The sequence below is a fragment of the Mesoplodon mirus genome (genome assembly GCF_964341445.2).
Source record: "Mesoplodon mirus genome assembly, chromosome: 18".
Classification (NCBI taxonomy): Eukaryota; Metazoa; Chordata; class Mammalia; order Artiodactyla; family Ziphiidae; genus Mesoplodon; species Mesoplodon mirus.
Genome location: NC_138994.1, coordinates 12776848 through 13014152, shown reverse-complemented (window position 1 = coordinate 13014152; position 237305 = coordinate 12776848). Strand labels below are relative to the sequence as shown.

General features: G+C 53.5%; 8 protein-coding genes and 2 long non-coding RNA genes across 24 annotated transcripts; 4 read left to right on the top strand and 6 right to left on the bottom strand.

Annotated features, from left to right (window-relative positions):
- Window positions 1-7944: 7944 nt before the first annotated feature.
- Window positions 7945-12276, bottom strand: RFNG (RFNG O-fucosylpeptide 3-beta-N-acetylglucosaminyltransferase). The gene is made up of 8 exons (XM_082603053.1): window positions 11959-12276; window positions 11248-11296; window positions 10581-10683; window positions 10295-10448; window positions 9905-9993; window positions 9649-9814; window positions 8990-9075; window positions 7945-8916 (listed from the first exon to the last, which is right to left on the bottom strand). Exons 1-8 carry the CDS (start codon window positions 12238-12240, stop codon window positions 8835-8837), a joined length of 1011 nt encoding a protein of 336 aa, XP_082459179.1. The 5' UTR covers window positions 12241-12276; the 3' UTR covers window positions 7945-8834.
- Window positions 12277-12318: 42 nt separating this feature from the next.
- On the top strand, window positions 12319-17660 carry GPS1 (G protein pathway suppressor 1). Of its 7 annotated transcripts, none has more exons than XM_082603004.1 (14): window positions 12319-12412; window positions 13290-13382; window positions 13887-14068; window positions 14508-14672; window positions 14934-15069; window positions 15172-15249; window positions 15432-15489; window positions 15928-16013; window positions 16211-16305; window positions 16414-16519; window positions 16600-16680; window positions 16764-16901; window positions 16972-17106; window positions 17189-17660. In XM_082603004.1, exons 1-14 carry the CDS (start codon window positions 12380-12382, stop codon window positions 17261-17263), a joined length of 1461 nt encoding a protein of 486 aa, XP_082459130.1. In that variant the 5' UTR covers window positions 12319-12379; the 3' UTR covers window positions 17264-17660. The 7 variants fall into 7 exon arrangements, with proteins under 7 accessions (XP_082459130.1, XP_082459129.1, XP_082459128.1 ...); XM_082603003.1 differs by having other exon boundaries at window positions 15429-15489; XM_082603007.1 differs by lacking the exon at window positions 12319-12412 and adding an exon at window positions 12514-12792.
- Window positions 17661-17896: 236 nt separating this feature from the next.
- On the bottom strand, window positions 17897-25724 carry DUS1L (dihydrouridine synthase 1 like). 2 transcript variants are annotated; one of them, XM_082603027.1, is made up of 14 exons: window positions 25252-25724; window positions 24056-24302; window positions 23479-23587; window positions 22915-22965; window positions 22383-22495; window positions 21746-21828; window positions 21437-21540; window positions 21065-21209; window positions 20349-20445; window positions 20174-20262; window positions 19239-19384; window positions 18717-18754; window positions 18388-18463; window positions 17897-18286 (listed from the first exon to the last, which is right to left on the bottom strand). In XM_082603027.1, exons 2-14 carry the CDS (start codon window positions 24290-24292, stop codon window positions 18147-18149), a joined length of 1428 nt encoding a protein of 475 aa, XP_082459153.1. In that variant the 5' UTR covers window positions 24293-24302; window positions 25252-25724; the 3' UTR covers window positions 17897-18146. The 2 variants fall into 2 exon arrangements, with proteins under 2 accessions (XP_082459153.1, XP_082459152.1); XM_082603026.1 differs by lacking the exon at window positions 22915-22965 and having other exon boundaries at window positions 25252-25384.
- A 4304-nt stretch (window positions 25725-30028) lies between these two features.
- LOC309793358 (large ribosomal subunit protein uL11-like) lies at window positions 30029-30574 on the top strand (the record flags this gene model as incomplete). The annotated part of the gene is made up of 1 exon (XM_082603835.1): window positions 30029-30574. A coding segment is annotated over one exon (498 nt), but the record flags the coding sequence as incomplete, so codon positions are not given.
- Window positions 30575-36104: 5530 nt separating this feature from the next.
- Window positions 36105-55068, bottom strand: FASN (fatty acid synthase). Of its 2 annotated transcripts, XM_082602992.1 has the most exons (42): window positions 54775-55068; window positions 52720-52857; window positions 51783-51935; window positions 50353-50526; window positions 49937-50137; window positions 49700-49822; window positions 49501-49616; window positions 49276-49410; window positions 48159-48621; window positions 47886-48073; window positions 47608-47797; window positions 46847-46941; window positions 46580-46714; window positions 46272-46475; window positions 46008-46123; window positions 45599-45771; window positions 45334-45525; window positions 45171-45251; window positions 44869-45054; window positions 44504-44683; window positions 44224-44427; window positions 43283-43587; window positions 42579-42971; window positions 42338-42502; window positions 42123-42241; window positions 41879-42033; window positions 41520-41723; window positions 41197-41347; window positions 40932-41110; window positions 40727-40846; window positions 40408-40530; window positions 40075-40298; window positions 39795-39996; window positions 39508-39659; window positions 39304-39395; window positions 38944-39095; window positions 38605-38850; window positions 38174-38362; window positions 37664-37894; window positions 37331-37551; window positions 37145-37243; window positions 36105-37052 (listed from the first exon to the last, which is right to left on the bottom strand). In XM_082602992.1, the coding sequence occupies exons 2-42, from the start codon at window positions 52844-52846 to the stop codon at window positions 36663-36665; spliced, it is 7548 nt and encodes a 2515-aa protein (XP_082459118.1). In that variant the 5' UTR covers window positions 52847-52857; window positions 54775-55068; the 3' UTR covers window positions 36105-36662. The 2 variants fall into 2 exon arrangements, with proteins under 2 accessions (XP_082459118.1, XP_082459119.1); XM_082602993.1 differs by lacking the exon at window positions 54775-55068 and having other exon boundaries at window positions 52720-52875.
- Window positions 55069-56563: 1495 nt separating this feature from the next.
- Window positions 56564-167068, bottom strand: CCDC57 (coiled-coil domain containing 57). The gene is made up of 19 exons (XM_082602995.1): window positions 167015-167068; window positions 153801-154215; window positions 152276-152384; window positions 143686-143787; window positions 142102-142259; window positions 141863-141937; window positions 140383-140583; window positions 133310-133468; window positions 131147-131309; window positions 130613-130747; window positions 124171-124393; window positions 123377-123529; window positions 117999-118102; window positions 114818-115018; window positions 109419-109605; window positions 93163-93263; window positions 88725-88844; window positions 88078-88294; window positions 56564-58214 (listed from the first exon to the last, which is right to left on the bottom strand). Exons 2-19 carry the CDS (start codon window positions 154205-154207, stop codon window positions 58012-58014), a joined length of 3018 nt encoding a protein of 1005 aa, XP_082459121.1. The 5' UTR covers window positions 154208-154215; window positions 167015-167068; the 3' UTR covers window positions 56564-58011.
- An 11268-nt stretch (window positions 167069-178336) lies between these two features.
- On the bottom strand, window positions 178337-183657 carry LOC309792991. Of its 2 annotated transcripts, none has more exons than XR_014291840.1 (3): window positions 183570-183657; window positions 182777-182813; window positions 178337-180820 (listed from the first exon to the last, which is right to left on the bottom strand). It is a non-coding gene; the product is annotated as an uncharacterized lncRNA (long non-coding RNA). The 2 variants fall into 2 exon arrangements; XR_014291841.1 differs by lacking the exon at window positions 183570-183657 and adding an exon at window positions 183473-183554.
- On the top strand, window positions 181942-194064 carry SLC16A3 (solute carrier family 16 member 3). 3 transcript variants are annotated; one of them, XM_082603013.1, is made up of 6 exons: window positions 181942-182076; window positions 188889-189023; window positions 190141-190388; window positions 190862-191005; window positions 191303-192067; window positions 192976-194064. In XM_082603013.1, exons 3-6 carry the CDS (start codon window positions 190166-190168, stop codon window positions 193227-193229), a joined length of 1386 nt encoding a protein of 461 aa, XP_082459139.1. In that variant the 5' UTR covers window positions 181942-182076; window positions 188889-189023; window positions 190141-190165; the 3' UTR covers window positions 193230-194064. The 3 variants fall into 3 exon arrangements, with proteins under 3 accessions (XP_082459139.1, XP_082459140.1, XP_082459138.1); XM_082603014.1 differs by having other exon boundaries at window positions 190085-190388; XM_082603012.1 differs by lacking the exon at window positions 181942-182076 and adding an exon at window positions 183422-183665.
- Window positions 194065-197023: 2959 nt separating this feature from the next.
- On the bottom strand, window positions 197024-231686 carry CSNK1D (casein kinase 1 delta). Of its 4 annotated transcripts, none has more exons than XR_014291839.1 (10): window positions 231298-231686; window positions 224712-224822; window positions 207836-207984; window positions 207336-207564; window positions 206869-207039; window positions 206246-206394; window positions 204084-204255; window positions 203362-203501; window positions 198488-199164; window positions 197024-198377 (listed from the first exon to the last, which is right to left on the bottom strand). XR_014291839.1 is itself a non-coding variant. In XM_082603031.1 (10 exons), exons 1-9 carry the CDS (start codon window positions 231371-231373, stop codon window positions 200331-200333), a joined length of 1230 nt encoding a protein of 409 aa, XP_082459157.1. In that variant the 5' UTR covers window positions 231374-231685; the 3' UTR covers window positions 197024-199164; window positions 200299-200330. The 4 variants fall into 4 exon arrangements, 3 of the variants coding, with proteins under 3 accessions (XP_082459157.1, XP_082459158.1, XP_082459156.1); XM_082603031.1 differs by adding an exon at window positions 200299-200363 and having other exon boundaries at window positions 197024-199164; window positions 231298-231685; XM_082603032.1 differs by adding an exon at window positions 200299-200363 and having other exon boundaries at window positions 197024-198659; window positions 231298-231685.
- Window positions 231687-232214: 528 nt separating this feature from the next.
- LOC309792993 lies at window positions 232215-235160 on the top strand. Its single transcript, XR_014291845.1, has 3 exons — window positions 232215-232390; window positions 233517-233641; window positions 235030-235160. It is a non-coding gene; the product is annotated as an uncharacterized lncRNA (long non-coding RNA).
- The last annotated feature ends 2145 nt before the right edge of the window (window positions 235161-237305 follow it).

Genomic DNA, 237305 nt, shown 5'->3' with positions numbered 1-237305 from the left:
TTTTTATTTTGAAATAAAAGTTTCACAGTTGCAAGGATAGTAAGAATTCTTTTCCCCTGAACCATTTGAGAGTAATTTGCAAAACGAACACTCCATCACCCCTAAATAGCTTAGTGTCTGTTTCCTTGGAATAAAGACATTGTCCTATGCAACCACAAAAACACACAATACATACAACACAACCACAACGTAATACACACCATCACAACACAGCACAACTGTCAGAGTCAGAAGAGTAACACCATGCGTCCCTACCACGTGATCCTTAGCTCCCATTCAACTTTCATAAGTTGTCCCAATGATGTTCTTTAAAAAAAAAAAAGAGGGCTTCCCTGGTGGTGCAGTGGTTGAGAGTCCGCCTGCCAATGCAGGGGGCATGGGTTCGTGCCCCGGTCCGGGAGGATCCCGCATGCCGTGGAGCAGCTGGGCCCGTGCCCCATGGCCACTGAGCCTGCGCATCCGGAGCCTGTGCTCTGCAATGGGAGAGGCCACAACAGTGAGAGGCCCGCGTACCGCAAAAAAAAGAAAGAAAGAAAAGAAGGAAAAAGCTATATCAAGGTTTAATTGATGTATATGACTATGCATATTTAATGTATACAGTTTGATGAGTTTGGACATATGCAAACACCTGTGTGAAACCATCACCATAGTCAAGGTCATGAGCATATCCATCACCCCCAAGTCTCCTCATACCCATTGGTTTTGTGTTTGTGGTGAGGGCACCTCACACAGAGTCCCAGTGCTCAGTACCAACTGTGAACTACAGGTCTCTACAACCCGCTTGTCTGGCATAGCTGAGACTTCCACTCTAGTTCTTTATGGCCAAAGGGTCCAGTCCAGGGTCACATGTTGCCGTCTCTCTGTCTCCCTCACTCTGGAACACTCCTTAGTCTTTCCTTGACCTTTATGGCCTTGATACTTTTGAAGAATGTACATCAGTTATTTTATAGAAAGTCCCTCAATTTGGCTTTCCCAGTGTTTCCTTGTAATTAGATGCAGGCTGTACATCTCTGTCTCGAGCACCATGGAAGTGACACTGCATCCTCACAGCATCCCCATCAGCTGGCACCATTTTGATCGGTCCCATCACTGGTGATGTTAACTCTCATCATGGGATGGAAGCGGACAGCACTAGGACACCACTTAAATCGCTGCATCGCCCTTCCAGGTGCAAAAAGAACACGGCTGCAAATCCTGGGCAAAATGTCCCCTGTGTTCCACACCAACTCAGAACTGTGCGGGGAAAGGAGTCTGGGACCCTAGGTTCAGCCTTGCACAATTTACATTGACCAATACAAATCTAAGTCCACTCTAACATTTGGTCTCTCTGCACCTTAGGACCCCCTGCTCTACCATCTGCCATGGACGTTCTGGCATTTTCAGTTTAGAGTTGCCATCATGGGGTCCAGGTTTGCCAACCAACCAAGCACACCAGCAGAGCCCCCCAACTGCTTGCAGTCACCCACGGACCCAAGAGCCCTGCTAAGTGAGCCCACATCTACCTTCACCTTCATGCAACTTCCTATTCCTACCCACACCCTGAGGGTACATTCTCCTCATTTCTGTGGATATAAATCAGCTCAGCTGTCCAGTTCTTCTCGTGTGCCTCACAGACCTTCACGGGTCACACTTTCTACATTACCATTACCCTCTAGGCCCCCCTGAGACTTGCATCTGGTTGAGGGTCTGGAGAGGGACAGGCAGTGGGCTGTGTGCTCGAAAGGACCATCAGTTCCCTGCAAGACAGCAACCTCAGGGTGGGCGGTTTCCGGTTCCTCAGGCGAAGGGCCACTGAGCACCAGGGAAGGTGGCTGGAAGGGCTGCTTCCACCAGGAAAGGGAAACCACAACTACTGAAGCCCGTGCACCTAGAGCCCGTGCTCAGCAACAAAGAGAAGCCCTAGAGAAAGCCCGTGCAGCAATGAAGACCCAACACAGCCAAAAAAAATAAATTTATAAAAAAAGAATGATGACTTTCCCTTATAACTGTGTGCAGCACCCAGAAGCTGTAATAGGGAAGAGCCTTGTATTCTATGACAAGGTAATTACTAAAGGGCTGTTGCCTATTAGCTTACATTACACATAATGGCCCATCACTGGGAACCCTGCCTCCCAGGTAAAGAGCGTGAAGCTAAAATACCTTTGTTTAGCTGACATGAAATATCCCAACCAGGCCCACCTGTGAATGGCTGTAGGCAGGAAGAAATTAACACATCGCTTCCAGAGTCTGGCCAGAACCAGAACTTTCCCCTCTCCCCTTTTAGTATAAGAAGCCTGAATTCTAACTCGGGGAAGATGGTTTTTTGGGACACTAGCCCACCATCTTGATCTGCTGGCTTTCTGAATAGTCGCTGTTCCTTTGCTCCAACACCTCGTCTCTCGAGTTATTGGCCTGTCGTGCAGTGAGCAGTTCGAGCTTGGACTCGGTAACTGAGCTGCCCTCTCAAGCTGAGGGGCCTTCCTTCCATATCTCCTCTATTTTTTATAGTCCTCCTGTGTGGTCAGGACACTCAAGATGGCTGTCCTCTTGCTCTCTGTACATCCCCTGCAGGACCAGTGCCTGCTTCACTTACACCCTACTCACATGACTGACCTTCCTACATACTTGTGCTATCCCCCAGCTAGAGATCGTTCTTACCAAAGGGGTGGTGAGAGGCGAGCCCCTCTAATGGTTTCCCTGGTAACTAATGAGCCCACCTGATGTCAATTCCCCCTATAACTGGTAATCTCTCCGTCCTGTCCCGTCACCACCCCCCACACACCGGCCTGGGAGTGAAGGCTGCTGCCATGTCCTGCTTGCTGCCCCGCCGCACACGGTGGGTTGTCGTTCTAGGACGTTGTCTCGGACACGTAAGCTCCCCCACCCACTAAACCACTGATGTCTCTGTTGCTGACACCGGGCTCTTTCTTTTTCTTTCTTTTTTTTTTTTTTTTTGCGGTACACGGGCCTCTCACTGTTGTGGCCTCTCCCGTTGCGGAGCACAGGCTCTGGACGCGCAGGCTCAGCGGCCATGGCTCACGGGCCCAGCCGCTCCGCGGCATGTGAGATCTCCCCGGACCAAGGCACGAACCCGTGTCCCCTGTATCGGCAGGCGGACTCTCAACCACTGCGCCACCAGGGAAGCCCCGGGCTCTTTCTTTGATCTTGAAGCTGGGCAAGCACAGGCCTTGTGGGCCTGTGGGGTGCAGCCCAGCACCTCTTTTATTTCAATTTCTTCCCCTTACTACTACTTCCAAAAACGATTTGTACTTATGGACTTTGCTTCACATTCCATATGAGTTAGGAGTGCTTCTAGCTGCAAACGAGGTGATTAACACTGGCTGAAATGTTTCTCTCATGATAACAAATGCATGATGAGAACGTGGCACCAGCAACATCAGAGACCCAGGATCTTTCCCTCTGTCCACTCAGTGAGACGGAGCAGGACCCTGAGGGCCCTCCCGAGTACAAATCCTTTCCCTGTCCCCTGTTTCTTGTTTGTAGGAAATAGGTTTCATTCAGCCTCCTTGGCCTTCCCTGAGTTCCAAAGGGCAGATTCAAAGAGTTGCTAATCAGGGAAGGGAGGGAATGCAGAAACAAAGGAGGAGCAGTCAAGAAACAATAGTGCAGCCTTGGGGCAGGGTCCTGGTTCCTCCTCAAGGAATCTAGTAACAATATCTTTGAGCTCTTCTGCAGGAACTAAGGCCCCCACTGAGGCAGAGGATTGTCACCTCAGGCTGAGCCAAGAGTCCTGGAACACCGCCCTGCTTGCTACCTCACCACCAACCAATCAGAAGAAAGTCACACCCTGCAGCCTTCACCCTAAATTTCACCTATTAAAATCTCCTGGAAATCCATCGGGGAGTTCAGGTATTTTTGAGCATGAGCCACCCTTTCTTGTTCTCCTTGCTTGGCCCTGTAATCAACCTTTCTCTGCTCCAAACTCTGTTTCGGTATGTTTGGCCTCACGCATCGGTCACATGAATTCACATTCAGTAACATCGATGCCACAGCACTCTACCTGTTCCAGCTTCCCTGGCTGTTATGGTGGCCGTGTGACTTCTTCAAGCCAGTGACATATGGGAAATTAACATCACTACTGGGCTCAGATGGTGTGTATCTAGTATGCCTTCATCCCGCTTTCTCCTCCATTTCACCTGGATGATCCAAGGATGCTGGGCCTCAAGGATATAAGCAGCCTGAGTTCCTGACTCACCATCCATGCATGTCACAGTGTGATGTGAACAAATATGCTTCCAGGGTTTGGTGGTTTCTGCAGCACAGCCTAGCGCATCCTGACATACATTCTCCAGGTTGGCTTCTTTTTTTTTTTAAGTATAAAAAATTAATTAGTAAACTAATTCTGGCATCATTTGTTGAAAAGACTTTCCCCCCTTGAATTGCTCTGGTGACACTGTTGGGAACTCTATGATAGTAGAAGCGTGTATCTGTGGCTGGGCTCTGCTGTGTGTCCCATGGATCCATCTGTTGGTCCCAGTGCCAGCGTCACAGTCTCCATACTGTAGTTTTGTGAAATGAAAGTCATATTTTTATGGCAAGACGAGATATTCAAACAAAAAATCTCTGCTCTTTGACCTCCCTTCTCCCCTTATTGTGCGTCGTGTATCTGCATTAGGCATCAGGCAAACCTCCCCCATCAGCAGGAATACCTGCTCAACTGTAAAGACCAACATTCTCCCAGCATCAACAAGACAACTCTTTAAGGGATAGCATTTTTTTTAATGTTTTTAAAATTTTATTTTATTAATTTATTTTTGGCTGTGTTGGGTCTTCGTTGCCACACGCGGGCTTTCTCTAGTTGTGACGAGTGGGAGCTACTATTCGTTGCGGTGCGCGGGCTTCTCATTGCAGTGGCTTCTCTTGTTGCGGAGCATGGACTCTAGGCGCGTGGGCTTCAGTAGTTGTAGTTTACGAGCTCTAGAGTGCAGGCTCAGTAGTTGTGGCTCATGGGCTTAGTTGCTTCGTGGCATTTGGGATCTTCCCGGACCAGGGCTCGAACCCATGTCCCTGCATTGGCAGGTGGATTCTTAACCACTGTGCCACCAGGGAAGCCCAGGGATAACATTTCTTCCTGATCTTGTATGGGGTCACGTGACCCACCAGGATGACACTTAGATCTGGATCATGTAAATTGTCTATAATACGTCATTTGATGTACAGCCTTCTGTCTCTTAAAACTGTGCCTTGACTTCTAATGGGTGGAACAGTTCTCAGAGCTTTCTGAGATGCTCTTCCTGGGTTATAATCCTCAAATTTGGCTCAAATAAAATTTTCCATTTCTTTCTTAGATCGACAGATTTTTAATTTTTTTTTAATATTTAAAAAAAATTTTGGCTGCTTTGGGTCTTGGCTGCCTTGGCTGCCTTGCTGCACACGGGCTTTCTCTAGCTGTGGCGAGCGGGGACTACTCTTCGCTGTGATGTGAGGGCTTCTCCTTGAACTGGCTTCTCTTGCTGCGGAGCAGGGGCTCTAGGAGCGTGGGCTTCAGTAGTTGTGGCACGAAGGCTCAGTAGTTGTGGCTCTTGGGCTCTAGAGTGCAGGCTCAGTAGTTACGGCACACAGGCTTGGTTGCTCCATGGCGTGTGGGATTTCCCTGGACCAGGGCTCGAACCCATGTCCCCTGCACTGGCAGGCGGGTTCTTAACCACTGCACCACTAGGGAAGTCCTTACAGATTAATTTTTCGGCACTTCATAGTAGGTCTTGAAGTCAGGCTGTGTAAGTCCTTCAACTTTGTTCTTTTTCAAGGTTGCTTTTTATATTCTATGTGTTTAGTATTTCCATGTAAAGTTTAGATTCACCTGGTCAGTTTTTTTGGTAATGTGTTTGCTGATTTTGGTACCAGAGTAATGCTGGCCTCATAAAACGAATTGGAAAATGTCCTCATCTATTTTCTGGAAGATTGTGTGTAAGATTGATGTTATTCCTTCCCTACATGTTTGATAGAATTCACCAATGAAACCGTCTGATCCTGGAGATTTCTTTATGGGAATGTTTTTGTTCAATTCAAATTATGTAATAAATGTAGGGCTACTTCAATTTTTAATTTCATCTTGGCTACTTTTTAAATAACATCTTTATTGAGACATCACTCACACATCAAAAAATGTACAGTTTTGGGGCTTCCCTGGTGGCGCAGTGGTTGAGAGTCCGCCTGCCAATGCAGGGGACACGGGTTCGTGCCCTGGTCCAGGAAGATCCCACATGCCACAGAGCGGCTGGGCCCATGAGCCATGGCTGCTGAGCCTGCGCGTCCGGAGCCTGTGCTCGCAACGGGAGAGGCCACAGCAGTGCGAGGCCCGCGTACCACAAAAAAAAAAAAAAAAAGTGTACAGTTTTGAAGTGTATAATTCACTAGTTTTTTTTTTATTACATTCACAGAATTGTGTAACCATCACCATAATCTAATTCCAGAATGAAGTTAATTCCCACTGGGTTTCTTGCTTTACTCTGCACTGCCCCCTACTGTTTCCATGTTCTCGGAGTCTCTGGGGCCAAGCCTCACCTAGTTAAGCCTCAGCTGGGGATGGGCAGGTCGGGCAACTCAATTTTTTTCACTGTTGTTTGCGTGTCTGAGAATGACCAGGAAAGTAGGTGTTGATTTTGGGGTTACAAATAAGTTTTATCATGTGGGTGAATTTGGAAACACAGAATCTGCAAATAACGAGGATTGACTTTTGATCCCCTCAAAGTAAGCCCATACCCATCAGTGGTTATGCCCCATACACCCCAACTTTCCCCAGCCCTGGGGAGCTGGTCCATTTTGCAGGTCACCATTCCTCTGTGCTTGCTCAGTGCCTGGCATGCAATGACATGGGATGGCCTGATGCTGAGTAAACAGTTGTCCAAAAAAATGTTAGATGGAGGGCCAAGTACACACAATTTAATTTTGAACCTTAATTAACAAAAATTTTAACTTTGATTATACATCTATTATATGTCTACTATACGACATATTTTGTTATTTGTAAAATAACAAAAAGTGGGAAGAGAAAAAAATTTTTTATCAATTTTTGCACTTTTCAGGGACAATCACATAAACATTTTGGTGTGTTTCCTTCCAGGCTTTTTTCTCTCAGAACAATAAATGGACCGCCCACTTGGGCAGATCATGCAGCCTCAGCGTGCTAGCCAATCCCACCTCCCCTTAGATGGTGCTGGGGGGATGGGGGTGCCTATTCCTCTGGACCTGGTGAGGGAGGAGTCTGTGCCTCCGAGGTGGTCGAGCCTGGAGATCCAGACCTGAGGTGGCTCCAGCTGGGGGAGGGGCAATTTGGTCCAACTGATGCTGTCCTGGGTCTGTGCTGTGTGGATGCCCCAATGGGCTGCGGTCTGGGAGGCTCAGTGTGTGTCTAGGTCTCAGGGGCTGTTACACATTCACTTCTGGGAATGTGAGGGGAGGTGACTGCTGAGCACGGACAGTTCCCGGTGACCTGCCATCAACCTCTCTCCAAGGGACCTTGGTTCGACCACTCAGCCCATGCTGACTCCAACCTGCTTACTGGGAATTGCTGGCCTGCCCTACACACACACACCACACACACACCCCTGCCCACACATACACAGCCACACACGTTCGTACCCACATGCATACGTTTACACAGAAATTCCCACATACACACATGCACACGTGCTCACCCATGCACATGCACACATACATGTACACGTCTGTGCATGCAGGCACACACGCTAGTTCCACAGTGTGCTGAAAAAGCAAGCATGACACTCAGGCGGTCTGCCTCATACTCTTCAACTCACACTGAAGAGCCCAGTGGGCAGCTTAAGGCTTGGCTGCACTGGCAGTCCCCTAAGGAACGCAGATCTGCCTGGCGTGGAGCTGGTCTGGGGCAGAGCCTTCAGGGGGAGGAACTGGATGCTGTGTGGTCCTATCCGGAGCTGAGCTGCCAGGTGCCACTGGTTAATTAAGACAATGACCAACAGAGAGTAACAATCAAAGCTTTATTCACTCGTTGCAATAGCAGAGCAAGAGACCAGAAGGCAGGCGCTGGCTCCCCTTGTTCTGTTTCCTCCTCCCATGGAAAGGCACCGTCGAGGTCAAGGTGGGTCAGCTGGTGGGATGGGGATGCCTCACTGCAGAGAGGGCCCCACACAAAAGGCTCCTGCTGTTTCATGGACTTGGGGCTCAGGGTGGAGGAAGGGAGGACAAGTACTGAGCAATGAGTCAGAGTGGAGAAAAGTTCAAGTTCCCTCAGTAAGAACCCCTTGGCCGACGGCCCCCAAGAAGGTGGCCTCTGAATGGAGATGCCCTGGCTAGCAGTAAGCTGTGCCCAAGAGCACAGCTAGCCAGAGGGCCTGCATCCTTGAGTGCGGCTCCCCTCAGAAACAGAGAAGCCCCGTCTGGCCTCCAAAGCCTGGTGTGGGGAGGGCGGCTTCCCAAGAGAACGGAGGGTGAAGCATCTGCAGTCACCTTTGCTAAGCTGCAGCATCTCACACATGACCCTGGCCTGGAGTCCCCTCTCCCAACAGGTGAGGGGAGCAGGACGGAGCCCTGGGAGTCAGATGTCAGCCCCCTCCCAGGCCTCCAGACCCTAGGGTGAGACCCTTCTGTGAGAGCTGGGGCTGGGCCCCTGGGCAGGCACACAGCGCTGTCCTCCTCTCCCACAGTGCCAGGTCACCCGGGCCTGCCCGGGGCTGTGAGGAGGCCTCCAGGCCAGCTGGAGTATTTGCTGGGCGCCCGTATCTCCCTGGATGAGGCCGTGGCCGTGGCCGCCTGGAGCCCAGGAGGGGAAAGCACTGTTCCTGCTCCCTCAGGCAGGCGTCGCCCACTTGCACCTGGGGCAGAGCCAGAGGCATATTTGGGTCGGACGTTGAGGTTCACCGAGAGGCGAGGTCACTCTGCTTCTGCACAGGACACCAGTCCGTGTCCGGGTAAAGAAGGCAGTGGACAGACTTAAACCTGGAAGGGAAGTGGGAGTCAGGCTGCAAGATGGGTGGGCTGGCCCCAGCACTCCTCCCCACTGCTGGCTCACCGCGTGGGGTCCTGCTGCAGGCTGAAGCCTCCGGCCACGTTCACCACATTATGTGGGTTCTCAGGACCCCCGTAGCTCAAGGTGACCTGGGAGAGAGGAGGAGGGAGAGTCACTCTCCAGGCCAGTGCCTCCCACCCCGTCCTTCACAGGAGATACCACTCGGCCTCCTGGTTCCCTAGCGCGCCCCACTCAGCGCTCTCAGGGCAGGCTCAGGAACAGCACTGAAGAATGATGGGGGCTGAGAGGCGTGGCCAGCACAGAAGACACCTCAGGGAGGTGGCTGGCACACGTGTAGGGGAGAGAGGTCCCCAACTCCCTGCCCAAAGCTGATCCCTCTCCCTGGGCCAGGTCTGTGACTCCTGTTGCCCCTGAACCACTGCCCATGGCCTGGGTGCCCTGGGCCCACCCGCCTGGGAAGGCGCAGCAGCTGTTCTTTACAAAAGAACCTCCACGTGAGCCTGGGAGCCCCCTACAGCCAGGACCCTGGGTCACAGCAGCCAGGGTCCAGGGTCCACAGCAACTTTGCCGCAGCGCTGGAACCCACCCCCGCCCTGAGCCCTTGTTCAGCCGGGAGCCCATCTGGGTGCTGGGGAGCCAGGTGGGGGCAGGGGCCCGAGGCAGGGACACCTGCGGAGGCAGCAGGGGCCCAGCGCGCTTACCTGCTGGAGCAGGGTGTCAGGCGGCAGCCTCTGCAGGCTCTCCAGGTGGGAGTGGAACAGCGAGCTGTGCAGCAGCCGGGCGCCCAGCAGCCCCTCCACAATGTAGCCCACCGTGCAGTCGTCCGGCAGCCGCACCCGTTCGGCTGTGCTCATGAAACTGCCCAGGCTGGGGAGCGGAGGTGGGGACAGGTCAGCGCCTCCCCAGCCCTGGGCAGCTCCACCTGCGGCAGCCAGCGCCTGCCTGGCCTGCACTCACCTGGCCCATGGGCTCATCTTGAGTGCAAGGCCTCTGCTCAAGCAGAACCCGGCTCCTCCGGTAGCAAACCAGAACTTGACCGTGGTCACCTGAAGGGAAGGGAGCCACCAGTCAGGTCTCTTCACCCCAACTCTTCACCTGGGCACTCCAAGGGTCATCCTTAAGCTGTTCCTTAATGACTCCCTGGTTAATTGGCAGAAGCTTTCCAGGGCACAAGGGCACCGGGGCTTCCACAGCCCAGTTGCCTGTGGCCCCAGCCCCTCCCGCAGCCCCACCTCACTTACCCCAGTTCCTGAAACACTGCATCTGGGTGGATCGGGCACCTGTCCCAGCCCTTCCCTGCTGGGGTCTCCATGTTCTCAGCTGCCCCTCCCCGGCCCCAGCACTCACGGTTCCACCTCCTTGGACCCTCTCGGTAGCCTCAATGGGGTGGTCCAGGCTGGGTCGCCCCAGGTAGACGTCCTGGCTGGGTGAGAAGGTGGACAGCAGCTGTAGCAGGCCTTCGGGATTTACGTAGTTGTCATCGTCCACATGGCAGAACCACCTGGGAACGTGCAGTCTCTGGAGCGAGCCGGGCCCAGGGGGTGGGGGTTGGGGAGCCCCTGGCCCAGGTGGGGGCCCGGACTCTCACTCAGCCCTGGGGTCTCCAGGGGGCACGGGCGTGGCCACCACATACTTGCGTCCAGACTCAATGAACTTGTCGTATTCCACTGACATCTTGCAGCACAGAGCCTGGCGTGTGTGCACGGCTGAGCAGTTGGTGTTGACGACATGGCTGCCTGCTCATTGGAGAGAAGGAAGCATGAGGGCTGGAGTGAGGCCCGCTGCCAGCCCACCCCACTGAAGTTGGGCAAAATGTGGCTAGCTGGTCGGCACAGGGCCTGTCCTGTTCAAGGCCGGGAAGTCGGACCCAATCACAGCTCTGTCTTGACCTTCTTCAGCTGATCCTGTTGCTGCCCTCCGAGATCTGGGCAGATGACAACCACTTGGAATCTCATGGGAGAAAACCCACCAGGAAATAGGACTGGGGCGGGACCACACTGCTCTGGGCAGGACTGGAAAGGATGGTTCCCTGCTGGCCCATCTTCAGGGGACATGACTCCAGCCAGAGGCCCTGGGAAGTCGGCCAGTGGCTGAGGGAGGCAGAACGTGGCTGGTGGGGGGGGTGCCCTGGACTCCAGGCTCTGTCCTCTACCAGCTGTGTAACCTTGGGCAGGTGCCTTAACACCTCCCGACTCCGGGCCTTTGTACACAGCAGGGGTCCATGTGGCACTGAACCAAGGGATAGCTGAGAAGGAGGCCCTCGGACACGCCAGCAGGGCTGGGCTGGGGAGGGCACTCACCTTCCTGGAGCTGTAGCTCAGGGTCATCCCCGTCGGTAAAGATGAACGTCTATAGAGAAATAGCCTGTGAGGTTTCAGGAGGCACCTCCCAGGGACTCTGGGCCTGGCAGGGCCTTGGCCCTGTGAGCAAGGGTGAAGCTGGAGAGGCAAGGGTGGGCTTGGACGGGATGGGGTCCAGGAGAAGGGAGGGCGGTGTCCCAGTGACAGCGTGCTAGTACCCTCAGCATCCCCAGTGCTGCTGGGGCCAGGCTTGCTCTTGCTGGAGGAGTTTCTGTGGTCTCAGCCCAGTGTCAGCTGGGGAAACCCACCCAAGACTGGAGCCCGAGAAAGGACAGGAAAGGGTGGGCACTGAGGGTCCTGGGTCCCTGCATACTCAGGCCTGGGGCCTGACTGCCATGCTAGGGACACAGCGGTGGGTAGGGGGTCCTGGGGTGGTTATCCTGGGTGGGGTCCAGGGCGGGGTTGCAGTTTGGGGATGAGGGAGCGGGGTCCCAAGGCAAGGATGCCGAGGTAGGAGTCCCGGGTGGAGGATCCTGGCGGTGGAGGTCCTGAGAGCGGAGTCCGAGGGGCGGCTGTGCCGGGACTAGGGATGGGGGAAGTCCCGGGCCCGGGGTCCCAAGGTCAGGAATTCGGGGAGCTGAGATCTCGGGGCATGGGAGGGTGCCGGGGACGGGGGTCCCGGGGTCCGCGGGGTCTCGGGACGGGGCCCACCTGCCGTCGGGCCCGGGAGATCCAGGTGCGCAGTAGCAGCCCCAGGCGCGGCCCGTGGTTCTTCCGGGTGGTCTTGACCGCGATGAAGACGTCGTCGGGCCGCAGGCGGGGGGCGGTGGCGGGCCGGGCAGGGGGAGCGCGTGGGCCGGGGCCGGGGGCCGGGGCCCGGGTCGGGGCCGGCGCGGGAGCGCGGGGTAGCGGCAGTGGCAGCAGCAGCAGCGCGGCCAGGGCCGCGGCCAGCGCGAGGCAGGCCCGGCACAGCGCCCCCCGCGCGCGGCTCATGCGGCCGCGGGACCCGCGGTCACCGCCCGGCCAGGCGCGCCGCGGCCCCTTTAAGAGCCGCCCCGCCCACGCCACGACCCGGAAGCGGCGGCTGCGCTGCCCCGGAAGTGAACGGCGCGCCGCGGCGGGGTGGGCGAAGATGCCGTTGCCGGTTCAGGTGTTTAACTTGCAGGTAACGAGCCGCGGCCGGCGGCCCCCCCGCGCTCCCGCCGCTGGGCCGGAGCGGGGCCGGCCGTGCGCACCCCCCCGCGCGGCGTCCTCCCTGCACCCGGGCTCCGGCCGCAGCGTCCCGCCCGTCGGCCCCGGCAGCCCGGCAGGCCCGGCGCGCTAACGCTCTCTCTCCTTCAGCAGCCAGCCAGCTCTATGTCAGGGTCGGGGGGTGCAGAGAGTCAGGACAGAATGCGGGGTGGCCCGGCCCCCCGCGCGGCCGCGTCGTCAGTGGCAGATGTGCACTGCGCCCCTCCCAGCGGTAGGTCAGAGCTCTTCCTGCCGGGCACGGCCGGGGACTTCAGCCTGAGCGCCAGCCTGTCGGCCTGTACGCTGCTTTATGAGGTACCTTCCAGGACAGGGGCCGGGACCAGCCCGCACGCCCGCCGGGCCGCGCAGGGCGCCCGGGCGCCCCCCTCTCGCCTCCCGGTCCATCAGCGGTACTCGCCCGGCGCTGCGGCTCCGGCTGCTCAGCCGCGCCTGGGTCGAGGTCGCCCGTATTTTCCCTATGGCTCGGAGGAGGCTGCGTCAGGACGGTGGCTGGGAGCACGTAGGGACCCTCTGGGGTCCCTGGGTAGTGGTCTTTCGGCTCTGGTTCCCGCCCCACAGATGGGCCATCACGGTCGGGCTGAGCGTTCTGCTCTTGAGCCAACAGTCTCGTTAGGAGCCCCCTCTCTGATGTGGCGGCGCTGGACTTGGCGGGCAGTGGGGAGGGGCTCGGGGGACAGGATCCCACCCGCCCGGGAGATGGAGGGCAGAGCTGAGCTGGGGCACAGTGAGGGTCACTCGCCCTCCCTGGGCGTCCCCTGCTCGAGGTGCCAAGGTGCTGGCCCGTGTTGCAGGGGGCCGTGGAGCCTATGCAGATTGATGTGGACCCCCAGGAGGACCCGCAGAACGCGCCCGATGTCAACTACGTTGTGGAGAACCCCACCCTGGTACGGAGCCTGGCGGGCACTCCTGGGGCGTCGGGGACTGTTTGGGGGTGTCAGTCCTGCTGGGAGGTCCAGGCTAGGCTCCTCACTCCCACCGCATCTTTTTCTGACTCAGAAACTTTTAGGGTTTCTAGTTGCGCGCTTATAATGGGTTGCTAGTCGGTTCCCGACCCTGCACCTGCTTCTCCCCCACACGGAGGAGCCCTGTGTGCCAGGCCACCCTGCAGGTCGAGTCTCACTGCGAGGACAGGTCTTCCTTGGGACCCAGCCTGAGAAGCACTGTCTCCTCACTGCTCAGTTTGGTGACTGGCTGCCCATGTGGCTCTGGCTGTTCACCCCCCAGGGCAGAGATTTACTCCAGAGGCCCTTGCACTGGCCCATCCCGAGTGGCCTTTCATCAGCCCCTGGACAGTGGTTTATTTGGTGCCCACATGCCACTACTCCTGACTCACTGGCTGGGGCTTGAGGTCTAGGGTCCCAGCTTGCACAATCCACCCCCGCCCCCAGGATCTGGAGCAGTACGCGGCCAGCTACAGTGGCCTGATGCGTATCGAACGACTGCAGTTCATTGCTGACCACTGCCCCCCGCTGCGGGTGGAGGCCCTGAAGATGGCCCTGTCCTTCGTGCAGAGGACCTTCAACGTGGACATGTACGAGGAGATCCACCGCAAGCTCCTGGAGGCTGCCAGGTGAGGCCAGGGCTCAATGAGGTGCGGCAGGGATTGCGTGTGCTATATGGCCAGCCTGGGCAAGGGCCTTCCCTGTGCTCCTGCAGTGCCTGGCCCCGTGACACAGTGATCTGGTTTTCTTGTTGAAAAGCCAGGAGGAGCAGAAACGGCCCAACGGGCTAGACTCTCAGTCTCCTCGCTGAGAATTCAGGCTCCCTCCACATGTGCATGCGTGTGCACTTCCAACACTGAGCAGAGCCTGTGGAGACAGCAGCGTGCTTTTTGCTTCTCAGCACGGCTGTGTGACTTATTTCTCGCGGGGCTCTCCCGCCAGGCTGCGGGCCCCTGCTGTCACCACTGCCCCTGTGCCAACTGGGCGCCCTCCCGATGGGGGTGAGGGCCGCTGGGAGGCAGCTGCCCCCCCTGCACACGGGCCCCTAATGGCCAGGTCCTCCCTCAGGGAGCTGCAGAATGCACCTGACGCCATCCCTGAGAGTGGTGTGGAGCCCCCACCCTTGGACACGGCCTGGGTGGAGGCCACGCGGAAGAAGGCCTTGCTGAAGCTGGAGAAGCTGGACACAGATCTGAAGAACTACAAGGGCAATTCTATCAAGGAGAGCATCAGGTGTGCCCAGGAGCTGGGGGGTGGGCTCCATCAAGGAGAGCGTCAGGTGTGCCCAGGAGCTGGGGGGCGGGCTCCATCAAGGAGAGCGTCAGGTGTGCCCAGGGGACTGGGGGGCGGGCTCCATCAAGGAGAGCGTCAGGTGTGCCCAGGGGACTGGGGGGCGGGCTCCATCAGAGGGAGCATCAGGTGCACCCTTGGGGTGGGGACTTGGGCAGCCAGGCCCATGGACCGACCGGTGTCCACTTGCGGCCGGACCCACAGGCGTGGCCATGACGACCTGGGTGACCACTATCTGGACTGTGGGGACCTTAGCAACGCCCTCAAGTGTTACTCCCGGGCCCGGGACTACTGCACCAGCGCCAAGCACGTCATTAACATGTGCCTCAACGTCATCAAGGTGGGCCCTGGGGTGGGTGGCATGGGAGGGGGGCATAGGGCAGCAATGCCCGTGGGCCAGGAGGGGGCGCGCCAGGCTGAGTGCATTCCACCTGCCCACCAGGTCAGTGTCTACTTGCAGAATTGGTCTCACGTGCTGAGCTATGTCAGCAAGGCCGAGTCCACCCCGGAAATTGCCGAGGTAATGATGGCTCTGTGCCCCTTGGAACTTGCCCCAGGATCCCTGACCACTCCTAGCCCTGGTGGGCCTTGTCCTCCTGGAGTCTGCCTCTGTTGCTCTTAGGGTGGGGCTGGGTGCCTGGGGGTTGATGAAGGTATGGAGGGCGGGGGGTTGCTCACATGTGCGACCTTCTCCTGCAGCAGCGTGGGGAGCGTGACACCCAGACTCAGGCCATCCTCACCAAGCTCAAGTGTGCAGCAGGTGAGGGCCCTGAGGCACAGGGGCAGGAGGGCACCCCAGGTGACCTCATCCCAGCCAGGGAAACGCACAAGTCCCACACCTATGCTGTACCTGACACCTACCCGGCTCAGGTCCCCCTTGGGGAGGCTAGGGAGTGGTGACCAGTGGTTGGGAGTAGAGGCAGTGCCTTCTGACAGCTGCTGCCATGGCTGGTTGCCCCTGCTCCCACCCCTACCCCGTCAGCTGAACAGCTCGGGTGCCCTTTGCAATAGGAATAGCAGCTGCTCAGCCTCCCTGGGCGCCTGGTTCACGGAGAGCACTGCCGATGCTCACTGGCGAGGGTACTTCTCACTTGCCAGTGTTTCTGTCCCAGGCGCGTGCCCACTGATGGCCCCACAGGGCCCTGGCAGCTTCCTCTGGATGCCGGGCTTCATCCTTTTTCTCCCTGCCCCACCCCAGGCCTGGCTGAGTTGGCTGCACGCAAGTACAAGCAGGCTGCCAAGTGCTTCCTGCTGGCTTCCTTCGATCACTGCGACTTCCCCGAGGTGAGGGGCGTGAGGGTCTCTGGGGAGGAGAACTTCACTGGGGCTTGGGAAGCAGGGTGAGGGCTCGAGAGTTGGGCTTTCTGTTGGGCGGTCACCCCGAGTGGGTGGTGGGTGAGGTAGGGTGGATCCAGCCCAGGCTTCCGTACTGACTGCCAGTGATCCCAGGACTCTGACCCATCTCCCTTCTTGCTCCTCAGCTGCTCTCCCCCAGCAACGTGGCCGTGTACGGTGGCCTGTGCGCCTTGGCCACCTTTGACCGGCAGGAGCTGCAGCGCAATGTCATCTCCAGCAGGTGGGTGGAAGGTGGGGTACTGGGCACTGCAGCCCTGCTCCTGTGCCCCCAGCCACCTTCAGGCGGGTGGGCAGGCAGGGCTGGCTCTGAGGAGTCTGGCATCTGCAGCTCCTTCAAGTTGTTCTTGGAGCTGGAACCACAGGTTCGGGACATTATCTTCAAATTCTATGAGTCCAAGTATGCCTCGTGCCTGAAGATGCTGGACGAGATGAAGGTGAGGGGCCTGGCCTGGCTTGGAGGTGGGCGAGTGCGGAAGGCCCGGGACAGCTGTCCCTGACTGGCTCTCCTCGCCAGGACAACCTGCTCCTAGACATGTACCTGGCCCCCCACGTCAGGACCCTGTACACGCAGATCCGCAACCGGGCCCTCATCCAGGTAAACGCAGGGGCAGAGGCTGAGGCCGAGGCAGGGTGCTATGGATGTGTCTGCGGGTAGCTCATGTCCCCTTTGCTCTGCAGTATTTCAGCCCCTACGTGTCAGCTGACATGCGCAAGATGGCCATGGCCTTCAACACCACAGTGGCGGCGCTGGAGGATGAGCTGACGCAGCTCATCCTGGAGGGACTCATCAACGCCCGCATCGACTCCCACAGCAAGGTGGCCAGCCTCAGGACTGTGGGGTGTGGGAGGGAGACCCTGGGCCCCACTGAGCCCTGCACCTCCACAGATCCTATATGCCCGGGACGTGGATCAGCGCAGCACCACCTTCGAGAAGTCTCTGCTGATGGGCAAGGAGTTCCAGCGCCGTGCCAAAGCCATGATCCTGAGGGCGGCTGTGCTACGCAACCAGATCCATGTCAAGGTGCGGGCAGGGGGGCCCTGGGGTTGGGGGGATGGGATGGGCACACGCACCCCTCTGGGCTAAATGGCTGTCTCCACTGCAGTCCCCTCCCCGGGAAGGGAGCCAAGGGGAGCTGACGCCGGCCAACAGCCAGTCCCGGATGAGCACCAACATGTGAGGGCACCATCGGCCTCCAGGATGGTCTGCACACCTCCCACCCTGCCCCGCCCCCCACCCTCGGACTCCTGGGCCTCCCATCTGCTCCAGCAGCACTTCCAGAGGTGTTGCCTATGGCCCACTTGTAGGGGCCTGGCTGCTGGCTGACGCTAGCCCTCAGACCCCTGCCTGGGCTTCCATGTGCCCAGATTCTTGTGCCCCCCCTCCCCCTTGCTGCACCCTGTGCTGGGGGCACTGGGGAGGAGGTGGGCTTTCCTGGAAGGAGAGGCCTGCTGGGCTCACCCACGTGGCACCCGGGGCCCCCACCTGGCAGCACTGTCTCCCAGCCTCCATGTTGTGTCATTTGGGGTTGTAGCATTGTTGAATCTTAGTCCATTAAAGGGCAGCCTGAGAACAGCCCCTTGCACCACTCCTTCCTGTCTCCATGGGGCCCCCTGGCCCAGTCCCCACCTCCTTGGGCTCCCCTTACTCACATTCCACTTGGCTTTGCAGGGCTGAGGCCAGTGCATGGCCCTCCTTTAAGGTCTCCATGGTTAAGAAGATGAAGGCAGGAGGTGCCTTGCTCATTTCCCCTGTTGTGAGGTCCCTATTGACCCCAACGACACTCAGGTCTCAAAGAACCTGAGTGGGAACGTTGTGTCTTTGAAAGGATTTATTGTTCATCTTGAACACACGTGGGCTGTGAGGACGGGGCAGGTCCAGCCTGGGAGCCTGCTCCCTGGTGCAGCATCTCTGGGCCCCCAGCATGGGCTGAAGGGAAGACCAGCTTGTCCTTCCGTGTGAAGTAGCAGGAGGTTCCCTGAGTAAAGGCGTTTCCTTAAGCGGGACGTTTCAAGGCTTCAGCAGCAGGCCTGGGGGGCGGCACCTGGGGCTGCAGCTGCCCTTCAGGCCAGGGCACTGCCCACCACCTCCGGGAAGCCACCTGGTTCTTCAGGCCTGGCCTGCTGTGGTTCCTGCAGCCGTGGCTGGGCCCCCTTCCAGGCCAGAGACTTCTCCAGTTTGGTTTTAAAAAGCAGTCCATGACCTGGCAGAGGGGCAAGAGGAGGGAAATGGGGCTCAGGAAGCTGAGGGTCCACTGCCCACTACAGTGGGGGCGGGCGCCCAGTGGCAGCAGGCGCATCTCACCTGGACAGTCAGCCGTCTCTTTGAAAGCTCGCTTCTTGCAGCAGCCCCGGCACAGGTTAAACACACACCTGTTGCCCTAGACACAGGAAAGCTTGTGAGCCTGGGGCTAATGCTCCTCCCCTGGCTGGGCTGCAGTCTGAATGAGTGGGCCCCGAGCACACCTGGAGCTCTCCTGAAGATAAGCAGAGCCCCTTACACGACAGAAGCCAACCCACCTTGGGCTATGCCCAGGCTGCCCCCAAAACAGGAAGAGGACCTCTTGCGCAGGTCCCCACCCCTCCGGGGGCTGAGCTCTGCCCTGGGCGGTGTGGCTAGAAGGATGGACTCACCTTTGGGTTTCCACACTGATCACACTTTGCATATTTTGCTGGGAAAAGAGCAAAAAGAGGTGCTGGTTGAACTAGGTGAGCCCACCCACCACAGCCATCTCCTACATGTGGCCGCTGGCAGGTATCCCTACTCCCTGCGGCTGGCCAGGCCAGGTGGCTTGCAGAGGGCAGAGGACGTAGTACTCACGATTGTGCTGGGAAACCTCATCCCATCTGCCCGAGATGCACGGGCTCCATGCCCACCACCTCCCACCTGAAGGTCGTTTTTGGGAAAGCCGCCCCAGGCCCCACTCCCTTCCTCTCCAGCTGCCTCAGGGCAGCAGCTCAGGGGCTGCAGCAGGCAGGGAGGCTGGCTGGCTGTGGCCTCGTGGGACCCGCCAGTCTCCTTGGGGGCACGTGGAAGGGTCACAGGGCCCTTGGCGGACTCCCCATGGCTTAGGAAGCAGCAGAGCCACCTGACCCTGGGGGACCCGGGGCAGGGGCTGGCCACCTCCCAGGGCTCCAGTGGTGGGAGCATCTTACGCTTCAGCGAGGGGTCAAAGGTCTTCTGGGGGTTCCTCAGTTTCTTCTTCTGCTTGTTCTTGGATAAGACATCTGTACTGCTCTCCTCCTCCTCCAGGGCCCGCTTGGTACGGGCACCCCCGCTCTCCCTGCTCCCCTCCCTGGGCCTGAAAGGGAGAAGCAGTGGGCAGAGCTGAGGGACACTCATGAGAGGCAGCCCGCCAGCTGCAGTCCCCGGGTGAGGATGTGTGTGCAACTCCGCTGAGGCCCCAGCAGCCGGCACGGAGGCTGGGACACCAGTGTCTGGACCACTGAGTCCTGGGCGGGGCTGTGGCTACAGATGACAGCCTAGCCTCACCTCAGAAAAGCCAGAGGAAGCTAGGGAGGGTCAACCTCTTGACCCCAGGACAAATCCACTCAGGATCAGAGGAGCTTAGAGAAGCATCTTATGAAAAAAGCCATTTAAAACCTAAGCATAGGGCTTCCCTGGTGGCGCAGTGGTTAAGAATCCGCCTGCCAATGCAGGGGACACGGGTTCGAGCCCTGGTCCGGGAAGATCCCACATGCTGCGGAGCAACTAAGCCCGTGCGCCACAACTACTGAGCCTGCGCTTTAGAGCCCGCAAGCCGCAACTACTGAAGCCCGTGCGCCTAGAGCCTGTGCTCCGCAACAAGAGAAGCCACCACAATGAGAAGCCTGCGCACAACAAAGAGTAGCCCCGGCTCTCAGCAACTAGAGAAAACCCGCGTGAAGCAGCAAAGACCCAATGCAGCCAAAAAATTAAATAAATGAATAAATAAATAAATTTATAAAACCTAAGCATAGGCTGACAAGGAAGAGGCCCCTGAGGGATGAAGCACCCCAGCCAAGAGGGGCAGCAGGCAGAACAGCCCCCTCCTCCATGTAACCCCCTCGCACACCCCCAACCCCTGCCAGCCCACATGCGGGAGGCTCACCCTGGCCGGAAGTAGGGCTGGCAGATCCAGTGGAAGAAAGGCAAGCCGCCTGAAGGCTTCTCTCCCTCCTTCTGCCTGGATATATCCTCCTGCAAAAGCCCAGAGGGCCCTGGGTCAGAGGTCAGAGGCCCAAGGCCCAAGCCTCTTTCCCACTACACAGCAGCCCAGCACCTACCTGACACCGCAGCTTCAGCTCCTGGCTCACCGCGGCAATGCCCTCCAGGGTCTTCACTTTGGCGAGCTCCTCTCGAAGCTGCTGATGCACCTGCAGCCTGATGCAGACGCCCCATCAGAGAGCCAGCCCAGCACCCAGCTCCCAACCACCAACCCTGAGCCATGGGCACAGAGGAGCATGGTCTCTCCTCCCACCCAACCTCACCATGTCACCGTGGCCCTCCCAGACTCGGTGGCAGGTGGTTTTGTAAATGTTTGTGGAGAGCTCATCTTAAAAACCCCAATGCAGGGCTTCCCTGGTGGCACAGTGGTTAAGAGTCCTCCTGCCAATGCAGGGGACAAGGGTTCGAGCCCTGGTGTGGGAAGATCCCACATGCTGTGGAGCAGCTAAGCCCGTGCGCCGCAACTACTGAGCCTGCACTCTAGAGCCCGCGAGCCACAACTACTGAAGCCGCGTGCCACAGCTACTGAAGCCCACGCGCCTAGAGCCTGTGCTCCGCAACAAGAGAAGCCACCGCAATGAGAAGCCCGGACACCTCAACAAAGCATAGCACCCGCTCGCCGCAACTAGAGAAAGCCCACACGCAGCAACGCAGACCCAACGCAGCCAAAAATAAATAAGTTAAAAAAAAATTTAGGAAAAAAACACAAACAAACCCCAATGCCCCAGGCAGGCCTCAGACCAGATAGCATTTGCCCTGGGCGGGGGCAACTCACGTGTGGTGCCACAGCTTAAAGAGATGGGCCCGGACGTAGGACAGAGGGCAGGGGTGCTGCTGCACAAGGTCCAGGTACTCCTCGGCCAGCTCCCACACAGCAGGGCTGCGGCCCTCGAACAGGGCAGGGTTGTGCAGGTTTCCCTCTGCAGGAGGAAGGCAATGCGAGGCTCAGGGGCCCCCGTGCCTCGCCACTCCAAGGGCAAGGCTGGCCACTGGCCTGACAGCTCTGGCCCATCAGGCAGATGGAGACTTCAGTGATGACAGCGCGAAGCCTGAGGCTCTTCAGCTGGGCCAATGGTGCCATGATGCAATCAGGCCCCTCTGGCATCTGCCAGTGGTGGCCCAGCTGTGGGCAAGGGCACAGCCTCACCTGCACTCATGACCCCTTGCACCCCCGTGTCCTGGATGCAGCGTTCCACGTCCCGCAGGCACTGGATGTTCCCATTGGCAAACACGGGGATGGCCACTGCCTTCCTGTCGGGGAACAGGATGGGCAGACGCTCAGAAGGATGCTGTTTCCCCTCACAACCCTGGGGGGCGGGCCAGGCCCCCAAACTCCATCTTCCCACTGTGCTGTTCACCCCCATGCCCAGCACCCCTCCTGGTGCCCAAAGGGCTGAGGGCCTTGCCTTGGGGCTGGGCTGTCTCCCTGCCCTGGGTTCACCCCGTGTCCACTCACCGCACAGCCTTGATGTGCTCCCAGGATGCGGTGCCCGACAAGGGCCCCTTCTGCTCCTTGGTGCGCCCATGGACAGTCAGCAACTAGGACATAGCAGCGCCTGCCTCAGCCCCACTCTCAACTGCGGCCCCCAAACCAACTCCAGGGGACCCTCTGCCTTCGGCTTTTGGGGTATCAGCTTCCCACGCAGAGCAGAAGAAAGGCCGCCCTGTGCCTCGCTCACTCAGTGCTGCACTTGAGGCCAGCTGACACCCTGGGGGTGCTGCCTGGGGCTTGCACGTCAGAGCCAGCCTACTACGCCACCCAGGATGTGCAGGTGAGAGGGCCAGACCCTTTCAAGGGCCAGTCCTCTCTGTAGTGGCAGCACCCCCGCTGCCCAAGGCCAAAGGTGTGAGGGAGGAACAGGCACCAGCCTGACCCCAGGGCTGGTGGGGGTGGGGTGGGAGGAAGGTGGTTGAGGCCCAGCACCTCCCCCTGCACAATACTGGCCTCCTGGGCCCAAGCATGGGGCTCCCCTCCCCTCGTCAGGCCTCACCTAAAGGTCACTGATTCCTGCCCACCCCAGAGGGTAAACCCTCAAGGGGCACTCCTGGAGGCGGGGGAACAGTGCAGGGCCCTGGGAGCCCATAGCCCTCACCTGGCAGCCAGCCTTTTCCAGCATCTGGGCGTACCTTACGGTCTTGTCAATCTCTGGGAAGACGCGGATCTTGCATGTGACAGGGACAGAAAGTTTCTCGTGGGCTAGCAGAACTAGGGAAAGGCAGAGTCAGCTCCTGAGAGAACTGTGGTGCCACCTTCAGGCAGGCTGTGGGGACCCATAGCTAAGCCCCCAAAGGAGCACAGGCCCTGCAGACGCCCTGCGCTGGCTCCCTCTCGATGGCAGCTGAGAGTTGCACCTCTGACCCTAGGGCATTGGAGAGGCCAGGACTGGGAGGGCGAGGATGCCGCCCTCCAGCACCTACTATCTGGTTCGATGGGGCGGGGGGGCAGCAGGAGCGGGACAGGCGACTTCGCAGCCACCTTCTACAGTGGAAAGGCGCGGGGGTCGCCAAAGCCAAGAGGACTCTGCCAGCCACTGTCCTCTCCTGAACCCTGCCAGGCTGTCTCAGGCTTGCCACCCAACCACAACGTGGCCCCAAGTCCCCGCAGGTAGTGTGTGGCCAACTCACTCATTCTTTGGAGGAGGTCCCACTCCTCCTGCAGGAAGGCACCATAGTGACCTGCAAAGAACAAGCACGCCCTCTGCAACCCCCTCTCGAGTCCACATGGGCCTCAAGCTGCCTGGCCAGGTTCTATAAGCCCGGCAGCCTGAGCTCAAGGGCGCTGAATGGAATGCCCACCCCACACAGTCTCTGACCAACCAGCAACTCCTCAGGCCCAGTGAGGGAGAAAGGCTGAAATGCCAGGGCAGCAGCCACTGGTCCCTGAGGCAGCACGAGGGCGTGGTGGGGACTTTTCAGCAAAACACATTTATCCAGAGGGAGCCCAACAACTTCCCAGGACGTGATGAGCCCCTGACAGCCAGCTGAACCCTGCCCCCCGCCCTCAGTGCCTGAGAAGGGCCGCCCTCCAGAAGGAGGAGCAAAGAAAGGGCCGGTGGCCCCCTGAGCTGCTGCCATCAGAGGCAGGGCCAGGCCCCTGGCCAGCTCACCCACACACTGGGCACCTGGGCTTGAAGCCCACCCCAGCCAAAAGCTTGTGCAATGACACAGAACCCCAGAACGGGAACTCACCTCGCTTGGCTATCATCTGCGGGCAGCCCAGATTCAGGTCGATGGCGTCACAGTAGTCCTGAGCCAGGAGAGCTGCCTGGACAAACACCTCCGGGTCATTGGCACAGAACTGAAAGAGACATGAAAGTCACCATGAGGCCAAGCCAGTCCCACATGGATTCATAGGTAACCAGTGGGGATGTTGCCCGAGGGGATGACCACAGGATGGCATCCTATCTTAGATGTTTACAATTTAACCAAGCCAGGATGCGTTCCCATGCCACCGGAGAGGGAGTTACGAATTCACACAGTTCTCCCAGTTGTAGCAGAAAGCCAGTATCACTGACTTTGCGAAGAGCAGAGTCACTCTCTCTAACTGTTCTGATAAAGAGGGAGCACTTGGGGTGATGCTGGGCAGGGGGCTGCGAATCTTCCATCGCACCCAGGTCGTCCGTTCACCAAAAGCCTGAGGCAGCTCCCAGGAAGAGGTCAATCTCTGGGAGAACTGGCCCACCCCCGCCCCTCCGATCTCAGGAAGCCTTTTCCGGAAAGGCCCAGGGAGAGGTGCTCGGCCAGCATTCTGGGCCGGGCCGCCCACCTGCACAATGAGAGGCCGGTCCTCGGGGCACACGTCGCAGTACAGGTTCTCCTTGCGGTAGTTGGCATCTCGAATGAAGACCTGGGCATGCAGCATGGGTGTGTAGCACAGCTGGGCCCCGTGGCGGCGGCTCAGCAGCCTCCAGGCCAGCTCGCTTTGGTCCACCATGGGGGCCACCACGTGGCGGGCCCCCCCCAGGGTACAGCTCCAGAACTCGAAGCCCTGCAGCTTTGGCATCGTCGCCACACTGAGGGGGTAAGACCAGGGGCTCAGCCGCGGCCAACGGAGCCCAGGTGTAGGAGCCGACCCTCCTCGAGGCCGCTCCAGTGCTGCCCGATGGTCACAAATGTGGACACTAAGGGTGTCAGCTGGTGCAGGCCAGAAACTGAAGCCCCATTGCCGGTCGCCTTCCAGTGGAAACCTTGGTCAGGTCACTCAACCTCTCTGAGCTTTAACCCCTTACTTCTTAGCAGGATTAAGATGTCTGCCTGGCAGGACTGGCGTGAAGAGTAAATGGAACGGTACGTCCTGTCAGTGCCTAGCCCAGAGGAGGCTACCTTAAAAGGCAGCTACAACCCAGAAGACTCGGGGACCCCCACCAAAGCAGGACCATCCAGTGGCGACACTGCTGGAAGCCTGCAAAATGCCTGCCCTCCCTGCCCACCAAGGGGCCCAGGGCAGTCACCTGGACACTCTGTGATCTCCTCTGGGTGCCAGGTGTATAAAAGCACTAAGGGTACTTTCCCCTCTGTCTTATCTTACCTATGCCCGGCCAACCTTATAGGAGCCACCGTTCCCTACAGAGGCTTAACAGGTGGTAGCCAAGAAACGATTACAATCCAAAACACCGGAGAACGGACTATGAGGGAGGCTTACTTTCAGAGAACACTCACCTCCTGTACCTAGTTTGGGAATTATTAAGCATGGTCATCGGCTTAACAACTGCCTAAGTACCCAGCTGTGGGTTTGAGAATTTCGGAAATTGTGAAGTTACATGTAAAAATCACCTAGGTCGCCAATGTGTTGCCCACCGGGGCACCCTCCACCCCCACCCGAAGGAAGAGCCCCGGGAACCCGAGAATCGCGGGTCAAATCCGCAGGGAACCTACTTCGGGACCCGGGGCACCCTCCATCCCCACCCGAAGGAAGAGCCCCGGGAACCCGAGAACCGCGGGTCAAATCCGCAGGGAACCTACTTGGGCGGACCCGGGCCACCGGAGCGCCCGAGCCAGGCTGAGGCTCCTCCCGACGCAGCTACGCCCTTCGGAGCCGGGGGCGGGGTGGGGCGGGGCGGCCTGGAGCTCCGGGGGTGCGGCCGGGGTCCCGCGGGGTGCGGCTCCTGTGCTCGCGCCGCGTCCTGAGGCCGCCACAACTGGGTTGCCGCCGGACCGCAGCCGAGCCCAGAGCTCCGCGCTGGCTCCGCCGGAAGGTGCTCCGCCAGGGAGGTCCGGGCAGCCCGCGGTGCGGCGAGAAATGCGTCCCCGGGAAACCGCGCCCGGAGGCGGAGGAGCGGTGCGCGGGGTCGGGGTCGCAGGGCGGAGGTTGGTTCCGCCCGGCGCGGTGGGGCGCGTTCGCGGGGGTCGGGCCAGGCTGGGCCGGGCAGGGAGCGCCGAGAGTCATCCCTCGCTCGCGGCGGGTATCGCCCGGCTTGAGCTCCCGCCTTTCCCCGCAGAGGAGCTCGGAGCTAAAGTCCTCCCCTCGGCCCCGCGCGCGAAACCTCTTAAAAACCTCCGAAGGACCGAAATCGCTGTTTTATCGCGGAAAGCAAACACTGCGCGAACTTCCTGGCCCCCATAGCGCGGCGCTCGGCTGCCCAGACCCACAGAATTCTTCGTTTTAAACCCAAGACGTGCGAGTCACCTGCTTAGCAAATGTGATCACAAACTTACCTCCTGCTTGTTCCCCTAAACACCCGCTTCTCTTTCCTAAAGAAACCGATTGGTCTTCTCTTTCTCCTCCCTCCCTTTCTCCTATTACCTTAGGTACAGAAACCCCTACCTCTTGATTACTGCGTGCACGTCTTCTGTACCCGCCAGAGGGTGTGAATACACTTTGCTTTCTTCCTGTTCACCTGTCTTCTGTCAATTTAATTTTCAGGACCTCCAAGCACAGTCCCAAAAGGGAAGAGGGAAAATTTTTCCTCTGGCAGAACCAAGTTTTATTGTATCATTTCATCCTTAAGTATTTCAACATACCCAAAGGACAGGAGTTTTTAGAGAAACAACCACAATATCATTAACACACCTGAAAAATAACAATTTCCTAATATCAAATATCCATCCTTGTGTGTCCAATATGGCAGCCAGCTGTCATATCTTGAGTGCTCGAATGTGACTGGTCTGAATTAAGACGTGCTGTAACAGTAAAAAGCCACACCAGATTTCAAAGGTTTAGTAGGAAACAGAAAAAGTAACAGAATTCATAATTTAAAGAATATTGATGACATGTTGAAATAATATTTTTATATTAGGTTAAATACATTATTGAAAATAATTTTATCTTTTTATCTTTCTCAATGTGGCTACTAGAAAATTTATATTTATGTATGTGGGTGGGATTTCTGGAATAGCAGATTGAGGAGCTCACCAAATCTCCTCCCCAAAAAGCAGTGATAAAACTGGGCAGGACTGTTAAAAGCAACCATTCCAGGACTCTGGAAGTTGACCAAAGGCATACAATATTTGAAAAGCACTTATTAAAAAAAAAGTACTGAACATCTGTAAGAAGAGCAATGGGAGTCTGCGGAGTTTTAGTATTGAACTACTTTTATTTCCTCCCTCCCCATGGTAATTCCACCAGAGCCAGGTAGGCCTTGAGGACCTCAAGTTCCTACAGACACTGGAGAGAGCTGGCTTGATTGGGGGAGGGGGAAAGCCCCAAAGAACAATTGCAATCACAGTAGCAAACAACTGGGTAGAGGCCTGTATCTCAGCTGCCTGAGGCCATGATAATGGTTGGAGCAAGCAATAGTCCAGCCAAAAATTTAACAAGGAAATTCAGTAAATGAGATAGCCATGGTGGGCCTTGATAAGATAGTAGTCTGCAAGGCTGTGCATGTAGTAAGGAAAGACCAGAGATGCCCCAGCTATATACTCCTCTCTGGCTGAATATGAGGCTTTGTGCAAGGAAAAAGTCAGGCCCAAATTGTAAACTGCTTAAACCAACCCATACACATAGCTGTCAGCAAAGGGTGGAGGCCTTACTGGTTCAGTAGACTTAAGCATAATCTCTAACCAATAACTGGCTGGCCATTAAACTATAATGACCCAGGGGCAAGTCTTGGGAAGCCAAGCTTACATATAAAAAAAGATTTTTTTTTTTGGCTGCACCGCATGGTTTGTGGGATCTTAGTTCCCCAATCAGGGATTGAACCTGGGCCCTCCGCAGTGAGAGTACAGAGTCCTAACCACTGGACTACCAGGGAATTCTCTAAAAAAAAGATTAAAAAAAAATGCTAGTAGAGGACTTCCCTGGCGGTCCCGTGGTTAAGACTCTGCACTTACAACGCAGGGGGTGAAGGTTCGATCCCTGGTCGAGGAACTAAGACCCCACATGCCATGCAGTGTGTCCAAAAAGAAAAAAAATCTAGTAGAGTTATCAGTGACCACACACTGCAGAGGGGACAGACTCTACAGAATTCATCCAGGCCAGGTACTGAGCAAACAAGTACTAGCATCAATAAAAACATCCAGTAAGGTAGGAAGGGGGTCAGAATCCAGAGTTTCTACAACATATTATAAACGCCCAGTATTTAGTAAGAAAGTATGAGACAGTCAAAGAAACAGAAATTTAGGCCGTACACAGGAAAAAAGTGTTTCCTAGAAACTGTCCCTGAGGGGGCTCAGATGATGGGTTTAGCAGACAAAGAATTAAAGCAGCTATTGTAAATATGTTCAAAGGACAAAAAGAAACCATGTTTAAAGACTAAAAATATATATATGACAATGACTCATCAAGTTAAGATTATCAATAAAAAGATAGAAATGATTTTTAAAAGCCAATGGAAATTAAGAGTGGAAAAACACAATAACTACAATGAAAATTTCACTAGAGAGCCTCAACAGCAGATATGAACTGGCAAAGGAAGAATTAGTGAACTTGAATATAGATCAGTAAATATTATCCAATCTGAAGAACAGAAAGGAAAAAGCATAAAGAAAAATGAACAGTACCTCAGAGACCCACGGGGTACCATCAAGCATACACATACAATACATTCACATCCAGAAGAAAGGAAAGAGAAAGAAGAGCAGGAAAAAGGTTTTTGAAAAAGTAATGGTCCCAAACTTTCCAAATTTGATGAAAAACGTTAATTTACCAATCCAAGAATCTTAACAGGATAAATACAAATATATTCACACCTAGATACATTACAGTCAAACTGCTAAAAGACAAAGAAAATCTTTTTTTTTAAAAATTTTTTAAAGTCTTTATTGAATTTGTTACAATATTGCTTCTGTTTTATGTTTTGGTTTTTTGGCCACGAGGCATGTGGGATCTTAGCTCCCTGCCCAGGGATTGAACCCGCACCCTCTGCATTAGAAGGTGAAGTCTTAACCGCTGGACCATCAGGGAAGTCCCAAAGAAAATCTTGAAAGTAGTAGGAGAAAGCGACTCATCAGATACAAGAGAACTACAGTAAGATAAAAGATGACTTCTCGTAAAATAATGGATATCTAAGAGCAGAGGAGTAATTAAAATTCTGAAAGAAAAAACCAGTCAACCAATAATTCTACACCCAGCAAAATTATCTTTCAAAAATGAAGGCAAAATAAAGATATTGCCAGATAAACAGAGATGGAGAGAATGCGTTGCTAGCAGACCTGCTTTACATAAAATACTAAAGGAAGTCTTTTAGGGTAAAGGAAATGACATCAGATGGTGCCATGAATCCACATGAAGATAAAAGGAACACCAGTAAAGATAATTACATAGATAATTATCTTAAAATGGTATAGGGACTTCCCTGGTGGCGCAGTGGTTAAGAATCCGCCTGCCAATGCAGGGGACATGGTTTTGAACCCTGGTTAGGGAAGAACCCACATGCCACGGAGCAACTAGGCCTGTGCACAACAACTACTGAGCCTGTGCTCTAGAACCCGCGAGCCACAACTACTGAGCCCACGCACCACAGCTACTGAAGCTCGTGCACCTAGAGCCCGTGCTCTGCAACAAGAGACGCCACTGCAATGGGAAGCCCGTGCACCACAACAAAGAGTAGCCCCCGCTCGCAACAACTAGAGAAAGCCCGCACGCAGCAGTGAAGACCCAACACAGCCAAAAATAAATAAATAAATTTATTTTTAAAAAAACCCACCACAATGTGGGGACTTCCCTGGTGGCCTAGTGGTTGAGAATCTGCCTTCCAATGCAGGGGACGCGGGTTCAATCCCTGGTCAGGGAACTAAGATCCCACGTGCTGCAGGGCAACTAAGCCTGCGTGCTGCAACTACTGAGCCCACGCTCTCTGGAGACCACACCACAACTAGAGAGAAGCCTGTGTGCCACAATGAAAGATCCTGCATGCCACAATTAAGACCCAATGCAGCCAAATAAATAAATATTAAAAATAATAAAATGGTACAAATATACAAAAATGGTACCAAAAATGGTATAAAACTACATATTCATATCTTTCATGAGCACAGTCACAAAAGTCCTCAAGACATTAGCAAACTTAATCCAGCAACATATAGAAAGACATGTACCACGACCAAGTGACATGTATCCCAGGAATGCAAAGTTGGCTTATCTGAAAATCAATTAATATAATACACCATATTAATATAATGAAGTGCAAAAACCACATGATCATGTCAATAGATGCAGATGACAAAATCCAAAACCTACTCGTGATTAAAAAAACACAAACAGCTTTCAGCTTTCAGCTTGGAGGAGGCCAAGGTGCAACTTTCTTTGGTCACCCCGAATCCGGGTTCATCCGACACCAGCCACCTCCACCATGCCATCTAAATTGACCCCAAAGAGATCAAAGTCGTGTACTTGAGGTGCACCAGTGGGGAGGTCAGTTCCACGTCTGCCCTGGACCCCAAGATTGGTCCCCTGTGTCTGTCTCCAAGAAAGGTTGGTGATGACATTGCCAAGGCAACTGGTGATTGGAAGGGCCTGAGGGTTACAGTGAAACTGACCATTCAGAACAGACAGGCCCAGACTGAGGTGGTACCTTCTGCCTCTGCCCTGATCATCAAAGCTCTCAAGGAACCTCCAAGAGACAGAAAGAAGCAGAAAAACAATAAGCACAGTGGAAACATCACTTTTGATGAGATTGTCAACATTGCCCCACAGATGCGGCATCGATCTTTAGCTAGAGAACTCTCTGGAACCATTAAAGAGATCCTGGGAACTGCCCAGTCTGTGGGCTGCAAACTTGATGGCCGCCACCCTCGTGACATCATAGATGATATCAACAGTGGTGCGGTGGAGGGACTTCCCTGGTGGCACAGGGGTTAAAAATCTGCCTACAAATGCAGGGGACACAGGTTTGAGCCCTGGTCTGGGAAGATCCCACATGCCGCGGAGCAACTAAGCCTGTGTGCCACAACTACTGAGCCTGCTCTCTAGAGCCCGTGAGCCACAACTACTGAGCCCACATGCTGCAACTACCTAGAGCCCGTGCTCCGCAACAAGAGAAGCCATCACAACAAGAGGCCTGTGCACCACAACAAAAGTAGGCCCCGCTTGCTGCAACTAGAGAAAGCCCACATGCAGCAATGAAGACCCAACACAGCCAAAAATAAATTAATAAAAACAAAACAAACAAAAAAACCAAACCAAAACAACAACAAAAACAGTGGTGTGGTGGAATGTCCAGCTAGTTAAGAACTGCAAAGAAAAATAATAAATGGTTATTTGACAATCAATGGAAAAAACAAAACAAAAACAAACCTCAATAAACTAGGAATAGAGGGAGAATTTCCTCAACTTGATACAAGTATCTACAAAAAAACTTACAAATAACATCAGACTCAGTGATGACAGACTAAATGTTTTTCCCTTAAGATCAGGAACAAGGCAAGTATGCTCACACTCACCACACTTATTCAAAATAGTACTGGGTGTTCTAACCAAAACAATAAGGCAAGAAAAAGAAATAAAAGGCATTGTGGTTTCAAGTTGCCTTTCCCTAATGACTAATGATATTGAGTCTATTTTCCTATGTTTATTGGGACATTCATGTACCTTGTTTTGTGATGTGTCAGTTCAACTCTTTTGCCATTAAAAAACATTGAATTATTTGTCTTGTTACTACATCCTAATTGTTCTTTATATAATTTCGGATAGAAATCCTTTGTTAGATATAGGAATTCTAAGTAGTTCCTCCTAGTCTGCAGCTTGTAGTTTTGTTTTCCTAACAGTGTCTTTTGAGGCGCAGATGAGTTTGATGACCAGTGAAGCATTTTTTTAAGGGCTTTTTGTCTCCTAAGAAACCTTTGCATCCCCAAAGATCATGAAGATTTCCTACCATGTTTTCTTTCTTTAAAAAAAAAAATTAATTTATTTATTTTGGCTGCACTGGGTCTTTGCAGCACGTGGGATCTTTGTTGCAGCATGTAGGGTCTTTAGTTGCTGCATGCAGACTTCTTAGCTGCGGCATGTGGAGTCTTAGCTGCAGCATGCGTGCAGGATCTAGTTCCCCAACCAGGGATCAAACCTGAGTCCCCTGAATTGGGAGTGTGGAGTTTTACCCACTGGACCACCAGGGAAGTCCTCCTACCATGTTTTCTTATAGAAATTTTATAGTTTTAGATTTCATTTCTAGGTTTATAATCCATTTAATTAAATTAATTTATTTATTATCTTTTTTTTTTTTTTCTTTTGCCGCACCGTGTGGCATGCGGGATCTTAGTTCCCTGACCAGGGATTGAATCCATGCCCCCGGCCCTGGAAGCACGGAGTCCTAACCACTGGACCACCAGGGAAATCCCCCTTATAATCCATTTTAAATTAGTTTTTTTAAAAAATTAGTTCTTGTATATGATGTGCTTGTGGTTGCGTTTCCTCCCCTCCCCCATGTGTATGTCTAGTTGTTCCAGTGCTCCTTAAAGGACTCTTTGCCCCATAAAGTGTGGGTACCTTTTTAAAGTAACCGTATACATGAGGGTGTATTTCTGGAGTCTCTATTCTGTTCACTAATCCATATATCTATCTTTACACCAATACCACACTGTTTAATTAATATAACGTTATAGTAAGTCTTAAAATCAAGGGTGTAATTCCTCCAACTTTGTATTTTTAAAACTCATTTCATCCATGTTAGGTTCTTTGCATTTCCACTTAAATTTTAGTGTTAGCTTTTCAATTTCTACGTTAAAAAAAAAAAAAGCCTGTTGGGACTTTGGTTAGGATTACACTGAAGTTATAGATGAAGTTGGGGAGAGCAGAAATGGGAACAATACTGACTCTTTGAATACATGAGTCGGGCACATCTTTCCCTTTTACTTAGATTTTCTTTAATTCCCTTCAGTAGTGGTTCGTGACTTTCCTGTGAGGCTTTGCAGATTTCCCTAACTAATTGTTCCTCCATGTGCTGTGTGCCCTCAGAGACTTTCAGTGATTATTTCGTGAGTAGTTTCCAGCAGTTATGGTATTTTCACCAGGGAGAGAGTCCACAGAGGTCCTCGCTCCACCATTCCAAAAGCGTGGACTCTTTTCCATGCAGTGTAATATTTATAACACATGATCATCGTTACTCATTTTGATGCTAAGTTGTCCCCAGATTGGTCAGTGCAGCCCCTCAGTCTGGCGCTGTGCCCTTTGCTATCACCATTGCTAAGCCCAGGGGTTCACCCTGCCCTGGCTCTAAAGCCAGCCCTGTTCTTCCAGGAACCCTGGGGTTTTCAGTGCAGAATGGTATTTAGAAAACAAGATCTCAGGGCTTCCCTGGTGGTGCAGTGGTTGAGAGTCCGCCTGCTGATGCAGGGGACACGGGTTTGTGCCCCGGTCCGGGAAGATCCCACATGCCGCGGAGCGGCTGGGCCCGTGAGCCGTGGCTGCTGAGCCTGCGTGTCCGGAGCCTGTGCTCCGCAACGGGAGAGGCCACAACAGTGAGAGGTCCGCGTACCGCAAAAAAAAAAAAAAAACCAAAACAAAAAAACAAGATCTCGGTACCAGTCATCCTCCTTGCTTTGGGGATATAATTGCTTTCAGGCCCTTTCTGCAGACCAAATTGAAGATTATATACATATGTGCTTGTGCATGTGTGTGTGTTTTAAAGCATGGGTCTGTATGATGTCTCCCACCCACTATATACATAAGCCACCTTCTCCCTGTATTTCTTTTCTCCCTCAGTAACAAACTCTCTTAGAGGTCAAGATTTGTTGTGGTCCCTTTGTCTTTAGAATATGCCCCACTAAAGGTGGTTCATTTTTTTCTCTTCTGTGTGGTAATTTTATCCATTTGCTATGCATATGGATCTATTTGTTTCTGTTTGTATCCAACTTTTAGTTTTGTCATCTTTGTAGATTCAAATGTACTCTTTGAATATATAAAGTATTAATGTAATTCCCCAAATAAAAACTATACAGAAAATCTTGCTCAGAGAAATGTCCTTTTTACCATGATACCACCCTTTCCCACCTGCCCCTGGGCTTACTTTATCCTTCTCCTGCTTCTTTCTGCAAAAATAAGCACAGATACACATATGTATTCTTATTTTTCCTTCTCTAATATACAGATATATCATCCTTTTACACTTCCTTTTTTTCACTTAATACTTTTTTTTTTTTTTTTTTTTGCGGTACGTGGGCCTCTCACTGTTGTGGTCTCTCCCATTGTGGAGCACAGGCTCCGGATGCACAGGCTCAGCGGCCACGGCTCACAGCCCAGCCACTCCGCAGCATGTGGGATCTTCCCAGACTGGGGCACGAACCTGTGTCCGCTGCATTGGCAGGCGGACTCTCAACCACTGCGCCACCAGGGAAACCCTGTCTATTTCTTCTTGACTTTGTGTTTTGTGTGGGATTTGTTCATTTCTAAGTTGTCCAATTGTTTGGCATTAAGTTGTTCAATATTCCCTTACTAGCCTTCTAATATATGTAGAATCTTAGTGATGTCACCTCTGTCGTTCCTGATACTATTGGTAATTTGTGTTTTTTCTTTTTTTTTTTTCCCAGCTCAATCTGTTTTAAGGTTTATGAATTACTGGTCTTCTCAAAGATTTTAATTTCATTTTCTGCTTTTCTGTTTCCTATTTTTCTCTCTGATATGTTATTTCCTCTATTCTGCTTAGTTTGGGTTTAATTTGCTCTTCTTTTTTTAGTTTCTTAAGGCAAAATTTGAAGTCATTAATTTGAGAAATTTCTTCTTTTTTGACATAGGCCTTTATTGTTATGTATTTTCCCTACACTGCTTTAGCTATATACTACAAATTTTGGCATGCTGTCTTCATTTTCAGTCAGTTCAAAATACTTTCTGATTTCTCCTTCAACCCATGGGTTATTGGAAGTATGTTATTTGGTTTCTAAATATTTGAGGATATTCTACAGATCTTTTTGCTATTGATTCTAATTTTATTCAATTGTGGTCAAAGAAAATACTTTATAGAAACTGAGTTCTTTTCAACTTATTGAGACTGGTTTTATGACACAGAATGTGAACCATCTTAGTAGATGTTCTATGTGAATCTGAAGAGAATGTACATTCCGCTACTGTTGGCTGGTCTATAAATGTCAGTTGGTTGATTGTATTGCTCAAGTCTTACATATCCTTACTGATCTTCTACTTGTTCAGTTATTGAGAAGGGTTTGAAACTCTCCAACTGTAGTTGTAGATTGCCTGATTTTTTTTTTTTTTGGCTTCACCATGCAGCATGCAGCATCTTAGTTCCCTGACCAGGGATTGAACCCACACCCCCTGCAGCGGAAGCACGGAGTCCTAATCACTGGACTGCCAGGGAATTCCGATTCTTCTTCCAGATCTTTCGCTTTCTGTAATTTGGAGCTCTGTTATAGGGGCACGAGTTTTCATGTCCTTTGGATTAGTTGACACTTTTATCATTATGAAATGGTCCTTTATATCTAACCTATTCTTTGCTCTGAAACCTACTTTTTCTGGTATTAACATACGTGCTCCAGAAACCTTTTCACACTATGTTCTGATACATGTTGTGGCATGTATCAGAACTTCATTCCTTTTTAAGGCTGAATAATATCCATTATGTGGGTAGACCACATTTGTATATTCATTCATCTGTTCACAGACTCGTGGATTATTTCCACCTTTCGGCTGTTGCAGACGAGTAACACTGCTTGTTATGAGCATTGGTGTACAAGTATCCGAGTCCGTTTCCAATTCTTTTGAGTTATACCTAGGAGTGGAAGTACTGGCTCACATGGTAATTCTATGTTGAACTTTCTGAGGAACATATAAGGGCCCCTGGATGTTCTGGGTTCAACACATCCTTCTAGAAGTCTAGCAGTGAGCCTGCTCCCCCGGCCCCAGATTCAGTCCTGGCCCATTGCAGGGCCCACCTCTCTCCCTGCTCCAGCTCACCTCTGCTGTTGGCCCAGAAGCTTCCAGCCCAGTGCGTCCATTCCATGCAGCCTTCATTCCTTCTGCCTAAACCTGTGTGACGATCAGTCTTCCACTGGACTAGGCCAGTTAAGCAAACACTCACCTAGGCGTTGCTGTGAAGGTTTTTGGTCCGTGTGCTTCACGTCTATGATCAGGTGACTTCAAATAAAGTTTACTCTCAATAATGTGGGTGGGCATCCTCCACTCAGTTGAGGCCCAGGAGAGAAAACCTGAGGTTTCCCTGAGGGATAAGGAAATCTGGCAAGGGTACCCTAGGGGGTACCCCACAATTATGCCAGTGGATTATCAGACTGCATACCTGTCTCCTCCTGGTCAAGCTTCCCTGATAGAGGGGCCCCTGCCTCAAGGTGTCCAGCCTGCTTTCAGGAGCCAGGCGTTGCCCCCTCCCTCCTGCAGGGAGCAGAGGGTGGTCCTCTCCAGGCCACCAGGACTTGGCCAGGACAGCGCAGGCTCACAGGGCTGGGCAGGGAGGAGGGAAGAACGGATGCCCAGAGGCCAGAGGGCACGTGTGGTTTAATCGTGGGGAGGCTCCAGAGAAGACAACATTTCTACCAGGTTGGTGTAAAAATGAAACAGGGTCCAGACATGGTTCTTTACACAGACAATTACAGTAAATTTCAAAATCCAAGCAGCAGTTTGAATGTTGTTTCTTGAAAAATGAACACAGACGAATAGGGTGGGTGCCCAGTGCCCGGGGCTGCTCCGCTCCACTGCCGGCATCATGGGGCCCCGGCCCGGCTCCCGCACGCCGGCCTCACAGGTGGACCAACCGGCGTCTCCCTGGCGACCCAATAAATAGGAGAATCCAAACGGAGAAACGACAAATGGACCCGCGTGGCAGAGCCCGCGCGATCCAGGAAGCTCGGCCTGGCTGGCGGCTCGACCGACTCTTCACAGACCGGGCAGGTCTCCGAGTCGGCGGCGCGGGTCCCAGCCCCGCGCCCAGGGCAGCCGGGGTGGGGGGATGGGAGAGGGGAGGGCGCTGGTCCTACTGGTGGCTGCACGTGGGGTGCGGGGGCCGGCGGGATGGGTCCCATATGTGGAACCCTCTGGCCTAGCCCTCCCGCACGCTGACACGTGGTTCGGCCAGGGAGCTGTGGATGATGCTGAGGATGGATTCCAGGCCGCTGCCCTCCAGCAGCGTGCGGTGGTCACCCTCAATGACATGCACGGACACCTTGCCGTCGCACACCTGGGAGAGGTTGTAGTCAGCGCCCAGGTCCTCGCCATAGGTGCCACCTGTCTTGGCGCGCAGCAGTGTCACGTTGCCATGGTAGGTGGCCTGAGGCGTGTACTTCTCGGCCGCCCGCAGCTTTTGGTAGAAGGAGCGCGCAGCGAAGCGGACTGCATGGCGGTCCAGGCCCGCGTGGCTCTGTGCGATCAGCTCCACAGCGGCCGCCACGCGCTCCTCCAGGCCCTCGAGGGGCAGTAGTGCCTCCAGCACCTGGAGGACAGGACAGTGAGTGGCGCCAGGCACAGGAATGGGGGGGGGCAGGGGTGTCAGGAGGCCCAGCCACGCGGCATCTGCAGACTCACCCTGCTGTGCTCGGCGTCAGTGAACTGCTGTACAAAGAAGCACATGGCCTCGGCCTCGGCCTCGGCCTCACAGCCAGGGGTCATCTTGGCGCGATAGCTCTGCAAAGGGAGGAGGGGCTGCTGCAGTGGCGGCACAAGGGGCTGGGACTCCAGACCTGGCCCCAGGGGCGCCGTTGCCACCCTCACCTGCGTGTAGGCCAGCACGTAGGTGTGCGAGCCATCGAACAGGAAGAGGCTATTGTTCGTGGGGCCGGCGCTCTGCTGTGCCTGCAGCTGTGAGCACATCTCGAAGGCCACGCAGGCCCCATAGGAGTAGCCAGCGATGCGGTAGGGCCCCTCTGGCTGCACCTGCCTGATGCACTCGATGTAGTAGGCGGCCAGGCTCTGGATGCTGTCCAGGGGTGCAGCTGCAGGGACAGCACGAGGCTTAGCCCTTTTCTGGACATGCATGTCACCCCCAACCCACTGGAGGACGGAGGAGGACCGCTGTGGGGACAGCCCCGCAGGACCCTGACACACCTCCCGTGCACTGCAGGCCGTAGGTGGGAATGCTGAGCTTGGCAGCCAGGCTGTGGAACACCGTGATGGAGCCCTCGATGGGGTGCACCAGGAATAGGGGCCGCTCGGAGCTCTGCACAGAGTTGAGTGGAGTCAAGGTCGGGCCCTCAGGGTTCACCAGCAGGGTGCTCAGGTTCAGCTGGGCCTGCTGCCGGGCAGGGCTGTCCTCTTTGGGTGTGGGGGCCACCAGCTCTGTGAAGAGGGGCAGATGCCAGGGAGGGCCGGGGCCACATGGGGTCCCCTGCTACAATCCCCCAGCATGCACACGTATACACGCACACACCTGACTGGGGCTGCTGGTGGCTAGGGCAGGAGGTGGGTGGGGGCACTGGGCTCCCACTGAGGGCTCTCAGGATGGGGCCAGATGGACGAGCCCTGACCTGGGTGGCGGGGGTGGGTCCAGGCTGCTCACAGGCCAGCAGCACTGAGAGGACCTGTGCTGCTTCGGGGATACCACCCCTCCACACCTACCATCAGCTGTGCCAGCCTGCGAGGAAAGTTCCTGAAGCTTCCGGAGTGTGAGCTGCTGGATTTCCCGCATGGACAGCACCCGGTCATGCTCTCGCTCCAGCATCTGGCGCACCTCCACGCCCATGAGTGAGTCTAGGCCCAGGTCTGCCAGTGAGCTGTCCAAGTTGACAGTGGCCAAGTCACGGATGCCTGGGGAGAGGCGCTCAGTTGGCAATGGGGGATGGGCCTTGGTGGGTCCTGTACCCTTATGGCTGGGTCTTCCCAAACCATCACCACTATGGTCATGGCACACAGCACCCACCCAGCTCTGCACAGACCACCTGTGTCTCTCCCTCCACGAGCAAGCCGGCATGCCCCCTTCTGCAGCCAGGGAGACCAGACTCAGGGGAGCTGAGTGTCTGCCAGTCGGGGGGTGCAGGGTGCTCCCTCACCCAGGATGTGAGCCACAGCCTTCACCAGGTCCTGCTGGCTGCTGCCGTCACCATGGGCTGCGGCCTTCTTCTCCGCCAGCACAAAGCTGCTCAGGACGGGGTGGGGCTGGTTCAGGAAGAGGTCCAGCACCTCCAAGCAGGAGACGATGCGTTGGGGCAGCGTCCCGCCAATGACTATGTCGTTGGTACCCATGGTCTCCAGCACGACGCCCACATCGCCAATTGCGCCCCACTGCACGGCGAGGCCTGCAGGTGAGGGAGGGTGGGGGGCTGGGGTGAGAAGGGGCACGAGTGAGGGTGGCACCGCAGGAGTGGAGGAGGAGGGGCGGGCGGGCCCACCTGGGAGGCCGTCATGCCGGCGCTTCTCACATATGCGCTCCATGGCGGAGTTGGCGAACCCGTAGTTGGTCTGGCTGGCGTTGCCACGCCCGCAGCTCACCGAGGAGAAGACCACGAAGTAGTCCAGCTCGGGGCATGCCTCCCGGGTCACCCTGTGGGTTCTTGAGTCACCCCCAGCCGGCCTCCCCAGCCCACCGGCCGACACGCCCAGGATCCCTGGCTCGCCTGCCAAACCGCCTCCACTGCCCTGGACCCTTGGTTCAGACCCCGGCAGAGGCCTGTGGCCTGGTCTCTGGACAGCAGTGTGAGGGCCGTGCAGGGGAGGGCTGGGAGAAGGAGAGAGAGAAGGGAGGAGCCCACCTGTCCAAGTTCAGGGTGCCACTGTACTTGGGTTTGTTGACGTCCTGGAAGAACTCAGGGGTCTGGTTCTCCAGCATGGCGTCTCTCAGGACCTGGGGTGAGGGGATCTTAGCACCTGCCTTTGCCCCAGGGCTTTGGAGGGCTTACTTGGGGTGGGGGGCTTCCCTGGGCAGCTGGCTCCAGCCCCTTTAGAGCCGTCCTCACCATGGCCAGGTTGAAGACGCCGCCTACAGGCCCAAGCTGGGTGGCCTCAGTGATAAGGCTCCGGGCACCATCCAGCGAGCTGGCGTCGCTGGTGGACACCAGGACCTGCACACCCTGGCGTCTCCACTCACGGACCTGCCTGGCCTGGTAGCCTGCGGGACACAGACAGTGGGGATGGGCAAATCAGGGCTCTGGCCCTAAGCCCAGGCGCCCGGAGAGCAGCAGGAGGGGGAGCTGACAGAGGCCTCTCCCACTGCCCCACCCTCGTGCTCCCCGGGGCCAGTCACCTGTGCGGATCCCGGAGCGGGAGGTCAGCACCAGCTTCTGGGCCCCTCGCAGCATGAGCCACTGGGACAGCTCTAGGCCGAAGCCACCCAGGCCCCCTGTGATGATGTAGGTCTTGTGGGCTGGGCAGTAGGTCTTGGACAAGGCCGCCGTCAGGGCGGGCTTGGTCCCTTGCAGCACCGCCTCCTGCTCCTCCTCGCGTACCTGCAGCCCAAGTAGCACCGCTGTCCACACACTGCCGGCAGGGGCCGGAGCTGGGGGTGCCTGGGGTCCCCTACTCACCTGGAGGACCACTTTGCCGATATGTTTGCCCTGGGCCATGTAGCGGAAGGCGTCCTCCACCTGGGTCTTGGGGAACACGGTGCACTTGAGGGGCTGCACCACGCCGTCCCGGATGCCCGCCTGCAGCAGCGCCGACACCTCCCGCCAGGTGGCGCTGTCTCCATCAAAGATTGCGTCCAGCAGGATCCCGTGGAAAGTCACGTTCTTCAGGAAGATGGCCATGCCTGGACAGGTGGGCAGGTGGCGGCCTCACCACTCAGCTGACAGCCCACCCTGTGGACCCCCGCTCTGCCCAAGAGCCCCCTGCCCACCCAGCCTGATGCCCAGCCTCACCCAGGGGGTGGTTGTTGGAAAGGTCAAATTTGCCAATTTCCAGGAATCGACCATGCTGGGCCAGGCACCGCACGCTGGCCTGCAGCTTCTCTTCCGCCAGGGAATTCAGGACGAGGTCAACACCTTGGGGTCGGGGGGCAAGAGGGGTCCTCACAGTCAAGACAACTGCCCAGCCAACGCGGCAAAAGTCCGGAAGGCCAGACCCTGTCCCTGCCTGGGCCGGTGTCTACTCCAGCTTGGCCGGAGAGGTGGGGATGGGAGGAAGAGGGGGCTGAGAATACGGGTGGATGGCGGTTGGCTAGTGACGGGAGCCACTCACCCTTCCCGGCCGTGTGCCAAAGCACGTGCTGCTCGAAGGACGTGTCCCGGGAGTTGGCAAAGCTGGCTTCGTTAAGCTGTGGGAACCTGGCCTGGAGGTATGCCCGCTTTTCAGCTGACCCTGGTGGGGAGAGACGCTGCTGGTAAGTCTGGGCTTTAGGCGTTGGAGGGGCAGTCCTGGGCTCTGGGAAGGGCTGTAGGCTTACCCACAGTGGTGAAGACGCGGCAGCCCAGGCTGAGAGCGATGGCGATGGCGGCCTGACCCACACCGCCCGAGCCCGAGTGGATGAGCACTGTCTCCCCAGGCTGCATGCGTCCGCGTACTACCAACGCGTAATAGGCTGTGGTATAGACGACGGGCACTGAAGCTGCCTCTTCCAGGGTCCTATGGGCACAGCACAGGGATCAGCTCGGGCCTGACCCCTGGCCACATCCATGTTGGGCCCCAGGTCACAGCTCTGACCGACTCACCAGTTGGAAGGCACGTCCCACAGGAAGTCCTGAGACACCAGAATGGAGGTGGCCAGGCCTTCGGCGGGCACCAGCCCCATCACACGCTTGCCTCTGGCATCTCGGCCGGAGAACTCCATGCCCAGCATGCAGTCTCGAGTGACCCATTTTCCTGGGGGCAGATGGTGGGTGAGCCCCTTACCTCTCCAGGAGGACCCCAGTGTGTGAGCTTGGGTTCGAGGAGCCTCCCAGGTTTCTGAGCATTTCGGGGTGAGGACCCCCCCTTCCCAGGTCCTGGCCCCCCAGGTCTTTGTTCTGGTCCCCCCACCGTGTGCTGCCTGTACCTGGGATGGCATCGGGGGACAGCTTGCCCGTGGCCAGCATGACGTCTCGGAAATTGAGGGAGGCATAATAGATGGTGCAGAGCTGGACGCCAGGGCCAGTGGGCTGGGCGTGGCGCAGAGGAGAGCAGACCCAGCGGACGGAAGAGAGGTCCCCGCGGGTGAGGATGTTTACGAAGGCATGCTCTGTCTGCTCCTCTGGCCGGTCTGTGGGTGACAGAGAGTGGAGCTGCCACAGGGTCACACGCAGCCCTGGGCTGGGCGGGGCTTCCAGCCAGGGTCCCCCTGCCCTCTCCTTCTCAGCCCACCCAGCTGCGAGGTGAGGAGCCTGGGGGGGGCAGGGTGGCACATTGGGGGCTCACCCTTTTCCAGTGGGAAGTGGCGGAATGCCCCCCAGGCCCCGTCCCGGTAGACGTTCATCACCAGGTCCCCCTGTAGCACCTTCTGCAGCTCCAAGGAGTTTGGGTCCATCTCAGGGATGGGGGACTTGCTACTGAGGTTGGACACCAGGACGCACCTATGGGCAGCCAGACAGGTGAGGGGAAGCTGGGGGGGGGGGTTTTGGAGGGGAGGAGCAAGGGGCATGCAGCTCAGCGGGCATCTCACCGAATCTGGTGCCCACCGGGCTCTTTTCGGAGACAGTTCACCATGCCCACGACACCTGAGGTGGTGCAGCCAACGGCCATGAGCCACACGGGCCGGGACGAGGAGTCAGCCAGGATGTTCTGTAGAACGAGGGAGGGGTTGGCTTCTGGGGGCTACCCAGACCCCCGCATTGGAGCTGCGTCAGCCAGGCCTGGCCAGGGCTGGGAGCGACTGACCTTCAGTGAGTTGACCCATCCAAAGCTGGCGTCCTCCACGGACAGGAAGACTGGGCTGTTCTGCGGGGCCGGCCGGCGGCACAAGAAGAGCACAGAGCCGTAGAAGGACCTCTTCAGGGCCACCAGGTGCAGGGATGCCCCGGTAAATAGGCTCTCCCACTCGTCCTGTGCGTTGGGGGGGGTCAGTGCTCGGCAGCCTCCTGGGCTCCCAGCCCCTCCCCATCCCGGCCCCGCCCCGCACCTGGCTCAGGAGGTGCTGCCCCCCTTGATGTGGCTCAGAGCAGGTGAGAAAGGCCACAGTCTCCCCCAAGGAGTAACCTCCGAGCAGCGTGTGCAGCAGCAGGAAGCCTCCCTCCTTCAGGGTAGCCGCCATGTTGCCGATGGCCGTGGCCGGGTCACCAAGGGTGGCCAGGGCACAGTTGCACACTAGGAGGTCAGCCCTGCCCAGGCTGCTGGGGGCCGGGTCCACAGGGTCCCACTGGCCCTGGGTGAGGTCGAGCTGCTGCAGCTTGGCTTGGGCAGCCTCCAGGGCCTGGGGGTGGCGGTCAGTGGCTATGTAGTCCATCTGTATCAGGGGCTGGGTGTTGAGGAGCGCCGGGATGCGGGAGTACAGTCGGCCGTCACCAGCCAGCACCTGGGGTGGAACAGCTTCTTGGATCAGCTGCCACGGGGCAGGCGCACCCACCCCCTCAGCTGGGTGTCTACCAGAAAGACCCACCCACCAACTCCGCTGAGGCCACTGGCCAGCGCTGCCCTGTCCACAGCACCCGCAGAGCCCACCTCCAGTCCCTTCTCTATGCCCCTTCCCCTTCAGTGTGTGGGCGGCCTCAGCACCATGGCAAGTTGGGTGACCTCGCGTCAGAAGGGCCCCAGCCCTCCTGATGTTTGGGGCTGCCCGCGTCTGGGTCCATATGCACAGTGTCTGCCTCTGCGCTCGGCACCCACCTCCACCACCCTCATCCTGAGGCTGGCCATATTCTCCAGGGCGGTGTCCACGCACGCCTTGAGTGCTGGGGAGTCGAGGAGGCCGCTGAGCAGGGGGTCGTCACACAGCAGGGGCCTCTCCTGGGCCAGGACCTGGCCCAGTTCCTGCTGTAGGTTCCCATTGAGTTGCAGTTGGCAGGCGGCGGCCAGCAGCCGAGGCAGGCCCTGCTGCGGGGCCTCTCGGGGAGCCTGGGCACTGTCCAGCCCGGGCACCACCATCTTCATCCCCTGCTGGGCCACCTTTGTCTGCAGTGCCTGTGCCAGCCCTGGGGAGGAGACAGACGGGTGCTAGGGAAGAGCCTCCGCTGGGCTGGGGTTCCTGAAGGTCCCCGAGCAATTGGTGTCTGCCTGGAGCAGGGACTCGGAGGTAAGCAGGACCCACCGCCCGGCTCTGCCCACTGACAGCAAATAGGGGGACGGAGCGGGCAGTCCAGTCCTCCAGGGCTAGAAACGGGCATCAACCCTCGGGACCACGGGGGGGTGAAGGGCTGCCCTGCCTCCCACCCAGGTGTGAGCCCCACAGAGGGTGGGCTCTCCAGAGGGCGGGTTCAGTGCCTTGACGCCCCTGCTGCCCCTCCCCAGCTCCCCCCACCCGTCAGCTTGGGTGTGAGCCCTGTGCGCAGAGCTGTCTCATGGCGCTACGCCTATACGGCTGGCTGGGGGCACAGACAGGAGGGGACAAATCTGTCGCCTGTGTGTGCTAGGCCTCCTCTGAAGACATCAGCTCTGGGCGGGGGGAGCCAGGCCTGGGGGCACTCACGAGGGGAAGGCAGATTCGGGCTCCACATGAAGGAGGGGCTGTGACGGGGCGATGAGGGGAGGTGATGAGCTCCCCTTTGCCAGACTGGGCACAGGAACTGGGAGCTGGAGCCCGGGATGAAGGGGGTGGGCGCAGGCCTCACCCCTGCACAGCTGCAGCTCCTCCTGCAGGGCCAGGCTCCCAGCCAGGCACCCGCTCTCCACGTGCGGTGTGAAGCAGAACTTCTCCAGGATGGGTGCCAGCTGCTCCTGCTGTCGCCGAGGGGCCACCGAGGCATGGAGCCTCGAGATGTGGACGCTGCCGGCCACTGTGCTGTTCAGACACCTGTTCACTACCACGTCGGCCACTGCGGGGACATGCTAGGTAAGTGCGGGCAGTGCCTGGCGCAGGGACACAAGTGTGCGGGGCCGGGGCAGGGCTACCTTGTGTCTCGCCTTGCAGCGCGTACAGCTTCTGCCGGTGGGTGGTGGGGTCGATGTGGATGGCGGTGATGCGCGTGGGCAGGCGCAGGTTGCGGTGGCCCGGGACCAGGATGGACATCTGCAGCATGGTGTCCAGGAAGGTCACCCAGTTGTCCTTCCACAGCAGCCGGCCTGTGTTACCTGGGGTGGAGGGACCGTCAGCTCGGCCAGGTTGGATCTCTCCCCCAGTGGGCCCTCTCCTCCATGCGGCCCCCTCACACCCACAACTGCCCTCCCTTCACCCGGCTTGGGCATCTAACTCCGGGCAGCAGGAGTTAGCCCCAAAGCACGTTCCTCAGCATAAAGTGGGGCCCTCTTGCACCCACCTTCGAGGTTGGCCTCGAGGATGCCCTGGAAGTGGGGGCCGTAGTTGTAGCCCCGCAGCCGCAGCTCCTTGTACACGTCGCTCTGGCTCAGGTGGAACGCAGCAGTGGGGTCTACAGGTGTGGCGTCCGTGCCATACTGGTTGTCAAAGAGCCTGGGGTCGGGGTCCTTCCACTGGTGTATCTGCCCTGTGGGCGGGGGTGGCAGAAGGGCCTGAGGGCAGGGCCGGGCTGAGCTGGCAGCCAGGGTCCACCCAGAGACCCCCACCAGGGACTCTGCAGCCTGGGTGGGTGCCCCTGCTCACCGCTCACGATCAGGTTGCCGTTCTCAGACACCTCGAAGGTGCACGAAGCCTCCAGAAGCCGCACTTCCAGGGGCACGGTCCCTGCAGGCAGCAGGGTCAGAGGTCAGCAGCAGGGGTCAGCAGGCAGCACTCCCGCCCCGCATCCCGAGGCCGCCTGCCTCACCTGTCTTGGGCAGGATGGTGGCCTGGTGTAGCGTCACGTCCTCGAACACCACAGGCACCTGCTCCATGTTTTGGTCCAGGGCTCGTGCCAGCGTCTTCCAGACCAGGAATAGGTAGCCAGTGGCGGGGAAAATTACGCGGCCGTCGATGCAGTGATCCAACAGGTAGTGGTCGGGGGTCTCAGGGCTGGCATCTGTGGGGCATGGGCCTTAGTGCCAGTGACCGGGAGGAAGGAGCCGCCCCCCTCCTGCCCGCACCTCACTCACCGATCTTATAGACAGTGACAGAGGAGCAGCTGGAGCCGCTGGGGAAGTCCTCCACGGCGGGCACATCCCAAGTCTGGCTGTGGTCCCACTTGATGTGGGGGGAAATGAGGGGGGTCCCCCGGGGAGCCGGGAACTCCACGGGTGGGAACAGACCGTTGGGGTTGATGTCAATGCTGGAGGGTGGAGAGGGAAGATGTGAGCAGCACACTTGTCCCCAGGACCACCCTGCTATACCCACTGCCAACCGTTCTCCCCTAAGACCCCAGGGATGACCGAGACGGGGTGGGGTGGGGGCCGCAGTGAGGGTGTAACGGTGGCCCAGCACCCACAAGCCCGCTTCCTGGGGACGATCTCAAGGCCAGCCTGTGGCTGAGGGGCTCCCAGGGTCAAGCAGGGCGAGGGGACGCACCCCATCAGGTGGAGCCTGCCCACGTTGCTGAGGAAGAACTCCAGGTTGTCCCTGTGGTCCTTCTTCATCAGCGGGACGATGGTGCAGCTGGACTTGAGGCCTCTCTTCAGGATGGCCTGAGAGGCAGAGACAGGCTGGGCCTCCCTCTGACTAGCTCCCACCCACTCCCACAAGGCCACACGGAGCCCAGCCAGCCTGCCTCCCTGCCATGCCCCCGACCGCCATCCCTCCCGGACCTGACCATCCTGCCCGCCCAGCGCGCACCTGCAGCAGGGCATGCGGGGCGATCTCCAGCACCACGGCGTGCTCAGGCACGTGCCTCAGTGCCTCCTGGAACAGCACGGGGCTCACCAAGTTGTTAACGTTATACTCAGCTGAGAACGTGCGGGCCAGGCGGCCCTGCCACTGGGCCTCGGGGATGGAGGTGCTGAGCCAGCACGCGGAGCGGGGCCGTGGCTCCCGGATCACCTGCGCACATGGCCAGGCTGGGTCGGTGTGAGGGAGCTTGGGGCCGCCTGCCCGCCCGTCCTCCAGGAGGCCCCTGCCAGGCAACCCGTGGGGCAGCAACCCACCTTCTTGAGTGCCTGCAGCAGTGCAGGGGCGATGGAGTCCATGAAGTAGGAGTGGAACGCTATGCCACCTGTCCGCACCTCCTTGGCAAACACACCCTCCTGCTTCAGCTGCTGCACGAACTCGGACATTGCGGCCTGGGGTGGGGGCGGGGAGGGGGCAGGGGCGCTGGACGAGCAGTCCTAGGCCTGTGCCCGGCTCCCCATGCAAAGCTCACCCTGAGGGATAGGAGGGGACTTGGGGATGAGGCCTCGCCTCCCAGTGCCCACCTGAGGTCCGGAGATGGTCACAGAGTCCTGGGAGTTATGGCAGGCAGGCACGATACCAGGGGGGCAGCGCCGCTTACACTCTTCCCAGGACAAGCCTGGGGGCAGAGACAGCCTCAGACGGTGGCCACAGGGAGCCGGCACCCTCACTCGGCCCCTCCCCAGGGGGAGGAAGATGTTGCCGGGGTGGCCCTAACGACAGAGGCGGTGATGACAGCTGCAGAGCGGCACCTTTACGAGGCACTTTCACCCCTGCCATCTGATCTCAGGCAGGGGTGTCGTTAACGCTACCCCACAGGCGGGAGCCAGTTTCGGCTCAGTATTGACGCCAAAGGCTCCTACGTCTGACCAACCACAGAGGACCTTGGCCTCACTCTCCTGCCAGTCCCTCAGGCTTTCTCGGGTGTCCTCCCGTCCCCAGCCTTGCCTGCCCGAAGTGCGAACAGGCCCACTCCTTCCCCTGCAGCCCCCCAGGGGTTTAGCTCAGGCTCATGGGAAAATCATGCTGGCCTCTACTGATGCCCATGGGCAAGTGTGCTGAGTGCCAAGGCCATCAGGCTCAGGGAGGCCATACAGGGCACACGGGAGCAGGCTGTCAGGGTCGCTCTCACCCTGAAGTGAGGAGGACGGTGGCCAGCGAGTCACCCCAGAACGTTGCCTCTGCCCAGCACCAATGTCGAAGGTGCCAGCGTAGACGTCCCCTCCCACGGAGACCCTCAGGCCCATGGGTGGAGTGGGATGGGGGAGCACAGGGCAACACCTACCCACAGCTGCCATGGCCCCGGGCGGGATGTTGGCCTCCTTGATGCACTGGGCCCTCCAGTAGGCAGCCAGGACAGCCTCCTCCTGAGAGAGGCAGCCGTCGGCGTAGCCGCAGGCCACCTCGCCCAGGGAGTGCCCAATGATGCCGTCAGGCCGCAGGCCCATGGAGGTCAGCAGGTCTATGAGGGCAATCTGGGGGAACAGGGTGCGTCACGCCAGTCCCGGGGACGCCAGGCTGACCGCCCTGCCAGCCCGCTCACCCCAGACCCCAGGGGTGCACCTGGATGGCAGTGAGGCTCACGAAGGACTGGACGGTGTCATCAAAGGTGGTCTCATCTGTGCTCAGCAACAGGTCCGACACCTGCAGTCCCAAAGGCTTCACGGCCTTGTCTGAGCGCAGGATGGAGTCGCGGAAGCTGCCCAGGCGCATGAGGCTCAGCCCCATCCCGCGCCACTGTGCGCCCATCCCTGTCCCAGTGAGAGGCGTCAGGGCAGGGCTGCGCAGCCCTGCCCCCACTGCCCTCGGGGACAACCTGGGGAGCTGGGGGCTCACCGGAGCAGATGAACCAGAGTGGGCGCTTGCCAGCTGGCACCTGGTGCACCTCCTGGTCGCCGCCCTGGCCGCCCAGCACAGCGTAGCCACGAAAGGGCATGGTGGCCGTGGGGGAGGCCGCGATGTCGTTGAGCATGCTCACGAAGGCCAGGTCATGGCTGTGCTGGAGGCCCTGCTCCAGCAGACCCTGCACAGCCTCAAGGGTGCGCCCGCTGGCCCGCAGCAGACGGGGCAGGGCGGAGTGCGGGGCAGGCGGCGGGGGCGGCTGGGAGTTGGGCCGGAGGATGACATGCACGTTGGAGCCACCGAAGCCAAAGGAGTTGATGCCCACATTGCCCCCGAGAATGGGCAAAGGCCGGTCCACTACCTGCAGCTGCCCGTTTTGCAGCGCTGGGATCGTGGGGTTCGGGCTGTGGAAGTGCAGGTTGGGGGCCCAGACCCCGTGCTCCAGGGACAGCAGCACCTATGGGTGCCTAATGGTCAGTGGGGTGGCCAGCCCCGGGCTCCCTGCCCTGCTGCTCAGGGTGGGCTTCAGGTACTTCCCTTCCTGAGGACACTCTGAGGCCCCCTGCCCACTGCAACAGACTTCCTTCCCCCCAACCTTGCTCAGCCCCAGTGCAGTGGTCTGGTGACCAAGCTGCAGGCCCCTTCCCCTCTCGGCCTTGGGCCTCACCTAGGGCCCCTGCCACCTCCGGACTAATGGCCATGGGTCTAGACACAAAGGTCCCTCAGCCAGACCCCACCTCAGGTCCCGATCTAAGAGCTGCAGACAGGTGGCTACAGTGGCCCAGGAAGCCCAGAGCACTAGGGAGCCTGAGCAGCGGTGACCTGGATGCTCTGGGCTACCAGTTGGTCAGCAGGCCATGGGGAAGGGCAGCCCTGGAGAGGTGGGGCCGCCCCGCTGCTTCTGCACCTCTGGCTTGGTCTCTTGTGGAGCAGTGCTGGGCAAGATGTCTGGCTCCTTGAACTAGGGCAGGGAATGGCTACATGCTGGCACGCTGCTGTCTGGGCCTCGGTGGCCCACACCCCACAGCACAGCCTGTGGGGATCCTCCCCCGACCGGGGGGAAGGAAGCTGAGGAGGCAGGGGCAGGATGGCCCCAGACCCGCCTGCCTACCTTGACCAGGGCTGCGAGCCCCGAGGCGGGCTCCGCGTGCCCCATGTTTGACTTGGTGGACCCGATCAGCAGTGGGTCCTGGCGGGTGGCACACAGGGCCCGCATGATGCTGTTCAGCTCCTGGGGGTCGCCCACCTGTGGGGGACCCAGGGAGGTCAGGACTCCACCCCGGCACCTCTCCGGCGTGGGGTATGGGGTGTGCACAGGGCCAGGCAGGGCTCTCACCTTGGTGCCAGTGCCATGGGCTTCGATATACTCCAGGGACTCGGGGGTCAGCCCGGCCGACTCGTACAGGGAGCGGATGAGCTGCTCCTGCACCTCTCCGGAGGGGAAGGTGACGCCTGTGGGCGGGGCCGGGCCTCAGCACACCACCAATCACCTAACCGCCTGCAGCCCCGCCCTCACCCTGCCCGGCCGCTCCCACCTTGCTCTTTGAAGCCATCAGTGTTGGTGCCGGCGTTGAGGATGGTGGCGTACACCCGTCGGGCCAGGGACTTCTTGGTCAGCAAGACGGCCACCACAGCCTCCGCGCGGCAGTAGCCGTCCCCTGGGGGCAGAGGGCACCTCAGGCCTGGGAGCTCAGGGCAGAGCTCAGGGGCTGGTGTAGGGTGAAACGGGGGCTGGGGGTGCTATCCTGTGCTCCCACGCCCTCCGCCCTCACCTGCTGCATCGAAGGACTTGCAGGAGCCCTCAGGGCTGAGCATGCCCAACTTCATGAACTGCACCGAGGTGTTGGGCTTCAGCAGGATGTTGATGCCACCCACAACGGCCGCGGGGCACTCCCCACTGCGGATGGCCTGGTAGGCGCTCTGCAGGGCCAGCAGGCTGGAGGAGCAGGCTGTGTCCAGGGCAACGCTGGGCCCTGCAAGCAAGGGCACAGTGCAGCTGTGGGACTCCCCCAACCTTGGGGCCCTGGCAGCTTTAGCAGGTGCCCTCCATGTGGAGCCTATGACACCGGTACCTCACCCCTGCAGGCCCTCCTCGGAGAGGGGAGGTCAGAGTCTGGAAGGGTCTCAGCTGCCGTCCGGCCCCACCCTGCCCCAGTCCGAGGCCCAGAGGAGCTGTGTGTGCACCCACCTTTGAAGTCGAAGAAGAAGGAGAGGCGGTTGGCCATCATGGCACGCTGGCAGCCCACCATACTGTAGCCCATGAGGGTCTCAGGGTCTCGACTCAGAGCCTCTGAGGCCTCAGAACTGCTCACACCCACCCAGACACCGGTGTTCGTCCCACGAAGGGAAGCTGGGTTGATGCCTGTAGGAGACAGAGGTCAGCCCTAGGTGCTGTGACACGCCCAGCCCACCACCCAGCTCTGGGAGGTGAGGCCTCGCCTCTCAGCCTCCCTGGCTTGGGTGAGAGGAGGCTCCATCTCAGCCTGACTCTGGAAGGGACGAGGTGGGCCAGGGAAGAGAGAGCATAGCCACAGTGGGGCGGCCAGCCCAGGTAGGGCTGAGAACGGATAACCAGGTCACAGGGAACCGGGGCCCAGGCACGGGCGGGGTGCCAGGTGGGGCTCCAGGCTCTGGGTCAGGCAGCGGCCAGAGACAGCCGGAGGTGGGGACAGAGGGCAGCATTGTCCCTAGGCTACTCCCCTGGCCCCTGGTGTTGCTGGCAGGGTCTGGTAAGCCCTGAGGGCGGCCTGCCCTGGGCGGGCCAAGATAAGAAGACAGAGACAGACAAAGGCCGAGTGTCCAGGCTTGGGAAGGAGGGAGGGACACTGGCCAGCCCCTGGGGAGCAGTATCCAAGGTCTCCGGATGCGGCCTGGGCAGTGGAAAGGTCTCCACTTTCCCCTACCAGGGTCCTCTCACCTCCCCTCCACTCCACCCCAGGCAGCACGTGTCCATGACCCTGTCAGGCTCAGTGTCAACCCCACAGACTACTTAGCATCTGCTGCAGGACAAGAGACTGCAAGGCCAGGACACCCACCCTGCCAACCACAGGTGGGAGCAGACAGGCCCCAGGTTCCCCTGCAGAGCTGAGCTCTCACCGCTCCCCTACTGAGGGGCCTCACCCACATGGCAGCCTCCCCTCTCCCACCTGGCAGGACTTCTATGTCTCTGGTGTCCCTGGGACAAGTCTGTGCCCCGGGACAAGGGGCAGCTGGCCTCGAGGCACTTGTCCAAAGCCAGACACAACCTGGCGGAGGAGAGCGTGGAGAGCAAGCGTCGTGGGGCCAGATCTCGCCTCCTACTCTGCCTGGCACCCTGCCCTCGCCCCCAAGATCAGCCATGCAATGGGGAGTGAGGAAGCTGGGGCATCAGGACATGCCTGGGACACCTCTGGTGTGCAGCTGTGAAACGTGACCTGCCCAAGGCCCATGCCTCCCCAGCCCATCGGCCCCAGACCAGGACTTGGCTCCCTCAATGGCTTCTATGTTTTGGATGTTTTGTCATGAACACGTGTTGCTCTTAGAAGCAAAATGGAGGAATGCTTTCAAGAGGGGCGGCAGGAACCTCAGGGAGGGGCCCTCAGAAGTCCCAGGTTGGCTGTCAGCCTCCTGATGACCCACCTCCGTCCACAATGGCCTCATAGGTGACCTCCAGAAGCAAGCGCAGCTGGGGATCCATTGTGTTTGCCTGCTTGGGGTGGACCCCGAAGAAGGAGGCGTCAAACCGGGACAGGTCCTTCAGCTTGCCTAACCGCCGGGGCAGGCCATACAGTCCTGTGGAACACACGCAGATGGAGGGGCCAGCCACGGAACCTCACAGCCCCGAGTAACTGACAGTGGCGTCCCTGTGGCAGCAGGGAGCCCAGGCTCCCCGGGATGGGTGGGCCCACTTCTGAGAGGGGCCCCTAGGGGGAGCCTCATGGGTGGTGTCCTAGAGCACAGCACTGGGTGGGGAGTGCCCCCTCCGCCTACCCACCACTGTCCTGTCCTGGCTGGAGACCCCCTGCTTGGCCTGACACTGGCCCCAGAGGCTGAGGCCAGGCCAGGCTCCGCCACACTGACTCACATCCCGTAGATCAGGTAGAGCCGCTCTGCAGAAGAACCTACTGGGCGTGAGGGAGTCAAACCAGCTTCCTGGGAGAGCCTGGTGTCTTATCCGACAGTTTGGGACACGTGGGCCAGCAGTGGCTGGCCAGGCTCTGCAGGGACCAGGTGGTGGGCAGTGGGGCCGGAGGTGCTCACCCACCTGGCCTAGCTCTGGATCTGCCCCCTAGCAGCTTACTTAGCTCATCTGTGAAGTGGGCAAACACCATGTCCAGGGCCAGCCCTCAGTCTCCTGCGGACTGGAGTTCAGTCCCTAGCCCACTGGCCAGAGGTCCCAGTTTCTCCCTCGCCCTGAGCCTTCTCCTGGCGCCATCTCGCAGGTAGAGCCTGCGGTCACCTCGGGTGACCGTTGGCTCTGCAGGTGGGACGGGAGCTCAGGCCAGAGCAGGCCTGTCCTGGTAGCTTGGAGACTGTGTACCCAGTGGCAGTGAGAGGAGAACCCAGGCCCACTTACCTGCCTTCCACCGCCTGTCATCATCCGTCACCATGTCCACACCGCCGATGAGATTGGCCCAGAACTCCTCCAAGTTCTCTGACTCAGGCAGCTTCCCGGACATGCCAGCGATCACCACCTCCTCCATGGCTGCTCTCTCTGCAGGGAGGGTGGTGTGGGGGCCCGGACACTGGTCAACCTCAGCTCCCACATTGCCAGTCTGCAGCCTCACTGGAGGCCCAGCTGCTGCTCCCCCGGCCCTGGCATCCTGACCCCCCTTCTCCACCTGGCCCACCCAAGGGTCTGAGGGCAGCAGCTCAGAAAGCCCCACAACAAAGATCCACACGGCCAGCTCCTGTGCTGTGTGCCAGCCGGGACGGATGCCCTGGGTGAAGTATGTGTACGGTGGTTGGGAGGCGGGGTGTCCACTCTGGTCCAGCCTGCCTGCACCTCTCACTGGCAGTGTTGGGCTCTCTGGGCATTGGCCCTGGCCTGGGGTGACCCTAAAATGGCCCTGCTGCAACTCCCTGCTGCAGTGGTCCCAGGAGGGGGCCTCACAGTGGGAGACAGGCAGGGCCAACCCAGAGAAGGGCCCAAACCCTTCCTAGGAAGGGGCTGCCTGGCCGTCAGCCTATTAAGAACTGGCCAAGGGAATTTAGCAGGCGGAGGAGAAAGGGCAAACATGGGGGTGAGAAGGAGCACCCACCCTGACTGGCCGGCTCTGCACTCAGCACCCCACGCTGTCCTCCATGCTGGGGCCAACGGCTCGGGCACTGAGAGTGCCAAGGCCTGGTGGGGCTCTGGGGCAAAATTGGTCCCTGCCCCACAGTGGATAGACCCAGCCTGTATGGCTGCTCCAGCGAGCTCCAACCTGGAGAACTACTCCTGATCAGGTGCCAGGCAAGTGCTACCCAGACCCACACACCTGCACAGGTTGAGGCCTCAAGAGTCCTGCTTGCCAACCTCCACGCAGCCTGCCTGGCCACCCAGACCCAGGTGCCCAAGGCGCCAACGAGGGAGCCTAGGCTACCCTGAGACTGTGGGTCCAGGATGGGGGCTCCTGTACAGCCCCTGAGAAAGGGGGCAAGGCCAGGGTTGATCCTGCACACTTCCGCCAAGGCTCCAGGGCCTCATGGCGCTAATGACCGCTGGACTCGCCAACCAGCGGCCCTCGTGTCTCTCTGAGCAAGGGAAAGCACAAGCAAGTGGAGAGAGCATCTTCTTTGGGTGCCCTGCTGTCCCGGCAGAGAGGGAGCCCCCTCCCCCAGCGCTAAATAAAGAGCCCTTTGCCGGCGCAGAGGCACCAGCTCCCGGAGCGGCTGCTTCTCCAGAAAGCGCCCGCTCTGTTCTCCCCCTACTTGCTATTCACGCGGAGTCCGGCGGGACTAGGCAAGGGGGTGGAGACCCCTGCAGAGTGCACTGCCTCGCATGCGCCGCCGCGAGGCTGTACGGGGCAGGAGCCGCTCTCCCCCCAGAACTTCGGGGGCTCCAAACGGAGCCCACGTGGTGGGGAAGCCGTCCTCATCGGGCCCCGCGCCTCCTCCACCCACCACCCTCCCTTCTTTTTAGGCCCTCCGGTCAGCTGAGACTCTGCTATCCCGCACCCGGAGGTGGGGGGACGCCGCGGATGGAGGGGCTCGGCGGCCCGGCCCGAAACGAGGCCCTTGTGGGCGGCCGGGGGCTCCTACAGGCCCTCGAGGGTCCGCAGCCGCCCGGCCCAGCCCAAGACCAAAATGGCTGTTCGCGGCGCTCCTGGGCGTCCGCCCCTCGCCATCCGCCCACCTGCCCCGCCGGGCCTGGGGCATGCCGCGAGGGCCTTTCGCCGCCCGGCCTCGGGCGCCCCGTGGGGCTCGAACATCCAGACCGGAGGCTCGGACCCCGAGACCAGGGCAGGCTGTGCGGGGCGACCCCTCGCCACTGGCGCCCCGGACGACGCGCGCCCAAGGCCGGAAGATGCGGGCCGGCGGCGCCCCCTCGAGCCTGACCGCACTACCCCCGCCCCGGCCCCTGCCCGGCCCCAGGACTCCGGTCCCCGGCAACCAACTCCCGACCCCGGCCCGGCCTGGCCGCTCGTACCTGGTCTGGGCGCGGGCGGTGGCGTGGGCGGCGGAGGGAGAGCGAGGATGGAGCGCGCGGCGGAGGGGAGGCCGGGCCGCTTCCGTCTCTCTGGCTCCCTCTAGGCCCGCGCCGGCGCTATTTAACCGCTGCCGTCCCCGCGCGGACACGCCACATGGGCTGACAGCTTGGCTGCGCCGCCCAGGCCAATGAGCGTCAGGGCTGCGCCCCGGGACCAGGCGCGCCGCCGCCAGTGGGGTGATGCAGCGCGCCGCCGCCGGACGCCGGGACTCTGCGCGGGGGCGCGCCAGGGGGCCCCGGGACTCGGGGGGCGCCGGGGCGGGGCGCAGCGTCACCCCCGCCCCACGACTTCCTTTCCGCGCCCCACGCCTCCCGGGGCCGCCCCCACCCACGGGGCCTCGGGGGCCACGTGTGCACGGTGCGCAGTGGAAACGGGACGGGGCTTGCTTGGGTCACGCTGGGGGTTATACTGGGGCCACACTGGGGGCCGGACGGACCCCCGGGCGTAAGGACTGAAGTGCCGGCGTCCGGGCCGAGCGAAGCCGGGCGGGGGGCGTGGCTCGCTCTGCAGCCGCAGCCAATCGGGGGCCGGGGGCGTGCGCGCTGGACCAATGGCGGCACGCGAGTGGGCGTTGCTAGGCGATAGGGTGATGGGCCGGGCGGCCCCTGGCGCTGCGCGGGCCGCAGCGGGCGAGCGCGGTCGTTGACCCGGCCGAGGGCGCCCCGCGCGGGGTTACTGCCGGTCACCGCAACGCAGCGCGGCTGGTCCTCCCTGCCTCCTAAATTCTCAAGGCGGGCGCGGGAACCGGGGGGACGCTCCTGAGGCCGGGCGGGGGCTCCCCGCAAGCCGACCGCGGGGACGGGGCGCGGCCATCTGGCGAGCCGGCTCTGTACGGACACCTCTTGGTGTGATTTGAACAAAGGAGTCTCCCTGGGCAGAGGCACTCGCGCGCGCACGTGGCCATTCTCACCCGCGGGCGCGCACACGCACCGGCGGAACTCTGCGTCTCCGCTCACCGGCGCGCTCTCCTTTGTAATTCCCCTGCTCAAATGTTTACCGAATTTACAAAAAACCCTTAACTTCCAGACCAATAAGAAACAGACATCCCGTCTTGGGGTCAAGTAAGAGTCCAGGAAGACGGCCCTCCCGGCCTGGTGGCCACGCCCTGCACCGCCCTGGCTATCTTCTGGGGCCACAGACAGACCCTTGTGAGGCCAGAGGAGCCCTGGCAGTTCCCTGGGGCTGGTGCCCCGCAGCCTCATTGTCTTTAAATCAAACGGTGCTGCGCTCCTCGCCTGGCTCCTTGGCAACCCCTCTTGCCTTGCCCTCCGAAGCTCAGGGGCTGTCAGGAGTGTGGCGCTGTCCGCGGATGTTCAGGGACAACACAGAACGGGACAGGCACGTCAGACCAGACAACATGGCTTCACGTGGCCACACGCCCCCCCCTCCACACACACACACTGCTCCCTAGGCCCCCAGGTAGTCCCAGGGCAGCTCCATACTCCCTGCTCTATTCTTCCCCTTGGCTTCATCACTGGGGGCTTCTGGTTCGCACACTGTGGAATAAAGGGCAGGACAGGAAAAGGGGAGACAGGGCCCCGAGATCCCACAGCTGAATTGCTGTCCCGAACAACCTTTCTGTGGGATTTTCTTTTCCTTCCTACTTAAGACCTTTTCAGACACCTGGTAACCTGGACCAGGAGTGGCTGGACAGTGCTGCACAAACACCCTCAAATCTTGGTGTCTTTTTTTTTTAAAGACCACGTCTTATTTATTTATTTATTTATTTAGGCTGCACCAGGTCTCAGTTGTGGCCCTTGGGATCTTTGTTGTGGCGTGCGGGATTGGCATGCAGGATCTAGTCCCCCCACCAGGGATCGAACCCAGGCCCCCTGCATTGGGAGCATGGAGTCTTACCCACTAGACCACCAGGGAAGTCCCCAACTCTTGGTGTCATAAGCTATCCTAGGCTCACTTCCTGCTGGTCAGTGGGGCTCTGCTTACTGCAGCCTGCCAGGAGCCCAGGTGATGGGACACTTACAGGCTGGGTGGCTGGGATTGAGTCCCTGGTTTGTACCACAGAGGTCTGGAGACTCATGGGCTTTGAAGTGCTTCTAGGGAAAGCAACAGGGCATCTCTCCTCACTTTTTCATCTAAAGGAAGTCATATGGCAACACCTCACTTAAAGGGCCACATGCCAGACACAGCAGAGCATAGAGACCCCTGCCACCCGGCAGCAAAGCTGTTCCCAGCGTGCTCCTTCCTGGCACATCAGAAGTGACCTGCCATTGCCTCCGCAGCTCCCCAAGCACTGCGCCCAGGATGAGCAGTGCATCTGTGGTTAGGACATCAATACGCCTGTGTAAATTTTGATCTTCCTTCATTCCACAGAGATCAAAGCCTGAAAACCTGATAAACAAGATGACATTCATGAAAGGTACACTTTCAAAGGGACCCGTGGGGGCTCCGCCCCCAGGTAGGCCAGGCCGGGCACCCAAGCATCGCTGGAGATCCTCATGTGGAGGGGCTGCCCACCTCTGCACCCAGCCAGGGTGCAGACCGGAGGCCACACGCCTCGAAGGGCTGCCCCCTGCTCCTTCTTGGCGGGGGGACAGCTGCGAGTGAGGCAACGCTCCTCTCTTCCACAGAAACGTGCCCCCTCGGGAGGGCCGCCAATTGGCCACAAGCACACTGGCTGCCTGTCTTGTTCCAGGCCCCGTGAGTCCGGACCAGGCCCCAGGAGTAGCATGTGTAATGATGTCAAAAGCACTCATGGTTGAACCTTCGAATCACAAGAAACCTGGCCACGAGAGCCACACATGCAAAGCCCAGGAAATCTTTTACTGTCCTTCCCGAGTTAAAAGAACAATTCGGGGCTCTGCAATCGGTCCATGAGGTGCCTTAGCAGCACTGGGGAGGCTGCTCTTCAGTTCACTGTCCACCACCACCCGTGCACGCACACACACACACAAACACAGACAGACACACACACATACACATACACCTGATATGAAGATAAAGCCACCATGGAGGAGGAGGGGAAAGAGACCGAGATGGATTGGAAGGGAGGAGGAGGGGGAAAAGGGGAAGGGGGAAGGGGGAGGAGGAGGAAGGAGGGGATGAGAAGAAGGGGGAGGGGTGGGGAGGGGGAGGGGAGGGAGGAGGGGATGAGAAGAAGGGGGAGGGGAGGGGAGGGGAGGGGAGGGGGAGGGGTGGGGAGGAGCGGTTTGAGGAGGTCAGTCCTTGCAGTTGTAGTTACGAATCTTGGGGGGCCGCTGGCAGCCTTTAGGTTTTGCAGGATGAGCCCTGGGGTGCCTGGCAGGCTTGCCCCTTGCTTGGGCTTCCATCTTCATCCCTTCGACGGCAAAGGCTGCCCATGGCGCCACGGGGCTCCCCTCGGGGTGTTGGAGGCTGTAGGCTGCTGGAGGCGCTGGGTGCTCTAGCAGGTGAAGAGAAAAGAGAAAGGAGGCTGCGGCATCATGGGGCAGGAAGGGGCAGGACGCGGTGTGTGCAGAGAGGTGGGCTCACTGAGTGCGAGTGGCCGAGCTGCTCGCCAGCAGGAACCAGAGACCCCATGCCTGCCTTGGTTCCCTGCGGGAGCCCGTGCAGGCCAGCGTCCTGCCGGGGCAACAGCTGTTCCTGGGGGTCCTGGCCCTGGTGTCCCCGCACAGAAGGTCTGTGTGGGCACGTGCTCTCCAGATGCTCTGCAGGGCCTGGGCCTGCTCCTCCACTGGGCGCTCAGGACATCTGGCCCTGAAAACCACATCTCCTGGCGTGCTCATTTCGCAATAGGTCCCACGGAGGTACCAGGGTTAATGGTTGACACATGACACTTCCCAGGCATTTCCCAGGCTGTCAACCAACCCCTTCCCTCTGGCCATGCTTGCCAGGCATCTCCAACCGCGCAGCAGCCCCAGCACGCGTGGCCAGGCACAGGCCAAGGACCCGGGAGCTGCACCGCATGTCGCAGGTATGGGCCAATGCTCCAGGGCAGCCCTTCCAAAATATTGGCAACAACTGTCTTTGCACTAGGGCACCATAGGTGATTTTTTAAAAAGTTCTTTGAGCTCTTCTCTATTTTCCTAGTTTTTACAACTAAGAATGTATTTCCTTTTTAAAAGTACCAAGAAGACTCACAAGAATGTACTGTACAACATGGGGAATAGAGACAATATTTTGTAATAACTGTAAATGGAGTGTAACCCTTTAAAAACTGTATAAAAAATAAAAAATAAAAATAAGTGGGCTTCCCTGGTGGCGCAGTGGTTGAGAGTCCGCCTGCCGATGCAGGGGACATGGGTTCGTGCCCCAGTCTGGGAAGATCCCACATGCCGCGGAGCAGCTGGGCCCGTGAGCCATGGCCGCTGAGCCTGTGCGTCCGGAGCCTGTGCTCCGCAACGGGAGAGGCCACAGCAGTGAGAGGCCCGCATACCGAAAAAAAAAAAAAAGTAAAAAGCAATTGTGAGATGCAAGCTCAGGGGCGGCTCTCCTTCCTGGGCTGGCCCAGCAGGCAGGGCTGGTGTCTGGAGCTCCAGGAGGGTCTGCACTAAAAGACAATGCTGGAACTTCCCTGGCGGTCCAGTGGTTAAGACTCCATGCTTCCACTGCAGGGGGCACAAGTGCTATCCCTGGTTGGGAACTAAGATCCCACATACCACGTGGTGTGGCCAAAAAATAAATAAAATAAAATAAAAGAGAATGCTGCCCCAGGGCGTAAAGACATGGTAGGTGGGGCCTGGCCAACTGGCACTGGCATCTCACACGTGTGACACACACTGCAGTGATGCACACCGTCTACCCAGTGTCACCGAGCCCACCCCCCTGGGTCTGGTGGTGGGACGCTGTGGGGAGAGTTCTGGAAGGCCTGCCCAGCGCATGGCCGCGTGCTGTACAGGTGGACGACGGGAACCAACCGGGGCAAGACTTGAGGCCGAGGACAGGCCAGCTGCACAGCCTCTGGAGGAAAAGAACAGCGCTGGTGTGGAGCTGGGAGACGGGAAAGGCCTGGGCTTTGAAAGCACACACACAGGGCTGCGTGCTGGGCTTCTTCCAGCGACTCCAGCACCATGAGCTTGGGGTCTGCCAGGGGCACCCAGGCCCTGGCCCCCTCTCTCATCTTGTGCTCTTTCTGCTCCTCTGGCCTCTGGACATATCTGGAACCATTCCTCCTTTCCCGGAGCCTCCAGGGGTCACACCCAGTGGCCTCCCCAGAGCCCTCAGCCCCAAAGCTGGGCCAGGTTCTGCTCTCCTCCTGCCCAGTGCCTCCGTGTGCCGGGTCCTGGAGTGGGGTGAGGATGTGCGTCCCTGGATGTCCCCAGGCTCCCTTCTGCTTCCTCTGGCCACGGCTGCTTCTACCTCTCTGGGAAAGCGACCGTGTCTTTGGTTCTTAAACCCCAGACGAATTCCTCCTCTCTACACAGAGACACTCCCACCCCAGATGTCTTTACAAGTACTTATAAAGGGATCTCTGGTCAGCTCCATGCTGCTCACTTGGTTTCCTTCTGGAATGCAGCGGCCACTGGGGAGGGGCAGGGTCAGGACCCTGACCATTGTGATGCTGGGGGTCCTTCCCTATAACGTGAGGGAGCAGCCCCTTCAGGGGTTCTGGGGGCATGACCTGAGTCCATCCCAGAGTCTCCACCTGGAGGCTCCTGGAGAAAGTGAGGCGTAGGGAGAAGGGCCAGCCCAGGCCCCAAGACCTTTGCTTGGGAGGCCAAGCTCCCTGTGCCCGGCTGTCAGGAGCTATTTGCCAGGTCAGCCGGATGCCAGGCAGGTGGTTCCACTGTACGCTGGGAGCACAGGCCAGGCAGACCCACCTATCTGCCTGGGGGCAGGGCCTCTGAGCGAGGGTGAGAAAAGGCTGGGAGGATGGCACAGCTGGCCTTGCAGGCTCTGGTTTTTGTCCCTCTCCTTGCAGTGTCGCCCTGAGGGGGTGACTGGCTCCTCCAGGACAGGCTTCCAGGGCAGGGCAGTCCTGGCTCAGGCATGAAGCTGGACATGTCAGGCCTGCTCTCCTCAGGACATTCCCTGTGCCCAAGCCATGGTCTCTGCTTGATTAATCTGTGCCCTCACTCAGACCAGGAGCTGGTGTGTGGAAGCGAGGCTCCCACCGTGCTCTCTGCCTTCTCTCCCTTGCCTGACCTGCTCTGCTGTCTTTCTGCACTGGTTCTCATCAGGATTCAGGGAAATTTGGGGGCACAGCACTTGCCTCTCACGGGCTGCTGGTCCAGCTCCAGCTCTCAGGAAGGTTCAGCGAGATGCCGAAGACCTCCCAGTATGAACCCGGGAGCAGGACTGGGGGCCCTGCAGGGGATGACAGTGCCAAGGGGTTGTGGGCCTGCACTTTTGGTGGGTGGCCTTCCTTGCAACCTTCTTGGCGCCTGTAATGACCTTGAGCCTGGAAGTTCTCGTGGACCAGCGCCCCGGGGGAAGTGGGCTGGCCTCCTGTCTCGGGGCCTCCTAGGGCTCTGAGCACAGCTCTCTGGAGGCTTGGAGATGCTGGTCAGCTCCCTTCTGAGTTGGCTTCTAGGCTGCCTGGCTTTCAGGGTGACCCTAAGCATGCCTGCCAGGCCTGTAAGGGCAGTTGGAAGGGCTGGGGATCAGCTGCACTCCTGAGAAAGGGGATATGGAGCCATGTCTGCCCTGGCTCTCCAGAGCCTTCCCTAGAGCTGGGTGGCTGCTCTAGACGCAGGTACCAGTTGTGGCCTTGGCCACAGGGGACAAGGCCTTCTCAGGCTCACTTCAGCCTCAGCTGCTCTAGCCAGTCCTTCCCTCTCCTCTCTGGGTGATCACCTCTGTGTGCCGGCGGCCCCTCGTTTCTGTTGAGACCTCTCTCTTGCTTCCCTGGGAGCCCCTTAAGCCCCCAAGTTCAACATTTCTCAAATTGGGGGAATCACACCCCCAGGTCTCCTCACCCTCACCCTGGGCCTCCTTGTGGATCAGTGGTTAAAAGTTAGATTCCGTTACACACCCCCAAATCCTTCCAAGGCTTCCCACCACTGTTGGGATAGAGCCCCAAGCCTTCGGTGTATGACGGGTGTCGATGGTGGGCATGACCTGGACCCCGAGCAGCCCTGCCCTGCCGGGAGCTGCTGCTGGCCCCTGGTGCAGAGGCTCTGGGAGGACACTCCCAGGCCCGACTCTACTCAGCAGGGGTGAGGAGGGGCAGGCAGGAAAGGCCAGATCCTTCTGGGCCCTGCAGCCACTCCCAGCCTTGGGCTGCATCACCACTCCTCCCCTCCCTTCCTGAAGTTAACACCGGACACTAACCCCTAACTGCTCCTGCTTACCGTCATTTTGGGGGGGGTACCTCCTCCCTGGTTCTGGGCTCATCCAGGACTGTCTGCTAGCGCCCCTCAGTATGGCCCAGTGTGGTTTCCATCTTGGGCTTTGGGAAAGGCTGTCGGGCCGCAGGGTGCCAGGACTTGGGCAGGGGACTTAGCAGAAATACTCTGTGGCAGAGGACGTGAGGAGAGCTGGCACCGCCTCCATGGTGACTCTACCCCTTTTCAGGGCCTGTCTGAGCCCCAGCTCCCCAGAGGAGAGGGGCTGGCAGAGGCCAGGTCAGGCGGGCAGGCGCCAGGCGCATGGGTGCAGGCGTGGGGAAGGAGGAAATGGCGCCAGGGCAGAGGTCAGGACAGTGGGGAGTGGGGACTGGGGTCAGGCGGCAGAAAGCAGAGGCTGGGCCACCAAGACTGGCTGGGTGCCCCCTTTGGAGGGAAGAGGGCTGGCGGGGCTGCCTGGTGGTGGGGGGGAGCCGAGTGCCCAGGCTGCACCCAGAGAGCCTGTGTCCTCTGTAAGGCATGTGTGGGGACAGCAGGGAGGTCACAGATGAGCACATGGGGCGGGGTAGATTCTGATCTGCCTTCTTTCCACAGAGATCAAAGCCTGAAAACCTGATAAACAAGATGACATTCATGAAAGGTACACGTTCAAAGGGACCCGTGGTGGCTCTGCCCCCAGGTAGGTCAGGCCGGGCACACAAGCATCGCTGGAGATCCTCATGTGGAGGGGCTGCCCACCTCTGCACCCAGCCAGGGTGCAGACCGGCAGGCCACACGCCTCGAAGGGCTGCCCCCTGCTCCTTCTTGGCGGGGGGACAGCTGTGAGTGAGGCAACGCTCTCCTCTTCCACAGAAACGCGCCCCCTCGGGAGGGCCGCCAATTGGCCACAAGCACACTGGCTGCCTGTCTTGTTCCAGGCCCCGTGAGTCCGGACCAGGCCCCAGGCGATGAGCCTGAGGACCCTGTGGGCTGCTTTGGGTCCTCACCCCCACAAACACCACACCCCACCCACTTCGGGAGGAGAGGCCAGTGACAGACGTGCCCTGCAGGGCAGGCAGCCAGCGGGAGTGAGCTCTGCGCAGACCTACTGTGTGTCCGGTAGCTCCCCACAGCTTCTCTGCTGCTCCCTATCTGATTTCAGCCTAAGTGGGAGGCCTGAGGCTGGCAAGGAGGCTAGGAGGCCTCTCCAGGGGCCTGGGCTGCCGCAACGACTGACCATGTGAGCAGAAGCGTGGCATTTGCCGAGTGCTGCCACGGTGCCAGGCCTGGCTCCAGGCGAAGCTTCCTGGGCACATACCTGCCTCACGCCCGGCCCCTACACGGGGGCTGCGGGACCCCCGTCCTGACACAGCGGTGGTGCAGCTGGGCCAAGAGCAAAAGTCCAGGACCGTCAACCTGCAGCCGCTGGGCTGGAAGCAAGAATGCAGCTCTTGCCCCTCTGTCAGGCCTCCCTTGGGCACTGCCAAGAGGAGGGTGCCCGTGCAGCTCTGAATGCCTGACCCACGCCCCACCCCATGAATTGGGAGCCCCTCCTGTAGATGGCTGGGCTTTTCTGCCCATCTGCAGAGTTCCCTCAGTCCCCATGTGGACCAGGGAGGCTCAGCCCTGGTCGTAGAGTGAACCCCAAAACCCACATGTTTGTAGCAGGGTCTGTGGAGAGCTAAACAACAGAATTTTACGCTACGAGATTTCCTGCTCGCTTGTGTGTGACATCTGTAGTTCAGGATTGTAACTGGCTCTCTATTTTATACTAAAATATAAATGGAGTAGCATGTGTAATGATGCCAAAATCACTCAGAGCTGAACCTTCAAATCACAAGAAACCTGGCCACTGAGAGCCACACATGCAAAGCCCAGAAAATCTTTTTTTTTTTTTGCGGTACGCGGGCCTCTCACTGTTGTGGCCTCTCCCGTTGCGGAGCACAGGCTCCAGACGCGCAGGCGCAGCGGCCACGGCTCACGGGCCCAGCCGCTCCGTGGCATGTGGGATCTTCCCGGACCAGGGCACGAACCCGCATCCCCTGCATCGGCAGGCGGACTCTCAACCACTGCGCTACCGGGGAAGCCCCATCCCAGGAAATCTTTTACTGTGTTTCCCAAGTTAAAAAACAAATCCCTCATTTCCCAGGATTAGTTACATTGTTCTCATGCTTACTTGAGGACTGAACAGCATTCTTACAGGATGTTGATGGAGGACAGAATCTGTCAAACACAAACTTTAATCCCTACAGGGATACAGGCACGAGGGGATCTCAAACAAGTGGGATAAAAATTCTGGTTCAATGTAAGGATCACACTGAGAGTACTCTGGGGAGGAGTGCTTACAGAAGGAGAACAACAAATCCAGAAGAAGCTGCCAGAGACGTTAGAAATAGAGAAATCAAACCCATGCAGACCCACAACGACCCAAAATGAGAATTCCAGACACTGGGGCTGTGATGGGATGGGGCAGCCAGTCATGGGGAGGAGGGGCGTGTGTAAAGAACGTGCCTGTGGTGGGGGAACAGGAGAGTGGTAACAAGTGTGAGAAATCAGTAGGGCTGCATGAACATGGGTGTGAGTGAGTGAAATTATCCTAGGGTAAAAGTAGAACATGTAACTTACAGTGCAGCAGCAGAAAACTTGATGTCTCCAATGAAAGGCAGGAATGTAGAAAAAAGAAACAGAAAGTAAATAAATGGGAAGTAAATAATATGTAGAATTAAGCCCAATGATAAGAACTAAATAAACATAAATGACTTAAGCTCAGCAACGAAGAAAAAAATTCTCAAATCGGATTAAAAAAAACAAAACAGGACTTCCCTGGTGGCACAGTGCTTAAGAATCCGCCTGCCAATGCAGGGGACACAGGCTTGATCCCTGCTCCGGGAAGATCCCACATGCCGTGGAGCAACCAAACCCATGCGCCACAACTACTGAGCCTGCCTTCTAAAGCCTGCGAGCCATAACTACTGAGCACACGTGCCACAACTACTAAAGCCTGCACACCTAGAGCCCGTGCTCCGCAACAAGAGAAGCCACCGCAATGAGAAGCCCGCGCACCGCAACGAAGAGTAGCCCCCGCTCGCCGCAACTAGAGAAAGCCCGCATGCAGCAACGAAGACCCAACACAGCCAAAAATAAATAAATAAATAAATTTATATTAAAAAAAAAACAAGATCCAACAAGATGTTGTATAAAAGACCCATTTAAAACAAAAGACAGGGAATTCCCTGGCAGTCCAGTGTCCAGTGGTTAGGCCTCTGTGCTTCCACTGCTGGGGGCCTGGGTTTGATTGATCCCTGGTTGAGGAACTAAGATGTCCCAAGCCATGTGGTGAGGCCAAAAAAAAAAACAAACATAAAAATTGAAAACAAAACAAAACAAAAAATAGAATTAGGCACAAAGTGTCATAAGGGGCAAAGAAGAACTCTGTGTTCTGGTGAAGGGACAACTTCAAAACATATCAAATGACATCTGACAGAGCTGCAGAGCAAAATAGATAATCCAAAACAGGTAAGTGAAGGTTTTAATCACCCCTGTTGATCACAAACCCACACAGAGATGGCAAAGACTTAGTCAATGGAATTAATTACCTTGAGTTATTAGACACAGAGATGTCTAAACTAATAGGCAGATAATGCACTTTTTTTTTTTGGGCCAAACACAGACCACACACAGAATCAGACCACATATCAGGTCACAGAACAAGTCTCAATTCATTACAAATAAAATACAATAAAATTAGAAATCAACATCTAAATCCCTCCAAATTTCTTCTGCTTTGAAACTAATGTATTACTGAATAATCCTTGAGTTGTACAGGAAATCAAATAGTGAATTAAAAAATATTTAGAATTGAATCTCAGAATTTGTAGGACAGAGCTGAAACAGCTTTAAGTACACTTATCTGGAAATACTAACAGTTAAAACTACCAGGAGATGAGCTAGCCTCCAGTGGGAGAAGTGGGAGAGTAAGGAACAGAACAAACTTGGGAACAGGAAAAAGGATGTCATGGCGTTAAAGGCAAGTTTCAGTGACATAGAATCTCCAAGAAAACAAACAGTACAGAGTATCAACAGAACCCAAACTGCTATCTGCAGAGATTAATAAGATTAACCTCTGCCAAGACTGATCCAAAAAAGGGAGAGAAAGTGAACATGGCAGGGGAATAACTGGGTAAAAATGAATGTTATAAAGACCTATTCACGAGTAAGTTAATAAAATCTAGATGAAATGGAAAGTTACAAAACCATTTGAAATGTCCAATAATTATTAAGAAAATTGAAATGATGATCAAAAACTTCCCTCCCCAAAGACCGGTGGCTCAGATGGCTTTACAGGAGGTTCTACTGAATTTTCAAAGAAACCAAAATTTCAAGGAATAGTCAATTTCTATCTTATTCCAATTATTCAGAAAAGTAGAAAAAGAGTGAAAGCTACCCAGCTCATTTTACAAGTAATATACATTCCCAAACCAGATAAGGACAACCCAAGAAAAAATTACAGGCCCATTTAACTCATAAATGTAGCTATAAAAACTGTATATAAACATTAGCAAATCAAATCAAATAAGTATTAAAAAGATATCATTATCAAGTATAGTTTATCCCAGTAATGCAAAGCTGTTTCAATATCAGAAAATCTACCACCATATTTCACCACAATAAGCAAAAAAAATATGATTATCATAATCAATGCAGAAAAACAGCTGATGAGGTTTAACACTTACTTATGATGAAAACTCTTAGTAAATCAAGAATGTAGGGGCTTCCCTGGTGGCTCAGTGGTTAAGAATCCGCCTGCCAATGCAAGGGACATGGGTTCGAGCCCTGGTCCGGGAAGATCCCACATACCACGGAGCAACTAAGCCCGTGCACTGCAACTACTGAGCCTGCACTCTAGAGCCCACGAGCCACAACTACTGAGCCTGTGCACCACAACTACTGAGCCTGCACTCTAGAGCCTGCAAGCCACAGCACTGAAGCCCACACGCATAGAGCCCATGCTCCGCAACAAGAGAAGCCACCGCAATGAGAAGCCCGCACACTGCAAGGAAGAGTAGCCCCCACTCGCCACAACTAGAGAAAGCCCATGTGCAGCAACAAAGACCCAACTCAGCCAAAAATAAATAAATAAATAAATTTATTTTAAAAAAAGAATGTAAGGGAAGGGATTTCCTTGGTGGCATAGTGGTTAGGACTCCACACTCCCAATGTGGGGGGCCGATCCCTGGTCCAGTAACTAGATTCTACATGCATGCCGCAACTAAGAGTTCACATGCCACAACTAAGGAGCCGGTGAGCTGCAACTAAGGAGCCTGCCTGCCTGCTGCAACTAAGACCCAAGCAACCAAAAAAAAAAAAAAAAAAAAAGGAAAAATTTTAACTTGATAGAGGTTATATTTTAAAAACACACAGCAATCACTTTATTTAGTGGAAAGCTAGCCTCAATCTCTTCAAGTCAGAGAATGAGACAAGATGTCCATGATGACACTCCTGTTAATATGATTCCAGGGCCCCAACCAGCTCTGTAAGGAAAGCAAACTAAATAGGACTATAAGTACTGAAGGGAAGAAACACTCACTATTTGAAGACAGCAAGATCATCCACTTAGGGAAAAAAGCACCAAAGACAAACTACTAGTGTTCATGTGGAAGTTCAGCACGGGGGTGGACAGATGAGCCTGCTCACTACAGAGCACTTCTCTACAGAACTGTAACCATCTAGCAAATAGGATAAAGTACTGGAAATAGCAAGAAAACTCTACACCAGCCTGCCACCTGTTTTGTAAATGGAGTCTCACTGGGATGCAGCCGGATGCCTTGTCATCGTTGTCTGTGGCCAGAGGGTGGCCACTATTTCCACTACTGCTTCTGCCACCAGCACCTGGGGGCCTTCCCTCAGCGAAGGAGGATCTAGGCCACCCTCTCTTTACAAAGTGAGTGTGAAATCTGCAGTGTTCTCCAGAGAGCAAATGACCGCTTATGAATCAAGGAACCAGAAGTGGGTTTGTTCTATACACTGATTCTAATGGTTCTTAAAGTTGAGGTACTATTTCTTTAAACAAAATCTTGAGTGCAGGCCTGCCGGGAAGGGCAGCTCTGGCTGGGATGAGGGTGGGAAGCCAGAGGCTCCTTCATCCCTCCCACCCCCCAGGGCTCTCGAGGCCCTTCCGAGAGGCCCTGGGGGCCACTAAGAGGGCACTGTTGACAGTAATGACCTCCCCTAGGAGTCCTGAGTGCTACAGTGGAGGATAATTAAGAGAGTCTGAGTAAATTGATAGGAATTACAAGAATTCTGCAAGGACCTGCAGCGGCCATCAAATGTGAGGCAAGTTGACACTGGTGTCTTTCTCACTTTGGCCCTTCTTGGGTTTGCCTGTGACCAATCTGCTTTCTGTCATTACTGACTATATGGGTCGTTTCTAGAATTTCACATAAAAAGAGTACACTAGGTACTGTTTTTTTTTGCGTGGTACTCGGGCCTCTCACTATTGTGGCCCCTCCCGCTGTGGAGCACAGGCTCCGGAAGCACAGGCTCAGCGGCCATGGCTCACGGGCCCAACTGCTCCGCGGCACGTGGGATCCTCCCGGACCGGGGCATGAACCCGTGTCCCCCGGTGCCCCCCGCATCGGCAGGTGGACTCTCAACCACTGCGCCACCAGGGAAGCCCCACTAGGTACTGTTTGATGTCTGGTTCTTCCAGAGATCAAAGAAATGTTTCTGAGTTCTTGTTGTCATATGTATCGGTAGTTCTTTTGCTTGTGGAGTAGTAGTACACCATACGGCTACATAGTAATTTGCTTTTCCATTTATGTGTTGATGGACATTTGTGTTTTTCCCAGTCTGACATTCGTGTTAAGGCCTTCCGGTGCGTGGATGTTTCTGTTTCTCTCCCACGGTTACCATGGAATTGAATGGCTAGGCTGTGTAGTAAGAAAGTTTTTTTTAAGCAACTGCCAAGCTATTTTCCAAAGCAGTTGACCATCCTGTGTTCCCTCAGGCAGTGTGAGCTCCGGCCCCTCCACATCCTCGCTACCACTTGATATTGTCATGTTTTTGTATGTTTTCGGTTACCTGAGTGAACGAACGTGTAGTGGCACCTCGCTGTGGTTTAAATTTGCATTTCCCTGATGACTAACAATGAGTATCTTTCATGGGCTTGCTGGCCATGTTGTAAAGTGTCTTTTCTAGTATTCTGGCTATTTTAAAAATTGGGCTATTTATTTACTACTGAGTTGTAAAGTTCTTTGAATATTCTGGACACAAGTCCTTGATAGGTGTTCAAATATTTTTTCCCAGCCTGTGGCTTATCTTTTCATCTTCTTGACAGTGTCATTGGAGATGTAGAACTTTAACATTTTGATGAAGTCCAGTCTATCAAATTTTTTTTCATTTATGGTTGGAACTTTTTTTAATCCTAAGAAATTTTTGCCTATCCCAAAGTCACAAAGATTTTCTCCTATGCTTTCTTCTAGAAGTTTTATAGTTTTAACTTTAAATTTAGGCTTATGATAGATTTTGATTTAATTTTTGTATTTGGTAAAAGAGTTGAGATTTGTTTTTTCCCCACATGGATATCTAGTTGTTCCAGCACGATTAATTGCATAAACAATCCATTCCTCTTAAGTTACATTAATTGAAAAATCAGGGGCTTCCCTGGTGGCGCAGTGGTTGAGAGTCCGCCTGCCGATGCAGGGGACACGGGTTCGTGCCCCAGTCCAGGAAGATCCCACGTGCCACGGAGCGGCTGGGCCGTGAGCCATGGCCGCTGAGCCTGCGCGTCCGGAGCCTGTGCTCCGCAACGGGAGAGGCCACAACAGTGAGAGGCCCGCGTACAGCAGCAAAAAAAAAAAAAAAAAAAAAAAAAAAATCAATCACCGTGTGTGTGTGTGTGTGTGTGTGTGTGTGTCTATTTTTTCTGTCCTTATGCCAACAACACACTGTCATGTTTACTAAAGCTTTATAGTAAGTCTTACAATCAGGTAGTTTAAGTGACTTCAACTGTTCTTTCTCGGGATTGCTTTGGATGTTCTGTATCTTTTGCATTTCCATGTAAATTTTAATTTTCAATTTCAATTTTAAAAGCTTTCTGGGATTTTAATTCAGATTGTGTTAAATCTATAGATAAATTTTTTAAGGAATGACATCTTAACATTGAGTCTTCTGATCCATGAATATGCTATATCTCTCCATTATTTGGGTCTTAATTTTCTCTGCAATGATTTTTTTTTTCAGTGTACAGATATTTGGTTTAGTATGTCCCTAAGTATTTCATGGTTTTGGATGCTATTGTTAATGGTATTTTTACTGCAATTTCCAGTTTTTCATTGCTAGATATATAATTGATTTGGTATATTGATCTCATATCCTGGGCCTTTGCTAAAGTCACTCTTTTAGGTCTAGTAGGTTTTTTTTTTGGTAGGTTATTTACAATTTTTATGTACTAGATAACGCAGTGTGTGAATGAAGCAGTTTTACTTCTTCTTTTGCATTCTGTATGTCCATCCTCCCTGCTTTTTTACATGACTAGGACTACCAGCATAGTGTGGAATGCAAGTGTGAAAGTGGGATCAGCCTTTCACCATCAAGTAAAATACTAGTTGCAGGTTTTTCATAGATTCCCTTTATCAGGGTGAACAAGTTCCCTTCTATTCCTAATTTGCTGAGGGTTTAAAAAATCATGAATGGATGTTCAATTTTGTTAAATACTTTTTCTGTATTTATTGAGACATATCGTATGGTTTTCCTTTTTTAATCTGTTAATATAGCATATTGATGTTTTAAGGTTATACCAACCTGTCATTGCTGAGATAACACCCACTGGGTCAGAACGTGCTATGCTTTTCACGTATCATTGGATTTGATACTCTAGTGTTTTATTAAGGATTTTTTGGTCTATATTCATTAAGGATATTGGTCCAGAGTTTTCTCTTCCTGTAATGTCTTTGTCTGGTCTTGGTGTCAGGGTAGTGCTGGTGTCATAAAATGAATTGAATATCTTCTTTCATCCTTTGTTTTTTGAAAATGAGTTTGGGTGGAATTAATATTATTTCTTTCTTAAATGTTTTATAGACTTCACCAGTGAAGTCACCTGGCCTGGAGTTTTCTTTGCGGGAAGGTTTTAAGTTAAACATTCAAGTGCTTGAATAAATACAGGCATATTCACGTTTCTATTTCTTCTTGAATCAGTTTTGGTGACTTGGGTCTTTCAGAGAACTTGCCAATTTTATCTAACTTAATTTGTGAAACTATTGGCATGTAGTCGTTCTTATTATTCCATTATTATCTTCCTTTTTTCTTTTGGCCATGTCGCACAGCGTGTGGGATCTTAGTTCCCCAACCAGGGATTGAACCCGTGCCCCCCTGCAGTGGAAGTGCGGAGTCCTAACCACTTGACCACCAGGGAAGTCCCTTATTTTTCTAGCTTCTTAAGGAGAAGGTGTAGAGATCACTGATTTCAGACCAATGTTCTTCTCTAATGTAAGAATTTAAAGGTATAAATTTCTAAGCACTCCTCTGTGATTTCTTTGTTGATCCATGGACTATTTAGAAGTGTTCTGTTTATGTTCAAAATTCTTGGATATTTTTCTAGATATCTTTCTGTTATTGATTTCCAGTGGAATTCCTCTGTGGTCAGGAAACATATTCTGTATGATTCCAATCCTCTTAAATTTACTGAGACCGGTTTTTATGGCCCAATATATGGTCTAGTTTGTTGACTGTTCCATGTGTACCTGAAAAGATTGTATATTCTGCTGTTATTGTCCGGAGAGGTCTAAACATGTCAATTAGGTCATGGTGGTTAATAGTGAGGTACAAGTCTTTTCTTTTTTTTTTTTTTTTGTGGTACGTGGGCCTCTCACTGCTGTGGCCTCTCCCATTGCGGAGCACAGACTCCAGACGCGCAGGCTCAGCAGCCATGGCTCACGGGCCCAGCCGCTCCGTGGCATGTGGGATCCTCCCAGACCGGGGCACGAACCCGTGTCCCCTGCATCGGCAGGCGGACTCCCAACCACTGCGCCACCAGGGAAGCTCTACAGGTCTTTTCTATCCCCAATGATTTTCTGTCTACTTGCTCTATCAATTACTGATAGAGAAGCACTGAACTCTCCACTTGTAATTATGGATGTGTCTATATCTCTTTTCATTCCTGTGAGTTTTCACTTCATGTGTTTTAAAGCTCTCTTATGAGGAGCATACACACTTAGGATTGTTATATCTTCCTGATTAATTGACTTTTTTTAATGTTTAATGTTATGTATCAACTTAGCTGGGCCACACTGTCCAGATCTGTGGTCAAACATTAATCTGGATGTTTCTGTGAAGATTTTTTTTTTAATTTTATTTATTTATTTATTTATTTTTGGCCGTGTTGGGTCTTCATTGCTGCACGCGGGCTTTCTCTAGTTGCGGCGAGCGGGGGCTACTCTTTGTTGCAGTGTGCGGGCTTCTCATTGCAGTGGCTTCTCTCATTGTGGAGCACGGGCTCTAGGCACACAGGCTTCAATAGTCGCGGCACGCGGGCTCAGTAGTTGTGGCTCACGGGCTCTAGAGCACAGGCTCAGTAGTTGTGGCACACGAGCTTAGTTGCTCCGCAGCATGTGGGATCTTCCGGGACCAGGGATCGAACCTATGTCCCCTGCATTGGCAGGCGGATTCTCAACCACTGTGCCACCGGGGAAGTCCCAAGGTTTTTTTTTTTTTAATTTATTTATTTTGGTTGCTCTGGGTCTTAGTTGCAGCAGGTGGGCTCCTTAGCTGTGACTCGCGGGCTCCTTAGTTGCAGCTTGTGGCTCCTTAGTTGCAGCTCATGGGCTCCTTACTTGTGGCATGTGAACTCTTGGTTGCGGTATTCATGTGGGATCTAGTTCCCTCACTGGGGATAGAACCTGCGTCCCCTGCATTGGAAGGCAGATTCTTAACCACTGCACCACCAGAGAAGTGCTTAATTGACTTCTATATCATCATGAAATGTCCCTTTTTATCTCTGGTAACATACCCTGTTGGGAACTCTGCTTTGCCTGATTTTCTTAATCTGTGTCTTTATATTGAAAGTGGGTTTCAGGACTTCCCTAGTGGCGCAGTGGTTAAGAATCGCCTGCCAGTGCAGGGGACATGGGTTCGAGCCGTGGTCTGGGAAGATCCCACATGCTGCGGAGCAACTAAGCCTGTGTACCACAGCTACTGAGCCTGCGTTCTAGAGCCCTCGCACCACAACTACTGAAGCCTGCACACCTAGAGCCCGTGCTCCGCAACAAGAGAAGCCACCGCAATGAGAAGCCCGCGCACCGCAACGAAGAGCAGCCCCTGCTCGCCGCAACTAGAGAAAGCCTGCGCACAGCAACAAAGACCCAGCGCAGCCAAAAGTAAATAAATAAATAAATTTATTTAAAAATTTAAAAAAATAAAATAATAAAGTGGGTTTCCTGTACACGGTACATAGACGAGGCTTGCCTTTTTCCCCTAGTTGGCATTTTAATGGAATGTTTAGAACATTACATTTAATGCTATTATTAACATGGCTGGTTTTTTTTTTTTTTTTTTTTTTTTTTTAACATGGCTGGTTTTAAATGTATCTTCTTGCTAAACTGTTTTCTATTTATCTGATCTGTCCTTTGTTCCTCTTTTCCTGCCTACTTTTTTTCCTTTAATTCATTTATTTTTTAAGTTTTTGGCTGCATTGGGTCTTCATTGCTGCGCGTGGGCTTTCTCTAGTTGTGGCGAGCAGGGGCTACTCTGTTGCAGCGCGCGGGCTTCTCATTGCGGTGGCTTCTCTTGTTGCAGAGAACAGGTCCTAGGCGCGCGGGCTTCAGTAGTTGTGGCACTCGGGCTCAGTAGTTGTGGCTCGCGGGCTCTAGACCATAGGCTCAGTAGTTGTGGTGCATGGGCTTGGTTGCTCTGAGGCATGTGGGATATTCCCAGAACGGGGCTTGAACCCACATCCCCTGCATTGGCAGGCGGATTCTTAACCACTGCGCCACCAGGGAAGTCCCTTCCTGCCTACTTTTGAACTTATGTTTTTTATTCCATTTTATCAACATCTCCACTACTACTCTACTAGCTATACTTCTTTGTGGGTTTTGTTTGTTTGTTTGTTTTTGAATGGTTGCACTATGGTTTATGCATTTTTAACTTATCACATTCTACGCTGAAGTAATATTATACAACTTCACGTATGAGAGCCCTACAGGAGTGTACTTCCTTTTCCCTTTCCCACCATTTACGCCATTTTGTCATACATTTTACTTGTACATGTATCACAAACCCCATCATACACTGTTATCATGGGTGCTTTAAACAGCCAGTGATCTTTCAAAGAAAAACATAAGCCTATCTCCGTCGTTTACCCACAGACCCACCCTGCTGCCTCTACATTTCTGATGACCCCAGTTTTCATCTGCTGTCATTTCCTTTGCCTGAAGAACATCCTTTACTAGTTCTTGTAGCATAGGTCAGTTGGTGATTAATTCTATCTGATTTGTTTGTCTGTGAACGTTTTTATTTTGCCTCCATTTTTGAAGGATACTTCTGCTAGATATAGAATTCTATTTCGGCAGCTCCTTTTTCTTTTGGCTTAGAGACGATGATCCCTTGTCTTCTGGCATGTACAGTTTTTGAAGAGAAGCCTGTCATAATTTTTATCTTCATCCATCTCCATATAATGTGTCTTTTGTTTTTCTTTGACTGCTTTTAAGATTTTACTTTATCACTGATTTTCAGAAACTTGATTATGATATTCCCTGGGTTGCATTTGTGCCCATGTGTCTATCCTGATGCTTGGGGTAGACAAATTTCTCGGATCTGTGAGTTAAGAGTTTTCGTCAAGTTTAGAAAAAAATAGCCATTATTTCTTCAAACACTTTTTCTGCCCATCTTTCTCTCCTCTCTGTTAAGACTAATGGATGCTATCTTCCAGGTTGCTGGGGCTGTTTTCTATCCCCCATGTTTTCTTTCTGTGTGTCATTTTGGGTCGATTCTATTGCTATGTCTTCAAATTCCCTGTGCTTTCTTCTGCCATCTCTATTCTACTGTTAATCCCATCCAATGTATATTTATCAAATATTGTATTTTTCATCTCAAAGTTTTGTTTGGTTCTTTTTTATATTTTCAGTTCTTCTTATTATGTACGTATTTTCCTTTAAATACCTGAAAATAGTCGTAACAGTCCTTTTAACGTCTTTGCTTGTTTCCTCATTTCTGTCATTTCTGGACCTTTTTCTATTGAATGGCTTTCCTCTTGGCTTTGGATCACATTTTCCTGTTTCTTCAAAAGTCTTATAATTTTTAACTGGTTGTTGGACATTTTAAGTATTGTGTTGAAATTTTGACTTTTTTTTTTTAGAGTGTTGGGCTTTGTTTTGTAGGCAGTTAGGTTCCTCATTTGGTCATTTCAAAGATTGTTTTTAAGCTTTTCTAGGGTAAGTCTAGATGGGCCTGCACTTCAGAGACAGTGAGCTCTACGACCAAGGTGTGACTTCTCTGGGTCTCCACTGAATGAAGGCTGGAGCTTGAATATCTACCCACCCCATGAGAGCTCTGGAAATGGTTGTGCTTTAACACGTACCCTGACCCTCAAACTTTTCCGCACCCTCACCTGTACCCTATACCTTACCGTTCGTTAACCCTAACCCTAGCCCTGAACCTAAACCTGACACCAACCCTACACCTTACCCTAACCCTAACACCTTACCCTAAGTCTTTCCTTTGCCTGGATCTGTGGAGTTTTATTCTGTACATCTATGGACTAGTACACAGTAAGGGCTCAAGACAATCCCTATTCAGACTTCTGGAGCTCTCTTCTGCATATCCCTCCCCCTGCTTCTCTGGACTCTTCCCTGCAACTTCCAGCCCCTCTGCCTCCCCAAACTCCAATTCCTGTTTTCTCCATCCAGGAAGGCACTGAACCCTGCCTGGTGTTCCCCTCCCTGTGCCTGCACCAGAAAGCCAGGGGGACCAGAAAGGTGCCTCATTTGTTTTCCTTCTTTCAAGAAGCACACTCCTGTGCTACTTATCTTCCAATATCTGAAAACAGTTGTTTCACATACTTTGTTTATGGAGGGATGTTAGTGTCTAGACCTTAGCCTGGCCAGAAGCAGGAGTGACTGCTGGTCATGCTGTGGCCCCAGAATAAACATCACTAAAGTATAAGCTGATTTGGCTATATCTTAAAGTATTTACTGTGGTTTTTTTTTTTGTTTTTTTTTTTTGCTGTACGCGGGCCTCTCACTGCTGTGGCCTCTCCCGTTGCGGAGCACAGGCTCCGGACACACAGCCTCCGCGGCCATGGCTCGCGGGCCCAGCCGCTCCGCGGCATGTGGGATCTTCCGGGATCGGGGCACGAACCCGTGTCCCCTGCATCGGCAGGCGGACTCTCAACCACTGCGCCACCAGGGAAGCCCCTTTACTGTGTTTTAAAAGTTATTTCAACACAAGTTTTTTCCTAAGTGGCAGGAGAAGTTGTTTCATCATAACAACTTCAGGAAAAGAGCCAACAAAGATCTATTTGACTATCTGTTTCTCAAAAAGTTTAGAGGATACTCTGTACTTCCCAAAATGTCTCAGGTTATAATAATCAGCAAAGGCAGGAAGCTGGAGTTGCTCACCTAATTCAAGATACTGCACTGCTCCCTCCTTTGACCAGAACACTGGTTCTTAGATTTCTTTGGCTGCAGTTACAGAGGATGCTGACAGGGGGTGCACGCTGGTGAACCTGGCTCTCATTCAGTCCCATCTTGAGAGTAGTAATGGGCAGAGCCAAAAGGACAAACGTGATGCTGGCAAAACAGGGCAGGACCCCTTCGTCCCCCCGGATCCTGGAACAGTTCTGGTCACGTTGCTCAGTCAGTGAGCCTCTGGCTGTGCTCCCTTGGGAAGTTCCCATTACCATCCACCCCAAGAGACCGCTGTGACAGTGGCTGCTGAGAGTGTGGGCTGAGCCTTTTTGATGGCTCGTGTTCCACCCTCACATGTGTCTGGGGTGGAGGACGGCCCCTCCCCAGGCTCATGCTGGCCTCCCTCCCCATGGGTCAGCCTTGCCAGTCTCCGAGCTGGGTCTGCCATCTCACTGTGACGCACCAGGAGCCTGGCGCCCACCTTCTAGGACAGAGTCTCAGACCCAAGGAGAATTTTTTTGGTTTGCACACAGGTATGAGGACCACAGATGGGGAGAAGAGAATGTAGTATTCCAGGTGTGTTTACCCTGGAATCACAGACTGTCCTCTGAGGTGAGATTTCACCTTTTCTTATCACAAGTCCAACCACAAGCGGCTGCTCCTTCCATCTTTCACTCAATGCAGAGCTGGGGCATCTGAATCTGTTCTCCTGTGCTTAGCCCCTAGGTTTACTGAGAAACACAAAGCATGTGTGGGGAGGCCAGATGGTGATACTCCTGGTCTTGAGGGCGTGCAGACTAGGTGACTCTAAGGTCCTGTGTTCAGAGTATGTTTCTATGTCCTCAGAGCACAGCTGGGCCGGCAGAGCCATGGCTGAATCACAATCTGCCTTCAGAGATTGGCCCCAAATGCTGTTTCTGAGTCCAATCATCCTTCAGGGAAGGTCCAGAACAGTCTCCACTCAAAAACACACAAGACCAGGGTGAGCTGGTGTCCTGGGGGCCCGCTTAGCCCTATTCATAAGCTGGTGACACCCTGCAGAATGGCCCACTAACCACGAAGACGAGACTGGGGGACTTGGCGCGTTTGTTCTGCAGTCAATCACGTGTGACTCTCAGAATAGGAGAATCTCAGTTTACCTGGCAGTCATTTTATTCCCGGTCTGGGAAGGTGCTTTGCTGGAGGAAGTCCCCTGGAGCTGGAGGCCACACAGACCACGTACCACTAGGCATGGCTGGATCTGGCTCCCAGGGGTCTGTAGCTCACAGACTGAGCTGCAATTTGGTCCTACTTTGATTTTTAAATTAGCTGCCAATATTCAAAAACTGAAACATTCTATATAAAAAAAAAGATTTCTATCATCTTAAAAAACTGGAAGATCTGGCTTGTTGGACCCACACTGCCATGGAAGGGTAGCCATGGAGTGGAGTCATCAACTGCCTCTGCGGACAGGCCAGATGGCCGGGCCACCAACCCCCTCCACCGAGCACTGCCCTGCAGTCCGCACGGCTCTGCCGCCTTCACTGCCTGGTGCCCGGGGCTCTGGTGTCTGGGACCCTTCTCAGCCAGGTAGGCTCATGGGCTAGAGTCGGACAGCTTGGATTCTGATCCTGATCCATGAACTGGGGGCTGTGTGACCTTGGGCAAGCAGCCTAGCATCTCTGGGCCTGGGTCTCTTCATCTGAAGGTCGAGCCCTGGCCTCCAGGAGCTGCTGGGAGAGGAACCCATTGCGGCGGGCAGAGTGAGATCCGGGCTAACGGCGATACCGGCGCTATGTGAGCAAACACTGGGCTGAGAGCAGGCGGTGGTTGTTTGTTGTCTTCCTGGATCCTCAGAACAGCCTGGCAACTATGACTTAGGCGTCATCTCTACAGCGAGATCTGCATAGAAATGTTCTCACTATACAGGGCTTAAAAATAACTTTGGATTAGCAACCAGTTAACAGGCTCATGCATGCTCCATCTTAAAATCTTATGCAACCCTCGTTAAAGGAAAAATTTTTAATTTCAGGAGAAACTAATATGATTTTCAGAAGAATAAAAATTTAAAGAAAAAAACCTTAACACTAACATTGTACCCTTTAAAAACTTTATCCCCTTTCACTCCCTCATCCTCAGTGGGTGGGGAGCACCCAGGGGAAGAGTCTCCACCCAGGAGAAAGCAGGGTGCACAGCCGGACTGCTCAGGACCTTCTCAGGCCCCACAGCAGAAACGTCGGGACCTCGCTCCATGCCAGCCCCAGCACCAGCCAGGCCACGGGGGTGCTGGGCCGTGCTCAGGACACTGAAATGGGGGAAGGTGTGTCTGGCCCCCAGGGCAGGGCCAGGCCTGTGTCTCTCTTTCTGAAGGAGTGCTCGCATTCCTCAGGAGCTTCTGCCCATTATCTGTGTGACCCCAGGGACAACCTTGGCCCCTCCTGACCTTCTGCCCTGAGGATGAGGTCAGGCCTCTTCCCTCTGGGACTCCAGGGGGTGGAATGAGGGTTGGGACTTGGGAACTCCGGCCTTGGGCGGTGAGGCGTCCTCTTTTGAAAACGGGACCCAGTAGCTGGATGGCATTGGTTTACTGTGGGAGTGGCTGCCTTAGCACAGGTGGACAGTCAACAAACACTAGCTTCTAGCTGGACTCCTCTCTTTTAAAAAACCCATTCAGGCTGCATTTATTTGTAAAAGTCATGTCCAGCCCCTCCCCGCCTCCCACGCCCAGCCCTCTTCCCAGAGCAGGGGCCACAGCCCCTTCTAGAGCACTTTTCTACCCTCTATGTCCTGACTTCAAGACCACAGTGAATATGCATTTTCTTCTGTTGCCACCTTTCACAGTCACCTTAAAAAAGGGTACAAACCTGAACGACACACAAACCACACATAAAATGGCCAATCTTACCCATCATTTAAAAACTGCAAATTAAAACCCATATTTTCACCTATCAGACTGGCAAAAAAAAGAAAATGCTTGATAAAAATCCACCAGTATTGGAGTGAGGAAAGATGCTTTACACCCTGTGTCCATGAACGTGAATTGCACCAACTCTTTGAGGGTGATTTGGTAACACCTCCCAGAGCTCAGACCACTCACACCTTTGACCCAGCGATTTCACTCCTAGACACTCACCTGACCACACACTCCCACAAGCAACCACCCACACCAGCAGACTCGCTGAAGTACTGCAAACTACAAGCGACTCGAGTGTCCGTGAATGTGGGACAGGCAAAAGGAAGCACTTACGCAGAGGACCACTGAACGACTGCAAAGATCTGTGAGCTCTGTGCCAACCAAAATGGAGAAACACCACAGGCGGCACTTTACACAGCAGGAAGGGGATACGCACACACGTGTACATACATGCCTCCGTCGCCGTGGAGTGCAGAGCATGTCCGGAGAAGAGCAGGGGACAGGTGGCCAGGTGGGCCGGGGGGTGGAGACGGAGGAGAAGACGGACTTCCACCGAAAACCCTCTGCGCTGTCTTAGTTGATTTCTTAGCCACAAGGAGGTGTCACTCATGCCGGACGAGGTCTGGAGCCCTTCTGCTCCAGTGGACGCGCCGTGTCGTGCCAACCTGGGTCGCCTGCACACGCAGCACGGACACCAGGGAGGCTGATGACTCCAACCACCCCTGGGGCAGATTCACCAATAAATGCCCTCCAAGAAGGCCAAGCGGCTGGGCCGCCCCCTCTAGGCCCAGGATCAGCTCTCCGAGGGCTGCTTTGCTGGCAGGTCAAACACCCATATTTTCTGGTACTGCCCTGGCTGAGTGTTTCCGTCCCCTCTGGTCAACCTGGATGAGTTATTTATATATGACTGATCTTTGTCATGTTGCTTCAAAACAGCTTTCTAGTTGGGTTATTTTTGAGGTTAAGAAAGAATACCTTAGAAATCTGTGATTTTTAAGTCACATCTAAGGTTATAACCTTCTAGTCATTTGTAAATAGTTCCAATTCTGCATGTTTTTAGGTTTGATTTTAAGGCATCGTTTTAGTGTGTGGTCTGGATGCGGGCAGTGAGGATGGAAGCATGCCGTGTCCCCACCTTGCCGTGTCTGGGCTCTGATTTGCAGGCTCTGCTGGGGAAGGGTTTCTGCTCTGTGCCTGCCACCCAGCCATGAGGCTGGGTCTTGCTACTCCCCCTTCCCCATGCATTTTATTGCTCTAGAACTTGAAAATCAACTTATTTTAGCTTCAAGAGAAACTCTGTCCATATTTTGTTAGAATTACACTAACTGGTTACTTCAACTTGGAGAAAACATGTGTCTTTATAATATTTAATACTCCTTTGTGGGAACTTTAAACTGCATTAATTTCAACCTTTCTTCCCAACCAAATCTTTCCAGGAAGAGTCTGTCTTTCAAATCTTACACTTTTTAGACAATGCTCGGTAGCTTCTCTAATCACATGCACTTCCTGGGCCTCTGGATCCTTGAGCTGCGGACCCAAGGCCTTGCTGGGCTCTCATTCTTCCCAGTTATCTTCCTGCACATCCTGACTGAGCACCCATTGTGTACCTGTCTGTGCTGGCCAGGGGTCAAGGATCAAGGACGATGCCCCCACCCCTACATTCTTCCAGCAGACAGAACAGAATCAAGATAAATGAGAAAAATAGCACGTGGTCTGGAGGCTAGTGCTAAGGGGGAAGAAAGCCAGGTAGGGAGTGAACTTTGGCAAGGGAGGGATTCAAGGAACAGGCAGGTGCTGGGGAGAGGAAGGTAGAGGGTGCCCACACGTGCACAGGGGTCCGCAGGTATGGGGTGGGGGTGGGTGTGTGTCCACAGTCCACAGGTGCAGGAGGGAGCTGGGCTGCATGTGTCTGGGGAGGAGGGGAGATGGGGTTGGAGTCCTCGAGCCACTGCAGCCAGGAAACGGGAGGAGGGGGGGAGGGGAGGGGAGGGAGAAGAGGGACCGGGTACTGTCCCGATGCAGCAAGAATTAGGGTGAGAGGAGGCTGGGCATGAAGAGGCCACACCCCGCGAACCACAGATCCAGGCGGATGGAGGAGGGGGCTATAGTGGCCCTGGGATCTGGGGTGCAGTGGGGCCAAGGGTGTCAGGCTGCGGCCCTGCCTTGAGACCAGGTTGCAGCAGGACTCGGTAACGCCGGCAAAGCGGCAGCTCTGTGTGCATGTGGGAGGAAGGGGGAGGACGTCAGGGAGGGGCGGGGCAAAGGTAGGAGGGGCGGGGCATGAGTAGGAGAGGCAGGGACAGGCGTGGTGGGGGGGTCAGGGCAGAGGTGGGAGGGGCGGCCCTGGCCCCACCTCAGAACCATGAGGAGTGTGGCCTTTCAGCAGGAAAACCTCCCTCCACCCTGAGAAATACCACGTAGTTATTCATGTTATTAAGGCAGATGCCACAAATTGTTAAACTCTCTCGTTATCACTTTTAACTCAGTTCATGACTGCTAGGTCTCACAGTTGGCTACTCAAAATGCGCCGAAAATGTAAAAAAAATGCAGAGGACAAGACATCCCACCTTCCAGAATGGAGCTTCCAGACTGCTTGACTGTGGACTGAAGCCCACGCAATCCTTTATCATAAATACTAACATGCTTACGTCTTAACCAGAGTTGTGGTTATCATTTAAGTCACCAATAAAGTTTTAAAAAGTACTCTTACACAAAGTAGAAATACCAGACAGGTAGTTCAGTTATGCATGCTCAAATATTCAAGATACAAGGAGAGCGTAAAGAAGCTTTGTGGGAACTTAAAACTAAACTGCATTAATTTCAACCTTTCTTCCCAACCAAATCTTTCACGGGGTGAACCAAAAGCCTAGGCAGCAATGTATCATTCCTACTTTTTTACTGCAAAGTGCTGCTGAGAAGTAGCAGCTTCAACCCCTCTGTATGGGTGTCTCAGCACCTTCCCCTGCATAGACTCTGCTGCAGGCCCAGCCACAGCACAGCCTTTCCCCAGCTTTCTTGCCAAGGAACCCCAACACCATTTAGTTCCAGGCAGCAGGTTCACAGGGTCTAAGACAATCTCCCAGTGACTGGTCAAGGGACACCATGTGACCCCGGCAGCCAGTGAGATGGAAAAGGGAGTCTGGGAGCTCTGGGGAAACATTTCCCTTTCCAATGAAAAGAAACCAAAGCAGGAGGAGAGAAGTATGCCTTCCATCTCTGGCCTTCTGACGTGATGCTTGGAGCTGCTGCAGCCATCTTGGAACCTTTAGGAGGAAAGAGTCCCAGAGGAGCTAGCCGTAAGCTCATTTACCTCGGGCTTGACATGCAAGTTCTTGGTCAGTGTGTCCTGCTGCTGTGCATGCACACTGTGTGTCGGGAAGGCTACCATGATGCTGGCCACCTTGGCTCTCTCCTCCTCATTCAGTGACTATGTGTGATTTTCTATGGGTGCCATGATGAGATAAAGGTTGGGAAGCTCCCGTACGTTACTTTCATCAGGCTGTGCTGTGACTTGTAGCCAAAAGCATTTAAACGAATAAAAACCTCCCCCCCAATCCAATTCCACTGCTGGGGGCGGTGTTCGCAGTGACCCTTCCCTCCCCCCCAGCACGGTCCCCACTTCCACCTCCAGCCACCAGTGGGCTGTTCTCACCCTGATCCAGGCCCTGCTATCCATGGGGACCTGCATGGCTGATGGAACCACCCACCACTACTTGTCCCTGCTTCCTCATATACCAGAGGACCATTTCACACTTCTCTTTCTACCTCTTCCTCCACCTCCTCCTCTCAGAGTCCACGGCTTTGCCTCATCCTTGAAAGGAGGAAATAAAGGGAACCGACCGGCACCTGTTTTCCCACCACCAGACCTGCTGTTGGGACAGCTCTCCTCAGGCCACTGAAGGCTTCTGCTTCTGACTCTCCTGCCTGGGTGTTTCCATGGCCAACAGCCTCAGAAGAAGACAGCACGACTCCCTCGGGGGCAAAGGCAGATATGCTTGCAGCCCACTATGAAAGATTTGGGTTCTGCCCATTTGGGGTCACTCAGCTGAGACTCTTGCCCTGGCCCGTGGGACAGGGGTCGAGGAGACCCTTGGCTGCCTGCTGTGCTGCGAGTGACGAGTCCTCCGTGTCTTCTGCCAGTGCCTGTGAGGCTGTGGCAGCTTGCTTGTCAGGTGTGGTCAGTAAGCTCCCCGTTCTGGCTGCCCATCACCTCCCTGCCTCTGGCCTGTGCTATCAAACCCCAGCCCCTTGAGCCCCCCACCCCCTTCTCTCCTGGGTTTGCCCTCCTCCCCAGCCACAAGCATCACATCTCGCCCATCTTCCCAACCTGCATATAGACAGGCTGCACTTCCACAACTTCCTCCAATATCGCTCATTGTTTTTAAAGTTTTTTTAATGTAAATTTATTTATTTATTTGTTTGTTTATTTATTTTTGGCTGCATTGTGTCTTCGTTGCTGCACAAGGGCTTTCTCTAGTTGTGGTGAGCAGGGGCTACTCTTCGTTGCAGTGCGCGGGCTTCTCATTGCGGTGGCTTCTCTTTTTGCAGAGCATGGGCTCTAGGTGCATGGGCTTCAGTAGTTGTGGCACATGGGCTCAGTAGTTGTGGCTCTCAGGCTCTAGAGCGCAGGCTCAGTAGCTGTGGTGCATGGGCTTAGTTGCTCCACAGCATGTGGGATCTTCCCAGACCAGGGCTCGAACCTGTGTCCCCTGCATTGGGAGGTGGATTCTTAACCACTGCATCACTAGGGAAGTCCCCAGCCACTCTTTTAACTGCTGCTTTTCAGAGCAAGACATCTTTTTTTTTTTTTGCGGTACGCGGGCCTCTCACTGTTGTGGCCTCTCCCGTTGTGGAGCACAGGCTCTGGACGCGCAGGCTCAGTGGCCATGGCTCACGGGCCCAGCCGCTCCGCGGCATGTGGGATCTTCCCAGACTGGGGCACGAACCCGTGTCCCCTGCATCGGCAGGCGGACTCTCAACCACTGCGCCACCAGGGAAGCCCCAAGACATCTTGACTAAGCTGTCCACCCGTTCTTCTCCAGCCCCTTTAACTGGGAAGGCTGGATGACAAGTCCACCACTCCACTGAGACCGCCAGAAGGCCATAGTGACACAGAGCACTTTTCTGCCCTGAACTTCCCTGACCTCTCTGCAGCATTCCACCCAGCTGACCACTCCCTCCCTCTAAAATCTTTTCATTATAAAAGATACCAAACTACATCAAGCACATATAACATACATGTATCGTTTAAAGAATTGTTAAAAAATAAAACAAAGGATAAAACAGAAACCTGTATACTCAGCTTGAGAAACAGCATCACTACTGCCTGTATTTGTCAATAAAGTTTTATTGGTGCACAGCCACACCGATCACTTACACGTTGTCTGCGGCTGCTTTTGAGCTGCAGGCAGAGATGAGTAGTTGCAAGAGAGACCATTGGGCCACAAAGCTGAAAATACTATTCGGCCCTTCACAGAAAAGTTTGCTGACACCTACTCTGGAATTTTTTTTTAGTGAGGGATGGGTGGGGCACAGTTGCTCAGTTTTTTTGCTAAAGCAAAGCAGAGCTGGAGGAAAGTGCATTTATCAGGAAATAAGATGGACGTGTGGCCTGAAGAAGGCATCACCGAGTCAGCATTTCTCCCCTACTCTTCCTGTAAATCATCCCCCAAAAGAGAAAATTTTCATGAAAACTAGAGATAAAATTCCAGATGGGAAAAATGGTGGTTCTGCCAAAGGCGGTGGAAATGAGCAGGGGTGTGTGGAAGGACAGGCACCGTGGGAGGCTTCAGGAGGAGCCAGGAGGTGGGAGCACAGCCCCCTGGATGCAGCATGCCTGGGTGGGAGGGGAGAGAAGCTGGGCTTTGTGAAAATGGGCAGAGATAAGTCAAGGCCGGACTTAGTTAAAAACCACCAACAAAACTGCTAGACTGGACAATGGCCCTGGCCTCATTTCCCTTATAAGTTTCCTACAAATACCTGGTCAAGGGAAAATCACCTCTTTTAAAGATGAGGGGGAACAAAGGAACAAAAGTGCTACGAGAAAAAAGAAGGACGGAAACCAGCAAAACGACAATGAACATTCACCAAAAACTTCCGATAGAGCTGATGAAAAATACAGCAAAACGTTCCTGAATTTAAAATGTACTGAAGCAGTAGCTGCTCAGATTAATGAGCTCAAGCAGGAGGTGTGAGGAGAACAGACCAGTCTGCACCTGAGGAGACTACCCGGAGGCATCACAGGGGCGATGCTGCCGCCAGAGGGGACAGAATGCGGGCCACTGGGAGGAGGCGGCTCCTTCCGGGGGCAGAACCCAGGTTTAACAAATCCTGAGAAAAGCCACAACAGAGTTTTGGGGCTGGGCCTAAAGACTATATGGGAAACAAATAAATAAACAAGTGAGAATTACCAGGAAAACTCTGAGAAAGAAGCATAATTGGAGATCCTAAGTCAGTAGACATTACAAGGGACCAGGAAGCAGTAACAATTCAAACAGCACTGCACGGGGACAGACCAAGACCAATAAACCAAGGCAGAGGTCCCCAACTCCCGGGCCACGGACTGGTACCGATGCGCGGCCCGTTGGGAACCAGGCCGCGCAGCAGGAGGTGAGCGGCGGGCGAGCCAGCACAGCTTCACCTGCCGCTCCCCACCGCTCACGTTACCGCCTGAGCCATCTGAACCCCCGCGCACCCCGTCTGTGGAAAGGCTGGGGACTGCCGAACCAAGGGACCGAACAAGAGCTCCAGACCCAGACTCAAGTACACACAGAACATCTAACATGATAGTGAAAGCGGGATTTCAAACAAGTGGGGAAATGTGAGTTATTCAATAACGGGTATGGGGAGGGGACTTCCCTGGTGGTCCAGCGGTTGAGAATACGTCACGCGATGCAGGGGACGCTGGTTCCATCCCTGGTTGGGGAACTAAGATCCCACATGTTGCGGGGCAACTAAGCCCAGGTGCTGCAACTACTGAGCCCACGTGCTCTGGAGCCCGTGTGCCACAACTAGAGAGAAGCCCATGCACCTCAACAAAGAGCCCGTGCGCCGCAACGAAAGATTCTGCATGCCACAACTAAGACCTGACGCAGCCAATAAATAAATAAAATAAATATTTAAAAAAAACCTGGTGTGGGGACATTTGGATTGCCACCTGGGGTTAAAAAAAAGTTTGGTTCCTATTTCATAACCTACACAGTGATAAATTCCAAATGGATCCTGGATTTAATTATGAAAAAGGAAACCATAACTCTATTAGAAGACATCATGGCAGAATAATCTTCAATCTTGGAGTGGAAAAAACCCAAGTATGGCACAAAACCCAGAAAGGATTAAAAACAAGAACATTAATTAAATGACATAAAAATAAAAAATACGTGCATGACAAAAACCACCATAGACAAAGTCAAAAAACAAATGAAAAACTGTGGGAAAATATTTGCAATTCATATCTCAGAAAAGGTCTGATTTCCATTATATATAATAAACTCATACAAATCAATAAGAAAAAGATTATAAACCCAGTATACAAATGGGCAGAGAACTGAAGAAAAGGAAAAGGAAATGACTCAAACATGTGAAAAGATGCACAACCTCCTAACAGGAGAAATATGAATTAAAAGGACACCTAAGAGACTGGCAAAGATTATAGTTCGATGACACTGCTGGAGAGGGTCTGGGGAAAGATGCCCTCTCAGCCTTTGCCGGGTGGGTGTGAACTGGTACCATCTGATGGAGCCCAACTAACATCTTCCCAAACTGGACATGCACATACCTTTGGACAAAACAATACCCCCTCTGGGAATTTACATTTACGCTTTTATGCATGCACTACAGCATGTACAAGGTAATTCACTGTAACGTTATTGGTGATGGCAAAAGATTGGAAATAACCTAAAATGCCCATTGGCACACTGGGCACAGCAGGAAGCATTCATGCATTGAGGCTGAGAGCCGAGAATGAGGGCGCTTGCTGTGAACTGATCCAGAAGGGGGTCCAAGTTCATTCCCCCAACCCTGGTCTTCAAACAGCCTCCCCTCCACCCACCCTGCTTACTACATCTTGGTCTCATGCAGTTCCCCCAAAGGTGACCCTTCAAATGAACTTTCCTGAGAACCTCACAGTGAGCGAGTTTCCCGGGGGCAGAGGACACGCACTTTGTGGGCTGCCCTGGCCTTGTGAGGCTGAGCAGAACACAGAACACCCGCCTGCCCCAGAGTCACAGACTGACCACAGTGCCCCCACCCTTGTGGAGTGATGGTCCTTGTGACCTGTGGGCTCTACTCTGGGTAGACATGGTGACATGGTCAGCTGGACGCGGGGCTGGGAGACACCCTCTGTCCCTGGGGGACGGTCAGGCACCAAATCAGAGGACAGGACTGCAGAATTTACAGATTCCGTAACCACAGCAGGAAGAACGCCGTGCTCACCCTGTGTGTCAGCCTGCGAGTGGCCACCACAGCTGTCCTCATGGCCAGCACCCAGACCAATGGGGCAACGGCCTTGGGATGTACGTCTTCACCTACCTGAAGGCGAGTCGTCCTGGGAGGTGAGGCCAGAAGGGCTGGATCCCAGGTCCAGTAACTTCCATGTGTCCTGGAGGGAACTGCTAGCAAGTGACGAGGACCTTTGCGTGTGGTGGCCATTTTCCTCCTGGAATTCTTGAGCCAGGCGTGGCTTTGGGGACTGGTTTTCTTTCTGAGGAGCTGATCTGCAAGTCACTGTGGAGATTCTGTGTTGCCTCTGTGAAAGAGAGAAAAGAGAATTATCCTTGAAAGCCACCCTCTCTCCCTGCCCTCCTAGGGTGATAAGACAGTGGATGTGGCCCAAGGAGGGGCTCTGGACATTTAAACATGAAACATGGGGGATTCCCTGGCGAACCAGTGGTTAGGACTCTGTGCTTTCACTGCTGAGGGCCCGGGTTCAGTCGGGTTCAATCCCTGGTCGGGGAACTAAGATTCCACAAGCTGCGTGGTGCAGCCAAAAAAAAAGCATGAAACACCATCCAGAGGGAGGCGAGGGAGGTGGGATTGGGGACCAGGGCCAATGCCCTGAGGTGAAGCCCTGTCACTCTGGGCAGCGGCCACCCTCTCTGACACCAAGCGCTCCAGTTCCAGGTGCTTCCTGGGCCAGGATGTGGCATGAAGACCCGGCCCTGGTGGATCCTGCGTACCAGCCCTGGCCCCTCTGTGCAGCCTGGCTCAGCATCCCTTCTGCAGACTGTCTGTGCCAAGCGGGCTTGGCTCTTTCCTGAGCGTTCGGAGAAACATTCTTTCTTGGCATTCTTAGAGTCCTGTCGTGGAAATTTAAATAAAAGAAATTCAGTGTTCGTGGGTCATTGATGGGGTACCTTACTGAGTTTTCCCTCAAGATTAGGGAGAAACGCTCTCCCCAAATTTCTGCTATGAGGGACTTACTCGGCTCTGTGACAAGCCAAAGTGGGGAACCTGCTTGGGTTCACCGGCCAGGACAAATTTAACAGGCCTCATCATGGCAATCTAAGTACCTCCCCGCCCTCGAGGGCAACCAAGCACCTGAAAGTCACACAACCTTCCTGTGGTGCCCAGGGAGGGCACCCTGGGCCCCGCCAGGCACACAAGGGGCCCTGCAGCTCTTGTTTGTGACACATCTTCAGTGCACAACTGAGACCACTCTGGCCCCCTGCAGCCTAAACACTCACATCTTCCCTCTGAGGGGAAGCCTGTGGAAAAACAGTCAGGAGGGGGCACCGAGGAGAACCGAAGCCCTGGACTGTGCAGAGCCCTGCACAGAGGGCCACCTGCCACTGCCGCTTCTCCTGCTCAAGTTTAATTAAGTTTTGAATTTTCAGCCAAGTAATGCACTCATACCTTTTCGTTTTAACTTTCAGTTAAACTTTCAGATCCCACAAGCCACAAACAAACAAACTTATCTAAACTGATGGAGAGTCTGTATTAGGTCAAATTATATGAAATTGCTGGTATCTGACCACTTTTGCCCTATAAAATGGCAATTTTGTATGGTTCAACATAATACTAAAGCCTACAGCAAACATACTACCTGAAGATAAAAAATGGGAAAAGCATTCTCTCTAAACCAGGACAAATGTGTGGGTGTCAGCCACTCAGTTTTCCTCCACGCTGTGTGGGGTCCTGCCCAGGACAGTGGGGTGAGAAAAGATGAATGGTGTGAGGCCAGAAAAGGAAGCAGCCCAGTCCTTACCCCAGACGCTATGTCCATCAACACACAAAACAAAGAGAAATACTGATACATGTGTTGGCATCAATCAGTTCAGAAGAGTTAATAGATACAAAATCATTTTACAAAAGTCAACTCTGTTCCAAATGACCAGCAACAGTAGGAAACTGTAAGTTTAAAGGGATGTTGAAGAGAAACAGACTGGTACAGCTATTAGACAAACTATTATTCATCAATAAAAAGATGAGCTCTCAAGCCACGAAGAGACATGGAGGAACCTTCCATGCATGTTGCTAAGTGAAGGATGCCCATCTGAGAAGGCTACTTGTTGTTTGATTCCAACTCTGTGACATCCTGGAAAAGGCAAAACCATGAACACAGGAGCAAGATCAGTGGTTGCCAGGGGTTAAGGGTGATGAATAGTGGAGCACAGCGGAGTTTTAGGGCTGTGAAACTACTCTGTGTGATGCTATAATAGTGAGCATGTGCCATCATACTCTAGTCCAAACCCGCAGAAAGTATGCCAAGAGTGACCCCTGATGTAAACTGTGGACTGTGGTGGTGACGTGTCAGGGCAGGCTCATTGATTCTAACAAATTAACCACTCTGTTGGGGGTTGCTGACGACACGGGAGGCTGTGCACGTGTGGGGGCAGGAGGTACATGGGAACTCTCTATACTTTCTGCTCAATTTTGCTGTGAATCTGAAACTGCTCTGAAAAATGAAGCCTATTTATTAAAAAAATTTTGATAGCAACAAAAACAGATGACTATATTTTGTTGACCTCTGAAATACCTATATGTGACACACTATAAAGGATCTTCATGCATTGTCTGAAGGTATAGGCCAGTATAACAACTTGACAGTGTCATTCAACAGTATCTAAGGAAGATAAAATGTACACAGCCTAGAACACAGCAATTCTGATCCTAGGTCCATGCCCGAGAAACTTCTGCACATGAGGACATCAAAGAAATGGTTCACACCAAAGAAATGGTAACTGACCTAAATGCCCATCAATAGACAAATGGATAAGTAAATGCTTGTGTATTCACAAAATAGAAAGAAAATACACCAACTTGTGTCTAGACCTAGGGTCGGCAAAGCACAACTTGTAGACCAAATCCTGTCCACCACATTTTTAGGTACAGCCTATGAGCTAAAAATAGTTTTTACATTTTTAAATAGTTGAAAAAAATCAAAAAAGAAGAAAAATATTTCATGACATGAAAATTATGAAATTAAAGTTACAAGGTCCATAAACTTTTACTGGAGCACATCCATGCCCACCTGTTTACATATCTCCTGTGCTGGCATTCAGGACAAATGCAGAGTTGAGAAGTTGCAACAGAGACTCTGGCCCTCACAGGCCAGAATATTCACTACTTGGTCCTTTACAGAAAAGGTTTGCCAATTCCTGAACTAGAGCTACATGTACAAACATATATACAGTTGACCCTTGAACAACATGTGTTTGAACTGGGCGGGCCCCCTTATATGCAGAGTTTTTTCAATAAATAGGCAGTACAGGACTACATGATCCATAGCTGGCTGAATCCACGGATGCAGAACCACGGATACAGAGGGACGACTGTAAAGTTAAACGTGGATTTTCGACCACTGGTGGAGGGTCCGTGCCCCTAACCCTCACGATGTTCAAGGGTCAACTGTGTACATCAGAAACACAGTGCTGAATGAGAGCATGTGTACAGAACGCTGTACACACAGCTGGGTGTGATTTACACAGATTCTTCAAATATCTGCCGAGAGAGAGAAACACCAGACTCGGGAAAGTCTGAAGGGACCATGGATATTGGGGGCAGAATACTCAGAGGGGTTTTAACTTACAACATTTTGCTTATTAAGTCGGATGGTGTACACACAGGTTTCATGATATTAGTCTTTTTATCTTAGAAGTCTAAAAATACTTAAAATAAAAATAAATACATAAATAACAATATCCACCCAACAGAATAAATGGGAAAGAACAACCAAGAAAATGTTGTAAAGGAACAGAAACAAGGGCAAGTTGTGATATGTATTTGTAACTTATTAAAGCATTACGAAGCTACGGGATTCAGAGCAGGACAGCACCCGCTCAGGAGCAGACAATTCACTGGAACTGTACAGAAAGTAAATGCAGAACCCGAACCTAACAATGCTGCAGCATCAGGCCCATCGCCTACAAAGCACTGGCCTGACTTCTCAAAAATGCCAATGTTGTGAAAGACAAAGAAGGGCTGAGAAGCCATCCAGGCTGAAGGAGACATGTGCACATATACGCGTGGGCTGCAATGACACACAGGTCCTGGACGGCCTGCTTGGTGGAGGAGGATGGCTGAAAAGAGGTGACTGGCAAAATCTGAACACAGAATATGTATTAAATTCTAGGACTGCATTAATGTTATGTTTCCTGATTTTGATCATTTATATTTTACTGCAGCTATATGTCAGGGAGTGTCCTTGTATTCTGACATACAGGGGCTCGATGTCTGCAACTTAGATAGATCTACCTATTTCTCTAAAATGTGGAGGGAGCAGAGGGAGGGAAGAGAAAGAATGATAAAGCAAATGTAGCAAAAAGTTAACAATTGGTTAATCTAAGTGAAGGGTATATGTGCTATTCTTGCAACTTTGTGTAAATTTGAAGTTATTTCAAAATAAAAAATTAAACACAAACATAAGCAAGAGTATAGACTTTCAGTACATGATGAAAATGTCAATTCAAAATCAGTGAGAAAAAGGAGGATAATTACTTACAGGGTACTATGACAATTAGTAAAACAGAACAACTAGAGAAACAGGTGAATATTTACCTAAACTCAAAATACAGAAAAAAACCTCTAAGCCAGAAAACAGTGAAATAAACCTTTAAAGTAGACTGACAGGGTTCATTAGATGAAGAAAAAGTTATCTGTGGATTAAAAAAAAAAAGAAAAATTAAAAGGCAAATGACAAGTTTGAGAAACGTGTAACAGAGAAGGAGCAATTTCCTTAACACATAAAGAACCCCTACAAACTAACAAGAAAAATACAAACACACAAGTAGAAAAATTAGCTAAAAACATGCATAAATAACCCACAAAAGAAGAAATATAAATGGCTGATAAATAGATTAAAAAATTTAACATTGCTCGGAATATAAGACATTTTTAAAAGATGCATTTTTTAAACTATTATGTTGGTAAAGATTTAGAAAATAATACCTAGGTAGGTAAAGCTATATAATAAAACATATATATATTATACTTCGTAATTTTGAAAAATAGCAGGAAACACACTGATATGTTACTGGCAACTATGTTGAAATGCTAAAAGTCGGAAACTTTTAAAATTGTGTTTACTGTATTTTGAAGTTTCTGTTATGAAATGAAGTATTTAAGCAATCAGTAAAAAGTTATTAAAAATAAGTTTCTTACGTAAAGGAGCGTTACCTGAGTTGTGAGACGGGGTTGCAACGGTCCCAAGCGTGCATCAGGTGGCTCACCTGAACCCTGGGCCTCAGGGGTAGGAAGGGGGTGATGAGGCAGCTTCCCTATAAATGAGATGAGGGAAATGTTTTGTCCTCTGTGTGCACATCACTTGGGTTCCTCTCGTGCTGAATACAAATACTCGAGAAGAACAGTATGTACCTCTTCAAAACCAAAATCACTTCTCTTTCAAGAGAACTTGGGGGGGGGACACCTGTGACTTGTGCAACACACACCAGAATTTCAGCAGACTTCAGAACACACAGAAGCCTTCCACAGCAGCACATACCCCTTATGCAGCTTCTCAAAGTGGCAGTCATGAGCCATCCATTAAGAGACCCAAAGACATACCCTCTCCGCAGCAGAGAAAAATAAGCAAAAGTTTAAGTATAACACTTGAGGATTATTCTTGTAATCAATGCTTCAGCAGTCTTCTTTGAAAATAGGCGTAAACATCTTAGATTAACTTTATCTAAAACTTTTTTTTTGCCGGGGGTGGGGGGACTAACTTTGTTTTGCATGACCTGGAAACAACCAACTGTAACTTCTCAGTTGCACTATTCTTTTTTTTTTTCCCCAGTACGCAGGCCTCTCACTGCTGTGGCCTCTCCCGTTGCGGGGCACAGGCTCCGGACGCGCAGGCTCAGCGGCCGTGGCTCACGGGCCCAGCCGCTCCGCGGCATGTGGGATCTTCCCAGACGGGGGCACGAACCCGTGTCCCCTGCATCGGCAGGCGGACTCTCAACCACTGCGCCACCAGGGAAGCCCGGTTGCACTATTCTTGTTATGAACTCTCATCAGATCTTTCACTTTTGAAAATTATTAGTAAGTTAACCACAGCCATGTTAAGTCTTTGACATCTCCATGGACAAAAAAAATGTTGTCTGTCATTTCAATAAACAAAGAATGTTACCTGCCACCAAGCTATCAGCCTCTGCAGCCACCCAAACTGTGCACCCTGAGGGGATCTGGGATGGAGAAAAACAGGACACTGTCCCTACATAGTTAAGATGCATATCAAAGGAATGATTTCAACGGGCCCAAGGTCTTGCATCTCCCCATACGTAGAAAGGCACTAAAATCCTCAAGATGTCTGCTTTTTGTGATTAGCAGTAATCTTTTGATGTCTGACTACATATATATTGTTTCAGCAAAAACTCCTACATATTCTGTCTCCTCCCTGACCTCCTTGGAATAGTCTCTCAGAGCCATCTGACAGGCTACCTTCCCGGACTACGGTCCTCAGTAATGTTCTTGAATAAAACATAATTCTCAACTTTTAGGTTGTGCATTTTTTCTTCAGCGAACATCTACAAAGAGTTTGTTTACTTTAATGGAAAAAAATGAAAGAAAGAAAGAGAAGAAAAAGGAGAGAAAGCTTTACTGTCAGGTCAGCACAGTGGGAAAAGACTGTGCTACAGACATTGCTTAGACCACCGTGAGGCTGTCCCAGTGGACTGACTCAGAATTTCCAGAACTCTAGTCAAGAAGCAGATGGACCGTTGAGACCTCAGAACCAAGACTGAGAGGAACAAGGATTAACCACCTAGGGTTGAAGGAACCAATGAGGGACGATGCAGCTGTTGTTGGGAACACTATAGATGTGATTTTACTGTTCTCCTTTCTAGATATGCAAGGAACTCTTTCTTTTTCCCCTTAAGCTGTCTGTAGTCCATATACATTTAGTGGTCTCTGGTTTTGTAAACTGAAATGAAACACTTCTAAGTGGTTTTTTTTTTTTTTTTTTTTTGCGGTATGCGGGCCTCTCACTGTTGTGGCCTCTCCCGTTGCGGAGCACAGGCTCCGCACGCGCAGGCCCAGAGGCCGTGGCTCACGGGCCCAGCCACTCCGTGGCATGTGGGATCTTCCCAGACTGGGGCACGAACCTGTGTCCCCTGCATCGGCAGGCAGACTCTCAACCACTGCGCCACCAGGGAAGCCCTAAGTGGTATCTTGTTCTCCCTGCCTGAGTCCTCCAGAACTCAGAAACTCCTGTTGAGTATTCTTACTTGCCTGGCAATATAGTAATTTGCATAGGTTCAAAGAGAATCTGTCCTTGTTTTTACCAGGATTTGACTGGAAATGTGGATTATGCAGCCAAGGCCCTGCCTGGGTGGCCAGAGTTGAGAATGATACTCATTTAATCATCAGGACCCATTGCCTGTAAGGATCTGTGGTTGACTTCATGGAGCGATGCTCACAAAGCCCTCCCAGGAAAACTGCCAGGTGCCAGGCTCACAGAGGGTTAAGGAAGGTCATCTCCTGGCAGGTCCAGGAACCTCAGAATATTTTGGAAACCTCAAGAAAAAAGGAATTTTCTCAAAATCACCAAGCAGGTGAAACATGGTGAGTTCTTGGCTTCCTGGACTCAGAACAACAAACAAGAAGCTTTCAAAAGTCCAATCTGAAATCGTGATGGAAAGTTCCAGCAAAGCAAACTCCAGAAGGCTAACACCGTGAAATAACACTCTTGCTGCGCCTATGGAAATGATCAGGCCAAATGATACCAGCCTTGTTTTGTGATCAAGAATAGTCTTTGAGATTATTTTTCTTTTTCTCTTTTTTCTTTTGGCCACACTGTGTGACTTGTGGGATCTTAGTTCCCTGACCAGGAATTGAACCTAAGCCCTCAGCAGTGAAAGCGCAGAGTCCTAACCATTGGACTGCCAGGGAATTCCCCGAGATTATTTTTTTATCAAAAGCTGAGAAACTGTAGGGAGGGACTTCTCTGATGGCACAGTGGTTAAGAATACGCCTGCCAAAACAGGGGACACGGGTTCGAGCCCTGGGCCGGGAAGACCCCACATGCCACGGAGCACCTAAGCCTGTGCTCCAGAGCCCACAAGCCACAACTACTGAGCCCGCATGCCACAACTACTGAAGCCTGTGCACCTAGAGCCCATGCTCTGTATCAAGAGAAGCCACCGCAGTGAGAAGCCTGTGCACTGCAACGAAGAGTAGCCCCTGCTCGCCGAAACTAGAGAAAGACCACGCGCAGCAACGAAGACCCCATGCAGCCAAAAGTAAATAAATTAACTTTAAAAAAAAGAAACTGTAGGGAAAAAACTGTGTTCCAATGGAAACTGCATTGCCTCCTGTGCACCCTGAGGAGCTATCAGGTTCTTGCCTCATTGTGCCTGAACTACTTTACAACTCTGGAAGTTGACAGACAGGCAAACTACACCTTGTCCCTTGGAGTTTCATGGGCTCCCCTCCCCCCTTTAGAGAAACCAGTTCTGCCTCCATTTGCAATTCAATTCCTTTACTCCATATAAATTTGTGCTCTTTTGATTTTTCCTTGGAATTGCTTATAACATGTGACTGGTTTCCTCACTGTTTAATAAACAGAAGAAAATTCTAAACACGGGATCATTTTCATATCTGTTTGAGAGCCATATTTTACTTCTTTCTGAAAATTACTTTTTAAAACCTGGTTAAAGAAATATTATTAAATGTCATTAAACATCAGAAAGGACACTGAATAATATGAACCATGATGAGCTATTAACTGTCATGAACACTTCTGCTCTAAGTAACACGGCATGAAAATTGATACAACACAATGGTGAGGAGGAGAAATGGACAGAAATACAAGAGCAGTGCAAGATTTTAACACAAAGATCATGGCTCTTGGCATTTCAAGTTGACGAGTATAAAGAAGTTTAGACAGAGTGTTAATAATTATATTTAAGCTGAGGCGTCCCAGCACTGGAGCCTATAGGCTGTTGGGTGGGGCTGGGTCTTCGTGCCAGGGTGGTGGTCTCCAGGAGAGCTCACGCCAGTGGGTGTTCCCCGGTATCTCTGCCACCAGTGTCCTTGTCCCCACAATGAGCTGCAGCTGCCTCCCACCTCCTTGGAGACCCCCCAAGACCAGCAGGATAGTCTTCGGTATTTTGGTCATTTGTTCATCCATGTGAACATAAAATCCAGCTTGTCCAGCTCCTTGAAAAAAATATGCTGGAATTTTGATCAGTTTGAGAATTGACATCCTCAAAAAAGTAAAATCTCTGTATCAGTGGACATACTATATCTCTGTTTATCTAGGTCTTCTTTAGCATCTTTAATAAAACTGTAATTTTTTTCCAATAAGAAAAAAATATATTTAATAAGGCTGCTTAATAGAACAGAATCAAAAGTAGACTTCAACTCATGCTTAAAAATAACTGAAGGAATTCTTTTTTAAATAAATTTATTTATTTATTTTTGGCTGAGTTGGGTCCTCATTGCTGCACGTGGGCTTTCCCTAGTTGCAGCAAGTGGGGGCTACTCTTCGTTGCGGTGCGCGGGCTTCTCACTGCGGTGGCTTCTCTTGTTGCGGAGCACAGGCTCTAGGCGAACAGGCTTCAGTAGTTGTGGCTCGTGGGCTTAGCTGCTCCGTGCCATATGGGATCTTCCTGGACCAGGGCTTGAACCCACGTCCCCTGCATTGGCAGGTGGATTCTTATAACCACTGCGCCACCAGGGAAGCCCACTAAAGGAATTTTGAAACCCTCTCTTGTGAAAATTAACCAAGGGAATCTCACTAAGATGGAGTGGGAGACCAGAAGGGGAGCCCTTAGGCACGTCCCACTCACATCAATACAGATCCTAACAGAAGAGACTACCTTGCATCTCCAGACAGAAGTGACACTGCTTTACTGCTGTCTGTGGGAGGAAGATATTCTCCTTGCCTGGCAGCAGCCCAACCAATGAGAGATCATTACAGCTCAGCCAATGAAAAACCACTACACTTTGAACCCCCAGTTTCCTCCAGTGGACTGTTTATAACGGCTCCTCACAATGTCCCCTTCTCCTCTATAAAAGTTTCCTCTCTTTTGCTTTACCCAACTTGCATGTGGTTCACCATTGTTGTATGTTCTGAACTGCAATTCTTTGCTGCTCCTTAATAAACTCGTTTTGCTGGTAAAAATAACTGTTTTAGGTTAACATTACATGGAGGTCCGATCGAGATCCAGAGCAGACCCCTGACAACCCCAAGGCTGGTGAGCAAACAGGTGTGGTACCAATAGAGCCCACTGAGCTCACTGTTTTTCTAGTCACCCCTGGAGTTTGAGGGTAAGTTTTTCTCCTGGATCTGAGCTCCACTCTTTTTGCATTTGGAAGCTCTCTAGGCTTTATCTGGGATCTGTTCAAAGGCTTCATCCTTTTTTGTTAAGGCCTTGTTTTGTCTGTGAGTACTCATTTGGCACTTCAGCCTGACTTGAAATCAGGCTGTCCCTACTGGAACTGTGCTGGCATTTGGTCCAATTCCTTTTGGAACTGGGCTGTTCCTATCTGGAACTGTGCCATTCAGGCTCTGGCCTGATTCCGTTGGGATCAGGCTGTCCCTACTGGAACTGTGCTGCTATTTGGCCTGCAGGCTGTTTAAGAATTACCCCTTTGCTTTAGAGAAAAAAAAAAAAAAAAACCTCTCGAAAATGGGATCCCGGTTATCTGAATGTCTTCAGGGCACCCCACATTCAAGGACCCTGTCCGATTTTATGTTTAAAAACCACAGCCCCTCCTCTCGCACACTCCTATGGGGAAATTTCAGGCTCCCCAAACTTACCTTTCTTAAAACTATATTAGCCATAGCTCTGAAATCATCAAAATTAAACTGGGTGCCTCTTTTGGTTGCTATTTTGAGGCTTCCAAACATTATCAGGAATTTAAAATTGCTTCCCTGCAAATACAATAATTACATTAACTGAGGCAAACAAACAATGAAAGAAAGACAAAATGGCTCTGAAGTCTCATGCTCAACTCCCCCGACTTCTTTGTCCCTGGTGTCATCTTGTTCATCCTCCCACCCCTGCTTCTTTGTCTCAGGCTCTGCCACCCTCTGAACCTATGAGAACCTGCCCTTTAAAGTGAAATATTCTGAGGGTCCAAAGAGACCCCAGATTACTTATGTTACCTTGAGGAAGGGTGAATTGCCAGACACAGTTAAAGACTTTCCTAAAGTAACTGAGGGCCCCCGTAGGTTTGCTGGAGAATTTAGCTTAGTTACTCAAACCTACCAGTCTGGTTTCTCAGATTTATATCAGTTAGTTTACATGCTTTTTGAGGGGCAAGCCAAACACTGGATGAAATCAGCTCGATGGAAACACCCTGGAGGGGATTTAGAAAAACCAACCCCTAGCTTCTGGCAAGAGGTCAGAACGCGCTGAAAACCTCCACCAGCAATTACAGTCGTCTTTCCTAAGCCTGTTGATGGGAATAAAACTGAGGTTTTCACATAAAAATCTGATGAACCTGTTCATGACTATTATAATTGACTTCACACTGTTTTTAAAGAAGATTCTGGTCTTCCTTCAGACGTTGAAACCACTCAGATACCCCTTATCTCCGTGCTTATGAATGGGCTGCACCAGGATCTTTCTCTTTTTCTCTTTTAAAAGGACAAGGGTGGAATGGGAAATTATGTCCACTCTAGATTTAGTTAACTTGGCAAATTAGCTCACTCGAATCCTAGATGAGTCACCTAAAGACCACTAAATTCTTAATCTTCGACTCCCGAAAATGAAGGCCCCTTAACGAAACCCAAAACCTTCTAGTTTCTGCTATTACTGTAAAGAGTCAGGACGCTGGAAAGACTGTTACAAGCTTAAGCGTTTCGGGCCTCTTCAGCCCTCTAACCAGCCTCTCCAATATCCTCTTAACTCCCAGTGAGGGGCTCCAAGGAAGGACAGAGGCTCTCCCAATCCTCTCCTTGAATCAGCTTGGAGAAACCACTCTCCAGATTGGGAACGAATCTCTCTCTGTCCTTACAGACACCAGACCACACTCTCCGTGCTCAGCCCCACTGCTAGAAAGGAGCCCCTGCCTCAAAATACTAAAGTGGTCCAAATAGTGGGGGATCTCTAATGAACCTCAACAGGGTCCTGTTTCTGAACCTATTCACTTTTGCTTAGACCTTTTAAGAGATACACATCCTCTTCTCCTTAGCTCCTCCATCCCTATTCATTTAATAGGCTGAGACTTCTTGGAAAAGTATCATGCCTGAACTTCTTTCTCCCAAAAGGGGGAAATAGTTCTAAAATTTGACAGTCGCCATCAACATAGCCAACCAGGTGAACTAAATGACCCTTTGACATCTTTCATTTGCTCTGTCTCCAACAGTTCTGGAACTAATTCTGGAAACACTGATCATTTGTCCCTATTGAATCAGCTACCACCCTCCTTATGGGCAAACTCTCCAACTGGTATTGGCAAAATCCACAGTGCACCTCCCATCAAGATTCAAATAGATGCCTCAAAACCTCTCCCCAGGTAAAAAAGCCCTTCAAGGTATAAAGTCCATAATAGAAGACTTTGAGGTTCATGGCCTCATTATCCCCTATAGTAGTTCCTGTGGTACTCCTATCTCACCTGTGAGAAAACCCAAGTTTCCTCTCTTGTTTTACTGGACTTACATGTGGTTCACCATAGCTGCATGTCCTAAATGGCAATTCTTTGCTGTTCCCAAATAAACCCATTTTGCTGGAAAAATAACTGGCCATTTTTTTGTTTTAGGTGAACACTCCTAATCGAACTTGAGTGAAATAGAAAATCTGAGCCCATAGGGGCAGAACATCTGGCAACTAATCACCCTGATAATATTATCCCTCAAAATCCCTGAGACATGGCCAAAGCGATACTCAGATGGGAAATTCACACCTTAAAAAATGTAATTACTGGGCTTCCTTGACGGCACAGTGGTTAAGAATCCACCTGCCAATGCAGGGGACACAGGTTCGAGCCCTGGTCCGAGAAGATCCCACATGCCACGGAGCAACTAAGCCCGTGAGCCACAACTACTGAGCCTGCGCTCTAGAGCCCATGAGCCACAACTACTGAGCCCGCATGCCACAACTACTGAAGCCCATACGCCTAGAGCCCGTGCTCTGCAACAAGAGAAGCCACTGCAATGAGAAGCCCGCACACCACAATGAAGAGTAGCCCCCGCTCGTCGCAACTAGAGAAAGACCACACACAGCAACGAAGACCCAATGCAGCCAAAAATAAATAAATAAATAAATTTATATATATTAAAAAATGCAATTACTAAACAAGAAAGAATGAAATAAATGTTTAAGAAATCAAGGAAAAAACAATAAAATAAACCCAAGGAAAAGAATGAATAAAGATGAAATGGAAACTTCTGGTAAAGACACAGGAATCTACCCATTGGCTCCAAGCAGTCACCTTTGAGGAAACCCCCTGGAAGGTAGCAGAGAAATTTTAAAACATACACACACACACACACACACACAATGTAAATAAACACATCTAACATGCTCCAGAAGAGATTAGAAAGAAATAGGAAGACGTGGTATTTAAAGAAACAATGGGTGAATGGATAAAGAAGATGTGGCACATATATACAATGGAATATTACTCAGCCATAAAAAGAAACAAAATTGAATTATTTGTAGTGAGGTGGATGGACCAAGAGACTGTCATACAGAGTGAAGTAAGTCAGAAAGAGAAAAAAAAATACCGTATGCTAACACATATATATGGAATCTTAAAAAAAAATGGTTCTGAAGAACCTAGGAGCAGGACAGGAATAAAGATGCAGACGTAGAGAATGGACTTGAGGACGTGGGGAGGGGGAAGGGTAAGCTGGGACGAAGTGAGAGAGTGGCATGGACATACATACACTACCAAATGAAAATAGATAGCTAGTGGGAAGCAGCCGCATAGCACAGGGAGATCAGCTCGGTGCTTTGTGACCACCTAGAGGGGTGGGATAGAGAGGGTGGGAGGGAGACACAAGAGGGAGGAGATATGGGGATGTATGTAAATGTATAGCTGATTCACTTTGTTATACAGCAGAAACTAACACACCATAGTAAAGCAATTATACTCCAATAAAGATGTTAAAAAAAAAAAAAGAAACAATGGGGACTTCCCTGGTGGCGCAGTGCTTAAGAATCCACCTGCCAATGCAGGAGACACGGGTTCGAGCCGTGGTCTGGGAAGATCCCACATGCCACGGAGCAACTAAGCCCGTGTGCCACAACTACTGAGCCTGCGCTCTAGAGCCCACCAGTCATAACTACTGAGCCCCCGTGCCACAACTAACGAAGCCCGTGCACCTAGAGGCCGTGTGCTGCAACAAAGAGAAGACACTGCAATGAGAAGCCCGCACACCACAACGAAGAGTAGCCCCCACTCGCCACAACTAGAGAAAGCCCACGCGCAGCAACAAAGACCCAACGCAGCGAAAAATAAATAAATAAATAAATAAATAAATTTATTAAAAAAAAAAAAATGGCTGAGAATTTTAAAGAATGGAAAAAAAAAAAAACAAACAAACCCAACCAACCACAAGTCTTAAGATTTAAAAAACATACCGATTCCAGAGCAGGTTAAATTAAAGCAGAGCAACTCTCATGTAGACACAGGATAGTAAAACAGGAGCACAAATGGATTAGATGAAAAAATCTGAGAGCAGCCAGAGAGCAAAGGGAGGCCACCCACGAGGAAGGGGCTTGTACTAATGCTGGCTTCTCAGAAGACAGCAGGGTATTGTCTTTTTCATTTTTTATTTTTTTATTTTTGGCTATGTTGGGTCTTCCTTGCTACGTGCAGGCTTTCTCTAGTTGCAGCGAGTGGGGCTACTCTTCGTTGCGGTGTGTGGGCTTCTCATTGTGGTGGCTTCTCTTGTTGCCGAGCGCAGGCTCTAGGCGCACGGGCTTCAGTAGTTGTGGCTCGCAGGCTCTAGAGCACAGGCTCATCATTTCTAGATGAACCAAAAATTCAGCAGGAAGAAAGTTGGGGGAAGGGACAAAAGAAATTCAGCAGGAAAACTACATGATAATGAGATACAAATGGCCAAAACACACACACACACAGAGAAATGTAAAGAAATACAAATTAAAACAATGAACTATTTTTACCTAACTAAATTGGCAAAAACCTTTTTCTAATGAATTTTTAGTTTCTGTGAAGCTGTGGTCAAATAGGCACTTTACTGTTGTAAAAATGCCTGAGATGCGCTTTGGTGGGGGGTAGGGGCGGACTGGGGGCACGACCATGCCCTCCTGAGAGGCTGGCTACAGCATGACTGCCGAGCCGCGGGACAGACATGTGATTCCAGCGTGCAGTCTCCTCCCAGCGGGGCCAGCGAGGGAATGACTGCAGAGTGAGGCGGGGGCCACGTGGAGTTCCAACGTGAGGGTGCGTGTGACAGTGTGAACACACACCCCAACAGACAGACAGACAGGCGCCAAAATGCGGATGAGTTCTAGTCAGTAATTTGTGCTTTCCAGTATAAGTTAACAATTTCTCAGCATTCATTTATATTTTTATAGTGAGCAAACAGCCTTTTCATAATCAGAATAAAAAAAGAGCTTTTAAGAAGTGCAGGCTATGGTACTTCCCTGGTGGTGCAGTGGTTAAGAATCTGCCTGCCAATGCAGGGGACATGGGTTTGAGCCCTGGTCTGGGAAGATCCCACATGCCGTGGAGCAACTAAACCCTTGCGCCACAACTACTGGGCCTGCGCTCTAGAGCCCACGTGCCACAACTACTGAAGCCTGTGCGCCTAGAGCCCGTGCTCCACAAGAGTAGCCACCACAATGAGAAGCCCACGCACCGCAACGAAGAGTAGCCCCCGCTCATCGAAACTAGAGAAAGCCCGCGTGCAGCAACAAAGACCCAACGCAGCCCCCCCCAAAAAATTAATAATAATAAATTAATTTTAAAAAAAGAAATGCTGGCTATCAAAGGCTATATACTGTGTGATTCCAACTCTATGACATTCTGGAAAAGGCTAAAGAATGGAGACAGTGAAAAGATGAGTGGCTGTCAGAAGTCAGGAGGGAGGGAGGATGACCAGGTGGAGCACAGAGGCTCCAAACCCACAGAACATACACCACCAAGGTGAACCCTGATGTAAACTACGGACTCTGGGTGATGCTGTGTCAAAGCAGTTTCACTGATTACGACAAATGTACCATGTAGAGTGGATGTGGATTACAAGGGAGGGGTGCGTGGGCGGGGTCAGGGAGTGTATGGAAATCTGTGTCTTCTGCTCAGTTTTGCTGTGAACCTAAAACTACCCCCCCCCAAAATAAAGTCTTTCAAAACTGTTAGATGTTAAGATCCTTAGAACCAACACTGAATCCTAGCTGTAGACTACAGATTAGGAAAACATCATGTGCAGTTCCAACTTCTGGCAAAAGCTGAACTGGCAGCAGGAGGAAGAACAAAGTAGGAGAGAGGTGGGCCAAGCTGAAGTCCACTCAGTTTGGCTGCATGACCTGCCCTTTTCTGGCCCTCCACCGTGCAGGCCTGCTCAGGCTGTGCTGGCGTCCATCATGGTCTTGGCCTCACCCACAGCAGATGGTGTGATGGCCTCTCAGAAGTGAGGGGTGAGTACTCAGAGCTGGGCTGACAGGAGTGCAAACGGGGACGGGGCACCTGGGGACAGGTGACTCCCCAGCACTGCCACCCACCCACTCGCCTGGAGAAGAGGTGGGGGAGTGAAGGGCTGAATCAGGGGCCACCTGGGCAGCTCTGGGCCACACGCCCAACCACGCGAGTCTGCCTGTCTGTAAATGCGGATCCGAAGGCCCGGACCTGAGAGGGAGGGACGTGGCTGGCACAGGAGCCTGACCCCAGGCCACGGAGGATGCAGGACGAAGCCAGGGCCAGTGAGGGGGCTGCTCTGCTAGCTCCCTGCGGGGATGAGGTCCCTTCCCAGAGGCACACAGGCGAGGACAAGCCCTTGGGGCAGGGGCAGGTGTACCCTGGGGTCGACCCTGCCTGGTGGCGCTGAAACCAGAGGAAGCCAGATTGAGTGTGGCTCTGCTTGGCTGTACCGTCTCACATTTTCAATATTGTCAAGTGATGATAAGATACTTCTGTCACAGCTGGTCATTCTGTACCACTTAATGATCGCAGTCACATGATTGATGACCCGGGTAAATCATCTTTGTAAAAAAATGCAGACAGACCAGTCTTGCTCACAGCCTTTGCTATCTCCCTATGTGGGAGAGTAGAAACCTCCCATTGCACGGTGTTGGGGGAGGGTGGCCTTCCCAAAAGGGAACCAACGGAGTGTGCTGGACATTCTTACAAACCACCAGTGACACAGAAGTTCACAGAGCAAACCCCAAACCCTTCACCCCTCTCTTCTCACTCCACTGTCCTCCTCAAAGCGCTGGATGGGCTTCCTTCCAGTCTGCCCCGTATGTGCATGCGTGCACACACACGCTTTGTACGTTCACCTGGGGCTCCGAGCACACTGTTCGGTGGCCTCTCACAGGCTGGTGCGCCTGGGCCGGCACACACAGTGTGTGGTCAGTAGGCTGAGCTGGCCCTTACGGTGTCCAGGCACGCGAGGAAAGGACACAAAGTGAGAATACGCGTTAGGACGTCAGGGGCTTTGAAGTAATTTGGAAGGGCCACATTTGTATTGTACTTGGCAAAAGAATCATCCACAGTGGACTGGAGCTGAATGGGGAAAGCGGGCTGTCTGTCCCTCTTGTTTGAGAAGCGCTGTGCGGAGACGGCGCCTGGTGGGGATGCGGGCGCCCCTTTGTTCTCTTGAGGGCTGAGCAGCATCCAAGTTCCAACTCCGATGTCCCACGGATGAACACCTGGACCTTCCCAATTACTTTCCTACTGTAATAAAAACGCTGTCAAAAATATCCCTGTATGTACATCTTTTTCAGATCTGTGAGAAAATCTTTTAAAAGGATCTCTAGGGCAAGAGTAGCTTATTCAAAGGGTATGAACATTAAAAAATTTGAGAGATGCAGCCAAACTGCCCTCCAAAAAGGCTTCACCAGGGAAGGTTCCCACGGAGGCCAGGTGTCCTCCACACTCTCCTGGACAATGAGGGTGGACTTTTTAGTCTGGGTGTGAACTTGATGCTGACTTACTTGCCCTCCTCAGACTCTTGCAGAGGGGCGTGGTGTCCATACCCTTGTCAGTTCTGTGGATTTTCTCCTGGACGTGCCATCCAGCATTTTGCCTGGGATCTGCAGATGCCCATTTTGGGTACTGATTCTTTTTACCTGTCAGGTATGTTGCAAACATTTCCCCAGTCTGTTATTTGTCTTTTATCTTTGCTTGCGATGTCTTTTCCTTAGAGATATACTAAGATGTAATGAGGGACTTCCCTGGTGACACAGTGGTTAAGAATCCACCTGCCAATGCAGGGGACACAGGTTTGAGCCCTGGCCCAGGAACATCCCACATGCCACGGAGCAACTAAGCCCGTGCCCCACAACTACTGAGCCTGCACTCTAGAGCCTGTGAGACACAACTACTGAGCCCACGTGCCACAACTACTGAAACCCGCACGCCTAGAGTCTGTGCTCCGCAACAAGAGAAGCCACTGCAATGAGAAGCCCGTGCACCGCAACGAAGAGCAGCCCCCGCTCGCTGCAACTAGAGAAAGCCCGTGCACAGCAATGAAGACCCAACACAGCCAAAAAAATAAAAAATAAATTTAAAAAAAAGATGTAATGACATCAAATCTGTTGATTTTTGACTTTTCCATGTCTATGTGGTTTTAAACTTTTTAAGGGGAGCCTTCCTCATGCTTGGGATTGTTGCAAAGATGCACTGAGTCAACGTGTGCATAGCCAATGGGCGAAGGGCAGTTGGGGCTGCACATATGGAAGTCTTAGAAAAGGAAGGAGGTAACAAGCACAGATGCAGAAGAAAGTAGAGAGTTGTGGGCCACTATGTGCCACTCTACGGTAGTACTTTAAAGGCTAGGAACTCTGGATAGATTTCCAGCAAAATGTAAACGTCCAAAATTGATCCAAGAGGAGGCAGAAAATCCATACAGACAAATCACCAGAGAAGAAAATGAAAGGTAGTTAAAAGTCTACCACTAATGAAAACACCAGGCATGGAAAGTTCTACTGCTGAGATCACTCCAACTTTCAGAGAAGGCTGCAAACTTGGTCACGAGGGATTTGCGGCTTTCTCTGACACTGGGAGGCACAGGGAGCAGGCCTGGGGAGAGGAGTTCACTCAGATTTGGGCCTGGTGATGGAGGGTCTGCACCGATCAGGGGCTCCTCTACTGGATGGATGGGTGATGGATGAGTGATGGGTGGGTGGTGGATGACTCAAATATTTGGCCATGAGGCCAACTGATTACAGGAAGCCACAATGAGGAGGAAAGACAAGTTCACTGGAATAAAAGGTCAGAGGGAGAGGGAGGCATGGCTGTGATCAAAAAGGTCTGGGGCCTCAAGGGCTGGGAGAGGGAACCCTGGCAGTGGCAGGGCTTGGCACGGAGGCCAAGGTTAAGGGGCAGGAAGGTTCAGATGTGGGAGGGAATGGGGTAGGATTAAGAAATGGAGCCCTGGGGCTTCCCTGGTGGCGCAGTGTTTGAGAGTCCGCCTGCCGATGCAGGGGACATGGGTTCGTGCCCCAGTCTGGGAGGATCCCGCATGCCGCGGAGCAGCTGGGCCCGTGAGCCATGGCCGCTGAGCCTGCGCGTCCGGAGCCTGTGCTCTGCAACGGGAGAGGCCACAACAGTGAGAGGCCCGCGTACCGCAAAAAAAAAAAAAAAAAAAAAAAGAAATGGAGCCCTAAGTGCTGAAGGCCGTAAAATGACAGGGGTGCGCAGAGGGGAGCACGAGTAGTTGGCAGGGCCTTTAAAAGAACTGGGGTTTTCAGTGAACTTGGCAGAAGATGGTCTAGAAGTGCCCCTGAGGAACAAGTAAAGCCAATCTTTCCCCCTCGACCTGTGAAACAGAAGGAGGACCGAACAGAAGGAGGGCTTCATCAAGCGGGTCCTGAGAGAGGGAGCCAGTTCCCTGCGAAGGACGCCCACTCCTGCTGTTTGCACACTGATGGTATCTAGAAATACACTGAGTGCTGCTCACCCTTCTTCTTTCGGGGGTGGGTTCTTAGAAGGACAAAGCCTCTGAGGTAAGTCTCTCCCAAGTCCCCTACGTGCAAAGGCGGATGTTTACAGCAGTCTCAAAATATGACAGGGGCTAATTCTATAGTAAGGTTTGGTTTACCTCTGCATCTCAGGTGCCTGGCACACAGCAGCCACTCAGCAAGATGTCTGTTGAAAACACAAGTGACCTGTCTGCTCCTCCTCAGATTTTCTAGGGTCTCTTGCACCCTCTCCCCTTAGCTCTGCTGTTTCCTAGGTTCTCCCAAGTCCCACTTCCAATCACTCGGTAATTTCAGGAGGCTAAATATCAATGTATTAAAAGCTACCATTATCGTACACACAGCTCAGTGCTAGGAAGAGACCGGGGATGGATGTTCCGCCCAAACTCCTTCCCCTTCAGTGGGAAGTGCTTTCTGGGCACTGCAGTGCTGGGGGGTGAGGAGGACCCTTGAGGGAAGCCAAGACTCTAGTTAGCCAAGAGGAAGCATTTTGCAGACACCCCATGGCTCCGAGCTCCTTAGAAGCACACTGGGGTGCCCTGCTTCCAATAGGAAACACAAGCCCGGGGCCTTGCTCCTCAAAAGGTGAGCTGTCATGGAGAGAGGGGATGGCTTAGGTTCAAGTCGACAACAGGGTAGAATCCCAAAGCTCCCAGACTCTGGGATCATCACAGTGACTCCAAGCTCTTGCTGGAAAAGGACAGACAAGCAGAAGCCACAGAGTTGAGGGGTAAGCTGTGAGAAAGCGGCCTGTGCCCCGGCTGCAGGAAAACCGAGGGGCTTAAGGCAGAGGCAGCGCGAGCGCCACTCAGCCAGGCTGGGTGACCCGGGGGTGCTCGTGAGAACCGGACGGTGCCAAGGCGCCAGGAGAGGCCCAATGTATGGTGGCTCTGGTGGGTTCCACGGGCCCCTTTCTCAGGAACCAGCACCCAAGACCCCAACGGGCAGCTTGTGTGTCTGTGGCCCACAGCCCCGGCCTCGGCTGCACCGCACACACTGTCGCCTTTATCCCAAGGAAGCCGAGGCCCGAGCCGGCCTGGGAACCCGGCAGCCTTTGCCGTCACCACAAAGCCGCATAGAAACACCAGCTGCTTTGCTAACCTGCGGTATTTTTCTCACAGATGCTGCCAGAGGAGTGGGTTCACGGAACTCCCACTGCAGAGATGAAGCCGAGCTCTGTGCCTGACTCCTGACCTGGCCGCTCCACAGGGCGGCTCTGTTCTCCCTTCTGAACCCCACACCCGCCACCCCGCCAGCCTGGCCGGCCCTCCTCCCTCTGGCCCTCTTCCGGTCCCCCCACCGCGGCTCTTCTGTTGCCAGCATCCCCAACCACACGGCGCAGGCGATGCTGGGCCGGGGAGGGAGGGGGTGACCCACCAGTGAGGTGGCCCAGCTCCGCACGCAGCCGGTTCCCCAGCTCCAGGAGCTGCTCCTTCTCCAGGCGCAGCCGCAGGATTTTCCTGGCTGCCTCCTTGAGCTTCCTCTGGAGTCGGGGCACAGACAGGGCCTGAGGGGGCTGTGTCTCCTGGTCCTCGGTCCCTGCGGGTCCTCCACGTGCCGGACCCTGTGAACAAACCCGCACAGCAGAGGCCATCAGATGAGTCCTGGAGGGGAACGGGAAGTGGGAGTGAGGGCGCAGACGGTGGGCACCACCGCCCGAACGACTGTCCCAGAACCCACATCGCTGGGTGACGTCCCTCCAACATGATGCATCCATGCCCGCCTTCTCTCTCAGGGGGGCGGGGTTGGGCTGGGGGTGGGCTCTGAATGAAGGCCCTCGAGGCTCCCAGGCCAAGGCCTGCCTGCGCTTGGTGACTCTGTGCCCTGTCCCGATGCCTTTGTCTTTCCAGTGACAACAGTGAGGAGCCAGCTGGCACCCAGGCCTGGGCTCCCTCCAAAGGTGCCCCCGGGACCCAGGAGGGCTACACATGTGATCGGACCCCCTCTGAGGGCCCCATGGTCACAGGCTGGGTGCCTGCTGCCCGCCTGGTGTGGAAGGGGGCTGGCAGAGACCCAAAAGGTGGCCTGGGACGGGAACCCAGCCTCCATTACTCTCTTCCCCTTGCCCTGCATGTCTGCACTGCTGGGCCCCCCTGCCCGGGGCCCTTCTCCAACGCCTCCCCTGCCCTCATTCACTCAGTTCCTTGCCTTCCCTGCCTCCTCTCTGGCTCCATACTCCCGCCTCAGTCATTTCTCTACCTGCCATTCAGACTCCACTCCACCACCTGTAGGCCGGCCCAGGTTTCCCACCATCCTGACCCTGATGAAGGTGCCAGAGAGAAAGCAAAGGAGGCCAAGGGAGGGAGCAGTGGCCTCCTGGGGCCTCGGCTTCTGGGCCTGGAGGCTGCCTTGGGCCAACACCCGAGGTCTGAACCCCGTTGCTCGGGCAGCACCACGCGGCCCTACATCCTACCACTATCCCAGTCTGGACTCATGGTCCAACCGTGTGGCTCCTACACAGATGTGTGGTCCCACCCAGAGGGGTATTTGGAATGGGGTGGGTGTGGGGAAAGGAGAAAGGGAAAAAGGAGAATGTGTGTGGCTGCCTCTGTGCCAGGCAGGGGCCCAGGAGGAGTCAGTGGCATCCAAGGCCCCAAAGGAAGCAGGTGGCCTACTTAGGCATGGTTGCTCCTGACACCTATGAAAAACCGCATTGTGCCGTCCCAGCCACTTGAGCTGGCGCCAGAACAAGGAATCTGCTCTACATCCCTGGAAAAGACCAGCACGCCCTGTCCTGGCCCTATTTCTTGGTGTGCCTTTCCAGGGCTGGCAAGCACCTGTGCCTTCCTGTGGCCTGGGAGCTACGGTGATTGCACACCGGTGCCTCCAGCACATGCCTGTCGTATTGGCATGAAGTGGGATGTGGAGGTGATACGGTAAAGGGACCGTCAGAGAAAGGCCTCCGCCCTGCAGCCCCGGCTCGGGGTCTCTCCAGTGTACGGGACCAGGGCCGGTGGGGGGCTGTGTCTTGGAGACCTGTAGCGTGGATTCACACACAGGGCTGCACAGGCCCCAGGCGGCTGACCCGACCCATTGGGAAAGGTACACAACCTCCAGGGATGTAGCCCTGGGATTGGGGGACTGGCCCAGCCACTCTTTCTCCAGGCTTTGTCCTCTGCAAGGATATGCTGTGGGGTTCTCTTGTGTTATTTTAAGGAAAGAACAACCCTGAAAACAGAGACTGTGCAAAACTCAGAGATTTAAAAATCTCTTCAAAAGCAGGACCCCACCCTGCAAAGATGGCCCCTGGCCTGAGCTGAGGAACACGCTGCCCGAGGCGTGACCTCAGGCGTGACTGGGCTCGGGGATGGGGAGTCCTGATCTTGAGTGGCCCACATTCTTGCCACACAGTGACTGCACGCGATGAGCGGGTGCTGCAGCTGGGCCCCACCTCTCTTAAGCTCAGTTCCTGGTAAGATGAAGCTTATTTTGATGACTCTAAAGTCTCACCCCACAATGACACAATGCTAATAATGACCTGAGATGCCCAGGAGCTTCTGCACTGCTGCGTTCAGGGCCCAAGGTCCCACCCCGTGACGGCCCCATCCACCTGCCCTCCCCTGCTCTGGTGCAGGTCCCAGCATCCTGGCCAGAAGGGAAACATCCACGCAGCAGAGGGAAAGCTTGAGGCATCCTAATGATGACTCTGTTCCCAAGGGAAGGGAGTGCCTGGGCTCCTTAAAGAAGCCCTTCGGGGAGGCTGAGGCCCAGGGAGAGGCAGCGCGGGCTCCCTCAGGGCAGGTTCCCAAGCTTCCAGGCAGAGCCAGAGGGATCGCTGGCCAACACTGCCCCCCAGCGGTCCGAGGTGCCCGGTGGGGAGGCCTGGGGAAACCCAGCATCGGTCTGTGTGGGGCCTGGGCAGGGCAGCCGGCAGGAGGGAGGGGCCTGGGTGAGCCGAGAACCGTGGAAGTGTGACAATGCAGCCACCTGCCCCACAGGGTCTCCCGTGACTGCGGGAGCTCCAGGGTCTGCAGGTCCCTTCTAGGCTGGGGTGCTGGCTTTTGTGTGGCAGGGTCCCACCCCCACAGAGCAGCTGCAGGGATGGCCTGAGGCCCACACCCCCGTCTCACTGCTGGTGGTTCCTCCCCTCTCCACACACATCTCTCTCTGAACCATCTGAGGGTGAGTTGGAGACATCGCACCCCTTTATGCCCCTATACTTCAGCTTGTACTTTCTGAAAACAAGGACATTCTCTTAATAACCAGTTATTAGAACCAGAAATTTCACAGGGACGTGGCATTATGACCTAACACACAGTCCACAGGAACCTCCATTAGCTGCCCAGAGGATGTCCCTTATGGCCTGTTTCTCCTGCCTGGGGTCCAGGATCCTGCATGGCTTCTGCATCCTGGGTCCCCTAAGTCCCCAGCAGAATGTTCTCAACAGGACAAGCTGTGGGTTTAGTGCCTCTCGGTCTGGGTCTGTCCTTGGAGTCAGGAGGTCTTGTGCTTGGAGTCAGGAGCGAGGCTGTGTCCCTCTCCTGTCCGGAGGCTCGTGATGTCCGTCTGTCCCAGTGTTGGCAATGGGAGCTGATCTCTCGGAAGTGGTGTCCACAGGCTGCAGCACCAGAAAGTTACTGTTTTCCCTTTCCAGTAAGAAGAACTTCTGGGGAGATTCCACATAAACAGCTTGTCCAGAATTTCAGCATCTGATGACAACCCCCCGGTTGTGTCACTCCCTTCATGTCCTTGGTTGATGTTCTAAATAAGGAAGAGTTTTCCTCTCTCCTTCCTTTCCTTGTCAGTTTATTTGCATCAGAGTGAATGCGACTCCCTGTTTTAGTAGGTAGATGATAAGCCTGACTTCATGATTGACTGGCCTGGATCTGGTCAGTGGGAGCCCTTTATGCTGGCTCCTGCATCCCTGTCATGTCTCTGTGCTGGAATTGGCCACTTACCCTGGTTCCTCTCAGCAGAGCAGGAAGTTCGGGAATGCGACCGAGGCACTGGGTGCGCTCACCCACCCTGGGGAGCCACTGCCCCTTGGTTCTTGGTGGACAGAGCCGGCACATGTGCACACCTCTCTCTTTAAAGTACCCCACGAGTTTACTGTGGTGACTCCAACCCCAACCTGAGCCCCAGAGGCATCCTAGCCCTCCCGACCACCTTCTTCCCCAGCCTCAGAAGCCTGGTGCCCACATCCTCTTCTCTGGGCACCCAACACACAGCTGGGCAATTACGAGCACAGCCTGGGTGGGCCTACCCTGGGCAAAGGGTTTCCTGTGCCTCCAATTTCTCACCCTGGGAGTGACCTCACCAAGGTCACAGGATGCCTAGACCTGGAAGGAGGTGGGACCCTGATAGCCATGCAGAAACTAAGGCCCAGAGAGCTCACTCAACACCCATCTTGGGAGAGCGGCCTTGGGCCTCAAGTTGCTTCAGCTCCCAGGCTGTCTGCCAAGGGATTAAATACCTCGATTTTAATTTCCACTCATTTGCATGGTTTCTTCCCCCTTCACTCTAAACAAAGGGATCAGAGTTATGCGAGGGCTGCTAACAGGAGAGCTGCAAGGGTCCCTGGGCTGCAGTGAGCCCCTGGCAGCACCTGGAACAGCCATGGCCGTGGCAGGAGAGCAGACACATCACCAATGGCATTTGCTGCCCAGCTGGGCCCAGAGCCTCTGGACTTAACTCCTAGATTACAGGACTGTGGGGAGGTCTGGGGCTCTTGGGGACAGCATCCACCTACCGATGGCACAGAGTGTTCAGTATCCCACTTCTAGTGCCCCCTCGGGGCGCAGGCTCCCTCAGCTTCCCCCTCACCAGCCCATCTCCCTCTGCAGGCACTCCTATGTTCACCCTTGCCAAGGCACAGCTGGCCCCCCTCATGTTCCTTAAGCCAGATAGTGTCCTGGGTTGCATCTTCTCCATTCCAGGTCCTTCACAGTCCCCGAGAGTAGGTCCTGGAGCCTGGTCCCTCTTGTGTCCTTAAGTATCACTCTCAAAACTTGGCCCATGTGATGAGAACCCCTGGGGGGCATATGATCGATGCTACTTCTGCCTGAGGACTCTTGATGCCTTCCAGACATCATTTTACTGTCCTTAAAACCTTCTGCTTATGAATAGGTCACCATGTGCAACCACAGGTAACACAGGTAATCACAGGTCACCGCAGGTAATCACAGGTAACTGCAGGTCACCATCTGTGACTGCAAATAACCGTAGGTAGCTGACAGGTCTCGGGAGGCATGTCACATGACGCCCTGTGAAGAAAGCCCATTCTTTGCAGCATCTCCATCACGGTGCTCAGGAGGCAGGAAGGTGGCCTGTCTGGCAGACATGTGGGGACAACGTGCTGCTTCAGAGCTCTTGCCCTGGCCTGGGACGTTGGCTTAAACCCAGCCACAGAACTGGAGGGGAACTGGGTGCCAAGGGCCTGACCAGGACCAGGACGCCAGGTGGCCTGGTGGCCCGTGTTCCGGACAGCATCTCAAACACTCTGAGAAGCTCATGAGAACCACAGGCTCCATCCCTGAGGGTCCTCTGGAAGGAAAACCCACCATGTTACATCCATTTCAGGACTTGCCAGGCCCTTGAAGCACACAGTCAAGGACTCCTGTGTTAGAGGACACAGAACAGTCCTCTTCACATGTGCAGCCTCCCTACATGCTTTTAAAGGGATCTCAGCGACCTGGAGGACGAGCGGCTTGGCAGCCCCGACAGAGCCAGCCTAGTCAAGGAAGAAGAGGGGGGCGGGGTGGGTGGGCCCCTCACTGGCCAAGACTGCACCCCAGACCAGTCCCGCACAGGACGCACAGCACCCACAGGGCACCCACCTCTCTCCCGACAGCCTCGGTGTCTGAGGTGTGCGGTTGCTGCCTGCCTGAAGCACCCCTGCCTTCCTTCCGGGCTGACCTGAGATGCTTCTCAATCTCAGCCACCTGCTTCCGCAGCTGCAAAACCTCCAGGTGCACCTGGTCCAGCTCGTGGGGAAGCTCTCGCTGGATGGTGTCCATGTCCAGGGGTTCCCGCAGCACCTGGGAGGCCGTTTTACAGACAATGTTAGGAAGGCGGCCGGCTCTGGGAAGGGGTCTGGAACACATCTGCAGGGAGGACAGGGAAGCAAGAGAAGGGCAGCAGTAGATGGCAGAACGTCCAGAAAGATCAGAAGGACACATGCCGGTCAGCCTCTGGCCGAATTCCATCACCCACAAGCCTGCAGCCCTACCGCCAAGCTGCTGCTCTTCCGGTCCCACCTAACCAGGCTCCAGGTGGCTCCACTTGTCGCCCCCAGAGTGGGGATACGGGCACCTGCAGCAGAGCCTACACTGGACCCAAGGTTGGCTGGGGAGAGTCCCTGCACGGTGTCTGGACAGTGGGCCTTAAAACCTTCTTCCTGGGCCCTAGTCCCAGGTGGAGACAAAGGGCACGTAACTGCGGGCAGGGGTGGGAAGGCCCAAGCCTATCAAAAGGCAGAGGTGGATGAAGGCGTAGGAAGGGGCAGGAAGGGAAGTCCTGGCTGCACGAACAACCCGGGGCAGCTGCGGGGCGGCCAGGAGGTGCCCGAGTAGAGTCCTGGCCAGAGCTCCAGGGCCGCCCCGTCCTTCGGCTACCTCTCTCGACAACGTCTGCTCTCCCAACATAAGGAGGGGAAAAGGACAGGCAGAAAGACAGACACACCTCTCTACACCCTCAACTTGCCAATTTTATTCTCAGGAAGATAACATATCTTCCTATTCCAGGGTCTCCTACAAAGAATTCATAATGAATATTTTATTCTATTTATTCACATACACTAAAAAAGGTGACCATTTGATAAACGTACACTGTTAACTAAAAAACACTTCAAGGTAGACTTTCTTCCTCAGGATAATCAAACCACCTCTCATTATCAAGACAGGATTAAAAGCTCTTATTTACATGTTTATTTCCTGTTTCTGGCATGTGGGGGGATGTACCATCCCGATGGTGGGGCAGAACTGGGAAAGGGCAAGCACCTGAAGACCCCCTCCTCTCATATGTGACATAGTCTGTAATCCCAGGAACAGAAAAGTGGTCCAGTTCATCTCCACTGCAACAGCAAAGATGAACTTTCAGCCAAGACAAGGCATCTGATTTCTGGGCATTGCCTGCTCCCCACAAAAGAGAGACATCGCCAAGCAATGTCTGTCACCAGCCAGGTGTTCTGTTCCATGGAAGATGCAGAGTCTGCAGGACGGTGTAACCTATGTACTTATGGACTTGAAAGGGCGCATGAAAACGGCCTCATGGGAAAGAAGCGTCACAAGGCGACAGAGTGGCGTGACACCAGCAGCAGCAGTAAGAACTGTGTTCCCAGGGACATCGTCAAGACCATGAAAAGACAGGCTAGAGAACAGGAGAGAAAGTTCGCAAATCCTATATCTGGGGGACTTCCCTGGCGGTCCAGTGGTTAAGACTCTGCGCTTCCAATGCAGGGGGAGCGGGTTCGATCCCTGGTCGGGGAACTAAGATCCCACATGCTGCCGTGTGGCAAAAAAAAAAAAAAAAAAAAAAAAAATCATATATCTGACAAAAGACTTGTATCCAGAACATACAAATAGCTCTGACAATTCAACAACAAGACAATAAACAACCTGACTAAAAATGGGCAGAGGATATTCATGGACATTTCTCCAAAGAAGACATACAAATGACCGATAAGCACATGAAAACATGCTCAACATCATCTTTCATCAGGAAAATGCAAATCAAAACCACAGGTCAGGTCCACCTCACACCCACTAGAACGGCTAGAGTCAAAAAGACAGAAAAAGCAGCCGATGCTGGTGAGGACGTGAGACACAGGGACCCTTGTACACCTGCTGGGGGTGGAAAGTGTGCAGCTTCTGTGGAAACATTAGTGGCTCTTCAAAAAGTTAAATATAGAATTACCCTGTGACCCGGCAATTCTGCTCCTTCATGCATACCCCGAAGAACTGAAACAGGGACTTGGACAGACCACATTCACGGTAGAATGTGTCCACCACATTCACAGCAGCTAAACAGTGGAAGCAACCCACGTGTCCAGCAGATGAATGGGTACACTAAATACTGGGATACTCTCCAGTTACTAAGAGGAAAGAAGTTCTGACACCTGCTACAACATGCATGAACGTTGAGGACATTATGCTGAGTGAAATGAGCCAGTCACAGAAGGACAACTACTGCATGATTCCACGGATATGAGGCTCCCCAAGGACTCAGGCCCATAGAGACAGAAAGAGTAGAGTTTACCAGGGGCTGGGGGTGAGGAACAGGGAGTTAGTGTTTAATGGGGACAGAGTTTCTGTTCAAATGATGAAAGAGTTCTGGGAACAGACCCTGGTGATGGTTACAGAATACTGTGAATGTACTTAACGTCACTGAATTGTACACACAAAAACGGTAAACTTTATGTTATATATATTTTACCAGAATTTAATGTAAAACACTAAAAAAAAAAGAGAGAGAGATCATGAATTCATAGCAATAAAGCACAGTTTGTGACACCAGCACCATCATGCCAGGGCGGGACTGCACTGGAGTTTGCCCAGCTGTCCTGCCTCCCAGGAAGCAGTGGGTCGGCCGAGTACCTGGTGACAACCCGTCCCCCAGGAAGGCAGGGCCAGGGGACTGAAAGGGTCGCCACTGGCCAAGGCATCTAGAGTCACAGACAGTGATGACGAGCACACGTTCTTGCCACAGCTTGGTGCCTGGGTTTAACACGGGTCCCGGGACTCGCCCAGCACGTCCTGGGAGGGCAGAGACGGGGCCTTGCGCATCGACGGCCAGCACTGCCCCTCATGCCCCGGACTCTCCTCTCTCATCTACCAGGTCCTCACTGCGTGCCTTCTAGGGACACACGAGAGGTGAACCAGCTGCTCCTCACAACAACCCCTTCCTTGCACGGAACCTGAGGCACAGAGAGGCCACAGCAGGTTCCTGGGGTTCAGTGCCACCCCAGGAGTGCCTTCAGTCGGAAGACCTACACAGTCTAGCATCAGAGGGCGGCCATACCTTCTGTCTGAGTTGTGCCACCAGGAAGCTCAGGAGATGTGCCCTGTCTCCAAGCCTCCTGAGCGCCAGTCCCGTGGACAGACCATCGACTGGCACAGCTCCTCCTGCAGAGAGAATGATTTTTGTCAGACTCACATCTCCTAAAGCCCTGGGAACTTCCAACTGCCTGTCCTCCGTTTGAGGAGATGGACATCTGAGGCGTCCAGGGCAGAGGTGTGTTCTTCTCTGCCCTCCCCTAAGGATGCCTACTGTCACTGCTGGTCTGCTGTGACGTTAAGATGTTCTAAAGCTGAGAGGATGCAGCTGGGTGCCCCCAAAGACTGAGATGAGCTGCACATGAAGAACAATCCTTATGCCAAGAAAGCAGGAGCCTTCGTGGAGAAAAAAATCCAACCTTACCAGCTAGTGTCTGGTAGAGGCCAACCTGCGTAGCCTCCTAGTCGTTTGGCTGGGAATTAAGAAAATGTCCACGAATCCACAGGTCAAAGAAGAAATCACAATGGACATTAGAAATTACTTTGAACTGAATTATCATAAAAGCACTGATTATCAAAACTTAAGGAATGCATCTAATGCTGTCCTTTCAAAAGTATTTATAGCCATACAAGCTTATTTTAGAAAAGAAGGATGAAAGATAAATGAACTGAACATCCATTTCAAAAATGAGGGAAAAAAAGCAAATAAAGTAGAAGGAAGGACAGAACAAAGTCAGTATTAGATGCTGAGGAAACAGAAAACAACGTGCAATCGAGGGTGAACAAGACCAGAGGAGGTTCTTTGAAAAAGTTAAATCCCTGGTGAGATTAAGCAGGAAAAACGGACAGAGACAATATAGCAAATGGAAAGGCTGTTACTTTAGATCCTGGGGGCTGTGAAAACGTGTGGAGAATACACTCCCAAAAGCAACTTTATGCCAAATTTTTGAATATCTAAATGAAATAGACAATTTTCTAGCAAATTATAACATCAAAAAATGACACAGAAAAAGGAAAATCTAGATAGTCCTTTAACTGTGAAAAAAAACTGAACTAAAAATTTAAAACTTTCCCACAAGGAAAACTCTATGCCCAGGTGGTTTCAAAGTTGAAGTCTATCAACTGGTTAAGGAAAAATTAACATAAGTCTAATATAAACTTTTTCACAAAACAGAGAGATAGTGAACATATTCCAACTTATTTACGAGGCCAGAATAATCCTGATTCCAAAACCTGACGTGAACATCAAGAGGAAGGAAAATTATAGGCCAGTCTTACCCATAACATAAATGTGATAATTCTCAATAAAATATTAGCAAAAGAATATATCACATGTTGAGTTTATTCCAGAAATGCAGGGTTGGTTTAACATTCAAAGACCAATTTAAACTTCTCATTCTGAACAAAATGAGTGTGTGCATTCCACCCCACTCCTCTCCCTGATTACAGCTGAGAGCCCTGGACACCACACACCAAGCCAGATGAGGAGATTCTGAACAGGGAGGAAAAGCAGGCAGAGAGGCTGGGGATCTTGGGAATCAAAGGATGACTGACAGTGAGTTCCTGGAGTTTTTCCCTTCCTGTATTTCCCAACTTTGGTGCTGGAGCAGCCACAACTCAGAGACACCACTGAGCTAAGACCAGGAACCAAGGCCCAGGAAAAGGGAGACCTGCACGGCTGCTGGTAAAACAGAAGCAGAATTAAAACAGACTCAATGACAATCAGGATTTCATGACATGACACTCAAAATGTACATGACAGAATCCAAAATTACTCATTATATCAACAAGGAAAATCTCACCTTGAATGGAAAAAGACAACAAGATGACAGATTAAAGCGACTCCAACAGGCAATCTGATATGCTCTCAAAACAAATGAATATTGGGCTTCCCTGGTGGCGCAGTGGTTGAGAGTCCGCCTGCCGATGCAGGGGACACGGGTTCGTGCCCCGGTCCGGGAGGATCCCACATGCTGCAGAGCGGCTGGGCCCGTGAGCCATGGCCGCTGGGCCTGCGCATCCAGAGCCTGTGTTCCACAACGGGAGAGGCCACAACAGTGAAAGGCCCGCGTACCGCAAAAAAAAAAAAAAAAATTAAATAAAACAAATGAATATTGGAAGTTTCAGCAAAGGGATAAAAAATACAAAGAAAAACAAAATGGAAATTTCAGAACTGAAACCATAATAAAAATCTCACTGTATGGGCTTGAGAGGAGAATGGAGACAACAGAAGAAAGAACTGGTGAACTTGAAGATATAATAGAAATTCTCCAATCTGAACAATAGAGAAAACAGATTGGAAACAGACAGACAGACAGAGCCTCAGTGACCTGTGGGAGAATAACAAAAGATCTAACACTCTTGCCATTGGAGTCCCAAAAGGGAAAAACAGTGTGGAGCTGAAAAAAATACTTGAAGAAATAATGGTTGAAAACTTCTCAAATTTGGCAAAAGACACACCTTCAGATTCAATGTCAAAAGGATAAGCCAAGGAAATCTATGCACAGACCATCATAATCAGATTTCTGAAACTAAAGACAAACTCTGAAAGCAGGCAGAGGGAAATGATTCACAGGAAATGGACTGCTCATCAGAAATGATCATCTGATTTCTCACCAGAAGAAAATGGTATATTTTAAGTTCTGAAAGCAAAGAACTGTCAACTCATACTTTTATACCAGTGAATATACTCTTCAGGGATGAAGGTGAGATAAAGACATCTCAGATGAAGAAAAACCAAGAGTTTGTCACCAGCAGTTTTGCTGTAAAGGAACTGCTGAAGGAAGTGCTTCAGAGAGAAGGAACCTGGAATCAAGAGTCATGGAAAGGGGAAGGATACGGGAAAAGAACGGACCATACCTTTCCTCCTGAGTTTTTAAAATTACGTTTGACAGTTGAAAGCAAAAATGAGGATCCTGTCTGATGTGGCTCTCGATGTACAGAGGGGTGGTATTTGCGACAATAAAGGGGGTGATGGGGCCTGACTGGTGGTAAGATCCCCACATTCCACTTGAAATTGCAGTGTTGACATGAGTTGACTGTGGTAAGTAAGGATATTGAAATCCCTAGAGCAAACACTAGAAAAAGTACCCAAAGAGATTCACTGAAAAGCTAGATTAAAGTGGAACACTAAAAAATGTTCAAGTAACCCAGTGGAGGCAGGAAAGAGGAAACCGACGGATAGAAAACAAATGTGAAATGGCAGGCTTGGCTCCCGACACAGCAACAATTAAAACAAGTGCAAACACTCTAAACCCATCGGCTAAAGTATCACAAGATGGATTTCAAAACTGCCTAGCTACATGCTGCCTACAAGAAATTCACTTCAAATGCAATGATGGAGGTGGGTTAAAAGAAAATGGACAGGGACTTCCCTGGTGGTGCAGTGGATAAGGCTCTGCGCTCCCAGTGCAGGGGGCCTAGGTTCAATCCCTGGTCAGGGAACTAGATCCCACATGCATGCCGCAATTAAGACCTGGCACAACCAAATAAACAAATAAATATTAAAAAAAAAAAGAAAATGGACAATAAAGATATACATGCAAGCGCCAATCAGAAGAAAGCAGGACTGGGACTTCCCTGGCGGTCCAGTGGTTAAGACTCTGTGCTTCCAATGCAGGGGGCTAGGGTTCTATCCTTGGTCAGGGAACTAAGATCCCACATGCTATGCAGCATGGCCAAAAGAAAAAAAAAAAAGAAGAAGAAGAAGAAAACTGTACTGGCTGAATTAGCATCAGACAGTAGACTTGAGAGGAAAGAAAATTACCAGGATGAAGAGGAACAGCACATAATGATATACAGGTGAATTCACCAAGAAAACATAAACGTATATACATTGAACAACAAAGCTTCAAAATACACTAAGCAAAAACTGATAGAATCATGACAAAAAAATACAGATTTGTATTACAATAGGACTAGGAAGAAACCTTCTTAATCTGATTTTTAAAAAGTAAATATTAAACTTTAAAGTGTTGAAAGTTTTTCTCTGGGATCAGGAAGAAAGCCAGCTATGATCAACATCATACTAGAGATTCCACTCAGGGGAAGTAATACAAGAGAAAAAAGTAAAAGCTATCAGCACTGGAAAAGACAAAAATAAAACGTCCACTATTTGGGACAAGATGACTAGGTGGGTAGTGTGCTGCCTGCCCCTTCCTTTCCTTCCTGAACAATGGACCCATAAACGATCAGATGGGCGGTGGCAGGAGGTTACTCTCTGTGGGCGATCTGCCTGGGGGCTGGCGGCCCAGCAGGCGACGGTGTCAGGGTGGAGGGCAGCCTGGTTTGGCTGTCAGAGCCCGGGAGGGCCTGGGTACAAGGGTGGGGCCTCCATGTGGGGAAAGGCCTCCATGCTAGGGAGGCTGCTCACACCCAGGAACTGGATAGAAGAAGTAATGTACTGAGGAGGTCGGGAGCCAGGCTTCTCGTTGTCAGAAAAGGAAGTTAAGAGTAATGAAAGTGGAGACTAGAACAAGCCTGTGATCCTGGACCAACCACAGAGGAACAGACTGACGGATAAGTTTGTCTTAAATTAAGACCTTCCGATGCCTCAGGAGATGGATCCAAAAAAATATTGCTAAGATTTATGGCAGGGTGTTCTGCCTATGTCTTCTTCTAGGACTTTTATGATTTCTGGTCTCACATTTAGGTCTCTAATCCATTTTGAGTTTATTGCTGTATACGGTGTTAGGGAGTGTTCTAATTTCATTCTTTTACATGTAGCCGTCCAGTTTTCCCAGCACCACTTATTGAAGAGGCTGTCCTTTCTCCATTGTCTATTCTTGCCTCCTTGGTCATAGAATGAAATTTTGCCATTTGCAACAACATGGATGGACCAGGAGGGCATTATGCTAAGTGAAAGAAGTCAGACAGAAAAAGACAAATACTGTATAACACTTATACGTAGAATCTAAAAAATACAACAAACTAGTGAATATAACAAAAAAAGAAACAGATACAGAGAACAAACTAGTAGTTACCAGTGGGGAGAGGGAAGGGGGAAGGGGCAAGATAGGGGCAGGGGATTAAGAAGTACAAACTATTATGTATAAAATAAATAAGATTCAAGGATATATTGTACAGGAGATGGCCAACTGTGCTGTGTCAGCAGGAACCAGAGCAACGGCTCTCATGACTGCTATTGGGAGAGGAAATGGTGTGAATAGTCTGGAGACAGTCTGACCATCAACCAAAACATACTGCAGCTCAAAAGAAGCCAGACAAGAGTACACACGTATAATTCCACTTATATGAAAACTCAGCCACAGGGTAAGGAGTCAGGACAGTGGCTGGCTCAGGAGGACAAGGGGCTCCTGGGATGGCACGTTTGTAACAGCTCCTCGGGCTGTGTTACTAGACAGTCAGTGGACAGAGCACACGACACGACACAAGGATTCTCACCGGTGGTGTCTGTGGAGGCCAGGACACTGGGTTGAACACCAGCACAGGACGAGGTCGTCTTAGAAGGATCTAACACATCTTCTAGTTGTTCCTCCAATGTTTTCAATTTATGCTTTAGAGTTCGCATTTCTGCTTCAAGGGCCAGAACATAATCTTCCAAAAAACCCAGTAAACACACAGGCACATACGTTTACACTCTCACCCTTTATCTACCACCCTCGCCCTCCCCTGCCCGACCCTCATGACTGTCCCATGCTGTCTGTGTGATAGCCTCCCCTCCAGAGACCAGCTCGCCATGCTCTCCGAGGGGGCCCCAGGGTCAGGAGCAAACACACACCCTCCTTGACGCACTGACACAACCATCTCATCCTGAGTGCAGCCGTCTCAGGCACTGCCCCTCCACTCACCACACCTCGAGACCCTGCTCCAAATAGCATGGGGCTGGGTGACCTTTGGGGCTTGGATGCTCCCCTGAGGAAGGGTCTGCTCCTCTAGCCCCACCTGCCCACTCCAGGAGAGCACAATGCCAACCGAGCCCCTGGTCCAAGTCTGGCTCTGGTTTTTAAGTGTGTCAAGTGTGTATCCTTCACTTTTCCCTCCACTTACGAATAAAAAGTTTTTATTGTATATAAAATATTTGACTTAAGACCCTTCCCTTGGAGGAAAAGCAGCTGCCATACTTTGAAGTAATCTATCAAAGGGGATGTTCACTTGTAAGACTCCAAGTGAAGCCTATTGTGGACCCAGTAGAGATGGCTCCTCATCCTCCCTCTCTCCCTCTCCCCCTCACTCACCAGGTACAGCTGAATCAGCGGCTGCCTTTGGGTCAGGCTGGTTTGTTTGTGAGGTCTCCCCTCCTAACTGGGCAGAAGGAAGAATCTGATCACTTAGAGTTTCCATTTCTTTCCTCATTTGTGCAATAACATTTCGCAAGCTTGTGTTCTGTTCTTGTAGCTGCTGGATCACAGTAGATGGAAAACTTTTACTTATTTCTTCTTCTTGATGCCTTACAAGCATCTGTCAAATACGGGAAAAAAAAAAAAAGAAAGAAAGAAAGAAAAGAAAATGGTTACAGCCAAGGACCAATGATTCCCTTGTGCACTGAGGCCGGCTGCATCTGCGTCCACCTGCCCCCTGTCCCTGCTCCCCGTCATCTGTCCTGGAGGTGGGTAATGTTGACAGAAGTATGAAAAAACTTTTTCTTCTGTGTTTCGTAAAGACAAGACCACTATTTTTCAAAGATAACTTTTATTGAGAAATTTGGGGACCCTTCCTTTTTAGTCAGAAGCCCATCATTCACCCATTAGAGTGGCAGTTATAAAAAAGACGATAACAAGTGTTGCTGAGGATGTGGAGAAAATGGAATCCTTATGCACTGTAAAAGGTAAAGGTATGCAGTGGCTTGTAAATGTAAAATGGTACAGCTGCTGTGGAAAACAGTCTGGCTGTTCCTCAACAAAGTAAACACAGAGCTATTATATGACCCAGCAATTCCACTCCGAGGTATAGACCTAAGAGAACTGAAAACATACATACACACAGAAACCTGTACACATGTTTGGAGCAGCATTATTCATAGTAGCCAAAATGGAAATACTCAAATGTCTACCAACAGATGATGGATAAGCAAAGGGTAACACTGTGAAACATTACTCAGCCAGAAAAAGGAACAATGTTCTGACACATGCTACAACATGGAAGGACCATGAAGATATCATGCTAAGTGGCAGTCAAGGACTTTAAAGCAGTTCCCATAAATATACTCCAGGATTTAAAGAAAAACATGAACATAAAAAGAGAAATGGAGGATATCAAAAAAGAACCAAATAGCATCTACAGAAATGGAAAATATACTGTCTGAAGGAAAAATTCACTGGCTAGGACGGGATTAAGAGCAGATCAGACACTACAGGAGAAAAGATGAGGGAACATAAACACAGAGCAGTTGAAAGTATTCAAACTCAAGCACAGAGTGGAAGAGGCCAAAAAGAACAAATAACAACAGAGCTCTAGTGACCACGGAATAATGTGAAGCAGACACTCACTAACCCAGATCATTGAGGGGGACAGAAAAGGATTCAGAACTTGTTGGCAAAAAAATTTCCAATTTGATGAAAACGTAAGTCCACAGATCCAAGAAGTTCAAGAAACCTGAAGCAAGATAAACACACAAAAAGTCACACCAAACAGCACATCATGGTCAAATTGCTAAAAAACAATGATAAAGAAAATCTCTTAAAAGCGACCAGAGGAAAAAAAAGACGCATTATGTTCCTGCAGAAGAACAAATACAAGAAACTGACAACTTCTCATGAGAACCAACGAAATCTAGAAGACAATGGAACTATATGCAGAAAGAAAAAAAAACCTGTCACTCTGAGTAAAAATCTCCTTCGAGGGCTTCCCTGGTGGCGCAGTGGTTGAGAGTTCGCCTGCCGATGCAGGGGACACGGGTTCGTGCCCCGGTCCGGGAAGATCCCACATGCTGTGGAGCAGCTAGGCCCGTGAGCCATGGCCGCTGAGCCTGCGTGTCCGGAGCCTGTGCTCAGCAATGGGAGAGGCCACAACAGTGAGAGGCCCGCGTACCGCAAAAAAAAAAAAAAAAAAAAAAAAAAAATCTCCTTTGAAAATGATGGCAAGAGAGACTGCCTTTGACCATGAGGGATTTGCTGCTACAGGACTTGCCCTCTGGCTGTAAACAACTAAAACACCAGACAAATTCTATGAAACCACTGTCTTCAGACACTGCCTGTACAGAACTGGGTGCCAGAGAGGAGGGAACAGAGGAAGGGAGCCTGTGGCTTGCCTAGTTCTCTGTGTCTGGGCCCAGCACAACCCAGCCCTCTGTGGATGTTTGCTTGCAGAAAGCACCAGGCTCCTCTCCTCCACGGCTGCCCCATCAGCACACTAACCTCCAAACAGGCAGGAAGGAAGGTCCTCCCCTAGGAAGCAGCACACGCTCACTCCCCACTCAAGGCCCAGATCCCATCCTGAGACTTTCTGACTTTCCGACTGGTTGCTGGATCCTGCTTACCAGCAAAGCAAACCAGCCGGGCTTGCGAGGACCTTTGACCAGTCCTGCTGAGAAAGAACAAGACTATGTGAACACAACGCGAGCTTCTAACAAGTTCAGAGATGCACAAACATGCCCATGCAGCATTACAAGAATCTGTGCAAATGATCCCAATGGCCATTAGTGAGAGAATGATGAAGTAAACCATGGCATGGTCATACAATAAAGTATAAAACCATTTAAGTTGCATTTTTTAAGCATTTTATTTTTTATTTATTCTTTCTGGCTGCGTTGGGTCTTTGCTGCTGCATGCAGGCTTCCTCTAGTTGTGGCGAGTGGCGGCTACTCTTTGTCGTGGTGTGTGGGCTTCTCATTGCAGTGGCTTCTCTTGTTGTAGAGCATGAGCTCTAGGGTCGTGGGCTTCAGTAGCTGCAGCACGTGGGCTCAGTAGTTGCAGCACACAGGCCCTAGAGCACGCGGGCTTCAGAAGTTGTGGCGCGTGGGCTCTAAGCGCGCAGGCTTCAGTAGTTGTGGTGCGTGGGCTCAGTAGTTGTGGCTCACGACTCTAGAATGCAGGTTCAGTAGTTGTGGCGCACAGGCTTAGCTGCTGCGTGACATGTGGGATCTTCCTGGACCAGGGCTCAAACCCGTGTTCCCTGCATTGGCAGGCGGATTCTTAACCACTGCGCCACCAGGGAAGTCCTGCATTTTTAAAGAATTTTAATGACGTGAGAAATATTTATGGAAACTTTAAAAAAGAATTAACGTTATATAGCATGACCTGAGCTATATGAACCCAGTATGGGCATAGGAACATACATGAGATATGGAGATACAGGTGGCTGGAAGGAAATACACTAAAACATCTGAGCGTCGGACAGACACGATATGTTTTCTTCTCTGTTCCAAGCGATGCCGGCTCACATCTGCAGAGCTCACATCCACCCGCAGTGGGCCAAGCCTTCCCAGGGGTACCCCTCACACAGATGAGGAAACAGAGACGTGAGCTCTCGGGGTCCACCCGACCACACACAGCCACATGCTGATGACAGACACGCACATGGCCTCCACGGGTTTGACCTGGCCACGACACTCAGCCCTGGCATTGAGCAAGCACATGACACACGCTGTCACCAACTTCCCACTAAGGCACCATGGGGGACCCAAGAGGTTCGGCCAAGGAGGAGTTGAGCTGGGGTGAACCTTGGGCCCACTTGACTCCAGAGAACACGTGCTGAACTAAAATTGTAAAATTTCTGCAGTGGCCACATATCACTTTTACTTTCAGAATGAAGCTATTTCTTCTGTTACCCACAGTTCCCAGCTTTTCAAGCCACCACTGGCTCCGCTATGCACCTGCTGTCTCCTTCCAGCCACTGCTCTGGCCCCACTGCTCCTGCTGCAAACACCCGGCCTCCCTCTCTGTGCCCACTGGGACATTTCCCACCTTCTAAGTGGCAGAGCCTCAGGCTGCTCCCACTCAGGCAGACAGCAGTGTGGCCGGGGCCGTGAGTGTGCAGCTGGCTGGTGCTCCTCACGTTCTCCCTCTGCCACCTGTGGGGCAGGGACCACTCCTCTCAGGTCCTCAGCTTCCTTGTCCTGAACAACAGGATCCACCTCAAAGCCGCAGTGCAGCCCAGTTGCACGGCGAATCCTCTGTCCCTGCGGCCGTGGCTGCGTCTCTGCTCTGGTAGTGCCTGCCCGACAGTGGTGCCTTGGTCTCCGTGGGGTGATCACCACGGCTCTGCTGAGGCTCCGTGCTCGGAACTTGTACCAAGTGAGGGAGAAGATGTGGCCAAAGCCTAGAGCTGGTCCATCTGAACAGTGGAATCTGTGATGGGCTCATCACTCCCCAGGAAACACAGTGTCTTGCTCCCTGGCGGCCTCTATTTCTGACTTCAGTGTATGACAGATTCCCTCACTGCTCCTACCTTAGTGTTTGCCAAGGGCTCACCCCTGCAGAACTCAGCACCAACTGCTGCCCGCCCACACCTGCCGCTTTACCAGGTGGTCACATCCTTAACCTGTTCCCAGGATTAAGACCCTCTGGGGGGAGCACAGGTGTTTTGCTATTATCTGCGGGATTCAAAAAACTTCATTCCATTGGGTCAGCCAGGAACTTGTGCAGCATTCTGCCCCACCCTGGGTCCTGGCTTGGAAGCCACATCTCTGTCAAGACCGCCACGCCAGCTCACATTCGCAGGTGCCTGGGATGCTGCTATGCCGCGCCCCACTCGCCTTGTCTCTGGGGTCCCATGGCCGGGCCCCTCCATACAGGACAAAGGTGTGCATCTCCCCACTCAGCATGGGATGGGCGGGGAACTTGTTTCTGACCCCTAGACCATTTCTAAAGCCCCTGTTTACTTAACAAGGCAACCAGCCATGAGAGGCCTCCCTGACCAGCCGAGCTGGTGCTTGGAGACAAATGTCTTCTTTTAATTGCCAGCCTGGGGGGAAAATACAACAAAGAAAAATTGGGGTGGGGGGTCATTGATAAAAAAAAAAAAGGCATTTGTTTTCTCTGTGTGTCCTAGGGAAGGCACCCATGCAGAGACCACCTGCTGTGAGCCCCCAGGACCACAGGTGACTCTGGAGGCTGGGGTCGGCCGCACCTCTCCTCCTGGGAACACCGGTGCTCCAAACCTGACCACTGGCTGATGGTGAATCTCCCCAGGGGCTTGTTAACAGATTTGCCTTTCGGAGCTCAACCCCTAAGGCATCGGGCCTAGTAGGTCCTGCTGGGACTCAGAGGGGTGTGTTTCGGAAGCTTCTGAGGTTTCTGAGGGTGGCCAGATTGGGGGCTGCGCAGTCACCTGTGCAGAGAGGACAATCACGGCCCACATAGCATGGCTGGCAGGAGCCCACCTCCACCAGGTGAACGCTAGGTCAACCCAGCACCAACTGCGGGCAAGTGCCAGCCACAGAGGTCGCAGTGAGGCCCCAGGGCCACCTTCCACCCGCGGTGAGCACGAATCCTCCCAGCAAGGACACATGAGCTACAACCTGCACTCCCGACAGTCTGGCTGAGCGCACATAGGCACAAGCAGGGTCGGGTGGACGCCTGGAGACGCAGCTTGGGCCACATCCATCCTCCCTCTGCAGGTGGACAGCTGGACAGGTGGGAAGAGGCCAGCACCCCTGGAAACATCCTTAGGATTTCAGTGGCTCCATTATCCTGGACGACCGGGTAAGTGACCTTCCACAAATGGACAAAGATCAGACTACTGAAACAATGGGCCATTGAACCAGGAAGGTCATGTCTGAGCCAGGCTCGGGCTAAGCTCTGCTGGTGCAGCTCTGGAAGGCACTTCTCCTTGTGGGTTGCCCAGATTTCCTAGCAGCCCGGTGACAGGGCTTCCCTCTGGAGCCCTGGATGGACGGGGGACAAGGCAAGAGGCAAGGCAAGACATGGGCTGTGTTCACTGTAATGCCAAAGTCTAGGCATGCGCCAAGGGTCCCCCTCAGTGGAAGCAAATGCCCTCTCTGCAACTCTGAGTCAAATCCTGCCACTTCTGGCTTCAGGTTTTACTGGTGCTAGTCCTTGGCACCCCTCAGCCCGCAGACACAAGGCTCCGCTCTCTGCCTCTGTCGTCACGTGGCCTTCCTCCTGTGTCTGTCTTCACATGTGTTCTTTTCTAAGGACACCAGTCCTATTGGGTTAGGCCCACCCTGCTCCCATGTGATGTCATCTTAACTAAGTCCATCCATAAAGACTCTATTTCCAAGGAAGGTCCCATCCTGAGGCGCTGAGACCAGAACATGTCTTTTGGGGCCACCATTCAACCCGCAGGCATCCCATAGTCAGTATCAGGCTCTGGCCAGTGCAAAGCAGTAAGGAAGTCTGTGCTTTATGAGAGGGACGGCCGTCGTCGCATGTTGCATGGCTTACTCACCACGTGTGAAGAAGTGTGTTTTGGGATAAAGCTTCAACCTCTTGGTTCTTTGTGTTACTGTCTGCCAAGATGCAATATCTGAATTTGGGGTTTCTTGATATTTCAGATGCTGAAGATACAAAGATTGAGTGTAGACTCCCATTAACTGGTTGAGGGCAGCCTCACCCTTGTTTGTGCAAACAGTCATTTTAAAAGAAATAGGGCTGAAAAGACCTGCCTCCAGTGCTGGTTCTATTTGGCATATTTTCCCTCTAGCTGGGGGAGTGGGTGTCTCCAAGAGGCTTGGGAGGAAGAGCCAGTGGGGAGGCTCAGCAGGGGGTGGCCCCTCACCTGCGCCTCCTCCTCAGGGTGGAGCCCGTGTGTCCGCAGCGCCTGCACAGCCTGGTCTCTCTCTCGGGTCACGGCCTTCAGCACCACCTCCTGGCCACACAGCACCCGCTCTGTCTCCTGCAGCTTGGCAGCAACCTGGGGAGAACACAGACTCAGTTCATCCTGGGAGGATTACAAGGAAGCAGTGCCACCTTCAGGGTCCAGACCAGCTCCCCATCCTGCTGAGAAGCAGACGGCAGACACTGGGGTGAGAAACCCCAGGAAATACGTGGCCATCAGAGCCGGCAGAGCACAGCAAGCGCTGATCCAGCTCCAGAGGCAGCTGCACCGGCCGTTAGAGAAAGGCTACGGGCAGGGACTCATCTTATCACTTTAAGTCCTGTTGTTATAAATCAAACTGCTCAGTGAGGCTGAGTGTTTTCAAACGCAAAGGATAACTCGGTGAGGGCCCGCACTGGGCTCCAGGCACCTCAGTGGACGTTCCCAGCCCTTCCTTCTGCAGAAAGAAGTCGGACAGCCCTGGGGAGCAGAGACCTGGTCTCTGGCCGCGGTTAGGCCCTGAATCAAGTCCTCAGCCCGCCGGTGCTGCTCCCGCTCGACACCCTCGCAGCGGCGCTGCCAGTCCAGCTCCAGCTGCACCTTGTCCCGCTCCAGGCTCTGCTCCCTCTCTGCTGCCAGAGACAGCTGCTGTCTGTACCTGCGGGGGTGAAAACCACCAGCTTGAACGTTTTCCTGAGGTCCCTTTGGGCTGTGACGTAGCTGAGGTGGGAGGCACCCCTCCTGGGCCCCCAGGCCGGCCGTGTTCACGGGCTTGGCTTACACCTTCGCACAGGCCCAGGTTCAGAGAGGAGCAGGCGGCTGGGTCTCCCGATACCGAGAAACCCAGCACTGTGCGAGAGGAGGTCAAACTCAGTAAGAGGAGACAGAAGGAAAGCCAGCAAACTCAGACAAACGAGACAATGGCTGCACTAGAGAAACGCGAGAGGGTTCACGGCAGAGCAGACAGAGCTGGAGAGTCAACAGTGCGCTGAAAGGTCAAACAGAACTCAGAAGCCCAGCGTCCATCTACCAGGGGGTTGGGAGAAATCAGAATGGAAGGAGGACATAACCACAGAAATAGGAGGAAATCCACCATGGCTGGAGAGGGATGTGCGCCTTCTGCCTGAAAGCTTCCGAGTGCTGGACAGGAGGGGCTTCAGACGCCATGGGGAAGGTACAGACCGCCGGCTGGGATGGAAGAAAAGAGCATGGGGGAGTGAACCGGACCCGCACGAGGCTTCTCGTCAGCCACACAGAGCAACGCAGGGTGAAGATCGCTGGGAGGCCTCTCCCCCGGTGGGCAGGGCTGTGACCAGGGCGGGATGGTAACACCTTCTACAGGGGACACCGAGTAAGGCTCCGTCCTGCCCACTGCAGGGAGATTCTCCTGCTGGCCGTGCTGAGAGGACCACGTGGCCGGGACAACCCCGGCTGACAGCCGGCAAGGAAACAGAGACATCAGACCCACAGCCGCTGGAACTGACCTCCGCCGACAACCTAGATGAGCTGCTAAGGGGAGCCCGAGCCTCAGAAGACAGGGCAGCCCGGCCGACACCTTGATTCCAGCCGAGTGAGACCCACTTACTTGGGGGACCTGGCTGCCACAGAAACAGACCCTCAACAGAGGTGATGTAATTAGCAGAAAAATACTTTAAAACAGCTACTGTAAATATGTTCAGAGATTAAAGGCAACCACACACACAATGAGGAGAGAAATGAAAAGTGAAGTGTCTGAAATAAAAAACCCACCAGCCTTCCTGGCAGATGAGACCTTGTTGGGAAAGCCTTAGAGGCTATCAAAAGAACATCAAATTAAAGCAAAGGAAACAGAAGAAAGACAATAATAAGGATAAGAGCAGGTATCAGTGAAACTGAAAACAGAAAAACAATTGAGAAAAATCAATGAAACCAAACGCTGGCTCTTTGGAAACATGTGTAGAATGGATAAATCTCTAGCTAGACTGATGGAGAAAAAAAGAGACAATACAAGTCACCAGTATAAAGAAGGAGAGAGGACACTGCTACAGATTTTACACATATTAGAGGGACAATAAAGAAATACTATAAACAATTTTATGCCAATAAAGTCAACAATTAGATGAAATGGACAAACTCATTGAAAGATACAAATTACCAAAAGCCACACACACACACAAAATAGAAAACCTGAATATCCAAATCAATATCCAAAGAAACCAGACACAAAAGACTACAAACAGTAGGATTCCACGCAGATGAAACTCCAGATCAAGAGAACCCACAGTGACAGAAAGCATCCCGGCAGGTGCCAAAGTGTGAGGGGACTTCGGGCAATGGAAGGGTTTTATATCCTGACTGTAGTAGTGGTTATACTGCATATTTATGTACATATTTATCGAGATTCATCAATTGTACAGTTAAAATTGGTACATGTATTGTATTTCAATGATTTCTCAAGAAAGAGAATATTATCTTTAGCCAAGTGCTCATTCCAACTGATAGGAAAAGACACTAACAGTCAGACAAAAGACCTCAGAGGTGATTCCTGACACAGGACCAAATGGCACACACACCTTTATAGCCCTGGTGCAGACCGAGAACCGCGCTCTGTGGGAAAGGCCTCCTCTGACCACCCACCCCGCCGCCCCATCCTCATCCCCTTCCCCCACGACATGGTACCTTCCAATGTCCTGCTGGCATCTGGCCAGCTGTGCTTTCAGCTTCAACTCTTCTTCCTGCAGCGACTGAACCTGAAGGTCTTTGGAGATCATCTCCTTGGAATGTTGAGCAATCTGGGCATCCCAGCCGGATCTTAGAGCTGATGCATCTTCCCGAAGTCTAAACAAAGAAGGGAAGCTACGTGAATGTGGGCGTGGTTCTCACTCGAGCTCTCTTTTACAACAAATACACACACACACATGCACGCAGCCCTCAAAGGAAATGCTACAGATCAAGGTCTCTTTCACACTCATCAGGGCAGAGACTTCCTTGCCTAGATCAAGAAATGGTCCTACCCAAGAAGAAATATACACCCATCCCTCCCACCAACCCAAGCATCGACTAACACCTGCAGAATGCCAAGCCCACGCCAGGTGCGCGGGGAAATGTGTGCCAGGGCATGTCTCTCGGAGCCAATGGTTTTGAACCAGTGCCATCTGACTCACCTGGGCACCCCTTGCCATGACCGGCACAGCCCTTCCACATAGAGACATTCAACACATATCTCTAAATTGAACAGCAAGATAAGGTTCTACAGAAACCCTTTACATTCCTTGGTAGAATCACCAAAAATGTGATAAATCTCCCAAGAAGAAAAACTTTAGGAAAAACACCTAAAGATATTGACTAGAGTAGCCATGATATTAACCACACAAAGCTCTCAGGGTGGTCACCCTATTTGCAGCCCTGGCCTGTTTCCCTCCTAATCTGCACTCAGCATGCTATGGGGTAAATGCTGTGAGCACTCACTGGCCACTGCCCAGAGCCACAGGCCCATAGGTGGGCCACGGAGTGTGGTGCAGAGGTGGATGAGCCGTGGGAAGGCAAATGGCTGTCAGCCGATAAGGCCTTGGATCAAAGTCCCGAGTGCCGCTGCCCTGAGCCTCAGACAAAGCTCCATCCAAACATGGGCAGAGATGGGAAGGAGAAGGGAGCAGGTTCCCTCGTGGGAAGCTTCTTTAAACATTTCAGCTTAAACAGGCCTAAACGCCAAGGATGGTGTGCTGGGTTTTTTTTTTTAATAATTAAAAAAATATATTTATTTTTATTTATTTGGTTGCGCCAGGTCTTAGTTGCAGCTCGTGGGCTCCTTAGTTGTGGCACGTGAACTCTTAGTTGGGGCGTGCATGTGGGATCTAGTTCCCTGACCAGGGATTGAACCTGGGCCCCCTGCACTGGGAGCACAGTCTTAGCTACTGAGCCACCAGAGAAGTCCCTGCTGTGCTGGTTACCCTGGCCTGTTAGGAACCGGGCCGCACAGCAGGTGGTGAGTGGCAGGGAAGCCAGCAAAGCTTCGTCTGCCGCTCCCCATCGCTCGCATTACCGCCTGAACCATCCTGCCTGTGACCCTCAGGCCCGAGTCCCTGCCTGAGGAGCCCTGTGCTCTCCATTCTCTCGGGCACCCCAGCGCCCTAGCAACGCCTGGCACAGACATGCGGTGGCAGGGTGGGGCTCTCTGCTCACAGGCCGACCCCGCTGCAGCAGGCAGGGGATGGCTTGCGGTTGAGCCAGGATTATTATCATTCTGAGTAGCAGAGTTCTCTTTTCACAAAAGACTGCAGCGAAACCCATTTGGGAAAACGCTTTAAAGACCAAGGTGGGAATGAAGAAGGGGAATGACTATAGGAAAATGTACAAAACCTCACAGCCCAGAAGAAAGCCACGCTGCTCAGTAAAGCATCAGGATTCTTCAGCTCTGTTGTTAACTTAGGAAAATGCACCCTCTTTGAACCTGCCTGGAAACATCATGTAATAAAAGTGTCACATCTTCAAAGGATTAAGACATTTCAAGTATGAAATTTCCAGCATTAGTCTTAGCTATGGGAAAAGGTCGTTTTTCCTTTTTGTTTTGTTTTTTGGTCATTTTTCTTAATATAATTTTTTAAAATTTATTTATTTTAATTTATTTCTTATTTTTGGCTGTGTTGGGTCTTCATTGCTGCGCGTGGGCTTTCTCTAGTTGCGGCGAGGGGGGCTACTCTTTGTTGCGGTGTGCGGGGCTACTCTTCATTGCAGAATGCAGGCTTCTCTTGTTGCGGAGCACAGGCTCTAGAGCGTGTGAGCTTCAGCAGATGCAGCACATGGGCTCAGTAGTTGTGGCTCGTGGGCTCTAGAGTGCAGGCTCAGTAGTTGTGGCTCACGGGCTTAGTTGCTCCATGGCATGTGGGATCTTCCTGGACCAGGGCTCGAACCCGTGTCCCCTGCATTGGCAGGCGGATTCTTAACCACTGCGCCACCAGGGAAGCCCATATAATTTAAACAAATTACTTCTAGCACAATATGTCCAGAGTCATACTGACTCTTACCTAAAATAAATAGCTCGTCCTAATATCACAAGGGGCCACAAAAAGTTGGAAACTGCAGAACTTGTCCAGCTAAGACACAGTGCTGGTGTCAGAATGGGGGCTGGAGCTGCTCCCCTCCGGGTCTGCCCAGCGCCCTCTCTCTGGGGCGGCACCTGTTCTGCTCCCATGTAGTTGTTGGGGTGAGAAAGTAGCAGGTGGGGGCCCAGGAACCCGTGACAAAGCTGGCCCCCACCCCAGGCACTGACCTGGAGCCAAGTCCACGCGGGGAAGTGTGTGCGGGCGGGCTGGTTGCTCACAGCATCTGGGCTTCACCCTGGCTGTGCCCCACCAGACACTTAGCCCTGGAGCCTCGAGTGCCCCATGTCTGACGTGACAGAGGGAAATGAAAGGCTCTCCTCCGATCTGTGTGTCGCTGGAAGACGAAAGGACACGATGCCTGGCCTGCCCTGGAATTCCAAAGCACTCCTTCCCCTCGACCTACTCATTGGCAACTCTGCTCCGAGGCCGAAGGACATCGGCTAGGAGGTACTTTGTAACTGGACCTTATCTGATTTTCCGGGTGGGAAAGGGGAGCAGCTGGCGGCCCTGGGAAGTCGACTGCCCAGGCCTCACACATCAAGCAGGACATCCATTCTGAGCTTCCCATTATAGTCCCTGATCTGATCCTTCGTGATTCCATGTGTGTTGGGCTTCCCCAACTATAAGAGAAGGTGCTGGAGCTCGAGAACCATATTTTTAATTCTAACGAATTCCCACGAGATGATCTGCACACAGCAGGGGCTTTGCATGTGTCCATGAATGGGACCCTGGTTCCTGCTCCACTTTGCCAAGACCAAGCCAGCGCAAGCAGGCCTGTGTTCTGGAGAGCAGAGAGCTCGCCCTCACTGAGTCCTGGCCTCTGACCAGCATTTGGACCAGCGCTGTCCAGCACTGGGCCATGGGCCACATAGGGCTCCCAGGCATGTGGCCAATCTGAATTGAGATGTGCCTTCAAAACTTAGCACCAAAAAATGCAAGATATCTCAATAATATTTTTTTCAGGCAAGTTTAGTCATCCTTCTTCATTAATAACTTTATATTGATTACTTATTAATGATATGCAACAAGATGGCACTTTGGTTAAAGTAAGTCCCCTACATATGAACCTTCAAGTTGCGAAGTTTCAAAGATGTGAACGTGGAGCTTACTAATGAAGACCTGATGGAACTGGAGACCCAGAGAAAGGACGAAGAGAGACACGAAGATGAAGAAGTAACTGAAGAACTGAAGAGATTCACGACGCAGGAAATGGCAAGGGATTTTCTTTATCTGAGGAGGCACTGTTAGTTTTTGAGGCCCAGGACCCGAACGCAGAATGGAACACGAAGGTCGCAGCAGCCGTTCAGAATGCAATCCAGTACTACCGGGTCACCTATGATGAGAAAAGAAGAGCTACTACCCAGACATCACTGGATCGTTTCTGTAAGAGGGTGGATAGAATTGAATCCAGCAAGGAACCAGAACCTGTGCCATTAAGGTCAGGTGTGGATGACATTGCAGCCTGCCCTCCGTCTCCAATTGCTGACGATCCTTCAGCTCTACCACCTCCCACCTCATCTCCCTCCTCCAGTCAGTAACTCTTCTTGTCTGTTCACTCGATGCCAGCCCCTGGATGCCAGCTGTTGTACTGGACTACTGTACTTTTCAAGGTACTGGGCTGTAAGATTAAAAATGTTTTCTTTTCTGTGTTTGCTTGTTTTTTATGTATTATATGTATGAAAAGTTATTATAAACCTGTTACAGTACAATACGATATAGCCTATTGTGTTAGTTGGGTACCTAGGCTAACTTTGTTGAACTCATGAACAAATTGGACTTAGGAACGTGTACTCGGAATGGAACTCATACATATGTAGGGGACTTACTGTATACTGGGTTAGATATAGTGTTATTGGAGTTAATTTCTTTTTTTTTCTTTTTCTTTCTTAAAATATTTATTTATTTATTTGGCTGTGCCGGGTCTTAGCTGTAGCATGCGGGATCTTTTTAGTTGCGGCACGCAGGATCTTTAGTTGCATCATGTGAACTCTTAGTTGCAGTATGTGGGATCTAGTTCCCTGACCAGGAATTGAACCCGATCATTGGGAAGGTGGAATCTCAACCACTGGACCACCAGGGAAGTCCCCTGGATTTAATTTCACCGATTTCTTTTTGCATCTTACCTCTGGGTACTAGGAGGTTAAAGTGCCATGTGGCCCCATCATATTCCACGTGATAGGTTATACACCTGCACGGACACACACGGTTCTCACAACACTGTCTCAGGTCATCATTTCTCTATTCTGCCATCCACAAACCAATGGTCTCAGGAAAACTATCATAAATAGGCCCAAAGAGACAGCAAGCTCACAGTATGGGCCGTTCTGCTGCTGATTTGTAAAGAGTATGTCTGGGTATGAAAAGACACTGATACAGACACTAAGACTTCTCCTGGGAACCCAATGATGCTGCTTGTCATGGCCACTTGACTGGTCCCACGGAAGAACAGGAAGGGACGCAAGGGTGGACATGCCAAGAGGTGAGAGCAGAGGAAGGAGGCCTGCCCGCAGGAAGCTCTGTGCACCCGGATATTGGGATCTGAGTCGCCATCCATGAGAAGGGCCCAGGAAGAGCCTGTCCAAATGGAGGAGTGGCTGGGGAAACACACGCCCGTCAGACTGAGCTGCCTCACCCCTCCAGCTACTGCTGCGTGCGTTTAACAGATCAAACAATAAAACGTGTGACTCTAAGGAAGCTATCCTGAATAAACTTTAACTTCCTGGTATTTTATAGTTTAACAGCCATTTTCCCCGTAAGTAGAAATATAACTTGGCAGAGAATTCTCTGTAAAAAAAAGAGACAGAAATATTTTCCAAACAAAGGAGAAAAGCCAGTTGCTAAACAGTAGGCTCTACAAATGACTTATTTGTCTTAATCATCTTCTGTAAACACAGCTTCTCTAAAGATCACTTCCTTACTGGCCGCCAAAAGGCTGAGTTCAATTATGACTCCAGTTACAGTGGTCCTTTGCAGATACCAGGCACAGTGGGACAGAATGGCTTACATGTCATGGCCTGGTTAAGATGCCGAAAAAGAAAACTGGGTTTAAAAAGAAACTAGTTGGGGCTTTCCTGGTGGCACAGTGGTTGAGAGTCCGCCTGCCGATGCAGGGGGACACGGGTTCATACCCCGGTCCGGGAAGATCCCACATGTCGCAGAGCGGCTGGGCCCGTGAGCCACAGCCGCTGAGCCTGTGCGTCCAGAGCCTGTGCTCCGCAATGGGAGAGGCCACAACAGTGAGAGGCCCGCGTACCGCAAAAAAAAAAAAAAAAAGAAAAAGAAACTAGTTGGGAATTCCCTGCAGTCCAGTGGTTAGGGCTCTGTGCTTTCACTGCCGAGGGCCTGGGTTCAATCTCTGGTTGGGGAACTGATCCTGCAAGCTGCATAGTGCGGCCAAAAAAATAAAAAATAATTGTAAAGAATGGTTTGTGATTTAAAAAAAATAAAAAGAAACTAGTTTATGGAGAAACTGGAACCTTTGTGAAAAATGGTGCATCCACTGTGGAAAACAGTTTGGCAGTTCCTCAGAAAGTTAAACGCAGAGTTACCATACGATCTACAACTCCACTTCTGCGTACATAACCAACAGAACTGAGAAGAGACTTGAGCAGATATTTGCTCACCCACAGTCATAGTATCACTAGTCACAGCAGCCAAAAGGTGGAAACAACCAAATTGGCCATCAGCAGATGAACTGATAAACAAAATGTAGTTCTATACAAACAATGCAACGTTATTCAGCCTTAAAAAGGAAGGAAATTCTGACACCCGCTACAACATGGATGAACCTTGAAGCCATCACACTGAGTGGAATAAGCCAGTCACAGAAGGATAGACACTGTAGGATTCCACTCATATGAGGTCCTTAGGGTAGTCAAATTCACAGAGACAGAAGGTAGGATGGTGGGTGCCAGGGACTGGGAGAGGGGGATGGGGAGTTACTGTTTAATGGGCAGCTTTAGTTTTACAGAGAAAAGAGTTCTGGAAACGAATGGGGTGATGGTTGTACAACTGTGAATGTACTTAATGCCACTGAACTTAAAAATGGCTAAGATGGTAAATTTTATACTATGTGTATTTACCACAAATAAATAAATGGACACATTCATACATACATCCACACATACTAACCACATACTTTCAAATAAAAGAAAATGAAAAAAGAGAATGGTTAAAAACAGTGACGGGGGGGGCCTCCCTGGTGGCGCAGTGGTTAAGAATCCGCCTGTCGATGCAGGGGACACGGGTTCGAGCCCTGGTCTGCGAAGATGCCACATGCCACGGAGCAACTAAGCCCGTGTGCCACAACTACTGAGCGTGTGCTCGAGCCCACAAGCCACAACTACTGAGCCACAACTACGCAAGCCACCACTACTGAAGCCTGCGCGCCCTCGAGCCCGTGCTCTGCAACAAGAGAAGCCACTGCAATGAGAAGCCTGCGCACCGCAATGAAGAGTAGCCCCCGCTCGCTGCAAGTAGAGAAAGACCACACGCAGCAACGAAGACCCAACACAGCCATAAATAAATAAATAAAATTAAAACAACAACAACAGTGACGGGAGCTGCAGGAGTGACTCCCAACAGCCTGTGCCCACTTCCCTTCATCTGCAACAGGTTAACTAGGCAGCCAGGCCCTCAGCCACAGCTCACTTGTCAATGGCGGCATCCTTCTCCTTGGTGGTGTCCGCCTGCCTCCACTCAGCCCTGCGGAGCTGCACCTCGAGGTTCTCGCAGCGCACCTGCAGCTCCAGGGCCCTGGCCTCTACCGCCTGCAGCTGCTCCACATGGGCGCTCTTCGCTGCCATCAGCACCGTGTCCCTCTCCCTGGCCAGACGGTCCAGCTCCTCATGCCTGAAACACAGCGAGGTCCCCAGTGGCTCACATAGGCCCTGCTCAGGACCCCCGAGCCTAGAACCTTCCTCATTCTGCAGGAGTGCTGCACGTGTGTCCTCCTGAAGGGAACTCTGCCCGCTTCTCTCTTCTCCTCACTCCTCACATGAAAACACTGACTGAGAGATTCTCAGACGCCGGGCCCCGGCCCTCCCGAGCTCACAGTCCATGGGAGAAAGACCCCAGAACATGTGCTTCAGTGAAGGGCCACCAGCAGAACCCGTGCCGACTCGGGAAGCAGAAGGCAGGTGTAAACTGCCCTCGCCTCGCAGCTACCCCATTTGCTGGGCTGCTTTCGACCCGGAATCTGAGGCTTCCCAGAACTGGGGGCCGCGGGACGCAGGCTGCAGGTCTGTCTTCGCTAGAGATGCCAAACCTACTGGAACTCTGTCAACAGAACATTCGTCTTGAAAATACACTGTTGGGTGTCCCTGATAGCTGACATGATGTCCATGATGTTTTATGCTTTTATTCTATTTGGTTTCAATGAAGAGTAAAAAGACCTAAAAAATGTAATTCTACATGATTTCTTTCAGATTCCTTCAGCATTGTTCAATGAGATGGTTAAGCCTTATTTAATTGAGTCGCATGCTGTACTTTTCATTCCAATTACAATCAATCTTCATCTTACTCACCTTGCAAACTGTTCAGTATTTTCCACCTTCTAGAAGCAAAAAACTATACTCATGCCAGTTGCTGTACCCATTAGTTTCTGGCAGGATATACCTTTTTTTTCCACCAAATCACAACAGAAGTTTGATCATGACAGCTAGTGAAGGGAGGGAGTTATTTCTGAACTGCATTATTCTGTGACCATTGGTTAGTTACTTTCAAAAGGCAAACACCAAGACTCCAGGGCATGGACACCCCAGCCCACACCAAGGAACCAAGGAACACAGGTTTCTTGTCACCTTGGCTCCGTAAATAACGCCACCTGGGCTGCACATGACTCTGCGGGGTCATGCAGTGTGTGAGGACACAGAGCATCTGTGTGCACCCTGCTCCCAAGACTTGTTTCAACGGGTCAAGTATATTGGCTCTAAGTGTCAATCTGGACAGCTTTCAGCAATTCATTTTACAAGGCGTGTTCTGTAATTCTCAGTGTTTTGATGATATTCCTCCAAACACACTCAAATATACTAATTTGAACTGAAAAGTGAGGGGAGACCCTGGAAGAGCAGGCCTGACCCAGCTAACGGTCCCACAGAAGGGCTGGGACACTGGAGCCAGAAACACTCACTTCCTCCTAAACGTCTCCTCTTCTTTTTTCTTGGTGAGCTGCACAGAGTGAAGTTTACCCTCTAAGTCTTTTATCCTGAAAGAATCAAATATTAGTGGAAAAAGCAGGTAAGGGGCTACAGCAAAGCTGGCCTGGAATAAGCCAGAACAGGCAGATGCCTCCAGGCTGGAGTCCAGACCATGCTAAACATCAGGCGCATTGGCCACATCCGCCCACAGGGAGATGGGGAGACTCCGCACCGGGCATCCTTCACAGCAGCCAGGTCCCTGAGTTCCCAGTCTCTGTGCTGCAGCCTATCCTCCAGCTCTGCATTCACCACCTCGGCGCTCTGCAAGGACTCCGCAGCCTTCACCCCGGCCTCTCTCAGGGCCACGAGCTCTTTGTTCAGCAGTTTAATCTTTGAAAGAGAAGAATTCAAAATAAGGATATAAGTGGAACAAACTGAGGTGTTAGAGGTAAGCCTTACCATTTTATCAGAACTGGGAGAGAAGGAAAACTGGAATTTGAGAAGCAATAAAACAGTGAGTCTCCTCACATGCTCCCACAACCTTGAGAGCACGGGCCCCGTGTGAGCCCCTGTCGTACCCCAGCACCCGACTCGGGCATGATTTGCATACTGGAATCACACAGCCAGATGGAGGCTGTAAGAACGTGGCTCCCTGCTGAGGGACCCCACTCACACCCCAGCCACACACTCAGTTTTTAAATAGCTTCTCTGGGCCTCAGCTTCCTCGACTATAATGCGGAGGTGATGGTACTGCTGCCCACAGATCAGTTCTGTGTATAACCTGTGATGCCCTCAAGGGGCAGGTGTTCAGGGGACCAGAACCGACTCGTGGCAGCTGGAGACGGGAGTGGGGCATGCCCTGCCCACCCACCCCTGTCCCCGACTCCTCTGACAGGAGTGCCCACTGCACTGTGAGGCACAGGTTGGCCCTGCACGTCCTGCCTGCCCTCTCTCCCCTGGTGCTCAGAAGTCCTCAAAGTGGCCTCGGGGCAGGGGGGGCAGGTCACTGTGAGGCAGCCCCAGCCTCAAGGTCCTACTGGCCCTGGGTGCATTCCTCCAGCGGAAAGTCAGGGAGACTCCCGCAGAGGGGTCAGGCAGGGCCTGGTGCTGCCCCCTGGACTGCAGCCCTGTGGGGAGGCTGGCGGCCTAGAGGAGGGACCTTGCCGACCACTAGTGCAGGGTGTCGATCTTACCACTAACACCTGGCTGGACGCTGCCCAGATGTGACCAGCTGGGGCAGCAGGGCTGGGCCAGGCGTCAACCCTGCTTCCTTGTCCCCGGCACAACTCCCCCTCCCCTCCAGGCTGCTCCCTGTCTCGGTGCTAAAGGCCAGGCATGTGTGCTCCTCATGTGTGCCCTGGCCATGTCGGGGCCAGTGCTTTAGAGAAGTCCTGTTCACCGAGGGGAGCCAGCTCCACGGCTGGGAGCACCAACTGCAGACAGGCCTCCTCCTGAAAATAGGGGGATGAGTGGCACCTCCTCACAGGCCCACTCCAAGGTGTCACGGGAGTACACAGGCCAAGGACAGAGTTTGCGGGGTGTCGGTTTCTCCTGGGGGAGGCACTTCCTCAAGGTCAGGTAACTAGACCTGGACTGGTGGCACCAGCGTTCCTCTGGCTGGGCAGAGTGGCCGTCACTCCTGACCGGGGCCCTGGCAGGTACAGTGGCAAGCATGTCACCTGCATGTCACCCCCAACTCTGTGTGGCAGAGACCGAGGCCCATGTACAAAGAGGGAGGCCTTCATGTGAACCCTAACTCGCAAGGGGCTTCTCACTTCTGCTGAGGAAATGATCACAGTACAAGGGCGCCCTCTACCTTGAGCTCGTGCGCTAGGACCACATTGCTCATGCTGTCGGCCTGCAGGCGGAACGCATGCTCCCGCTTTTGCATTTCAGATTCAAACTCCTGGAGCAGCTCCTGGAACAAAAAGAGCTGGTGGTGAAAAGAGCACGGCGGGGCCAGCAGAGACCCGCAGGCACGCTGAGGGCAGGAGGGACGCAGAGGACCTAGTGGAGGACGAGGTCAAGAGTGGGACTGGGACCTGTAACACTGCATGAAGGACATCGGAGGGCTCTTGTTCCCACCGTGGTCCTGTGGGGTTTTGCTCTGCACAGACAGAGCTGCTAGTGGACCCACAAGGAGAGACACCAGGCCCAGGAGCTCAGAAGCCCCCCTCCCAGCGGTTTTGTTGTTGGTTCCATCTATGTCTCTAAAGGACACGCCACCCTTCCCTCCGCGCTACCTGCCGGCTTCCTGAGCAGCCCCACCCCCCACCCCCCACACGGGGCTCACGGCTCCACTCCCCCGGCTGTGTAAGCCTCACCCACGGGCTGAACCCAAAAGTCCACAAACTATTACAACAATAAAGTGATTCACGGCTCACCCAACAGCGAACGATTATGACGGTTCTCCCGGAGTTTTCAATTCTCTGTCTCTCTCCCCACCCCTTCTCTGTCTGGTTCTCTCCTGTTTCCTGAGTGGTGTCCGCTTCCCAGGACACACCCCATAATGTGACCCTTTCTTCTCCTGGGGTGTGGTCCCTCCAGGTCCCTCAGTCTCCATGCCCATCTGGTCCCTCCCTGGGCTGCCTCACAGCCAGCATCCAGGCCCGAGACTCACAGCTCCCCTTAGGCGGTCCTCGGTATTCCTGGATGCCCTCTTCCTCTCTCCTGGTTTACTCCTGCTGGAAAGGACCTCCTTCCCCACCTCAAGAGCTCCCATCAGGGTGAGAGGCCCACGATCCCCTGCCCAACTCGGCCTTCTCCCAGGGGGTTGGAGGGGGAGCTGCCCTCGGTTTCCCTGCCCCACCTCTCTCAGAGTCACGGGCTTCCAGGTGAGGCTGCCAGCTCAGCCCTGTGACTGGGGCCACCCAGTCCTGGGGACCCGCCCAGCTCAGGCCCCCATTCTCCTGGCAGCCTCCTCCACTCCGTCTCTTGGTTCTCAATGTTCTGAACTCAAAAGGAAAACAGAGGCAGCTAAAGGCTGACCCCTCGGCCCCGACACACAGCCACGCTGCACAGGGCTCGCTCAGTAGTTACGCTCTAGTAACTTCCTGAGACGCTGTCACCCAGCCAGAGGCATCCACACCCTCACGCCCCAGGGTCCCAGGCTTACACCTCTTCCCCCAACAGCGCTGAAGACCCTGTCCCGTGTCTTCTGTCCCAAGCTGAGGTTGAGGAGTTTGGGCCAGGCTCTGCCTCTACAGGTTTCCTGGACGTTTGCAGCATCCCCTCTTTGTTCCTCTGAAACCCCTTTTGCTCGTGGCTCTGGGGGCCCTTTCAGTCTGAAGTCCCCACCCTGAGAAGTGGCTATGATGTTTACTTGATAATCTGACACCTTCCTGTTCTCTGCTGTATGTTTCTGGAATTTGTATTGTTAGATGAATCCTGGATTTATCCTCCATGTCTCTTAAATTCTCTCTTGGATTTTCTGTGTCTTTTTTCCATTTTCTGAATTAATTTCTTTATATATACTTTTATTTTTTTAATTTTAAATATTTATTTATTTATTTGGCTGCACTGGGTCTTAGCTGAGGCACACGGGATCCCCGTTGCTGCATACGGGCTCTTAGTCATGGCATGGGGGATCTAGTTCCCTGACCAGGGATTGAACCCGGGCCCCCTCATTGGAAGTGTGGAGTCTTAACCACTGCATGGCCAGGGAAGGCTCTATACATACTTTTTTTTTTTTTTTTTTTTTATGGTACGCGGGCCTCCCACTGTTGTGGCCCCTCCCATTGCGGAGCACAGGCTCCGGACGCACAGGCTCAGCAGCCATGGCTCACGGGCCCAGCCGCTCCGCGGCATGTGGGATCCTCCCAGACCGGGGCACGAACCCGTATCCCCTGCATCGGCAGGCGGACTCTCAACCACTGCGCCACCAGGGAAGCCCTATACATACTTTTAATTGTCAAAATTCTTTCTTGTTATGATTGGCCCTTCCTCCTGGCATCCTGAGTTATGGATGCAAAATACACCCCTGGGGGCACTGATCTCAGGAAGCCTCCACAATGTGCCCTTAGACACTGAAAATGAAGATATAATGGGATGAGTGGCTGGCTCTGTCCCCACCCCATTCCCAAGAGGCTCAAGTTCTCACCTTGGGGGAATGACACAGGAAGAGCCTCATGGGAAGGAGGGAAATAGCCAGCCGCTGCCCTGGGAGCAGGAAGGTGGCTACTCTCCCGGCCCATCCTCCAGGACTGGGCTGACAGGAGTTGCAGGATCACTGGCACCGCCTGCGGGGCCCAGGAGGCCATAGCACCAGAGCTGCCCACACAGACAGCTAGACCAACACGGACAACCAATCGCCGTGCCCGGGCAAGCCTAGCACGGGCAGGGCCACACGGGCCACCGTGCTGCCTCACACCTGAGCTGACCACGTGGCGGGGGGTTTTAGGATCACTGTTTCGGGAATCATCTCTGTCCTACCCAGGGTCATTTTCCCTGTTCGTCTGGGCCTCTTCTTATGTTGCTGGCATTTCTCTGTCTTGTAATCCTGCCTCCCTTATATGCTCCTACTCAGGAATGAGGCAATAAAAAGTTCACTGGGATGTTGAAGTTAAAAACACCTGCTGGGTTTCCCTGGTGGCGCAGTGGTTGAGAGTCCGCCTGCCAATGCAGGGGACACGGGTTCGTGCCCCAGTCCGGGAAGATCCCGCATGCCGCGGAGTGGCTGGGGCCGTGAGCCATGGCCGCTGAGCCTGCGCATCCGGAGCCTGTGCTCTGCAAGGGGAGAGGCCACAACAGTGAGAGGCCCGCGTACTGCAAAAAAAAACCCCCAAAACAAAAAAACACCTGCTATTCATAAGAGACTGTTACAAAAAGGGAAAGGAAAGGCACAGAATGGGAGAAAAAAAAATTTTTTTTTTGGCCACACCGCGTGGCATGCAGGATCCTAGTTCCCCGACCAGAGATCAAACCCATGCCCCCTGCAGTGGAAGCGCAGGGTCTCAACCGCTGGACTGCCAGGGAAGTCCTGGAAGAAAACATTTGAAATATATATACCTAAGAACTTGTTTCTGGAATATATATGCATAACTCTTACATATCAGTAATGTAAAGACAAATGACCCAATTTTTTTAAGTACAAGAAAGCTGAACAGACACTTCATAAAGGATATATGAATGGCCAGTAAGCGTGTGAAAAGATGCTTAATCTTTGATCATCAGGGATAAGCACATTAAAACCACAGTAAGACACTACTACACAGCCACTAGACTGGCTAAAGAGAAAAAGACTGACAACACTAAGTGCCAGCAAGGACGGGGAGCAACTAGGACTCTAATCTGTTGCTGGTGGAATGTGACGCTACAACCACCTTGGAGGACAGCTCGGCAGTTTCTTAAAAAGTTACTCACAGCCGTAGTACACAGCGCAGACGCTGTACTCCTGGTTGTGTAGCCTGTGTCCATTCAAAGACGGCCAAGAATGCTCACAGCAGCCTCATTCGAAATGGCCCCAAACTGGAAACGACCCAAGTGTCCAAAATGTGCGTTGACAGAGAACGGAAAGAGACTAGCACGTCCACACAACACAGCACTGGCACCGAGAAGGAACAAGCTGCCAACGACATGACAACTATGAGCCTCAGCCACGTCATGCTGAGAGAGAAGCCAGACAAAAAAGGGAACAGTGCGCGGCTCCATTCTCACAGGACTCTCCGAAAGACAGATCTCGCTGCAAGTGGCAGGAAGCAGGCCAGTGGGGCCGGTGCCAGGGGTGCTGCTCCCTGACTGCAGAGAAGCACGTGGAACTTTGGGTGGCAGGAAAGTTCTGTCTTGGTTGTTACTCAAGTACCTGTGTTAAACCTTGTTGAACTGCATGCTTAACAGGGGTGCATGGACTGTAGGAAATTACAGCTCAATTAAGTTGAATCTTCGCAGAGCCGACTGAGGGCGCTGCTTCCCTAATGTCAGATCTGCACTGCAGACACCAGGGCCCACACAGCGGCCTTCCTTCTCCCCATGGGTAGTTCAATTTCTGTAAAGAAAACTGTGCTGAGCTTCTGCCTGGGGAAGGAGCTCCTGGCTGCTGGGCACTCCATCTGCACATGAGCGGGGTGGTTCGCGGCCCCAAATACAGACATCCACCTGCACGTGCATGGCCCCTGGTGTCCCAAGGCCTAACCTCTCTGAGTCTGTAGGCCCACTGGCTGCGTTTCCCGCAGGCCCGCTCCCCAGCTGCTGCCCCCGCCCTCCCCGGGAAGGCGCAGGCTCACTCATCCATGTGCTGAGGCCCTTCTCCTGCTCCCGTCTCTGCTGTGGGTTCTCACTGTCCTTAGTCCTTTATCGTCTTGTTTACAGTGGTGACAGGAGAGCAGACACTCGTGGCTGATGTGCCCTATGGACGGGAGGTCTGGATACAAATGCAGAAATCACACACTGAGGGACAGAGTCAAACTGAAATGCACGTCCTGGAAAGCACAGCGCATGGAGAGCCCAGCACACTAGCAGGATTCCAGGTTTCTGACCAAGTAATGAGGCCCCTGCTTTTGAAGAGACAAGACTCAGCTCCCTGAAGGAAAGAGTCGCGGAAGGCTGAACCTAGCCTGAGCGCCGGCAAGAATGGGCTCGTCTGCCTCTGCCCTGCAATAAACTCCACAGCAGCCTCCCTCCCCTCCTCGGAAGGTGGGGGGCCTCAGAGACACCATGCAGAAGTACAACTGAAAACATACTTTTTTTTATCCCTTGAGAAGCAAGGCGAAGTGTAAGGGGCCACATGAGTAACCCTTGTTGGGATCAGAATACGAAAATCATTGAGATTCACTCCTAACGCTACAAAATACTGAAGCACTTGGTTTCTGCTCAAAGTTCTGCAGTCTGTGGCCACCAGGGGGCAGGAAGCTCTTGCACAGGCAGGGCCTGGTCCAGACCAGCGGGCAAACATTTAGTGTCCTTGGTGAGGAAACAAGAAACCACCCACCACCCCTGCAATGCGCTGCTGTGTCCAAGTCCACTCCCCGTCCCCACTTCACCCCAGAGACACGCGGCTCAGGCCCGCCTCCCAACCACCCTCTTCTCTTGCTCCTGGGGGCCCCTCTCCTGCTAGTCCCCCTGCCCTGTGCCCGTGTCCCCGGCTCAGCCTGGATGGCTCCTCTGCCTACAGTCACCCTTTGGGGATGCCCCAGGTTCCCAGCTCTGTACCCTGTGGCCCACCTGCTCCATCCTGACCTCCCAGTTTGTCCACCTGGGAGCGCAGAAGCCACTTCCTATGCAGCCCGACCAAGCGCCCTCCCCATCCTCCCTGTGTGGGTCCCCCATCTCCAAACAGGGCAAGTCATCCCGCCAGGCACTCAGCCCCAAACCAGATGTGTCCTGGGCGCCTGCTTCTCACCCCATCTGATCTAACAGCGTGTGCACTGGCTCTGCCGTCTAGGTGTATCCAGAACCTGCCAACGGCTCAAGCCCCCCACATCTCACCTAGGGCTGCGGCAGCCTCCTCGTGTCTCCCTGCCTCCCCAGTCCCACAGGCTGTCCTCAACCCAACAACAGAGGATCTTTTAAAAACTCAACTTGGTTCACAAGCCCCCAAGAGTTTCTCACCTCCCTTGGAGCAAAGGCCATCCTCACGAAGGCCTGGGAGGCCTACACCGCCGCTATCTCAGCCCCCTTGAACTTGAACTCTGATGCCAACTGAAGGCAGGCTCACAAGTCCTCTTCTCAGGGTGCCCTTCCTGACCTGCCTATTAAAAGATCAGCCCCATCCACCCTGCCTCCCTGTGTCATGCAGGTGATGTCCCTAGGATGCTACAGCCAGAGCCTGTAATGTTTGGGTGTCCACTGTGCCCCCACAAGGGCCAGCTCACTCTCAGGGCAAGTGGGGCCCCTGCTCAGCCCTAACCCCAGGGCCCGGGATGGTGTCTGGCAAAATCTATTTGTTAAATGAATAAATCAATAAATCATTGTTTCTCCTCCAGTGGCTTCTAATCCTGTGACTGCTAACCAACAGTGAAAAACCTTAAGTCCACAGTCTACAGCTTGCAGACATAATAAACATTAAACAAACTCAGCTCCTGTCATCTTATACTTCTTTTTTGAAAATAAAAATCACTATTACCATTGAATCAATTCTACCTTTGACAAGTCAATAATGAACACAAAGATCTTCAGAAAAAGGAGACGGGAAACCAGCCCAAAGGAAGCCCACAAAGCTGATGAGCACATAAGGCCCTTTCTTCAGTCACAGAGAGAGTCGGGCGTGGGCAGCAGAGCCCTGAGGCTGGCGTGAGCCCCAGCTGTCCCTGAACCACACTAGGCAGCAAAGGCTGCCCAAGTTCCTGGCAGCAGCTCTGGACGGAGCCCAGAGCTGGAGAGTCCAGACGTCAAGTTTCCTTCCTTCCAGAGACAGGGCTGGTATAAAAACTCCCATCTGGAGGTGCCCTCCTTGTGGACAAGGGGGCTCAAAGCCTGAACAAGCCTGAGTCTCAGCAAGGGCTCTGAGTGTGGACAGGCTGGGAAGCCACCGCAGACCCAGCCCAGCGACCACAACTCCCACCAGGGCACTGCTGCCTCCAAGTGCCACTGACTGTCCTGCTAACTGGGACACTCCCACTGCTGCCCAGAGCCCTTCCGAAACTCCTTCTTTGGAAGGGACTCCAGTGCCACTTGAGGAAACCTCATGACTTAGATGAGTCACGCCTGGTCTTGATCACTCAGCTCAGGCTCCAATGACCTTGTTTCCAAAAGTCAAACTCGCCCATAATGGAAAAAGTTCTTTGGTCCCTGAGGACTCCAAAAGAAAGTCCTCTGCAGGAAATTTCAAATGTTCTAAGCAATGATGGCATCATGGACAGTAAAATTCAAGCTTCCAAGAGGGGAAGGAGAGGGCAGGGCCCCCTCCTCCACCAGCCGTGGTTGGTAGATGCGGCCGTGCCTGAAAGCTTGGTCACAAGGACAGTTGTGTCCATGGGCGCCTTCCAGCCTGATGGGTACAGCGCATCAGGATGCCGTCCTATCTCAGGACGCTGACGCTATGCTGTGGGGCAGAGGGCCCAGCAGTCAGGCCTCAGTCCGCCAGCTGACAGGTCTGTCCTCCTTGAGAACCGCTGACCCCAGTGCCCGAAAAGGAACCAGCACAGGCAGGCACACCATTCACATCTGCCCAGTGGCACATCCACTAGGGGCCAAGTTCAGAGCTCAATGGCTCAGTCAGCATCACTCCAAGGAGGGCAGAAGTGAGGACACAGACAGGTTAACTTCTAGATCCAGCTCCTTTCCAATATCACAGACACAAGTCTAAAAATAAGGCATGGGCTTCCTTGGTGGTGCAGCGGTTAAGAATCTGCCTGCCATGCAGGGGACACGGGTTCGAGCCCTGGTCCGGGAAGATCCCACATGCCGTGGAGCAACTAAGCCCGTGCGCCACACAACTACTGAGCCTGTGCTCTAGAGCCCGCGAGCCACAACTACTGAGCCTGCACGCCTAGAGCCCGTGCTCCGCAACAAGAGAATCCACCGCAATAAGAAGCCCGTACACCACAATGAAGAGCAGCGCCTGCTCACCGCAACTAGAGAAAGCCCGCGCACAGCAACGAAGACCCAGTGCAGCCAAAAATAAATTAATTAATTAAATAAATTTATAAAAATAAGGCGTGAGTTGTTATCCTGGGGCAGGATGACAGTACCTAAGAGTTCTTGCACTGGAAGTGTCTTGGACTCAAATTACAGCTCCGCCAGTTACTGAGGGGGATCTTGGGCAGGTTACTTAATGTTTCCCCTATCTGGAAAATGTAGAACAAAATTGTGTCTCTGTTGTGTTGAGCAGATAAATTCACACACACGCACAAGGAGCTCCATGAGGCAGTTTCCATAAACACCAGTCACTGCTACGATGACACAAGCTTGGCACATCCTGGAAGGAGACCAAGGGTACCCATGTCCTTGTATACACACAGCCCTGCCAGACATGGACTTCGGCCATAAGTGTGAAGGATATCCTTCACCCAAACCCCGACATAGCTGAGTCTCTCAGACGTGTAGGCTGAGTTTCAATGACACCAAGGAGAAATTCTGGTGACAGGTTTAAGTGTCACCTGTCAGTTGACACATCTATATTTAAACTTATTTACTGCTTTGTTGAAAGAAGTACAATTATCACAACTTGAGCTCCCAGCTCTTTTCCACAGTAAATAACTCAAACTTTAACTTCATAATACTTTTTTCTAAAATAACTAAAGGAGGAAATGTTTATTCTATTTCCAAGGAAAGAGAACCCTGGGGGAGTTACTACAGAGGAAGACTTAGACACCCCATCACACTTCTCCACACATCACCATAAAGTGGAAATCTGTGATCCCAGGATACCATACGGCTAACAAAATGGTCTTCTCCATCTGGTACAATTTTGGTTTCTGAGAGGGCGGGCAGGGTGGGCACCTGAGGAGGAACTGGACCCCACGCCCTACCTGCCGCTGCAGGGCAAGTTCGCCGTCCAGCTCCTCCAGCCTCCTTTCCAGCTTCCACTTCAGGTTCCCATACTGCTCCCGCTGCTGGTCCAGCTCACTGTTCCTGTCACTGTGTGAAAAGTGCAGTGTTAAGGAAAGTAACACTGAATAGTCTCTAAACTACACATTTTCAGGGTCACCTGTGCAAACATGAGGTGACAGGTGATGCTTCACTTTTGCGGGGGTGGCTTTGGCAGGACCCAGGGGACCTACATGCTGTACCTGGACAGGTGACTGCCTGCAGAAGAGTACGTGACGTGGGATCCAGGCTCTCACAACACAATTCCCAAAGTGCCTAAGATACAATCAAAAGTCACCCGTCGGGCTTCCCTGGTGGTGCAGTGGTTGAGAGTCTGCCTGCCGATGCGGGGGACAAGGGTTTGTGCCCCGGTCCGGGAAGATCCCACAGGCCGCGGAGCGGCTGGGCCCGTGAGCCACGGCTGCTGAGTCTGAGCGTCCGGAGCCTGTGCTCCGCAGCGGGAGAGGCCACAACAGTAAGAGGCCCGCATACCGCAAAAACAAAAACAAAAACAAAAGTCACCCGTCATACCAAGAACCAGGAAAATCTCTACCTGAATGAGAAAACACAATCCACAGATGTTAACACCAAGATGACACAGATGCTGAAATGATCTAACAAGGACTTTAAAGCAGCCGTCATAAAGATGCTTCAACAAGCAATTTTGCACAGTTTTAGGACAAATGGAAATCAGAAACTCTCAGCAAAGAAAAAGTAACAAAGAATCAAATGGAAATTTGAGAACTGAGAAGTACAATAACCGAAACAAAGGACACCCTGGTTGGGCTCAAAGGCCGAATGAACATGTTAGAGAAAAGAACCAGTAAAAAATTAAAGTTACCTGACCTGTTAATAGAAAGAAATAGACTGAAAAAAATGAGCAGAGCCTCAGAGACCTGTGGGATAACAAAAGATGTAACACTCACATCGTCATCACTGCAGTCCCAGAATGGAACGAAAAAGAGGGTGGGGCCAAAAATGTACTTGAAGAAATAACGGTTGAAAATGTCCCCAATTCGGTGAAAAAGAACGGGCAGAAGACCTGAGGAGACACTTCACAAAACAGTGTACAGCACTTCAAGGCTGCAGCAGAGCGCGCAGCTGAGGCCTGACCTCCCTTCTCACCGTGAGTGGAGCCCACAAGCCTGACGGCAGCTTCAGGGTCTCAGTCGACTTGCCTCAAGTCAGCTCACTTAGTTTTAGATTTAATATATATTCCACACCATTAAAATAATCATAAGCTCAAATATGTTTTATTATAATGATATAGATTTGGAAATCATGGGGAAAAATTCCAAGTAGTTGAACCAATCTCCACTAATTTCAGCCACACTGGGACCCAGAAAAAGACATCCAGGTGTGGCCCTGCCTGCCTTCCCTTGACAAACACTGGACAGGTGGGCGCCGGGCAGCGCTGCGGGGTGGGAGGCGTGTGGAGGGTCGGGGAGGGGGGTCCGCCGGCCTCACCTGTGGACCCGCTCCAGCTCCAGGCGGTGTTCCTGCAGCCTCTGCTGGGACTGCTGCTGCAGATCCTCCACCCGCCGGGCCTCGCCGGCCAGCGCCTGCCTCAGCTTGGCCACCTCGATCTTGAGCTCGCTCACCTCGGCCTGCCTGGCCTCCTCCAGCCCACGGGCCTGGGCAAACGCAGCATCGTAGCGCTCCAGCTCCCGGTCCCGCTCCTCCAGCACCCGCAAGTTGTAGACAAAGTCCTCCCGCAGGCGTCGCAGCTTCCCCTGCGCCTCCTCCAGCTGGCGCTGAGTGTCCTGCAGGGCTGCCTCCTGCATCTGGGAGTGCTGGGCCTGCAGTGCTCGCCACTCCTCCTCCTTGCGAGCCAGCAGGGCATTCAGGGCCTGCTCCGGGGGCGGGGGCAGCATGTCGGCAGCTGCAGCAAAGAGGAGGCAGGCAACGGGTTCACTGTTAGGGACCCTGTCTTCCACAACACACACCTCAGATCCCCAACTAAGGATCGCTGTCACCAAAGCAGGAGGATGCTCTGGCCAGTTACTGGCTTTCTGGTCACACCCTGAGTTCTGGAGAGCCAAAGGCAGCTCCCCTAGGGTCCAGCAGGGCAGGGGCATACTGGGCCCAGACCCCAAAGGCTCTTTCTACCCTATCCTCACCCTACAGCAGGAGTAAGTGCAGGATCACCGAGGTTAGAGAGGAAGGAAAGACAGGGAGTGTTGCTTGCTCACCTACAAAAGTTAGGTTCTTTAAAATAGTTTCCTAAAGTGCTCTCTCCATTTTGCAAATAAAAAAAATGAGGCCGCTCAGTACTGAGCTGTGACTGGCCCCAGGTGGCCCCTGAGCCGATGCCCCTTCCCACCCCCAAGCTCTACTCCTGGAGCTGGAATGCAAGCTCCCGGAGATTCACCACCCAGAAGCAGGCTCCTCTGTTCTTGTGTTTCCAGTCCATCGTGCACTGATACTTTTGTAAAACACAATAAAGTGCTAGAAAAGAAATGAAAATTAAAAAAACGAAGATAGGGCTTCCCTGGTGGCGCCATGGTTGAGAGTCCGTCTGCCGATGCAGGGGACATGGGTTTGTGCCCCGGTCCGGGAAGATCCCACATGCCATGGAGCGGCTGGGCCCGTGAGCCATGGTCGCTGAGCCTGCACGTCCGGAGCCTGGGCTCCACAACGGGAGAGGCCACAACAGTGAGAGGTCCGCGTACCCCCCAAAAAACAAAAAAACAACGAAGACATATAATACACAACTCCAATTTTTTAATTATTAGATTCAACACCATAAAACTACTTTGTCAAATTGCCAACAAGTGTCTGAAGACCTCTTGCTTCCCGTATCCACAGAGGATGACCCACAAGGGGCAGGGCTGGTGAGGGTTGCTCCCCACCAGGGCACCTCCACCACTGTCCTGGTCCCATCACCTGGCAGAGATGGGGTGGATTCTGATATGCAAAACCGCCGGTGGGGGCGGGGGGGGGCAGGAATCTCCTGGGCTTGACTTATGCAATGGGTCCGAGGCCATGGGTCAGGCCCTGCCAGCTACACAACAGGCCCAGAAGGCATAAAGGCTGGCACAGGTGCCACTGGCATCTTCTGGGGCAGAGGGTGGCATGTGAATGATGCCCGGCTCTGAGAGTGCTTTTCCAGGAAGGCCAGGTGGGGTCTGAGGCAGGCATCCAGCAGTGACTTTTGTGTATCATTGTCCCTAAAGAGTCTGAAATGTCTGATTCATTTTAAGTGGGTCTTTTTTAAGATGAAAAAGACAAACTGTCCCAGGCCATCTCAACCCACAGGGTCAATACACATTCATGGAAACCCTCTTGGACAGAGGAACGAGATTTCAGGGGCCTGTGAAGACACCCTGCAGGATGTGGAGGTTCCATGCAGCCCCTCCCAAGGGGCACCAGCGGCATCAATACTGGTCCCCCTTGGTCAGTGTAAAGCAAATATCCACAAACTAACTCAGAAACAGACACAGGAGAACCTGAGGGTCTTTTTAAAAATTTATTTCTAACATTACATTTACAGCAAACACTCTCTAAACCAGAAAGAGGACTACTTTTTTAGAGACATGAAGTTCATTTCACTCCTGAAATTACTGATAACAAAAACCAACAACGGGGACTTCCCTGGTGGTCCAGTGGTTAATCATCTGCCTAGCAATGCGGGGGACACCAGTTCAATCTCTGGTCAGGGAACTAAGATCCCACATACCGTGGGGCAACTAAGCCCACGTGCCACAACCAGAGAGCCTGCATGAGGCAACTACAGAGCCTGCGCGCTCTGGAGCCCACGCACCACAACAAAGAGCCCGCGTGCGCAACGAAAGATCCTGCGCACCACAACTAAGACCCAACGCAGCCAATAAATAAATAAATATTAAAAGAAAAACAAACCAACAAAGTTCTACAATGAAACCTTACTTTCTATAAAACCCAGTGGAGGTAAGAAATGAACAAATTTTTCATTTTACACAACGTTTTGATGGCATCAGGTTTACTGTGATTGAACTCTTCGTAGGACCTCAGTTCAAACATCTGCAGAGTTGCTGCCACCAGCACGGCTGTCCTCAGACAGCCCAAGTCTTGCTTAGCTTATGAGTTGTGGACTCTTTGCCCTGTGAAAGGTGATAACTAATAATAGAACTCATAAAACTCTAGAGAAAAGCAACAAAAAACCAAAACACACACACACACACACACACCCCACCAAAAAATTATCTATGTAATCAAAATTATTACTATTAACATCTTGGAAACAAAATGAAAAAAAAGTAAAGTAGAAATCGTCTGACTGGTCTGGGTTAGTATTTAGAGACTCCCAAAATATTCTGTCAGGACTAAAGAAACAATAAGGGTGCGTTTTCTGGAAGAAGATGCATGTTACATGCTGGGCTACCCCAGTGGACAGTGGGAACATGAAACAAACTTTTTAGACATTTGTTTTTCACAGCTCAGCAGAACAGTGCTCAGAACACAGAAAGTAAAATAAGAAACACACGATGAGGGACTTCCCTGGTGGCGCAGTGGTTAAGAATCCACCTGCCCGTGCAGGGGACACGGGTTCGATCTCTGGTCCAGGAAGATCTCACATGCCGCGGAGCAACTAAGCCCGTGAGCTTAGTGTGCCACAACCACTGAGCTCACAACTACTGAGCCTGTGTGCCACAACTACTGAAGCCCACATGCCTAAAGCCTGTGCTCCGCAACAAGAGAAGCCACTGCAATGGGAAGCCCGCGCACCGCAACGAAGAGTAGCCCCCACTCGCCGCAACTACAGAAAGCCTGTGTGCAGCAACGAAGACCCAACGCAACCAAAAATAAATAAATAAATAAATAAAATTGATTTTAAAAAAAGGAACAAACGATGAACGTTAGAAATGGGCAATAAAGGCCAGGTAATTATTAAGTAATGAGCAATGCATCTGACTAAGGGCTTGCTGGAAGGCAAAGCACAAAGGAAAACAGGATCCATCATAGGATTTGCATCTTTCATAAGGAAAAAGCAAGGCAGTTTCCCAGGTGAAGCTGTCGGCATTTAGATCTAAATGAATTCCTTACGTAGTTTTTTCTATAAGGGAAACAAATTGTGCAGGACAGGACCTGGCAAGCTTTCTCCCTTTCCCGGCCAGTCAGTAAATATTGAGGGCTTGGTAGGTCACAGGGTCTCTACTGAAGCCCCTCAACTCTGTGTGAAAGCAGCCACAGAGGACAGAAGAAGTATAGGCTGAGTCTCTCCCACAGGCCTGCTGTGCCGACCCCCAGAAACTCGTGCAGGGGATGCTTTTATCAGCACCTGTGTGACAAATACTATCATTTAAGGCTGGTCCTCGTAGCCCCTAATCCTCAGGGGTCCGCGATGATCTCAGTCTGGACACAAACATCCGTCCACAACTCCCCGGTGTCCACTGGGGGTGCAGGCCAGCCTCACGGAGGGGAGGAGGCACATGCCCTTCCAGCCCAGCCCGTCTCGGGGTGACTGCACCAGAGATGAGGAGCAGAGGGAGAGGGCACAGGCACGAGAGGCTGAGAGAGAAGGAGGAGACCGCAGGGCCTTGTGGGGTTGTGATACAGTAACAAACACTGGTCTTCATCCATGGTTTCTGGCACAAGGCTCCTAAAACCCTTATTTCCTGAGTGACAGAAGCTACAGGGGCATCTTTAGTTTTTGTTCCTAGTTCCTGAAATAACTCCAGGTGAAAGGATGTCTTCCATTATTCATAACAAACCTCTTTCAACCACACCTGAGTTTATGTTAACCAGGTGATTTTGGAAAGCCCCTAGATAACCAACTGTTGGGGGCTGGTTGCCAGGGGAAACAGAGGGTTGGAACTTGCAACTCCACCTCCCAATTTGCAGGGAAAGGAGAGGAGCTGGAGGCTGAATCAATCACCAGTGGCTAATGGTTTAATCAATCAGGTTTAAAAATCCTGCCAGGTGGGCCTCCAACCCACAGTCTGGACAGGATTGACAAACAATCTAGGCATGTTGCAGCAAAAATAGAAATGAAGTTTTCCCTCTCCTGAGAACAAGAAAAATAAAGGGAACAGTGAACAGGCTAGAGAAGAAACATAACCTGGCCTGAAAGAGTTAATCACTCCTAGTTTTAACTGTTACTAATCTGCAGTGTCTGTAACTAGATTTGTACTTCACAAAGCTAACCTATCACTCTTTAACACTATGTGAATGACATCCTGCACTCCCTTGTAGCATCTGCATTTCAGAAAGAAAGTCGCAGGCCGATAACCAAGAGACAAAGGGACCCAACAACCCAATCACCAGGCTGCCTGACGCCAGCTGTGACTGCTTTGAAATAATGCAGGAAGAAGAAGAATGCAAGACCTTCACTACTTTTGATCCTTATCATATAGACCCGGACTGCAAGCCCCACATGTAAAATCTTCTCTGATTCCCCGAGGAGCAGGGGCACAGTTCTTGAGGTGCCAGCATGCCAGGTCTCTCCTTTGCCTGGCAGAGAAATAAAAGCCTCTCTTATTTCTTTTCCTCCAAATCTCTGTCTCCGTATTTCTATTCGGCATTGGTGCGCAGGGAGTCAAGGTTTTTGGCAACAGGCACAGGCGCGTTTCTTTAAGGAGGTTCCTCACCCAAAAGACATCTTCCAAACACAAAAACTCAAAACCCAATACCTGTCTCTTTGCTGCAAAATGAAACTAAGCGCTGAAGGTCAACAACACCTCCCTGCGGAAATCCAGGGGACGGTCCCTGGAACAAACAGACCAGGCAGCTGCTCAGACTCCTCCACAGGCTTTCAGTACTGGCAAGGGGCCGACGAGGCACAGGCAAAAAGTCCCTCTGGACTTACCTCGTGGCTGGCAACCAGGTTCACTTTGCCCCCCACACAACAAGCCTCACTTAGACACCAAGGTTGCAGCAAAGAGGGCGTTTATTTGCAAGATAATCAAGCGAAGCAAATGGGTCTCAAACCCACCTCCCCAGAGGCACGGGGCTCGGGCTATTTATGGGATCAGGAATAAAGAAGCAGGGTGGTCAGAGGCAAGCTCATGAGGAAAGGTGATTGAAAAGAGGTTTGGTAATCGGTCTGCACAGGTATAACTAGGCTACAGGCCTCTGCACGTTTTGAGGGTGGAGTTTTCCACCCTCCAGTGTTAAAAGGTCACCAAGCGGACACTCCTACATGCCCAGTTGGAGGGTTGGTGGTCCTATCCAGTCTTAACTGGCTCAGCTTGAACTAGACACAGCTGACTCCAAGTTCCTGGAAAACAACTCAGGCAAACATCTTATTGTTTAGGCTACGTGCTGCTCGGAGGACATGCAAGTCTTAAAACTACCTTGATTAGTGAAGGCAGGTGAATGAGTTTGACTAATTATTATGCACGGTTTCAAAAGCATCCCTAAAAATCCCTGAACTACCAGGTTTGGAGAGCTTCTGGGCTGGTGAAGGCGTGGAGATGTGGAGGGCAGTGTGCTGGGAGAGCGAGCATGGAAGCTCCTGGCCCCTCCCACCCACCTTACCCTGTGTCTTGCATCTGGCAGCTCTGAGTTGTATCCGCTTATAATAAACTGGTGATCTAGTAAGTAAAGCGCTTCCCAGAGTTCCGTGAGCTGCTCTAGCACATTACTGAACCTGAGGAGAGGGGTCATGGGAACGCTGATTTACAGCAGCCGGGCAGAAGCATAGGTGACAACCTGGACTTGCAACTGGCATCCAGAAGGGGGGCATCTTGTGGGATCGGCACTAACCCCAGGCAGTTAGTGTGGGAACTGAGTTAAATGTAGGACACCCACTCGGTGTCCACCGAGAATCTGAGAATGCTTGATGGAGGCAGCGCCCCCTGACACGGGGCATCGGACAGGAAGCAAGCGTTCTGAGTGTGAGGGCAGGGAGGGAGGACGAACTCGGAAGCGGGGTCCTCATCAGAAGGGACGGCCGAACTCCACAGTGTCCTGATAGAGCTGTCCTAACCTGGGACAGCGTGGTGGCCTCCCCGCAGGGCTCTGGGGCTGAGCAGAGCTCTGCCGGGGCAGACCTTGGGCACAGCCCTGGTCTCCACCACCTCTCCTGCTAGGCAGTCGCACCCTGCCTCGCCCAGCACCCACAGGCCCAGTGCGGCCATGTCAGCCTCTCCTTAGCTGCATGCATCCAGGGCCTGCTTGCCATCTCGAGTGAATAGGGTGCTGACAGAAACCCTGAGCCCGCCCCCCTCAATTCTGCACGCCCCCGCCCCTGTTGCCCTCAGCTCGCCGACGGCACCCCTCTCCACCCAGCTGCCCAAGCTGAACACCTGGAACTAGCCTGGATTTCCTGCCGTCTCCCATACCCCCACCACACCTCAGCCACCACCATCCCTCACCTGGAGTCTCGCTGACGCCAGACCCTGAACTGGCCCCGCTGCTCCACACTTGCCCTTTCGGAGCCACCAAAGGAATCTTAAAAAAAAAAAAAAAAAAAAAAGCCTAACTGCCCCCCCGCCCAGCAGTGCTTCCCGTTCCTCGGTCCACTTACAACACCTGTATCGCTGCATTCAGGGCTGGGATGTGCTGAATGGTTCCCCCCACCCCCCCTCAGTCAATCTCAATCAGGCTGCCCCTCTGCCTGGAATGCTCCTCCCAACCCACATTCAGGCTCCTTCCTGTCACTGAGACCAACTCAAGGGTCACTCCAGGAAATCCCCCCTCAACTTCGACCCGAACTGGTGCAATGCCGTAGACCTATCCAAATTCTCTGTGCGGCACTTATCAGGAGCAGGTGGATTATTGCTTATGTTATCATTCTTCCCTACACGTTCCACATGGTATCCCATACTTGGAACTCCAGCACACAGGAGGCGCTCAAAAGTATGTACTAAATAACTAAATGGTAAAAACTATCACATGACAACACATAAACATGGGGCTCTGGGGCTACAGCAGAGGAACTGGGGAGGCAGGTATCTTTGTTCCCCCAGGGCCCTTCCAAACCACTCCTCCTCCTCCTCCAAAAGCTCGGCTTCCTTAAAGTACCCACAACCCTGTGTGCTAGGTGGTCTCAGAGCCCAGGTGGCTCTACCACAGAGGACGGCCCTGCATCCGCTGAGGTGCCTGGCCCACCTCTGCTACCCCGTCCATGGTTTCCCCCACTCCAAAATACCCAAGCACCCCACACTCTGATCGCCAGCCCTCTCCCTTCAGATTCGGTCACTCTAGATCAACAGTAACTTGATCTTTAAGTGTGTTATTGGATGTATCAATGAACTACAGGAAAACTAAGGACATTCACTTTATTTTTTTTTTTTTTTTTTTTTTTTTTTTTTTTTGCGGTATGCGGGCCTCTCACTGTTGTGGCCTCTCCCGTTGCGGAGCACAGGCTCCGGATGCGCAGGCCCAGCGGCCATGGCTCACGGGCCCAGCCGCTCCGCGGCATATGGGATCCTCCCAGACCGGGGCACGAACCCGTATCCCCTGCATCGGCAGGCGGACTCTCAACCACTGCGCCACCAGGGAGGCCCAGGACATTCACTTTAAAAAGTTTTGAGTTCAGTAAAAACTGGAGTTATTGGCTTCCATTTCAGTCAGTTGCCAAGTATTTCCCCCACGTAGACAGCCAAGGGGATTCCCCAGGTATGTCCTGAGGTCACCACACTCTGTTCTGTACCCCAATCCCTGGCACCTTGAAGGAGATAACAAATGTTTGTTACTACTCCATTTAGGATGTATATCATTGTAGCCAGAAAAAAAAAATGATACTAAGTAATGTAAAATTCTCATAAACATAGCAAACTTTCTTAAATTCATTCATTCATTCATTTAACAAGTATTTATTTAGCACTTACTACATGTCAGGTGCTGTTTCACCTGCTGGAGACATAGGGGCCAGGTCCCCACACCAACGGGTTGTCATCCTTACTGGGACAAGACAGAGATGCACAGAAACAAAGGGGCAGAGGAGGTAACTTCCCCCGTCACTAGCGTGGCCGGAGACGCAGGGCTGCTCAGGTCAGAGGTCAGGGAGGCCCTGCCCAGAGGGAAAGGCAGGAAGGGGCTCTGCTCAGCCTTCAGGAGGCTTACACATCCTGCTCAGCCCGTGGCCCCTGCCCTGGCTGCAAGCCTCCCAGGACCACTGGGAAACCAGGGTTCCAGCAGGTCAGCCTGGCCACCAAGCTCAAGAAAAGCCCGGAGTGGAATAACAAGGCGACTCGGTGACCTCCACAGTTGGGCGTTCAGCCACACTAACTGACGTCTAATGGCTGGCCCCCCAAAACCCAACATATGCACAAAGCCAGCTGACTAGAGTGGGGCTGCGTGAGTGCGAGCTGGTGCGTGGCCTAGTGAGTTCTGGGATCTGGCATAGTCTTGTCAACAGAAATCGGTGTACACACAGACCACCCACATGCCTGTGCACACTCACAGGCAAAGAATCAGGATTTAAGCAAATACACAACTTTAAATGATGTCGATGCTACTGTGATCTTGATGACATGCCTATGAGTCATCACTGCGGTTCTTTACAGAGAGAGCACACGGAGGTCTGTGACGTCAACGGGCCTCCCTCCTCTGAGGACCGTCCGTAGGCTCGCCTCTTAAATGCATTGGTCACACAGCCACCCATGGAAACTGCTCTTCTAGTACAGAAATCTGACCACGTGATACCGTGCCCATGGCACGTGGCCTTTTCAAAAGAAAGTTCAACCTGTTTGGCACAGTCTATGAAGACCCCTAGGATGGGGCCTGGTCCATCTTGCCCACCACAGCTCCCTCTGGACCTCCAGCCGGTCCCCAGAGAGAAACCAGCTTCTACTGTGTATGCTCCGTTGGACCTCGACGTGCCCAGTGCTCATGCTCCGTTCCCTCCCACCCCATCACGGACAGACTGCCCTGCATCCGTCACAAATCCTAAAAGCCTCAAGGCTGAGAATAATCGGCTTTTATTAAAGGTCACAGGTTCAAAATCTGGACCCAATCTGTCTGTCAGCCAGCAGGCATCCCCAGCAAGCACCCAGTTTTCAGGAGGGACCGCACAAAACTTCTGGGGCAACTGGAGAAATCTCCGGGAAGGGCGGGGGGAGCGCACTGTCAACTCGTCTTGGCCCACGGCATTCGCAGTCTTCTAAGAGAAGCAGTGGGGTCAGCAGGGGATGGACCAGGACTGCGCTAGGTCATCTCATCACTCTGATGTTCTCATCTGTAAAATGCTGAGCTTTCTAAACATTTTTTTTTTAAATCTAAGGGGGATATTTACCTGTTAGTTCTGAAAGGCACTTGGAAATTCTCGGTCTTAGGAAGATGGAAATGACTCCTCATGAAAGCCATGGTTTCCCAAACATGGAAAATTTGCAGGCTGCAAACAGACACAAGCAGCAGAGGCCCTATCTGAAGGCCACCTCAGTCATGAGTGAGTTCGAATGCACCCCTGGTGTCAAGATGCCACCACAGACTATACAGTGGGGTGTGGACGAGCTCGGGCACTCACTTACTCTCTCACCCAAAACCCAGCAGTGGTCTGCAGCAGTTGACCCTGACCATGCAGGCCCAGCCTTGTCAGATCAAGCGGAGCATTGAGAAAGAGGCTCAGAAATTGGCACGTCCAGGCAGTGAGAGACTCTGAGGTGTCTCTTCACAGATTACGACAGGGCCAGGGCTGCAAGGAGGATCTATAGCCAAGCATCTCCTAACAGCCGACATCATACTTACAAGAGTTTGGGGCAAAGGATGAGGCCTAAGAAACCATATATGAAAAGGAGCTCCATGGAAATGAAAGAGCTTTCCAAGCCAAGTGGGCTCTGCAGAGGGGCTTGCCCCGCCCTGGTGGGGCCCCACCTCTCCAGCAAGCTGGCTGCAGCGACTACGAGCTGGGTATACAGGAAGGAGTCTGGGAGGATGATTTCATCCTTGCCAATCTCATCCCTTGCCAAGATGACCAAATCAGGGAGGAGCCCACAGGCTACCCAATTGCAGATATGACAGTAGAACTAATCACACTTTTGTCTGACCAAAAACTTGGAGCAATTGTTCTAGAATAAACACTTGACAAGTACTTTACTGAAAAAACATGGCATGACCTCAGTAAAACATAAGCAGTTGCAAACTCTAAAATGTAAAGGCTAAAAGTCGGTCCCTAGACGCTCACAAACAAGCCATTTAGGCACAATGGCTAGGCAAAGAGACACCTAAAGCAGAGGTTTCTTTTTATCTCCTTCCCCTGAAGGACTGTGGCTCCAGATACATTTGGCTTTCCACTCAACCACCATTCCTAACACAGAAAACCCAAATCTACTTTGGTAAGGCATGTTGTCTTACTGGTGCTCTGTGAATATATTCAATAAGCTGAATTTATAAAACATTTTTGTGGGACTTGAAAGAAAAGTCCAGAGGTGGCTCATCTCTGCACTCAGGACAGGGGACTCAGTGCTGGCACCCTCTGGAATCCCAGCGTGAACTAAACTCGGTATAGACAATTTTTAAGGGGATCGAGGGGTTGAAAATTAGGGGCCTATGACCCAAGCCTTTTCTCCCGTCCTTCACTGACTGCCAAACAGTACCCATGACCATTTGTAAAACCTGAAAGAGATGAGCAGCAGATAGATCTTAATTCAATCACTGGAACTTGCTTGGGGTGAGGGATACTGCGACAGTGAGGGGAACAGAGTGCTTTTTTATTTGAATTTACAGCTGCCAGATTCCCTTGCCTCTCCCCGCAAAAAAGTGAATAAATGATAAAATAGAAGTTTGAATAGTCTTGTAGTTAAGGGCTGATACTGTGCTCACTTTTAGAACCACATAAATGTTTCACATACCAAAACTTAAAATCAATAAGGACCCGGAAATTCCCTGGCGGTCCAGTGGTTAGGACTCTGTGCTTTCACTGCCAAGGACCTGGGTTCAATCCCTGGTCGGGGAACTAAGATCCTACAAGGCGTGCACTGCAGCACACACACACACACACACACACAAAAAAGGACTCAAAGTGAAATATAATCAGAAACAAATGAACCTCACTTTATTGCAGATTAATAACATAAACACACTAAGACAACTTTGTAAAACAGCATTTTAACTATATATTCTAAGGAAAAAAACAAAAACAACCACATGCAAATATTATACTTTAGTAGGTTTGTTTTTCACAGAAATATGGATTGGTAATACTGAAATTACTTTATATGCAGTCTAGGATTGAGCAAAAAGGTAAATGTACTGAGGACAATAGGAGCCAGAGTTAGAGGAAAAGGAATGTAGAATGAACCCTGTGGTGATGAATTGGAAGTATCAGTATAAACTCAGTTTTTAATATGTACAGATATATGGATACAGAAATAGATATGGATGTATATAGTGTACACAAATATATGTTTCCCAGCTCACCCTTTGAGAAAGCCAAAAAGCAATGACACTCCAGTAGCAATGAGCATACCTCCCCCAGATCTTGGTTTCTAAAAAAAACATCTAAACTAAAAGGAACCAACACTCCTTAGAGAAATGACTGACTCCAGGCTAAGTCAAGGAAAGCACAAAATGAGTCCAGAATATCTTGTGGTGTCAGAAAATAAGTAAGTGCTCAAAATGTTGAGGACAGGCTAAAAGGACAGAGGCCAACTTGAATGGGCCAAATCTGGACAACAGTGCAACAAAATAAATGATAGTAATGGATTATAACCTATGAAATAAAAATAAAATTAAAATGCCTATACCAAGAAATAACTGAACAAATTAAAATATGGAAAGTTCTTCCTTACAGTACAATTCCAACTTATAAAAGCAGAAATAATGGAAATGGAAAAATTACCATGTGGCAAATGCAACACTTATAATTGTTTCAGAAAATGCTCACTTCTGGATGCTAAAATTACTCGTTGGCAGTATGGTTATAAACAAGATATTTACTATTTAGAAAGGGAAAAATGGTAACTTGATGAGGGAAACACCTTGTAGACATCACCTAAAATACACGACTGAAGTTAGCATCAGCAGTAATGGGACAAATCAGCATCAGATGACTCCTGATAAGATGCAGAGAAAAACACAATTTCACTGGTAAGGTTTTTCTTAATAAAAATGCGTAACTTAAAAGTAATCATAAAGGAACATCAGATAAACCCAAACTGAGGGGCATTCTGCAAAATAACTGACTCATAAAAGTCAAGGAAAGACAGAGCAAGTGCTCCAGATTAACGAATAAGAAGACAAAGAAAACACGGATGGTGCTGGATTGGATCTTGTAAAAGAGTAAAGTCATTTGTGGGATAACTGCTGAGTGAGTGAAAAAATCCTACACATTAGATCATGGTTTTGTATTAGTTTCCTCAGTTTGCTAAAATGAACTATGGTAACATAAGAGGTTAACATTTGGGGGAATCCCGGCAAAAGGTACAGAGGCAATCTTTGTACTCCTTTTGCAACTCTTTTGTAAGTCTCAAAAAAAAAAAAAAAAAATCACTCTGGACCAGGCTGCCTGGGTTTGAACCCGTCCTCACCGGCTGTGGAACAGGGGTAAACTCTCTCATCTCTGCAGCGCCCACCTCTTCAGGTTCCTGGAGGGGTCGAATTAACACTAGAGCACTCGAAACAAAGTGTGCCGGCAGCGAACGCCCCCGGCCCTCCCACCCAGCGCACTGCGTCTGGCAGGACTTGAACGTCTCGGGTTTTTCCAAGGAAAGCAAAGACGCCCGCGAAAAGCGAGCCGAGAGGCCGCAGCCTCCCGCGCTGCGGACCCCTGATGCCCCTCGGCTGCCCCCCGCGCCACCCCCGCGTCCGCGCCTTACCCAGAACTCCTGCTACGAGCAGCCTCCAGTCCCGCCGCGTTGCTATGGTGACCCGAGTCCGTCTGCCGCTATCCGGGCGCGCTCGGTGCACTGCTCGGATCCCGCCGGCTGGAAACGCGAGCCCCGACGCCAGGTTCCGGGTTCCTCCCGCCCCGCCCGCGCGCAGGTGCAGCCGAGGGAGGAAGGCCTAGCACTCTCAGTGGGTGGCGGGTGGACGGGAGGCGGCCGAGGCTTCCCGTCGCGACAGGCCCCCCTCGTCCAGCTGGGCTCCGCGATCCTGCCCGTCTCGCAGCCCCGAAGCTGTTGGCAGCTCCGACGGGTCTGGATGTGGGACTGCACGGAGCGGGGGCGGTACTGTACCTGGGAGGGGAGGGGCCCGGGCTGCACAGAGGCAGTGATGGGCACAGAGGAGGGGGGACATAGTCTTTGGTCCAGCCTCTCCTCTCCATCTGTGTTTTCTCCACCCTGATGGCTTTCTGGCTGCCCTGGGCCAGTCGCCAAGCTGTTCCTGCCAGTGCTGGACAAAAGTCCCAACCCTCTGTTTTAGGAGGCAGCTCTTGGAGGGAGGTCCAGGGGTTATTAAATATCAGGCAGATCAATAATTCAAGCCTCATGGAAGATGAAAGATGTGATCCTATCAGTGCACAGAAACCATGTGAAAATAGTCCTGCCTGCCTGGAGGAGCCACAGAGGGTCCCCATGACCTTTAACCTACATCCCATAGGCCCTGGGCAGCCTCACTGCCTCCAGACCAGGGTAACCTGCTTGACAGTCCAGCTTCAAATCCCAATTCCGCTCCTCTTGTTACAGCTTTCTGGGACTCTGTTTGCTTCTCCATAAACTAGGGATAACACCCTCCATTCCTTATAGATTTGAGGATCAGAAACAACATGTGAACTACATGGGTGCTAGTTCAGCCCCAGTGAAGGGCCTCTGGGGTGTATCTATGTAAACCCAAAGGGCCAAGAGGATACACCCTTTTGAATAAAGACAAATCCTAACAATAAATATGAGCCCTGCACCTCACCATCTATGCCCCGAAACCTGACCCACCCCACCATAACCATATCCCTGCAATTACCCCTACAGTAACCCTAACCCAAGCCCTGACCCTGACCCCAACACTAAACCTAACCCCAACCCTCACCCTGACCCTAACCCCTAACCCTGTGACAACCCCAACACTAATCCTAACCCCTAATCCTGACCCACCCAACTGTAACCCTATCCCTGCAATAACCCCAACCCTGACCCTGACCCTAGCACTAACCCTAAGGGTGGCCCAGGAGCAGCATGGCCTTGATTCCTGTGGCAGGGCCAGCTTCTACCATTTCAACAGCCCAACATCCCTGATTCCCTCACCTGAGCCCCAGTTAAGGCTTCTGGGGTGCTGGGCCCAGAGAGGTATGGTACTCACCTGCCCCTGCACATCACACAGCCCACAAAATGATGGAGGCCGGCAGTGGGCCCTGCTGAGAGCTCAGGCCCTCACCACCCCGAGAGGGGCCTTGTCACTCCTGGCGGGCCCCACAGGCCCTCTAAGGTCTGCAAATTTGTCCACTTGGGCTCCGGAGCTCGGCCCCTTATCTGTGCCCCATGTCCAGGAGCCCAGTAGATGCCCATGGAGGGGAGGAGGGACATGCTGAGTACTTTCTACCCAGCTCTCTGCCTGGTCTCCCCACAGGTCAGGCCAGACCCCACGTTCTCCCAGCCTGTCCCCCCCAACCTGCCCACCATCCTGTCCAGACCCCCTCCTCCACCCAGAATGCCCTGTGCGCACACTGCAAGGCAGGTGACCCTTCGGCCAGCCTGCTGCATCCCCACTGTTGCCAATGCTGACTGGCCGTGTGTCTGTCCTGGGGCCACTATAACAGTGACCACAAACTGGGGGCTTGAGACGGCAGTTCTGGAGGCCAGAAGCCGAAATCAAGGTGTCTGCAGGGCTTTGCTCCCTCCAAAAGCCCTGGATAGAATCCCGACCTACCTTTTCCAGCTTCAGGTGACTACTGGTGCTAGCCCTTGGTGCCCCTCAGCCCATCGATGCATCGCTCCACTCTCTGCCTCCGTCGTCACGTGGTCTTCCTCCTGTGTCTGTCTTCACATGTGTTCTTTTCTAAGGATACCAGTCCTATTGGGTTAGGCCCACCCTTCTCCCATGTGACTTCATCTTAACTAATTACATCTATAAAGACCCTATCTCCAAGGAAGGTCACATCCTAAGGTACTGGGACCAGAACACGTCTTTTTAGGGCCACCATTCAACCTGCTACAGACTGCTTTCCCTGGGATGATATCTGCCCAGGGCCAGCTCCCCACAGGCCACCCTGTGGTCACCCCTCACAGATGTGGTAACAGAACAGTGGAGGTTAAGGGACCCTGCCCAGCCCCTTCATGACTAGCATAGCCAGGATCAAACTGCCCCCTCGCCCCAAGCATACAGTTGGCGCTTGTGAGGGTACAATGCTTGTGGGACAATAACAACATTGCAGGGACACTAAAGGGCCAGCAAAGGGCTAGTGCTGGACCTTCCTGAGAAGCCAGTGGGCTCTGAGGGGGCCCTGCTTCCCAGCCTGTCATGTGGGGTGGCCCCTATATCACATGAAGCCCTCAAAGCCACACTTTGGGTGATTCTAGAACTCTCTCCACTTTACAGATGGGGAAACTGAGGCCAGGGGGCTCAGGAATGGGCCAAGTCTGCCAGCCTGGGCGTGGTCAGCCGTCCTGCTCCCACTGGCGCCCCCAGCACCTAAGCTTAGAGCAGATGTCAACATTGGGTGGCAAGCCGGCTCGCTGTGGGGTGGTATAAACCAGGATGGCCACGCATCAAAGGGCTAGGTTTGGCCTGTGGCTCCCAGATCCCAGAATACAGCCTGACCTTGGTGATCATCAAGTGACCCCTGTGTGGGCAGCCTGGCCTGGCAGCTGGATGCCCTCCCAGGACAGTGCCCCCCAAGGGAGTACCAGGGGCTGCCCGACGAGGCCCCCATTCTGACTGCCCATGACTCCAGGTCCTTCCTCCAATTTTTGGCCGTGGGGCTCATAGTGCTAGGAGCTGACCCCACAGTGGGAGCCCTGCTGCAGGCCTCTCATGGGGTCCCAAAAGCACAGGGATCTGGGTGGGGCCAGCTTAGGCACCAACCTGCATGGCTTTGAGCAAGTCACTTCCCCCTCGGATTAGGAAGGTGCCTGTGTTAGGCTGCAATGACCTATCCACTTGCTCACAGGCCCCAGGGCAGGAAAGGCCAGGCTGCCACCTGCTGCCTGGGCCTCTGTGTGACCCTCTGGACCACCAGAAGCAGGTGGGCAAATTCCCTGGTGGGGTCCTGAGGAAACAGGGACCAGCTGGGAGGCTTCAGTGGGAGAGATGTCCTTCACTGCCCACCCCCCCGCTACCAGTATGTGCCAGGCCATGGACAGCCAGCTGGATGGTCCCTGCCCCCGCCAAACAAGGGGTGCCCTGTGAACTGGGCGGCAGGCTGGGGCAGGGGAGGGCGTCCTCATGGCGCCACAACCAGGAAGGGACTCTGGTGGGAAGTACGGTGCTCCTGGAAGGGACACGAGAACCAGGGGGCCCAATATAGCCATTTCCTAGAGGTTGAGGCCTGGAGGCAGAGGCAGGGCTATGGACATGGGCAGGACAGAGAGCAGTGTTCCCTGTGAGGCCGTGGTCAAAAGGACAAGCTGCCCGACAAGTGGGCACCAAGAGGGGGTGCACCTCGCCAGGTCAACCGACCCCCACAGCCGTCTTGCCCAGGGGGCTGATGTCCACCTCACTTTGTTGCCCACTGCGGCCTCTGAGGGGATTCGGGGAGGCTGAGGAATTCCAGTAACCGAGTCCCCAGAGACCGTGAGGTCCGCCCTCTGGAGTGAAAGTGAGGAAACCAAGGTGAGGGGAGACGGGGGCTCGAGTGGCCAAGCAGAGCAGGGACAGGACCCACCCTCACGCTTCCCTGCAAACCACCCGTGAGCTGGCGCTTAAGGGGCAAGGCACTGGCTTCGTTCCACCCTCTCCTGAGTGCCCCCAGACGTTCCGCCGAGCTGTGCTGAGTCACCGGGCAGAGGAGGACTGCGGTCGGCACAGGAAGGCTGGGCAAGGCCTCGCCCTCCCGGCAGCTGCAGGGATGCTTAGAGCTTGGCACGCAGCCCAGCCCACTCTCTCAGCCCCCTCGGTGGCTCCCGGGCCTGGTTCCTTGCCAAGGCCTGTCTGCGTCCTCCAGCCGGCCATTCTGGCCTGGTGAGGGCCAAGGGCAGGGTCGGGCTGAGACTTCCATCCTCCACCTCAGGAGAACTTTCCCGGGCCTCTGTGTGCCAGGCTGGGTCATGACCTCTGTCCCCTGGGGCTGAGATACTCCAAGTTGAGATTAGGGGGATTAGTGGGAAGCTGTAAATCCGGGTATCACCTGGGAGGGGGCAGCCCAGGTGAGCCGAGTTCAAGCCCTAGAGAGCAAAATCAAGTAACGAGGTGGGCCCACACCCAGCGCACCTCCCAGAAGGTACGCAGATCCCCGGTGAGTGTAAGGTCGAGAGAGGCAGCCAAAGCAAGGTCAGGTGCAGAGTGCGTGCCTAGGGCTAAGTTACCTGGGCCACCAGGCAGCCCACCTGAGCAGGGGAGACCTGAATGATAGCCAAGGAAGAGAGACAGAGGCCTGGGCCAGGGGTGCTTTGCGAGTCTGCCTCTGGCCGCGTGTGAGGAATGGGCTGCAGGGGTGGAGAGGAGGCTGGATGGTGTGTGAAGGTGCCCTTTCCCGAATGTCTTCACTCACCTGCATTCCTGGAGTTCCTACTCTGTTCCAGGCACCAGCGTGGGCAAAGGCTCTCCCAGGCTTGGGGGTCCACGGCCTAGGGCATGAGGAATTGCAGGACTTGCCCAGGCCTGGATGTGGGCGTGAGGGAAAGAGAAGACCCCAGAGGAAGGCCCCCGGTGTAGGGGGCGGCAGCAGGGAGCTCCAACTGGCCCAGGGAACTGAGGGTCCTCAGGGAGTCTGGGCTGCAGGGGTGCCTTGGGGTCACCAACACAAGGATTGTCTTGAGGGCCCTGAGAGGGGAAAGGCTACCCCCACCCCAGATGGACAGAGAGAGAAGAGGGGGCCTGGAGGCTTGTGGTCTGAGAAATGGCCACTGCACTTGGGGGTTGGGGACCTGGACAGGGAGTGTGGGACAGTGAGCGTTTGCCAGATGCCCCCTGGGAAAGGTACCTAACTGAGCGGGAGTCTGTGAAACTTGGGCTCAGCCAGCCTCCTCAGCTGCCCTGACCTGTGAAGGGGCACCTCGCCTCACCTGAAGAGCAGGTGAGGTTGCCGGTATAGCCCGGCCGCCCTCAGGCTGTGCACAGGCCATGGGAGCAGCCACTGCCAGCAGAGGTTGTGTGGTCGCCAGCTCTGTTCCAGGCCCCCATCTGAGGAGGCTGTGCCAGACCCAACAGCAGGGAGGCTCCCACCGCCAGCCCCCAGTGGTCTTCTGGCCACCAGTCCTTCCCTGGCTGGCCACTCCACTGCTCTCAGCGACACCTCACTCAGGCCACAGGTGGGGGCAAACAGCGACAGGCAAGGCAGAGGGGGGCACAGGGAGGTAGCGTCCCACAGCAGCAGCCCCCAAGCCTGCAGGACCCAGAGGGAGAACAGAGCTGTGGGCAGCAGACAGAGGAGCCGTATGTTGGGTGCCTGGACTGTGTGGCCTCCAGAACGAGGGGAGGGAGGAATGGGTAGTAGGGACCACAGGGAGCAAGGCTGGAAGGGCTGCCTGTGGGGCCTGGGGGGCACAGGTGTGGGAGGACCCAGGGAGAGGAGGGGGTGTGGACACAAGGAGCAAAGAGGGAGTCGGGGGGCTCTAGCCAGTGGAAAGCATGAAGTGACAATTCCAACCCTGACCCAGTCCCACCCCAGGACCTAGACTGGCTCCAAGGAGGGGCAGAGGGAGACCTGACCCTCCTCCTGCCCCCAGCCCACAGCTCAGGATGGGGCAGAGATGGCAGATCCCCAAGTGGCCACCTGTGGGACCAAGGGCAGGTGGAATGAAGCAAATGGGAGGAAAACTTGGGGGCACTGGATCCAAAGGGCCTGGGGCAGCAGGTGGGGGCAGGGAAAGTCCAAACCTTAGGGGCCATGCCCTATCCAGCCTCCAGGCTGAAAGGGTGAGCTGAGAGGGGAGGGCTGTGTCCCCACCTGCCTAGCCTGATCCCAGGGAGAGATGGGTCTCTCTGAAGGCCTGACCCGACCTCGCCTGGCTTCCTCAGGCCAGGTCAGCCCCGCAGAGCCTGTGGCCTTTGCTGCAGCCAAGGCTCCAGACACCTCATGCCCTTTATGTCAGGGGGGCTGCTCCTCACCCAGCACCCAGGTGAGCCTGCCTCCTACTCCATGCCCATCACTAAGGCCTCTGGCTTGAGGCTGGTGATCTGCCCACTGACGTGCGAGTGTTGGAGGGGACAAGGGTCTAGGGCAGGGCTTTGCTGCCACAGGAGCAGGAAGGAGAGACCAGGGCAGCCTCTAGACCCAAAAGGTGGCCCATGCTGAGCAATGCCTCCCTCAAAGTAAACACAGGAGCAGGCTTATATTTTACCTATTTTTGTAATTATGAAAGTAATAGATCAACAAGTGGTGCCGGGACAACTGGATCTTCACGTGCAAAAGAATGACGTCTGATCTCTGCCTCACACCATACACAAAAATCCACTCAAAACTCAACAGCCGGGCTTCCCTGGTGGCGCAGTGGTTGCGAGTCTGCCTGCCGATGCAGGGGACGCGGGTTTGTGCCCCGGTCCGGGAAGATCCCACATGCCGCAGAGCGGCTGGGCCCGTGAGCCATGGCCGCTGAGCCTACGCGTCCCGAGCCTGTGCTCCACAACGGGAGAGGCCACGATAGAGAGAGGCCGGCGTACCGCAAAAAACACCAAAAAAAAAAACCCCAAAAACCCTCAACAGCCTACACGTAGGAGCTAAAACCATAAAATTCTTGGAATAAAACATAGGGGTACATCTTCATGGCAATGGATTATTAGATATGACACCAAAGAAACAAATATAAAACTTTTCTGTATCAAAGGACAACGTAAGAAAGTGAAAAGACAACCTGGGAAATAGGAGAAGCATATATCTGATTAGGCTCCGGAACACATAAAGAACTCTTAAAACTCAACCAAGGGACTGTCCTGGTGGTCCAGTGGTAAGACTCCAAGCTCCCACTGCAGGGGGCCAGGGTTCCATCCCTGGTCAGGGAACTAGATCCCACATGCCACAACTAAGAGCCCGCATGCTGCAGCTAAGACCCCGCACAGCTAAAAACAAACAAAAAAAACTCAACCAAAAAAAGAGAATCCACTTTTAAAAATGGTACAGGACTTGAACAGATATTTCTCTAAAGAAGATATACAAATGGCTAATAAACTCAAGAAAAGATGCTCATTGTCATTAGTCATAAGGGAAATACAAATCAAAATGACAGTATGATACCACTTCTACAAGATATCACTTCACACCTATGAGGATGACTTTGATTTTTAAAAAACAGAAACTAAATAAAAATTTAAAAAGGGTAAAAAAAAAAAAGAACTCTAACAACGGTCACCATCACCAATTAAAGGATCAAATTAAAGATCTGAGATCCAATCAAAAAAAAAAAAAAACCAGAAACTAACAAGTGTTGGCAAGGATGTGGATAAACAGGAACTCTTATACATTGCTGGTGGGAATGTAAAATGGTGCAGGTGGAAAACAGAAAACAGTTTGGCAGTTCCTTAAATAGTTAAACATAGAATTATCATGATCCAGCAATTCCACTCCTTGGTATATGACCTAGATAAATAAAAACTATGTCCACAGAGAGACCTTATAGGAATGTTCCTAGTGGCATTACTCACAATCTCTAAGAGGTAAAAATGACCCAAATGTCCATTGACAGATCAATGGACAACCAAATGTGGGATATTATTCAGTCATAAAAGGGAATGAAGTTATAAAGACAGCAACATGGATGGACCTTGAAAACACTGTGTTGTGTGAAAGCAGCCAGATACAAAGGCCACATACCATATGATGCTTTTTATGTGATATACCCGGAACAGGCAAATTCACAGAGACACAATGCAGGTTAGCAGTTCCCAGAGGATGGGGGAGGAAGAAATGGGGAATGATGACTTAATGAGTACAGGGTGGTATTTTTATGGGGTTTTATGGGGTGATGAAAAAGTTTTGAAACTAGAGAGAGCTGGTGTTTGCACAATATTATGAATAAACTAATGCCACTGAGATGTACACTTTACATATTCGTTGCATGTTATGTGAATATCACCTTAATTGAAATTTAAAAAAAGTCAACTAATAGATATTCCCTGCAGGAAAACTGGGAAATTCTAGAAAAGTGTAAAGGAGAAATTGAATGTAGCCTTACCTGATCCCGCTTGGGGAGCGTACCTCTCCCGAGGCATGTGTGTATTTCTAAGAGCAAACACGTGACCTACTTTGATTAGACTATGCACACTGCTTTCCACCTCAGAGTCTGTCGGAAACCTTACCTGCAGTCATCGCCTTCAGAAACATGACTGGCTAGGTAAAACGAGGATGACTGCAGCGTCCTTCATCCTTCAGGCTGTTCTCAGTGGCCGAGGGTAGGAGAACCGTCACACCTGAGCCCCCAGGGCCCAGGAGAAGAGGTGAAGGGGCAGAGATGTAGCTGCATCCTGTACCCCAAAATCAGGGCTGAGCAGCTGGAGGGGTGCGTGGCGGGGTGGGGGCAGTCCACATAGCCCTCAGGTCCAAATATCAAGTCCACTCACCCCGCTGAGACCTACCTGGAAAGGGCCCTACCTGGAGACTTCTGGGCTGGGGGCGGGGAGGGAGGAGTAGCAGCCCCCTCCCCAGAGGATCAGTGGTCGTAGCCCTGACAGCAATTCTGGTCTGGCTCCACACCTGCCCCCCACCCCTTCCTTCCAGGGTCAAGGGTTGGTGTCCTCTGGGGCCTCTAAATTCTTTAATCTTCCTTCAAAAAGTGGAGCCAAATTCCCCACCTTTTTTTTTTTTGCGGTACGCGGGTCTCTCACTGTTGTGGCCTCTCCCGTTGCGGAGCACAGGCTCCGGACGCACAAGCTCAGCGGCCATGGCTCACGGGCCCAGCCGCTCCGCGGCATGTGGGATCTTCCCAGACCGGGGCACGAACCCTGCATCGGCAGGCGGACTCTCAACCACTGCGCCACCAGGGAAGCCCCTCCCCACCTTTTGAGTGTGGGCTGGACAGAGTGACTTTAACAGTGGAAGCTGCAGGAGGGATGATGCTGGATTTCCAGGACTGGGTCCGCAAAGCCCCCTGGCTGTCTTGGACCACTCACTCAGGGGAGGCCAGCTGCCATGGTGTGAGACACTCAGCAGCCCTCCCAAGAGGCCTATCTGCAGAGGACCTGAGATCTCCTGCCAACAGCCGCATCCTGGAAGCGGGTCCTCCTGAAACCCTGACCACCCAGCTCAGGCGCCCCCAGATTCCTGACCCTCAGACACAGGGCGAGTAATAAATGCTTACTGTTTTAAGTGGCTACATTTGGGGGGTGATTTCTTGTGTAACAATAGAGAACGAATACCTCTCTCGCCTGTGGTGGGTGAGAGGGGGCCCCGACACCAGGCACCTTGTCTTCTCCTGGTGGGGCATCCCCTGGAGCCAAGGCTCCACGTCTATAGATGCGGGCAGGGGGAGGCAGGACATTGGGACACCAGTGTTTTGACAGGATCCTGCAGAAGGGACGTCCTGGCTAAGCACCGGGCACTTTCGGACAGCCCAGGCCTGCCTCCACCTGCCCGGGATCCTCCCGCACTCACCTGGCCCCTGAGCTCTGGCCCCCAGTCTCACCTGGGGAGGAGCCATGATCCAGGTAACAAAGCCACAGCACAGGCTCACTGGCCTCCCCCGGGAAGAGGGCATAGCACGTGCAAAGGCACAGAGGCCTGGAAGAGAGCCGACGGGAGTCCCAGGAGCCTCTCAGCCTGGTGGGGTTGGGGCGGGCGCTGCACCCCCAGTCTCCAGCCTCCACAGCCGTGTCACCCACACCTGGCCAGGCCGGCGGCCTCCTGCCCGCTCCCCATGCCCTGCCTCTGCCTGTGCCCTCTCACATCTAAGCTCAGGTCTGCACTTGAGTCCCGCCTCCTCCAGGTCAGGCCCTTTTCATCTATGGGCGGAGTGGGGGGCGGGGGGGGGGAGAGGAGAGCTCCCGAGGGCGTCACAGGGTGCCAGAGGGTGTGGCAGCCTCAGGACAGAGGCTACCTGTCCTCAGAGCCTGCGGCCCTAAGAAGTTCCCCCTTTCGCGCCTTGCAGGTGCCCCACCCTCGATGCCCTCACTGGCTGTCCAAGCAGAGCTCTGTAGAGGACGGGGGTGGGCGTGAGGGGTGCAGGGTGCTGGGTGACTTTGGGAAGGTGGAGGGCGATGCCGAGCTGGGGCAGGCCTCAATCTGAAGCCCGGCGGACGGATGTTGGCGTGGGCGGGGCGGGGGGGCTTGTCCACATGGGAGCCCCCCGCCGCCCGACCAGTCTGGCTAGACGATGGGGCAGGGGCGACACCCCTAACAGGTGAGCTGGGTGAGCTTTCAAACCCTCCCAAGAGTGGTCAGGAGGGCTTCACTGCCACTTCACGGATAGGGCACTGAGGCCAGAGCGCGTCAGGGTTGACCTGGGCTGCCGGCACAACTTCCTCTCTGCTGGGCCCCTTCACCCAACCTCGACAAGAGTCTTGGGCACGCCTGCCCAGCAGCCCCACTGACCTTGGGTGCTGAATGTTTCGGCAGCAGCACCGACCCTGTCTCAGTCCTGTCTCTTAGTGGCATGGGTGAGGTCACTGCGGCCACCGAGGAGAGGGGCCATTGGCCCAAGTCTGCTGCCCCCACCTGGACCCAGCCTCCCATGCTGGGTTGCTGTTCCTCACTTCCTGGGTGACACCCTCCCTTCAGGACTGCTGCAGGGTCAGGAGGAGTGGGCAGCTGGGGCGGCCCCCCTTGTGACTGACCTTGGCCCGAGCGGCAGCAGCCAGCCGGGTTCCACAGGGGAAAGCCAACGGCTATCAGAGGGATCACCCACCAGGGCCCAAGCCAGAGCCCCCCAATCCCAGCCACACCTCAAACGCCTGCCACAGACACCCCAATATCCGCACAGAACCCCACCCGGAACTCCCACCCCTCACAGACACCCCCAAGCCCCACCCATACCCTCAGCCCCATGCCCAACACCAGCCTTGGGTGGGGAGGGCAGGCAAATCAGGCTGGGCTGGGCAGGGGTCTGACCTCTGCCGCCTGTTTCTACCTCCGCCCACAGCCTGAGCCAGCCAAGTGGTCAATATGTTTATTTTTCAGGGCGCGTGAACTGACTTGGAGGAAAAGCCGAGGGGCAAGCAGGGAGGAAAGGGAGTGGCCTACCTTGGGGAGAGGCCTGTGTACCGCTGGCCTCAGTCTTCCGGAAAGGCGGCCTCTCCACCCTGAATCATGGGAGGTGTGGCCCAGCTGTGGTGTGAGTGAGGACCGGCTGCGACAGTCCTGCCTGCCTCCAGGTCCCTAAGGACGGTGGGGTCAGGAGCCGGACCCCAGGGCAGGGGGGCCCAGGCTCAGCCAGAATGTCCGTCCCATGACTCGGCTTTCTTCAACCGACCCAGCCTGTGCTGGCCCCGAACCCGTCCACAGGGTGCTGGCAGCCGATGCTGGGTGGCACAGGCAGTCCAGGGGCAGGATGAATGGCCCGGCTGGGGCCTGGAGCCCAGTGGGGGTGCCCAGGGCTCATGGATGGGGCCTCTGCATGGCCCTATCAGACCCTGGAAGGTTCCCTGATGCCCAAGATCTGGCCCTGCATAGGAGCAGGAGGCCTGTCCCACCATCCTCCCCGGGGGGCTGCCACTGAGACCCTCTGAAGTCTCTCCAGGTTTCCAAGATCATTTTCAGAGACAGTGGCACGGCGGAGCCTGGCTCCTGGGTGGAAAATGGAGATCAGACTCTGAGAAGGTGATGGGTCCAGTAGACACTCCTGCTCCATATCCATCTTCTCTCCTTGGGAAGGGTGGGGCACAGTCCCCACCCAGGAGCTGCAGCAGCCGGGGAGAGGGTGCAGGCAGGCCTGGAGGCCCCTCAGAGCACGTTCTAGGGCCTGATGGGACCTGCAGCTGTGATTTGGAACAACTGGAAGAATGAGAATCCAGGAGATGGAGCAGGTGGGGGCACCGGCAGGGGCGTGGTGGACCGTGGGGAAGGGCAGGGCCAGAAGCAGTTTGGGTCATGAGGGAGAGCATCCCCCCCCACCTCGCCAGGGGTGGCTGCACCTCCCCGGGTCGCCCACCCCCTCCCTTTCAGAAAAGGGGAGCTTCACTTGGGGGGCTAGCCCAGGGCCACTGCAGGGACCAGCCATCGGAGTCAGACTTGGGGTGGGTGTCCCTGGCCTTCTCCACCCCTCCCCTGCACCATAGAATTGCACCCACTCCTTCCCTGTTGTGCTCAGGGCTCCTGGCCCTGGAAAGTGGACTGAAGCACCCAGGGGGAGCCTGGGGTCTGGAAGGCTGAGGGTCTCAGGTTGTGGAGGTTCCTGGCCCTCCCCTGCAGGGCCCTGGTCCACGGGAGGCCCTGGGGGGAGCCTGCTCTGCCCTTCCGCTGACTGTCAGCAGGTGGTTTCCCATGCAGGGTGACACACAGAGGCCATCACTCTGCCACCCCGCTTTGGTCTTCCTCCACTTCCCCAGTCAAAGCACACTCCCTGGAGCCCTGCTGGGGTGGGGGCGGGGGCTGGCAAGCCGGTGCCTGATCAGCCTGCCCCCAGTGTCCCTGGGAGGGGGGAGTCCACATTTTAGCTCTGGGTGAGCAGCCAGGCTGGCCCTGGGGCCCACACCCATAGAAGACCATGCCTGAGGGGCCCTGGGTCTGGGGAACTGTCCTCTCCCTCCTCGGGGCTCCTGCAGGACCACAGTATCTCTGGATAAACACCCCCAGCCCTCCCAGATGGAGGCTCCCAGATGGAGCCTTGGTGTCCCTTTCCTTCTTGGGGAGCAAGGGTGGATCCCAGGCACTCCCTCAGATCACTGGGTGGGGGCTCTCCCCGGTTGCAGAGCTCAGAGAAGACCCAGCGCTAGTCTGAGGGAGGCTGGGAGCAGGCCGGAAGACCCCAGCCAAACCACATCTGTCTCCCTTTTTGGGCCGCTCTGAGCTCTTCCATTTCGGGGTGGGTGGGGGCAGGAGTGGGGGGGTCGGGGCTCGAGGGTTGCACAGCTCCTACCTAACAGGAATCTTTGGTCCCTGGGGTGAGGGGCACTAGCTCCCAAGCCTCATGAAGATGGGTAGGGCATCCAGGTGGTGGCAGAAGGGGCCCACGCAGGGCAGGGTGTGGGTCTAAATGGTCTGAGGCAGAGGAGGGAGGTGCCCCACCCCAGAGGTTGGAACTACCAGCACGGGTGAGGGATTTCCTTCTGCAGCTCTGCCCTGCACTCCCTCAGATGCCCTCCCATGCTGGTGTACCTTCCACCTCCAGCCGTGAGGAAGCCAGTGAGTGTGTTGGTGCAGGCAGTTGGGGGTACCATCTGATACCCCATGGGGACCCCCTTCCTTCCCAAGGGCCCCTATAGACACCCAGGGTCCAGGCCAACTCAGCAGGGCTTCACCTGGGAGGCCTAGGCCAAGTTGCTGCTGGAGGCTTGGGCTGTGCTTCCTGCTTTCTTGTGTGTGCATGCCTATGTGGCAACTTCTTTAGCATTTGGGGGTGAGGGTGGTCGGGTCCCGGGCCGGGGTGGCAGCTAGACCCAGCTCAGCCTCTCTGAGTGCTAGGGCTCTTCTGACAGGGGGTGGTGGTGGTGGGGTGGTCTTCCAGCATCTGAAAAAAAAAAAAGCAGAAGGCCTCAGTGGACTTGGTGTCTCAGAAGGGGTGGTCGGAGGGTGAACTCTGGGCCAGGAGGCCAACGCCACCACCGTTCTGCCCACCCCTCTGTACTGTGCCAAGGGGGGTGGGCCACCCCATAGGCCTCTGGAGGGGGATAATCCTCCAGGGATGCTCACTCTGTCACCCTGTCCAGGATGAGCTGGAATCTTTGCCATAAATCCCAGAGACACCAATGCCTGGCCTCTTGTAGTCCCAGAAGACTCGGGTGTCATTTTGAAGTAGGTTCAATGGGAAGTGGTCCTGTGGCTCGGGGGCAGCCACCAAGTGGTGTCCTGGGCCCAGGCCACCAATGGCCACACTCCCTGGTGCCTCCTCAAACCTTAGTTCTTTCCATCTTGCAGATGAGAAAACCGGGGGTTTGAAGCACCTTGCCCAGGACCAGCCAGGATCAACGCTCCCCTTAGATGAGTGTCTGCGGGGTGTGGGGATGTGGAGTATGCCTTGGGGCCCCCGCCATACCCCCAGCACAGCCCAGCTCTGGGAGCGCGAGAGGAGGGGCAGCGGCTGTTATTTGGCTCAGCAGCGCGCAAAGCCACAGGGGGAAACGGAAGTCAGAGAGGACGGAGGCCTTGCCCAAGATCACCCAGGCAGCGCGGGCTGGGGGTTGGGGGGCCGGGGCGGGTGTCGGCCCCGAGGTTTGGATGGGGGCGCAGACCTCAGGGGGCTTGGCCAGGGAGGCCTGCAAAGCCCAAAAGCTGAGCCGAGAGGTGGGAACCCCACGGGGTCCGCGGGCACTTCGCGGCGTGGGGTGCGCCTGGATGCGCGCGCCCACCTGTCAGAGGGCGCGGCCCGGGGCGCGGGGGGCGACGGGGGTCACTGCGGAACCCAGTCGGGCTCCCATCAAGCCCAGGCAGAGGGAAGCGAGTGCGCACAGAGTGGGAGATGGAGGGGCGGGAGGGGGCTGCGCGCCCGGGCTCCCAGCCCAGCGCCAGGGGATGGCGAGGCTGGGGGGCCGGTCTGAGGGCGCGGGGGAGCGGGACCGGTCAGGCGAGAAGGCACAACCCGCGCCGGTGTCCGCGCCGTCGGAGAGCACTGGGGCGCCCCTCCCGCGGGGTCCAAGCAGGGCGGCGCCAGGCGGCGGTGACGTACACTGGGGAAGTGCCGCGCGAGCGGCTTGAGTACTGAGTCGCCCCCGGCACCGCGCCCGGCAGCTAGGCGAGCAGAGGCGCGCGGCGGCCGAGCGGCAGCAGGTAGGCACGGCCCGGGTGCTTCCGCGGCTCCGGGACTGGGACCCTCTGAGTCGCCCCGGCGCTGAGTCTGCACCCCGCGTGGGAGCAGACTCGGGGTCCGCGCTTTTGCCTTTCGCCCTCCTGGTCCGGGGGCGCCCCGGGCACAAAAGAGCCCCCCAACCCGGGTGGCCCCCCTTGAGGTCCCCGGGGACCCAGCCGCATCCCTCCGCGCCTTCGGACCCCGAGTCACGCGAGCTCGACTTCCCCGACTCATCTGGGCGCCCCTCCGTCGGGCAACCCTCGGGCTGCAGCTCCGGTTCCGGTATAAATAGCTCGGTTCGCGGCGAGCGGCCGGGGCTCGCCGGCTATATTTGGTGGGGCTAACGCCCCCTTGCCGCGGCCCGTGCCCCCTTGCCGGGGGGATTGGGAAGCACGTGCGCTCCAGGCCGGGGCGCCCGGGTGGTGGTGCCCGAGGGCCCGTCCTCTCTCTCACCTCCTCCCTGTTCTCACCGCCGCCCTAAACACTCACCAACCTAAACCCGCCCTCAGGCAAAGGCTTCTGATCCAGACCCTGGGCAGAGAGACGGGGACCCCCCTTCCAGGATCAGACTGGAGTCCCTGAGCTCGCCTCACCCCCCTCCCAGGCCCCTAGCCCTGGGAAAACCAGGTGGGGCCTTAGGGGCCTTGGTTTACTTACCTGAAAAGTGGGTTGACAACTTACCTACATGGATGCTGGCCCAGGCCCGTGGCTGGCAGGCCTGTGAGTGGAAGGGGAAGCAGTTGGGGTCATGGCCGCTGGTGGGGGGGGGTGCCTGGATTCTGGGTGAGGGACAAAGGGGCAGCCCAGGGCCCAGAGTGCTTCTCTGTCCCAGATGCACTAAGCTGCACACCCAGAGGTGCCTGGGCTGACAGGATCACTCTGTGTGATGACCATGGCCAGGCTGAATGGTCTGAGGGACAGGAGATGGCAGCTGGACCAACGGCCTTCATGCAGCCGAGGTCAGAGGGGCTTGTCCAAAGCCAAGGGCAGGTGTGGGTGCTGTGTGGGTTAGTGGGTTCAGGGGTCCACTGCCTCATTCTGAAGGCCCAAAAGTCTTCAGGGGTCAGATGGGCGCTGGGAGGGACAGAGACAGATGCAGGAGTGTGTCCTGGAGGATGGACTGGGCCCTTTGGGCTCAGCTGTTAAGGAGTTGCTCCCATGGTGGGAGGTCTGCCCCCAAGGGGCTCTGAGGGCATGGGTGGCAGTGCCCAGACAGGTGTGGAGCCTTCCTGCCCAGCAGTCTGTGGTGTAGACAGTGCCTGGGGTGGACTTTGGGAGGCCTGATCCCAAGACAGGCTCTGTAACAACCCCATGTGACCTTGGGCAGGGCCTGATACCCAGGAGGCAACCCAGCTCTCACCCACTCCAGCTGGATACCTCAGTTTGAAGGGCAGAAGGAGCGGGAGGCGTTCATGCTCCTCAGGACACTGGCCAGGGACAGTGTGTGGAGCAGGGTCTGTGGGGTCCCACTCACTGGCTGGTGGTGTCCGTATGACAAGGCTGACTTGCTCCAGGGCGGTTCTCGCAGAGACCTGGCAGGTGTGGAGGGGGCCAGTTCAGCCCCCTCGAGGTGAGGAGCCCAGCAGAGCGACCCCAGGGCCCCGGGCTGGCCCTTCTGGGAGGTGACCAGTGGAAAAGACAGCCACACAGAGCGATCAGTCCATTAGAGACACCTCCGGATCAGGCAGGATCAGGCCTCGGGTGCACTGGGCCCCAACACAGGGGCGGGGCGGGAGTGGACAAGGCATGGGGCTCCTCATGGCTTCGCCTCAGCGAGTGCAGACCTCCCGGCTTCAGTCTCCATCTGTGAAACGGGCTGTGCGGGGAAGTGGGTCCCGGAGACCCGGAGTTCTCAGTCAATGTTGCTAGCTCCAACTCGCGCCCACCTGGCCCAGGCCCAACGGGGGGACAGTGAAGCGGGCCCCGCTCTGTGGGAGCCGCGGGGTCCCCTTCGGCGCTCGGGGACGCCCAGTGTGGCTCCGGGGCTCGCTGACCCGGGCAGCCCCGCTCCTTGGCTGTGCGCTCTGGCCAATACGGTAGCGGTTGGGAGGGCGCCTACTCCAGGCAATACGGCGGCGGCTCCTCCCTTGGCGCGGTCACGTCCCCCACGTCCCGCGCACGGCCAAGCGGCGGGGCTGGGGCGGGGCCGTGCGGAGCATCCTCTCTCCCTCCCCCCCAGCCCCCCGCTGCCGGCGAGGTCGGCCTGACCCCCACCTGCCCAGCCAGAAGCAGGAACAGGAAGGAGCGTCCGTTGTCCGTCCTGCTCCCTCGGGTCCGGTGGTGGTGGTGGTGGTGGGTGGTGGGTGGTGGGTGGTGGTGGGTGGAGCTCAAGGTCCCTCCACATCCCCCTCCCCAGCCGTTCTCCCCTCCTCAGCCACCTCCCCTCTCCTACTTGTTCCAAAGGCCCTATGTGGTGGTGGTGGGAGCTGGGAACCCAGTTTTGGTGGAAGGGGCCCCTCTTGGCTGGTGAAGCTTGCCGACACAGAGACCACCTTCTGGGCCTTGGCCTTAGGTTACAGGCTTTCGGGTTGGGGGGCTGTAGGGAGTTGAGGAATGGGACAAGGTGGCCACGTGGATGGGCAGGCCAGGCACTCCCAGGCTGGGCAGGGTTGGGTCCAGGCCTGGAGGCGGGCAGCTTGGGCCTGCTCAACTACCTCCTGGCCCCTCCTCATTGCCCACTGAGCTCTCTAGAGGAGGGGGCTCCAACAGGGTAAGCACAAAAACATCCCCAGGGCCACTCTCGAACGGCCTCCTCCTGTCATAACGGGGTGATGGTGGTGGAGCGGAGAATGACTCAGAGCTAGGGGCTGGCCTGGGGTGCAGTGTCCAATCTGGTGAATGAGGCCACTGTTTGCACCCCACCGGCCCCTGCCAAGAGGACGTGAGCCCACCTGAGAGTTTGCAGGGGCACTGGGCATGCGGTGGAGAGCTGTGTGGTCAGTGGAGGTGGGGTGGAGGGCCCAGGCCAAGCTGAGGAGGCCTGGATCAGACCTTCACCCACTGCCCGGCTCCCACCTCCCCAGAAAAAGCCCCAGTCACCACCCTCCAGTGGACATCTGGGGTCCTTTCCCCCCTCTTGGGAGGGAGACAGGCACTCTGACCAGTGATGGATGGGTGAGAGTGTCCTGGATCTTCTGGTTACCTGTCTGCACAACAGGGGCAGTGGGGGAAGGAAGAAGTGGAGGTCCTCCCTCCTTAGGTGCAGCACCCTCTTGCCTGTCAGCTACCCCCATGGGCTTCAGGGACCTTGGGGCTCGAGGAGCCAGGTGCTAGCCACACTGGCCTGCTTCCCTGTTGCTCAGGCATGTCTCCCAAGCCTCCTGGTGCGGGAAGAGTCAGGAAGAAACGTAATTGCCCCTTTCCTGCCCTGCCCACCTGGAGCCAGTCTCCAAGGACTAGAAGTCCAGTTAGGTAACTGGCCAGCCTAGGAAGTGCACCGACTAAGCCCCTGGGACAGGCCGCAGGCTCTAGGGCTGGGGGCCCCCCGCACTGAACCCCGCTCCCTGGGTTCATGGCCTGCCCTGGGGACTGATGGGCCACAGACCCAGGACCCAAGGTGGGTGAGGGGACTGCCAGTACAGAGGCCTAAGGAGCAGCGGCAAGCTGTGGCTGGATTGGAGTGGTAGAAGGGGTCTGGGAGGTGGTGAGGCCAACAGGATGTGAGTTCAGGGCTGGCTCTGAGGTAGGCGTGTGGGGTCGGGTTGGGAACACATGGTATGAGGTTTGCACTATCTCATGTGCGGGGGTGGGGGTGAGGCTGGGCACTGTCACCACCAAGATGGCATTCAAAGCCGGCGGGCATAGGCAGGGAAGGGGGGCACTGGGGAGAGGGGTAATGCAGAAGCTGGAGCCGGACCCCAGCTAGGACCCTCATCCAGATAGCCAGTGCGCCCCTGAGGGAGAAGCTGGTGGGAGCCCTTGATTTGGGAGTGCACAATGGACGGGTCATTCTGAGGGACCTCTGTGTACATTCCTCTTTGGGCCGGGACCTGGGGGCAGCCCCTGGAGCCTCACCTGACCCAGAAGCGGGCACATACACCCCACCTGGGAGATCAGCTTTCTGAGGCCCAGAGGGCGGGTTATTTCTGGGCTGCGTACGTGGTTTGCATGCTTCTCTGGGAGACTAAATGTCACTGAAAGGACAGCCAGCCGGCATGTGCTCACAGATGTGCTGGTGCCACCTCCCTCTGTGCTGCACTGAGGGTCTCCGACTGGCCCCCAAGGGGGCTGCTCCTCTCACCCTGGGTTTTCCTTGGAACATCAGCCAGCCCGTACCCAAGCCTGCCTCTTCAACATGACGGGCTGGGCTGATGAGGACATTTTGCTCTTGGAAACCCCAGCCCCTTCTCCACCCACCCCATAAATACACAGAGCACTGTGGAGCGAAATCCCTTTGCCCCCAACCTAGAGCCCCCCAGCCCTCCATCATCTTCCCTGCTTGCTCACCACCACCTCCGCCGCCGTTGGCAAATTGAAATTCACTAGACACCTCAGTTTGAGGACCATCTGGTATGGGGAACAGGGCGGGGGTAATTTCAGTGTGGCTGGCACCCTGGGCTGGGGGGTTAGCTGCGAGAAAGTAGTGTCTGAAGAGCTTCTGGGGCATTCAGGGGTTGGTGGGAGAGATGACCATACTGGGCCTTGGTCCAGGCACAAAAGATGGCCCCCTCCCCGCGTGAGCTTCACATGGCAGCCCCTTGGCCCACGCAGGTCCCAGAACACGCTGAACCCTCCTGCCTCTGGGCCTTGGCACCCACCCCTCTGCCTCCTCACTCTCCCAGATGCTAGTCTCCTGAGGATCCTGGGAGCCTCCAGGGAGGACCCAGCCCTGGCGGGCAGAGAATGGGGCCTCAAAGGTCGGGGTGCCCATGATCCCCATGGGGCACCAGGCATGGCTGGTGGAACCACGGAAATCTCAGAGGGAGGCCCTCCTTTGTTCTGTTTTGGAACCTTGGGTTTATAAGAGTTGGGCTATTCCTAATTGCTCGGCCCAGACACACTCCCCTCCTTGGCCTCTACATGGCCCACTTGATTTACTTTAAAAAGCCCACAACCCCAAACATGCCAGGATTCTGAGGACAACCAGCCCCTCAGTGCCCCCATGACCATGACCACTGTCCTGAGTCCTGGGTCTGGGGCTCCTGTGCTTTCTGCCTTAAATAGTGTCACTGCATCAATAAGTATTGCTTAAGATAAGTATATCTTAGGAATGTTCCCATTCCTAAGATATACTTATTAGTTTTTTGGTTTTTTTAATATCATTCAGATGCACGTACCTTAGAGACCTTTTAAACTTAACGCTATCAAGGGGAAGGGACAGCAGCTCGGTACCCCAACCCGGGAAGTTTGGCTGTGGATGACCTTTGTCCAGTTGTCCTGTTCCAGGCTCAGGCACCCAGCTGTGTTGTCAAAGGCAGGGCCCTGGAGGAGAACCTAGGGGTGGGCCACACCGAAGCTGTGCTCAGACTGTCCCGTCACAGGTTCTATGTAGCCTCAGACGTGGAGGTGGCCACCCAGGGGGCTATGCCAGGTTACGGGTCTGTGCACACATTTGCAGGAGGATGGGGGGCTCCCTTGGCTGGGGTGCCCCCATGCACCCTTCAGCTGTGTCCCCGGATGGCTGCGCAGCCCTTGGCCTTGGACGCACCCTTCATCCTGCTCACTGAAGCCCAGGAGCCTTCCAAGCACCGGGGCAAAGTGCTTGAAAGAGCACTGGGGTCTGAGTGCCAGGAGAGGTGAGGGCTTCTCCTAGGTTTCCCAAAAGTGGCACCTGTGGCCCTGGCCCAGCTGAGAACCAGCAGAGGCTCTGAAGGTGGACCTCTGGCCCAGTCTGGGGTGGGGGGCAGGGCCGTTGTTCTGCTCTGGTGGGCTGTGTCTGCCTTGTCATCACCCTGACAGCCAGCTGGCTCCTGGAGGTCTGGTCATCAAAGGGTGGTGCCCATGGACAGCAGCTGCTTCTTAGAATCACCTAGGATGCCCTTAAAAAACAATCCCCCGGGGCTTCCCTGGTGGCGCAGTGGTTGAGAGTCCGCCTGCCAATGCAGGGGACACGGGTTCGTGCCCCGGTCTGGGAGGATCCCACATGCCGCGGAGCGGCTGGGCCCGTGAGCCATGGCCGCTGAGCCTGCGCGTCCGGAGCCTGTGCTCCGCAGCGGGAGAGGCCACAGCAGTGAGAGGCCCGCGTACCGCAAAAAAAAAACCAAAAAAACAAACAAACAAACAAAAAAAAACAATCCCCCCCCAACACCCTTTGAATCAAAGCCCAGGACCTCCCTCCACTGCTGAATCAGAACCTGGATACCCACCCGTCCACTGAATCAGAGACCACCCCCCGCACTGAATCAGATCTCAGACGCCCCACCACTGCTAAATCAGAGCCCAGATCCCTGCAGACTCCTGAATCAGAGCCCCCAGAGGGCACAGCACCTGTGGCTGGGGTGCTGGTGGGCAGGCCGGAGGCGGGGTGGGGTGGGGTTGGGGGGAGCAGGGAGTGTGTCTTATTTTCCACATTCCTTTCCCGCCACACTGAAGCTGTGCTCAGACTGTCCGGGCATAGAAGCCCTTGTCCTCATTCCAGAGTCCGGTCCCAGGTTCTGTGTAGCCTCAGATGAGAGTGGCCACCGGCGGGCTGTGCCAGGTCAAGAAGGATTCAAGGAAAAGGGGCAAGGGGTGGAGTCCGGACAGATTATGAAACCCAGGAAGGGGGCTGTGGGGCCGCGTGTGCAGCTCGTGCAGGTGGAGTGTGTACACCACTAAGTCGGCAGATACGACACTTCAGCGCTTCCCCCACCAGGGAGCTGGTTTATAGCTCGCCGCTGGTGGGGAGACACGAGAGCTTCAGTGGGCAGCAAGCGGCTGGAGCCAACACGCCCTCCCTTCCCCACGCCTGCAGCAAGGCCTACTCTGTCCTTGGAACAGCTTCTGTCAGGTGAGGTGCGGGGACTAGGCCACCAGGCTGATCTCTGGGATTAGGGGGTTTCTGGAGCAAGGATCAGGGAGGGGTAGGGGATGAAGATGGGAGGGGAGGGGAGGATCTCCAGGTGGAAATCTGGCTGCAGTGTTTCAAGTTACTGGGCCTCAAACGAGCTTAGTTCCTGGGGTTTAAAAGAGGAAAGTTGACCCTGAGCTTTTTCGGGTTTTGGGCCAGCAGTGGGTGCAGCCAGCTCCCTGCTTGGCAGCCCTTGGGGGCTAGAATGGTTTGCTCTGGTAGGCTGGATGGAAGCGTGTCCCTCCTGCCCTTCCCTCGCCAGAAGGGTTAAACTCCAGCGGCCGACAGGCACCTTCCACCTGGGCTGGCCCTGCTGCCCTCGGGCTCCCAAAAGAGCTGCGGCAGGTGGATGATAACGAGATGGGACGAGTCCGGGCCAGCACAGGGACCCCCGCCCTCCCCGCCTGCTCTTCCCTGCACAGCACAGCCTGTGTGAGCCTCTTCTTCAGACTCTCACTTCTTGTGCAGTGTGATCAGAGTGGGTGGAAAGGATCGGGAAGCCCTGTCCCCCTGGGGGTGGGAGAGCAAGGCTGGCCACATCTAGATTGAGGTCTCAAGGGACTGCAGCCGAGATCAGGCCCCAAGGTCCTCACCAGGGCTGGCTTCACTGCCCGAGGTGCTGGCTGCTAAAACCACACTGCTTCCCAACACAGGGTCAGGCGGGAGGTCAGAGCACGGCTGACTTCCCCACTGGGGTCTGCCCTCCTCAGGAGGTAACTTGAGACCTGGCTGAGCCCAAAAAAGCCACTGCCCTTTAGAGCCAGCTGTATGGGAGCAGGCCAGGCCTGAGCGGGGGAGGGAGGAGGAGCTGCAGCTGCTGGTCACCGCAGACCTTCCTGCCCTGCACCCAGCACAGGTGAGGGTCAGAGGTAGGGCTCTCAGGTCACATCGGGCAGGTGGCCTGGCCCAGAGCTGAGCTCCCGCTGGGGGCTGAGGCCTGAAGGGAGGGGTGGCCGGCCCGGGTGCCAGCCCTCAGGTGCGTCTCTGTCCCCACACTGCAGGGCTGCAGCTGGGTGACTGCCTGACAACCGAGTCAGCCTGGCTTCCTCTTTCTCAGGGACGCGGAACCAGCCCTCCTGGCCATGGGAGGGGCCGTGGTCGAAGAGGGCCCGACGGGCGTCAAGGCCCCAGATGGGGGCTGGGGCTGGGCCATCCTTTGGGGCTGTTTTGTCATCACAGGCTTCTCCTACGCCTTCCCCAAGGCGGTCAGCGTCTTCTTCAAAGAGCTCATACGAGAGTTTGGGATAGGCTACAGTGACACAGCCTGGATCTCCTCCATCCTGTTGGCCATGCTGTACGGGACAGGTGAGGGGCCGTCATGCCAGGTGACTGCCTCTGGGAGTTCAGCAAGTTCAGTTCTGGACAAAAAGGTCTGGGGGTCAGGGGTTGGGTAGAGCGCCCAGTGTCTTCAGCCCCGGTCCCCAGGGGCCCCTGGTGGGAAGCCCTCGAGGATGCCGTGGTCTCCAGAGTGCAGACGGGCACAGGCCAAGGCTGTCTGGGACCCTGTCCAAAGGGCTGTGTCTGCACAGCTGTGCTGGATCCCGGAGCTGTTCTTGCTGCCTCCGCTGACCAACCAGAAAAGACCCCTCTAACAGGGACCGGTCCTTGTGAGCCATGCTTTGCTTAAAAGACGGGCAAGCGTGACCTGCACGCTGGGCACCTGGGGGCTGCCCCCGTGTAACCTGAGCCAGGGGCAAGGGGGCATCAGGGAAGGGCAGGTCTCTCTGGGCATGGAGAGCCTCGGTCCCGCCCCTCAGCTGCTGTCCCCCACCCCCCAGGCCCGCTCTGCAGCGTGTGTGTGAATCGCTTTGGCTGCCGGCCCGTCATGTTCGCAGGTGGCCTCTTGGCGTCCCTGGGCATGGTGTCTGCATCCTTCTGTGGAAGCATCATCCAGCTCTACCTCACCACCGGGGTCATTACCGGTGAGTGAGGCCCCGCCAGAAGTGGGGCGGCCGGGGGGCGATGGCTCATGTTGACGGAAGAGAAAGGACCTCCCAGGGGTGGGCAGCTGTGGAATGTACCCACCGGGCGCCATCCTGTCCCTCGTTCCCCATCTGTCTCTCCCGGGCACGTGGGTTGGCAACAGGGGCTCTGAACACATGCCGAGTCTCCTCATGTCGACGCCTGTCAGGCCCACACATAGAATCGTTCAGGCGGGAGCCCGCGCTGGGGAGAACTGGGGCTGTGCCACCTGTGCTCACCCGCCCGCTCCCCTCCAGGCTTGGGTTTGGCGCTCAACTTCCAGCCCTCACTCATCATGCTCAACCGCTACTTCAACAAGCGGCGCCCCATGGCCAATGGGTTGGCGGCAGCGGGCAGCCCGGTGTTCCTGTGCGCCCTGTCCCCGCTGGGGCAGGTACTGCAGGACCACTATGGCTGGCGGGGTGGCTTCCTCATCCTGGGTGGCCTGCTGCTCAACTGCTGCGTGTGTGCTGCACTCATGCGGCCCCTGGAGGCGCCCCGACTGGGTTCAGGTTCGGGGCCTGGGCCCCAGCGGCCGTCCCGGAAGCTCCTGGACCTGAGCGTCTTCAGGGACCGCGGCTTTGTCATCTATGCCCTGGCCGCCTCCATCATGGTGCTGGGGCTCTTTGTGCCGCCCGTGTTCGTGGTGAGCTACGCCAAGGACCTGGGTGTGCCCGACACCCAGGCGGCCTTCCTGCTCACCATCCTGGGCTTCGTCGACATCTTCGCGAGGCCCACCGCCGGCCTCATCACAGGGCTCAAGAAGGTGCGGCCCTACTCCGTGTACCTCTTCAGCTTCGCCATGTTCTTCAACGGCTTCACCGACCTCACGGGATCCACAGCCAGTGACTACGGTGGCCTGGTGGTCTTCTGCATCTTCTTCGGCATCTCCTACGGCATGGTGGGGGCCCTGCAGTTCGAGGTCCTCATGGCCATTGTGGGCACCCAGAAGTTCTCCAGTGCCATTGGCCTCGTGCTGCTGCTGGAGGCCATAGCTGTGCTCGTTGGGCCCCCGTCGGGAGGTGAGTGCTGGGGGCAGGGTGGGGAGCGAAGTGCCTCCCCTCCCTGAGGCCTGGCCAGGCCTCCAGGCAGTTCCCACACCTGCTCTTCCTGGGGAGGGTACTCGCCATGGGGGACTCTTAGCTGGAGGGACACCCCCTCCCCCACCGCTCCCAGCCTTGTCTAGCCACGCCACCGTGTACCTTAGCACATGGCCAGCTGGTGTCAGGAGAGAACATGGCCCCTCACATACCCTGGGTCCCCCTTGGTTCATTGTGGGAGGAGGCCATGGGCTTGAGTCGTGGGGACAGGTGATGGCTCCAGGGTGGAGTGCTGGTCCTCCTTTCTGGCTGTCCCCACACGCCGGGGAGGCTCAGAGCTGAAGGTCGGGCCGGCTTCTGTTATGTTGGGCTTTTGCTTTATTTTTTGATAACTGAGAAAATAATGGTGTGCGATTAAAATGGTGTGGACGGTGGGAGCGGTGTGGCCAAGTCCCCACCAAGCCTCTGCACCTGGGTTTGGGTCTCTCCAGCCAACCCTGTAGTCCCGCCTCCCACTTGGCCTTGGGCCTCTGGCTCTTCCTGCCTGGAGAGGTCTGGGGCGAGGGTGAGGAGGTGCCTGAATCGTCACTGCCTCGGGGTCCCAGGGTCCCTTCTGGGGCCCAGGTGGTTCCTATGAGGGCCGCCACAGTGACAGGCAGCGGGGCCAGATCCCTCCAGGTGCCTCCACCTGGCGGGGGATGAGGCCCTGCTCCAAACCCTCGTCAAAGCCACTCTGCTTTAGCCTCTGGGTCTGCGCGGCCCGGGGGAAGGTGGTGGGGGTGAGGGTGGCTGCCTCAAGGGCCCTGGGCTGTCCCCGGCAGGGCACTGGTGACTGGGGGGATCCGGTGGGAGCTTCAGCCCTGGGCTGACCCTGTCCCCCTGCACTGCAGGCAAGCTCCTGGATGCGACGCACGTGTACCAGTATGTGTTTGTCCTGGCGGGGGTTGAGGTGCTGGCCTCCTCCATTGTGCTGGTGCTGGGCAACTTCTTCTGCATTGGGAAGAGGCCCGAGGCGGCCACGGAGGAGGAGCATCACAAGCCCCCCGAGGACGTGAGGGTGGACTCTCGGGAGGTGGAGCACTTCCTGAAGACAGAGCCTGAGAAGAACGGGGAGGTCGTTCACACCCCAGAAACGAGCGTCTGAGCCGGGGGAGGCCAGCAGGGGTGGCAGGGAACTGGACAGAAACCATCAACGCTCGTATTTATTTCACAAACAGGACTAGCTTGGGCGGGGCCGTTGGCTCCACGCCGGCCACCCGGGCAGCGGATCATCGCCCGATCAGTGTTTTTCAGGGTAGGTGGCAGGGTGGAAACGTGTCATTCCAAGATGGATCTGTGGTGAAGCCAAGCCGTGAGGTTATGAGCGGTCTGCACCAGGGACCCCACCTGCTCACCCCAGGGAGCCCGGTGCCCGCCGCTGGGCTCAAGGACCCAGAGACCCACGCTTTGGAGACAACACGATTTTAATCAGGGGGCGGGGCCGGGGACAGCTGCGGAGCGGGCACTGCCACGACAGGCCTCCCTGCGTGACCGTGAGCGCCCCATCCTGCCGGGTCTCCCCATGCGCCCCAGCCCACCCCTCTTTGAGCGTCCAGTGGACAAAGCTCCCTCCTTCACCTCTGGAGGTCTGAGATAAACCTGCACGTGGGAGGCGCCGTCTCAGAAGGAATATCTTCCAGGAGCTTCAGTTTTGCTCTACATAGGGGCAGTATTCTAACTGTTCACCCCAAATCTCACTCTCAACAAATAGCCTGGTTATTTTTACAAAGTGGTTTTGGTCCTTGTCAGCCATGTCGGCCTTCTAAGCACTGCTGGTTCTGGACCCTGCCCTGATGGACCCCAAACGGCTCGGAGTGTTCACACAGCACCCTGGTGGCTGGCAGGGAAGGGGCCACGCTGCAGGGGTGTGTCCACTGAAGCTGAGATATACGTGTGGTTTCTGTTCACTGGTGTGTGTTTAAAGAAAATGATCTGCCTGCCTTTTGTTTATTCGCCCCTCAGTTAGCTGACAGTCACCGCATGTGGTCAGCGCCCTGGGCTGGTATCTGCCCCCCATCCTCCTCGAACAGCCCCACTCAGCCTCACCCCGGGTACTTCACACCCACCTGCCCTTGTGGCCAGTGGTGGCCTGTGTGGCTGGGAGCCCGGTCAGAGGCCGCTGGGGCCGCCTCAGTAGGTGGTGCGTCGAGGGCGCTGGGGACGGCAGCAGGCACCCTGGAGGGCCGCGTGCAGCCGGAGAGATGCCACGTCCCTGCTCCTCTGCAACGAAAAGCAAGCGAGAGCTCACGTCGTGGGTCCGCCCCAGAGATGCCGCCCCAAAGCGGCTGCTGTCTCCCTCCTCCATCTGCCCCTTGAGCTCTATGAGGGAGCCAGGCACCTGCCCGCAGCCCCCTGCCCCGTCTGTCATCCTTTCTGTCCTTCCATCCCCCTCTGCCAGGGGCCTGGGCTGTGGGCGGTGCTAGCAGTCACAGGGGTCAAGTGGTAGCCCTGTATCCGCTGACCTCACCCCGTAATAAGGTGAGCCAGGCAGGGCCCCCAGGCCAGCCCCTGGGCAAAGCTGAGCCATAAGCGCCCCACTTGTCAGGTCTTAGAGGGCGAGCCCCACCTGTGGTCTCTGCAACCACCTACCTGAGCCGGAGGGAGGCAGGGAAAAGGATGCAAGTGGGCGGCCTGCTTGTGCCCCTCCCCCAGCCACCTCCCAGCCCTCATCACACCGCCCCCTTCTCTCCTGATATGAGCTTGGCCTGGCTGTCGCCAGTCATTCAGTTACCCTGGGTCTCCTGGAACCAGCCGTGGTGGTGACCAGGGCCCCAGTATCCCACGCTAGTACCCCCTCACTCTCACCCAAAGCTGCCTCATGCGTTCCCCGCTCCCTACTCGAGGACTGGCGACACTGTTCTGGGGACACTGTTCAGTGATTCTGAGATGGCCAACGTGTGGGAGTTGCTCCGCTGGGGGTGGGACCCACAGCTGGTCTGGGGCTGGACCCATGCACGCCAGGGTGGACCTGAGGCCCCATGCCCGCACAGCAGCGACACCAGCTGGTTAAAGCAGCCAGGGGCTCTGCCAAGATTGGAGACTGATCCGCAGGGGCCCTGCGGGAGAAGGTGACCAGACCATCTTGACTGCCTAGTTTTCTGGTTCCAGACGTTTCCAACTGTGCCCAAGACACAGAGAAAAAAACTTCCTGTCCTCAAAGTTGTGGCTGCCAAGAGCCCTAAGAGCAGGTGACAAGAGTTGTCATCAGTGCTCTGGCGTGGACAGGGCTGCCCCTAACCCTCTAGACGTCCCACTAAAGGAGACTCACACCCAGCATCCTGTGAAGACCCAGATGCCCGTGCTAAGCCCACTCTCATGGGCCCTTCAGCATCTCCTTGGGGGACACATACACAATCAGCCTAAATTGGGGGGTGGGGGGGTGGGGTACACGAGCCAGGCACCCTGGGCTGCTACCCCCACCCAGGCCAGACCTCGGGGCACCTGTCACCCTGTGCAGAGAACACCTCAGGACACATGTGCAGGCCCCACGCTAGGAGAGCCTGGCAGGAGGCCAGACCCCACCATCAGTGGCTGCCTAAGGGTCCTGCCAGTGGCGGTCTGGAAGGCAGCCGCCTAGACCCGCAGGGCCCCCTCATGGTTCCCTAAAGGACACTCCCTGTAACCCTAAACATCCTTACAGGTAATGAGAGGCGTACTGTTTCCAGAGCTCCCAGCAGAAGGAGGCAGGGTGGGGGGCAGGGCAGGCAGCGGGAAGGGCAGGAGGGGTCCCCTCCCCCAACACAGGGGTTTCCAGGAGGGGCTCCAAGCACCACTCTCAGTGGTGATGGGGCCTGGGGGAGGGTGGGAGGTGGAGGCATGGGCCCGGAGCTTGCTCTCCTGAGCATGGAGCCTGCCACGCAGGTCAGGGGGCGAAGCTCTCTGTGTCAGGCAGACAGAGGTGGTGAGGGGGCTGGGGAGCAGGACAAGCAGGCTCTGAGCGCAAGATGACAGGGTCCCTGTCCTGCCTGTGGTCCACCTCCTGGCAGGAAAACAAGAGGTGGCTCAGGGCTTGCCTCGTCACCATTTCAGCTGGGTCCACATGTCAGCAGGCTGGGGTGGGGAACCCGCAAAGAAGAGCTCAGGCCCTTTCGGAACCTCAGGGACCACTGGCATAGCCATGGTGGCTTAGGAGGAGCAAAAGCAAGCCAGCAGCAGGTGGGAGATCCACCTGCCCCACCTGTTCCCCATGCATGTGGGTGGGGCCGCCAAGCTTTCCCTGCTACGCACGCAAGGCCAGCATGCTCAGCTCCAGGACAAGTGGGTGTGGACCAGGAAGTGGCTGATTACCACACATCCGTGGGAGCACATCTGTGGTCCCAGTTCAAGAGGGACGGACCTTCCCACCCGGCCAGCCCTGCAAGTCACCATGGGCAGGAGAGCCTGCTGGGGGCCATGAGCCCAACGGATGGATGGATGATGTCCCCTTGCAGACGGTGCCTTGATTAGAAAGGACAACACCCGGGGCATGGGGCATGCAGGGTGGTGTTCTCACTGGGATGGCGACTGCCAGGTCCAAGCCCCTGGGTCCCAGCAGGGGCCCACTCAGCAGCCACTTCGAGCACCCACCACAGGCAGCAGGAACATGGCTATGTGTCAGCTACCGTGCTCTTCACTCCCCAGAAAACCCAAGGTGGGTGGAAGCACTTCCTTCCCATAAAGGTGGTTAAGGCAGGGGACTGGTATGTGCACATGGCCTGCACCCGGCGACAACTCAGCCACATCCATGCCACGTCCCACAGGCTCATTCCACCTACTCCTGATCAGCTTACAAAGTACACCAATAGGCTTCTAAAGGACAGACACGAACGCCCAGTCTCAGAAAATTACTTTCAAACAGTTAATCTAAACAAACCAAAACTCAAACTGACGAAATAAAGACCACATGGCAGGGGCAGGGAATAAAGGTAGAAGTCGTCATGAATTTATTATTTACACGGTAGTTAAGGACACAAATACAGTGGTCATACAAAAGCGCAGTTCAGAGACTTGGCAACGGATACACAGGTTGATACAGACATTCCAACTATGTTTCCTGCAAGTCAGGATGGGGAGTTAAATAAGGGGGGGACACAACTGTCCACAACCACACTGCTGAGGACTTGGGGTCAGAGTCCACTTCTCAAATGCCACCTGGCAATTTCAGGTGGAAACCTGGATGCAGAATGTTGGGGCTGCGGCTGCTAACACCTTGCTGGGAAGGGGAAGCCCACCTCTGCAGAAGGCACTGGGCCACAATGAAAGCCCCCAACTCACTCTGACCCACGCGAGCTCCCTCTGCACTCCCAGAAACACAGCCCAATCTGGCCAAGTGCCCACACCCCAAAACACTTACAGAGTAGCCAGCTCAGGAATCAGAAAAAAGTAAACAGCTGCATTCTGTGCCATCAATACAGCAGTCAGGGCATCCTAGGACCAGCATCCCTGTGCTGAGACTTTGGGGGCAGGAAGGGAAAACACAGACGTGGACACCTTTTAGGTCCCTATCTTCCTACGAGTGTCCCAGTTTCCAAACAGAACACACTGCAGGGGGATGATGCGAAGAAATGTGAAAGTACCTATGAACATATATATTGCACCTCGTTTCCAGAGATGGGGGCTCCTGTCTACCGGCCACCATTACTACCTGGTGCCTCTGCTACTGCAAAGTGAGGGAGAGCATCTCAGGAAACCACCTGGAGCTGGGCTGCCCCAGAAGGTCCTTCTGGGGAGATTCAGCCCTGCTCTGACTCTTGGCCTCTGTGGGGTCACTATGTCCCAGGGAAAGTCACAAAAGCGGGTGACCCTTCACCCTCCTGGACAATCAGGTCATCAGAGTCACCTGCTTCTTGGCACTTCAGAGTGGATTTCCTTGGGCTCGCTGGCCTTTCTGGGCAACGCTGGCACCCAGGGCAGATACCATGGCCCTTGGTTTTGAGCACAGAGATATTAACACAGATTAAGGGCCAATCTGCACTGGTAATATTGACAGCCTATTTAGAAAATTTCCCAGATTCAAAAGCATTGAGGCAACCACCACCAAAATAATCACACACGACTCCACGGAGGGCCCAAGTCTCTCAGTATGAATTCCTCTCCCGAGGGATCAGCGACACGACGCGAAGCCACAGCTTCTGCAGTCTTCAGGCTCAGTTTCCTTCTCGCTGCGTCTGGGAAGGTCAGATCGGCGGGCTGCTCTGTGGGGAAGCACCCGCTGCGCCCATGCGTGTAGCCAGCACTTTCTAACTGCTCTGATGATTCAAGAATCCCAGCGGGTCTGCAGTGAGCAGGCATTTCAGTTTACGGTGGGGAAAGGAGCATGACAGCCAAAACCAGGTTAATGAGGTCACGAGACACACGGCACACACGGACACACACGTTACTTACACACACATGTACACGTGATAGGATTTCTGATGAGAAAATCCCTTCTGCACAGTGACCACACAACAAGCCACGAGACGCAGACCACGGAGACCCACGTGCTCCGCTCCCTGCCTCGCTCCTTCTACACGAACTCCACGCCACTGCCTGCTTTAGAATTCTTTAAAGTCAGCATCTTTAAGACCGCAAAAACAGACATGGAAAGAAACAATAAAGACAGATTTCTTCACACAGATTTAAGCCAATAATTTTTAGCAAAATGATACAAAACTGTCTTAACCAAGTAGAAGATCGGTAGTTACAGTAGACTCGGCAGGGACATGGGTGCGCCACCACGGAGGGGACTGAAAGGCTCTTGAATGGGAGTTTGATTCTCTCTGCAACCATCTCACTGCTTTCGTCCCAGCCCCGCTAGAACCAAGTTCATGGGGGCTCAGTGCAGCCCCTGGCGATGGCAGCGCTTGGAGTCTGTCCAGCTGGGTTTGTGTTTTGTTTCCCCCATGGGCGTCGCTGGGTGGGTGGCCTGGAGAGGTCCCGGTGTTAACATTTCGGTTCTAGACCGGGGGCGTGTCACTAGTAACAGAGTAGATCAGCCATGCATTGTCTGCCCTCAGCAAAAAGGAGAGTTCTCATCGGTGCACGACAGACTGCAGACCACTGGACGCCACCCGACCGGGAATCTGTCGGAGCCAAAGCACAGGAGAAGGTCAGCGTGAGGCCAGAGGAACGGAGCCGGTCGGGCTTGGGCAGAAAACACCAGTGACAGTGCCCTGGTGGGGAGGGGACAGATGCCGCCTAGCCCCTCTGGACACGTGCACCCCCAGCTGCTCTGGAAGGTCCCTCGAGTCCAGGATATGTGCAGCAGAAAGAGTGACAGGAAGACGGGGAAGGAAGAGCCATGCAGGCAAGGAGGCTGTGGGGCCGCGAGCTCATGATCAGTCAGACCAGAGTCCGAGTGGGCAAGAGATGCTTGCTCCCAGCCCCTCTTCCTGGAAAGTAGCCTGGTGTTCCAAAAACAGGGACCAGGCCCCAAGCGGGCACTGGGACTCCACGTGGGGCAAGACGTGAAAAGCATTTCCCATCAAGATGTCCCCAAGAGTGCAGTCACGTTACAACTGCAGCTGGTCTCCCACCGCAGCGCCGAGTGGACAGAAGCTGCAAGCCCTCGGCTGGGAGGAGCCACAAGAGTTGCCACCAAGAGGGGAGCCTGGCTTGGATGCCCAGCCATGCACCAACGGCAGGGAGCGGGTGGCTGTGGCTGATGGGTGAATACAGATGAGAGCGTGGTGGACAAGATGCTAGGCAGAGACCAAGTTCAAAAAGAAAAACAAACGAGGAGGACAGAAATCAGTGCTAAAGGAAGAGAGATGACAAAGCCGGGACAGCAGGGACCATCAGGAGTGTCTCACGCAGCAAGAGTGCAAGAGCCCCTGCCAAGCGCGGCCCCCACAGCCAGCATGACACGGCACACGTCCAGCGACCGACCTGGAACCACGCGGCCCCGAACCTTCTGAGGCCCCTGGGGCCACTGGAGCCGAGACTGGGCTCCTGCTCCCCACGCCGGCTCCCAACTGGAGACCACAGCAAAGGCCAAAGGCCAACAGACAGGATTCTGGGGTCACCCCAGACTGGACAGCCCACCACAGCTGCTCTAGAATCCACGTGAGGAGAGGACCTGGGCCAGGGGCCTTGCCCTACCTGGGGCACCTGGCATGCAAGCCCGACCCCCTGCGTGCTCCCTCGGGTCGGCGAGCGGGCGGCAGCTCCCACCCCGCCCGGCGCCTGCTGAGGAGCCCCGCCGTGAGCACACTCACCCAGTGCTGCCTTCCGACGGGGAGACGTGCAGCTACTTGCCGTGATGTTCGAAAGGAATGCTATTCTGAGGTGGGGGGAAAAGACAGCTGTTGGTAAGGGTTACGCTGGCCGGACCAGCACGTGAGGCCCTCCTGTTTCCGCAAGCACTGCCTCGCCTTGCCTCAACCAGGTCCATGACCACTGGCCAGGGCCGCTCGAGGGGACCCAAGGACCACACAGGAGCTCAGTCTCGCCTCTCGAGAGTGGCCCCTGGACATGCAGCCGCTGCTGCTCCTTGAGGATGGATCTGGCAATGGGGTCAACAAGGGAGACCCTTCCCAACTCTCACGGAGTAAGAAAACTGGATGCCCAGATGGCAGCCCCTCCATCAGCTCTTGGGACCAGCGGCTCCCCAAGGCCTGTGCTTGGCAGGTGGAGAGAACACCACCTCCCTGTGACAAAAGGACTGGACACATTTCCTCACTGACACAAGGAAGAGGACACGGTTGTGGACCTTACTTGGGGCGCAGGGATTAAAACGAGTAAGCCTGAAGGAGAAACTGGCACCACGGACCAGCATCACGTTCTGCCAATAGCACCGGATGGAGGAGGCCCTCCTCACAAAGAGAGACGTGACAAACAGGTTCATCCACCAGGAGCCCTTCAGTCTCCACATTATTCCAGCTGGAGAGGCCAGATTCACAGGCCGGGGTCAGGAATGTGGGGACTGTGGTCCCGGGAGAAGCACGTGGGGGTGAGGAGGAACGGCCAGGACAAGCGACACATATGTCACACCCTCCCACCTCCAGCTGGAGAGGGTCAGCAGGGCCCTCCCCCAAGCAGGCGGGCGGCTCTGGGCACTTCTGTGCTGAGGATGAGCACTCCTTTGCACTCGGTGCATTGGCACAGGACGCAACCTCTCCTCTTCGAGGGGCAAAGAGGAAGCTGGTAGGAAGCAGCCCCCGCCGGGCCACAGAGAGGCCAGGGTCTGTGCACACGCGGTGCCACCCCCTGGACTGGTGTGTCACTGCCCCTACCCCGGCTCCTATCTTTGCGGGGGAGGGCGATGAATGGAGGCCATAGAGTTGTAAAAGCTGGAGCAACTCTGACCACGCCCTTGGTGGACAAGAGCCTTTCAGAGTCTCTTAGGAAGAGCGCCTGGGGGATGACCAGAAAAACCCAAAGGACCGAGCTGTCCCCAGGATGGAGGCCACGCCCTCAGGGGCTTTGTCCTCAACATGAAGATCCTAAGGAAACCCCCAGGGTGACTAGGGTGCTTCTTTTGGGAGAAGATACCCCCAAATCGAATCTCTGCAGAGACTCCCCCCAGTGCTCAGGCCCACATGACACTTCTTCGTATGGAAAGCAGAGAACCAGAGAACAAAGACACGTGATTGTGAGGACAGACCCTGGAGCTGCGTGTGGTCAACGCTCACGGGTTGGTGGCCTGAGGGGTGGACACAAGCTGGAGAAGCAGCTGGACTAAGACCCGTAACCACCTGGCACCCTCAGAACCCTCTGCCTCTTCCTCAAAGCAAAATACGTTTTCTTGTGTTAAAAAAGTCAAGCCTGTCCCTTCCTTGGTCCTTGATGGCTGAGGTGTTCCAGGGCCCTCAGCCAGGCCCACTTGGCCAGGGGCGGCAAAACACTCCCAGGACCTGCTCCCAGCTGCTGGCTCATGCGTTCCAGGGCTCGTGGAAGAAACGTGTTAAGCCCTTTCCGTGTCTTGTGGTCACAGAGGAGGGGTGTGGGGCCGGGAGCCCTAAGAGGCCCAATCTCATCACTCTGGCCAGACCTGCTGAGCCCCACAGTTCAAACGACCTGCGTCTTCAGCCTCTTTGAGAGAAAATTACCATATAAGAACCCATTTCTAGTAGAATTACTAGTAATTTAGAAGTGTTTGGTAAAAATACTATTTCACTTGATTAAAGAAAAATGGTCAGGAGCACTTCCTCTGCCTGGGCACACCTTGTTCCTCCGCCAGAAGACCAGCTGGACACCACAGGACCGAGGTTCTGGGCAATTCTCACAGACTCTGTGCCCTCCTGATCAACGTGCTCAATCCACCACATTCAGCAACAAGCTACACCTAATGCCCAGCAAGCACAGGGGGAGGGCAGGGCGCTAAATGTAAACCTGAGGCATCGTGGTGAAGCAAACGGATGCTACCCCAGTACACGGCCAGGACCTGGGCTTCAGTCATTCCTGAACTCACCACCTGCCCACCCAGCAGACACCACCGGGTAGTCCCGGCCCCCACAGGACCCCTGCCCACCCCCACTGCCCACGGGAGGAGACCCTGAAAGCTAGCTGAGGAATAACGTCCGCAAGCAGGTAAAGAGCTGCTCTGCTGAGGGAGGCACGTTAGTGAGAACAGAAAAACAGCAAGGAAAGCCAGATGGGGAAGACGACATGGGTGGAGGAGGCCCTGGGTCCAGGCCCTGCACCTCTGAGCACACTCGCCTCGCCAGAGAGAAGACAAACGTCAGAAGGGGCGTCAGAAGACAGGAACCCTCAGCCCCACAGCACGTCGCCAAGCGCTGGGCATGATACTGCAGAGTGACCGCCGGCAATACGCCACCCCCCACCCCCCCCCGGGTTCTCTGCTGGGGGAGCACCTGGTCAACAAGAACAAGGACAGAGTCCCAAAGGCTGGAGGTGCCCACGACAAATGGCATGAGCAGGCAGGCTGGCGCTTCCAGTCTGCCCAGGGAAGACGGCCAAGCCTCCAAAGCTGGCCGGGGGCTGGGGGCCACACGGAGGGCAGCCGGAGAGAAAAGGTCCCGTGGCACATCCCAGCACAACTGCGGGGGTGGCGGGGGGGGGGCGCTGGGTGTAGAGCCCTTACCCCACAAAGCTTGTCACAGAGGCTCTCAACCAACGGGCCAAACTGCGAGGGGCACAACATTCCCCCAATGGTTAAAACACCCAAAAATGGGGAGAAAGGGAAGGCAGGAAAGAAGGAAAGCCTTCGAAACTATCATCCCACTCTGTTTGGAGCCCGTAAGACCAGACCAAACATGGAGAAGCCAGAGGCCTGCAGCGCCCAGCCTGGGTTGAGATCAGGCGCCGGCGGCGCGTACCTGTGAGGTGGACATGCGGGAGGTATCTTGCCGGCCCGTGAGGTCGGACGAGGAGATGTTGACCGGGGCACCGCGGTGCAGCCGCATACTCACTTTCCGCTCTCTTTCCATGCCGGACACGGGCCTAGGAGAGGTGTTCGCTGGAGGAGAGGGAGACAGGGGTGAGCGTGAGGCCTCGGAATGCGGCCCCACGCTCCAGCACGGGGTCTCTCCTCAGGAACCACATCTAACAAGGACCCTCGGCTGCCTCGGTGTCGGGCACAGGACAGGCTATTGCACCCTAAGACTAGGCCGGCACCACAGGCTCTGCTGATGCCCCGGGAGCGAAGCACCAGGTGTCCAGTGGGAGGGCAGCCGGAGCCTCTGCCTACAACGCTTGTCTCGACAAGCAAGGAAGAGGCTGGAGAGGTTTGTGATGGAGGATGTCGTGCCATGAGAAGAACAAGAGGCAAAGCAACAGAGCTCGCAGGGAACACAACCCTTCAAGAGGCCAACGTCTGGGAAACACATTCCCGAAGGCACTGTCCCAGGGCGTTCCCTGACCTAACTTCGGAAATAAGAACTGATCAGAATAAGGATGCACATGTCTTCACCCACCAGGCACTCCTGCCCAGACCCCACGAGGTCACACACTGGACCAGAGCAAGTGACACTCAAAACAGAACCCCTACTGCCTGCAGAGCAGGGGCCGGGGTGCAAGCTGCAGCCCCGGGACCACTCACCAGTGTGTGAGGTAGGGGTGAGGGGGGTGGGAGGAGCCACCTCCTGTGTCCCCCTCAGCCGGCCCGAGGCCGTGGAAGGGAGGCCGCGTGTGGCTGGATTTCGGGAGTGTCTCAACCGCTCCTCTCGGTCCCGGCGTTCCCGCTCAGCATCGTCAGCTGCCCGGCTGGCTCCCTACAGAGGAAAGAGGGCGAGACCAGAACTGAACTGGGTTTGGTGAAAAACCACCTGAGGCCCTTGGCTGCTACGCGAGAAAACACCAGGGCGTGTGGGACAGTCTGCCCGCAAAGCCGTCCACAGCCTCACGGCAAGCCAGGCACTCTTCCCTCTGGGTCCACGCATGGCCCGTCCCACGACCGTGGGCGAGCAGAACCAGGCTTCTCAGTCTCCTCTTCCCAGCACAGCAGAGGAAACCCCCACCCCATCGCCTCAGCACCTCCTCAGAACCCAGACACCAACGGCACCTGGCGGCCCTCTTCTCTGCAACCATTCACACGGGGATGGGAAACAGCCCAGGTCAGAGGTGGCCCAATGCGGCGACAGTTGGGGGAGTCCGCAAGGCAGGTGGGAGGGACAGCATTTGGTTGGCTGAGGGGTCCAACTAGAGCCCAGACGCCCGGGCCAGGCCCATGTCCTGTTGGTGCACTTGAAATAAGGAGGCCGGCAGCCAGGCTCATCCCGGGGGGCCATGCGGTGGGCACCACCTAAGCTAAGCTAGTTGCTCCCAGAACAAACAGCTAGTTCACACTTTCAGTGAACATCACACCAGAAACACGGGGACATTTGATTTTAAGTGGTGATGCTAAGATACCTGCCCTAGTAGAGGTCACATCCTAATTACCAGCGCTGTAAGGCAAGAGTGTGAAAACTGCAGCCCACGGGCCAAATGCAGCCACACCCGTTCCTGCAAATACGGTTATCTTGGCACAGCCACGCCCACTCACTGCCGCACTGCTTGGGCGGCTCTCCAGTTACAACACAGAGTTGAGTGGTCGCACCACTGTGCTGACAGTAAAGTTAAAATTATTGACTGCCTGGTCCTTTACAGAAGAGGTTTGCTGAGCCCCTGGGAGGGATGACAATGTTAGAACAAAGAACTTATTAAAGTGGCTCTGGCAGGAGGCCCACTCTGATGTCCAGACTCCAGGTAACCTGAGGCACCACTCCCAAAGGCTGCCCTTCGAAGGCCACCCTAACAGAGGGGCCTGGCACCCGGATGGCATGGGCGAGGTCCAGGGCAGGCTGGCTCTGCGGGCTGGCCCCCGCTCTGGGAGGCTGCAGCCCCCCACCTGTACCTGGTCCCTGTGTGAACACCCCTGCACCTGTGAGGCCATGGGATAAGGCTTCCTGTTTTGCACCCTCTGCAGAGGAGGTTCTGTTCCTCCATCAGATTTTGTCACCCTAGAAATGAGCCCATTTTTGTATTAAGCTCATAGAACACATTTTTAATGAAAGAGAAAGTGGAAATTTAAAAAAAAACTGGAATTCTGGCCGTAGTGTTGGAGATTAAACAAACTCATACAACAGATTCAGGGACAGGCGGCCTGTTTTAGAGAGGAAAACAAATTAAAGTTCAAGCCCCCCCACCCCCAGCCCTGGGAGCATGCGTGCGCACAACACAGGCTCACACTTAATGAACGAACTGGGTAACAAAGGAAATCAAATGTAAGTCTAGCTCATCACAAGGCCAAACGCAGACCTAACACACAGCGCCTCCCAGGCCACCCACCCCCTCAGAGGCCGGGCCTCGGCACGGCCTGGTAGGGGGAGGAGTAGGGAAGTCTTCATCCAACCCGGCGGCAGCCACACCCCAGTGACAAGGAACTCACAGGCCAGAGCAGCCTCAATGTCCTTAGGATGGATGATGATGATGATAAAATGACCTCAGCATTCCAAGTAAGAGCCTTGGTCTGGGCAGACCTGCACTGCAGACATATCTCAGGCCCAGGAACCCCACAGCCCCGCTGCAGCCTTGAGGTGCCTTCTTCACTTGCCAACAGGCATCTGGCTTCTCAGAACCCCTCGTGCTCCCCGTGTGGCAGCCATGCCTCCTGAAGCCCCACCCCGTGTAGCTCCCAGGAAGGGACGGCAGCAGCTAGTGCCCTTCTGCTGACCGGCATGCCCCTTCCATGCTGAGCAGTCAGTAAGCTGGGGGCGCACTTACGAATTTGAGCATGTTCCAGTCGAACACGTAGTCGTAGGAGAAACCCTGGCGATGGAAAAGGTTCCTGAAGAGCTGTCTCAGGTATGAGTAGTCAGGCTTATCGTCAAAACGCAAGGAACGGCAGAAATTCAGGTATGTGGCGAATTCAGCTGTAAAACACCATGAAACTCAGAGGTAACCAGCAGTACCCCTGACTGGGAGCCAGCATGGTGTCTGTCCACAAAACCCTTGACCACTCCCAGCCACCCAAACAGAGGGTGTGAAAGCTGGAACTTGAAACACCGAGCATGCTTTGAGGAAAGAGGCTGAGAAAACTGAGCACACAGAGCACAACAGAGTTTCACCTGAGGTATTTATCACAAGGGCAGTCCCACAAAAACAAAAGGAAAACTCCCTGAGTTTTACGGCTCAAGAAGGTAGAGGAGCGCCAGGGACAGAAGGCTGAGGCCAGCTAAAGGGCAGGCCGCCTGCTCACTTGTCACCCCCCAACCATGCAGGACATCAGTGGGGCCTCGGCAGCCAGCCTCTGGGGGGCTTCCCTGGTCCCTTTCCCGGAGCCTCACAGGCCCCCATCCTCCCACAGAACCACAGGGCTGGCTCGCTGTCCACCTGAGGACACTCACAAGGGTAGCCTTTACACAACACCTCAATGGGAGTGGACATCTTCTTCTCACTGATCCTCTCATACTTCTGCCTCTTGGTAGCAGCCTTCAGGCCCTGCCAGGGCAGCGAGCCCAGGTTGAAGTACATGAGCACGTAGCCCAGAGACTCCAGGTCGTCCCTTCGAGATTGTTCTGGGGAGAGAGGACAGCGGGTCAAAGCGGCAAACACCCCGCTTCCTGGGGATGAACTCAGAGCCACAGGGAAGGACACCTGGATTCCTTGTTTCAGCACAAGTGCCCCTGCTGTGCTGTTCAAAGACGCACTGCCACCCGTCAGGAAGCCCCAGCACGTGCCTGTCTCCCCACTCCCCACAAGGTAAGGTCTCCAGGCCCGGACGCCAGCCTCCACACCCAACATGCTGACCCCGCTCAGGGCCCCCAGGAGGCTGCAGGACAGCTGGGCCTGTGGCTGGGGCGGGGGGGCTCACCGATGCCGAGGTGCGTGTTGATGGAGGCGTAGCGCGCCGTCCCGGTGAGGTTCTTGTTCTCGCGGTAGGGGATGTGCTGGTGGGTGCGGGCGTCCCGGTACTTCTTGGCCAGCCCGAAGTCGATGATGTAGACCAGGTTGCCCTTCTTGCCCAGCCCCATGAGGAAGTTGTCCGGCTTCACGTCTCGGTGGATGAAGTTCTTCGAGTGAATGTACTCAATACGACTAATCTGCAGGTGGAGAAGCAGGGGTGAGAGGTTGAACCCCAGGCAGTAGCCTGGCGGAGGGAACCCAGGGAACTCAGGCCCACACGCAGACGCACCCTGCCCGCCAAGGGTCACTATCTTTCACAGAGTTAACGAGCTTCCATTTTCTCCCTGTGCACTAACTGCACAATAAGGAAGCAAACGGCCCTGAAGGCCTCATCAGACTCTGATGAATCAAACCGAGCTTGTGCTGAGCACACAGGCTGCCCTTCCCTTGAGAAAAATGAAGTCTTACCATTTGGTCAGCAAGGAGCAGGACGGTTTTGAGACTGAACTTTCTAGAGCAAAAGTTGAAGAGGTCTTCCAGGCTGGGTCCCAACAGCTCCATCACCATGACGTTGTAGTCCCCCTCAGCCCCGCACCACCGGATGGTGGGGATGCCCACTGCAAGAGAACCAGCGTCAGTCTGCCTCCCGTGCACCGCCCACGACGCCAGCAGAGGACCGGGCAGGAGCAGTCAGAAGTGACGTGCGGAGAGGGTGGGAGGCCAACTTCACGGAAGGGGTGGGACGAGGGGCTGAGGAGGAGGAGGCGTGCTCCCTCCCATACCCCCAGTCTTCCCGTAACTGACATCCTGCACCAGTGCGATGCTTAATGCTTAATTAGTGCTGATACACCGTCATTAACTAAGGTCCACACTATTCAGGTTTCCTCAGTTTTAACCTCATGCCCTCCTGCTGCTCCAGGACCTGTCTCGGACCCCACATGACATTTACTCACCACATCTCCTCCGGCTGCTCTTGGCCGGGACGGTCTCTCAGACTTTCCTGGTTTGAACGACCCCAGTGGTTTGGAGGAGGGCTGGGCAGGGATGTGCAGACTGTCCGTCTGCTGGTTTGCCTGATTTTTTCTCATTATTACTCTGGGCTTGGGGGAGGGAGACCACAGAGGGAAAGTGCCCTGCCCACCACATGCTGTCAGGGCCTGTGCTCTCAGCGTGACTCCTCACCGTGGCTGTGCCCTTGGTCACCTGGCCAATGTGTGCCTGTCAGGTGTCTCTGCTGGGGAGTTCCTCTTTCTCCCCTTTCCATCCTGTTCTCTCTGCGGGGACGTCACCACGTGCAGTCCACACTTAAGGGGGTTGTTTGGGCCCCCTCCCAGAGGGCACAGCCATCTATACATATGACTTGGAATGCTTCCACACAGATTTGTCTCTTCTCCCCATTTACTTATTCGGTGTTTTCTCCTATCAGTACGGACCCATGAGTGTCTATTTTATACTTTGGTCTGTACTCCAACACTATGTCACTTATTCTGTTGCTCCAAGCATCCCAGCCTTCGTGGCTCCTCCGTGACTCCTGTGGCCCTTTAACACCCCATCACTGCAGGCTCTGTTTGTTTTGAGCACTGTCTTCCTTTCTGGCACTATAAGATCCTTAACAGTTTTAGTTTTGATATCAACGGGGCAACTTTTCATTTTTACAATTGAATATTTTAAAAATACATTTGTACATTACGTGAGAACAAATTTAACAAATCCATAGGTTATAAGGCATAATGTAACAAAAGCCTGTGGCCCACCACACAGACCAGGGACATTCCCAGTAATTGCATCTACTTTTACTCCCCTTTCCTCCCACACCTGCGCCCCCCAGAAAACAAATGCACAGGACTGTACCCCTTCCTTGCTTTTAGTAAAGTGAGAGTGTGAGCTATGAAATACTCCACTTGGAGGGGACAGCACACTTCATCTATTCTTCCCTCATCTGCACTGTTTAGGGTTGCTTTCCCCATTATAAACAGTGCTGCTAAATACATTCTTATGTATGTCCGCTGGTGAAAATTCTCACATGTGAAATTCTTGTTCTTAGCTAGTTTCCCCAGGTATAGACCTAGAAACACAGGGTACAAATTATCTGACTATACAAGGTAATGTCAAACTGCTTTCCAAAATAAATAACCCACTTTACAACCCCACCACAAATGGATTAGTTCCTGCTGGATGCAGGGTCTCATCAGAGCTCTTAATTTCTATCAATCAAGTGGCAGATGTAAAATAGTGTCTCACCGAACTCTCAATTTGGATCTTTTTTCATTATTTATTGGCATTACATGTTTCCTCTTCTCTAAAATGTCTATGCGTATCTTTGTCATTGTTTTTCTATCAGGGTGTTTTTTTCCTATTTATAGCAGTTCTTTTATAAATTCTGGATATTAAACTATTATCTTTTTTATGTGAGGAAAATACCTTTTCTCAGTTAATGGCATGTTTTTTATTTTCTTGTGGAGTCTTTTGATGAGAAGAGATGCTAAATTTTAACAAACATGAATTTATCAATCTTTTCCTTTATGAGTAATGTTTTTGGTATCTTACATAAGACACCCTTCCCGAACTCAGAGTCAGAAAGAGATGCTTATTATTTTAAAAGTACTTCTGCTTCCAGCCAAGATGGCGTAATGGGGACCCAATTTCCCCTCACACCCACAATAACTAAGAAGAGAAAAGAGAACAAAGAACATACAGAAAGACATAGGTTTTCTAAGACGCTGAACATGAGGCAATGAATGACACCGACACCTGAGACAGGATGAGCCCAGACTGCCCAAGTCCTGCCTGAGAGTGTGAGCAGAGAAGCAAGAACTGAGCAGATGAAAGTACCATCGTCTCATAACTAAGCTGAGGAAGAATTTGAGGAACATTAAAATACCCAGCACACAAGAGGGTAAAATTCAGTGTCTGGCATCCAAAGATTACCAGATATGCCAGGAAGCAGAAAACGTGATCCACACTGAGATCAACAGAAACTGAGTTAGAATCATTAGAGAAGGGCAATAAAAGTTACTATAAACTATAACTGTATTCCATGTCAAAAGAAGTTAAACAAAGGCACAACATGACAGAGATATAAAAGACCCAAATCGGGCTTCCCTGGTGGCGCAGTGGTTGAGAGTCCGCCTGCCGATGCAGGGGACATGGGTTCGTGCCCCAGTATGGGAGGATCCCACATGCCGCGGAGCGGCTGGGCCCGTGAGCCATGGCCACTGAGCCTGCGCATCCGGAGCCTGTGCTCCACAACGGGAGAGGCCACAACAGTGAGAGGCCCACATACCGCAAAAAAAAAAAAAAAAAAAAAAAAAAAAGACCCAAATCTAGGGATTTCCCTGGCAGTCCGGTGGTTAAGACTCCACGCTTCCAATGCAGGGGGCGCGGTTTGATCCCTGGTCGGAGAACTAAAATTCCACATGCTGTGTGGTGCAGCCAAAAAAAGGAGAAAAGGCCCAAATTTAACTTTCAAAGATGAAAACTACAAAGTCTAAGAGGAAAACTACACTGGGTGTGTGATTAACAGCAGACCAGACACTGTAGGAGAAAAGACTCGTGAACTTGAAGGCACAGCAGTAGAAACTACTGGAAAAGCCAACACGAGCTTCAGAGCTGTGGGACAACATCAAGGTACCCGCCGTCTGTAACTGGAGGAGAGAGGGGAGGAGGGGGACAGAGAACACACTGAAAGAAAGAGCTGAGAAAAACGACCCACAGATTCAGGAAACTCAACAGGCCCCAAGCACAAGGACCATAAAGAACACAACACTGACATAGCTGACAGGCAAATCGCTCACTAGTGATAAAGAGAACACCTTGAAAGCAGCCAGAGAAAAAAGACATGTTAGAGCACAGTGGAGGAACATCTTCCAAGTGCTGAGAAAAGAACAGGCAATCTGCCGAAAAACACCTCAGCAGAGACAAAATGAAGACAGTTTCAGATACAAAAAGTGTGACGAATCAATCACCAGCACTGTGACATATGTAAAAGGATGTCCTTCAGGCAGGAGGCAAATGATGCCACATGGAAGTCTGGGCCTACAAAAAGGAATGAAAAGCAATGAAAATAACAACATAAGTACATAAAAAATTATTTAAATTTAAAAGATGTGACTGCTTCAACAAAAATAACAACGCACTGCAATATTTACAACATGTAAATATAAACACATGACACTATCACGCAGGCAGGTGGGCAGGTGGAAGCCCGCAAGGTCAGGTTCCTCTGCATCCTGCTAAAGAGATGATAGACCCTAACTCAACCACTAAAGTAACAACACAGAGATAATGACAGAATTCAAAAAAGGAGATCATCACAAGACAAATCATTAAGAAATGTAAAAAATACTTGACTAATCCAAAATAAGGTAAAAAAGGAGGGAAATGAAACAAAGACCAGATGAGACAAAAACTAACAGCAAACCCAATCCTGTCATTAATCACACTGAATGTAAACACCACAGGTAAGGCACACTTTCTCAGATTAGACAGAAAAGAAAGGACCAGATGTACTGCCCTGCCCACACCAAACACCCTTCAGATACAACTAGGTCACAAGGAGGACAGTGTATCACACCAACATCAGATAAGAGAGCAGAAGGGCTATGTCAGCATCGGACACAGTAGAACGTGTAGAAGAATATTTCCAGGGATATTACCAGTCATCTCACAGTGATAAAGGCATTGACTGATCAAGAAAACATAATTCTAAACATTCACGCAGCTAACAAGAGAGGTTCAAAACACACGAGGCAATAGTGCAAGGAGACAGAGACAAATCCACAACCTCACTAGAGACGTCAATCATCCCTCTCAGGAGATCACACTTTTTTTCTCAGATACTCAAGGGGCATTTATCAAGACAAACCACAGTCTTGACATAAAACAATAAAGCTAAAAAGGATTCAAGTTATACAATGTATGTTCTCAGAAGACAGTGGAATTCAATTAGAAATAAACAACAGCTCTCCGCAAAATCCCCAAATATCTGGAAGCTAAATAATACAGTTCAAAATAACCCATCAAGGAAGAAATCAAAAGGGGAATCAGCATTTGAACTACATGAAAGTGAAAACTCATCAGGATTTGAGATGCTGCTATGGTAGGGGGAAAATTTATAGCCACGAAATGTCTATACTACAGAAAACAGATCAATGATCTCAGCTTCCACCTTAAGAAAATACTTAATTAAACCCTAAGCAAACAGAAGTGAAATAAAAGATCACAGCAGAAACCAATGAAACAGAAAACAGAGAAACAACAGAGAAAATGACTGAGACCAAAGCTGTTTCTTTGAGAAGATTGTTGATAAATCTCTAATCAGACTGATCAGGGAAAAAATAGAGAAGGCACAAGTTACCAACATCAAGAATGAGAGGGAATTCCCTGGCGGTCCAGTGGTTAAGACTCTGAGCTTTCACTGCTGAGGGCCCAGGTTCGATCGCTGGTCAGGGGAACTAAGATCCCACAAGCTGCATGGCGCGGCCAGAAAAAAAAAAAAAAAAAAAAAAGGAATGAGAGGTAACATCACTGGATTCTACAAATATTAGAAGTCTAGTAGGGAAATATTATAAACAGCTTTATGCCAATACATTCAATAACTTAGATAAAACAAACAAGTTATTTGAAAGACTCAAACCACCAAAGCCCTTGTATGCTGCTGGTGGGAACTAAGTACAAGCAGTCTGGCAGTTTCTTAAAGAGGAAAAACATTCGCTTACTTTTGGTTCAGCCATTCCACTCCAAGTCACTTACTCAGGAGAAAAAGAAATGAACGTCCATATGAATATCTACACAAAAGTTCATAGCAGCTTTGTTTGGAGTACCTGAAACCTGGAACCAACCCAATGAACAGGTGCAGGGACAAAGAAACTACCCACACAAGGGAGTACTTCTCAGCAATAAAAGGGAGTAGCCATTGACACACAAAATCTCAAGGAAAGAACACACAGTACTACTCTCTGCACAGGAAACTTTGGGAGATGCAAACAAGCCTACAGCGACGGAAGCAGATGACAGAGGGCGGGGGTAGAGGAACCACAAAAGGACCCAACAAACTTTGAAGGGCGATGGATGTGTTCGCCGCCTTGATTATGGCAATGGTTTCATGAGAGGACACAGGCAAAACTTCTCAAATCACACACTCAAAACACATGCAGTTTGATTCACCCCAATAACGCTGATTTAAACAAATCAAAATGTTTTAGTCTTCCTCTTCACACTGAAGTCACCTGATCCACCTGAAAGTGGAGTTTGGGGTGAGGGGAGGCAGGACTCCCAGAGACCTCAGCACCGTGTGTTCACAAGGCCCCCCTCACTGACCGTCACACCTCTTCCGTTGAAGTCAGAATTCTGTGCCCACGAGGGTCTTTGTGTGTCTGGAGTGTGGGTGGCACAACACTGCAGGTGACCACAGGTGACACTCCAAAGACGGACACAGTCCACACTCACATTTCCCCAACTGCATGTCCAGTAACGTCCTTCAGGCTAGTCCTCCTGCCCAGGGTACAATCTAGGACCATGCACTGCCGTGTTTAAGTCTAGAACAGTTTTTAAATCTTTCATCACAGAGACATATTTGAAGAGTTCAGGTCAATTTTGAACGGTCCTAAATTTGATTTGCCTGATGGCTGGTTCTGATCACCTGTCAGATGGAAATCTGCCAGATTTCTCCACCAAAAGGTACTTTTCTCTTTGTTATTGTAAGGTTTTTTTGGCCGCAATGTGGGGCACATGGGATCTCAGTTCCTCAACCAGGGATTGAACCTGGGCCCTCAGCAGTGAAAGAGCAGAGTCCTAACCACTAGACCGCCAGGGAATTCCCGTCTTTGTTATTAATAGGTAATCTGTGGATGAAGCTTTGAGGGTAGTGTCAATACTTGAAGTTGTACGTTTGCATCCACCTTTGATTACCGTCTAAACCAATCAATAATAAGTGCCCACAAAGTGGTGACTTTCCATTTCTGATTGTTCCTTCTGCCTCTGTGAAGCTTAACGTGTGTGTGTGTGTGTGTGTGTGTGTGTGTGTCTGTGTCATCATGGACTCATGAATTCTCCTCCCCTCCTCCATGTGTTATGTAAATTTAAGGATTATTTGTTCTAGTTCTGTGAAAAATGTCATGGGTAATTTGATAGGGACCACATTCACTCTGTAGATTGCTTTGGGTAGTATGGCCATTTTAATGATATTCATTCATTCTTCCAATCCAAGAGCATGGTATATCTTTCCATTTCTTAAATCATCTTCAATTTCCTCTATCAACGTTTTACAGTTCTCAGCACATAAGTCTTTCACCCTCCTTGGTTAGGTTTATTCCTAAGTATTTTATACTTTTTGATGCAATTTTAAAAGGGATTGTCTTTTTACCTTCCCTTTCTGATATTTCATTGTTGGTGTAAAGAAATGCAACAGATTTCTGTATGTTACTCTTACATCCTGCTACCTTGCTGAATTCGTTATCATTTCTAGTAGTCTTTGTGTGGAGTCCATATATAGGGTTATATATATATATATATATATATATATGTACATATATAGTATCAAGTCATCTGCATATAATGACAATTTTACCTCTTCCCTATCAATTTGGATACCTTTTCTTTTTCTTGTCCGACTACAGAGGCTAGGACTTCCAACACCATATTGAACAGAAATGGTGAGAGTTTCCTCCACGTGTTATAATCCGTTGTTCATTTTGAGGCTTCAACTGTCCCAAACTGGGGCAACAGATGACACTTCAAGCTCTCTCTGACGGACTCACGCCCATCAGTGTCCAAGCACTTCTTTCCTTTCAGCCACATGCTCCAGATTCGCCTTCCTTCTTCCGGCCTCGCCCTGGAATCTGGGATCCTCTCGGTGGGGAGTGATGCTAGAAGCCCAGCACCCAAGTGGGTGCTGGGTCGTCACTAGTGCTTTCTGTGAGTGTGGCATTTACACCTGTCAACCTGGCCCTTCGCTGCTCTGCGGATCCGTCAGCCTGTCCCTGGGAGGAGAGCTCTGCTGGACTGTGACTGGAATCTCCTGAGCCCTCTGAGCAGCTCTGGGAGACATCTTGCCGAGCCTTCCTCTCCATGAACAGAACATCTCCACTTGCTTGAGTCCTCATCAGCGTTCTCCAATGAAGTTTATTGGTTTTTTTGTTTGTTTGTTTTTTGTGGTACGCAGGCCTCTCACTGTTGTGGCCTCTCCTGTTGCGGACCACAGGCTCCGGACGCGCAGGCTCAGCAGCCATGGCTCACGGGCCCAGCTGCTCCGCGGCATGTGGGATCTTCCCGGACTGGGGCACGAGCCCATGTCCCCTGCATCGGCAGGCGGACTCTCAACCACTGCGCCACCAGGGAAGCCCCTCCAATGAAGTTTAAAATTTTTCTGCATGCAGGTCACACCTGGCTTAGGATTTATTCCTCTATACTTACAGTATTTAAATTAAGAATGAAACTTTGGCCTCTGGACTCCTCTGGGGCCAGCAGCCACCTGACCAGGGATCTGGGCTCCGCTACTGCGGGCTCTGTGTCCAACAGCGGCTTGCAGGCAGCTGTTCCAAGGAGCCAGCAGAGCTGCTGTGAGGTACTGCACCTCAAAGTGGGTCACCATGCACCTGGTTCAGCTTCCTATCCACAACCACTGGGGTCACACTTGGCCTCCAAGTGGATGTCTTTGAGCCCCAGAGTCAGCTGCACACAGAGGGCTTCCACAGCTTGAAGGAGGCAGAAGCAGTGGAGTTGACCTTTCAGAAGTCCCCCAAGGGCCTGGAGTCTCTCCAGTTACCAGTCCTGGTGGGTGTTCTGTGCGGGGAGTGAGAAGCACCAGAGGGCAGAATTGAGCCACAGTGGGTGGCGCTTTTCGCGATCACAAGGTTTGAGGAACATAGTGGCAAAAGCAGGGAAAGGGTGGGTAGGGGCACTGCCACCCCTACCACGGCATCCACCCACTTCCCTCTTGCCAGGGGGAGGGGTGAGACAGAGGAACGCCAACCATGCTCCATGCAAGTGCTCGAGGGCGTGGGGGAAATCCCTCCAGAACCTGCATACTTATTGGTCTCCACCCACAAATTTCCAGCTTTTGAAAGTGGCCAGGATAGGGAAGTGTTTTCCTTTCAAAGGCTATGTAATAATAACACTTCCTGTGTCGGCGTGAGAAGACTGAGCACACGACCAAAGCACAAACCACTGCTCTCTGGGAGAGTCTCTCAGGGCTGAGGCAGGGCTTCCCCTCCTCCTGACCCATTCTTGGGACAGGACGCCAGGCTGAGCGCACAGGCAAAGGGGTGGCTGGCGACAGCTGCGGACCTGCTACCAACCCCCCTCCCCGCTGCAGCCAGCACCACTTGCTTTCTGCTCCTTGGGGTCCCACTTTCTCAGGATGCCAACTGCACTAGCTGTGTGCAAGTGACCCATCTTCTGCATTTTAACTTTCTCCTTGATAGAAACGTTCTGTGTGTTTTAGTCTCAGGAAGCGCACTCTCAAGCCCTTGAGCAATCCCAGGCAGAAGGCAGCAGCTCCAGGACTGCACAGCAGGAATATCTTTTGATGTTCTGTTACCAAGGAGAACAATGTTTTGGAGGGCAGAGCCTACTGAATATCACCTCACTTTTCCTGATCAGAGGTGGCTTGTGTGTGTGTCCTCTTGAACCCCTCCACCTTCAATGTTCCACAGGAGACGAGGTTTTAACTGCTGCCCCATGACTTGATCTCCTCCTACTGGAAGGCTGGAAATCAGCCTCAACAGGAAACATGGTGTGGACAGGTCAGGACAGGCAGACCCAGGTGCCGGCGCCAAGAGGAAGGCACGGCTGGGTGAGGGATTCCAGTGCCGGATCTCCAACCCCAGGCATAGACTTGCTTCATTTCCCCGATCCTTCATTAGGGTTCCTGTGTATCCATAAAAAAAGGGTTCAAAGGGTACCTCTGCACCCACCAAGCTGCCAACCGGCCAGATGAAGCAAAGACCAAAATCCTTAAGCTTTAACAGGGGGTTTCTTGCCTCGGCTTCTCGAGACCACAGGCAAGGGCTTCTCTCTAGTGCCTGGTGCCAGCATCCTGCCCGCAGTAGCAACGGTCAGTGTTGCAGCAGGTGAAGGACAAAGGGCTCAGTTCACAGGCTGGGACTCGTGGTGTTGGAATGGGGTGGACGCACTGGAGCACATGGGTTGGGGGGACGTATGTCTGATGCCGGGTTCTGTCACCCCAGCTGCTGCCCTTCTAGTTACTGGAGGCTTCATAGGACTTCACGAGCCACTGATCTGAAAATGAACGCCAGGTAGCCTAGTTGGTGTAAATATAATGTGTTGGTCTTTTTCCATGTTCTTCTGGGGTTTCACTGTTTACAAACTTCCTACTGTATTCAAAGAACAGCCAGACAAAAGGTTGTGCACCAGGCAAAGAATGTGAAACATAAACTTGGGGAGGGCCCCACTCAAAACAGGGGTCCTGAGCCATCCTTTCTTTCGTGCCCCCTTCCCCCATTTCAGACCAAATCTGTCCTAAAACTTGACTCCTACTCTACTCCCTCCTCCACCCCCAACCCCCCAGAAGCCCCCACACCTGTATATTTAGCTTGTGTGGTGTCTCTACAACTCTTAAGTGATTTGTGCAAAAGTGCTGAAGCAGCTAGAAACACTCCATGCCTTGTTCCCAACTCCAAGTCAAGACTGTTCCTTGACATGATTCATGACAAACACACTGCTGTAACTGGATGGATCAAACCTACTTTAATCTCAAATCCCAGGGTAGGGACTTCCCTCGTGGTCCAGTGGTTAAGAATCCGTGCTCCCAATGCAGGGGACCTGGGCTCTATCCCTGGTTAGGGAACTAGATCCCGCATGCCACAACTAAAAGGTCCCACACGCCGCAACTAAATGATCCCGCATGCGGCAATAAGGATCCCACGTGCCACAACTAAGACCCAGAGGAGCCAAATAAATAAATAAAATAAGTATTAAAAAAAAAATCCCTGGGTAGAGAAAAGGGGGGCCTTCTATGTAGAAAGTGAGGTTGGGAGACCAAGCAGGGAAAGATGAATCTCGAAGTCACTCAGGAGCTTTTGTGCAAGTGCAAGAAATTTCTGTCAAAGTGGCCACATGATTGTTCAACAGGAAACAGAAATATAACTCCATGCTCACGGCCAGACACCAAAGCTTGGTCTGAAATGTTGAATTTACGAGGAAGGAGGAGTCTGTCCTCTCCTGTTCCCCTCCCCTTGCTCCCGAACTACAGGAGACTAAGCCCTGGGGCCTGGAGAACAAAGACTCAGTGGCTGACTCTGCCATGCCAGCACTTCCTTTCCCACTCGCCAAGTCCTGTCACACATCTTGGCCCTTTCCCTCCCTTTTCCCTGTCAAATGCAATGAATAAAGACTTACTCATACCGAGGGGAAAAAGAATTACATTTCCTAACTGACCGTTATAGGTGTAATGAAAGGAACTGATTTTATCCTTTGATCTTAAGCTATCTGGCTCAATGCTCTAACTTGTCTTGTGGGTTTCCTATGTAGGAAGTTAAATCACGCACAAATAAGTTTTATTTCTTCCTTCTCCATCCTTTAAATTTAAAAAAATTTTAAAATTTCTCCCTTCTGTGCTAGCTGAGACACCCCATGACACACTGGAGAGGAACGGTAATGGCGAGGCTGAAGATGGCGTGGATCCAACAGGAGCTCTGAGGCTGTGCAGGCAGGAAGGTAAATGTGTCACACCCCCTGGGAACACATCCCTGTGGCCCGGGTGCCACCCTGCAGACCGAGCACCTGCCTGCTTCATGGAAAGCAATTCCACTAACAGGCTTTGCACCAGACGTGGTGAGGGAGTCACTGAGGCACCATCCTTAAGAGCAAAACACTAGAAGCCAGCCAGGGCTCTTCAACACAGGGAGGACTGTTTATGGAGACACAAGAGTCTATAAACAACAATGAAACCCATCAAACCACAACTGTGTCAAACATGGAAGAACCTCAGGAACACAGTGGATCAAAAAAGAAAGTCGTAAACACACACGGCAAGACTGTATTACTCATATTCAAAAGCGTATGAACTGGGACGACACGGGGCGCGGACCTGCCACTCGTCTGCTCTGACGGTCTATTTCACCGGCAGCACCTTCCTTCTTACTGGCAACACCAACGCCCCTCATCACCCTAAGGTAAGACACAACAGAAGCAGGGTCCTCCTATTCTCAGTTCTCTGGCCAGAAGAGGATGCTGTGTAGCCTGCTTCATCCTAAGCAGACTGTCTGTAAACTAAGTGCTGAGGCCCCAGGCAGAAATCAGCTCAAAAGCCATTCACAAGAATAATCCCGCCGCCTGTGCAGAGACTGCTGCTCTGTAACCTCAGACACCTGATGCAGTGAGACCAGGAAGCTAAAAATGCACCTGTGCCGCCAGAGTGCTGCTCCTGGGGCTGGGGAAGGACATGCGAGGCTGTAGGTCAGACACACAGCCACCAGAGTGCTGCCCTGTGCCCAGGCGAGCAGTCATGCCAGGGACACCCAGCTGCCCCTGCCCACATGCCCTTAATATGGGAAATGGGTCACTTGGACTCTTATGAGCAGCTCTGAACACTTGATACTTTTTCCCTCATCGAGTCCAAAGATACCAAAACATATGCTTGGGGGTGAAAAATGAGGGAGAGTGCTAGCTAAATGCTTTCCATTTGATTTGCGGGAAGTTTCAATATAAATATGGGAACTCAGTATGAACACAAATACAATTTTTCATGAAGCGTTTGGCAATTCAACCTTAAAACAATTGTAAATACAACGGCCAAATGTTTCTGGACAACGTCATTAGATTTTTTTTTTTTTTTTTTTTTTTTTGCGGTACGCGGGCCTCTCACTGCTGTGGCCTCTCCCGTTGCGGAGCACAGGCTCCGGACGCGCAGGCTCAGCAGCCATGGCTCATGGGCCTAGCTGCTCCGTGGTATGTGGGATCTTCCCGGACCGGGGCACGAACCCGTGTCCCCTGCATCGGCAGGCAGACCCTCAACCACTGCGCCAGGGAAGCCCCGTCATTAGATTTTTAAAAACCAATTTCTTGCAGGATGACGAGGAATCAAAACTTTAAAAACAAACTAGGCGGGACTTCCCTGGTGGTCCAGTGGCTAAGACTCTGTGTTCCCAATGCAGGGGGCCTGGGTCTGATCCCTGGTCAGGGAACTAGATCCCACACACCACAACTAAAGACCTCACATACCGAAACTAAAAGATCTCACGTACTGCAACAAAGATCCCACCTGCCGCAACTAAAACTCGGCGCAACCAAATAATAAATAAATATTAAAAATAAATAAATAAAAACAAACTAGGCAAGGGCATGCGGAGACAGGCTTTGGGCAGCTGCAGAGAGGGCGACCTGGGGTGGGCACACAGGTGCTGAGGGCCGTCCTGCTCCCTCTTTCAAGAAGGTGGGAGTCCTGGGGGTTCACTTTAGTATTCTTTTTTTTTTTTTTTTTTTCACTTTAGTATTCTTGATAGCCACGAGCTACATATGTTCTTACGTACTGTAAAACATTTCATAGCAAAAAGACCGTGATTGTCTGAAATACACTGCGGGAACCGGACAGGCACATGAGATGACAGAGAGTGAACTCGGGTGAAGCTGCCTGTTTCTACTCACTGGTGGCACCACAGCCACGCTGCTGGTGGCATCCACCCACCCTCAGCGCAGAGCTCCCACCCTCACCCTTGGCCTAGATTCTCTGATACAAAGGGCCCACACTCCTGTCCCACACCCGCCAAGAACCTTGACCAGAAGCAGCTGTGAACTAAACAAAGGCTCTCCACTTGGAGTTTCCCGGAGGAGGACATGGTCTAAAGACATTTTGTGGGGTTATCAGGATGGGGAAGCACAGCCATAGCCTTAGCCTTAGCCTCTAGGTTCTGCCCGGCAGTCCACTCTGTTTTGATAAAAACTTGGTGTCCACCCATGTCCTTCACTAACGTAATTAACTTAAAATTATTTCTGTTATTTCAGGTTTTTTTATCTATTGCTCCAATTAGACCTGGGGCACTTTCTTCTTTTTTTAAAAGAAAAAAATTTTTTAATTAATTAATTTATTTATTTATTTTTGGCTGTGTTGGGTCTTCGTTGCTGTGCGCGGGCTTCTCATTGCGGTGGCTTCTCTTGTTCCAGAGCACAGGCTCTAGGCACCCGGGCTTCAGGAGCTGTGGCTCGCGGGCTGTGGAGCGCAGGCTCAGTATTTGTGGTACACGGGCTTAGTTGCTCCGCGGCACGTGGGATCTTCCTGGACCAGGGCTCAAACCTGTGTCCCCTGTACGGGCAGGTGGATTCTTAAACACTGCTCCACCAGGGAAGCCCTGGGGCACTTTCGTGATCCTTGACCGCCATGGAGGGCCGCTGTGCAGGAGTGGCCTGGGACCTACAGTGCTCAAGTTCAAATCTGTGTCCTTTGGACACAGCCTGTTTCCTCATTTGTTACACGAGGCTGATGATACCCACTGCACATGACTGTGTGGTGGAGAACGTGCCCACATGTTTAAAAACGCTCTTAACAATACCTGACACTAGCGTGTGTTTCTTGTTTTTATTCAGGTAAAACTGGTATATAACCTATTAGTTTCAAGTGTACGACACAATTCAATCTTTGTATACACTAATAAAAGGTGATCACCACAATAAGTCTGGTTATCAAATGTCACCATACAACTGAACCCCTTCACCCATTTCATCCACCCCCAAAACATGTTTTTGTTTTTAATGCTAACCCCTCCCCTAGGGGACCTGAGTCCCTAGTCAAGCACTGCAAGGCCACCATCACGAGGCAGCACCCCGTGCAACCCTGTACTACGAGCTAGAGAGGGCAAGGCAGGCCCTGGGCTTCGAGCTGTCTCCTACGATGCCGTCAGTATCAACCACCTGCAACGAAGCCCAGAACTTAACATAAAAAGAGCCACGATCAGAGATGCACCCACATGAGATGGATGTAGAAGGCTGGTCAACAGCACAGCTGTGAGGTTTCTGGGCAGAGCTGACCTCTATCTCCTCTGCCGTCCCAGCTTTATCTTGGCTAGGACGAGCTCACAGAACAGCAGCAAGATGGTGCTCTCTGCTCTCCTGGACAGAATCTTGTTTTCTAAAACAGAAATTTACACCCTGATAGTATTCACCAAGTGTGTATCTGAAACAGGAGTAAAACCTGACCTATGCGTGGGGAAGGGCCAGACAGGAGAAGATCTATTTCTGGAATCCCAGTGGGTTTCCAGGATCCTAGAGAAGGGGCATGGGAAGACCAGGAGAGCAAGTGATCCTTTACGTCCTAAAGCAGGGGGTCAAAACAGGAAGCGACGGTGCACCCAAGGGCATTAAGCAGCGTCTGGAGACATTTCTGATCATCTTAACTTGGGGGCAGGGGGCTACTGGCACCTAGGATGCTGCTCCCTGTCCTCCATGCAGAAGACAGCTTCCACAACAAACGGCTATGCTTCTGAGGAGAGACCTTGTTCTAAACCAAACAAACTCCTTTCTGTTGAGTTTTTTTTTCTTTGGCTGCGCCACAGGGCTTGCAGGATCTTAGTTCCCTGACCAGGGACTGAACCCATGCCCCTGGTAGTGAAAGCACAGAGTCCTAACCACTGGACTGCCAGGGAATTCCCTCGGTTGAGTCTTTTAAAAAAATTATTCATTCATTTCTTTTTGGCTGTGTTGGGTCTTCGTTGCTGTGTGCAGGCTTTCTCTAGTTGCGGTGAGCAGGGGCTACTACTCTTCGTTGCAGTACTCAGGCTTCTCGTTGTGGTGGATTCTCTTGTTGCGGAGCATGGGCTCTAGGCACGTGGGCTTCAGTAGTTGTGGCACACGGGCTCAGTAGTTGTAGCTCGCGGGCTCTAGAGTGCAGGCTCAGTAGTTGTGGCGCTCAGGCTTAGTTGCTCCGCAGCGTGTGGGATCTTCCCGGACGAGGGCTCGAACCTGTGTCCCCTGCGTTGGCAGGTGGATTCTTAACCACTGCACCACCAGGGAAGTTCCCCTCTGCTGAGTCTCAATCTACTATACCAGCTCCTCCCTGGGTGTCAGCTCTTCTTCCCTCCATCCCTGGGGACCCAGCTTCCAAGTTCTCAGAGATGCTGCTCCTCAAACACACAAGCTTTTCAGTCAGAAGGTTTCATCCAACCCCCAGCACCAAGCTCCTCCCACCACGAAGGCCATAAACCAAGTCACCTCTTCCTACTCATCACCACCTTAAAAGCTGTGTAGACCATCCCTGATACCTGAGAACCCTGCTGAGGGTCGCCAGAGGACAGACACACTGGCAGGGTCCTCTGCCAACGTCTCCCTGGGCACAGGAGGGGCCAGGGAGTTTCCTATGTGCCATCTGAGAACCCACAGCCTGCTCTGGTCCCATAATGCCCGGGACGAGCGGCACTGGACACCCCCTTCTGCAGTTGTCTCATAGGACTGTCTGTGTTGCTTTAAGATATGTCTGCTGTTAAAGAGACACCCTGTGCTACGTCAACGGAGATATGCTGGTTTCTGGTAGTAAGCAGCACAGATTAAACTGCTTTGTGAGGCAAAGATGTCAAGAAGTCACATCACCAGTCCTCCCTTTCCACCTGACCAAAGGACCAACACACACTCTGAAGACAAGCTTTCTTTTGGCAAGGTGCCAAGAGCCTTCCCCACCCCCACCCCCCCAACTATGAAAGTATCATGGGGGCTTCTGCTTTGAAGGGTATCCAAAAGGAAATAACACAGCTATTCTTCACACACGAAGCCCTGTCCCCAGAGAAAGCTCAAGACATTCAGGGCTGTGCCTGGGCTTCCTGAGCTCCTGGGGGAGCAGCACAGGCACACCCTTCAAAATGCTGCAATGTCTTCAGGACTCTGAGACCCCCAATAAAACCCCCTCCTGCTCCATTAGCCAAACAATCTCAAAGTCCAGAGAATTCTAAAAGGTAGACTCTGAAATCAGGATGGGCACTCTGATATCAGGTACCCTCAGGCCCAAGGGGAGGTTTCACAGAATGGGGACAGTAACTGAGCTAGAAGGGGTCTCACTCAGGAGAGTCTGCAGGGACGACTTGCAGAGCTGCAGGCATGACCAAGGCGGCACAGGAGGACCAGCAGCAAGCTCCAGGTCAGCGTTCATACAAGTCTGCATTCAAAGACACCAGTACGTCATACGAAACTAAGGAAGAGAATATTTATGCAAAAAGCATAAAATGATGTTTCTTTTTGTCGAGTGAGGCCCTCTACAGGCAGTATCTGAAGGAAAGCCACAGGATGGGGTCAAGGGTATGAACACTTCTGCCCCTTTTCCTAATTAACCAGACTGTGATTCATGACATCTGCATTCTCCCTCATCAAACACCACCTTGGTTTTCTTAACAGGTAAAGACCATACCTCCTCCCTGCATCATTTTGTAGATTTTGCTCTCAATATGGAGCTGAGGGTGTTTGGTTTTGACACATTCAAGCTTGATGGCAACTTCTTCTCCTGCAGCGATGTCCGTACCTTGGCAAAGAAAAGAAAATCACAAACGTTAATCATCTGGTGTCTACCACCTCACCCAATGTTACAACATGCTGGAGAAACAATGAGTGCTATCTGAATCTTCCAAGGAGGACCAGGTGATGGATGCACTCCACTTTCTACTACAAGATGGTGTCAGTGGTAGATAACCCCTGTGGGAAAATACCCCTATTTTCACTTTTTAAAACAGGAATATTTGACACGTATAGAAAAGTCTTATTTGGTATTACATCACCCACTTCCATACGGCTCTACTCTGATCACCAGGGGACCGAGAGGGTATGCAGTTCTCTCCATAGGACCCCCATCTGGTCTGAACCTTCTCATCCAGCCTGTTGCTCAGCCCTGTATTCACCCACCCAAAGCCAGACCGTGGGGAGTCCCAGGGCAACACATTCCATGTAGGCCCCATTTCTCTATGCTGCCTTGACAGGTCTCGGGTGTGTGCGAGCCTCTCTCCAGAGGGGTGGCTGGGCTTCCACTGAACTCCCACATGGCCTCAGCCCATCCCAGTCCGTGTGGCCCAGGTACCAAGCCGCATACAGCAGGGCGCTTCTCAAGGGGACTCGGTTCCCACGACACGGCAGGAGCCATCACTCAGCTATCACAGGCCAGGCCAGGCCCAGGGAGGCCCAGCACACCTCTCCCCTCCCAGGGACCAGGACATACTGTGCGTCTCCTATGGACACTGGAACAGGACTGGGCTCTGTTTTCAAAGCCCTAATCACATCTATGCAACGTGTACTTGTCACTCACCTTTTGCTAGTGTGTTTTTTTTTTTTTTTTTTTTTTTTTGCGGTACGCAGGCCTCTTACTGTTGTGGCCTCTCCCGTTGCGGAGCACAGGCTCCGGACACGCAGGCTCAGCGGCCATGGCTCACGGGCCCAGCCGCTCCGCGGCATATGGGATCCTCCCGGACCGGGGCACGAACCCGTGTCCCCTGCATCGGCAGGCGGACTCTCAACCATTGCGCCACCAGGGAAGCCCCGCCTTTTGCTAGTTTTGTGCTAAAACCAGCAATACATCTGCTCACACCTCCTGGTTACCAGATCGTGATTAAAGATTAGAGTTTTAACCTCAAGATGCCGTCCTCTTCTTTACTACAAGATGGACCTGCAAATGTGACAACCACTACCCCTCCAGGCTTCACACACGAATGCTCCTGAGTTCCAATCTGACCCAAAGCTATGCTACAAGCCCTCCCTCAAGGAGCATTCACTGGGGAGAATGGGAAAAGCAGTCTTTAGAAAGCACACACCTAGCTACCCCCTGCTCTCCTCACCAGCTCCTTCTAAGTATAAAGCACTTTAATCCTTCCCAGGACTATGGTTATTCGTGAAGGAATTAACACTGGCTCCAGCAGCCCAGACAGAACCCAGACCCATCCTGCTGGGCAGAGCAATGTTGCCAGTCCCTGGCGACTCAGTTTCCCTCACCATTTGAGTTCAGCAGGGAGACCAGCAGTCTGTTTCATGAGGGAGTTGTGGGATGAATGGGTTACTGGTTACAGAGAATGTTAAGACTCCCGGATAAAAGGCAGAGTAAGGTCAGCAAGCATTAGAACAATGATGACCTGCAGGAGAGCTGTCTGCTGATATTCATGAACCCAGTAACTGCCCAAGAAGGACAGAGAAACTTTCTCCTCTAGTCTGCTCAGACAGCTGCTTGAGATGCGGTTGCTTCTAGCGGGCCTGGATCCAAACCCGGTCACCAATGCTGGGGTTCCATGGGAATAACCACTATCTGATAACTCCCAGTGACCATTCTAAATTTAAGAACTCCATTTACCATTCCACAAACACTCCTGGGCATTCAGAAGAAAGATAGGTAATACATTTTGTTCTTCCTCCCTGAGGCTGGGATAATCTATCTAGCTACAAGAGAAATTACTTCATTGTAAAACGTACTGTGCAAACGAAAAATGAACTCTGAGTTCCTGTGAGGACCTGGCACTCTGAACTGAACTCACCAGCCCATGAGGAACGGATGACTCACCTTACTAGTTACATCAGCAACTCCCCCCACCCCAAAGCAGGAGCAGAGAAGCCTCTGATGGTAGCACTCTTGCTCCTCCAACTATGTCAGCCCTGTCACCTTTGCCAGGAGGCAGGTTCTCAGTGACAACACAGCCTGGGCCCACAGAGGCTACCTACTGAACTAGCACCTTCAAGAAGGCTGAGGACACTTCTGGTTCCACTGTACTGTGGCTGGTAAAGCTAACACCTGAGTCACCCTGCAACACGGACAGTCTTGGGGACAAATGACCACAGGCAACTCTGGAACACAATATGAATTCCAGCTTCTCCCCCCCGGATCACACCAGCAGATGGAGCCAGCCTCCCCCAGGATAACACCAGCAACAGAGCCAACCTTCCCTAAGATCACACCAGCAAAGGAACCCACTTCCCCCAGGATGACACCAGCAACAGAGCCAACTTCCCCTAAGATCACACCTGGAAACACAGACCACTTCTCCTAAGATCACACCAGCAACAGAGCCAAACTCCCCCAGGATCACACCTGGAAACAGAGCCCACCTCCCCCAGGATCACACCTGGAAACAGAGCCCACCTCCCCCAGGATCACACCTGGAAACAGAGCCCACTTCCCCCAGGATCACACCAGCAACAGAGCCAGCCTCCCCCAGGATCACACCTGGAAAGAGAAACAGCCCTCTACAGCATCACAGCTGTGAAGGTTTTGCTGAGTCTGATGACTCAAAGAGGAGAGCCTGGGTTCTTTGCCAAAAGCCTTGAGGGCAGCACACACGCAGGCTGCCTCCTCTGAGAGGTCCTCGACACTGGGTGAAGCAGCAGCGCTTCAAGTTCTGGGTATTCCATGGGAACCAAACGTAAGAGACCACTGAGCAAAACTGAGGTGGTCCACCACTGTAGCCCTGCAGTCCTGTCCCACCTCCCCTGGCTGACAGCAGCCCCTGTGTTCTACTGGCAGTGCTGCTCCAAGTCTTGTCCTCAAACTACCACCAGCCCACAAGGGGACAAATACAGGACAGCGAGGAAGCACCCAGGAGCTCTGATAGCAACATGACATTGCTGCGACATTTTAATCCTATTTTACAGAAGTGCTGATCTGCCACAGAATGGAAATTACAAAACCTGGTCCTTCACAACAGGTAGCTTTTAGAAGTACTTCTAGATGGGTAACAAAAATCTGAAAGATACTATTGAGCTCTGGGTTCCAGATTCAGAGCAAGTCAAAACCAAGTGGCACATCATGTTTACTCAGTGTCTGTTTATAGTGAGGTCTTTTATCACCCAACAACCTCAGTTCTTTTGTGCAGCGCCAGTGCCAGACAGGAGCTCCCCCTCACTAGACGAAGATGTTAGTCTATGTTTAGACACTGATTAATGCTGGTCCTAGGAAAACAAAATTATGCCCCTCAAGTTGAGCAAAGGCAGATGATAAATGAACGTAACCCCAAGACTGACCCTGTCCTGGTACAAAAAGGTAACTCCCATTGATGACTGCCTTATCGACAAAGAAATAGGGAGAGGCCTCTGAACAGCAGGGCAAAGGGCACTCTCGCAGGGCAACCACTGAGAAGGCAGCTGATGCGGTATCTATAAACACTCAAGCCATCACCCTAAAGGACACAGGCACGTGACTATGAAAGCTGCGTACAGGCAACTGCTTTCCTCTCCTGGCCAGCCAGCCACCATTTTGGACCCCCTACTGTGTGCCAGACACCCTGCTAGGTGCCACTGAAGAGAAATGAAAGTCAGCGAGGGGAAAAACATGAAAATCAAAAAAATGAAGAGGTTACTAAGCTTTAGCTCCCCAAAAGCATTTGTGTATGTGATGAAGCCAAACCACACAGTCCACCTGGGTAACAGCTGGACCGATGAGGCCATCCTCCGAAACACTGACAGAGCAACAGGATCAAGTACAAATGCCAACAGCTGGCAGGAAGAAAACCTCCATTCTACCAAACATGAATGGGGGGCAGGGAGGAGGGTCCGAGGTACTGCCACCACCTATAGAAGACAGACATGGGACAAGAACAGAACTCCATGAGAACAGGGGGCTCACGCTGTTTGGGAAGGACTGGAATCACCTGCAGGGCACACTGCCACATGCTCGTGTCAGCACAGCAGGCTGCTGGAAAGGGAGGCCAGCACCGGGCCTTCTTGGTCCATAACGTACTCGGCAAGCTGAAGGACAGCTCTCTCTTCCCCCCGGCTCCAAACGTCCGAAAGCACTAGGAAGTCACAGGTGGAAATCCAAGACCCCAAACCCCACATTTAAACCGAGGTGAAGAAGGAGGAGTTCAGAGCATTCTGACCTGTAGCAAAACGACAGGAGCAGGAGCGACTTTAGCTGCTGTCACACTAGAACACACAGAACATGACGAGTTGTAAGACGAGGACCCAATTCCTCAACTAACGACTAGCTGCCTAACAGAAAAAAACACATGGTACAGAAGACTCCATCCATCCCATGGCCTTTGGATCGGTCATCCGTGACCCTTAACTTCAGTATATAGTGAGCTTCCTCTGACCCACCTTTCCAGTCACATCTCCATCTAACAAGACCACTTCACATTTCCTCAGTGGGGGAGCATGTAGCCTGAAGGGACCACCACGTGGGCCAAGAGTCAACGCCGAATCGGTTGTACCCAACCCCACACAAGTAACTCTAAGTGTACTCCAGTGGGTGGGCCATGTGGGTACTCATAACTAGGGCGCGAGAGCCAGAGTCTATCCATTTTAGGATAAACATGAAGGAGGAAACTGAGGACAGACCCCTCTGGGACCGGTCAGCCCATGTCTGGCTGGATCAAGCACCACGGGTGTGCCTAGCACAAGGTGAGGCCCAAAGGACACAGTTGTGAATAAGCTTTCAGGGTCTCCCACAAAACTCTCAACTTCTTTGTGAATGACTTGGTGACAACGTTCCACGATTTGATTGTCTGAACGCAGCTTCGGAAAGCAGAAAACTGTCTGGCAAGGTTTCAGACCACAGAACAAAAAGGTTCAAAATATCTACTTTTTCATATCTGTGTAAGGGTGGCTAATAGATTGGTTTTTCAGTGCAGCTCCTAGATCCTGAGTTAAAACTTTTGCCAAAATCTATTGTTCTATAAATAAGGCAAACAGCTTGCATTTACCCAGCACTTCGCCTCCCAAAACACGGCTGAAAAGGCAACTGCTGACTACTGGACATAAATATTTAAATAGTAAAATGCAAGTATCTCTAAAGTGTGTTTTTACTCAGCAGGGCAGTAAAGCACATACTGATGTGACAGGATTACACTGTAGGGTAAGGGTACCAAAAGCAGTTATAAACTACCCTAAGTGTGGAATCCTCTTACGCTGTTAGCCCAGGAGGTCGTGCATCCTCTCCAGGTAACAAGAGGCAAGGATGGGGCGGTGAGCACACACACTTGGGACCACCTGAAAGGCATAACCAGAAGCATTACTGACATACAAATCTATTCCTGACCCTCCCTGACAAGTACAACAGCCAAACAGAAACACCAGAGCGGGCTGCGCAAGCAGAGCATGTTCACCCCCAAACTTGCACAATGACAGTCCCTCTGCACATGCATCGCGGGCCAGGCTGGATGTCCCCAAATGCGGGGGTAGGACTAACTTACACACAATTTCTCTGAGAAACGCTTATATTTTTAAAACTTCCAACTTTAAGACTTAAGCCAACCTTTTATCACACACGTGCATGTGCGCATTCTTTCACTGTGAATCTGAAACAATCCAGAACATTCTAATCCCATTTTTTTCCAGTCTACCTGGAGAATTTTCATAGCAAAAGGACAAGCTCATGAGCAGACCTTTGCCACTTTATTTGCCTCTAATTCTCCCAACACCCTAGCGCTGACTTTGTCCCGAATCACCTGAATGTCATTCTCGTTTAAGCCGAGGTACTTAGTACAGAACTTGGATGCGCAACATGTTCTCAACAACCACTCTACTGGCCCCCAGGCGACCCTGCGCGCCACCTGCGGTCCACGGCCCAGACCCCGGGCCAGAGGGGCTGGTCAGCCGGGGCTGCATCGTCGCGAGGAGCGCCGAAGAAGCCTCGGCCAGCCCCGGTTTCTACTCGCGCCCGCAGGACGCGGGGGCCGCACTCGCCGACGGCCCTTTGTCTGCATGGAGGGACACCGGGAGCGGACACAAGGCGGGCGGGCCGAGCGGGTAGCGAGGGCCTAACCGAGGCTCCCGGCCGCTCCCCGAAGGCCGCGAGCGCACGTTAGTCAGGTGCCCTCGAGGGCGCGGGTCGGAAAGGCCGCAAGTTCCTGCCTGGAGAACTGGGAGGCCCGAATCGACGGGGACGCGGCTTACCGCCACGGGCCGGAGGGGATGCCCGGGGCTGGGGTTGAGGGCGCCGGGGGCGGGGTCGCCGGGGAGGGGGCCGGAGCGGAACCGGGGCCGGGGGACGCCAGTTTGGGGCTGCCCATCCGCGGGGAAGGGCGCCTCACCGAGATAGATGTCTCCGAAGGAGCCGCTGCCGATCTTCCGGCCCAACCGGTACCTGTTCCCCACTCTGAGCTCCATGGCGGTGGCGGCGGTGCGACCGATTCACTCCTGCCCTCCCGGCCGCTTCCTGGGTCTGAGCTCGGGGAGGCGGCGCCGCTGCTCCCGCTACTGCGGCTCCGGTTGCCGGCTCCGCCCCCCTCACGGCCCCGCTTTCACCATCGTTTTCCGGCCGCCCCGGCGCCCCCAACGCCTCAATACGGGACGGATGGGACAGTCTGAGCGCCGCCGCCCCTGCTCCGGCCCCTGTTCACCCCGCTTGCCCTCTCCCCGCCGCGGATGGACTCGGATCTCCCGGGCCTAAACCCCCTTCAGCTGCCGGAAGGAGCCACCGCCATCGCGCTGTGACGTCACTTCCCCTAGCAACCCGGTGGGGCGGGGCCGCGCTGACCAAGGGGCGGGGCCGCGATTTCGGCAACTGGTCGGCGGCGGGACCTCACAGCTCTAGAGGCGGGGCTAGGGCGGGGCCGGGGCCTCGGAAGACAGGCTGGGGAGGGGCGGGGCGGGAGGGGCGGGGCCGAGCAGGGCAGGGCAGGGCAGGGCGGGGCGGGGCGGGGCGGGGCAGGTGGGGCTCGGCCCCCGCCCCCCGGCCCCCGCCCCGCAGCCCAGCGTTCTCTTTCATCCTCGCGATCCTCGGACGTCCAGGCCAGGCCAGACCTCATTCTTCTCCTTACCCCCTGTTCCCCGCAGCAGTCCCGGGCCGATAGCCCCCTGCCTGGCCCCCTTCCGCATGCAGGACCCACGTGCTCTCGCAGGGTCTTCGTTTGTTCCCGCAGGTGTCTGGGAAGCCAGCGTCTCCTCGCGACAGGCCTGGGACAAGCACACAGGCAGTGCCCTTTGCTGGAGGGAGAGAGGAGAGAGAGCTTGTCCCTCCAGGCCCCAGACCCGCACATTCGGGACTCTCCGGGAGGGGGCCGTCCTCCCTGCACCGGCGCCTGTGGGAAGTGACACAGGCCAGGCTACAGGGCACACAAGTGTGCACAGGTCTCTTGGGCTGGCCGGGGCCTGCACTGTGCGGTTCCCTTCCCACCCTATGAGGTAAGTCCCAGGCCTACAGCACTCTCAAGCCTAGGACTGAAGGAGGAGCCGTCCTATGGCCTGGTGTCAGACTGAAGGGTGAGGGTGACACTACCACCTTTTAGAGGGTGAGGCCTGCATTGCCTGCCTCTCCAGTTCCATTGCCTGGAGACTGGATCAATGTTTTCATCTAGTCTGCCTTGGGTCTTCAGAGAGGTGCCTGAACCAAGAAGGGATGACTTTCGTGTCGATGCTTCTCTAGGCCTATCTCCCACCCCAGCCAAAAAGAAAGAACCATAAAACAGGCTGTTAATACATATTTTTGGACAGCTAACAAACATACTACTCTGAGCACAGGGGTTACATAGAGGTGTGGGTGAGATAGCTGCCAGGGCCGCCATTCAGGATCATCTTCCCTGGTTGCAGAGAAGGAAAGTGCCTGGTCTCTCCATTCACAAGTCTTCCCTCTCCACCACTCAGCCTCAGTAGTGCAGCCCCTGTTTGAAAATAGTTGGAGGTCAATTTGGGGGAGCGGGCATCAATTCCTGAGCATTACATAGCAGTGCGAAGACAGAAGGAGAGGCTGAAAGGCAAACCGTGATCAGCTGCTAATGAGTGGCGGGCAATTAGGAACACCCCATGTCCATGCACAGTGGTTAGCCTAGTTTCTCAGTCTTAGGGTGTTGGGAAGATTTTTGCCAAACTAGTAAAACTAGCCTTGCTGGCAGAATATACTAAGTGTCCAGTTTCCCCACGAGAGAAAGCCATGAGTGGAGACCGGAAACAAAGGGGCTTGGCACCAGCTCCCTGAAAATACTGGACTGGCGACTTCTCTAGCTGCCCTGGGCTGATCGCTGGTCAGCAGTCCCCTACTGGGGCCTCGATGTCCTTTCTCAGAAAGAAGCTGCAACTCTTGGGGCTACCCCCAGGTCCCAGGGTTCTGCCTGCTTCTTTTTTTTCTCAGAATTGGTCAGGATAATCACATAGTCGTCCCTTGTGTGTGCCTCAGTTTCCCATTTGTGAAGCACCCTTGCAGGGCTAGGGCTTGTACTATGACAGCTGCTTCCCCACTTCTGGCCACCGGAGTGGGAGCCTGGTACACTCTCCAGAACTGCAATCCTCACTGTGCTCATGTTCTGCTCCCTAGCCCTGCTCTTGTGTGACCTTGAGAAGGAGAAAGTCAGTGTCTTAGACCCGCCCTTGGAGCATGGTGTTAGGACCAGGAATAACACGGCCAGAAGGCTGGCATGTGGCATGAAGTCTCGCACATAGGTGAGTGTTCTTTTTGTTGGAAATGGCCTCATTAGTGTCCCAGCTCACATTGACTCCAAGCTGACACCCAGCCTGCGCCTGGCACATAGTAGGCACTCAGTAAACGCTGGCTTCATGGATGACTCACATGGATGAACTCCCAGCTCCTAGCCCAGGCCATTTCCAAGCAGAACTGCCAGGCTCAGACCCCCGCCTTTGCAGCCAGGGTGGGTTTCACCGCCCCCTCCAAGGCTCATGATTCTGCTTCCAGCAGGGACACTGGCTTGTGCCAGCTCCCCCCTCAAAACTCACTCACACTTAGGATGCCCCAGGTGTGTTCCCAACTGGGCTGGGGGCCTATACACCCCTGCCTGGGGTCTTTTTATTTTAATCTGAAACCACAGAAGGTAAGTCTTACCCAAAAGCCTGTGGGGTGGGGGCTGGAGGGCTGGAGGCCTTTCACCGAATCCCGTCCCTACAGGCCCCTCCCCATTGTCTGGACTCCCAGCCGGTCCCTGCTACCTCTTTCCATCCCCTGTGCATTGCTGTCAGGGTCCCACGTCTCTCCACAGACCATCCCCACTCCACCTGGCATCGCGGTTTTAATGCAGTTCCAAATACATGGTCCCCTTTGCTTCAACCCAAACCCCCTCTGACCTCCTGGGCAGGTGAGGAAGCTTTGGAGGGGAGGGGATGCCCAGCCTGTCCTCTGCCCTCATGTGAAAGCAGAGCGCAAAGGAAGCAAGCTGAGACCGTGTGTGTCCTGGTGTGCAGAAGATTCCTGGGCTTGTGCTGTGTGTGACTGTGTGCCTGTGTGAGTGGCTTTATCAAGACAGAGTTCACAAGCCACACAATTCACCCATTTAAAGTGTACAGTTCAATGGGTTTTAGTATATAACAACCATTGTCACAGTCAATTTTACATTCTCATCACCCCAAAAAGAAGCCCGTACCCCACACTTACGCCCAAACGCCCCATGCATGAACGAAGCCCTTGTGCTTTCTGAGGTCAGGCCAGGGCTGGCATCAGGCTGCAGAGTTTTGCATTTTCCTGTCCCCTGAGAGCACACACCTCCCTTCTCCCATCCCGACCTCACCTCAACCCTCCAAGGGTTGTCAGACTCTTTGGGGGAGAGGGATAGATACACACTCCAATCTCCAGAAACAAGAGGCATGTGCATGTGCCCATGTCCTTGGAAGGACACCTGACCTGGGGCTGGGCAGGGGGTGGGAGCTGCTCTGGGTCCCCTGGCTGCAGTCTCTCATGGTGACCCCACACCTCCCAGCCACTTCCTCTGGCTGGCTACTCTGGCTTCCAGTAGTTTCTGCCCCTGAGCTCCCCTGACCTCCCTGCTGTGCCTCCTTCAGCTACTGGCTGGTCCTGGTCACTTGTTCTTTTTCTGCCCCAGGTCACAGGTCACCGGCAAGAGCCAATTAATGGGTCAGGGGCCAGGGTCATTTGCAAATTGTGTCTACCTGTGGCTTCCCCTTGACCAGAGCTTGGGGCAGCCCAGGGTCACCAAGGAGGGGCTTTGTGGCCCAGGCTCACACCCTGGAGGGAAGCTCGCCCCCCGTGACTACCATCCTCAGCTGACTCCCACGTGAGCACCCAGGGGGTGAGTCTCCTCCTTTCTGCTCCTGCTACATGTTGACAAACCATAGGAATGCTAACTTGCATTGTTCCCTTAGAGATCATCAGTACATCCTTGTGAGATGCAGGAACAGGCCCAGAGAGGCTATCCGATTCTAGATTTTCCAGGGCACCCGCAATTTCAAATACTCTATGATTTTAGCAAAAGCCAACAGGGACTTCCCTGGTGGCGCAGTGGTTAAGAAGCCACCTGTCAATGCAGGGGACACGGGTTCAATCCCTGATCCAGGAAGATCCCACATGCCACAGAGCAACTAAGCCCGTGCGCCACAACTACTGAGACTGCACTCTAGAGCCCACAAGCCACAACTACTGAGCCCGCGTGCCTAGAGCCTGTGCTCTGCAACACGAGAAGCCACCGCAATGAGAAGCCTGCGCACCGCAACAAAGAGTAGTAGCCCCTGCTCACCGGAACTAGAGAAGGCCTTGACGCAGCAACAAAGACCCAACACAGCCAAAAAATAAATAAAATTTAAAAATTAAATAAATAAAAAATTAAAAAAACAAAAAAACAAATGTTGATGAAGATGTGGAGAAAAGGGAAGCCCTGTACACTGTTGGTGGGAATGTAAATTGGTGCAGCCACTGTGGAGAACAGTATGGAGGTTTCTCAAAAAGCTAAAAATAGAACTACCATATGACCCAGCAGTTCCACTCCTGGGTATATATTCAAAGAATACAAAAACACATTCAAAAAGATACATGGACCCCAATGTTCATAGCATTATTTACAATTGCCAAGATATGGAAGTAACCTAAGTGTCCATCAACAGATGAATGGACAAAGAAGATGTGGTATATATATATATATATATAATGGAATATTACTCAGCCATAAAAAAATTAAATCTTGCCATTTGCAACAGCATGGATGATTTGGAGAGTATCATGCTAAGTGAAATAAGTCAGACAGAGAAAGACAAATACTCTATGATATCACTAATATGTGGAATCTAAAAGATACAACAAACTAGTGAATACAACAAAAAAGAAACAGACTCACAGAAATAGAGAGTGAACTAGTGGTTACCAGTGTGGGGGGGGAATAAAAATGTAGGGGTAAGGGAGTAAGAAGTAAAAACTATTATGTATAAAATAAGCTATAAGGTTATATTATACAACACAGGGAATATAGGCAATGTTTTATAATAACTACAAACGGAGTATAACTTTAAAAGTTGTGAATCACTATATTTTACACTTGTAAAATATAATATTGTACATCAACTATACTTTGATAAAAAAAAGTTTTACTGCGCTCCCAATGCAGGGAGCACACAGAAAAAATGAGAGGCTTAGACCTCAGTTGTGGATGGAGTCCCAGAGGAGCAAAAGCGACAGGTGGTTAGCGTGACCAGGACCATTGGACAGATATAATAGAACATCTCTAGGAAGATCCTGGGATGTAGGCATGCGAGGCCCAGAGAGCTCCAGGCAGGAGGCCAAGACAGGCCCCGCCCAGGCCCATCCTGATAAATCTAAACCCCAAGGGTAAGGAAGAGATTTTCAAAGCTTCATTGAGAAAGCGGTTGCTGACAAAGGAAAAAGATTCAGACTGACATTGGGCTCCTTGTGTGACCCGAAGCCTGCAGAGGCTGGGGAAAAGCATCTTCGGAGAGCCTAGACTGCTCGCTGGACTCGTGCCAGCACCTGAGTTGGACACGCTGAGCCCAGCCAGGAAGGGGACCAGAGAGGCCTCCTAGTAAACAAGAATGAGACAGAACCCAGTTCTCAGGGCAGAGAAGTAAAGGGACCAGGAGAGCAGTGGTGAGCTGTCTTCCCCCACCTCCTATCTGTGTGTATGCATGTGTACACGCCCACACACAGAGATGTGTACAATGTGCATGCCTGCATGTGTGCACGTGTACATATGTATGTGTGCACTCACATGTGCGTATATGCACACCACATGCACGGATGCACTTGTGAGTTCATGTGCATACATGCATGCATATCTGTGCACAGACACACATGCAGATGTGTGCCCAGAAACACGTGCACATACATGTGGCTTGTGTGCATATACTTGCATGC

Bases quoted from the DNA above. Each gene is read 5' to 3' on its own strand.
- GPS1 (XM_082603005.1), top strand. From the start codon at position 12,604: ATGTCAGGGTCGGGGGGTGCAGAGAGTCAGGACAGAATGCGGGGTGGC. The intron at 15,490-15,927 runs GTGAGGGCCCTG...GCCCCACCCCAG, and splicing joins CAAGCTCAAGTGTGCAGCAG to GCCTGGCTGAGTTGGCTGCA. The intron at 16,681-16,763 runs GTAAACGCAGGG...TTTGCTCTGCAG, and splicing joins GCAACCGGGCCCTCATCCAG to TATTTCAGCCCCTACGTGTC.
- FASN (XM_082602992.1), bottom strand. From the start codon at position 52,846: ATGGAGGAGGTGGTGATCGCTGGCATGTCCGGGAAGCTGCCTGAGTCA. The intron at 45,252-45,333 runs GTGAGGCAGGCG...TGCTGCCTGCAG, and splicing joins CACCATCCTGCCCAAGACAG to GGACCGTGCCCCTGGAAGTG. The intron at 45,055-45,170 runs GTGAGCAGGGGC...CCCCGCCCACAG, and splicing joins CGGCAACCTGATCGTGAGCG to GGCAGATACACCAGTGGAAG.
- SLC16A3 (XM_082603012.1), top strand. From the start codon at position 183,508: ATGCTCCTCAGGACACTGGCCAGGGACAGTGTGTGGAGCAGGGTCTGT. The intron at 190,389-190,861 runs GTGAGGGGCCGT...CCCACCCCCCAG, and splicing joins GGCCATGCTGTACGGGACAG to GCCCGCTCTGCAGCGTGTGT. The intron at 192,068-192,975 runs GTGAGTGCTGGG...CCTGCACTGCAG, and splicing joins CGTTGGGCCCCCGTCGGGAG to GCAAGCTCCTGGATGCGACG.
- RFNG (XM_082603053.1), bottom strand. From the start codon at position 12,240: ATGAGCCGCGCGCGGGGGGCGCTGTGCCGGGCCTGCCTCGCGCTGGCC. The intron at 11,297-11,958 runs GTGGGCCCCGTC...ATTTCTCTATAG, and splicing joins TCTCCCGGGCCCGACGGCAG to ACGTTCATCTTTACCGACGG. The intron at 10,684-11,247 runs GTGAGTGCCCTC...TCCAATGAGCAG, and splicing joins TGAGCTACAGCTCCAGGAAG to GCAGCCATGTCGTCAACACC.
- DUS1L (XM_082603027.1), bottom strand. From the start codon at position 24,292: ATGCCAAAGCTGCAGGGCTTCGAGTTCTGGAGCTGTACCCTGGGGGGG. The intron at 22,966-23,478 runs GTGAGTTCCCGT...TGTTCTTTGCAG, and splicing joins GCAGATGATAGCCAAGCGAG to GTCACTATGGTGCCTTCCTG. The intron at 18,287-18,387 runs GTGAGATGCGCC...CCCCTCTGCCAG, and splicing joins AGAGACGGCTGACTGTCCAG to GTCATGGACTGCTTTTTAAA.
- CSNK1D (XM_082603030.1), bottom strand. From the start codon at position 231,373: ATGGAGCTCAGAGTGGGGAACAGGTACCGGTTGGGCCGGAAGATCGGC. The intron at 224,823-231,297 runs GTGAGGCGCCCT...TTCTTTGCCAAG, and splicing joins CTTCGGAGACATCTATCTCG to GTACGGACATCGCTGCAGGA. The intron at 204,256-206,245 runs GTAAGTGCGCCC...TTTCCTCTGTAG, and splicing joins ACTGGAACATGCTCAAATTC to GGAGCCAGCCGGGCAGCTGA.
- CCDC57 (XM_082602995.1), bottom strand. From the start codon at position 154,207: ATGCTGCCCCCGCCCCCGGAGCAGGCCCTGAATGCCCTGCTGGCTCGC. The intron at 152,385-153,800 runs GTGAGGCCGGCG...CTTTTCACACAG, and splicing joins GAGCTGGAGCGGGTCCACAG to TGACAGGAACAGTGAGCTGG. The intron at 130,748-131,146 runs GTCTCTGCTCCC...TGTTCTCCCCAG, and splicing joins TAACCGCGGCCAGAGACCAG to GTTGCTGCCAAGCTGCAGGA.